Source organism: Haliotis asinina, chromosome 10 (genome assembly GCF_037392515.1).
Source record: "Haliotis asinina isolate JCU_RB_2024 chromosome 10, JCU_Hal_asi_v2, whole genome shotgun sequence".
Taxonomy (NCBI): domain Eukaryota; kingdom Metazoa; phylum Mollusca; class Gastropoda; order Lepetellida; family Haliotidae; genus Haliotis; species Haliotis asinina.
In genome coordinates, this window is record NC_090289.1 from 22,624,924 (window position 1) to 22,891,365 (window position 266,442).

At 40.0% G+C, this 266,442-nt stretch overlaps 1 protein-coding gene and 2 pseudogenes across 6 annotated transcripts; 2 read left to right on the forward strand and 1 right to left on the reverse strand.

The window, feature by feature from the left end:
- Positions 1-9,445: 9,445 nt before the first annotated feature.
- Positions 9,446-11,055, forward strand: LOC137298581 (zinc finger MYM-type protein 4-like; annotated as a pseudogene).
- Positions 11,056-11,138: 83 nt separating this feature from the next.
- LOC137297690 (epidermal growth factor receptor-like) lies at positions 11,139-183,262 on the reverse strand. Of its 6 annotated transcripts, none has more exons than XM_067829608.1 (28): positions 183,034-183,262; positions 60,443-60,802; positions 60,032-60,169; positions 51,009-51,092; positions 50,571-50,692; positions 50,098-50,239; positions 47,820-47,921; positions 47,502-47,613; positions 47,183-47,344; positions 46,053-46,252; positions 45,530-45,756; positions 39,643-39,803; positions 39,002-39,173; positions 38,640-38,891; positions 33,266-33,411; positions 32,756-32,921; positions 32,534-32,647; positions 32,082-32,363; positions 31,821-31,884; positions 31,019-31,110; positions 30,553-30,628; positions 30,256-30,402; positions 23,834-23,931; positions 22,833-22,940; positions 20,397-20,546; positions 20,048-20,252; positions 18,570-18,752; positions 11,139-16,568 (listed from the first exon to the last, which is right to left on the reverse strand). In XM_067829608.1, the coding sequence occupies exons 1-28, from the start codon at positions 183,125-183,127 to the stop codon at positions 16,291-16,293; spliced, it is 4,437 nt and encodes a 1,478-aa protein (XP_067685709.1). In that variant the 5' UTR covers positions 183,128-183,262; the 3' UTR covers positions 11,139-16,290. The 6 variants fall into 6 exon arrangements, with proteins under 6 accessions (XP_067685709.1, XP_067685710.1, XP_067685711.1 ...); XM_067829609.1 differs by lacking the exon at positions 183,034-183,262 and adding an exon at positions 163,974-164,048; XM_067829610.1 differs by lacking the exon at positions 183,034-183,262 and adding an exon at positions 105,028-105,077.
- A 28,479-nt stretch (positions 183,263-211,741) lies between these two features.
- LOC137298582 (uncharacterized) lies at positions 211,742-212,378 on the forward strand (annotated as a pseudogene).
- Positions 212,379-266,442: the final 54,064 nt, after the last annotated feature.

Genomic DNA, 266,442 nt, shown 5'->3' on the forward strand with positions numbered 1-266,442 from the left:
GCAGCCCATGCTTTCCGAGTATCCTTGTCATAAGAGGCGACTAACGGGATCGGGTGATCAGGCTCGCTGACATGGTTGACACATGCATGGTTCCCAGTTGCGTAGATCGAAGCTCATGCTGTTGATCACTGGATTGTCTGCTATATACAGACTAGATTATTTACATACCGCCACAACATAGCTTGAATCTTGCTCAGTCCGACGTAAAACTAAACTCACTCACTCACTCTGATATATGATCATCGTGACGTTCCTAACTTGACCTAAACGAATATCCATGTCACCAAATCTTATTCCATTTGAATGAAACGGACACCTGTTAATATAACACGTTTTTCATCACACTCATTGTGATCATCGTTATATGACATCAAAGCTCTACAATGCATCGGATCAATCATGCATATGGTCTACCTAGTCGCATAGCCACATCAGTTGAACAGGCAATAACAATCGTCCCTTACTAACTGAAACACGGAGGAAAGATGTAAGTGAAACCAATACGATTTAGATACAAACACTGGTCTCTGCAAGTGGGTACCTTTATCAATTACTTCTGTAATAAGATAGCCCAATCTTTCATAGTACCACTAGGCGTGATAGTCGTCAACCAGATGTCATTGTTGCAAGCTCCTCTCAAAATCAACATGATGTGTACTTTGACAGCACCAGAGGGTACTGGAAAAGCTATGACGGAGTCAAAGGCCATCAAAAAGACTTTGAGAGGAACATTTGACTTTCAGATTGCATGTTCATTCAAAGCTCTAGTGGAAGTGTCACACTCCTGTGCTGATATACTGTACAGGCTACTCTCTTTACTCATGTGAATGTAGGCCATTGGTGCGTGATACAGTGTTGTACATTAGCAGCCTTCAAGCTGCAGCAACGCAGATTGTTAGCATAGTAGATAAACATAGCAAGATTTCTTAAAACTCGGGGAGTAGCAAAACATCAACAGGGATAAAACGATTACGTAGGTTATTGTATGCAGTGCATATCAATAAGAAGTGATTCTCATTTTCAACATAGTTACACTAACACACGCACACAATCTTAAGCTTTTTGGTTTATTAACATATCTACCAGTTTCTACATTCACTTGGTGTGAACTACACCTGAACTTGGCTAGGGCAATACGGAATTTCTTGATAGCTATGCAATAGAAATATGGCTCAACACAGAAAACTGATTTAAATTGAGATTATGGGTGAGTTTTAGAGCCTATAGAGAACGAGAAACACCATTCCTGTAAAAATATGTTTTGAGCTCTAGATATGAATTCAGAAATCCAAAGGTTTATATTAGGAATAAATTGATTTTCCCACACGTATCCCCAAACCATTGAATACCACAAGTTTTTCAGTGCTGATATCCAGTAATATCTAATAGTAATCGATTGTAACATTTCTTCGGAAAACGTGTAGAAGGCATATTTACCAATACATCATACAGAGTTTGTACGCAAAGACGTACAACGTGGATGGGGGTACAGTTTAACGCCGAGTAAATATTTACAGGCTAAGGTGTGAACTGTTTCAACAGATGAATTACAATGACAATCTAGACCCCATAGTTCAGCATCATAATGTAAAATACACATCACATTTCATGTGTTAAAACTTTGTTGAACTTTTCAAAATACCAAACAAAGTCTATTTTGATTGTAAAATAGAGCTCTCAAAATGCTTATGCCTTGACAATGTATGTGAACAATCTATTTCCAGATATCTATATGATGAAACACAATCAAGCTACCTCCAACAATTTTGGATTATCTTATAAGTTGACATATAGCTGATATTCCTTGCAATGCTGTTCAAGTACATTGATACGTTTTTGTAGCCCATACTGGTGTCTGTCAGAGAATAAAATAACATCATCCGCAAACAGAAGGAGAAACAACTGAGTTAATTCTGAATGTAACTGCATGCCGGGGTAGCACAACGAGTCTATACTATCAGCTAAATTGTTTCTAAAAAATGGAAATGAAAAAGGAACCCAAGGCACAGCCTTGACGAACTCTAGTATTACAGTCAAACAACTGTAAAAAATAAGTATTGACCTTAACACAAGATTTAACACAACTGTAGATGGATTTGATGCACCCTATCATCTTGGGTATTAATCCTTTTTCTCCAAAACTAAACATAATTTCGACTTATTTACCAAATCAAATGCTTTCGAAAAGTCGACGAAGGATTCATACAATTTACCTTTTTTGACAGATTTCTCAGTGTAACAGAATGGAGGACAAAGATGTTGTCGACAGTTCACTATCCTGTTCTAAACCCTGCCTGGGCATCGATGTTTTAACATAAGCTTCACTCCAAAATCTGAGTCTGTCGTTAATAACTGCTATTTAAAGTTTACTACATACACCAAGGATACTAATTCCTCTGTAACTTGAAACTGAATCTCGATCACCCTTTTTATGAACAAGAACAACAAGAAATGGATACTTGCCTCTACAGACAACCAGTGAACGTCTTTGAGAACTGGAGTGATGTGTGACCGTTGGGATGTCCTGGTGACAATTCTTGCTGCAGTATTTTTGGATTTTCGATTTTGAAAGACGGTCGTGCTTGATGGCATAAAGGCGACTGTAACCGTAGTCTGGTCTAGACATGACTGAAGCCTGAATCAGAAGAATTCTGATAGTATCACTTATTAGGAGATGGCGAATGTTTCCAATGGCCCGTAAGTGGAAGTAGCAAGTTTTACCAGGGTGACTGTATAGAGATTTTGTTTATCCCTGGTTTTAGAAAGGTAGTCCACATGTGCCTCCAAAATGAGGCAGGAGTCTATAAATACACCAAAACGTTTCACACTAGCGGAAGTTTAGAGCTGAGAACAGTTGTTTCATTACAATCCAGTTTGTGGAGAAGCTGTTGAGTATAACCTCAGTCTTTTCGTCATTCAGATTTGTGTCATTTGCTTGACATCCATGATTTTACATGGTGAGTACAGAGGGTTGTACGCTGTTGTTGCTGCCTGAAGGTTATAGAACAAGGTAAACGAGAAGTAGATGTCTCATTTCAGCTTCAGACGAGAGATAGTTACGTCTTTTGAAGTCTCCCCAGCGTATTTGTGTAAGAGCGTCCAACGGTCTTCCTCTGGATCTTCGGCAGGATAGGATAGGCCACACCCACGCCCCAAGAGGAAGACAGGGTCGGTGTGTATTTTGCCAAAGAAATATACGCAAACTGTGTATCAAGTGTGAAGTTCTTCTGCATGCAGGTAGGGAGACTCACTGTGGTTTGCCAAATAACATTTATGAACCCTTATTCAACGTCAGTAACGAAGAAAATCCATTCCATCTGCGTTAGTGGAGGTAGCAATCATTACAAATCTACAGCAAGTTATATTTTACCTCAGCAACGTCAATTATGTGAGTGTTTATCAAACATTTCATTACCTAGTTCTTCCCAGAACATTCCTACATCGACGCATGTGTTAAAGAATGCTTTGTTCACTACATTTACAGGTATGGGAACATACCTGTATATCTGGAAGCGTTCCAAACAAGGACTTCAATGCACAGCAGTCACAGGATGTTTTTGCCTGGTAACTCAATAGTAATAAGTTACAATTATAACTGTCAATCAGCTCTCAAAGAACATAAACATCACACACAGATTCGTTATACATACTGCATCAATCACGATACACATTCAAAGGTATACATAGTAATGTCATTGTCAAATACTGTACACATCAAGCCAGATGGCGTTTATACAATCTACGTTTTACACAGTTGCAAGACAACATAGTATTCGCAACGTAATGCATTGTCATGACATTTGGTTTGCTGCCCGACAACATCTCAAAGTTAATCGTGGATAGTTTTACTACTATCAATCTAATCACATTCATTTTGACTTTTGTTTATTGCTAAAGGATGTATAAATGTTTTGACATATTTTTGCTTTTGAAAATAATCAAAATGACCCCGTCATTTTGGCCAACATCTTGAATTGTGGTGTGTTGCCTTCTCGGCAGTTAAATTTACATAAAAATTAACACCGACTTTTTGTGTCCATGATACTTTAGGTGTTGTTTTGACACTTTTTTCTTCTAGGGTGGTGGCTTGGGCACAAAACAAGTAATTTTGTATGGTCATATCGTGGTAATATAATGATTTACAGCTTATTCTTTGAGACAGTGGATTTTAGCGATTCTCAGACTTTTCAAGGAAATGTCTGGTGGTGATTTATTTATTGAAAGTTTACATTATTCGTGTAACTAGAATCACTTGTTTTTGTTTCCTGTTTACGTCTAGAGTGACAGCATGTTATATGGAATTATTTCGTATTACACAGAATTCAAAATGGCTGTCAAGATGGCCGCCATTGTAGTTTTACTACTTATACATAGAAGAGGACTAAGTTTGTACTGATATATAAACAAACAGTTCATTTGGTGTCACATGTTTACCACAGTATAGAACAAACTAAATTTCTATCAAGCTTTCTTTCATATCATATGTTACATCATGTCAGAATTGAAGTCATGTACCAGCCAAAGCTGTTCAGGCAACAATCACCTGCCATACAAATAGACAAGTTAAGATGAGTAGCGCTGACTTTCAAACTGTATGGTTTCTTTATGGGGACATTTGGGCTCAGGACCCACCGTCAAAAAGAAAGGCACTTCTTCCTCATCGGAGGGTTCGGCTAAAAAGGCCAGGGTCGCTAGGGACCCTTCCCCTCGTTCTCCTCGTCTTCTCCAAACTCTAACCCTTCCATCAGCAAAGGTTAACGTGAACCTTGATTCATCACTAAACACAACCCTTTTCCAATCTCCCTGGGTCCATCTCAGGTACCGTCGTGCCCAGAGAAGACGTTATCGTCGATGGAAAGGGGTTAGAATTGGTCCACGATTTGGTCGCCGTGCATGCAGACGAGCAGAGTGCAGGCGATTTCGAATGGTTTGAGCAGTCACTCGACTTCCAAACAATATATTCCCAGTTCATGTGGACACGTGTCTGGAGATTATGGATGGTCTGTCGACTGCATCCCATAACCCTCGCAACATCAGTCACGGACGTTCCCGTATTCAGCATGCCAATGGCACGTTCACGCTGAATATTCGACAGTCGTGGCATTGCAAATTAACGAATAATTAACCATAGAACCGTGTTTTTCTCAGATGACACTCTACTCTGCTACCGTGAGATCAACTGCACGTGTATCAATAGGTCACGTGTTTTGTGGCACGTGGAAACGTGACTTTAGCGTGCAGTGCTCTCCCCTTGCTACGTAGGCCTGAGCAGTAGAATGAATGTGCGACGTAATGCCCTTGACAATGCATTTAACCATAATCACAACAAGAACTCTTTCAAAAGTTTCAAAACACTATTTGAAAAGTAATGAGTGTCAAGTTTTTATTTTTGCTGAGTTTTACATAAATTATCAAAACAAACAAGCGGATACAAAACACACCGAACTAGCAAAATATACGAACATGTCACTCCGCTCTTAAAGTCCCTACATTCTGCATCCCAAGCTGCATTTTCGGGCTCTAGTCCCCGAAAAGCTATCTCAAAGTTAATCATGGATAGTTTAACTATTATCAATCCGATCACTTTCATTTTGACTTTTGTGTATTGCTAAAGGATGTAGATTTTTTTTCACATATTTGTGCTTTTGAAAATAATCAAAATGGCGGCCATTTTAGCCGCCATCTTGAATTGTCGTGTGTTTTCTTCTCGGCAGTTAAATTTACACCGAATGTGTCCATGTACATCCAATGTTGATACTTTTGATGTTTTTTTTTATACTTGTCTCTTCTAGAGTGGTGGTTTGGGCACAAAACAAGTAATTTTGTATGGTCACGTCGTGGTAATATAATGTTTTACAGCTTATTCTTTGAGACTGAGGATTTTAGCGATTCTCAGACTTTTCAAGGAAATGTCTTGTAGTGATGTATTCATTATTTTTGTAAAAAGAATCAGTTGTTTTTGTTTCCTGTTTACTTCTAGAGTGACAGCATGTTATATGGAATTGTTTCATATTACCCTGAATTCAAAATGGCCGCCAAGATGGCCATCTTTGTAGTTTTACTTCTTATACATAGCATGTAAACAAACAATTCATTTGATGTCAAATGTTTTATACAGTATCGAAAAAGAACAAAATTTCAATGGTATGGTTTAAGCATCATTTGTCTACAATAGTTGATGAAATAACATCATCCAAAGTGTTAGAAAACTATGCTTCAAGGCCGATAACTGCGTCTAAACCCTGGCTGTACAGGGTCGGGAAAGCAGGGGTACAGCTGCCCCCTATAATTTTACAGGTTACTTTTTATGCATAAACGTATTGATATAACACTCTGTTAATGTTGATAGTGCTCCATTAATTGAGAAATGGTAACTTCGGCCCTGTTGTAGCTATTCAGAGTGGTCTGTCATATAAATTAACTCTTAATCACTTTTGATACATTCAGAAGCTTACAAGTAACTCTCCACTACAAAAAGGCATGTCTCTGTGCACAATAAAACAGTTCATCTGCATTGACAAAGATCTCTCTGCTGGCATGCTGAACTTTTGCAGTTACTCGACATCAGTTCAACCAATCCACACGTAGCAGTATCTCTCAACATCAGAACACCAGAAAAGGGATAAGCTGACCATGACAAATGCTCCAACCATGGTCAACTGGTGATCGAATATGATTATGCAGATACTGTTTCCAAACATCCACGTGGTAGTTTACTTGCTCAGTGTGATATTCTAGACTGTTGGATGTTGGTGGGAGCGTTTCATTTAATGTTTTGTCTCATCTACAGACATCACTGGGTTGTTTGGTACATACATTGAACTAAAATTCTGTGCGATGTGATCTGGTAATGTCGATAGGCTTTTGTATTGTAAGTTCTAGTTTGTAGATATTATAATACGCCAGTGTACTGATGTATTGTTTTATTGTTGGACTTGTTTCTTGATGTCTTTCTTGGTTGGCAGTGTGTGGCAGTATATGGCAAAAATAAGCACTCATACACGGCGGGCACATCCGATTTCCATGAACAAAAACAGGTCTTCTCGAGTTCACAACTTTCAAAACAACAAAACAAACATGTACAATTGCTGATTACGTGTTTTAATGTCATCATTCCCAACATGGAACAGTACAAAATCCTCGAACATAAACGCCATCATTGTTGCCGCAGAAAGTGTGTCTAAACTGCCCTTGTTCAAATTTGAGATTTGAACAAGGTCAAAGGTAACTGAAGCCCGACACGTAAAACCAGAGACAAAAACCTTTTTTGAGAAAAAAAACAACTCTGGAACCGTGTTCCCTCAACGTATGCAACGCTACCTATTCTACTGGAGGGTTTACAGCAGTAGACACGCATAGTACATTGTCACAAAATCACTGTGGCCCTTCCGAAGAATCCTTGATCCACTTCTATCCATGGAATGTCTTCAAGGCAGTCGTCCTGCCTCTGGGGGACTTCAGGGTCCATTTCCGCCCCCAGGACATGCTATCCACGCTCCTGAAAATAAACATATTTCATATCATTGGTAATGTGTGCATTAATGCAAAATATATGCCTCCATGTTACAATCTCGAACACGAAACTCAAGTTGTGACATATCATTGTAAACAAGGATGCATTTTATGTTTTTTAAAAGATCGTTCGGAAAAACACAATTGCTTCCGTGGGGAACGGTTCTACTAATAAAGGTAAATAGTATTTTACATCATGTATACCTCCCACACATATTAAGTGTTGTTTTTACACCGCTTTTAGCGATATATCAGCTATATCACGGCGAGAAACAACACATATATGCGTCACATATCATTCCCATTGGTAAATCGAATTACGGTTGTTTGGAGCATCATGAGCGAACGTTTTAACCACTCGGTTATTTGACGATCCCCATAGATTTAAATGCAAAACAAATATGTCGGGACGTGAAAACAAAATTTATTCTAAATTTTAAACTCAAATATTGAAATACTTTACCAGTAGGTGCGCGAGCAGTCGGCCAGTACACTGACTTTCAGAGTGACCAGCCGGGACTTGCTTTGCCTCGAGCTACCTACTGAAGGACGGAATGGTGGGTTAACACTAAGTTATGCCATCTATAGATAGAATCGTACAGGGCATGCACGAAGGGGGCCCTATCTACACTACCACCTAAATCTACCAGTCAAGTGCAGTCAGCATTGGGCCTACAAGGGATGCTGAAAAGACTGGGGTCACAGAGTGTGCCAACCCTAAACTAGCTGGGTTGTTGTAACAACCATCCTGACTGTACAATCAGGCCCTAGCACCGAACCTACTCCATGTACAGTCGGCGGGGGGCTACGCGGAGAGCGGATGTACTATGGAGCCACCATGAGACAAAAGCTCATCCCATCGGTCCCTTGGAAAGTCCAGGTGGAAGGGTTTAGAGGGACACAACACCAAATCCAGAATGTGCCAGGGTTCCTGCGTCTGAAAGAAATGAATCATGCATAGGCATCAGGAATCACATTTCTCGCGGATGTAGATTGGTTTAACAACAGCGAGTAAGTGTGGTTTTATGCCACTTTGGCAATCTTCCAACGACGGGCTTCAGAAGTGGACGTGAGACACAGTATTTAAGTGGGGACTCGAACACTGGCACTGAACGTGGCGTGCCAACATTTGAACAAGTAAGCTACACTACCACCAGTATCAACCTTTCCCATCCATACCTAAATGGCCGTATACTATGAGAGAATGAGTGTGCACTGTATATTAAACAAGCATTCATGAAGACGCATGCTATCTTTGAAACTGATTTGGAAACACCTGCCTGTCTGGTCCTCTGTCGCCCTTCCGAAGAATGCTTGAAGTCGTCCTACCTCTACAGAATCTCAAGACTTTCTGTCCCCACGACGAATATTTCACATCATTGTGAGTCGGTGCTCAGACTCCAAGCGGGCTTCAGTCGCTCGCTTGGTGTGCAGCTGTTTTTGACCAACAAGACACAATACAGCAATCCCAGTCGCTACTGTTAATTTGAAGAATATGGAGCGAGAAGATGGTGATGACATTTCCATAACGCAATCGCAATGGATAGCGAAAGCAGTGACAGTGATCGTGAGTTTGAGTTTAGATTTGGCGAACCCCTTGATAATAACGCCATTGATAAAGAACTTGAAATTTGTGTTCCTAAGTCTACAAATTGCTGTGTTTACTAGATGACAGGAGGAAAGATGCCAGAGAGCCATGAAATACAATTTGGAATTTGCCGAAGGTGTGTTTGTCAGAAAGTGTATTCGAAATGGGTGCTGAGAACCTTAATCTCGCCCTGAAATTCTTCTTGTTCGAAGCCCGGAAACAAGACGGATGGTTGTATCCATCTCATACATTGTATGGTATATACACCTCGTTACAAAGCGCCATCAGAGCAAAGGGATGCACAGTGAACATGTTTGAAGATAAGGAGTTTGAAGACAGTCGTCGATGTCTGGACGCAGTTATGCGCAAACGTTCTGCTGAGGGTCTAGGAGCTGGAAGCCAACAGAAACGATATCCCTCACTGAGGAAGAGCAGCTTTGGCAGTGTGGAGCGCTGGGAGACGACACCTCCAGAAAACTTCTAGATACAGTGCTGTATCTTACAGGTTAGTCTTACTAAATACTCTATTCATGTACATATTGATTATAGTTATCATAAGCTTTTATATTCTTTAGCTGAAGAAAAAATGCTCATATATAAATGATGTAGTTATTTTGGTCTTTTTGTAGGATTACACTTCGCTCTTCGAGGGGGTAAGGAACATAGGACCTTGAGGATGTTTACCAAACCACAAACAACGGGACCTCATACGGATGGCAACGGCCGAAAGTTCCTTCTGTACACCAAGCTCCGAAGAAAGTGCGGGCATATGAAAACATTAACAAGGACCGATGTTACGTCAGTATTTTCCAGAAGTACAGATCATTGTGGTGAGTATATTTTCTATCAATGAATCAACATTTAAAAACAATAAAGAAAATTAAAAAATAACAAATTTAACATCTATAAGATGAAAATATTACGATTTTCTTTCAATTAAGTGGATAAAGTATTTCAGAAATCATTCTTTGTTGTTTTTTTAATACAGTGTGGATGGCAAAACGACCGATTACTTCTACTTCACTCCTCGCGCCAGACCCAAGGATGGAAGTTGGTTTCTGAAAACCCCGGTTGGCCACAATGCGCTCCAATCTACAGTCAAACGGCTTTGTCAAGTTGGTGGTTTACAGGGTAACAAAACAAATTCATTGAGAGCTTCAACTGCCACAAGGCTGTATCAGGCCAACGTGGACGAGCAAATGATTTGTGAAATCACCGGTAAGAATACATTCGACATTGCTAGACAATATTTCAATGTTTACATGATTGTAACAATTATCTCATTCACGTAACACACATTGTAGCCAATGTAAATAGCACTCAAGATTAATTACCTTTGAAATAATCTAATTTCAGTCGCCATTATTTCACAACCTTTTATTAAGACAAAACTACTTTATGTGCTTTGAGATATGTGAAGGTCCCGAGGTAGAATAGGCCTTCAGCAGCCCATGCTTGCCATAAAAGGCGACCATGCTTGTCGTAAGAGGTGACTAACGGGATCGGGTGGTCAGGCTTGCTGACTTGGTTGGCACATGTCATTGGTTCCCAATTGCGCAGATCGATGCTCATGTTGTTGATCACTGGATAGTCTGGTCCAGACCCGATTATTTACAGAAAGCCGCCATATAGCTGGCATATTGCTGAGTGCAGCGTAAAAGTAAACTCACTCACTCACTCACTCACTCACTCACTTAAAATTTAAAGATGAGTTATGTTTGCAAACCACGACAAGGACTTATCTGATAGTTAAGACACAACCAGGAGATCCAAATCTACAAAGCACACCAGAGGCACCACAAGTCAAATGCTGGACTAGGCTTCAAAATGGGCTACAGTACCACATGCCACAACATAACTGACATGTCATCTCACTGGTCATGTTGGTAACTGCAGAAAGACATCCAGTCTTGGAAACGAGTTCAGTCAATACAAAACAGAGATACTGGGAGTAAACATCTTATGACAAGAAGCTAAGCTAGACTATGCCATCCGATGTTCAATGTATGGTTGATGAAAGACAACATAATCCATGAAAGCACATACATTTTTTTAATTAATCAAAACAACTTAATTACATCTTTGTGGCCTAAAACAAACAAATGAAATGAAAATGAATGACATTTGGCTTATATCCAGAAAAACATCTATGCAAGCACATCAGTAAGCAGTACAGGTACAATACATATGACTGTACATATGACTGTACGTATGACTGTACAGTGCTATTGGTAGATACATGAATATACTCACAATTATGTCACATGATCCAAGGCAGCTTTGAGGCATAACATAAACCTAGGTCAAGGTGGGTTGTGGGTGGATGGTGGAGTGTGTGTTTGATCACAGGAGCCCACTATATGTTGATGCTCCAGTGTCAGATGACACACATATGGATCTGTCATAGAAAGGAGTTGTAGTGTCCAATAACATACAAATGGGAGGAGGAAAAGAGGACAGCTCTGGGAGGGGAACGAGAATATCTTTTACATGTTACGTAACATACTTAGGGAAGAGGGAATATAAGACAGTTAGTCGTCAAGGTAACATACACATAGCGGGGAAGGGAAAGAGGTTTTGGTGTTATATAACAAGACAACATGGGACACTGTTCTTGCTTCAGCAATATTTGCTAAACTGAGAAAGACTTTATTACAAACAGATCGCTTAAGTATTCTAATACATCAACATATTGTTTACTTGAGGAAATAAGCCTGCCTTTTTGTCACAAGACCAGATACAGTGGTCTGTCTACCCGTTTCATCTTACAAGGTCAATATCAATCAACAAAGCAACTTGGCAACATTAATTGCTTCTTTTTACTGAAACAATATTTGCCCACACAACCTTCAGGGCTCATGATTCTCATGTAACTCAGCAGTATTTTGTTTTACAGTCACAGATTGTAACAGTACCACCAGTCTTATTTGGTGAAGAACAATACTGCATTTTATGATCTCATTACACTGTCATATGTTGGACACAACACTCCAGAAGGAATGCTAAATTCAAGCAAAACAAACCTATACAGATTATTGCATAGTAAGATGATAGAGATGAGAAATTATGCAAGATGCTGATCCATGGTCCTCAATACTTGCCACCAAGACAACATACGTATTGATGAAATATCTACCACTGACAGTCATGTAGACATGTCATCTACCACTGACAAAATGTCATGTAAACACATCATCTACCACTGACACAATGTCACGTAGACGTCATCTACCACTGACACCCTGTTATGTAGACACATGATCTACCACTGACACACTGTCATGTAGATATGTCATCTATCACTGACACCCTGTCATGTAGACACGTCATCTACCACTGATACCCTGTCATGTAGACACGTCATCTACCACTGACACACTGTCATGTAGACACATCATATATCACATCAGCTGTCAGTGCAGACATTGTATCAGACATACCATGCCCAGTCAACTGTCTGTGAAGACACTGTCTTAGTATACACACTGTGTCAGCTGTCTGCTGTGACTACACTGTCTTCACACAGGCACTATGCCAGTGAAGACAATGTTTTAGTACAGCAATTACGTCTGAATAAGCATTGGCTAAACATACAGGCTGACTTCAGCTTGTTACATCAGATGTTCCTGGTGTAAAGTAAACGACTTGATACTAGCACAGCGACAAAAATATTATATCCAAAGTCAGTCTAAAAAACAGTAACAATGCTAATTAAAATCCAACATACAATTTAATTGTTTCTAAAAAACTCACTTGGAACATATTTACAGCCAAGGAGAGCAAGTGGTCATGATACATCAACAAAAGATGTTCAGAACAGCGATGGTTTAGATCTAGGATGGTATTCCCTTCTGACAGTCAATCATTTCAATCAAAAATTGGTTTCATTTGATATTTTGATGTTATCTAGCTATATTTTCAAATCAGTATATATAAATGCTAGACTTGAGCAGGAGAACATACATCAAAAAGGTCTTAATAAAACAAAGAAGTGAGTTATGTAAGCATATTTACAGAACCATTCCAATACCCCTGATGTAAGGTATCCCTCAAAAGAGTTTTCCCTTTCTTTCACCTGTCAATAGGTCATAGAACTTAAATTTTCAACATCTGCTGGATACAAAGATTTTCTTTGTGGTTTCAGTGATTGTACAACTCTGTATTAAAGTAAGAAGTATTGGTACTTGAGAAATACTTCAGTGCATCAAAGTATATCTAGATCACTGGCCAGTGGTTGAGCAAACAAATGATTCACCTGAATCTTATTAACTTAACAATTAACTAAATCATAAAATGTAACGTTGTAACAATACACAGAAATACAATTGATCCTTTACATTAATAACTGCACATGAAGCCCAAATAGAACAGTAGACAACAGCACAAGCTTTGGTATGAACATGCCAGCTGTAAGCCTACCACTGGTGCCGTCCTACAAGAACACAGACAATTAACTTTCTTCAAACAGAAAAATAAGTAGTCAACATTAGAATCTGATTTCTCAATGTAAGTTTCCAGCTACAGTGTTTTCATACTTTATTCCCTCAGTTCATCAGTGTTGTGGGGCTCTGTAAGTAGTCTGGTGTAAATCATTATAATTGTTCATGGACGGCAAACAGATTTGTTCATAAAGAAATTTATATGTACACATCAAAATAGCTGGTGACGGTATATGGAACTAAACTTCACATCAGGCATAGCAGAAATATTTCATCATAAATGTTCAGTTACCTGTGGCATCTGCTAACAGTTACCTGTGTCATATGCTGCTATCAGTTACCTGTGGCATATGCTATCTACAATACACATGAAGTTAGAGCCTTTCCTTGATGCTGTACCTATTCGGCTGTGAAGATTATGCAGTTTGCTAAAGACAAATGCACAGTCAACATGCCAGAGAAATAGCAAAATATTTGTGTATACTCTTGTAAGCAGATCAATATAATCTTTTTATTTGTAATCAATTACCTAGAGATATATATTTGCTGGTAGCATCAATGACAATGTAATTCTGGTCCTAGTATTAGTACAAGAACTGTAAACATGGGGGCAGGTGGGTGGCAATCAGATTTGTACAGAGTACTACTCTATAGCATGGCACATTATGAAGATCTGTGAGGTATGTAGGCTTACAAAACATGAGTAAAAATCTGCATAGATGCAAAAATCACATTCACTTGTTCCTTCATTATCTTTTGTAAGCCTGAAACATGTAATTGTGCTTGTAGTATACAGTGGTATATAAAAATATGAGTTTTAACAACTATCTATATACAACATAAAAAGTTACTAATGTACATGATGACTGACAAGCTACTGTACAAACACGAGACTGACAAGTGTTCAATACACAAACATGACATTATCAACTACTTTCCTGACAGTATCAGAAGGTGCAACCAACTATCAATAGAAGGTACCACCAACTATCAACAAAATGTACCACCTACTATTAACACAATGTACCACCTACTACCAACAGGAGGTACCACCAACATAATACCAGGTGGTAGAACCTTCATAATGCCATGAAGGTACCAACATCAGTTGAAATCTTCACAAATTAAAAGCCACAATACAACAGGTTACAACAAGAACTGTTGTCCACAAAATGCGCAATTTACAAAAAATGGAACAGTTTTCAGAATGTAAAATACTTTATTGAAAAGAAGCTGAGATGTCTGTGTGTACATCCACTGAATAAAACCTGAATAAAACTGCTGTTTGTGGTGTTGAAATATGACTTAACTTTATAAAAACTGTCAAAGATGTCACCTTCGTGTATTGAACATTTGATGGCATATAAAATATTCATATGCAAATATTTAGATACAGACAGGAACAAATTATTTCCATAATAGCGCCAACCTGTACACTGGTTAAAGCATGTGCAGGCGAGAGATAATTTTTTCCCAAGATTTCATAATAAGAATTTGTACTTATGTACTTCTGTAAACATAGAATGGAAATAGTTTTTATGTGATATAAAATTAGAAGTCTTGACTTTATGCATACAGCCAGTTCACATCGCAGTTAAATGTGGACAAATATATCTTGACCCCTCAACACATGAACTTTAGTCCCGAGATCCTGCCATGCTAAAACCATCTGAATATGTACGACTTCCTAAGATGTGTGTCCAATTCACTATGTGGGAGTCTTCACCAAATCTTGGCTATCATCACTGGTTTACACACAAAAGATTAGATGCAGAGTCACCAATGTTTTCTTTATAGCCCTGTAAACTGTTTCTTCTCTGAGGGATTTCACACATATGAGCACCAAGGTCACATTTCACTATGTCTGCCAGGGACATGGATGGTTTTGATTTACATCTGGAGTTGATGGGGAATATATAACACCTGCTAAGTTGAATCTGAGCAAGTTATCACACTGGAAATATTTTGTTTAGGGTATTAAGATGTTTATGTAAAATCCATTGGTCCATATGTCATCAGTTAAAATGGCAGGAGCATTCATTTTTGATCACATCAAATTATGCCTCTTTCAAAGATTTTGCCACAAGCTTCTAGCCACTTTGCACATAAATTTGTGAATTAATTAATGGCATGATGTTGCAAACCTTCCTTCACAACAGTGACATATGTGCAACAAAACATTCTTATCACATCAGGTGACAGGCACAACAAATATTCCTGTGATGTCACTGAATGAAAGAGTTCCAGCCCTGCGGACTCTGATCGCTACTACTAGCTAGAGTAGCTCAACTAGTAGCTGACAAGGTTCTGTACATAACAACTCCATGGCATCGCCCAACAGAGCAACACTGCTACCATGGCAACAACATAACAACTGGCAGTATGTAGACAACTTGTGGATGTAGTTCTGCACTAATCATGTAATCAGATTTCAATGCCTTGTACCAACAGCAGCTGCAACACCAAGGCTATTAACAGCTAGTCTCAGACACATCACAGTGACTCTTAGGTACTCTGTCACTAACATCTAGACATAGTCTCAGTCATTCAGACACTTCAAGTGTTTTCTGCAGACAACAGTCATATGCAGTATTGAGCCTAACATTACAAATCCAGTAAGGTGAAGGTCGGACAGTCTCCTCTACATCCCGCCTCTGAGCATTGAGTAAGTGTCAGGGTCCCAGCATGTAACATCACAGAGGTGAGTTGTCCCAGAGTTGTCTGCCCTATCTCTTATACTGTGCACCAATGCTACACAGTTGTTTCTGAGTTCTGATCAGATGCCAAAACAAATGGTTTGGATTCTGGGTGACCGCCAATATCATTGTAGTAGTTGTGTCCATTTGACATGACTGACTTAGGCATAATGATAGGTGGGTGCACTCCATTGTGACGAGGCTTTGTCCACGGTTCATCTTCCGACCTATCGAAGTATTCAGGATTGGCAACAGCCCTTGGTGATGACACAGGCAACATCCGGTCAGTGTCTGTGGGCTCCTCATCAAACACCTTTTCATTCTGATAGTATCCTGTAAAAAAAGGGAATCATGTAGCTTGGTATCATTCAGTAGTTTTTAATCATTCTCCCAGTTTTATATCTCCTATAACATTGCCACAGATGACTTTAAAATGGAGAATTCCTTTTCTTGACACTCAGTTACTCAACAGTCTAGTATTGACTGTCTGTCAAGTTTCTACTGTAGGTTATCTTCTCACTGTCTGTACCAAATATCCAGTTTCTACTGTATGTTGTCCTCTCTCTGTCACCATCCAATGTCCAGTTTCCACGGTCTGATGTCCTGTGTCACCACCAAATATCCCGTTTCTACTGTCTGTGTCCTCTCACCGTCACCACCCAATGTCTAGTATCGACTGTCTTTTGGTCATCTCACTGTCACCACCCAATGTCTAGTTCCTACTGTGTGTTGTCTCCTCACTGTCACCACCCAATGTCTTGTATCGACTGTCTTTTGGTCCTCTCACTGTCACCACCCAATGTCTAGTTCCTACTGTGTGTTGTCTTCTCACTGTCACCACCCAATGTCTTGTATCGACTGTCTTTTGGTCCTCTCACTGTCACCACCCAATGTCTGATGTCCTGTGTCACCACCAAATATCCCGTTTCTACTGTCTGTGTCCTCTCACCGTCACCACCCAATGTCTAGTATCGACTGTCTGTTGGTTTTCTCACTGTTACCACCCAATGTCTAGTATCGACTGTCTGTTGGTTCTCTCACTGTCACCACCCAATGTCTAGCGTCGACTGTCTGTTGGTTCTCTCACTGTCACCACCCAATGTCTAGCATCAACTGTCTGTTGGTTCTCTCACTGTCACCACCCAATGTCTAGCGTCGACTGTCTGTTGGTTCTCTCACTGTCACCACCCAATGTCTAGCATCGTCTGTCTGTTAGTTCTCTCACTGTCACCACCCAATGTCTAGCGTCGACTGTCTGTTGGTTCTCTCACTGTCACCACCCAATGTCTAGCATCGTCTGTCTGTTGGTTCTCTCACTGTCACCACCCAATGTCTAGCATCGTCTGTCTGTTGGTCTTCTCACTGTCACCACCCAATGTCTAGCGTCGTCTGTCTGTTGGTTCTCTCACTGTCACCACCCAATGTCTAGCATCGTCTGTCTGTTGGTTCTCTCACTGTCACCACCCAATGTCGAGTTTCTACTGTCCGATGGTCCTCTCACTGTCACCACCCAATGTCTAGCATCGTCTGTCTGTTGGTTCTCTCACTGTCACCACCCAATGTCTAGCGTCGACTGTCTGTTGGTTCTCTCACTGTCACCACCCAATGTCTAGCGTCGACTGTCTGTTGGTTCTCTCACTGTCACCACCCAATGTCTAGCATCGTCTGTCTGTTGGTTCTCTCACTGTCACCACCCAATGTCTAGCATCGTCTGTCTGTTGGTCTTCTCACTGTCACCACCCAATGTCTAGCGTCGTCTGTCTGTTGGTTCTCTCACTGTCACCACCCAATGTCTAGCATCATCTGTCTGTTGGTTCTCTCACTGTCACCACCCAATGTCGAGTTTCTACTGTCCGATGGTCCTCTCACTGTCACCACCCAATGTCTAGCATCGTCTGTCTGTTGGTTCTCTCACTGTCACCACCCAATGTCTAGCGTCGACTGTCTGTTGGTTCTCTCACTGTCACCTTCCAATGTCTAGCGTCGACTGTCTGTTGGTTCTCTCACTGTCACCATCCAATGTCTAGCATCGTCTGTCTGTTGGTTCTCTCACTTTCACCACCCAATGTCTAGCATCGTCTGTCTGTTGGTCTTCTCACTGTCACCACCCAATGTCTAGCGTCGTCTGTCAGTTGGTTCTCTCACTGTCACCACCCAATGTCTAGCATCGTCTGTCTGTTGGTTCTCTCACTGTCACCACCCAATGTCTAGTATCGACTGTCTGTTGGTCATCTCACTGTCAGTACTGAATGTCAGGTATCTACTGTAAGTAGGTCCTCTGTCACCACCCAATGTCTAGTATGTGTGAGGTATTCAACATTCTGTCAGTTCTACCTTTATCACTCAGGTCCATGTAGGCTGCAGGGTTGGCTGACTTGGGCTGCAGGTAGTCATCCTCATCCAGTGGGAGCTTCAGAGGGACTTCTTGTTTTTTGGGGATTGGTGAGATGTGGCTGTCAGGGAAGCCACTGTATGCAGGATGTCCGGCCATGTTAGGGGGGATGCCATCTATCTCATCTGCAATCACAAATTTGCGTTATATAAGGCATAACGCATGCCACCTCAGCTGACCATCAATAGCGGTCTGCTGAAATCTCGTTCACACAAAGGATGATGTACTTTGCTGACAAGTGTCGCTTTTATTTAGTCCCACTCTACTGTGTATTCTCTATACTCCATTACAATGAACATAATTCTAGTATATGATTTTGAGAGGGATTTGCTGTTGCATTCTTAATAATCTTATTCAATACTTTCTACATTAAATATTATATGTAGTGTGAAGAGGCTATCTTCCACATTCACATAGCCTGTTCATATGCCCAAATGATGAACAAATTCACAAATTTTTCTACAAACAGTTCAATACATTTTCTTTGTTAAACAAGACAAAATATATTACACGCACACCTCTACAAAATGACACTTTACAAAATGTTCACTGTGATTTCATAGAGATTTAACTCACAACCCTTACTAAGCATTGTCCACACTGAAGGTGATGTGCATCAATTATTGAGATTGCAAAGAAACTCTTTTTCAGGTCTTCGAAATTTACCTCGACATGAATGATCAATGTGTCAAAAATATTTCTGTTCTATAAAGAAAGAAGATGTCTGTGATGTACTGTGACATGTGAACCCACACGGCCATTAGAAAGTGGTCAAATATAACATAAGTCATATCTGGAAATATTTTTTTCAGTTAAGTACAGATTCTAGTCTTTTGGGTCTTGGGCAATCCGGGTTTGAACCCACAGTCACAGAGTTTGGCACCTACTCACCAGTATATAAAGTCATGCACCCTTTTGAAGAGTGTAAGAGGCAAAGCTCCCATGGTCAAAGCTATGAACACCCAATGCCTTTCAGAAAGTGGCCCCATGTAACATATGTTTCCAAAACAAATAAGATGATGTTCTGATATATCTTAAAGCATATTCAGTTTACATTATTATTATTATAATTAACAATGATAAATATATATTTATATAGCGTGTATTTCCAGTTGGTTTAACTGCTTTAAATGCTTTTGGGTAATGAATTCTCCTGGTGAATATATACATCAGTTAGTCTATATAAACAGGGAGCTTGCAGTTCAGGAGTAACATGAGGTAAAGAGGTATGTTCCCAGGTGTGATTTGAATGTTTTTATGTTCTGAGAGGATTGTAATTCGAAAGGGAGAAAATTCCAGAGCCATGGAGCTACAATTTGGAAGCTGCAGTTTACAAAAGACACTAAATAACTGTTTGGTGGAGATAACATTTTCACAATCAAACAATATTAATGAAAACATCTTGATTCGGTACACAAACCTCTGTCCTTAAAGAAACGGACTGGATCTGAGCTGTAACGGGAATTAATACTGTTTTCTCTTCCTCTTGTTGGTGACAGTTGCTGCCTCATGTTTCGAGCTTCAGCTGCAGACTCAAGGTGAGCATAACGCTTCTCTCGCCAGGGTCTGATTCCTCCATCTTTAGGCTTGTGATCAAAGGCTGCAGCGCCCAGCAAAAGTGGGATCTAAACACAAGAAACCATTTCCATGGAAGCATATCCAGTAAAAACTAATTCTGTGAGCAACACATCTATCCTACTAATTCTTGATATATTCTGTTACCCCAAGAGGATACCATGACATGAGCTGTGTGAAGAAGTGGTCCTGACCTTTGTGTCCTCTGGGATCTGCTGTTGCTGTGGCTGGAGATAGTCATCTGCCTCCATCACCTCCTCAGGACCATCCACAGCCACACTCATGCTGCGGGCAAGGTCATGTTTGTCATAGGAGTGACTGGGTAGTCGCAGCAGCTTGTCTCCCTGGAAGAGAACACCATCAACATTACCAGCATCTAACCGCATCCTGATGATGTTAACACAGAAATATTTACTCCTAAAACATATATGCAGTATATATTCAGACTCAATGACCATTGTTTATTCTTCACAAATGTTTATGCAAGAAATTGCTGCCATTTAATATTAACATGTCTTCATAGACCAGCAACAGTAACTGGTGTAAACACTTCATTAATACAGTGAACAGTGTGAAGAAGACTGGTCAGATTTACATTGACTCTGTTCCTGTTAACATCACAAATGGGTTAACTATCCAGTAAGGGGCGAGTGTAAGCAATTTGGTTTAGGTTTGAAACAAAAGAAAAATGCAAATAATTGCAAATCAGATCAAATAATCTCAAAAACAAATATTAATGGGCACAACCAACTACATATTTGAAACACTACAAAGAGCTGATCATAATCACGCAAGGACATTCATAAAACACAAAAACAAAACAACATGCAAAATGCACAAGGTGTGAAAAAAAACTAAACTGCCTAATTTGCCAGGATTACATAGTTGTAAAAAATATTCCATAAAACATAGTTTAGTGCACTAGTGTTATCAGTGTAAAGATTCTGAAAGTGTCCTTGTAATGCAATCGTTTAACTACCATCTACAATGGGCATATTCTGTGGTCACAAAAACAGCCATCACACTCAAGGTAAACTACACCTGTTATTATTTAAGTGTCTTGTGCAACCTAAGACGCTCTGTCAACAGTCATGGTGAATAGATCTGTATAGGATCATGGGTACATAGACATGGTGAATGGATATGTACAGGATAATGGGTACATAGCCATAGTGAATGAATCTAAACAGGATCATGGGTATACAGCCATGGTGAATAGATCTGTACAGGATCATGGGTATATAGCCATGGTGAATAGATCTGTACAGGATCATCCAAACATGGCCATTATGAATGAATCTGAACATGCACATGGGTACATAGCAATGGGGAAAAGATCTGTACAGGATCATGACTGGACCTACTTAGGACCAAACTTATATGAGCATCAAGTAATTCCTTAAATAACATTATAATTAGGTGGACATGGTGAAGGAATCATGTATTCAAAGAAATCATAGAACCAAACAGAACCATGTAAATGCAGACATTGTGAATGGGCCAGTACATTACAATGCATTCCAAGGCAAATCAGTCATCTATACTGAACAATGTATAAATAGACATAGTGATCATATAGTAGTGGTGCTGGTATGTGGTCCTCAGAGCTCAGGTCATGTATCACTTGAAGTTAAACGTCAAGCTCTGGGAGTCCTTGGATTGGTGACTGTGTCTGGCAGCAAGACTTCTGAGAGTTTCCAGGACTTCAGTCGTGCCCCACAACGAAGGACATGTGATACATGTGGTCTCATCTTAGGCATGCAAGTTTCTTCAAAAGATAAGTACTGAAATATGTCCATGTGTAGATTAATTGTCCTGTGTCCACAGGCAGTAGGATGGACTATCTTGTAGAGACTGGTTGCCCTATATCTACAAGCAGAAGGAACTTCTTTGTGTAGACTGGTTGTCCAGTGTCTACCGGCAGTAGGAAGGACTTCCTGGTGTAGATTGGTTGTCCTATGTAGACAAGCAGTAGGAGGGACTACTGTGTGGATTGGTTGCTCTATAATTACCTGCAGTAGCAGGGACTTCCTGTTGCAGACTGGTTGTTCTGTGTCTACCTACAGTAGCAGATTGGTTATCCTGTGTATACAAGCAGTAGGAGGGACTACCTTGTACAGATTGGTTGTCCCGTGTCTACATGTGTGGGTCTAATACATGCACATCCTTGTGTGCTGATATCATAAGGGGATGTTTACCCATTGCTTGCAGCCAAGTTGAGTGTTTCTAATGATAGGTGAAGTATAGGTAGGAAACCAACAGTGATGTTTACATGGTATCATCTACCCAGTCCAAAGCATGCTGGTTAGCGTTACATCAGTCATGCTCTACATTGGACACTGAGAACCAGGCACATTATCCATCACATCTTCTTTCCATGTAGCATTGTAAATGTCTCACTAAAAGTGTCTAATAGAATAAAAGGTAAAACACTTATTTTGTATTGTTATTGTCAAAGTCATGCATGAAACATGTTTTCTCCTTAGTTTTCCAAGAATTGATATTTATCAAATAACAATGCATGGGTGGAAGGCCCAGTCCATGATGTACAGCTACTACACAAACAAGACGGACACCATGCAAAATGCAGTATCAGGGACACGTTTAGTCTACTGCGTGCACGATTCTACCTGATACAAAAGTGGCTGGTTACTAACGTCACAGCTATCAGGGCCTGCGATCATGTCAATCTCTGTGACCACATTTGTCTGGTCAGGGAATTTCTTCAACACATCACCCTGTTGTCACAAACATCCACACAGTCAGCATCAAGGCATTCACAATATTACCCGCTTTAAGCATACATAAAACTCTATTGTACAGAAATCTTCACTAACATGTACTTCAGAAAAAATGGACTGGATTCCCCTTTTTAAAAGAGAAGCTTTCATAATTTCATTTTCATGCAGATATTTTTCATGCGAAAATAAAAGCCTGTACAATAAAAAAGTAACCGATTCTGAAAGGAGGTGGCTTCAATAACTTCTGTCAAGAAACTCTTGTCCTTTAGGGTGCTTTCTGGTAATTTGCATTTTTCAAGGGTAGAACACTGACAACCAACACTTGACAACATGGTACTTGGGGGTGTTATTTTAATAAAGTATTGAATGCAAATTTTTCAAAAACAGAAGCACTTTACTACAAACAGAAAATAAAAAAGCATTTGGAATAATGAATTCAACCCAGTGGTAGGAAGCAGAAGAAAAATGTTATTTACATCTTTGGTCCATAACAGAGGCTTATGAAGGAAACATTAACTGATGATAATTCTGCACAGAATACATTGTTATTTTAAACAAGCAGAGCACTATATACATGTATTTTGTTCCATTACGGCAAATCTATTAATTACACAGCCACATCCATTCTAATTTCTTCAAACTCAAACCTTTCAAATCAATAACTAACAAAAAAAAGATATAACAAAACAGACATTAACACTCCTTATAAATGCAGTAGAATACAGTAACAATGTTCAGCTAGTTAGAATCCACAAAAATAGCAACATGTATAGGTTTCAGATTATTAATGGTGCAGTTACTGGAAGTATCAGATAGTAAATCTGATGAGAACCTTATCTCTGTTCCCAGCAGCAACCGAATGTAGCCAATTACAGATTTCGTTAACTTACCTGTATAACAAGATAACGTCCAGGATCCCGTGCCATCTTGGCAAACTCCTCTGCCAATTCTTTGAAGGATGGGCGACTGTCTGCATCTAACATCCAACCTTAAGAATAAAACAAGTTTAAGAAATCAAATCAATTTAATAGTGACTGATCGAGAGAATAGGGGCAAGCCAGTATTTCCAGCCCTGCATTTCATTCATGTGATATGATTATGTGAGACAGCTGAAGCAGAACACAATGGACAAACAGAATAAAATGGAATTCAAAGTAACAGACAGTAGTTTCTGTCAGTGTAAGCTCAGCATGTTGATCACCATACTGCTTGCTTATTTCCAGTCTGCCTGTTGTGACAGGGCTGTATTCTTGCCATACCCTGAGTTGGTCTGTCACAGTAACCTTATGAGAGATAATACAGTCAAGTGACATCCACTTAGAGGTTTCAAATTAACTACTGTAGACCTAGATCTTCCCTGTGATTGTGATGTCACAAGCATTGAGACGTCATGGCACAGTTATAACGTCACAGGGGCACAGTTTATTTATTGTAAGTCTCGGTGGCTGAGCAGTCTAGGCGGCTGACTTTACGTGCTGGTGATTAGGTGCCTGACTGTGGGTGTGGGTTCAAATCCCAGATGGGACTCAACCAATAAAGTACTAGAATTTGTACTTCACTAAAAAAGTGAACTCCCAAATGTGTCATATCTTTTATCATAGTACAGTTAGAAATAGACAAAAAAAAATGTTTATCTCTACAATTTATATGGCTGATATGTGGAAAATGTAATTTTCTGAATAAAATTGGTATTTTATACTTATCCAGACTCAAGCTAATTGCTTATCTCCTCTTCCCTGTCGAAGGTAGTGGAACACCTGAAATCCCTTGTAGTTCCCGCCTAATAAGAAGTGGACATAAAATACACTCACCCATGTGTAGCCTCCCTTTTCCTGCGCCTAGGTCATGTGACCGGCCATGCTTATTACTCTCTCCTTGTACATCGCCCAACACGCGAATATAGGAATTCAGCATGCCTGTGCAGGGCGGCTGGGAGGGCTTTTGTCATGAGTCAGGATAAGTATAAAATATCAATTTTATTCAGAAAATTACATATTTTTCCTTATCCTGACTCATGCTAACTGCTTACAGAATCCGACGGAAATGGCCATGGGTCAGGCCACGCTGGATTCTGCTGGCTGTCAAAATTATGTCCAGTAATTTCTCCCCCCAAAACGGAACTTGTAACGGCAATAATATGGTCCTGCTCTTCTAATATTCATTGTAGATTCTGGTGGGATCACATCCAGTGGAATTTATCTTCAGCCGAAGGTTTCGCTGACTGGAATGTGAGACATTAAAAGTAACTAGCATCCTGCTAGTTTCTGATGCAACTAATTGTCGAGATATGGTAATCAAGACTATTTGCGACCCTTCTTCATGTCCAAGTATCTTCATTACAAGTACAGGGTCATAATCACACATGCTCGTCTGTTTAAGACGTGTGCATGGAATTTCCACCATTATACTCCGCAAAGCTTCTGGCTTCCACAAGTCACATGATGAAACGGGTGAGTGAACTCAATGCCTTCAGGGAACTGTTAGTTGCTGAGCAACGACAAGAGGCCCAAACTGATGAATGCCAGAGACGTCCTCCGTGGCTATGTCTCATAGGTAGTGGTTGGCAAACACTGTGTTTGACTTCCAAAAGCAGCCCTCCATTATAGTTGATAGCGAGCAGTTCACATGTAGCGCTCGTGTAGAGACCAAGGCTCTGAATTCATGTGGGTTGGCATTCTCTTCCCACAGAGGTTACTTGTCATATCTTCCTACAAACCTCTGTTCTAATACGGCCATATTTTACAGTTCTCATAAAATCCGCTAGCAGCAAAAAATGGCAGCAGATTTAACTCCCTTTTTTCTGTCCAATCAAAATACATGTTACATCGACTTAGATTCAACTTGACAAATGCAAGCAATGTGGAAAAACAAATATGACATGACTGAGTTCTGTCTAGAAGAAACATTTGAGTATTGCCGTCGGGAAGAGGTTCTAGTTTTCACGATGCATCCGGAAATTACCGAGATCTTGCGAACGATCACTTTTGAAACAAGGTCACTGTCTGCACTACTAAATCTGATTGCCTCCAATCACGAGTCTTGAATACTCGCACCACGAAAGGGTCGTATTAGAAGGTTATGTAGGAAGATGTGACAAGTAGCCACTGTGGGAAGAGAATGGTGGGTTGGAGGCTCGCGGAGGTTCCAGTCCTGCTGCTTTATTGGCTCTCAATATAACAGCTCTGATCCACACTGAGACATTGTTGCGGGATACTTCCGTAAGTGTCTCAGTAGATATAGGGATAAACAGGCGCTTGAAACTTTGCCTTCTAGACTTGGTTGCAATGTATATCTTCAATGCTCTGACTGGACATAATGATAAATCTTGAGTATCATGGGGTCCAGGGATTGAAGATAGCGCAAGTATGTGGAATTGTCTATCCGGTTGACCTGGCAGTTGATTTCTCGCAAGAAAATCCCATCGCAGACCCAGATGAGCTGTCTGATGATGACTTGCATCAAAACTCATGCAGTTGAAGTCCAGAGCATGAATTTCTGACATTCGTGCAGCTGTAGCTACAGCAAGTAAAAACAGCATCTTCTGAGTTAGCAGTTCAAATGAGGTCCGATCAAACGGCTCGTACGCATCACTTGTGAGATGTTGGAGTACGATGTTTAGATCCCATGCTGGAGCTCTAAATCTACATTGTGGATCTTCCAACTTGAAGGAGCATAACAAGGCAAGTAGCTTGGGTACTTTAGTCAATATCCTCAGTAGTGGCAAAATATTCTTCATGAATACGTCTACTAGTTATACTGATGTCAAGCATTTTGATCTGTATATGGCAAAGTGGAAGGTTAGTATTGAAACGTATTTAAGCTCTGCTCCAGAAAGGAATACTACTGCCAAATTCAGATGAAGCCAAACTTGTTGGAATGGAAGCACAAAAAACATTTTATTAAGAAATCCAACAGTACCAACAGATACCAATACACACCAGGGCCCACTTGCACAAAACGATCTTAGAGCTACAATTATTGTAAATACTTAAGATCCCAATCTTAGGCTTCGCCTACAATCGCCATCCACTTGCACAAAGCGATTGTAGGCTAAGATCATTGTAAGTTACAATCAAAACTTACAATTGGTCGGAACCAATTGTAAGGAGCTAAGATCATTGTAGTCAGTAGCAAAATGGCTTCCAAGTTGGTGTCAATTTCACGCAAATAATTAGCTTTACGTTCGGGGATTGCTTTCATATTGCATAAAACTGTATGATTCGCCATGACACTTCAGCGACACAGAGAATGCAACATCGATTTAACGTCAGAAATATCATTATTTGCGGTAGTGAACAACATCATTATCGAGTCGATATCATAGAGTACAATTCTCACCCAGTTCAGTGTTGAAAAACGTATGAACACCATACCTTTTACATAAACAAAAAAGGATAGTAGATCTAACGAAAGGGGTCTTCGTATGATTAGCAGTGGCCATGACCTTTTCAATAACTCAAGGGCAGCTAATTTTAGTTTTTACGCAAGATGGGAGTGGTTTCCCTTTGAAGATTATGCATGCCCAAATACAATGCATGTTCTGTAGTGACAGAACAGATATCCACATATTTCTTTTCGGTAAATGATTTTGTCTTAGTTTATCATTGAAATAATCTACAGTTGGATAAAGTACAAAAATATGTTTTTTTTCTACTTGTAAAAATTGAATCTGACGAGAGACAAGAGTTTTAATCTATGTATTTTAAATATAATACAAGTATTTTTCAAACGGAAAAATACACTAGCTTGGGTATGTGAATTTTTTTTTAACAAAGTGAAAAAATAATTATCAAGAATCACTCCCACAGTCATGTCACACTTTCATATCTTTACAAATCTAATGCTTGTGGGACATATATGGGATTTTACTCCAAATAACACCAATGCCAAACTATGTTCAACTGACAGTCACTGACAAATCATGGTACATTTAGGTGTTATGTCATAAGGAAATTTTATTTATGTGTAATCTTTTAATTTCATGATCATTAGGTCAATAACTCAAGACCCAATCTGTTAATGTATTTGTTTGTATTTCAATATTTGCATAAAACATGATATTTCTGTGGTTGCAGTATCACATGTTTAGTTCATAAAAAAATTAGAATGTAGAAAAATTAGAGAATAACCCCTGAGGTACGAGTGATTATACATGTTACCTTCTACGTTATCGCTTCCTTCAACGTTATTATTTACTTCAAAGATTTGTGGGTTGGGGTTGTTTGGGTTTTTCTTTTGTGTGTTTGTTTTTTTAGGTTTGTTGTCATGAAAAATCTGCAAGGTGCTCTAAATAAGGAATGTCATCTGTGTGCAGTAACCAGTTCCACGTTGTATTTGCGCAGCATGCTATGCGCAATTGAAGACAACTGTAGACAGGAGTTCAAGAAATTTCTACGTCCAACGTTGAAGAGTTCGATCTTAGTTAAGATTGCGATCTTAAATCCATGATGTCTTAAGATCGTCTTTGTGCAAATGGATTAGGGCAATTGTATGGTGATTTTTAAGTTGATTGTAGGGGCCTAAGATTGATTGTAAGATTGCTCTGTGCAAGCAGGCCCAGACCTCTCCTTGTGCGAAGTTTGATGAAGAAATAGTGAACAGTTTCAAGTTCTGCTCCAGATAAGAACACACCCACCAAATTCAAAGTCAAGCTCGTTGCCATGGAAACACAACAATATTTCATTCAGAATTCCAAAACTAATAAAAAGCACTAGTACACTACCAGACTTACCTATGTGTCAAATTTGGTTTAGAAATAGTGAATACTTTAAAAGTTCTGGTCCAGAAAAGAGCACATCTACCAAATTCAGTCAAAGTCAAGATCGTTGCCATTGAAATGCACAAAAAATATTTTATTCAGAAATCCCAAACTACCAAAAGGCACTAGTACACCAACAGACCTATCTGTTCCATGTTATGCAGTGTCCTATGAAATAAATGCACACGAATATTCTACGTTCATAAACGCAGTTCCTCCTCTTGAACGTTCCAAGTTTGAAGAAATAGTGAACAATTTTGAAGTTTTGGTCCAGGAAAGAGCACACCCACCAAATTCAGTCAAACTTTTTGCCATGGAAATAAAAAATATTTTATTCAGAAATGCAAAACTACCAAAAGGCCCCAATTTACCAACAGATCTACCTATGTGCGAAATTTGGTGAAGAAATACTGAACAGTCTTAAAGTTCTGGTCCAGAAAAGACAAATGTGCACAGATGCATGCACACATGCACACATGCACACACGGATAGAACACATTTTAATACCCACTGCCAAACATGTTGCGGGGGACAAAAAAGGACACTACTGAGGAGAGATTAGTGCAGAATGAGCAATGCACTTTTTTTCAAAGTCCAAAGCGACTTATCTGGAACAGACCCTGGCCTTACAAGGGGTGTCCCAAAAGTGGTTGGCCTCACTATATTCTCAATGTCCAGTTTTAGAAAAGATCCCATTTTACATAGAAGGAATCATTAGCGAAGGCATGTCCAGAATTTCGCATGTGTTGTTAATGTGGTTAACAAGATATTTGTCATCAACACATTGGAGTGTAATATTTCTTTAAACATTGCAGAAAGTAAGAAACAATCTGTTATCTGGTATCTCTTGGATAATGGCATGTGCTCAAATAATATGATACAAAATAGGTTCAGTATTGCATGAATGACTTCACATCATAATCACCATTCAAAGATTTGGATTGCCTGATTTATATTCAGACAAGGCTGTTTTTAAAAGACACCCCCATTTTAATATTTCAAAAACATTTTGTCCAGACATTCAAGTTGGCACTGTTTACAAGAGCTGATATTTGGGTGACCCTTCAGTATTGAACCCTTGGCATTTTGCATGAATAACTGAAAAAATTAGAATATGTTATCTGCTTCTGATTACGTCATCTGAAAGTGGGGGTGGGTAGTGTTTCCAAAACAAGCTCTGTCAGTACACATCATAACGGGGAATCACTTTAACAAGTGACTGTAGTTTCAAATTGCATTTTCATGCACTTTAATATCTCCGTTTGATTCTAGAGGACTTCTGATTATCTCGAACACACTAAACATTTCTTTCACATTTTGTCTCTTGAAGTTAGTGATGCATTTATTGTTGATTTTGCATTTTCAGGGGTACCAAGATAAAAAGTCAAAACGGGATCATGAGGCTGGAACATGGCAAAAACAATTTGCTTGAGCTTGTCAGGTATTATGTAAAACACTACAACAAAAAAACGGTTGCATTTTTATAACTGTCCAGGTGAGGCCAATCACTTTTGGGACACCCCTTGTACAACAATGAATACCATCTTCACTCACATTTGATCATTATCATGTAGACATCGATTGTACAGATGGAAGGCTGTGGCAGTCGCTCTCCTTTCTCCAGCAGATCTGGCACATCTCGGGCTCGGATACTGTCATATGGCTTCTGACCATAGGTGAACAACTCCCACACTGTGACACCTACACAGAGACAGACTTGTTTTCAAGACATAACTCTCAGAGTAAGGATGGTAGATGTCTATATACTAGTAAGTCTTTGTAATGTTTCATCTACATGCTAGAAGTTGAAAACATTGCTTAGCATAATTTCTGGTATTTCCTGCAACTCACCATAGCTCCACACGTCACTCTTGTGTGTGAAGATGCGGTGTTGGATACACTCCAAGGCCAGCCACTTGATGGGCATCTACACAAACACATATGCAGCTCAAAAATCATGTGTCTCTCAACATTCAACATATCTCTAGCTCAAGAGAAAACATAATTTTCCATGTAATTCTATAGCAAACCTGACTGATGGATGTCCCCAATCCACTTAATTATTATGTATATGATATACTGTGTCTGATCTGACTGAGTTTCCATATTCCTGTCTGTCACTTCTGCAGATTGATCACATCAAACTCAAATGCTGGTGCGTAGAATATAAAACATGAAGCAGATACAGAAAATGTTCAGTAATGTGACAGAGAAGTTGGTAGTGTTGAAAAGTGCATGACTGCAGTGACCAGTCCCTAGCAACAGGGCTGACAGCCCCCCAGCTACAAGGCAGACAGTCCCTATCAACAAGGCTGACCTTTCCTCCTGCAGCATGGTACTCATCCTCATTGTAGTCCAGTAACTTGGCCAAACCAAAATCTGTAATCTTCACTTGCACTGGAGTTTGCACTGAAAAGGTAATAAGTAAAGTGTAATCGTTTCACAATGTTTTCAGAAGAAAATAGTTCTATTCATAATATGCCCCAAAACCAGTAGCTGCATGACGATATGGAAAAATCATTTAGTTATATTGTCTTTGTGGAGAAAAAAATGAACAATGTTACATGTGCATTTTTCTCCACAAGTGAACACCAATAACACATAACCTTAGTGTTCAGAACATAGGAAACCTTACATGCAGAAAGGTTTGAACTCGACCTTTTGACAGACAGTCACTCACAATCAGAATGTGTTTCCAAATGTGTATAGAGGATATTGTATGAGTGCCCATGTTACACTATGTTAATGACACAAGTGCCTCAATGTTGGTAATTCCCGAGTGAGAGCAAGGGATATACCAATATTTTAGCCCGATGTCATAAACATGGTATGATATGGTCACTCATATAATTAGGGGATAAATGTACTGTGTTTGATGAATTGGGGACATATACCTGTGGTTAGATAACTGCAAATATAGTAATACCTGCGACACGTAAGTGGAGCCAATATAACATTAAGGCAATTAAACCCAGATACTGGATAAAAAACTAAGAATAGCAATGAAGCAGTTCAGTTCAGTTCACAAAAGGTGAATGAAGTTGAAACATTATGCAACTTTCAAGAGTTAGATGTTTGTTAAAGGTGAAAGTATGACATCGTGAAGATGTGTAACTCACCAAGGACATTCCTTGCAGCCAGATCCCTGTGGACAATGCCACGGTCTTCAAGGTATGTCATTCCCTAGAAAACAAACCTCAGAGTTGAGTTTTCAGCTACAATAAAGATAAAACTGAACCCAGCTCAAAGAGAGACAGTGTATCAGTGTATATAAAACTGTTATGCTTTTTCAAATGAATGCATAATTCGATACATATTTACAGATGTCGCTGACTAATGCTGATGTTGATAGTGTCCTTCATCAGCTGTAAAGCACATACCCTAGCAATCTGGGTGCACCAGTTGAGCAGCACCTTGGAGCCAATGTGTTCCTTATTCTTCCTGACGTAGTCCAGCAGACATCCCAGAGGCATCAGCTGGGTAATGAGCATCATCTGAGCTGTCATGCAAACTGCCAGAATACGAACACAACATGGGTGTTCAACTGATGCCATTACCCGAGCCTCCTCCAAGAGTTCCTTGTTCTGGTTGGGTGTTCCTTCCTGCAGCACCTTGATGGCAACTGGTATCTTGACGTTTTCCCCCTCGGGGATCCAGAAACCCTGCAGTCCAGATGAGAAAGATTCACAAACACATGAATTATAATCACATGTACAAGTAGGGGCCATCTCAGCAGATACAAGCACAGTCCACACAGATACTAACCATTTCAAGTATATATGATACTATTTTCATGTTCCTAACATACCCTGTTGGGAAAGTGAAAGCATACCTTATATACTGTGCCAAAAGCTCCAGATCCAATGATGCCGCCACGTCTCAGTTCAGATTCTTTGATTAACCTCAGCTGTGCAAGGTCCGGCTTGGCATTTGTTGGTGTCAGGGGCTGAAATGTCATTAATTAATTCATTAATGCATTATATCTTTACATGAAAATACTCAGTATAAATGTGAGATGATAAAGTCAGCTAATACTGATGTGAGCATTTCCCACCTCGGTCTCGTCAAAGCCGGTCATCTTGGCTGTTAGGGCAGCAGTCTTCTCCTTGGACTTTGCCCTCTGGTTCCAGTTGTATGCCACACACACCAGTATGATGCCCACCACCATCACGCCACCAATTACAGCACCCGCAATTATACCAATCTTTTTCTTTTCTTCTCTGGAAGGACAGAAAAATTTTATCCTTCAAGTCATTCTTTCAGGTTATATGCCCACAGCAATGACTGAAGCTAAGCAAGTACATTCATTCACATCAGCTGAGCTACATAAACAGCCACCAAACCCTGTGCTGAAATACTGTAAGAATTTAAGACAGGTAGTTCTATTGCTGATAATGTCACAGAAAAGGTGTGGAATGACAAGCATAAGCAGACCAAACTCCACCGTATGTGTCCAAAACGTTACCATGATAAACTTGTATCATGAGCCATTGTGACTCAACTCAGATTTCAAACCGGCAAAACAGATTACTTGATTATACTGTCTACATTTATTGGCACTCACTCATCCTTCTTGCGGAACTTAGCAATAACTTCAGGATGTTTGGCATCAGCGCATACTGTCCTGGAAGGGTCAATAGTCTGCTTGTCAGTACTGTGGTCCATCACAGTGTAAGGTAGCTCTGCAGGACATTCGTGGGTACAGTTGAACTGAAGCAAAATACAAGCAATTGGAAATCACTTGGCTTTCAGTATATCCAGAAAGGGAGAAAATATTCGAACAAACCTGTAGAGGTTGCAGATTCTTTGAATAGAGTTCTCCATGGGGTACTTATAAGCATTTAAATGTTCCTTAAATTCTTGCGACAGTTGTAACCATATTTGGAATAAAAAATATGTACAAAACAAAAAACAAAGTTTTTGTCTTCTGAGACCACCCCTACTGGGCCCCCTGGACCCGTGATAGCCAAGAGCAGGTAACCCTAGGGCTACAGCCTCAAGCCAAACACTTCCATTCTGTAACAAGTAAAGACAGAATGTGGAGAGGCGGGTGGCCGTACCCCAAGGAGGACTCTATTCAAAGAATCTGCAACCTCTACAGGTTTGTTCGATTCTTTTTCATAGAGATCCTCCTGGGGTACTTATAAGTATAAGACAGACTCCTAAAGACTGATCTTAGGGAGAGGCATTTTGTCTGCCTATGAACCTGACACAAGATGATTTTTTTTGTTGAAAACAGGAGCCAGGACAGGCTCAGAGTACTGTCTCTCTGGCACTGACCAGGATAAAAGAAGGAAAGTGTATGTTAAAACACCATCACCAGTCTTATTGTTTCAGCTACATCGTCAATGATCTTCCGGTCAATTGCGAGGTTAGCTCAATCGGCTAGGGAGTTCGAACCCTGCCCCCTGGCGACTGACTGACCGAACCGAGCACTTCTAACTGGTAATGACGGATGAATATGCTTGGCCGGCTCCATATAGCCCCAGAACAGATCTCCTAAATGGGCAGGGCTGACAGATATGCACTAGAAGTCACCACGAGGTATACAACCTTTCAAGGTGTACCCCATACAAATGTTGACATGAAAGGCCAGCCTTGCCACCACCATAACAGCAAAACAACTGATCATTCTTGCGAATGTCCTTCGTTTGTTTGATATAAGACTTAAGGGTCTTACGGACATCTAAGACGTGAGCATGTAGAAGAGAGGTACCAGGCAGCGAAGACTGCATGAAAACAAGGAGCTCAATAGGCGCCGATACATGAAAGGTGCTATCTCTCTTAGGACGGTAAGTATCTGGCAATCTGATGCTCACTGTATCTTTGTGGAACACGGGCAATTCAGGGTTAGCGGACATAGCATGTATGTCGCCTACCCGTCTGCCAGAAGTTACCACCACAAGAAAAGCAGTCTTCTATGTCAACAGCTGGAGGGAAAGAGCCGACAGGTTATGAAACAGAGGACCGGACAACCAATCAAGAACGATTGGCAAGTCCCATGGGGGGCTGAACTACAGGGTGCTGCCCCTACAATGCACCATCGACAGGAATATGGAAGGTAGAAATTGCCATGGAGTATCCCCAGCGACTAGGCTGGCTTCCAGCTTAGACTGAAGAAACTCCAAAACAGATACTACATCTGCAGAAAAGGGATTGAAAATCCCCCTGTCGACACACCAGCGCGCACAACAGGACCATCTATCCTCGTATTGAACGTTTGACGAATCCCTCCGCGAAGCCAGAATTGTGTCTGCAACTGGTGCAGGAAATCTTCTCGCTTTGAGGCGATTCTGGACAGCAGCCAAGCCACCCACTCAATCCTGGGATTCGGGGGCGGTGCTCTGTTCTGGGATAGAAGGTCCGGTTGAAAGGAGGCTGAGACTGAAACCTGATGATTACTGGAAACCAGCTTTGGGTCAACCAAAGGGGTGCCAGAAGCACAAGTAGTCGAGCTGGTTGTACGGCCAGCTGCGAGAGGACTCGTGAGATCAGAGGAACTGGTAGGAATGCCCACAGAACTCTGTCTGTCCAATCGAGCAGAAAGGCGTCATTGGCTTTCGCCCTCGGATCCGGTATCCAGGAGCAAAACACAGGAATCTGATTCGTTGCTCCAGTGGCAAACAGATCTACCCGGAACGACCCGAACAACCGTGAAATAATCCCAAATATCCCCCGATGTACCATCCACTCGTGTGGGGCTAGTATATGATGTGAGAGCACGTCTGCACGAACATTGTCTATGCCCGGGAGATAGAAGGGTAACACTCGAATGTCGAACTGGTCGCACCACAGCAGAAACTGCCAAGCCTCCTGAAGGAGAAACAGAGACACTGTGCCACCTTGCTTCAGGATATACGTCATAGCGGTCTGGTTGTCTATCTCCAGACGAGCACTTGACCCCGTATTGACTCCACAAAGCTCTCGAACACCCGGTAGACTGCTTTCAATTCCAAAATATTGATGTGTAGGGTGATTTCCTGCTCGGACCAACGGCCCGAGACTGATAGTTTGCCCAGGACGCCCCCCTCCCCAGCCTGTGAGGGAAGCATCCATCTGAATCGAGAGGGAAGGCGTCAGGGTCTCTAAGGGGATCCCCCTGGACAAGTTCCCATCTTCTGTCCACCACCGCAGGTGAGGAATCAACCAATAGGGAGTCTCGAGAACTTTCTCATAGCTCGCCGAGTGGGACCACAACTGGGCTAGTGCCTGTTGAATGGGTCGCATCCTCAACCTCGCACGCCAGACCACGTCCACTCTAGCTGCCAAATTGCCTAGCAGATGAAGCCAAGTTCTTGCTGTGGTCATGGGGAGTCGAGGAACTGAGACACAGTCCTCTGGACTTTGACAATGCGGTCTGGGGCTAGGGAAACAATCCCCTGTGCCGTATCGAACCATGCTTCAAAGAATACCAGATCCTGCGTAGGGGTCGGGTCTGATTTCTTGAGATTGATGATCCAGCCGAACTTCAACAGGATGTCCATCACCTGATATGTGGCATCATGTGATAATAGGTGCCCTACAGCCCTCAAGAGCCTATCGTCCAGGTACAGATGACAACATCTGCCCTGTGAGCTGGAGTCAACATAAGTTTGGTGAACACCCTCGGTGCTGTGGAGATGCCGAAGGGCAGAACCCGAAACTGATAACACTTCGAACAAAAACCGAACGTATTTCTTGAACTCGGAGTGTAACGAGACATGGAGGTAAGCGTCCTTGAGATCAATTGACGTGAGCCAATCCCCTGTCTCTACGGAAGAGATCACTGAATGCAGGGTCTCCATCCTGAAGGACGGAACCTCTAAGACCTTGTTCAGCTCTCTGAGATTCAGAATGGGCCTGTCGTGGTCACAAGGAAGTATGTGGAATAAAACCTGTCTTCTTTTTGACCTTCCAGAGCCACCTCAATGACTGCCTTGTCCAGTAACGACTGGACCTCGGCACAGAGACCTCTGCTTTTTCCCAGGAGAACGGCACAGGCATGTGCTGAATCCCTGAGAAGCTCGGAGGGTCTCGCTTCCACTGTGGCATGTGGCCATCCCTGACTGGGGACAGGACCCAGGGATTTGAAGTACCTGCCTGCCATTCTGAAAGGAATAGTAACAGCCTGCTCCAAACTGGGACGAAGGCAATGTACCCCTACAGTCGGCAGGTCTCCGCCTGCTTGTGCGAGGGACACCGAGGGCTCTGGGGAGACGTTTAACGAGAAGCAGGGGCAGGCAGGTAAGCCGAAGCAAGAGTGGGAGGTCATTGGTGAAACGAGGAGGGTTGCTCTAACAAGGGCTTAGAGTCCTTGAAAGTGCTAACAGCCTCCGTGGCCTCCCGCACAACCTGCAAAGCCCCAGGGAAGAGGGAGGACCCCAGCATGTAGGGCAATGCGAGGAGTGTCTGCTGTCTAGCGGGAGAGTACCTGGCTACAGAAAGCCATAGTCGGCGCAAACCCATGAGGGCACCCATCATCTGACTGGCACAACACCTAATGCTGTCCCAAGCCAGATGAGAGTGTACATCAGTGAGCTGCCTCCCTGACACTGCCGGCGGAGAGTCATTGACAGTGCTCTCTTGGTCCATCATCTGACCTTGCAAGGCTGACAGGTACGCCAAATGGACCGCAACTCTCAGCTGCTGGGCCGCACACCTATAAGTTTCCTCGAAGGAACGACAGACGGACCTCAGCGCAGAAGCGGACACCGAGAAGGGAGGCAGCCACCAACCCTGCCTGGCCAAAGCAAAGGAAGAGGAGGACACGCACTCATCCACCACTGGTGGTTCAGATAGTGTATCCTCGTCCAGCTGGTACCGACGCTTGATCTCAGGGAGATTGAAGCGCCTGCGGGTTCCAGAAAGGAGAGGCTTCACAATCTCCGCGACAAGCGACGGAAGAATGTGCAGACGGGCATCGGCGACCTTGCTAGCCACGAAGGCCTCCCCAGGGAGCCTAAACTCCAAGGGGTCAGGCTCGGCGACGGGGATAGCCACCTAAGGCAGGACCTCAGTGATCTTCTCCCGCACCTGCCTCAGTGATGAGCCGAACGAGTATGGGACCTCCTTCTCAAACTCCTCCCTGCCCCCTTCCACCTCCATGTCAATCTCATTGCGCTCCTCAGACAGGGAACCATCACCATATATAGTGAACCTGTTGAGGGTGCAATGGAGGCCAAACACGAGGGAATCGAGGGACTAAGAAGAGCTGAGACACTCGGCTCACCCCTGCCGGAGTCTGAACCAGCTCGCCTGGGCACCTGAGAAGATCCCCCAAGCGGAGGATTTCCCGAAAGCCCAGGGCAAGGACGTAGCTGCAAGGCGCCCAGCGGCTGGGCAGCGCTAAGCTGCCTGCCCACTTGGGCACTAGGCGTGCTCGAGGAGAGGCCTGAGTCGCCGGCACCGGGCGTCTGCGCCCCGCTTGCCCCTTGGGTCAAGCCGGGGCTGTCTGCCCTTGGCATATCCGACAATATGGCCGACCCACTTGACGGTTGCCCTTAGGGAGGAGGGTTCCCCAGGGTGAAGACTGGGCCACGGCCTCCCCCAACCGAACCACCATGTCCACCCATGCATCTTATAAAGAAACAATACATACAGTTGAAGAGTCAGCGCTACTCATCTTAACTTGTCTTTGAGCAAGATTCCAGTGGAAACTGACAACACCTCTTAGCACGTCTGTACAGAAAAGGAAGTGTTTGGCTTGACAGTTATCTGCTCTTGGCTCTCACAGGTCCAGGGTGCCCAGTAGGGGTGGTCTCACAAGACAAAAACTTTGTTTTTTGTTTTGTACATATTTTTTGTTCCAAATATGGTTACAACTGTCGGAAGAATATAAGGAACATTTAAATGCTTATAAGTACCCCAAAGAGGATCTCTATGAAAAAGAATCTTTGTTCTACAAGACATAGGTTGTTGCAATTGTTTAGTTTCAATAAGTACCATATAGAAGAACATACCATTGATCCATCTTCATCAATGTAGATCTTGAGGTTGTTGCACGCTTGGCAGTTACCACTGGAGGGTCCGTAACATCCCCCACGGCACTCCTGATGACAGCTCTCACACTCCTTGGTCTGGTTGTCAGAGTAGGTGAAGGCTGGACAGTGCTCCACACACAGACCTTCACTGCGGTAGTAGGTGCAGTCTGTACAGTACTGCACCCCGGGGCCATCGCAGGTCAGACAACGCTTGTCACACACACGACACAGCTGCAACAGGATAACAGTGTTTAGTCTCTGTACGAGACAACCTGACTTGTAAGGACACAAGGTAAATAATTGCATGGGCAAAGATTATTTCATTCATTAAGCTATTTCACCTTTTTGCCTGCCAATGGTCCTTGGGCACTGCTCTTCTCAATACTCATATAATAGCCACGAGGACAGGAGATGGTGTCTTTTGGCAGGCAGTAGATATCACTGCCATTCGCTATTCCAACAATGCAGGTGTCACAGCCTCCAAAACCCACAGTCTCCATGTTACCTGAACATCTGGAAGAGAGTTCCAAAGTAACATGTAGTAGTAACAGTGACACAGCTAATGTACACTGACATGATACTAAACACTGTACAGTGTCTAACAGCCAGATATTGTACTGTATCTCTAACAATAAAGTCTTGGGGTCATATAACGTAGTCATAGCATTCACTACAATTACCACTCTGAAATATGTAAATGTTAAGGCATTCACTACAATTACCAATCTGAAATATGTAAATGTTAAGGCATTCACTACAATCATCACTCTGCATTCATGTATGCAGTTATAGCATTCACTAGAATTACCACTCTGACACTGTAATACATCTCTAACTCTTCACTGTTTCTGTAACACACCTGTACATCAATTTGTCTCCAAAACTTAAACACAAAGCAATTTACAGACAAACGTTGGCATGCTAACTTTAGATTGCTATCCTTTGGAATGTAAAAATGTTTGATGATGCATTGGTAACTAACCTTTCTTCACAATGAGGATGACACTTTTGGCAGACATTGTTATCTCCGGGGTACATGTTTGGGGGACATTCATCCAGACACACATTCTTCTTGGATGCAATGTCTTTTATTTCAACGTCAATGACAGTCAAGTTGCGACAGCTAGAGCATTCCCAGTTGTCCTAGATGAAACAAACAAACATACAATAGGCTATTTTTGAAATTTCTTTGGATACAGATTCATGTATAGTTAATCCTGTCCTAAACTTTGCAGTTGTGAAAAGAGAAAAATGAGTGAGTGAGTGAGTGACTTTAGTTTTACGCTGCACTCAGCAATATTCCAGCCATATGGCGGCGGTCTGTAAATCAACAACATGAGCATCGGTCTGCGCAGTTGGGAACCAATGACATGTGTCAACCAAGTCAGCGAGCCTGACCACCCGATCCCGTTAGTCGCCTCTTACGATAAGCATAGTCGCCTGTTATGGCAAGCATGGGTTGCTGAAGGCCTATTCTTTCCTGGGACCTTCACGGGTCAGAGAAAAGTGAAAGCAAATATAGATAATATGCTAATCTAAAAGAATTAAACACATTAACCACAAAATCAACTTTGAACATACTGTATATTACCATGTATAAGCCATAGTTTGTGGACAACAAGGATTGTCACTAAGTTGACATAATCCCCCACAGCATATTATCAAATCAAACTTAAAAAAGAAATGAAAGTGAGGGTCACAGTTTATGATGAAGTTAAATGTCAACAAAAACATCACTCTCAAACTCTCTTGATATCTTGCACTGTAGTTGTTCAAACACAAAAATATTTTGAAGAGTCACTTAGACCTTGATCAGTGACCCTGAAAATTAACTGCAGGTCACTAGAATCAACTGGGCCCTGCACCTTCCCTAGACAAAGTTTGGTGAAGAAAATCCAGTGAAAGGTTCTTGAGATATTTACTGACAAGCTGAATGCTTCAGTTCCCTTGTGACCTTGAGATGAAGGTCAAGGTCACCAAACCTGACTGAGACATTTGTTTTACTGTGATAGAGCTAGATACCAAATATGAAAAGAATCTAGTCAAAGGTTCTTAACTCATTAAGGCTGAGAGATGCGTATAAGCGGCATATTAATTAGCTTCTCACAGGGAGAGCCGCGTAAGGGCAGTAATAAAAAGCACCGCTTATTCAACGAGAGCCGCACATGGTCGTCAGCAGAAGGCACCTCTCATTCAGCAAGAGACTCACATGTGCATTTCACATTTCAAATTCGTACTGTACCTATTATTTCAATCAATTTAGTAGTATTGATCAAAGATTAGCTTTTCTTACGAGAGAGGTTACTTTCTGTGTTAATCAGAAGAAGTATAAAGTGTTTTGATAACAATTGCTAGCAATGTCATGGGCTTGTACTGGTGAACACAAGTTTGAAAGAAAGGGAATTATGAGATGGTGTTACAGCAGGTAAGTGTTTGGTCCTCGTCACTGGGAGTGAATACTAAAATACTATTTTTGCAAATTGATTGAAGTAACGGTGACAAGGTGACAAGACCTTCCTCTAAATTAAATCATTCATTCATTTGTTATAATAGTTTATATAATAAATCGTAGACATAAATAGCAATACTGTATTTCACCCATGGTCGTATAGATTTGAAATAAACCAAGTTACTAATTTAGACCTAACTCGACTCGGGATATATATGTACATAATACATATTACACATAACCATACAAAGCTAACTGAAGCAATTTGTTCAAGCTGTTGAAAGTTTCATGTTGATTTGAAATGTGATTTTTCAATGCAATTTACATAAGCATTGTGTAAGAAACGTTTGTATTTGATCTCTGTATTTATCTTATCCAGTGTAATGATCACATGTATCAGATCCATTGTCAATAATAGGAGGATGATATATCAGTTACGGAATTGATACACATGTGTATAATCATTCAGTCAGACAATAGTAATCAGATATTTGAACACCTCTTTCAACCTCGAAATAACAGCCTCTGGCAGAAGGCATGTCCAGGTAAAGTTTTGTCCTGTGACAAGTGTAAAACAAACAACCTGTTTTATGGAGTCATGCCCATTATCAATCTTCTGTACCTCGTTTGCATTCAAAACAAATATGGCTAGATCGATTGGTCAACGATCTAGCCAATAATCAATCTGTATCCAAGATGTCTACTGACCAAACGTTCCAAAAGTCTACAAAAGAAAGTATAATAAAATTACGTAAAACGTTACCTATATGAAATGTATTCATGCCTGCATTGTTTCAACATATATCTTTACGACGCAATTGAAAAATTAAACAATCCGGACTTGCTCATGTGACGAGACAGTTTCCTGTAATCTCCGAAACCTGCCAGGGATATCAAGCGTGAATAGCTCTAATTAGTCTTGCCACAGTCAACCAGGCAATCAGCACAGGGTTCCAGGTGTTGAGCAGCGAAGTGGCTCTTGAGCTTAAGGAGTTAAGATATTCCAATCTGTATGATTGTACAGACGGACAGAGTCTGATACTAAATACTAAATAATAGCAGTTTGCAAAAGGGCTTATCTATGGGATACAATTTCATGAAAGTGAACCCATCTAAGACCTAGGTGTACAGCCAAATGGCCACATTTTTCAAATCTTCTATGGTCGAAATCTAAGGCATGGACTTCAGACACCCTGGCTGCAGTTGCTAAGGTGAGAAGGAAGATTGTTTTCTGAGTGAGCAACTCAACAGATGTCTGTTCAAAAGTACATAATCGTCACTGATGAAATGGAGTAATGCGACATTAAGATCCCATGCAGGTGCTCAAAACTTCTGCTGTTGATCTTCTAACTTGATGATCTCAAAAACGCAACTAATTTGGAAGCCTTCATCTTTATGGAGATGACCAAACTAAATGCTGCCAAATATGTTGACAGTGTAGAACCTTTCTGGCATCTAGTATACCTCAAATGTCATAAGTAGTCTGCTACTTGTGGGTGACTTGCTCTTCTGGTCGTAAACCCCTTGCGAGTAACATATTGGTCAAGGCTTTTCCACTTGTTGTCATACAGGTTATATGTTATATATCAACACAAGGCCAAAATAACAGCTTTAGCTGCTCTGGTGGAGTACCCTCTTTAAGCAGCACTTAATATGTTCCATACATGTAAGCGGAATGCTTCTGGGCTCCATGCTGCTGCTTGGTATGAGGGTAGACATGGAGGTTTGGCCAATCAGGTGGGCACAATGCTCTCCGTGCTTCTCTCTCAGGTCTGGAAACCAGGATCTCGACAGCCAGCAAGGCACAACCAAAATCAGCTGCAGGCTCTTCATTTGGTCGAACTTCCACAACACTTCTGGTAACAGGATAAGAGGCGGGAACACATAAGCATTCAGTCCTTCCCAAGACACGACTAAGGCGTCAACAGTCCATGCTAGCTGATCCCACCTGGCAAGATGAATGTTGTCACCTGATGGTTGAATCAGGCTGCAAACAGATCGAGGAGAGGATGGCTGACTGTTGCTGTTATCAACTGGAAGGCCTCTGTATTATGCATCCACTCTGTGGTTGATGGATGTACCACTCTTGGCAAGGCATCAGCAAGGACACTGACTGCCCCTGATTTATGGAAATCCCTCACCCACATGTGGATATCTTCCATGATGTCCAACAGCTCGAACATTAGTTGCTGGAGGGGGCGCTGATCTGATGGATCCCTGCAGGTTGATGTAGAGGGCCACCGCCAAAATTGTCCATATGTATCATCTGGACTTAATTCCTTAATTTTAGCAGAACTGCTTCCATTACTGCTTTCAGTTCTAACTGGTTGATGTGTAGGTCCTTCTCTTCTCTCGACCACGTGCATGCTGCATCTTTGTCCTTGAAATGCACCCCCAACCTTGGGGAGATGTGTCTACATACAGATGACGGTTGTAAACTGGCTCTCTCAAGCAGATTCCGCTGCAAACGTTCGATCTCATTGTCCACAACAACAGGTAAGGCTTTGAAAGTTGTGGAAGCCTGAAGTTCTTTGTATCACCGAGATGTGTTATCAGGCAGCACTGTAATGGTCTTAACTGCATGTAGGTGCCTGTACCAGTGTCTGTAGACCTAGAAGACGCTACCATGCTCTGAGGGCTACTGGCATGGATGACTGTATGTTCCTCTATCTAGGGGCCAGAATGAGATTCTCTGTAGTCAAAAATCTGATGCCCAGGAACTTAAAGTCTTGAGATGGTTCCAACTCTGACTTCATATGATTAACCAATTAACCTGTGTCAACAGGTAGATCATGAACTTCTGTTGTTTGAGTAGATCTGCTTCTTGACGTGCCTGTGTCCCATCGTCCAGATAAAAGGCACTGCTTGGACCTTTCTGATGTAGGTATGTGATGATCGGTTTCGTTATGAGCATAAATAGCCATGGACAACAAAATCCAAAAAGGCAGTGCCTTCCACTGGTAATGCCTTCTGTCAAACAGGAGCTTAAGGTGCTTTGTGGAATCTGGATGCATCGGGACATGGAGGTACCGGTATGCATCCTGCAGATCTATATTCACCATAAAGTCACTGGCTCAGATGAGATGTTTCAGCTGAGGCAGATGTATCATCTTGAACGTTTCTGGTCTCAATATGTATTTTCTGTTGAAGTGCTCCTCTTCAGTCTTAGGATCCTTATATGCTTAGGAGTGGCTCATTAATCGCCCTGGATCTTGATAACGCCAAAAAGTCTCCAGGTTGTGTCAAGCTGAGCTAATCTTCAACTCGATAGCTTGGTGACTTGACATCGGACACCAGGTAGAAATCTTTGTCTATCTATGGCACCTTCATAAAAGGTTCCATGTTGTGATGTCTAAATCGTCTTGCACTAAACACAGGGGTATGTCATCCCTGAGTCTTCAAAGTGGCTGCCTTCAGGTTGACAGCAACGACGGAGATGGGCTTCAAAACTCAATCCCATTATCTTCAATGTTGCCACGGCTAGACGTCTGCTTCTGCTGTATGCCGAGATTCTTTTCCATAGCCTGACACACCCAATGGCCGATCTCGTTCACAAATTCTTCAGCTTAGTAGTCTCCCATGTTGTGCAAGACTGCTTCTGGATGACAGCTGTCACAGTCTCATTGTCAGACATAGGTGATGACGTAGCATTTTCAAATGCTAGCAGGTACTCCACAGCCATCTGCTTCTGCTGGATCAACAATGCATCCTGTTGACTCTCCCTCCAAGGGAGCAGTGATCCTGATGTAGACTGTACTGATGACATCGGTGATGAGACACCTCTCAGCGGCATTGCTGTTGAGACAATCTGACAATCGCTACGATCAGGTGGTCTGATTGGATAATTAACAGAAACCAGTTTCACAAAATCCAATGTACGACGAGAGCTCCACTTAGTGAAGTTGTGAGATGGGTCATGTGATGGGAAATGTGATGGATGGCTCAGAAGACAATGCCTTGTTTGAGGAATTTTTAATGACAAAACCAAGAAAGGAAGACGAAGATGTCCTTGTGTGCAACAATCTGCAAGACCATAACAATGATGGAACCAAGGAATTAGTATGGAAAGAACTGACTGACACATTTCTATACTCACCAGTTTAAAAAAATGGTGACATTGTGATCATTGGGATATAAAAGGAAAACAAACACAGGTTTCCACAATATACCAGTAAGCATTATTATTTAACATTCTCACCATATATACTTACGTTTTATATCCAATACGTCTCTGGTTGTGTCCTTGCAGGGGATTGGCCTATCTATGAGAGATATGATTTTGACACTGATTTGGAGGGTCATGTTGGCTCTTCGGTTTTTCTACAAGGTTAGCTTATACATGGTAATATACAGAACACCTTCAGCATACTAGGATGACATTGAGTTAATTTGTTATAAGGAAGCCTGCATGGCAACTTACAGGACCAGTACAACTGCCTGCACACTGGTTGTTGCATGGGTGACAGATCCCAATTCTGGAACCATTATTTGGCGGCTCTTCATAAAAGTTGTAGATGTCTGCACAGGAGGCAACACACAAGTTCTTGTTGGCCAGCCTCTTGTTGCGACAGGAGACACACTTGTTGGCACCAACTCCCCAACAGCCATGGCTAGAACACTCCTTACTGCACACCTGACCATCTTTGGCTGGAGACACATTTCACATAGCACAATACAACATACAACAAAGTATCACAATTTGGCTAGAAAGAACAGTAATCAAGTATGGGCAAAAGATAATCCTCTTTTCAAAGACAATGCCAAGAATAACATCAAAATACAATAACTAGACATGAATGGTTGACTGCTTTTGGTATTCTGTGATACCCTACATAATTTCCCATGTAGAGAAATAATATACATGTATTACCAGATGGATGCTTAGTTAATTAATTAACATCTATGTGTAGCTTTCTTCTTAAATAGGCCAGGTGATAACTTACTGCAGTTGATCTGAAGTCTGTTGCTCTTGACTTCAGCTACTTGTTTAGGATTGTGAAGGATTCCAGTCCAGTTGACTGAGTCCGCCAGACACAAGTTCTTGTTAGCCATAATCCAGATGTCACCATTCTTCACAGACCGCAGTGATGATAACTCCAGAGTTTTAAGTGGTGTCATCAGGATGCTGAGACTCTGCTTGCTACTGTAAGTCACCAACATCAAAAGAGATGGATCAATAGGAGCGGTGTATGTGTCACATATTCTCACGGACACTGCTTGCTATTGTAAGTCACCAACACAGAAACACACTGACCAATTGGGGTAATGATGTATATCTCACATATTCTCACGGACACTGCTTGCTACTGTAAGTCGCCAACACAGAAACACACTGACCAACTGGGGTAATGATGTATATCGCACATATTCTCACGGACACTGCTTGCTATTCTAAGTCACCAACACAGAAACACACTGATCAACTGGGGTAATGATGTATATCTCACATATTCTCACGGACACTGTTTGCTACTGTAAGTCACCAACATAAGACCAAGACACAGAGCAGCTGGGGGAATGAAATATATCACACAGAGACTATATCACAGACACTGATCTGTTGGAGGGCAGAAGTATCATTCTTATATTTTGTGTTTTCGTGTTTTTTAAGCTGACATAACAGAAAACAAAAATTGGGTTTTAGAGGAAACTAAAATATATGTTTTCAAGGACCTTTACAGAGATATGAAGGTCCTGCAGAGCATTAACTGTATTGTGAACTGTATTGTAAACTGTATTGTGAACTGTATTGTGAACTGTATTGTGAACTGTACTGTAAACTGTACTGTAAACTGTACTGTAAACTGTACTGTGAACTGTATTGTGAACTGTACTGTAAACTGTACTGTAAATTGTGAACTGTATTGTGAACTGTATTGTGAACTGTATTGTAAACTGTATTATAAACTGTATTGTGAACTGTATTGTAAACTGTATTGTAAACTGTATTGTGAACTGTATTGTGAACTGTATTGTAAACTGTATTGTGAACTGTACTGTGAACTGTATTGTGAACTGTATTGTAAACTGTATTGTAAAGTTAAACATTTCCTTTGTGACAGAAGTGTCTTACTTTGTTTCTCTGCCATGAATGACCTCCAGATTTGAAAGGAAAGAGAGGTCAGTGAAGTTCTTGTGATCTGTTTGTATCACAACATAGCCTGTGATTTCACGCACACTTTTCAGGACTTTCAAATCCTCAGGGTCCATTGGAGGAATGTTTCGATGTTCATCTCTGCAATAAACAGTTGGTAAAATAAATTTCGTTCCTTGACTTTGAGAGTTGATAACAAGTCAAAACATTATAGTTGAGTCTAATCATTAAAGCTACACAAAATAATTACATGACAAAATTATTTCAGGTACGAAAGTGAGAAATGATTTTGTCTTACCCATCAAAGGTGTTCTTCAGAATCCGCAGATTTCCCTCTATAGTTGTGCAGCCTGAATAGTTTTTGACGCTGTGTGCATGAAGCCAGTCATTGTCCTTCACACCTTTACACTCTGTTTTCAATGACAGAAGTCAATGTGCTTTACACAACTTGCTTAATTATTACCTTGAAAAAAGTTTCATACTGCATACAACATGAGATTTAACACTGATAACAATGTCTTAAGTGATATGGTTTACTAAATAAATTTCAAGACAGCATGTTATTATCCAATGCACAAACATTCAGAGGTTCATGACAATCTATAGTCTGACTTACTCTTTGGACAAGGGCCATTGCAGAGCACACATTTGTTTTCCTCGGCAGTGGAGCCATCTGGACAGGATCGGACACATGCTCCAAGATCTTCCAGCAAATGTTCTGGGAAGAAATGACTCAAGTAGTACTTTTATCTCAGAGGGAATACAAAACATGTATACCCCTCTTGTACAATAGTGGCTATATTAAACACTGGTACATGGATCACTACCTCAGCATCAGGTCAAAATCTTGTCATGAGGAATATAACCTTAGTACCCACATGACTACCTGGAACCATGACATATACATGACAACATACCCACTTACCCATGGCCATAGTTACACTGCAACTTGCTCATGTTCACATTTCACTGACTGTGCCTGTACCTGGACACTTGATCACACAGACAGTTATACTCCTGCTGACACACAGTTACGCTATCAGTTGCATGCTTCTCCCTTGGGTAATACAGTCTGATGTACTATGTCTGAAGCAGTGTCACCTGAGCCATCAGGTGAGGGTTGACACTGCTTCAAAGATGGTACATCAGACTGTATTACCCGAGGGAGAAGCATACATCATATTTATCTTACTGCCACATTAAACGTTAAACTGACCATATGACATGTAAACAAAATGGTGTCTGCATCTTGTCTGGATTTTTAAAATCAGTGAACATATTTTGAAAAGCATAAAACTGCTATAAAAAGGGTTAAGTATGTTTAAGTTGAGTGTGCAAACAATTCAATATATAAAACAGTTTAAACAAGCATTATCACTAAGGTGACAATATCCCTCGCTGCATATTATCAAATCAAACTTTAAAAGAAGTGAAAGTGAAAGGTCGTTGCCTAAGATGAAGTAAAATGTCAACGAAAACAGTACTCTCAAACTCTCTTGATATCTTGCACTGTAGCTGTTCAAACATAAAGAAATTATGAAGAGCGCCTAAAAATGTTGCTGGCTCTGCTAACATGTAACCATCCCTTTTTGAAAAATAGAAAACTGATATTAGATGTTACAGTAACGTAATTAATGAACTGTTGTGTGATTGTGACAGACTATCAAAAAAGACCATCACTCAACACTATTCATGGGCTAAAATGATTCCCTAGACCAATCACATTTAGTTTAGATAAATGGGTAGACCTGCAGAAAGATCCATTGAAGTTATGGTCTGATTGATCATGAACTATACAGACATCGTCTAGATTCAACAACTGTAAATTATTTTCAAAATATTTCCCGTAGTTAATGACACGGTCAAATGTATACCCTTGGAAAATGTATTGTCACACAGGGCTTGCTATGGAATAAAGTTGTAAGCCCACTATGTAATTAACAAGCAGCAGGTCACCAGGCAGATACTGCTTCATACACTGCCTTGACATGAATGTCGAGGTGTATGAAATTTGGACAAAATAGTAATAAAAGAATTGTTTGTACGAAAACATTCAACAAAAGGCTTGAAAGTCTATGTTTGATAATACAAATTTGTCAGTGAAAATAAGATGATCACCAAAAGCAAGTGGGTCTTGCACCTTCCCTCGATAAAGTTTGGTGTTGAATATGAAGAAAATCCAGTGAACAGTTCTTGAGATTACTCGCTGACAAGGCAAAACCCTGATGTCCCCTTGTGACCTTGAGATGAAGGTATAAGTCACCAAACCTGACTGAGACTTTTTCATTCCTTTACTGTTATAAACCTAGATATCAAATATGAAAAGAATCTACTCCAGGGTTCTCAAGATATTCCAATCTGTACATATGGACATACAGACGGAGCCTAATACTTCACACTAAAGGTGCAGCGGGGGATAATAAAGCAATGGAAGTCAGTGTCTATAAATAATTTAAAAAGCAAAAAAATAATAATAATAAATGTCTACAGACCTGAACTCAAAACAACTGATCGAACGAGTTTCAAACTCTGGGCATTGCATGCATCATATTATGATGTCATACCATTGCTAGCGACACAGCTTCTCAGCAGGGAGTTTGGCGGTGACCATGGCAGGGTCTAATATTTTAATCAGTTGTCGACCTCCTAAGAGGTGTAATAATGGAAACTTGTTACAGCATCACTGACTACTGAAATTGTATAAACCACAGCTATACTGTACCTGTTGACACCCAGATACTAGTAGTTACATTAATGTGTAAACCATGGCTATACTGGACACTTGCTGACACCCAGAGAGTTACACTAATGTGTAAACCATGGTTATACTATACCTTGACACTTGCTTTCACCCAGTTAGTTACATTAATGTGCAAACCATAGCTATACTGTACCTGGACACTTGCTGACACACAGAGATCCATAGGTAAATCTGGCATTGGGATTCTTGACCAGCTTGTAGAGATTGGGGTCATAGATGTGTTGTGGGGGGCAGTAAGGTTCACAGGCGCCATCATTGTTGAAGTTGCGACAAGCCTGAATACAGTCACTATTGTTAACAACAACTACATGTACGGACACATTAAGTTCTTATTATTGAGTTGAATATGATGAAAATAGGATTAGATGCATAAACAATAGCTGCAATCAAATACAGGTAGTATCTTGTTTACCAATGATGCTCAGGAAGATGATGTTGCTGGAATGACTAACCATCTGCTACATTACATGTCGGAGAAATCACATTGTTCAAATACAAATAACATCAAATGTTAGGGAAGTTAGCATATGTGAAAACAGGCCCTTTACTGAATAAGAGATAACTGACTAAAAACAATATCAAAGGATTAGTTCAAGTCCCTCCTACCAGGCAGTCTGTTTTCTTGGGTCCTGTACATGCCCCTGCACACTCCTTGTGACAGCACTGATTTTGTAGCTTCCCAAAGCATCGGCCTTCACATGACCCATGGCACTCTTCACCTGATGTCACTGCAGATACATCAAAGAGTTACCTCCCTTACATCAACATGCCAGGCCTGGTAATGAGTGACTGACTTCTTACAGTGAATACGATTCTACAGCCAATATACCAATGATCACACTGATAAGAAATAATACATAATTACTGTATTATGAACTGAATAATGCAGTATGACACTTAAAAAGAATATCACTTCATTGTCATCTCTTATTTCCTGCTGGTCACATCTATGCATCATTTCACAAAATGAAGTAGTATGAATTGACCTAAAGCTTATAACTCTTGTGAGATAATTTAAGTCAGTGGTAGAGAAACAATACTTACATTGCTGGCACATGTTCTTTCCAGAACCCCAGCAATGCCGCTGTCCAGTTGATGGCTGGTAGCAAGATTCATCACATTCCTTGCCTGCAAGACAATAACACCCTTACATCATCACCTGACACAAGGAATCATAGGGAGCAGATATGCTATATTATAGTTAAAACGGCCGCACGTTATCAGAAATGAGCGGTCCACTGTAACTTGATAATGCCCGCAAAATTCTTAACGACCGGCCATTATCAAGCCCGTTGTTAGGTGACGCCATAAGTAGCTCAACTGTTGAAGTTCAATCACCTACGGCTCGTTTGAACATGGGTTCATTATCGACCATATATCTGGCTCACATTTGCCACATGTGCTTGTGCCATTACGTACTTTGCTGCCTGTGCCAACCATAACAATTGTACCATAAATGACAACATACAGCAAATGAAAATATCAACTTGAAGTCTAACGTTGATCACTGAAAACAATGGCGGCTGGTAGTATGAGCAGAGGTCAAGGTCGAATGTCATCACTCTCAATAGTGACATCATCGGTGTTGTTCTATGATGTGTTTATGTTTGTAAAATGTGTGTCAGTGATCTCTGTCGTTGTTGGCAGTAAATGCTTCTAAACCGATGCCGCTGTTTTTATTCTTATTTTATTAAAAATTCCATTCATTTTAGCTATAATAACGGTAACGCTATTTTTCAGGCATTATCATTTGCAGAAGCCCTCGGTCTTTTCAACTGTCCTCCTTCATCGGGCTTCTGCAAATGATAATGCCCTGAAAAATAGCGTTACCCTTATATTATTACACCCTCATATCATCACCTTACACAAGGAATCACAGGGAGTAAATATGTTACAGGGCCGTCTCTTATTCTCGGGGTAAACATGTTTTCTGTCAAGACTGCTCATGCGTGATATTTAGCGGTTGTTTACATCACTGACCGGTAACTAGGAAGTGAAAAATCACAGGATTCCCCTTCCTTACACTCAATAACGTTACTTCCTCGGTATGCTGTGAGAATGTGAGACACCTCGTCAAGTCAGCGGCAGACGACCTTGTTTTAAATCGAGCTCAAGAGTGGTAGTATACCTACAGGGAGTACTGACACATCATCATCACCTGACACAGGGATTCACAAGGAGTGGATATGCTACACTATTACACCCTCACATCATCACCTGACAAGGAACTACAGGGTGTGAATATGTTACAGTATTACACCCTCACATCATCGCGTGACCCAAGGAACTAAAGGGAGTGGATATGCTACATTGTTACACCCTCACATCATCACCTGACGTGAATAAGTTAATGACATCATTACTGGCCTCGCTTTGGCAGAAGCTGGCACCTTAACCTAAATCACTGCATCACTGGAAATGTCTCTCACAGAAAGATGTTTGACAAATCAGTTATTGAATTGTACACAGCATGCATTTACAACATTGTTCATATCACAATGTTTAAGCAAATGCATTATGATCCACAAAGTATGAAGATACTGATAGCTCACCTACAATTTGGGGAAAATGACCACTACTTTGTCCACAGTCTGTTAACACCATACTCTACTACACATGGATTATACCTACAAAGTTGAACATCTGGATGTTTTTATTTTGCTGAAGTGCTGCATCAGCAGTGCTGAACTGTCAGTGTGAGATGCTGTAGATGACATCCGTCCGATCCTTCAACACACAGTCACCAAGATCCACACTAGGCATACAATGTCATGTGTACTCTCTTCTTGTATGTTAAGCAAGGAAGTCGGGTTATTTCTTGTTCAATATTCCAGATCATCAGGGCTACAAGACATTATATTCTTAACACCTTTGTCTTCTCAACATTAGATTTCTAAGCCAGATATTAATTCACATACTTTTTTCCTGACAAAATCTCAGAACATCATTAATAAGGCCCCTGAGCAATAACAAGAGTTGGAAACAAACCAGCATGTCTTGAAATTTTGCAATTACCTTACACACGATGAAACGTTTTTCACTGTCCCCAAGCAACAAAAATTGATAACACTATTTTTTTTGTTAAATTGTTGGACACCAAGTAAGTGACAAAGCTAGAGCTGTGAACACATGTCATGCTAATGCACTTGACAAAGATAAATAATATCCTACTCCTATGTGTACATTTAAGGATAGGTGAGAGCAAAGGACAAGAGGGATGGTTGGACAGCAGGGAATGAAAGTCATAAGGAGTGGAAAAATACAACATTTTGTGCTGTTCTGTGTGTTCAGCACAACCGTGTGTGAAAGGTCACTCTGGCATAGGTTGTGCTGTAGCTGTGAAACCTGTAATATAAGAGCAGCCCTAGGAAGATACTAGGTCAGACATACTTCAGTGAAATTGATTTACCCAAACTTATATTAAATTGACTTATCCCAAAATTACAGAGATCGATCAAGGCTACATATGCCAGAGATCTATGGTGCGATGAACACATATATAAGATCAAACACTAGATGTGCCACAGATCTACTGTGTGATGGAAACAAGGCTAGATATGGCACAGAACTATTGTGTGATGGACACATTTAAGATCAAGGCTAGATATGACACTGATCTACTGTGTGATGGACACATTTAAGATCAAGGCTAGATATGACACTGATCTACTGTGTGATGGACACATTTAAGATCAAGGCTAGATATGACACTGCTCTACTGTGTGATGGACACATTAAGATCAAGGCTAGACATGCCACAGAACTATTGTGTATTGGACACATTTTTAAGGTCAAGGTTAGATATGACACTGATCTACTGTGTGATGGACACATTTAAGATCAAGGCTAGATATGATACTGATCTACTGTGTGATGGACACATTTAAGATCATGGCTAGACATGCCACAGAACTATTGTGCATTGGACACATTTTTAAGGTCAAGGTGACTGGTCACTGATCAACTGACGGACATTACATTTCCATGTCATAAAGCATAAAGAACACTTCTCTAACCAATGAGAAGTGTGAAAGACTGAGATTTGTGAGTTTGAGGAAAATGGAATCTTCACTGCAGTGATAGAAATTAAGTATGCTGACTGCAATGAATATATCACTTTACCAGAAATACTTCATGACACAACAAAGTGTTTGTCAAGGACAATATGAACACATACATTTCACCAAACTGGTGATTTGGTCAGCATGCATGAGCATCACATGACCATCCCACAGGAAAGAAAACTTGCATCAATCAGCCAGACACTGAGGGCACAAGCACTGAGAAAGTGGGTGTGTGACTGTGAGGGAACTGTTTCTTGACCTTCATGAAGACCAAAAGGATCATTTGGCAGATAACATAATCTTAATATCTCATGCTGATCTTTTTCCAAAAAAGATGATAAACAAGAAAGGAGTAAGAGATGTTTCGTCTCATGTTTTATCTTATTTTTAAACACCCCACTATGTCCTATCAGTGTGAGTATGCAAAGAAGTGGACAGTCTAGTGTTTAGAGGTGGCAGAATTTGGATTTGGTTAATCAACCTTTCTTACTTTAATTGTGCAAAAGTATAATTAAACAAATTGGAAGCATATGATAAACAGAGTATTTTATGCTACCATTTATTATCTCACTCAATGACAGATATATCCCATTTCACTATAAACATGAAAATTATCCTCTACATCTGTTGCATAGACCCTGGCAGAGGTATTGACAAGGATCTGGTGTTAATTCATTTGAATGAAGAGTAAAACAGGTAATCAACATACACAAGTGATCCAACGCAATTCATCCAACCTGCCCTAATGGATGACAGTAGCTGGACTCTGCATTCATCAAGTATAATAATCTAGAGGAATACTGAACAGGTGTCACAAGCACATTATGCCTTGCCCTCTTCCTATCTACTCACTTTCTCTAACTTACCTTCCTATCATTAACTCACTTCTCTATTTCTCTAGTTCTCTAGCTTACCTTCTTATCATTAACTCACTTCTCCATTTGTCTATTCCTCTAGCTTACCTTCTTATCATTAACTCACTTCTCTACTTTTCTAGTTATCTAGCTTACCTTCCTATCTGTAACTCACTTCTCTATTTCTCTAGTTATCTAGCTTACCTTCCTATCTGTAACTCACTTCTCTATTTCTCTAGTTATCTAGCTTACCTTCTTATCATTAACTCACTTCTCCATTTGTCTATTCCTCTAGCTTACCTTCTTATCATTAACTCACTTCTCTACTTCTCTAGCTTACCTTCCTATCTGTAACTCACTTCTCTATTTCTCTAGCTATCTAGCTTACCTTCTTATCATTAACTCACTTCTCCATTTGTCTATTCCTCTAGCTTACCTTCTTATCATTAACTCACTTCTCTACTTCTCTAGTTATCTAGCTTACCTTCCTATCTGTAACTCACTTCTCTATTTCTCTAGTTATCTAGCTTACCTTCCTATCTGTAACTCACTTCTCTATTTCTCTAGTTATCTAGCTTACCTTCCTATCTGTAACTCACTTCATAATTTCTCTTGCTAAACTTCTTAACATTAACTCACTTCACACCTCTTGCTGAACCTCTCAACATTAACTCACATCACCCTTTCTCTTGATTAACTTCTTAACATTTATTCACTTCACACTTTCTCTTGCCTAACTTAACATTAACTCACTTCACAATTCCTCTTCCTTAAATCCTTAATATTAACTCACTTCACTATTTCTCCTGTTTACCTTCATATCTTTAACTTATTTCACAACTTCTTTTTGTAATCATCTTCAAATTAATGAGTTTGTGATTTATATTAATATCTGTAGGATCATACAAGCAGGCCAATGATAAGAGTTACATTGCGTAAGAAAACTGTCCTATTGGAAGCATACCTAGAATATTTGTTTTCTTGTGAGTTAAGATTGAAGGAGGGAAATCCCACTGTTCAAGACATTCCCAGTCATGGTGATAGTGCCAGAAATCTCAATCAGGAAATAATCATTCAAACCAAACTGGAAATGAAGTTATGATGAAGTCTACAGTACATAGTGTAACAGAATGGAGAAATGACACACTGGTCATCAGTTACATTTAGCTGACCAGGCTGACTGGTGGCATCTGGCAACACCACTGTCTGTCCTACATTTCACAAAATACACATCCCATAGTTGTGAGTAATGGTGGCAGTGTGTTCTACATACCCATACAGATAAAACAATGATGCCTTGCAGCTGCTTTGAGGGCAAAGACTTGATCACCTGGCAGATACTTCAGACTCCCTGTTTTCAGCAGTTGTATTTGCTGTATTTGGACATTTAGTTCTCACTTATAACAATGAATCATCTCATAAAGTCTGAAATTGACAATGTATGTTCACGTATGAAAACCATATTTTGGTGAACATAATTGTCAACATCATTTGCTTCTGGGTAAGAGAAGCATTAGGGAAAGCTTCCTAAGTAGCCTGTTGACCTCACAGAGGTCAGTCAGGAATAATCAGAAGATATTTGTGTCCCCCATTGCTTGCCTCTCCATTATCTTGGAGCTAGTCAATCAAGTCCTTCTTATCATATTTATCATTTCTATCCAACAGTGGAAATGTTTCAATTCAACCCTGACACAAGACTCTAACTTGATCATCGTTCACCTACTACACTGTGTTCAATTCACCAGGAAATATACCAGCCAATATAAACCCCAATATAAAGTAGCTCCTCCATGCCCCTTACTTCCATACGTCAATAAGAAATGAGAGTCACTATCATGGCTGTCAGCCCTGACAGTCCACATCTCTACACACAATCTTTCAATAATGCCCCTCATAGAGCCATCATAAACACTGTCAAGATCTACACAAAATATTGATATGTTTAGAAAAAATTACTTTTCAATCCAATTCTTGCACATCAAGTGTGAATGTATGATGTCGGTTTCATGGATGTGTGTTTATGAAGCTTCAACGTGATGAGCTGCAGTCAATCATTCATGATGATGCCAATTCTATCCCATGTATTCTAGCTGAGTGAATTCATGTGAGAAGGCATGGATTACTCCACCTTTGGGGCTTAATTTGCAAAGGATGCTTGTAGGGTAATTTATGAATGTAATTTAACTTGGCTTGAGGCTGCCCACTCTGAATTTAGTCTAGTCTTGCACATTTTGACATGACATGCATCCATCACAGGCATCATCCACTCAAGTATCAAGTTAGATCCAGTCATCCATTTGACTACTCAAAAGCTCACGTCACCACTGGACTGAAGATATTGTTTCCAATATAGAGTCCCTAACATGTTTTATTACATTCTTGATAATGGTTGACCTCCTTCACCAGAACTCTAGACCATGAGTTTCTGCAATTACATAAGAAACCATCAACCTTTCCTTTTGAAGCCCTGGAAATACATCACAGTTGAGTCAGATATTAAATCTGTCTTTACAGCATTTAGACGCAAACAATTCCTAGCTCTAAAGGGTGAAGGTGAAGCACTGAACATCGTCTTCTCAAATATAGCCTGTAATCGATCTTTCAATCACATGAAGAAAAACAAAAGTGTTGGGTTGCCTCATCTGAGTAAATCTCTCTCTCTATCTCTCTTACTGTCTTCTCGCACATCCTACTGTGATGGCTAACCTAATTTGTCAAGGTGTGGAAGCTGTCCCCTAGCAACATATCAACAGGCAGAATCAGTAATTTCATATAATTCTCGTCATCGTAACAGCACACACCTGGATGCTTATCAATGGATGCAAAGAAAAATATTCACCATTTCCATGTGCAATGAATGCATTTTGGATGTCTGATTGGGAGGATGCATTCCAACAGTGCGAGCACAGCATAGTCATTACAGAGAGCATCAGGTTACCTCAACAACATGACTGCAGACTGAGTATTTACCAATATGAGAGTGAGAATCATTGTAACTGTCTTCAACATCAGCACCAGACAATAACTCATCACTGAACACCTCCTTTCGGATATGTGATTCTTCGTGTTGAATAAGACTGAGCATCATATTAACCTACAGAAAAGTATAACTTGTGATAAAAATTTATGGCACCATTTTTCACTATGCCCACAATATAAATTTCAGAAAATATCCTCGGCTCCTTTTCTAAATGAGAACACGATCAGTTTCCTGTTCACGGAATACATAATCCTGGCAAACCTTATTTCAGACACTTATAAAAGTAAAAAACGGAACTGTGATGGTTCTACCAGTATTACAACACAGATCTGGATTACTCTGTCAGAATTATGGTCATAAAGGGTGGAAGTACTGTTGTAGGTTAGCTACACACGCTGTTAATGATGTAGGCTGATGCAGGCTGTGGCTGCCCATATGGTCCAACATGGTCAGCCAGCAGCAAGATCAATCTGGGGTTGGTCGTCAGCCAGGTAGACAAATAGGGGCTGTAAACTCTCCATCTCAATTTTGTGGGTGTCTCTTACCAAATGTAGGATCACATCTAGGAAGGCATGACATCACCAAGGGAGCAATAAGTGTCCATCTAATACAGATGAAATTTCTCAATCCACCCACCCTCATGGTTTAAACGGTTCCCAAAACAACTTAAATTTTAGCTATCTAACATCTTGTATTACACATTTTAAAATTGAAAACATTAAGTGCCATATGACGTACTAGTACAAATGCAACAAGATTTATGCTGTGAGCCCTTCTAGTGATAAAGTGCTGGGTTAAATTTGTGCTAATCACAACCCCACTGTCTGTGGTCTTTCTTCCCAACCCCAACTGTACCATGCCCCTACTCACAATGTGTCTGTGGTCCTTCTTCCCAACCCAAACTGTACCATGCCCCTACCCACAATGTGTCTGTGGTCTTTCTTCCCAACCCAAAATGTACCATGCCCCTACTCACAATGTGTCTGTGGTCTTTCTTCCCAACCCCAACTGTACCATGCCCCTACTCACAATGTGTCTGTGGTCCTTCTTCCCAACCCAAACTGTACCATGCCCCTACTCACAATGTGTCTGTGGTCTTTCTTCCCAACCCAAACCATACCATGCCCCTACCCACAATGTGTCTGTGGTCTTTCTTCCCAACCCCAACTGTACCATGCCCCTACTCACAATGTGTCTGTGGTCTTTCTTCCCAACCCTAACTGTACCATGCCCCTACTCACACTGTCTCTGTGGTCTTTCTTCCCGACCCAAACTGTACCATGCCCCTACTCACAATGTGTCTGTGGTCTTTCTTCCCAGCCCAAACTGTACCATGCCCCTACTCACAATGTGTCTGTGGTCTTTCTTCCCAACCCAAAATGTACCATGTCCCTACTCACAATGTGTCTGTGGTCTTTCTTCCCAACCCAAACCGTACCATGCCCCTACTCACAATGTGTCTGTAGTCTTTCTTCCCAAATCCCACTGTACCATGCCCCTACTCACAATGTGTCTGTGGTCTTTCTTCCCAACCCAAAATGTACCATGCCCCTACTCACACTGTCTCTGTGGTCTTCCTTTCCAACCCCAACTGTACCATGCCCCTACTCACAATGTGTCTGTGGTCTTTCTTCCCCACCCTAACTGTACCATGCCCCTACTCACAATATGTCTGTAGTCCTTCTTCCCCACCCAAACTGTACCATGCCCCTACTCACAATGTGTCTGTAGTCCTTCTTCCCGGCCCAAACTGTACCATGCCCCTACTCACAATGTGTCTGTAGTCCTTCTTCCCCACCCTAACTGTACCATGCCCCTACTCACAATGTGTCTGTGGTCTTTCTTCCCAACCCAACTGTACCATGCCCCTACTCACACTGTGTCTGTAGTCCTTCTTCCCGACCCCACTGTCTGTGGTCCTTCTTTCCAACCCCAACTGTACCATGTCCCTACTCACAATGTGTCTGTGGTCTTTCTTCCCAACCCAAACCATACCATGCCCCTACTCACAATGTGTCTGTGGTCTTTCTTCCCAAATCCCACTGTACCATGCCCCTACTCACAATGAGTCTGTGGTCTTTCTTCCCAACCCCAACTGTACCATGCCCCTACTCACACTGTGTCTATGGTCTTTCTTCCCAGCCCCAACTGTACCATGCCCCTACTCACATTTTCTTTTGTAGTCATTATTGTCTTGCATGAAGGTGACAGGAGGTTTGAGTTGTGGGTTGATGTCTTCCCAGTCAATGGTGTTCTCATAACAGAGCAAGTTGTTGTTTTGGAAGAACACTTTCCCTGCAAGGATTTCTGAGCAACAAAAACACACAAGAAAATGAGCTCTATAAATATAAGGTTCGAGGAGAGAAAATGATGCACAATTTGAGAAGCAGCATGATTGTGCTGTGGTATATAACTGCAATATCTTGATATTTGTTATAATATAAATTAGTTGTTAACCTTAAAAACTATTCATATCAACCTTTTGATCTGTTATTTTTCAATCTGTAACTGGATATCAATGTTAAGGTGAAAAGTGTTGCATGGACATAGGTCTGATCTTCTGTTGTTGTTTGGACTCACCTGACAATGATGTGAATCGAAGTTCTCGTAATCCAATGGTTGAAGAATTTGGGAAGTGGTTCAGTGCCACAAATAAGCTGTAGGATTGCCTTTCATAGTGAAACAGAGTCTTTCCTCGAATGATTCGTAGATTGGTCAATGGAATATAACTGGCATAAACTGCCACAATCAGAACATAGCCGGTCACTTCTTTGATGTCCTTCACAAAAGAAAAGTCATACTTTTCATTTGTATCCTCAAGAAACACAAGTTCCAAGTTGCCAGCCACATATGTGCAGTTCGTGTAGGAGTCCTTGTATCTTTGGTACCTGAAACTGGCTTTTCCTCGAGCTACAATACCTTGGGATGTTCCTGTACACACTGAAACAAAAAAACCACCCAGGTATCAGACAGGTACACATCAGACAGGTACACATCACACATCAGACAGGCACACATCAGACAGGTACACATCAAACACATACACATCAGACAGGTACACACCAGACAGGCACACATCAAACAAGTACATATCAGACAGGTATACACCAGACAGGCACACATCAGGTACACACCAGACAGGCACACATCGAACAAGTACACATCAGACATGTACACATCAGACAGGCACACATCAGACAGGTACACATCACACATCAGACAGGCTCACATCAGACAGGTACACATCAAACAAGTACACATCAGACATGTACATATCAGAAAGGTACACACCAGACAGGCACACATCGAACAAGTACACATCAGGCAGGCACACATCACACAGGCACACAACACACAGGCACACATCTACATGATGACTGTACTGCTGAAACTGCAACAAACATTTATTGAAAAATGGGCAAATGTGACAAATTCAGTATTGCTACAATTGTCTCAAGCTATAACATGGGATGAGAATGCTCACTGGATTAGACATAGCTATATTAGAGAAACATCTGCTACAATGGATGGACTGACAGACCAGTGAAGTGACATGACATAAACTCAGGTGAGGTCCAGTAATGACTACCATTATTAGCTGTGTAAGGGCATACTGATAACATTCTAACCTCTGTCTTCATATACACCTGGAGACAGGTAATTCACTTTGGTAAAACCGATTTCATTTTTGTCAAAAAAGTCATTTTTAGTAATCAGATGTAAATGAAGTGTGGATATGATGCCACAGCTTACATGCTAGTTCATGAAAATCCACCCAAATCCACCACACTGCCTCCCACAAGGTGGCCCGCCCAGTGCTCCACCCACTGTTCTACCAGTACTCCACCTAGTGTTCCACCAATGCTCCACCCAATGCTTCACTCAATGTTCCACTCAGTGCTCCACAAGTGCTCCACCTAGTGTTCCACCAATGCCCCAACCAAGTGTTCCACCCACTGCCCCATCCAATGTTCCACCAACTGCCCTACCCAATGCTCCACTCAGGGTTCCACCCAGTGCTCCAACCAATGTTCCACCCACTGTTCCACTCTGTGCTCCACCAAGCGTTCAACTCAATGCTCCATTCAGTGCTCGACCAAATGCTCCACCCACTGGCCCATACAGTGCTCCACCCACTGGCCCATACAGTGCTCCAACAGTCTTCCACCAGTGTTCCACCAAGTGCCCCATCTAGTGTTTCACCCAGTGCCCCACCCATTAATGCATCTCATGACTTGATTGAATTAGACTGTTTGGACAACTGTGAGGTGTTCTCTACATGATTTACTAGGCCTCATGATTGGCCCCATATCATCAATACTGCTCCCGTCCTCCCACTTTACCCAGTAATAACACAAAGTCAATACTTTGGACATAACAACCATCTTTACAGGAACACTGTTATCTTAAGCACTTGCCTTTAATAACCCTTGACAGATCATTGACACAGCAAATCTATATCTCTCACATCAGCAGCGTTAAAGGCAAGAGGACACCAGGAAAGATCTTTTATCCATTTGTATGCAAGTGAGCTGTCATAAGGTCTGTCTATAGTTAATTATCACAATGAAAGTGTTGTGTCATAGCATCATAGACCAAATTACCGATTCTGTTGAGTGTATGTAGCACTGGTACAGATTTCATAATGAACATAGGATACATACCAACACATCTATTTGAATAATGTGTCTAATCTTACAACAATGAGCACTGTTATCTATATCAGTATTCCACCATAAGACTCCTGTATCACCTAAGGGGCATACATACCACACACACTTCCACTCAGATATCTTCACATACCACACACATTTCCACTCAGATATCTTCACATACCACACACACTTCCACTAAGATATCTTCACATACCACACACATTTCCACTCAGATATCTTCACATACCACACACACTTCCACTCAGATATCTTCACATACCACACACACTTCCACTCAGATATCTTCACATACCACACACACTTCCACTCAGATATCTTCACATACCACACACACTTCCACTCAGATATCTTCACATAAAACACACACTTCCACTCAGATATCTTCACATACCACACACACTTCCAACTTCCACTCAGATACCTTCACATAAAACACACACTTCCACTCAGATATCTTCACATACCACACACACTTCCACTCAGATATCTTCACATACCACACACACTTCCACTCAGATATCTTCACATACCACACACACTTCCACTCAGATATCTTCACATAAAACACACACTTCCACTCAGATATCTTCACATACCACACACACTTCCACTCAGATATCTTCACATAAAACACACACTTCCACTCAGATATCTTCACATACCACACACACTTCCACTCAGATATCTTCACATAAAACACACACTTCCACTCAGATATCTTCACATACCACACACACTTCCACTCAGATATCTTCACATAAAACACACACTTCCACTCAGATATCTTCACATACCACACACACTTCCACTCAGATATCTTCACATAAAACACACACTTCCACTCAGATATCTTCACATACCACACACACTTCCACTCAGATATCTTCACATACCACACACACTTCCACTCAGATATCTTCACATAAAACACACACTTAAACTCAGATATCTTCACATACCACACACACTTCCACTCAGATATCTTCACATACCACACACACTTCCACTCAGATATCTTCACATAAAACACACACTTCCACTCAGATATCTTCACATACCACACACACTTCCAACTTCCACTCAGATATCTTCACATAAAACACACACTTCCACTCAGATATCTTCACATACCACACACACTTCCACTCAGATATCTTCACATACCACACACACTTCCACTCAGATATCTTCACATACCACACACACTTCCACTCAGATATCTTCACATAAAACACACACTTCCACTCAGATATCTTCACATACCACACACACTTCCACTCAGATATCTTCACATAAAACACACACTTCCACTCAGATATCTTCACATACCACACACACTTCCACTCAGATATCTTCACATAAAACACACACTTCCACTCAGATATCTTCACATACCACACACACTTCCACTCAGATATCTTCACATAAAACACACACTTCCACTCAGATATCTTCACATACCACACACACTTCCACTCAGATATCTTCACATAAAACACACACTTCCACTCAGATATCTTCACATACCACACACACTTCCACTCAGATATCTTCACATAAAACACACACTTCCACTCAGATATCTTCACATAAAACACACACTTCCACTCAGATATCTTCACATACCACACACACTTCCACTCAGATATCTTCACATACCACACACACTTCCACTCAGATATCTTCACATAAAACATACACTTCCACTCAGATATCTTCACATACCACACACACTTCCACTCAGATATCTTCACATACCACACACACTTCCACTCAGATATCTTCACATACCACACACACTTCCACTAAGATATCTTCACATACCACACACATTTCCACTCAGATATCTTCACATAAAACACACACTTCCACTCAGATATCTTCACATAAAACACACACTTCCACTCAGATATCTTCACATAAAACACACACTTCCACTAAGATATCTTCACATAAAACACACATTTCCACTCAGATATCTTCACATAAAACATACACTTCCACTCAGATATCTTCACATAAAACACACACTTCCACTCAGATATCTTCACATACCACACACACTTCCACTCAGATATCTTCACATACCACACACACTTCCACTCAGATATTTTTTCTTACAATTTATACCACATGCATGATTGTGAAAGATGCAATATTACAGTATTCATTAGCATTTCCAGGCTGAGTATACCGGTAACATTGTGCTCCTTTACTAATACTGAGATATACTCAGACACTATTTAGGCTGTCAGGGGGCAGAGTGACAAAACCTGTTATGACATCCCTGCACAGACCTTAACTGCAGCATAAGGCTTAAGTGCAGCCTGTTGTAGACATATTTAACTCTTTGAGGATGATAAGAACAAATGTGAAATGGCATTAAACGTCAGCTGAACTGAACTTTTAAGCACATGGACTGGTGATACTGGAATGACAGATTAGAAAAGCTTTAAATATGTCACATGGACAGTGAGTTTTATTTCAGGATATTGATATAATAATGCCATTGGGGGCTTTCTGAAAGCATTTCTGAATATAATGAATGCTTTTCATACTCCAGCAAATACTGATACAAAATCATGTTTTGTTTGATATGGAGAATATGTGCCTCTTTCCTCACCATACATCTCATTAACGTGCTCCTAACAGAGGAGTGCTAATTGTCCTGACAAGAGAATGGCATTTAACTCCTTTCACCTCTTCAAATACTATTTTCCAACACCTGATTACAAGCTTAACCCTCTAATGTGATGAAGATGTGTTGATTCCTACCGCCTGCAAGTACAAAGCTTGCCAATATGGCTGCCAGATGTCAGTGGAGAAACAGAGGCAAGGACTTCCTCAACTGTGAAAGGCAGTCTCAAGGAAAATAGTAGCAGTATTAGACATGTGGGATGCTGTCAAATATGGTGAGGGTTTGAAACAGACGCTGCTATTTATTTACATAAAATTCCAAAAACATCACTAAATACTGGTCTTGTCAGAAGCTGCATGGAAATAATACACAAGATGTGAAGGTCAACATTGGCCACCATAGTACATAAGTGCACAGTGATGTAAACTGTGGCCATTACCACTGCTGGTTCTCTGGGGTGGAAATATCTGGTGAAATAACTTACAACTTGAGCATGCTCAGGATTAGGGTGCTTTCGCCAAACCAAATAAATGTTTCTGCATTTCAGTTGCACATTGGCCATGTCACCACAAACACTTTTTTCATTTACATCAGACATCAGATCTTGCATTCCACAGCTTACGGCATTTTATGTCAGTTCTACAGAAGTTGATTAATCAGTTTCAAATATTTTGATGCCTAAACACCTGGAGAAGTCGGTGACTCTGGTTACTTCCGTATATGGCTAAAGATAAATGGTATGCAGACAGACCTTCAGCATGAGGCAGTTTTCATAATCCCTTATACTTCTACATTAAGTGTGATGAATCTGGCTCAAAGAAACAACATGGTATTTGCTACAACATATCAACTGAGAATGTTTTACCTTGAGTATCACCTGTTTCCTGAACTAACTGGTCAACTAAATGAATAAATAATGCCTAAACCGAGCAGCCATGTATACCGTTGTGGACCAATACTGATTGTCCTGTACGAGGATGACAACAGTAACAGTACAGTACAGTCAGTGAGTGAGTGAGTATAGATTTATGCCACTTTTAGCAATACTCCAGCAATATTACAGCAGGGGACAATAGAAATGGGCAACACAGATTGTCCCAATGTGGGGAATTGAACCTGAGTCTTCCACATATCAGGCCAACACTTTAACCACTAGGCTCCTATACCATCCTTGATATTTCAGGCTTTTCACTGGCATATATCACAGAATGGTGACTGTACACGACAGAAGTTTACTACTGCATCTTTGATTTCCCAAATATTTCCACAACCTCTGTATTTCTCCTCCAACATTTCTGGCATGGAGCCTGTGAGAGGTGGCACAGATTCACCGATGCAGATTTGTGTTTACATTGTGCAAACATTGCCTGCCACGCACTTTCCTCTCATTACAATGACACATGGACGAGTTTGTTGACAATTCATTCAGAATCATCACCATAATAAACATGATACAAAACTCATTCAGATTACATATGAAATTGCATCCTTTGTGAAAACCTTCATCTCTATCCTTTCTTAAGCTTATGACAGGTTATAAATAATATAGTTTACTACTCACAACATACATTTGGTGAGAAGCTTGTTTAATATACAGAGGATACTAAACCATCTTCTGTGTAATACCACTTTTTATTAAACGTGTGAATGATTTGGCATCAATCGAGCAAAAGCAAGTTTGATAATAAATCTTTCACGAGTTAAATGAAAATGGCATTTCACAGAAGCGAGTTTAGTATTCTGTTTATTACTTCTAACACAAAGTGATGGAAACTGCGGCTACAGTGTGAGGACTCCCAATTTTCCTCAAGTCAAACAAGGTCCACTGCGAAAGCATTAGCATTGTGACGTCCTAACTCTGAACCCTTATGACATCATACATCTAGCGGTATTACAATAGTGCAAATTGGCTGTAAAAATATTACACTGCAGTATCTTCCACAGGCAAGTAATAAAATTAAATAAATATGTTAGTTATTAAGGAAATGTCTAAAGCTAAGTAGAAAAAAGACTAAAGCTTAGTAGATGTGGTTTTGTTTGGTTTCTGTACATTCACTCAGATGATGCCTGGAGCTATGTAGATGTATCATGTCCATCAATACAGCAATGGTCATCATGGTGCTAAACATTTTGTATCAAACCAGCATTTGTGGACCATATCAGCTATGATATCATGTTTCCTACTTTGATGTAATCAAATCAAAAGAAAAAGAGCCTAAGACAGCAAGTCAAGAGGAGACCACTTATCAACACTCGTATATCAAATCAACCAGTCTGCCAAAATAATAATCACCACTCATAAATTGAATATTTCTAAATTATTTCACTAAACTAAACCCTCTTTCAGTCACTATCCTCAGGCCCTGAGCTTGTACCCATCAACTTAATGGGTAATGACTCTCACACTACATGATTCACCATCAGTAATTGGTACAAACAAGCAGTTGCATATATTTGGATGAACAAAATGATGTTTCTCTCAAATTTATAAATAGACAAGAAATTGCGACCATTGGGGAGAACTGTTTTGGGCTTACATTAAACAGGCAGTCTACAGAGTCATGTATCTGTGATGGATAAGTATTGCTCTTGACTAAACTATACCCCCCTAGCCCCTTCAAACATGATAAGATGAACAAGTGATCTATGTATTGTATCCTTTGCAAATATGCGGCCACACACATGCACAAGTGCCATATTGAAAACATGGTTTCATGGACCAATGCCAGGAGACTTTTCAACACATGAGCCTAGATTAGCTAGCCTGAGATGCATGTCACTGTTCTTGCATTTCCTACAATGATACAGGATCATTCATTATCTGCCAAACATCTGCTTTCATGCTTGTATTCGGCCATGTTTATTTGATATCTGTATGGGTGATGCAAAGAACATAGCCTTGTCAATTACAGAGTGCAATGCTAAGATTACCTCCCCTAATTTTAATTCCCCCCACAACAAAACATTGAGGTCAGCACTTTATGATAACAGCTCACCATGTGTGCATGTGCAAAAGACAACTACAAACATCATTAAGACATTCAGGGCTTTCAGGCTTTAAGGCCAAAATATATATTATATCAAGCTCATGGACAATTTAGAGTTTTCCACAAGTGCCTGATGCTCATCAAGAGTAAAACAGACAATTCTATGTTTCATGTACTGTTATAACTATATAAAGCATACTTCTGTTTTATTAACATCACTTCCAGTTTGGGGACATGTGTCCTAACAACAACCCCACCCCCCCCCCCCCACCCCCCCACCCCCCGACTTTAGTCTGAGAATCCTGGTTAGAAAGTTCTAAGAACTTCTGCTTTAATGACTTTGACCTTCAATCCCAGCACAGAAACAATATATAGACTTGTGTTTTGCTGCCTTGAGATGACTTTCTGTCAAATTCTAATTCTAAATGCTAATCATAAAGGTAAACTGGTACTCTGCACATACAGGCTTTCTGAGATATCTTATTTTAGCAGTGTTGTTGTCCATTAAAGATCATATATATTCAAAGAGGGTACAAATCCATATATCATTTATTGACATCATTATAAGAGAAACCCTGTCATTAAAAGTACTCATTTCAACATTTAATTACCTTAAATCAGCCTTTTTGACAACAGTACATATTTCTCACATGTGAATGAAATTTCAACAAATCAGAGGGGTCCGCCTCCGTGATGTAATATGAGGTATACCTATGTAGGTTGCTGTAGTATTCTTCATCTACATTTCGATATAATTATTTTGAAAAATGAAAGCTCTATGTTTTCATAATCTACTGCCATTTCATCGTGTCACCTGCTTTGGATATTTTCCAAGATAAAGCTCGTTTTCATAGACAATTCTGTCAAGCTCAATTGTTTTCATAATGTTTATCAATCATTCTTGTAGTCCTATTTCAAACGGGGTCATGCAAAATCTTTTTGGTCATCTGATTCAAAAACATATTTAACTACGAGTAGGATAACTTGATGAAAACAAACCATAATCTTACTGATTCTCAAACTGACTTTAGACCGTGATGCATGATTTTAAAAAATAGCAACAAGATCTAAACTGCTTTGTACTGGTAATAACATATATATTTGATTGATGGACAATAGGATTTTGTATGACATTGCTTATAACCTAACAATTTCACTCTTGGTACTCCATATTATTGTCGCTTCCACCACGACTTTGCTTCCAAGGAAGGAATTGTTATGTTACAAGTTGCGTCATGCAAAATCCTCTTATCATTTACCATTTAAGTAGTTTTACTTTTTTTTAAGTCAATGAAAACAAATCTAAATAGCATCTATCTTGGAAGCGAGGTAGGTGTTGAACCACCAGATTTAATACAATAGGTATAGGCTTCCAAAATGCTTGCTTCATACTCACAAACAACATATTTACCATGAACTGAAGGGTCAAGTGGAAATCTGTGCATGGTGACACCATCACCCGACACCTGAGCATTTGATGGCATCACAATGATTCGGCATGTCTTAGTTGAAGCCAGGAAATCAGCAAATTGATGAGCTTGTTACTCATTATAAATACAAATAACTGAAAATCCTTCTTCACATGACATCACTGCAGGGCTCTAGCGAGTTATGTAACCTGTCCGTGGTTTCGTTGCCGGGTGAGAGTGAAGCAGACGACTTTTTGGCAACTTTTCATCACTCGGTAACCACACAAATTTTAAGAATGAATTTGGTGTTCCACTTTAGTCTAACCGTTTTTTTCACATGTGATGGTTAAAAGAGTATCAAAAGTGAGGGTTTATTCGTTCTTTAATTTCAGAAAGCATCACTTGCTTGAGTTTTCAGAAAGGAAGTCTAGATGTTATGCCATAATTCATGAGTGAATGGCTATCCTAGTGACTTCAAAATGTCATCATGATCATAACATGAGAGGTGTGAAATCATACACAGTGAACATCGTGTAACCTTGATGTACCCTTTCATTTAGTCACCTGCAAGAAGGAAGAGGTCAAAAGGGCTGCATGACAAATGGGCTGCAAAATGGAAAGTCAAAAGGGACTCAATAAAGTCAAAAAGGGCAGCAAATCCCCATTCAAAGGGGCAACATCAAAAGTCAAAAGGCCACATCAAAATGTAAAAAGGGACTCAGACACCTAGAATTATTTATTTTCACTTCAGTTTTAAAACACTTTCCACTTATGATCATGACAAATATAATGTCTTTAAAAATAGTACCACAAAACACCAGTAAGAAACTAAAATATTACACAAAAACAGTTACACATATACACAAAGTATCCCTTTAATGCTATATTTGTGTGTTGATTATCATGTAAGTTATCACTAATCCCACCAATGTCTTCTTTTCTCTGCTCTTCAGTGAATACTGTCAGAATATTTTAGAGCATTGTTTTCTTTGTTATTAAACCGTACAACTGACACTGAGTTAATGTCAATGTGTGACAGTATAAAATCATGGACAGACTTGTTTTGGATATCACTTCCCTCTACTATGGCAGTAAAGTGTGTGAAAACCGTGAATCAGTATGCCATCAAGTGTGATTGTTGCACAAGATTAGCCCTGAGGACATGCGACACTGGAGTGTCAAGACACCGGTATTCACAGCTTGTGGACAGTGGGGATCGTTTTCCCTTTACCTGTCACATGTGCCAATCGACTGAAATTGCTGCTGCATCTGTCTGTATAGAAGTCAGTCATTTCTCTTTGACTGAGACTTCTACAGGATCGGACCAAATCCAGTGTACCGATATACAAGGCATCACAGACTTAGCTGAGAGGTCCTGTTTGCTGCCTGGAGAACCAGACACAGTTGACTACACACCACTGGAGCCAGCAGGACCCCGGCGGCGGTGTTTGCTGCCTGGAGAACCAGACACAGATGACTACACACTACTGGAGCCAGCAGGACCCAGGTGGAGGTGTTTGCTGCCTGGAGAACCAGACACAGTTGACTACACACTACTGGAGCCAGCAGGACCCAGGCGAAGGTGTTTGCTGCCTGGAGAACCAGACACAGTTGACTACACACTACTGGAGCCAGCAGGACCCAGGCAAAGGTGTTTGCTGCCTGGAGAACCAGACACAGTTGACTACACACTACTGGAGCCAGCAGGACCCAGGCAAAGGTGTTTGCTGCCTGGAGAACCAGACACAGTTGACTACACACTACTGGAGCCAGCAGGACCCAGGCGAAGGTGTTTGCTGCCTGGAGAACCAGACACAGTTGACTACACACTACTGGAGCTAGCAGGACCCAGACGGAGGTGTTTGCTGCCTGGAGAACCAGACACAGATGACTACACACTACTGGAGCCAGCAGGACCCAGGCGAATGTGTTTGCTGCCTGGGGAGAACCAGACAGAGTTGACTACACACTACTGGAGCCAGCAGAACCCAGGTGGAGGTGTTTGCTGCCTGGAGGCTCTTGAAGAATGGAGACATTAGCCCGATGGAACTGTTGTGCTTGTGTTCAAGGCTGACAGGACCAACGGAGTGTGAAAATTGAATGTGATCTATTGAAATGATGACTTTGTGCAATGAAATACATAACCATTGCATACATCGATTGTCATTATTTTCTTTCTAATGTTGAAAAAATGACTATTAAAATGAGGACTAGTATGCCAAAAATTTACATTTGTAGATGTATAACCTTTTACTATATTAAGTTCGAAAAATGATGTAATTATTATCATTATTTTATTTATATGGACCCTTTTGACAAGGTGTCTGAGGCTGATTTGCCTCTTTGATACAGCCCTTTTAATGTTTTGATGCGGCAATTCTGACTAAAGGTTTGCATCCCTTTTGACTTTTCCATTTTGCGGCCCTTTTGTCATGCTGCCCTTTTGACTAAAACCCCAAGAGCAGATACCTCTGATGTGCTTGGTGGTTTAATAACTGCCAAGTCTCAAGTTTACACTGGCCATTCATCAAAACTGCAACCTTTACAAGTCTTTTCAAGCATTCATGAGTCAATTTAGCTGCCAATACACACACAATTTATGAAATACTTCGGGCACCACATATCTGACATACACCAAATAGTCATGACATAACTGGAGCTCCACATATCTGGTACACATCCAGTGGTCATGACATACTTGGAGCACCACATATTTGTTATACACCCAGTAAGACATGACATACTTGGGGCACCACATATCTACTATACATACAGTGGTCATGATATACTTGGATCACCACATATCTGCTATACACACAGTGGTCATGATATACTTGAAGCATAACATATCTGTTATACACCAAGTAAGACATGACATACTTGGGGCACCACATATCTGTTATACACCCAGTAGTCTTGACATACTTGGAGCACCACATATCTACTATACACACAGTGGTCATGATATACTTGGGGCACCACATATCTGTTATACACCCAGTAGTCATGACATACTTGGAGCACCACATATCTGGTATACATGCAGTAGTCATGACATACTTAGGGCACCACATATCTACTTTACACACAGTGGTCACGATATACTTGGGGCACCACATATCTGTTATACACCCAGTAGTCTTGACATACTTGGAACACCACATATCTACTATACACACAATGGTCATGATATACTTGAAGCATCACATATCTGTTATACACCAAGTAAGACATGACATACTTGGGGCACCACATATCTGTTATACACCCAGTAGTCTTGACATACTTGGAGCACCACATATCTACTATACACACAGTGGTCATGATATACTTGGGGCACCACATATCTGTTATACACCCAGTAGTCATGACATACTTGGAACACCACATATCTGGTATACATGCAGTAGTCATGACATACTTAGGGCACCACATATCTACTTTACACACAGTGGTCACGATATACTTGGGGCACCACATATCTGTTATACACCCAGTAGTCTTGACATACTTGGGGCACCACATATCTACTATACACACAGTGGTCACGATATACTTGGGGCACCACATATCTGGTATACATGCAGTAGTCATGACATACTTGGGGCACCACATATCTATCATACACACAGCGGTCATGATATACTGCATGCAACACTATATTCAAAATATCCAATACATACCAACAGCCATTAGTCTATACACTGCTCATCTTTTTCAATGACACCATCAACATCTGCTTAGTGACAATGTCCAGGTCTTATGACCATAGATGTAATCACTCCATATACTTACTCTCAGTGGATCAATTTGACACTATAAAATCACCAGGATTGTGACAAGACTGAGCTTTACAATGTTCCAGTAACTAACATTTAATACACTGACAGGGCTAGCTATCACATTACACTAAGTTAACAGAGAGGTCCACCTTCCCTAAACTAAAAGCATGTCCCTGCTGTGCTCTTGTTTACTATAGTGATTACTCATGCATTTACTGAGGGGGAGAGGCAGTCAAAACAAACATCAAATGTTATATACATGCAAATAAACACACAGGCCACTTTATGGAATTCAGATCTATTTCTGGAAAGAATCTTTTCATGATTTGTAAATATGATCATTTCAACATGAAAATAAAGCATCCTATACTGAGGATGAACCGGAAGTGAGTCTGCTTCGAAAAGACATGGTGGCATAATGTGTATCAATAACTATTTATATATGGACTCAAACTTGAAGAAGAGCCAAAATATCTATTACATGGAAAGAACATATTTTTGAGAGGTTAACCTTCATTCAGACCTATTCTTGAGAAAATATTACAAGTAACCCTGAAGATAGTTTAGATTAAATGCAATATTTGTCTTCCTTTGCAGGAGCACATGGTTTCTTTACATCTTATTTTAAAAACATTCTGAAGTGTTTACTCTACAACAGTTTGTCATCCACCAAGATAAGGCCGGATGTGACATTACTTATATAAAAATTTCTCCAAAGGTAAAACTGCTAAAAAGATTACCATATCTACCATTAGGGGTTGAATCAAGTTGCTTATCATGTGAACCTTGCAATCTATCAAGCAAGCACATTTTAAACTCTCAGAAATCCCAGCTGTAGAATTTATAGGATTCTTGAATTATTCATCACACTGGCTATTTCAAATGAAAAGAATCCCACATGAGGATAATTTTCATTCTCGAGCTAAAAAGTCACCAGGCACCTGTTACAGAAATAGAGGCGTCAACTGAGAGAAATATTCAATTTATTACTCCCTGAAATATTTATGGTAGTGATATGCTTGGCACTGATTTCTAGGAAACAGGTTTTCTCACCCAATCTAATAGCTGCTGTCACTGACTGGTCCAGCCTGTGAAGATTACCTACATGTTGAGAAAAAAATATAGCACTTAGCAGAAAGATAACTGTCCATACCAGACCCAAATATCGTCAAGGGATACACAACGCTCAACAATGATGTTTTTTTTCAAAAGTACTGTCTAACATGGAGAAGGTGTGGTGCATTATGCTAAGATGCACACTGTACTGAAGTGTGTCCCTCGGCATTTAATGGGCGATCTTTTTGTTGCGAGGGCCGATAACTGCATAGACTCCTTTTGAAATGATATAAGCGACGGTCCAACTTCTCGCTTCAGGTCTGGTTCCCGACTTAAAGTGCGCTGCGACAGCTTGCTACATGTAAAGACAAAACCCAGCAAACGCGTTGCCACGGTCACCTTCATTGAAAAAAACGATCGTTTATTAAGAAAAGCCATTAACTGACACATTTTGCTTTGTTTTTTAGTTTAGAAAGGCATCGTTTGTTTAATTTCCAAATGCAGTATGAACTGACCTGAGAAGATATCAGGGAAAACGCAATGAAAAGTTTCTATATTGTCACGGCATTTCCTGTGACAGAACACGATACCGAGCAAGTCTCGGGTATCGTAGCATCTGTGAAATAATGAAAATTCTTTCTTATACGCTATGAGCCCTTATGTTATTCCCAACAGTTATTCTTTAACTATTGCCACATTAAAATCTTACAAATAGTTCCTATACTACCACAGATCTCAACGTAAAAGAAAATCGGAGATACACCTCCGGCAAAAGAGTATTCCTTGGAAGTTCTGTATTAAGAATTTCTGATTATTACACATTCTGTATAGAATGTAACAGTTAGTTAGAAATATAAATATTACGTTTTGAGCTGAAGTTCCTCACTAATCTGAATACATTTTGGTTTTAAATTCTGACACTACTGTATATTTTTATGTATACTTATACAAGTGCCATACATCTATTATCTAAGCAGTTAGCCAGTTGCATCAGAAACACTAGTCATCATACCTTGAAAAAAAATACTTACCCCTTGTAAAATATGTTGTGATTCCTGTTATATATGTGAATTTACTGATTCGTTTCTCATAAAAGTTTAACACCACTTAAAGCTCTAAATATATTTACAGAGATTTTTCACAATGAACAGAATATAATTCTGACCCTCCAAGTGGATGTGAATCATAAAATGACATTTCATGTTTCTTGTTATGGTAACACTAAATTGACAAAATATTTCTCATGACAGACCATGTACTATCTAACTTTTTGATTTTCATTCAACAGTTCTAAAAGAAAACTTAAGATTATGTCTGTTTGTTAGGAATAAACACAGAAAATGTGTTTATTACAAAATATATGTTTTAGATGATATAAATTTGAATTTAACTCCACAATTATTATATGAAGATATGTTGATGCATTTATTTATATTATAACAAATAACAGTACAGTGTACAAGGACTGAATAAAGTCATGCATGTGTAATGTAATATTTAAGTATACATACATCAGCATACAAAGAATCAGATAGATTTAGAACACTGCACAGTGCAAATACAATGTAAAGTGGGAAAAGATATTGACTTCATTGATATATTTGTGTTAGAATTTGAAAAATCAATATAATGCAACAACACATAAAGAGCTAGGTCTACAAAATAAAATATGAACTTTTCCATAAGTATTATAATAATCTGATCATTGTGAAGACAAGATGTGTGTAGACACTGCAGGAAAATGTAAACCATTCGATGCTAACAACACTTAACAGTACCATTTATTATATTAGAGATTGAAATTTATTATCAATATGAATATATGTGTTGTTTAGTTGTGTACTGAAAAATAACATTTGGAAAGTGTCCCTGCATATGTACTTAACCAAATGGTAGTTTTGTTTAGTATAATTAATAAATCAATATTCTAATATTATTTCCTTTATTAAAACTTAAGAAAAACGTCTTAATTTATACACTTAATTGAGGATACTTAAAATGCAGTCATTGTAGAAATGTGCAGCATTTTTATTTATTATTTCTCTATACAGTAAATTAATATTTCATGCATCACAAACCGTTACAGACATGTACACAGTACACAGACAACTATTACCCAATACACAGTGACTGACAACACCCACTGTATACACTGACAACTGCCACCCAATACACAATGCACCGACAACTGTGACCCAAAACACACTGCACTGACAACTCCCACCCAATACACAATGCACTGACAACTCCCACCCTATACACACTGCACTGACAATTCCCACCCTGTACATACTGCACAGACAACTCCCATCCTATACACACTGCACTGACAACTCCCACCCTATATACACTGCACTGACAACTCCTACCCTATATACACTGCACTGACAATTCCCATTCTATACACACTGCACTAGCAAATCCCACCCTACACACACTGCACTGACAACTCCCACCCTATATACACTGCACTGAAAACTCCCACCCTATATACACTGCACTGACAACTCCAACCAAATACACTGGATTGGCAACTGCCACCCAATACACAGTGCACTGACAACTGCCACCCACTACACAGTTTACTGACAATACCCAACCAATACACTGATAACACCCACCCTGTAGACAGTGCACTGACAACTCCTACCCAATACACACTGTACTGTTAACTGCCACCCTATATACACTGCACTGACAACTCCCACCCTCTACACACTGCACTGACAATTCCCACCCTATACACACTGCACTGACAACTCCCACCCTATATACACTGCACTGAAAACTCCCACCCTATATACACTGCACTGACAACTCCAACCAAATACACTGGATTGGCAACTGCCACCCAATACACAGTGCATTGACAACTGCTACCCACTACACAGTTTACTGACAATACCCAACCAATACACTGATAACACCCACCCTGTAGACAGTGCACTGACAACTCCCACCTAATACACACTGCACTGACAACTCCTACCCTGTACACTTTGTACTGTCAACTGCCACCCTATACACACTGCACCGACAACCCCCACCCTATATATACTGCACTGACAACTCCTACACACTATGCATCACAGTACAACAAGACAAGCTTGTATCATCATCAATCACTGATGATAATTTTCAGAAACATTATTCTTGGATAACACATTTGCCCGACAGGCTCTGAATGCAAGAGTTTGATTAGATAGTAATGAATTCTCTTATTTCCCACTGACTGCAGGACATATGCCATGACAATACACTCCTTCAAGGCATCAGAGTACAGCCACAAATGAGGAATTGCAGTTCAAACATACCATTATTAGATTTCCTCTTGTTAAACATATAAAGACACTGGTATGTTCTAATTATAAATGCGATCAATACACACATAGCTCCATTATTTTCACAAAAAAAGGAATATAAAATTATTATTGAATGGTGTCATGGTTCAGAAATTCAGAATAATTCATTTTCTGTACTTGTGATGTTGGTTGAGGGTAATTTGAGATCACATTTATACTGTGGTCGACGGTGACCTTATGATGACATTTCTTCTGTGGAAGAAGATTGTATGATATGTACTATGGTGAGTGATGACAAGTGATGACATGTATACTGTGAATGATGATATATGACATGTATGTGGTGAGTGATGACATATAACATGTATACTGTGGTGCTTGATGACATGACATTTCTACTGTGGTGGATGATGACATGACATGTATACTGTGGATGATGATGACATGTATACTGTGGTGGATGATAAAGTGATGACATGTACATTGGTGGGTGATGACATATGACATTTATACAGTGGTGGATGATAAAGTGATGACATGTACATTGGTGGGTGATGACATATGACATTTATACAGTGGTGGATGATGAAGTGATGACATGTATACTGTGGTGGATGATGACATGACATACAGTGGTGGATGATGAAGTGATGACATGTATACTGTGGTGGATGATGACATGACATTTATACAGTGGTGGATGATGAAGTGATGACATGTATACTGTGGTGGATGATGACATGACATTTATACAGTGGTGGATGATGAAGTGATGACATGTATACCGTGGTGGCTGATGACATGACATTTATACTGTGGTGGATGATGAAGTGATGACATGTATACTGTGGTGGATGATGACATGACATTTATACAGTGGTGGATGATGAAGTGATGACATGTATACTGTGGTGGCTGATGACATGACATTTATACTGTGGTGGATGATGAAGTGATGACATGCATACTGTGAATGAAATGTTTCAGCATGTTATTATGTAGGAACACAAATGATACACAATCAGCATGCCAGGTGTAAACAGGGCATGTTGAAGGTGAATTGGGGGAGTGTAGATGGTGAAGCAGTCCTCTGAGGGCACTTGTCCAATGAGCCAAGCCTAATCTGGCCACTGGGCACAGAATGGCCAGTCAGTCAATTCCCTGTAACACTGCCACTGTCAGGGAATTTGTTATGATGGGTTGGAACAAATTATTGCTTATTCAGGCGTTACTCCAGAATGAATCGTTAACGAAGTGATCCAGAAGTAGAGCTTAAACTAGTCTTCCTGTATAATTCAGGATGAATGAAATAAAACATGCGCTCATTTAACTCAGCTGAAATTGGACAGCATTTGTTACTTTGGCTTTGGCTCTAATTTATTTTTTTAATGATGATTTGAAATTGGCTTCAAGCAAGGTGAGGACTCTTAAGTGAGAACGCCTACCAGAAAAGTTCCTTATTCAAATGACACAAACTGCAGAGATAGAAGTTGATTTCATTGTGTGTGTGTGCTTGAACCGTATCATGAATAAATGAGAACGGCAGTCCTCCTTGAGTCCTATTGTAGCATGATACAACAATCTTCATACGTACAAGACTTCTTACGCTTTTGTGCAATCAAACACAATGTAATACCTTATGAATAGAAATAATCTTTCCATAGACCTTATAATAATCTAAACACACAGAGTGATTTGTTGATAATGAGATAAGAGAAGTGGAAATGTCCTGAATTTGTAGAAAAACCTCAACCCTACTTTTGTCAACAAGTCTCCCAATGCTGTGTGAGCAAATCTTAACAAGATGCAGGCTGACAGCCCTGAATCTGATCTGCCACCTGATTCAACTGACTTTATCATGTAAATGTCAGATGTCTGTCTGAAGCATCCTGTGTTGCCAACAACAAATAACAATTCATACACAAGATTAATTAGCCTTTCTGGAATCAGTCTTCCTTCTTGAATGAATGTTCTACTGGAATGGAAACAATATCACCTGAAATAGCCCCATCATTAGTTCCAAACACTGACAAGGTTTTTTTCCTATTCTGTGGCTTTTATATTGCCAAGTCGGCCATGATGAACATGATCTCAACATAAACCTACAGTCGGTTGCAAAATCTTCAACAGAAAATAATTAAATTCATTGAAAGTTAGCCACTTTGAGATAAGTCTGGGAGAAGGGTATTAACAGCACCAGCTGCCTCAAGGTACTGATGAAGCCTTACATTCAGCTGCCTCGCATGGCCTTTGTAACACATTATACATATTATACTTGTCTTCCAACACAACATTAAAAGCAGGTGGCCTAGTGAGCTGAGGGGCTGAAATGTGCCATGCAGAAATACGTCCCTTTGATGGGCCAGAAATCTATGATTCTGGGTTCAAATCCCTATTAAGGCCTATCAACAAGTTGACATGAAGTAACTTGATAACTGTTGAATGACACGCTCTCTGTAATACAATACACAAATACACTTGTGATGTAAGATACATGCATATCTGTCCTCATAACACAATATCCTTATTTACATGACCTTGTAACTTAGTATACACATGATGTACTTTCCTTGAAACAGTTTTCACCAGAAACATGCAGATGTGTGTTTCAATGTGTGATGTCTCCCATGGCCCAGTGATGGGTGGCATGTGACATTAAAAACATTATATTAAGTACAATCAAACACAGAACTGGGGCACAAACAACATTAGATTTTGCAAGCTAAGCTCAATGTCAGTGATTCCTAGAGTATCTGGTCCAGTAGCTTATACACTTTGCTGTCATCCACGTTACATCACCGACTTCTATTGATATGGAAGTCACTTATCAGTAAACTTCTTTTCACCACACAGCATTAAGTTACAACACTGTGATTTCTATGCCATCACAGTTTCATGTCATATCCAGTCTGTTTTCCAATTACATCCAGATGTATTTACCACTCTTAGATGATCATTTAGAGCAGCAATCAACCACTGACTGTTGTCAAGTAATCCTACTGCTGCTGCATACTACTTCTGTGAAACAAGATTGCAAAACTTCCCACCATCCTCCCACCCATCTAGTTTCCATACAATCCCCATGAGTTGCAATGTCATTCTGGTAAATAATCCTGTATCCTGTGTTAACACAATGCACAATGTTGGCCCTGGGAACTGCACAATTTAGCAGGGAGGTAAGGTCACCAACAATTCCCACACACAATACTGAGGTACCCATTTTGATGCTGGGAAACATTGATGCCATCTCAATAAAATCAGATTTGGGTTCTGCTATCACTAAACAAAGGTCTCATTAAGGTCACAGCAGAACGACCTTTCATCTGACCAGCCAGAGTGTCTCTTACCAGATCAGGAATGTATCAGTCAGAATGTCTGCACTAACCAAGCAGCAGTGTAAAGCACTGATATTAGAAAAACATATCAAACTAAAGAGCAGCTCCTTAGCCAAGAGGAAGCACTGGCAAACTAGCTTGTACATGTATGAGACATTTCAGGATTTTCCACCTGGACTGATACTTTTAAAAGTGTAAGTCAGGGAAGGAAGTTGCCAACATGAAACTGTGTCACAAATCTCTAGACCTGTTATGGGATGTCCTCAGATCTTTGTACAGAAGCAACAAGAACTAGTGTCTGATAATAATGTAATCCACCAAAAACATATAGTATCCTGGTATGGCTTCACCTCTGATCTTGTTGATCTGTGAAGGTCCAGAGGTAGAACAGGCCTTCGCTGCAACCCATGCTTGCCACAAGAGGTGACTAACAGGATTGGATGGTCAGACTCGCTGACATGGTTGACCTATGTCATCGGTTCCCATTTGTGCAGATCAATGCTCATGCTGTTGATCAATGGATTGTCTGGTCCAGACTCGATTATTTACAGACCACCGCCACATAGTGGAATACTGCTGAGTGTGTCATAAAACTAAACTCACTCACTCACTCTGATCTTGTCAGATGAATCAGGATCATAAGTGTGACAGAGATGGGATCAGAAGAGCTGTGTATGTGTTTAGGTGTAGGTGGGTCATGTCTTGATCTGACAATATAAAGTGATGTACATATCTGGGAGGACACACAAGATGGACGTGTAGAGATATACAATAATTCAGGCAAAAAGCAAGGCAGTGACGGAATGAGAGCATTTGACGCTCATTCTTATGATTGTTTCTTGTGAAATAGTGAAACTTCCTAAAATGCAGTTGAAATGTGGCAGGCAAGTAGCTATCATTTGGATCTTGTAACACTGAACTCAAAAAAGCACTAATAACTTCAGTTCTGAATTAATATGTACATACCACTTTCCTTCTGAATGGCTCCACTGACATCTCAAAATCAAATAAATCAGAGGATACTGTGTTTAACACTGGCACTCCAGGTAAGCTGTATTGTGGTGCTTCAACCTCCATTCAACCACTGTCCACTTCCAACATTCAGCTGTAAAGACCTTTTCAACCAATGTTGTAGTATGAGATAAGTGAAGCACAATGGTAAGACATTGTGTGGAGGCTCTGGTCAGCTGCAACTTCAGTGTCTGGTTCCACAAGTCAGTTGTTTGATCCACAAACAGAAATATGTGAACTGTGAATGAGTGAGTTTAGCTTTACACTGCTTTTAATTATATTCTAGCAATATCATATCTTGGCAAGGGACATGATGAATGGGCTTCACAAATTGAACCCATAGGTACATTGTTGTGTACAGTTACAGCAACATATATACACATCAGCTTGTTTCACCTATTTTTCACACAGAAAACAGCTTGGCACTGAAGGCTGCTGTGAAGTGAAAGCTACTCGAAGACTTCCTGCATCACACAACAGTACAGAAAGGAACAGTCTACATAGTATTCACAAGAATCTGCCTCATGTCTGTACATCAGAATGAGACATCAGTACCACAGAGTGAACAGACTGATGCCATCAGGTGACAGTCACACGACCTTCTAAATACAGTCGAACCCCGGACCCCACATATCCAGAAACCCCGCCTTCCAGATGATTTTTATGTGAAACGAAACTTACATTCATTAATTGTACTCGCTTACCTGGACCCCGCACTTCCGGACCCGGACGGCGAATTTTCAAACAATTCACATACATTTCCATTGAAAAATGATCCGGTTATCCGGACGGAGAGATCTGTGCAACGTGCATGTGTACGTGTCACGTCAATACCGTTTACCGCATGACTATGTGATTTCTTAATCCATCAGAAGGCATTTGGTGTGAATTGATTAATTAGCCATCAAAACACTGGTGACGCGTGTCACTCGGGTTGTTCATTAGGATTTGGCGCATGTGAGAACATCTTGACAAATGGTAACCTACGTTCCGCCTTCCATGTGTTATCTGTACACTTATATGTTATGATGATTCAATGTTATTACTACTGACTGTTGATTTATTGATATACATACATAAATATTTTTAGCTTTCACTTAATTTTCACGTTTTGGATGTTTGATCCAGTTAACCAGACGTCTCGCTATCCAGACGATTTTCGAGTGAAATCAAAACGTCCGGGTAAGCGGGGTGTATATTGTGGACCTAACAGATGGGACATATACAAACAGATGTAGCAGTATTATGACACCCTTACTTGGTGGTCAACATCTTCTCAATGCCCATTTGATGGCATACATGCTTTCGAAATACCACATGACTTTGCTATGGTGTTTTCATATTCTTGTTCTTACTACAGAAATAAATTCACAATGTAGTAATTAATACATTATTAATTCACCTGAGGGACCTGAGGGACCTGAGTCATTTGTCCAGCTGTGCCTGGGGGTTGTGGTAGTGCCATGAAGTGAGGTACTGTTGTATGCTTGATGTTGTGGTATTGTCTTAAACTGAGGTACTGTTGTATGCCTGGAGTCATGATTTTACCTTAAACTGAGGTACTGTTGTATGCCTGTAGTCATGGTTTTACCTTAAACTGAGGTACTGCTGTATATCTGGTGTCATGGTTTTTACCTAATGGATAAAACAAAATGTGAGGTTTTCATCAAATCTGCTTCTTCAATGCGGCAACAAATATGGATGACGTACATTGAGCTTTACATCCAACAGTTCAAATTTCATGACATTTTAATACAAATGACTACAGATGTATGCTGTGACTACAGATGTATGCTGTGACTACAGATGTATGCTGTGACTACAGATGTATGAACATCAGAATGGACAATCTTGAACATTTTCCATTATCTTACCTCACACATAAATGTTGTTTTCTGATTGGCTAAGCACTCATCTATTATTTTCAATGCATCCCACTCACAAGCAAGGTACACTGCCAGGTTGGCTGAAGTGAACAATCTAATACCCATGCTTCAAACAATTCAAAATTAACATTGAGGTGTCCTGTAAGATAAATACATTGTTCACAGGTCCCTCAGGGCCCATAGGTTGATGTACCCTCATAAACATCCGGGGTACGTCAACACCTGCCCCCCTTGTTACCAGTGAACAATAGTTAATGACATCAGTGGTAGGAACAATCCTGTGGTCCATTGATTCTACGCAGAAGATGTATACTGACAACATTTATGATGATGCTGAACATGTAAACCATCAGTCAGGTCAGTTCAACAATTAACTTTTGTACCATCTTAAGCCAGATCGGCTAAAATTACATTTTCAAGTTTTAGTGATAAAATATTTTGACTAATCAAAATCACAAAGGTTTACAACTCAAAAAATGTGTTAGAAAAGAAACATTCACCTTGGCTATCACAGACTGTTGTCAGAAAAAAAAAATTATAGAAAATCCTTTCAGTTAGTAACCATTGGTTCATTAGCTTTTCTAAACAGTAACTCTGAATCCAGTATGTGTCACAGTCGTGGGACATTCTTCACTTGCTAAGTGGATGTCTAATTTCAGACTTGATAATGAGATTACAAATAATTAGCACCTTATTAATATATCCATTGCAATTTGTTTTTGGTAGTGTATTTAGCATATGCTTGAAACATGTTGTTCTGCAGTTTTGTTCCCAACAACTTGCTGATATAGTGGAATTTCTCCTTCAGGCAAAGTAATAAACACATCAATAAATATCTTTCAAAAGCTGAACTTGAAAATGAACTGGTCATAGTTACTCACTGTCAAACATTTCAGTATCTGCTTAACAACAAGGAAAGCGATACAAACTGGAAAGGAGTGCGGAAAACTTACACTCCAACATGATAAGAGTTTTTATGGGCACTAAATAAATCTAATCTGACTGAACCATATCATCTTTACACTGACCAAAAATCATCCTGATCTTAGCTATCATATGATCCTGTAAGCTACATTAATAAAGCAGATCTGGTCAGATAAAAGCATGTGAAATTGGCATGATGTCCATTAGAACAGGCACACATTGCAAGCTGCGAAAGACAGTGAATGAAAATGACAGCCATTGATTTCCAAGCAAATGAGTACCTCAGGTTATCACTCTTGCTGTCTTCAAGGCTATTGTGGTTATTGTTAAGGAAATGACTCTGAACGTACTTAAGTGTGTGACAAGCTTACAACCTAACATGTACATGAAATGTAGGATATGTCATCCATCCAGCAGTCACATTTTATTGAATAAAATCTCACACAGAGCAAACCATGGTCAAACTAAGCTGTCATTCAGCAGCCGGATGTGGCCAGGAACTGTCAGTCAGGTATGGCTGGAGCAGCACAACATTAATGTTGTGTTTCATAACATATGGAGGATTATTGGAAGTAGAAATAACCAGCTCACACTTTGCCCGCAAGGCCTCAGCAATTAATGTCAAAAAGGGCAGTTAACTCATGATGTTTTGATGTTTTTATAACAATCGCCTATCCCCAGGAGCAAGTGCTGGAGGATGGTAGAAGCAGTGTGTGGGATGTGGTCAACTTACCAACTGTCTGCTGTCTTGGTGTTCTCAACACTGTCCTCCAGCACTGAGGCAGACAGGGGTAATAAATTCATTGAAGATCTTTACTAAGGCCAGTGCAGATTATATGCAAAGTGGGACAAGTTGTTCCTGTTAATGGATGTTAGGTCAGTAAATTTTGTTGTCCCAAATCCTGTTTTCTGAATTCTCTTCTTCTAAACATTACAAACAGCTCTACACAAGTATATGTCATGTATGACAGTGAAAGATACTTGATTAGACATGTCTTGTAGACTACACTCACAACACGACATGTCTTTTGAATTGGAATAGGAAGATAATTTGTGTAACATAAATGACAGGAATAACCTCCAAGGCAGGCATGGCTGTACAAGCAACCAATGATATTGATTCCATCTTCATCTTCAAAATGTTCAAGATTGCCTCTTCATGGCAATCTTTTTTATTAACTTTTGAGACTTTTATCAGTCTAGACCTACCAGACTCACAAACCCAATCCATAATCAACCCATTACGCTTGGCAAATCACTCGTGTGCCCCTACTGGGAGAGAAAAAAACATGGCTGTTATTGCCAAGAAACTGGAGAGTGTTCACTCCCCGCATAAATCTGGCAACAAACAGCTAAAACCATCATGCAGAGATTAGACTTTAGGAAAGTAATAAACAGGAATCTGCTAACTCTTCCCGACCTGCTTACTATCAAAAGGGCAATGAAAAGACCAATAAAATCACTGTTTGGGGGATGTGGGCCTATAAAGCTATGTCCTACCAAGCATGTTGTCAAACACACACACACACACACACACACACACACACACATCCATGGGCAATGAGAAGAGTGCACCATCAAAGTTTAGTAGGGATCCAAGACTGGAAATTATCTGGGTTATGACGTAACAAGCTACACAGCCTCCAGCATCCACTCTCATCATCAGTGAAATTAACCCCTTGAATTCAGTCACTTGCAACACTATTTTTCTGCTTGTTTGGGCACATAAAGTATTTTTAATGCCGGATAGGGAGTGCTTTTACAACAATAAACGCATGTCATAATGTGTCTTGGAAATATGAAAACTGTCAAGGAGATTATCAATATGATCCTTTGGAAGAGGTTTGCAAAACTTGATCTGTTTCATCAAAAGTTATCAATGTGATCCTCAGGTGGAGGTTTGTAAGACTTCATTTGTTTTACGGAAACATATTTTGGATAAGAGCAGAATGATATTTTGTGATGACATGTAACATGGCAAAGTGCATTGATACATTCCAGTGGAGTGAGGTCAACTTACATATGTTTGAAATGGGTTACCACACATCCCGTAACCAGACAATTTATTCATTGGTACTGGCATTTGTTAGAAAATAATCTCTCAGTTTGGGTATTTATTTCGGTAGGCAGCGCGTGTCATGGAGTAACGACAGAGATGTAATCATCCAAACGGCATCCCCTGACATTTCCAACACAATTGCACCACTGTGTGGAGGCTCTTCAATTATTTCCCAGTGCTTATTTATTACAAATCCCAGGTGGTGAGGAACTTGTACCTAGCCATTGATAAGGGCTAGGCCAATGTGCAAATGCCTGTTATCCATATTAATCCATCTCAAATTAAATCAAGAATATGAAGCAAAATCCAGCATAACAATTCTTCAGATGTAACAATGGACACCTGTTTGTCTCCAAATAAATATAGACTCTAGGGCAGCAGTTCTGATGTTTCTGACACTACAACATTGCTGGAGACAGCCGAAGTCTGCAAGAGCCGAGGACTGATACAGCCAACACTCCACAGTATGGAATACCATCTAGTACTGACCAGCCAAATCCTGCTCATGTCTTCTGGAGTTTACTGCTGCTGCTGCGTAATCAAGTCCATCAGATGAGATATAAGATCAGGTAATATAATAACTGGCCTTGCTGTGCATAAATCAGACTTTTGATCAAAAGTAAACTTTTGAGATAACACATCTTGAATGGATAGTAAATCCAAATACTTCCACAAGCACACTTGTCAGTAATCAAGCCTGAGTCAGATACTACACAATGGTTAATGGTGTGACAAGACTGACACCACTTTCCCAAATGTAACTGTCACTCAACAATCCCAATACTAAGCAGCAGCTTTGTCATCATGTGCTCTGGTCCTGACAGAATCACAGCAGACTAAATGTCAGTCAGGCTTTTTGATTGACACAAGTTGTACCTAGTTGGGAGCAAAATCACCTCACACAAGTCAGCGAAATGTAGATGAAACACAAATGACAATGTTATCTCACACAAGTTATCAAGATGTTGATGAAACACAAATGACAATGTTATCTCACACAAGTTAGCAAGATGTTGATGAAACACTAATGACAAAGTATCTAACACAAGTCAGCAAAAGATGTAGGTGAAACACTAATGACAATGTTATCTCACACAAGTCAGCAAGATGTATCACAAAGTTTAGTATATTCATTTATCATGCAATGAATGGTGCAATGACACTTCATGTACAGTTTGTGAACAGAGATCAGAGCAACTTTCATCTCATCCTGGTGTGTTTGTGTCTGTGTGTGAGAGAGAGAACTAAATACGCTTTCATATGAATATCATGCCTTACTACATGACAGAAATTATCATACTTGTATAAAAACTTGATTTACATCTAGATCAACTAACCTGCTGAATATGTGCCCATGTTTATCGAAGAGCAAAGTAATTATACAGAAAGATCAGACTAGGAGATAAATTTAAATTATAGTTGAATTGTTCTCAGCATCCTTTGCAATAAGTTGTAGTTTGGATGTACTGCAGTCTCTTCTCTGTCCCCTCTGTGTCTTATGATGATCATGTCTGTGCAACCTCCCCCCTCCCCCAATATCCAGCCCCCTATCAATCTAATGTCAGGATTCATCTAACAGGAAAGATGTTGATCAGTCTTCCTACTCATTCAACCTGGAAGAAACACACTGTTAGCTCAGCCACTTGTCAGCATACAACAATACGACAAATACAAAGTCATCTGATTAGATGCTACTGGACATGTAAAAACTCAACACAAATACAGTGTGCATCATCAAACTTGGGTTTTTTTTATCTTACTTGACCTGGTCAAAACATCTGTAAACTGAAGATGTTGAATACCCGAGAAACCTACTGTTTTGGAAATCCTGCATTTCGACAAAATATACTAGCCGCACAAAACCCTCTCCTCCCTGCCAAGTAGATAGCCTCCTCGCACAAAACCCTCTCCTCCCTGCCAAGTAGATAGCCTCCTCGGCTTCTCATGGTAGTACTTCCAGTTGTTCTTTAAGACAACACATCCCCTTTTGCTACACAGAGAAACACTGTATCTACACAAGCAAGCGCTACAAACCTCACTGAAGCACCTTTAAGTAAATATTTATCAAACATCCAACTTTGCTGAGTGGGGAGTCTTCTTATTGCGGTATGGAAGTGCTAAGGATGTCTTATCATAATCTTGTGTTGCAGTCGGTATTTCCAGAACACTGATAAGCCAGAAAGGCACATCTCACAACTGGCGCTAGCACTGTGCCAAAATCTTTTTTAAGTTTTTATGCACTTATTAACTGGCTAGAATTCTGCCTTGGCTGACCCCAAAACTAGAATTACAAAGTAGCAGTGTTGTGTATTTGTGAATAGCTGGATGGGTTCACTATAAAGGCAAGCATGAAAGGACAACCATACTGAATTTGGATTTTCCCATAAACAAGTGAAGGTACTAATGGTGAAAACAACAGCCTGCAAATCAGTGTTAGTGGACCATGTTACCTGTCTTCACAGACAACTCTACAGAATTGCCAAAAGTACAGAAATAGCTTTGAACTATTTCCGGGTATATGGACTTGACTGTTGTAAAGATTGGTGGGCTTGGGGACAGTAAATATCCTGCATTAAAAACAAACATAGGAATGAAACCAACTATATAATGTGCTATCTAAACATCAAGAAACCCATAAGGGTAGTGCCCCGTTTATCATATGATGATATTCCTAAATTTGGTCATCAAAACACCCTATTCTTTCATCTAACCTGCTGTATCTGCACAGACCAATTTTCCTGGCACGTGTGCATTAACACACATCTCACAAGAATGTCAGTGATCAGTTATTCAGTCAGCCAAAACTATGGTTCAAAGATTGTGGCATATAGGTAATATAACTGCTACAGCAATTATAATATATCAAAGGGAGGGTACTCTTAGCCTTGGGTCCCCTATGAGGTGTCATGTTTGCTTGGGGCCTGTGCGGCCTGAGATGTTACAAAATGCAATCACATGTCCACACAGCACAAACTGAAATGCTGTAACCCATCTGGGCCAACTGTTTTAACAGGTGAAAAGGCTCCATAAGGTGGACGAACACAGACATGGAAAGTCATCCTGGGGTTGTCCTGCTTGTTTCATAAACTATGTCTCTAAAATTTGAAAAGCCTTTCAGCTACATCCCTCTTTGACTGATGTTCAGTATATTAGATTAATGATTACAACAATTATCCCAGTAATAGACAAGGACAGTGTATGTCTTTTTGAAAACACTGAATATGGTGCCCTATCTGACTTGTAACATTTGCATATATATCAACATATAAGCCCATTGGATACTGCTTTATGTGCTGGCTTGCTTAGCCTAGAAACGTACCATCTATATGATAATGAGTTATATATGTAAGGTCACACTGATACCAGTGATTGGCCCAAGATAGATATCTACTGCTCTCACTTAACATCAGTAACATCTCAAATATCAAAAGCATTAATACCATCAAAGGGGGATGCTTGATGAATCATAAAGTGCAGCTACTTGACCAATGGACTGTCTACACAGGCCATTACATTTACCTCAAGGATACTTCTGACAGCCACGGAAGCTAGTCAAAGAGAAGTTACCATGCAAGTTCCAACCTTCCAGTCCAGTGACTACAGTCAGTTACAGTCAGTTACAGTATATTACTTACTCAGTCATGTAACATGGGCAATCACACCTTCTCCCTATCTGCTTCTCAGTATAGCTTTATACCATTGGGAAAAATCTCATTGTCAAAAAGATTTTCACAAAATACTTGTAAAATACTCTTCTAGAAAACCGGCATTTGCAGCTTTTTAGAATTCATTTACACCAGTCTCTGTAAGAACAAGTCTAATTCTAATGCATATGCACATACTGGCTAATTTCCTATCATATACTTTCTGATGGTTTGCTTCTTCCTTATGAAGCTAGTCATGACTAGTTCTTATCATATCCCTCTTACCACCCCTGTTCTTTCATCTTCCTTATGAAGCTAGTCATGACTAGTTCTTATCATATCCCTCTTACCACCCCTGTTCTTTCATCTTCCTTATGAAGCTAGTCATGACTAGTTCTTATCATATCCCTCTTACCACCCCTGTTCTTTCATCTTCCTTATGAAGCTAGTCATGACTAGTTCTTATCATATCCCTCTTACCACCCCTGTTCTTTCATCTTCCTTATGAAGCTAGTCATGACTAGTTCTTATCATATCCCTCTTACCACCCCTGTTCTTTCATCTTCCTTATGAAGCTAGTCATGACTAGTTCTTATCATATCCCTCTTACCACCCCTGTTCTTTCACCTTCCTTATGAAGCTAGTCATGACTAGTTCTTATCATATCCCTCTTACCATCGAAATGTTCTTGACAGTGGGGCATTTTGTAGTCTTTGGTGCAGAAAAAACATTTCAAATAAATTGTGAAATGTCAGCTAAGTGCAGCCCTTCCTCTATCCATCCATCCCTCCCTCCCAGCTGCAGCCCTTCCTCTATCCATCTCTCACTCCCTCCCAGCTGTAGCCCTTCCTCTACCAATCCATCTCACCCAGCTGCAGCCCTTCTTCTATCCATCCATCCCTCCCTCCGAGCTCCAGCCCTTCTTCTATCCATCCCTCCCTCCCAGCTGCAGCCCTTCCTCTATCCATCCATCCCTCCCATCCAGCTGCAGCCCTTCCTCTACCCATCCCTCCCTCCCAGCTCCAGCCCTTCCTCTATCCATCCCTCCCTCCCAGCTGCAGCCCTTCCTCTATCCATCCATCCCTCCCATCCAGCTGCAGCCCTTCCTCTACCCATCCCTCCCTCCCAGCTCCAGCCCATCCTCTATCCATCCCTCCCTCCCAGCTGCAGCCCTTCCTCTATCCATCCATTCCTCCCATCCAGCTGCAGCCCTTCCTCTACCCATCCCTCCCACCCAGCTGCAGCCCTTCCTCTATCCATCCACCCATCCCTCCCAGCTGCAGCCCTTCCTCTATCCATCTCTCACTCCCTCCCAGCTGTAGCCCTTCTTCTACCAATCCCTCCCTCCCAGGTGCAGCCCTTCCTCTATCCATCCATCCATCCCATCCAGTTGCAGCCCTTCCTCTATCCATCCATCCCTCCCATCCAGCTGCAGCCCATCCTCTATCCATCCATCCCTCCCATCCAGCTGCAGCCCTTCCTCTATCCATCCATCCCTCCCACCTGCAGCCCTTCCTGCCATCCATGCCTCCCACTCAGCCAGCATGCCTTCCTGCACAACATGAACTGCATGTCTGTCAGTCAGTGTTAGGCCTACAACTAGCCTTCAAACCTATCACGCTACACAACACATGGTTACAACTTGTCACAAGACATGAGTGACTTCATCCTCTATCAACACCGAGTTAGGATTTCTTCTAAATGATCCAGTATACAAACAGGCATGGTGGGATGCATATACCAATGTGTATATATAAACACAGGGACACACGGGCTGCTTCTAACAGTAACTGACACTTGTAATTCTCTCAATTCATTATTCAGGAAATCAGGTCCTTACAACTTTCAAACAAATGGTTAAGATACAAGCATTTACATCTAGGGTTGAAACGGTATACATTATTTGTAGAACCACAGTATATTTCCTTCTGTTCGTATACCAAATCCTAAAATTCGGTATTTTTGGTTTTTTGTACCGTCATTTTAAAAACATTTTTACACCTTTTCAAAAATGTCTAGAAATTGAATCATGTTGTCCAAGTCTATGCATTCCAAGACTGCGGCCATTTTCCCAGAAGTATGTTTGGAATTGCCTTGAATTTCGTCTGCTTAGATCTACAAATCAGCAAGACCTGGGTTCCATTTTCACTTATTTCATATAAAAACTTTTGTCCAATCGTGTTAAACCTTCTGTATCATCGTACATTATGCAAACATCCTATTTGCATTAAAGACGAGTTGTTACATATCATAGGTATAAAATTCCCCCTGGGTTTATCCAAATATGACTGGTAGAATACTTTATACTTTAGAATAAATGCAAAAAATGATCTGATACACAAACGACTAATTTTGTATTTTCTTACAACCACAAACATTTTATGAATAAGTATCAAGTAGAAAATGAACACTGAATTTACTGAGAACATATTATATTCAGAGGTAAAATTTGTCATGTGACGGGTTCTCTGGACATCTATCTAAGGATCTTGAAATCATAATATTGCAGCCTATTTCAAATTTTTTACTGAATTAATGTTCAACAGATAAGCTGGTTGTAATTAAGATCGAATGACTTCGAAGTCTTATGCAAATGTAATTGCAATTCAATATACTGAATAATCAGTGTTTAATCTTGCAGCTTGTATCAATGTCATTTTCAATCCATTTAATCAAGGAAGCATTATCACCAGCAAAATTCATTCATAATAATACAATAACAAAATGGTCTACACATAATATTGTATACCTCAACATGTTTCAACAACTGGTCAGATATGAATGTGATGACTTGACCTGAAATCATAGACATGTGATCATTCGGGAAAACTGTTGTCAACCTGAGTGATCTCACATGAGATCTGGAATGCATGATAACAATACCAATGATTGTGCAAAGGATCACTTCCCTTTTGCTATCCAGGTCTTTTGTGGTGTGTTAATTTTCTTAATTTATTTACTATAACTGATTTAATGACATTTATGTTCATTGAAAATAACAAAGATTATTGTTACGTTTTTCCATGTTCTTATACAGTGTAAGGTTTAGTTTGGCTCTTGTTGTCAATTTTCTGTATTATGATATTTCATATACCAAACCAAAACAGACTGAACCAAAGGCCTTGTACCACAATACATGCTGTACTGTGGTGTACCCTTTCACCAATATTTATATCACATTTATATTTTATAACAATTCCCAAAATGATTATTATTTATAATTTCAAATGAATTCAGTATATTATCCTAGTCTCCTCGTACTGTTTCCATGTCATTATACTGCCTACGATTTTGGAAATAGTTATAATGTACATCATTTACGTGTGAAATGTACCTACTCTGTTCATATTTATAGTATGTAGAATATCGTCACTGTTTCTTCTATGCTATGCCACAGTAAACATCATTCCAGCTGTATGACAGGAGTCAAGTAAGTAAACAAGTCTGGACTAGACAAACCATTCGCTGACCTCTTGAGCATCAATCTTCACATGTTGGCCACACTGGCAGCAAACCTGACTAGTCAGCGCTGTTAGTGGTTCCCCCCATACACCCAAAGGTGCACAAGACTACTTGCAACCTGGAGTATTTGTGAGTTCTGTCAATCAGACAAGCACACAGTCTAGGATGCATCTCACATACATCTTGGAGCAGGAACCTGTCAGTTTCCATCAAATATTCAACTGTCACAGTAAATAAGACAATAAAAATCCATCTTATCCCAGTTGCAACAGAAATAAACATATTTCCACACACTGATTACCTCATTCCCAATAAGACAGCAGAGTTCAGCAAGACATTTGATGCCCTTTAACTAAATTCTTGCCATTTTTTTCCTCTGATCTGTTGAGCGATAGAATAGCTATAATCAAGCGGAACAAATTCTTGTGAATGTTATCTGGCACAGGGCCATCTCCCCTTGAACCAGAGCTGTGCAACACCACATGAACGAGCAAAACATTTCATACACACTTACTTTCAAAGACACTGCTTTCAAACCTGATGTCACAAGACAAGTGATATCATCCCCAGGAAGATTTCACAAGGTGTGAGTTTCTCCTGCCTGTCCCATGTGCTCCACTCACAGTATCATCAACGAGAAGTCCACCTCCTATAACTGACACCTAACCATACAACATGACATATTTTTATGCAGAAGTGAACATACCAAACATTCTTCCCAAATATTTATTTACATCTAGACATATGAATTGTTCATGACAAAAGCTATTATCAGCACACCATGTTTGTGAGCTTCTGTATACACGTTGTCATGGGAGGGCGCTGTCTCTCTTCCTTAACATGTGTTATACACATGCTGGCCAATGTAAATTATACATTAAAACAAAACACTGAAATTTCATTGAATTTCACAATTATTTTCTAAATCAAATAAAATATTTGCACAAGTGAGTTACACAGCATCTTTTTCTGTTTCCTTTGATACATCTTACTATGAACTGGAGTCTTGCCATCCGGAAACAATCACACAGCTTTCATACTTTTTACTGGTCTCGGTTGAAACAAGTGCAATGAAAGATTTCTGCAAATAGCATGGTTCATATGTCTATTCAAGACCTACAAATCTTTATTCAAGACCATACGCATGTTTATTTTTTCTGTAAATAATTACATCTTTAATGCAAAATATAAAGTTATTGAACAATATTTAAAAATATCAACTGAAACCATACCTGATAAGGAAATGGAAAGGGAATAACTCTGGGTTTGTGTTGCAGAGTAAATTGAGCAGATAAATAAATATTCAGCATGCATGCATGCATAATAGTTCTGCCTGACATCATTGCAATACATGCATCATCTAGTGCATCACCAATCACATCTATTGCTGTGCAATCACAACAAAAAGTCAGGTTTATTGGAATTCTGAATAAGTGTGTAAATATCATCAGTGTCTGACAAGAAACCTATTGTACAGTTCAGTTCTCTGCTTAACACATGGTGATGAAATTTTAGCTGAATGATATTTACACACTGGTATTTCTGTCCTGCACTACATCCTTGAAATGAACACTATGACATGGACATGTGTGGCAAGGCTAGGCCAGAGAATCCAGGCATCCCGTCTCAGCTTGTGTATTTCACTGACAACCCAGTCTTTGTCTAACCTTGACATACTGATTTAGATGTGGACTAATATTTGCACAAGAGTCGCAGTTCTCTACAAAGCACGTAGATAGGAGAATGAGCTTGTATATAAACCTGTTCTGTGAAACCCCTTTCGAAAATACCTCCCTTCAATCAATGTTGTTTCCACTACAAGCTGTAACTCACAGGTGAGATAGCACAGGATATGTGAAAGTGACATTATGAGCCTTAGGACTTTGAAAACAACACATTCCATTGAAAAATTACCCGTTTCTGCAACATACTTTTTTAAACCATAAATCATGCAGTCTGTGATCAAGAGGAATGCACATTCAGATATATTATGATAATGTATAAACTTTAGTCAACAGTGGGTGCAACTGGTGAAGACCACTTGGTATATCCTGCCTTAATACTGCCAAACTATTGCTAAAATCATCCCAAAACCATACTGACTCGCTTAGTACTAGCTGAGAGAGTGCAATGCCCATATACATAGATAGATGGAACAGGCCAAACAACAGTCTAAGTGGGTCAAAAGGACATAGTTGCACTAGATGATGATATAGTGATAACCCCTGTATGTTCCAACACGTTACTGCAGCATGACACATGCGTACATTGTTTTTGTTTTTTATGAAGTACACAAAGCCCATACTGTACATTGTGAGAGAGGGTTTCCACAAAGCAGACAGGCATGCCCTGCACACAGAAACACTATTGTTTCCATATCATTCCCCACAAAATGTGCTTGTTAACAGGAAATCAAATCCAATCATGTCCAAGACATGAATTCAACTGACATATATTTCTAATTTTCTGTCTGACCTTAGCTGCTTGCCACGAGAGTTTATCTTCATCTTGACAACGAGGAATACTCACCTGCAAACAGAAGAGAACATATCATAACAAAACATGGGGTTCTGACACGCCTGCAGATGATAATGGTACCTCTATCTCTTTCATTCTAACAAGATTTATTGCAGCCCACATTGTAACACTAAGACATATACTTTATAAACCTTTTCTTCAAAGGGAAACATTTCTCATTGTCTTCTGAGAAAGGGCCAATAATTACTACATAGAATGTGGAGTTACTGACCAACATTGTCACTGAGGGTGTCAATTCTGCTGTTGTATGTGAACATGCCTTCCACTAGCCCTGTAACACATTTCCTTGTCACAAGCTACCAAGTTGGCATTCATTTCCAACACACCTGCCCCCAGCTTAACATGATGGCAAAGTAGGTTCAAACATAATGAAAGTCAGTGCTGACTAATGTATAAGGCTCTGTTCATCAATAATTTTATTTGTATATAATGTTAAGGACAGAGAGGAGACTGATTAACTCATCACGCTACATAACCACTAAGGATCAAGAAGAGAAGACTGAACACAGGAAATTGAATTGCAATGTTTGAGTCCACTTGGCCATGCTCTCACCCCAATTACACAGTTCAAAGAGTTAATCTTTCTCAATTTGGCAAAGCCCCTGGCCAAGTTATCTTTCTACCCTCACGTGTTCACGCCATATGTGACTGGAATCGACAAACAATGGCACAGTGAATACTGTAACTAGCAACAAGTATCTTGGCTTGCAGATAAAGGCCAGTAAGTGATAAATAATGAACTACTTGCTGCCTCCTTGCTCCAAGACCCCAGTTATAAACACTGGTGCCCTGGTCATGCTCTAACATAAGCTTCAGTCATTCTTATGCAAACTGATGTTCAAACTATACAGCAGCAACTGAACTATGAACAGGTAGACACAACCTCCTGGCACTTTCAGCCATTTAGTAACTTTTTTTCACCAGTTGTTATTTGGGCAGCATAAATTCCTCCAAAGTATAATCAGGTTTTAACAGAGAGTACAGCCACGAGTAGACTTTCTATATGCATAACAAGCATAGCAGTATTCCCCATTCCTATTGGAAATACACTGGAAAACAAAGTGTTCACTCGTCACACATTCCAATGCTAACGTTTTAACAAATCCACATCCAGGACAAGCAACTGCAGCGTCAGCGAGCTCACACAGTAACTTTTAATGGCTTTCAAACAACATGAGTACTTGAAAATCAAATGGTAGGTCATGAACTATACATCAGTGAACCAACAGTGACAGCAAAAAATACATTTAAATACATTCAAAGTACAATGTATTCTTCTTTTAATCAAGTAAAAGTTAACAAGACTATGGTAACATACAGCAAGGGAGGCATCTGATATATCAACATAGACAGGCAACAGGTCTAACTACAGTAGAGAGAGTACTTTGAAGGTCTGGGCACATCTGCTGGAGGAATGCTGCTGACCTTTCTATTCTGTCCACATAATTGTCCACAGGGTGGCAACTCATACTTGGTTGTACTCAACTCTCCAATTCCTCTGTCTCGTACAAAAACCAATCCAATGTGCATGCTCTTTAATGATATATACTCATGGGGTTCATCCAATCAGCTATATTGTAGCATAGAGTTGCAGATTTATTGCCATGTGGTTTAGTGAAGCTGAAGTGCATGGCGGATCTTATGTTCTTTGTGGCTTGTATGGCCTGCTGACAGGACCCAGATGAGATCTATCGAAGTACAACAATCTGTGCTTGTTGGCATTCATAGAGAACTGTAGCATGCATTTAATGGATGGAATCAAGCATGTATGGCACTTACAGTCTCACTTCCTCCATAAACCAAATACAGCAAAGGTCTTAGCCTCCTCTCATACACAAATGAATTAATGGTCCATTTCTGTTTTCTTAAAGGTTGACAGGAGTTAATGATTGCCCAATTACTCCACACAATCAACCAAATAATCTCTTTACCTGAAACTCTATTAATCCATCTGTTCAAAATGTTTGCTGTTCTACTTAATTTAAATTTATTCAGTTGCACAACTATCAATTCCCTCATTATGTGAAACATTCATAAATATGTTTACAACTACAGTGGATAAATTCTATCCCTGCACAGTGCTGGTTCCTCTAGAAAAGGATTCAGTTTCTTAAATACAAAAAACTATGTTCGATCTACTGGGAAAAAGAAATTATTTGTGGAATATTCTTCTTAGATAAGGTATATTCATTGCAAAAACATTCTATTTCAGCACAGAAGCAATTTCCATGCAAACAAACATACAGATAATATATAGCACCTTTTTACAAACGAACAAAATAACAAGAAACATGCATATTCATAGGTCTCCTAGAGACAACAGCTGATGTACACTCAATGGAGCGATGAGAAAAAACATGAAAATGTCCTGGGTACACTGTTGTATATTTTACACCATCAAAAGTACACTATGTAAATTATATAATTTTTAACAACTTGTGTTATGTAAGACAATATGAAAGATAATATAACACTCTCTCATTATACATCATTCCTGTTACTAAACCTGTTCAAAGCTGAAGCTATTGCTATTTTCTACAATATCTGTTTTAACAATTACCGTTCCCTCCCACACATTTTAACTGTCGGTCAGTATCAAGAAATATCCTGATGAAAGAATTTGTTTTATTCCCATAGAACGGTTTCAATAGCCAAACTGACCCTATTTTGTTTTGCTGCTTTCCCCTTACAGAAACCTCAAACTCTCTAAGGCCTATCCCATAACCTTGCCAGAAATCTTCACAAGTGTCAGTGCTGACAGATATGTGAGAAAATCCTGCACGGATTCTCACCTGAGTCCAGCTGGTTGGAATACCAATATTATCATGTTGTCACAGGGTATCTTGGGGATTGGTGGCTTGAAAGATGTCAATGTTTATTAGCTGAACCACAGCTGGATATGCTACTGGCCACACAATTGTCAACTATGAAACTGTCAGGCAATGTGGAATGGTAATATTTCTGGTGAGCATCAAGTGCTAGATTTATTACTTGGAATGATTCTTTCTGTTGAGCAGATACTTGTTCTCATGGGACCTACCATAGTTTGTCTTGATTAGCAAGACACATAGGATAATAGGTGTGTATATTGACATAGCATGTTTTTGTTATTACACACATGTTCACACATGAGTTTGTTGTAATAGATCCCTATCTCTGTGCACTGTTGTTGATGTGCAGATCCATGCAGAGACTGCATCCTGTGTGGGAGTCGGTGGCAGACCACCCTCGTAAGTGGGTCTGTGAGTAGTCTCCCTCGGCCCTTGACTATCATCAACATGATCATCTGATACATCATCACATCCTAAACCTCAATTAAAGAATTTCAGTAACCATTCAAACATCTAAGCTTCAAACTTAACATATTTGAAATAAAAATTCATTGTATTTTACTTGTTACATGCAGAAAGAATTAAACAAGAAGACACAGTCATCAATATCCCCTGCATTATCTCCAGTTTCAATCAAAGTCATACTTGTTGCCATGGAAATGCGAAAAATATTTTATTAAGAATACCCAAACTACCAAAAGGCACTAATACACCACCAGATCTATCTATGTGCCAAGCTTGGAGAAGAAATATTGAATGGTTTTAAAGTTCTGCTCCAGAAAAGATAAATGTGCATGGACGGATGACTGCACAGACGGACTAACAGATGGGGTGCATTGTAATAAAAAAATGTGAATGCGAACAACATTGAACATGACAGGAGTGAGTCATAACAAGAGATTCTTATGATACTATCAATACCGCTGCTATCAAACTAAAGTATTTTGCAGTAGTCTTTAGCCTAGCATTCTTGGTTTGGGTGCTCACTTCACACATCTCATATCATAGTTATGTCTTGCTCTCATTACTGCTTTAGGCAAATTCTTCAAGGCCCATGACTCCCCTTTCATGACCCCATTCCTCCCAACACTCCTCCACACACATGTATACTGAACTCTATGCCTCATCAAGCAGGATATAGCTTCCTCCAAGAAACATTGGCTTTACTCCATTACCTGCTGGTCAGTGGGCATGTCACCTCATAAATCTTTGCCTTGTTCAGGTGTGAAACATGCTGGGATATGCAATGAAGCATTTAAGCATGTAGACTAATCTATACCTTCTTTTGTGAGTAATGAAGCCCGAAGACACTGACAGCATGACACAGCTAAACTTTATGCTCCATCAAATGCACACACATCAACGATCCCCTTCTCCACCCACTCCAGAAATATGGTCATTCAAGTCTTTGAACGCTGGAAGATGTTGGCCGAACATAGACACTGTGGATGAAGTCATGTCTAGGCATTGTGATAACAATAACACAGTTTCACTGTAATCCGGATGGAGGGATTTTATTTGGGACATTACTTCCCCAGAACATGCTTTAAAAGATGTCTTCTGAATGAACCCACAGCCATGTATCACAGTTCAGTTGTGAGAGAACATCATTCCACAATATGATGAAGCACAAAACAAAGACATACTTATAAGGAAATTCCAACACAGTAGAGTATCAAAACCAAAGCAAAGTCACGTTTTTCTCACATGTCATTCTTTCCCTTCTAAGACAGATTTCTAATTTTTTGTTCAAACCAATAGCAAGGAAACATTATTGAATTCCAACAGAGCTGATAAGAACAGGCACACATCATTCAAAGCAGTGAACTCTGCAAACTTCAGTCAAAGACATAAAAGACAGTTGTGGTACAGCAGGTATCTTCACATGCACCTGAGATAATGGCAGGATGAAGATGGGGAGCAGTCTCAGAGTAAGCCTCATATCTCCCAGATAAGATAAGGCACAGCAGGGCCTTCACACACAGGCAAGGTGGGGGGTCACCAACTCAGACAGGAGTGAGGATCAGCAGCTCAGACATAGGGTTGGGGATCACCTGTTCAGACAGGAGCGAGGACTGAAAGCTCAGGCAGAAGATGGGAGGGATCACCAACTCAGGATCTGCAGCTCAGACAGGACTCAGGATCTGCAGCTCAGACAGCAATAAGGATCAGCAGCTCAGACTGAGGGGGGCGTGGTCACATGCCCAGACAGGAGTGAGGGTTGAAAGCTCAGACAGGCGGGGTGTAGGATCACCAACTCAGACAGGAATGAGGATTGAAAGCTCAAACTAGAGTCAGGACCAGCTCAGACAGGAGTGAGGATCGGCAGCTAGGACAGAGAGGGTGGAGGATCACCAGCTCAGACATGAGTGAGGACTGATTGCTCAGAAGGGGGGGTGGGGGATCACCAGCTAAAATAGGAGGGAGGACAGACGTCTCAAACAGAAGGGGCTGGGATCATCCCTAAAGACAGAAGGGGTAGGTAATCAAGTTGTCAGCTCAGAGAGAGTTGGTTGGGTATCAGCTCTGATGGAATGGGTAAGGGAAAGGCAAAGGTTCAGACATTGGTATGTATACATCTACACAGATCCCTTCCACACTTCCCCCATACTTGCATTCTGTTGTAGTATTTAATGGCATTTTATTTAGTTCAGAAGTCAACTTTGAAAAAAGAGAAAACAATCTGTACGGGGTGAAAACAGAACAGTTAGGATGTTTAACCCTGAAATACCCAGCATTGTTGAGGATTAGGTGCATAGCAAAAACAGCCTCACATCATGCCAATCTGTTGCCGCCACTGTTGTGGAAGCAAGTTTGCTCCATGGTGGCAGTGGAAGCTGCATATGACGTAGCTGTGAGTACTCCTCAACACACTTCTCGTCTGACATTCGGAAGAAGGAACACATCTACTCTCAACTCTTCCACTCACCAAACAAATGCATCTATGTACACTGCATCCTACAATTTGTCTCAGCTATTCTTGGTGCTTTTGTGTAAACTTCAACACAAACTTTGCAAGTTTACATTTCAAAGAAACTTTCTTTTCATGAAAACCTGAAATGACAGCATATTGAAGTGCTGGGTCCTGCAACATATAAAATGTCATATTTGGGACTACACTTTCTCCATGTCTCCGTGGCTGAGTGCAGTACATACCTTTAGGTGCATTTGGGATTACACTTTCTCAGTACAATACTGAGTCATCCCATGTCTGTTAGTCTGAGTGCAGTCCATAACTTGAGGTGCATGTCTTCCCAAGTCTGTGTTTGTGCATATTCATAAAATGAAGTCAACATGCCTATATTGAAGAATTTATTACACATTCCTGGAGGCATTAACAGAAATATTTGAGTGCAATAGTACTCTAACAAATGAATGGGTAACAATATTAGGTACTATTCAAAGAATACAACACTAAGGCAGCAGCAGATCTTTTCTTCATTATATGCAGTGAAACAGTAACAAAATATATTCTCTGACATGTTCTGACCATGTGGACAAATGTGACCAGTGACAACATTACAATCAAATGAAACATAACAGCGTATTGCCTAGTATCCTGCCTGGCTTAAATAGATTATGTTTTGAATAGTATGCCTTGATACCTGACATCCAAATTCAACTAAAACATATCTCTTAAAAAGTTTATGAATATCAATTCTAGTGCTACCAAATGATTTCTGTCCATGAAGGGATAGGGTTCAATTAATCAAATACAGAAGTGAATCATAACATCCCTGTTACACTTGTTAAGTGTGTGAACTAGTTTTACCTCCACAAACATTATTGAAAATAAATCTTGTAAAATGTCAAAGAAAATAACTTTACCCACTGTTTATTTAATTATTTACATAGAAATAACGGCAGAGAGCAATACAGAAATCTGTAATGTCTATCAGCACAGTGATAATGAGTCCATCTGCTCTTTCATCAGTGAGGAAACACCAAACCATATTTGAGCATCAACTGATTTGTTGGAGTTTAAGGTAACAAACACACAAAAAGTGTTTGTTACCTAGTGCCATGGCATTGCTGGTAATATATGTTTATAGCTACAATTATATTTTGTATGTAATAAATATTTCTTCAGATTTCTTTAACCTCAGTTAATTGCTATTTTTGGTGCATAAACCACTTTTGCATTAAGATCAACAGTAATACAACTCATTTCTCTGCAAAGCCCTCTTCTTTAGCTCTGTTATACATGATACATGATAATAAAAACAGTGAGATGATATATAGTGCATCACTTCTTATCTTGTAACCCAGCCCTATCCCAGTATAAAGACACAGCTTCATGTTGTTCAGGTTACTTATGATGTGGATGACATACCATGGCACACACCCATAACAATGTGTACATCTTATATCACACACAAACATACACAATATAATGTTTCACTAATAGTTTTGCATGATTCTATGTGGTACACAAGGAAACAGACCATGCTTCACCACTAAATCAAGGCAAGAAAGCTTGAAAGCACATCCTGGTAATATTAAAATCACAAAGCATGTAAATATGAATAAGGCCGTGAATAAGGCTTGCCTTGTCTTTTTCACTTCAGGATTCAAAGTTCACAGGTGTCAGTTATACCTAAGTACATGGAACCATCCATTACAAGTGAATCTGACACTTGGTGTGGCATTTAATTCATATCATTCACACAATACACATGAGTCAGTAAATACAGTCCTCACACCTGAAGGTGGTGACACAGCCAGTATACAACGGTGAATACTAAACACTTTATTTACTGATATATAAACTTGATTAAGTATGGAGATCATTTCTAATAGAGCTCTCAGTAAGTCTCAACAAACTTCAAGTAAGATACTATTTTAAAACGAGGACAGACCCACTATGTCTATCTACAAGGTGTTGTTCATTTGAATGTATCTCTATCCATGGCATTGTTCGGTATACAAATACATTTCTTCGGCAGCTCAAGTGTGGTGTGACATCCAAATGAGAAGGAAATGTGATGGTAGGGATTGGTACATACTTGGCCAGCAAGGATTGGCCACAGGTAACATGCAAGGCAGGAGTTCAACAACAGGTAAATGGTTATGGAAAGTAGTGATAGCTGACACACATTTTACTGCACTGGCAAGATGTTAATAAAATTCATCAGTTCTGTTCATTCATTTCTTTTTGTTTCTTTATCTCAAAACCCATACACATACAAATACAATACTGCCATTATCAGTTTGAGGATTAATCAAAATATTACAGCAATATTAGCAATATCCAAAAAGGATATGACAATGATTCACACATACCTGGTCACAGCTGGTTTACATTATCGCAAATAGAAAATGTTAAATTCAATAAAATTCATCTGACATGTAAGCATGTGACTATGTCATTAGTACTTGGAATGATTCCTCTCAGTAGATTCAACATTCAAGAAAGATGACAGTATTTTCCTAACCTCCTTAATGATGCTCCCATGGTTCTAGTGAGGTATCCAGGCAACCATGGTCCTGATACCTTCAGTTTGCCTTCCTTGCAATCAGAAACCTATTCCTCCATCTCATTAAACAATAAGCTTTTGCTTTGATCACGCTCATCAAGATAGGTCTCATTCCCATTAGCTATTTCATGCTCAGCACAGGACTCACTTCTCAATGATGCTTTCAAAAGACTGCTAATTCCCTGATGTCCATCAGACTCATTTCCCTGATTACACCTCCATGTTAATGTGATGTTGTAACAGCCAGTATTAGAAATGTCCACAAACTGATACCCAGTGGCACTTCCTGAATATTAAATCAGCAAAATTAGCCATTATAGAAAATGACAGAATATCAACAGACTGCTTCCCCCTCCAGACAAGCCAGACACAGATTAGACACAGTGAGGTAACAGTACTGAAATATTCCCTTCAAGGATCTATGATTCTGTCCATCAGAAGGGTTATTCCATTTGGAATAAATCTACATGGCATTATCTCTTCTTGACAACAGAATGAGATCGTTTGGTTAGTTTACCGAGTTCTGTACAAGACAAATACTACTTGCATTTAGCGTCACTATCTTAAGTAAATACAAACACACACAAGTCATGTTCTGGTCCTTGAAGAACCTTCTTGTCACCAAGAATTAATATTCAGTTGCTGAGTTCTATTTTCACTGCAGCTTCTACATCCTGTAAAACAAAAGTCTGAAATTTGATTGGGTAAACAGCCCCATAAAATGACATTTCAAACCCGGAAATGTCACAGTGTCCTAAACGTTAGCTGTCAAACTTTTACATCATCACAGGTGAGGGATGACAAATATGTTGCATTCAAAATTAAGTCTGATACAAACTTAACTGTAAGGATGCTTTTGTTTCATTTATAGTTTACACTATCCACCAGACACTCAGTACAGTTAAAGGAGAAAATAACAACTTTCATGGATTCACTGATGTCATTACAGAAGTTACGCTTTTCACTAAAACAAATGGAGCAACAAAAGATCTAACATTACAACAGTTTGATAATGTTTTGAGTGACAATATTTTGATTTTGGTAAACTTAAATTAAAGCTGACAACACAAAAGTTAATGAGGCACCTGCCTGAACAATCTAGGCTTACCATAGCAGACAAACTGCCTATAGACTGCAGAGAGAAAACATACTTCTATGAAGACAGGTACATAACCATGAAAACAGAGCAATACTGTGATGAACACAATGCTATTGATGGAATTTACTCAAGGATACATTATCATTCCAGAAATGACAGAACAATTCTACTGGCACTTCATGAATTCCTCTGTATGTTAGATGTTCGATCTATCATGAAGAAAATAATATAAAATACAAATGCAAATTACAGATATGAAAGGCTCCTACAAACGTGTGAAGCAAAAGTGTAATAGTGTATTTTAGGTGAGATGTACAAGCAACTAAGAGAAGAAAATGTTGGCCAACTGTGACAATGAAATGTACATTGGCAGAATCTGCAAAACAAGAGTTGATGTAACCAACAAACAGGAAGAACAGGTGCTGACAGAGTATTATCAACCCTCTACATTAATAAAACACCAATGAAACAACTGTCACAAAGTTGGATGTCTTGTTGATGTAATAAACAATTACTAAATTGCAGGATACCATAAATTGTTGGGTTTGATATTTACCAAATATTTGTTTGGCAGCTGTTGAGTACACCCGATTAAAAAGTAAGCAAAAATATTTGTCTTACTGAGATGAGCAGGTGCAAACACAGTCAAAGAATACACCTTAACACACCATGAAGTAGAGTAGATTGTATTAAGGAAACATGGCTCCATCTACCACTTTTTGTCCTCCATCTATGTGTATGACAGGTGCTCAGTGACTAATTCATTGAACATCACCAACATCCTCCATGATTCAAACTATTATTCCACACTAACTAGATGTCATTTTAAGACATTCCTGCAGGTTTGCTCTCAGGTTTGTTGTACAGAGTGAGATACAAAGTGGTACCTCACTGCAGCTACTCTTATTGTAAATACATGGTAAAATCTGCAGTACTACATACCACAGTATTACATACCACAGTATTACAATTTATTGTTGCTGGTAATATCTGTCAATAGTATCTCATACTACTTTTTCTGATTATTGCATCAAAATTCTTTTCAGTTACTGTCCACGGAGACCTGGGTTAGAAGTGATCTTCAGTAACCCATGCTTGTCATAAGAAGCAACAAGACGACCAAGTCATCGATATCCCCCACAACTGCAAAATATCCTTCATGAATATGTCTGCAAGTTATGATTATGCTAAATGTTTTCGAGTGTATATAGAAATGTGGAAGGACAGCAATGAAGGGTTTTTAACATTATGCTCCTGAAAGAAGCACAACCACCAATTTCAGTCAAGTCAAACTTGTTGCAATGAAAAATGCCAAAATATTTTAATCAGAATTGCAAAATTAAAAACAGTTATCAGTACACCACTAGACCAAGCTGTGTGCAAAGTTTGCTGACGAAATAGTGAACAGGTATAGAGTTCTGTTCCAGAAAAGGTCACTACTACCAATTTCAGTCAAACTTGTTGCCTTGGAAATGCAAAAAATATTTATTCGGAATTTCAAAACTACCAGAAGGCACCAGTACAACACCAATCAGTACAGACCAATCTCTGTGTCAACTTTGGTGAAGAAATAGTGAACGGTTTTAGAGTTCTGCTCCGGAAAAGATTAATGTGCATAGACGGACAGACGGTGCACATTTTATACCCCCTGCAAAAGGAGTTGTTGGGGATAACTAACAGGATCGAGTGGACAGGCATGCTGACATGGTTGATACATGTCATTGCATCCAAATTGTGTAGATCAGTCTGGATTATCTGGTCCAGACTAGATTATTTACTGGCCGCTGCCTTATAGCTGGAATATTGCTGAGTGTGGTGTAAAAATATACTTCAATCACTCAGTCTCGAGTTAAAGTATTGGATATATTTTAACAGGTGGAACATAAAGAGACAAGGTGCATACTTTTTGTGTTGCTTAATTCTTGAAACAAATACGGACAGTAAACTGCAACAGTAGACTGCCCACAACTGGGATCTACATGCAGCACGTGACGTACAGTGACAGACAGTAGACTGCCCACAACATGTACACTACAGGATTTCCTCCTGGGCCTGCCTGCCTTGTGTTGGTTGTAAATGTGCAATTGTACAATGAATGGACAACAATGTATGTCAACATAATAAAACACTAACCACGTCCACGTCTATTAAAAAGTGGTTAATGATGATGTTTACGTAATTTCCTATTGAGTCCCACACAATGAAAACCACTATCCCATTTGGGCAAAAACATATTCATGTTAACAGGGATGTTATCCATTTGGGAAGTTTCCAGACAAAGTGACAAAAACCTAAATCTGAAAGACTGCTGTGCTAAATTTCTATCTGCAACTATATGTTTGTGTGATGAATGACTGCAGAGATATACGTTTCAACAGTGATGCCTTAAACTTGTCCCAGTACAAAACACTGTTGTTAGCATGTCAGTCTACAGCCATTGCTGTCTACAGTAACCTGTCTACAGTAACCTGTCAGTCTACGGCTTGTTTCAGGACGTCACATTGCTTTCTACAATAACATGTCAGTCTACAGCTTGTTTCAGGACATGACATTGCTGTCTACAATAACATGGCAGTCTACATCTTGTTTTAGGACATGCCATTGCTGTCTACAGTGACATGCCAGTCTACAGCTTGTTTCAGGACATGACATTGCTGTCTACAGTAACCTGTCAGTCTACAGCTTGTTTCAGGACATGCCATTGTTGTCTACAGTGACATGCCAGTCTACAGCTTGTTTCAGGACATGACACTGCTGTCTACAATAGCATGTCAGTCTACAGCTTGTTTCAGGACATGAATTTGTTGTCTACAGTGAGATGCCAGTCTACAGCTTGTTTCAGGACATGACACTGCTGTCTACAATAGCATGTCAGTCTACAGCTTGTTTCAGGACATGCCATTGCTGTCTACAGTGACATGCCAGTCTACAGCTTGTTTCAGGACATGACACTGCTGTCTACAATAGCATGTCAGTCTACAGCTTGTTTCAGGACATGCCATTGTTGTCTACAGTGACATGCCAGTCTACAGCTTGTTTCAGGACATGACACTGCTGTCTACAATAGCATGTCAGTCTACAGCTTGTTTCAGGACATGCCATTGTTGTCTACTGTGACATGCCAGTCTACAGCTTGTTTCAGGACATGACACTGCTGTCTACAATAGCATGTCAGTCTACAGCTTGTTTCAGGACATGCCATTGCTGTCTACAGTGACATGTCAACCTACAGCTCAAGCTGGTTCAGGGATGAGTGTGTGGCCAGAACTGAAGAGAGAGAGCCTCATCAACTCCTGCCACCTATTAAACTGTCCTGATTGACTGTTCACACCAGCATTATTACCACTCCCATCACAAGTGCAACCTGATCAATAACTAATCACTTTAAAAAACACTCATATCAAACAGTTTCATGCAAAGCAATCACATCAGCAGCAAAAGAAATATTCTACTTTTCCACAATAATTTTGTTCAGTAAATTTAATAACAATACAAATTTAAGTATAAAAAGACTTGGCAGACATATCTATTGGTTCAGAATCTATATCTTTGTCCTTTCTCAATCTACAATCTAAGCAGTATGTTGGCAAATGGACAATTGTGTGATGAACAGTAAATTATTAGTGATGATTCTTGTCCACGACAAAAGCTGGGCACCCTCTCATGTTAGCGTGGCTATAGTGCATGACATGGTCTCCAATAATTCTGCATGGTGCCTTACGTACCAATGCAAATCATCAATAACACGGTACTAAGCCTTGCTGATCAATTTCTGATGAACAGCTTATACATATCATAAAGCAAATGACAGTCTGGCTGCTACACTATATTTGGTCAACAGAATAATCATGTCAGGTATCTGGCACACTGACTGACAGAGATGGCTGCCATCACATACCATCACTTTCCTTGCAACCAGAACAATCTTGTAGAATACTTTTAGCACCATCTTATACCAGCTTGTGCTAAGTTAACAGTACCATCTCTTACTCAGCTGACAGTACCATCTCTTACTACTCTAACACTACAATCAACCTCCGAAAATCAGGGTTTCGATTTTGCCTTCTGCAACATTTGTTGTAAAACAGGACTGAGTGATCAGGCTCTAGTTGGCTTTGGTCAATAGATGTCATTGTATCACGATCAATGCTGATGAAGTTTATGATTGTCTGATCCAGACTCGATAGTTATACAGTCTGCCTCCATAAAGCTTGAATATTGCTGAGAGTGATGCTAAACACTAAACAAACCAGTACAATCACATACCAGGCTAGCAATGCCATCGTAAACCCATCTGTTAAAATGTCCAGTGTTCCAAAAACCCTAAGGATGCCTTGGATATGTTCTTGACAAACCGGCTCCACTGGCTGTTACATGTGCCCGCAGCCAGAAGACACTAGCTAATCAGTTTGATCACATGTATCAAAGGGACAAAATAATAACTTTGCTTGGACGAGATGAAGTACCTGTAACTTGACAGCCAGGTGTCATTAACGGCAGACATTGTAACCGCCATCAGGAAGAAAAGCACTGATCCAACAGGCACCTCTAATCTGACAGTCTTGACAATCACATGCTCTCTCCTCATATCAGTGGATTTTACAAAAACAAACAAAATCAACTTTAAAAAGTAACTGATTTCTATGTAACGAACCATAACAATTTCTTCATCTGACAGATTGCAACAAAATACAGGAATCAAGAACACAAGGCTCATTGCACAGAAACACTATTCCAGAGTATTCTTGTAGTACTAACTGCATGACATAGTGTCAGATACAGCTGTTCTGCTACAGACTTGTGCACTGGGACACTTATAAGTGGTATAAACTCAATACACTTATCTACTACATACATATGATTTCATTGACCGACCATAACCACATAAACTACACCTAACTTTGGAACTACACCTGACCATACTACATACACTTAATGCACTATACTTGCATTGTTACAAAGTTAAATGTTTAAAATTTTGCAAGGAAGGTAAATGGGCCATGTTGACAGTGACAGACAATTAGTGACATCAAAGGTAGGGCAGTATGCTCCCTTTGAAATTTACAATGCCTGCTTTATGTAGAGCAATTTCTATCCCTACATGTCCAGTTCAAAGTTCAAAGATTGCACTTATGACATGAACTTTGACACACCCACAAAAACAGCTTGTGCACTGTAAATAAACATGAACTGTGAACATAAATGACAATTCTATTTAGCACTACTACTATTATTATTTGAGACTAGTGTATTTTGGACCTGTATTTCATATACCTGAGCAGATCATGTTTGTGACAACGCAACAGAAAGTACTTAGGAGTTCGCCCTGGAATTATTTCCTGGAGGCTCAGTGCTGGCGGATTATTCAACTGCTGCCACTCTCCTCTGACTGCATGCATTCATTACCTGCAATGAACAAGTGTGCCACTGAACTAATATTTGATGAGCACACCCTAGCTCAGCAAGCTTCTCCTTGATCCAGGGCTTGCCAAACAAGTGTGCAGTATACGCAGCAAGCAGGAGGACAATTACCCACTCCTGGCCACTGAGAGAGGCTGGGTGATCCGGCAAAGCTGACTCAGTGTTCACAGGTAAACAGGTGCTCCACACGCCACTCACAGGGCAGCAGGGGACAGGACTTGAATGTGTTCTGTCATGACTCACAGTATAAAATCTCTTGTCCTGTTTGAACACCTCCTGTATACGATCTGTTCATGACCAGTAAAGCATGATGGATGACATTAAGCATTGTATCGCAAATTTAGCATTGAAGTCATAGTAATGTTTATAGTAGAAAGAGTGAAACAGTCCTTGACATGATGATCATTATTGCAAACAGCCCCTCTGGCACGTTCTCAGAACAGTGTGGATAGTTTTATCCGAAAAACTCACTCACTCACTCACACACCTACTCTCCCAGTCTCCTTCCATCGTACCACCTACCCTCCTAGCCTCACTCCATCCTACCACCTACCTTCCCCGTCTCCTTCCATCCTACCACCTACCCTCCCAGTCTCACTCCATCCTACCACCTACCCTCCTAGCCTCACTCCATCCTACCAACTACCCTCCTAGTCTCCTTCAATCCTACCACCTACCCTCCCAATCTCACTCCATCCTACCACCTACCTTCCCCGTCTCCTTCCATCCTACCACCTACCCTCCCAGTCTCACTCCATCCTACCACCTACTCTCCCAGTCTCCTTCCATCGTACCACCTACCCTCCTAGCCTCACTCCATCCTACCACCTACCTTCCCCGTCTCCTTCCATCCTACCACCTACCCTCCCAGTCTCACTCCATCCTACCACCTACCCTCCTAGCCTCACTCCATCCTACCAACTACCCTCCTAGTCTCCTTCAATCCTACCACCTACCCTCCCAATCTCACTCCATCCTACCACCTACCTTCCCCGTCTCCTTCCATCCTACCACCTACCCTCCCAGTCTCACTCCATCCTACCACCTACCCTCCCAGTCTCACTCCATCCTACCAACTATCCTCCCAGTCTCACTCCATCCTACCACCTACCTTCCCCGTCTCCTTCAATCCTACCAACTACCCTCCCAGTCTCACTCCATCCTACCACCTACCTTCCCCGTCTCCTTCAATCCTACCACCTACCCTCCCAGTCTCACTCCATCCTACCAACTACCCTCCCAGTCTCCTTCAATCCTACCACCTACCCTCCCAATCTCACTCCATCCTACCACCTACCCTCCCAGTCTCACTCCATCCTACCACCTACTCCCCAGTCTCATCCATCCTACCAACTACCCTCTCAGTCTTACTCCATTCTACCACCTACCCTCCCAGTCTCACTCCATCCTACCAACCACCCTCCCAGTCTCACTCCATCCTACCAACTACCTTTCCATCCTACCACCTACTCCCCAGTCTCATCCATCCTACCAAGTACCCTCCCAGTCTCACTCCATCCTACCAACTACCCTCCTAGTCTCCTTCAATCCTACCACCTACCCTCCCAATCTCACTCCATCCTACCACCTACCCTCCCAGTCTCACTCCATCCTACCACCTACCCTCCCAGTCTCACTCCATCCTACCAACTACCCTCCCAGTCTCACTCCATCCTACCACCTACCCTCCCAGTCTTACTCCATTCTACCACCTACCCTCCCAGTCTCACTCCATCCTACCAACCACCCTCCCAGTCTCACTCCATCCTACCAACTACCTTTCCATCCTACCACCTACTCCCCAGTCTCATCCATCCTACCAAGTACCCTCCCAGTCTCACTCCATCCTACCAACTACCCTCCTAGTCTCCTTCAATCCTACCACCTACCCTCCCAATCTCACTCCATCCTACCACCTACCCTCCCAGTCTCACTCCATCCTACCACCTACCCTCCCAGTCTCACTCCATCCTACCAACTACCCTCCCAGTCTCACTCCATCCTACCACCTACCCTCCCAGTCTTACTCCATTCTACCACCTACCCTCCCAGTCTCACTCCATCCTACCAACTACCTTTCCAGTCTCACTCCATCCTACCAACTACCCTTCCATCCTACCACCTACTCCCCAGTCTCATCCATCCTACAAGTACCCTCCTAGTCTCACTCCATCCTACCAACTACCCTCCTAGTCTCCTTCAATCCTACCACCTACCCTCCCAATCTCACTCCATCCTACCACCTACCCTTCCCAGTCTCACTCCATCCTACCACCTACTCCCCAGTCTCATCCATCCTACCACCTACCCTCCCAGCCTCACTCCATCCTACCACCTACCCTCCAACCCTCTTTCTCTTGGCTGGGATATGCATTCACAAACACAAAGGCATGCACAAATGCATTATTCATGGTTGTGAATAAACATGAAGCCAGTGTGAATCAGCTGATGGCATGTAAATGAAGGAAGGTGACATTTCTACTCTATCAACATCACAAAGAGTTTATTCAGATCACATTTCCACTTTCTTAAGCACACAATACCTCTGTAAGTAGCAGACAACCTCTGTAAGTAGCAGACAACCTAAATAATATAAAACACATCACTAATACTTGACTTAGATGAACTAAGCATACTTTTCCTGACTCATATAGAGATTTACAAAGTGAACCTTGTCCTGTATATAAATGTAAATTTGTTGATGATATGCACACCTGTCAGGTGTTGGTAGAGTCACCCAGGCCTGGCCGGGCCTTCTATGTACATGTGTATTGTCAAACTATGTTAGTTCACCACAGCCATGAAACACTTGCATGGTCCTTTACTTTCTGTGTCTGGCCAGAGAATTTTGAAGACAATCACAAATCCCGATGAATTACTGTGACACAACTCACAATGTTTCAAATGCTGTCATTGAGAAGAAATTGGCACATTTTGATACCATTAGAATTTACTTTTGTTCCTTGAGTGTTATTATACTTTTAAAACTTATCTCTCAATACTACAGACAGAAGCTAAAACAAGCTGTGCCTTACCAAACATACAATAGTCTCTCCTCTACAACCCATGAAGATCCAGGTAAGAATATATCTTCAGTAACCCATGCTCATTATAAGACGTCTAATGGGACTAATTTGACATGTCATTGGTTCCCAGAAGCACAGATCTGTGCTCATGATGTTGATCACTGGATTGTCTGATCCAGACTCGATTATTTGCAGACCACCACCATATAGCTGCATTATTTTGGGAATATGTGAAAGAAAAAATGCATGTAGTTCTCAGGTGCTTTTTTCAATATTCCACACAATGCAATCATATATTCCACACAATACAGTCACATATTCCACACAATGCAATCACATATTCCACACAATACAATCACATATTCCACACAATGCAATCACATATTCCACACAATACAGTCACATATTCCACACAATGCAATCACATATTCCACACAATGCAATCACATATTCCACACAATACAGTCACATATTCCACACAATACAGTCACATATTCCACACAATACAATCACACAATGCAATCACATATTCCACACAATACAGTCACATATTCCACACAATACAGTCACATATTCCACACAATACAGTCACATATTCCACACAATGCAATCACATATTCCACACAATGCAATCACATATTCCACACAATACAGTCACATATTCCACACAATACAGTCACATATTCCACACAATGCAATCACATATTCCACACAATGCAGTCACATATTCCACACAATACAGTCACATATTCCACACAATGCAATCACATATTCCACAAAACACAGTCACATATTCCACACAATACAGTCACATATTCCACACAATACAGTCACATATTGTAACACAATACAGTCACATATTCCACACAATGCAATCACATATTCCACACAATACAGTCACATATTCCACACAATACAGTCACATATTCCACACAATACAGTCACATATTCCACACAATACAGTCACATATTCCACAAAATACAGTCACATATTCCACACAATGCAGTCACATATTCCACACAATACAGTCACATATTGTAACACAATACAGTCACATATTCCACACAATACAGTCATATATTCCACACAATGCAATCACATATTCCACACAATACAGTCACATATTCCACACAATACAGTCACATATTCCACACAATGCAATCACATATTCCACACAATACAGTCACATATTCCACACAATGCAATCACATACTCCACACAATAGTCACATATTCCACACAATACAGTCACATATTCCACACAATACAGTCACATATTCCACACAATGCAGTCACATATTCCACACAATAAAGTCACATATTGTAACACAATACAGTCACATATTCCACACAATACAGTCACATATTCCACACAATGCAATCACATATTCCACACAATACAGTCACATATTCCACACAATACAGTCACATATTCCACACAATACAGTCACATATTCCACACAATGCAATCACATATTCCACACAATACAGTCACATTCTCCACACAATGCAATCACATACTCCACACAATACAGTCACATATTCCACACAATACAGTCACATATTCCACACAATACAGTCACATATTCCACACAATGCAGTCACATATTCCACACAATAAAGTCACATATTCCACACAATGCAATCACATATTCCACACAATACAATCACATATTCCACACAATGCAATCACATATTCCACACAATACAGTCACATATTCCACACAATGCAATCACATATTCCACACAATGCAATCACATATTCCACACAATACAGTCACATATTCCACACAATACAGTCACATATTCCACACAATACAATCACACAATGCAATCACATATTCCACACAATACAGTCACATATTCCACACAATACAGTCACATATTCCACACAATACAGTCACATATTCCACACAATAAAGTCACATATTCCACACAATAAAGTCACATATTGTAACACAATACAGTCACATATTCCACACAATACAGTCACATATTCCACACAATGCAATCACATATTCCACACAATACAGTCACATATTCCACACAATACAGTCACATATTCCACACCTTGGATAATTAGTATGTTCGGAACATAAATTTCCTCGAGTTTTTAAGACACATTGAATCATGTCTTGAAACAATCTTGCGGTGCTTATGAAATGTAACAAATAGAAGCAACCATGTGGAAAACATTAATGCAAACAAGTGTTCCAAAACTGTTTCTTTTCAATTTAGAGAAAACATGATCGACTGCTTGGTTCTTTAGTCCTTCCGAGTAATCTTCAGTTATTCAATTAATCGTACCAGCACGAAAAACAAACACACTCACTCACTCACAAAAATAGATAGATAGATAGATAGATAGACAGACAGACAGACAGACAGACAGACAGACAGACAGACAGACAGACAGACAGACAGACAGACAGATAGATAGATAGATAGATAGATAGATAGATAGATAGATAGAGAGATAGAGAGATAGATAGATAAAGGACAGATTCTGTCCCTGACAAAAGGAATTATTATCAGGTGTAAACTTGCTCTTTACCTCTATTCAGTGATTAAATGGTAATCTACCGGCAATCCACACAAGCAGTTTATCAGGGGAGTGTAACAGACTGCTCTACTTCTCTCTGGCAATTTGTCAGGCCATCTGTATGGAGCAGTAAAACAACTGCAAGCGTTCAGAGATATTCCAGTCATTGGTCTATCACCATGTCAATTGACATAGCCATCATGCATTTTGCTAGAACAACTGTCACAGCTGACATGGCATGATAGTGAAATAAACATGTATTCCCCTATGTCAATTCCACAGCTAATGGTTCTTCTAGTCTTCATTTAGTTAGGCAATGTTATCCATCTTATTTCATGCAAACATCATACTAGAGTATCTTATTACTACAAACTGGCAAGAACTGCCTCACAGACTGCTGATGTGCTCTATAGTAAGTCAGTTACACACATGAGATGTGACTGGTTTGTACCCACAATTCTGATTAACTTGATGCACAAGCGAAACATTTTAGCCAAACATAAACAACATGTTCATAAAGACAGAAGTGCATAATGTGAAAATCTTTGCCTATACATCTGACTGTGGATGAGGAAGTACATGATAAAGCACCACACTGCCAGTCGTGAGGTAATGGAGGCACAAGGGTACGGCACACAAACTAAGGGATGGTGAGACAGTGATGTGATATCACCTCAATGTGCCAGTCGTGAGGTAATGGAGGCACAAGGGTACGGCACACAAACTAAGGGATGGTGAGACAGTGATGTGATATCACCTCAATGTGCCAGTCGTAAGGTAATGGAGGCACACAACTATGGCACACAAACTAAGGGATGGTGAGACAGTGATGTGATATCACCTCAAGGTCAGAAACACCAGCAGATTACTCTTCTGTGTAAATAATGGCAGCATTTGGAAATATGAATGCCTTGCTACCTGCTGCCCAGCCCGTTTTTCTGAATAGGTCAATAGAACAACAAACATTCACTGACTGTAGGGATACATATCACATAGTAAATGGGGTAGCAACAAACATTACAACTGTAATATAAATCACTCATCAAATCTAAAATTACTCTATGGCTGTGAAATATTCAAGATATGGCACACACACATAAAAAGAAACTTAGTTCCATCCAATTCCAAGCACTTAACTGGAGCCATCCCAGGACTATCTCTTTATTGGTAGCATGCGGGGTACTAGTCCTCACTCACGAATGGGAAATATGCACCTCAATCCTTAACAACGCCATTACAAACAAAACTGAAAAACACTACACATCCCTAAAAACTAAAACTAAAAACACTATCAACAAAGGCAAATAACCAAAGCCTTTGGGACAAAATATACAGGAAATTAAACACCATCTTGACTTGCATACAACAGACTAGAAATCCTTGCCAACACAAACCTTACTGAACACAATATGCTAACTTATTTGACAATGCAACAGTTCATACAAGAAAATTACAATCCACAAGATAATCTTCACATTAATACTGACAAGTCCAAATGATAATGCTGGTTTTGGTATCTACATTCCCCAAAAAAATCCTATAATCTCCCAGTAAGCTCCAGTAACTTCACAGCATAATTCGCAGCCATAGTTCAAGCCTCCAAACAACATCTGATCCAAAAAACATCACCATCTGCATTTTTACAGATTCTTTAAGATCTATATAAACTTTCAAAAATTACTCTACAACAAACAGATCAGATCTAGTAAATAACATACACAGAAGAATACTATACCACCAAAATAAAAATAATCAAATACATTTTATCTGGGTCTGGTCACAATGGTAATCAGTCAATGGCAATGAAATGGCAAACCAAGCTGCCAAACTTGGACTCTACTCAAGAAACAAAATACAAATACCCGAATCCAAAACTGACTTAACAAAGTTAACAGTATAATAAGAAAAAATTCAATTGTAACTGGCAAAAAAACAGGAAAACATTATCTACTCTACTATACACAAAATGTGAAAATTATCACCAAACATGCCGAATTGATGTTGCCACAAAAAGACTAAGATTACCAAATATTAATCACTACCAACACAAAATCAACATACATCCAAAGGGCAAATGGTGAATGTATCACTTACAAATTCCTGACACAATAGTCCACACTATCTTTCACAGGTCAAAATATGACAAAGAAAGAACACAATTTACCAATGCTTTAAAGCACTACCTCAATAATGCTAGATCTTCTGATCTCAAGAGCATTCCAACAAACAAAAAATTAACTAAACCAAATTAATTCCACTTTTAACCATTTTAAAAACTGTTATAAATATGTACATATATGTTTTTTAACATTTCAAGCCAGTTTTTTCAACTTCATTTCTTAACATTTAACATGTTCATCATTATTCAAGTGATAAATATTTTTTAAACATATGATCAAACTTCAATAACCACTTATTATACTACCCCTATATTAAAATCTTTAGTACTCTTTACTTATTTCATAATTTTTACTGTTTTAAGTTTCCCATTTAAATTTCCCTTAATACACAGATTATATTTTTATTTTTCTTTCAGGTAGCACCCCACTCTCAAATTTGCATGTTTTGTTCCCACCTGGACCTATGCGGTGACAAGTGAACGCTTTAACCACTAAGCTACCCCGCCCCTAAGTAGAGGATCAACATCCATCTCCTGAAGAACATTAGTATCTAATCTTCCCATTTAAAAAGCTGGTGTATTTGCAGAAGAGAAAAGACCATATGAAGCTGTAGCATGTCCTCTGTTCTGGAAAAAATGATGCAGCTAGTTAATGGATGTGCATGTGCCCGTAAACAGTTTGACTAACTTCTTGCACATGCTACCCATAGGTTGTGAGGTGCTTCCACCAAAAATGTGTCCCTGTGGACTGGCATCCCAGTATGTGCTACTTGACATCAGGGCCTACATTCCTTATCTTATTCGGTTGACTGCATTGTGCAGATATCATCTCAAAGTCAGCTTTGTCTGCCAACAAACTTCAATGCACCAATATGACTCGAGAGATGCCATTCTGGGATTCCTATTACAATTCTTTTCTGCTCTCCATTTTTCTTTTCCTGACGCAAGCAGGATGCTAACTCTCCCCTGTTGAACTGCTACAAGAAGACAAGGAACTGAGTAATCACTTTACAGTCTGTTATGAAAATGTGAATTTTAACCCAGCCAATGTGCTCTCCATATTTGGCAAAGTCTTGAGACAATTTGTTCCATTATGATGCAGTTATCAACATACTGTGATATGTCAACAGACTGCTGTGTCAGTTCAGCATAGCAGCATGATGTGACTGTTCACCACATCATACTGACCACATCACAGACATTGTACTTGTACCAGGTAATATAGCAATTATTAACTGGCCCACGCTCAAAAATATATTACCTGCCTATTTCCATGGCGTTAATCCATGTGCTTCTATGTCAGACCCTCCTCTGTGATATACATCCCTCAGTGAGGCCTACACTATGACATACACTCCTCTCTGAGGCCTACACATGATACACACCTCTCTGTGTGAGGTCTACACTATGATACACACCCCTCTCTCTGAGGCCTACACTATGATACACACCCCTCTGTGTGAGGTCTACACTATGATACATACCCCCCTGTGCGGGGTCTATTCTATGATACACACCCCTCTATGTGAGGTCTACACCATGATATACACCCTTCTCTGAGGCCTACACTATGATATACACTCCTCTCTGAGGCCTACACTATAATACACACCCCTCTGTGTGAGGTCTACACCATGATATACACCCTTCTCTGAGGCCTACTCTATGATATACAACCCTCTGTGAGGCCTACACTATGGTATATACCCCTCTCTGTGAGGTCTACACTATGATATACACCTCTGTGAGGCCGACACTGTGATACACACCCCTCTCTGTGGGGCCAACACAGTGATATACACCCCTCACTCTGAGGCCTACACTAGAATATACACCCTTTTCTGTGAGGCCTATACTATGATACACACACCCCTTCGTGAGGCCTACACAATGATACACCCTTTTCTCTGAGGCCTACACTATGATATCCATCCCTCCCTCTGAGGCCTCCTGTATGATAAACACCCTTCTCTGTGAGGCCCACACTATGATAAACACCCTTCTCTGTGAGGCCTACACTATGATACACACCCCTCTCTCTCTGAGGCCTACACTATGATACATACCTCTCTTTGTGAGGCCTACACTATTACATATATCCCTATCTCTGTGATATCCACTCCTCTCTGTGTGACCTGCTCTGTGATATCCACTCCCTTGTGTGTGGCCCATTCTATGAAATGTGATCCCTTCTGTGTGGCCTATTCAGTGAAATGTGCTCCCCTCTGTGTGGCCTACGGTGATATCTGCTCCCTTCTGTGTGGCTCATTCTGTGAAATGTGCTCCTTCTGTGTAGCCTACTGAGATATCCACTCCCCTCTGTGTGTCCCTTTGTATGAAATATGCTCCCCTCTGTGTTGCCTTTCTGTGAAATGTGCTCCCCTCTGTGTGGCCTTTCTGTGATATACATTCCTTTCTGTGGACTACTGTTCACTCCAGACTCCTTCGATCTCCTCAGGCCTGCTTTATAATGTGGTGTGCTGTCTAAAAAGACATTACTACATGAGTGTCTGTCAGATACCATTTATCTTATGAGTTTCAAAACATCTCTGATGAGCAAATGACCATACGCAAAGCGCTTTGCACTATTTGATTGCTATTTCTGTATATGATTAATGTATGCAGCAATTTGATCAGTCACCATGAAACTTTCCCTTGGTCATGCTATTTTAATAATGACAATGACATGTTGGCATATAACTGTATGGCAGTTACCGTTAATGCATACATTTCTGCCATCAAATGATTGCTTGAAGGCATTAACAGAAGTAATCTAAAACATGGCTGACATATAAAAATACATCAATATATTACAAAACATATCAATCTAGATATACAATGAATAAAATTACGATCAATCTGCATAAAGATTGAATTAACACTGTGATCTGCTCTATGCTATATACTGTCCTCTATCTGGCCTGTTCTAGTTTACACACTATCCTTGGTTTGGCCTGTTCTACACTATGCACACTTGGCCCCCTCTAAGGTACACCCATTCCTCCTTCCTAACTTCCTACCTGCCAGGACTAAGTTCTGATTAGAAAACAAACCAATGGCAAATTACAGAGTCAACAACGGGTTTGAAGAAAACTATGAGATACAAACAAGCTGGCAGCCATTTTGAAGTGAAGTTAAACAAAACAAGCCTGGTGAGGGAGGCGAACAAACATGGCCGCCTGGCCCTAGCTTCCACCTACATTCAGTAGTACACACAAGTCACCTGAGTAATTGATAAAGCAATCAAACTTTGCAGTTGAACAGGTGATGACAAGTAACTTTGTGAAAATTGCATATGATGATACATACATAGCCTTTAATATGGTTATCAATCAGATTTTATACAGAGATATAGTGAGCTGCTCAGTAAGTTGCAAATAAGCTCAAAGGGTATTTTTCTCTCAACAATGGTGTATAGGTCACAATGTCATCAGCGACATTCAACTGTGACTCAAGGATATAGACGCTGAGAAGAAAAGTGATTACAACTCTGTTATACCTATGTCAAGTGATCAAACCACACCTTAAAATGGTATGTAGGTATCTCCTCAAATTATCTAAGTTATATTTACTGGAATATTTTACACAGCTTGTTTTCATGTTCATTGTGTACCTTCCTCAATGAGTGAGCGAGTGAGTGAGAGAGTGAGTAGTTTAATGACACTTTCATTGTAGTCAAGTTAAATCACTGCATGACCTGCCATGGTAGGAAGGCTGGAAGTGACACTGGCCTTCAACAGTTTACCACCTTTATGAATGTGTATGGTTCAGACAAACCTTGTCGTAGACAGCTGCACTGTATTATTACTCATTACTCCTTCAGTCAATACCTCTACTCTGCAAGGTACTGAAGCTGCCTCTTTACAGGATTCTCAGTGTTCAATACACAAGCCACTTTAACCAGACAGCGAGATTACTAAGATGCTATTTACAGATCAAAGATGAATTTACTGGTTGACATAGGCACAAGCATGAAGCAGTTCAGCCCTGAGTCTGTCACTGTGTAGTGAATTAACCGATATGCCGGGCTCATCAATATCTACCTTTAAGTTGACACAAGACAAACGTCTGATTTAGCAACCTTCCAACACACTGCCTGTGGCTGAAACTGCTGATGGTGTGAAGTACCCTTCAACATGTCTGGAGCTGTCAGCACACTGTTGTCATAAATACACTTCCTTCTGTGTACTTAGGCCTGTGTAAACTCACTTCACTAGAGTTGATTCTTAGGGCAACCACAACTTGTGTACAGTTCCAAGAAATGCTTTCAGAAACTGATCTAAGCTTTCTTTTCAATCAATAAAATACTAACAACTAATTACAAAAACTGACCCTGGAATCATTATATGCCAGTGCACATTTCCAGTGGGATAATATTTCCACAGGTTATCGCTTCAAAGCTTGATAAACTCAGTGCCCAGCCCTAAGAATACATTTCCAATATCAGTCACATACCGTGACTACTTCCTTGTCTGACTAACAACAAATTGAGAATTGAATTGTTTGAGAGATATTCTAGAAGTTGTCAGAAATAGGAATGACAAGTCTTTATGGATGACCAACTTTGCTATTGAGCAGTATCAATGTTTTGGTATAGATACTTATTATTCAAGGATGTTTCAAACTGTACATGTATCTATCCTATATCTGACTGTAAAGAAGTTCTACGTCCTAAAGACTTGCCATTCCTAAAGGGGGAATTGACCTTGAAGGAAGAATCAACAGCAAGCATATACCTGGAATATCGCCAGTCAGCCTGTTGTCAATTACACAAGGAGCCTATGATATCATTTGAGAGAAATCAATTTAACAATGAAAATATACCATATGCCACCAATCAAAATGGACTCTTGTAACCTAACACAGTATTGCCATTACTTATAAAAGTGAGTTTTCAAACAACTGAAACTCACATTGACCTTTGATGTAGTTCATTCTAATGCTTTTCTCTGACTCTCTCTCCATCTCAAGGAAGTGAGTGAGTGAATGAGTTTAGTTTTACGCCGCACTCAGCAACATTCCAGCTATATGGCGGCAGTCTGTAAATAATCCAGTCTGGACCAGACAATCAAGTGATCAACAACAAGGGCATCGATCTGCGCACTTGGGGACCGATGACATTCGCAACCAAGTGGGCGAGTCTGACCACCCAATCTCGTTAGTTGCCTCTTACGACAAGCATGGTCGCCTTTTGTGGCAAGCATGGGTTGCTGGAGACCTGTTCTACCCCGGGACCTTCACAGGTCCATCCCCAGGAAGAGGTTCACTGACTGATAGTAAATCCTTTCAAAAAGGCAAATATAAAATATACCTGAAATGATCAACACCAGGTGGTCTATGTGCAATTGTCAAAGTCATGGCATGCAAACCTCAGTCCTGCTAAAATGGGTTCAATACTCAATGCATCCTCATCATCTCAAAACTACCAATCTATTCAAAACTTGTAAGCTCATATTCACAGTTCCACTACTCTTGACCAATACATAAATCCATTGTCAAACCACTGGTCCCAGGAAAGCAGCTACCTCCTCAGTGACAAGTCAGGATGTCAGCCTGTGTAGCAGGGCCTATGGATGAATGTCCTGTTTTGTCTAATCCAACTTGTCACACAGGCAGTGACCCAGGGCTATGGGGCAACAGCTGGCCATACAGGTGCATCACACTTACCTGAAACACAAAGAAAATCCATTTAAAAGATAAGAGAGACATTCATGACAGTCAATAAGAGTAGAAAGACAGCCTACTCCTCAGTATTCATACAGTATAATATTAGGAGGTCATTTCCTAATGCTGCAGATGAAAGGGCAATCTCTGAAATTTGTGACTATCAAAAACTATTCCTTTCAATCCCACAATACTGTATGTGTGAAATCCCAATATGGTTCATGAAGATGTGTGGGCACATGGATATGGAGTGTTTGTACTTGTTGTACAAGACAAACCAACTGAAATCATGTTCCAAGACACATGCACTACACTATACAGCACTACACTGAAGTATTTCACCACGAACTACACTACAGAAAATCCTAATGAGGTCATGATGAAGACAACCTGTATACTCTAAATTGTAGACAATCCCAATGAGGTCATCATGAACACCATGGGTATATAATACACTGCAGACAATCTCAAAGTTGTCATCATGAAGACATCAGGTATATACTTCACTACAGACCATCACAATGAGGTCATCATGAAGACAGCCTGTATACACTACACTGTAGAAAATCCAAATGAGGTCATCATGGAGACAGCCTGTATACACTACACTGTAGAAAATCCCAATGGGGTCATAATGAAGACAGCAGGTATGTACTACACTACAAACAATCACAGTGAGGTCATGATGAAGACAGCAGGTATATACTACACTGTAGACAATCCCAATGGGGTCATGATGAAGACAGCAGTATATACTACATTGTAGACAATCCCAATGAGGTCATGATGAAGACGGACAGTGGGTATATACTACACTGTCGACAATCCCAATGGGGTCATGATGAAGACAGCAGGTATATACTACACTGTCGACAATCCCAATGGGGCCATGATGAAGATGGCAGGTATGTACTGGTTGTGGTGGGGATTTAGAATAAAGAGTATTAACTCACAAGAAGCCAATAACAATTTATTTACAACAAGAAATGTCACTACGATGACATAATCCCCCACCGCTTATTATCAAATCAAATTCTCTTGGTATCTTGCACTGTAGTTGACATATCTACTAGATAATTGGAAGGAAACTTGTGATATTTCACCAGACAATAAATCTTAATTGGCAAAAACTGAAGTGAGATTAATGTTATTCTAATATAGCTAATGATTGGTAAATTTAAGTAAAATATATTAAAGTAATTTCTTAAACAATGTCGACATAACTTTTGTGTTGTTGAAAAGTGTGTCTAAGAGAGGATTCCTGGTTACTTTAGTCTAGTATTTACATAGAAACATTTCAACAGTATATGGGCCACCTTTTACCTTTTCCAGGATTACATATGTCTGAAACAGGTTTTCATGACCTTGGACTAGTGTCTGTCTCTGAGGTAATACTGACCTGGATGAAACTACTTATTTTTATATATTCCTACTATCTGAATTCTAATATATCATTTTTTGAGGTAATAATGAAGAAACTATTTTGAATACATTATTAATGAATGATACAATCCTGACGTCATGAAGAAAGCCTATGTGTACTCTACTGTAGACCAACACAGCCTTATGGAAACTTCACTATCAAGGCTAATCACATCCTTCACTGAAGGTTTCAGTGACTGTTATTTCTGATGAACAAAATGCATGAGACAGATTAATTTTGAGAAATCATCTATTTCTGTTGTAATTAAAGAAACATCAGTATGAGCACCAGCACATTTCCATCATTTATAAATAACTATTCATCTTAAATTCTGTTGCATTATGATCTGATTCTACTGCTTCATTAACACAACACGTCCAGCACAGACTAATGGTAAACTCAGCCCACACCTTCAGGGCTTATAATCATTAACACACTGTTAAAATGACAACTCACTGTACAGGTAATGGATGACCCATCAAATACCCCTCCCTCCAGGTACAATAGTGACGTCTAAGATCAAAGGATAATTACATACAAATAGACCACAAACATCGTCTCCCCTGACTGCTCTACTAATTCAATAATACCTAGAAAATTTGCTATTTGTACATTGTCCACTGAAGTTTGGACAAGATTAAACAAATAATCAGTGGACATGTGTTTATGTCTTGATATCTGTAGTTTTTCAGAGTGTGGTACAAGACTGTTTTAGGTCAAGTTCCACACACATGATATGGGCAATTAGAGGATAATATGCATATGAAGAATTAACGAAGCAGAGGTCATATGGAAATGAGGAGAGAAACAGGAACTAATAGCAACTGTCCTCTCATACACATTTTACAGGTTAAGGGCTGGTCGACCTGTCAGTCTCCAAACCTGGGGTGACTCCTCAGCTTCAGGCCAGAACCACATGGGTATTGTTCCATTTCTGTACAGGTTGCACTGGGAACAACTTAAAAGAATGATATCTTTAATCCTGGATTGATTTCCATACTTGATCAATTGCTGAGCAGACGTCTTGTTAATGTCTTTGACATTGATTCGTAGCCTGTGTGAACAGTCTGTTCAGCTGAACACATGTGTACCGCATCATCAAAACACTATACAGCTAGGTAGATTTTTTTCACAGGGAAAGAGAAAGAGAAAGAAAGGGAGGGAGGGTGTGTGTGTCTGTCTGTCTGTTGTCTGTCTGTGAGCCTGTGTTTATCGATGCCTCAGCTGGCTACCAGACTCAAGGTGATGCTAAACAGAGAGCAACCTGATCAGAACTATGCTGCTATCTGTGATGAGAAATCGGATCCTAGCTATCACTGAAATGAAGATGGAGGTCTGTTTCACCCAGGTGAAGGACTCTCCTTGCAGCCACAACTGATCTAATGAGAAATGAAATTGCTATTACAAGCACAAAGGACAGGTGGCAAGACACAGAACAGAATTTGCCTCTTGTTGGAATGGACATGAAACATTACCAGCTGCCCCAGAGTGAGGTTATATATATGCACAATCCCTCTACATATTGCTGCGCTTATACAGAAACACTAAAAATTGGTTTGCATCCTAACACTTGTATTGTTTGTGAAAGGGTTTATTTCATTTAAAAAACAAAATTTAATCAGTCTCCTATTATCAGTAATGTAACATGCACCAGAAGGCAAATGCTATACCTTTTTTGGGGTAAGATATATTGTTTATGTCAGTTTAGTCCCCCTGTGTCACTGTATCACTCATATATCAATATTAGACAGAATGGCAATTGTCAAATGATGTAGAGCATTTGCATATATCTGTTGTTCCTGAAGCACAAAAGGTATTTACAATCAATGCAGAAGCAATCAATACATGCACCAACAATGATATGGTTCTCTATAAAGTAGTCATGCTTCACTACTCAGATAGCATGCTTTCACATATTTAGCTGGCAGTATTTTCACATTTATTCAGTCCATAATTGGGTTTCTACAAGCATGGAAAGTCACTATCTGTCCTTGACTGTCTCTTTGTCTGACTTCACACTGAGAAATGCGAAATATTCTTTATACAAATAGACTCAGCTGGTGACAAAATTCGGTGAATTCTGAACCTTGGAATTTCATCATCTAACATTCCAGGACCATTTCTGTAAACCTTTCCATCTGTCATGTGGAGTTTGTATATCAACCAGATAAACCTAGAGCCAGAATTATTTTGTGTTGGTATCTTACAACATACTCATCTAGGCTATGTTTGTCTCCATCCATGTACTGAAAAGACAAGACTGGCCGGGCATTATCTTGTGGGCAGCCATGACAGCCTTGTCCTGAAACTGTGGGCAGCCATCAGAGCCTGGAACCACCCTGTCCTAGCACTGTGGGCAGGCAGCATAGCTTGGAACCACCCTGTCTTGGCACTGTGGGCAGGCAGCATAGCTTGGAACCACCCTGTCTTGGCACTGTGGGCAGGCAGCATAGCTTGGAACCACCCTGTCCTAGCACTATGGGCAGGCCGCGTAGCTTGGAACTACCCTGTCCTAGCACTGTGGGCAGGCAGCATAGCTTGGAACCACCCTGTCTTGGCACTGTGGGCAGGCAGCATAGCTTGGAACCACCCTGTCCTAGCACTGTGGGCAGGGAGTGTAGCTTGGAACTACCCTGTCATGGCACTGTGGGCAGGCAGCATAGCTTGGAACCACCCTGTCCTAGCACTGTGGGCAGGCAGCATAGCTTGGAACCACCCTGTCCTAGCACTGTGGGCAGGCAGCATAGCTTATAACCACCCTGTCTTGGCACTGTGGGCAGGCAGCATAGCTTGGAACCACCCTGTCCTAGCACTATGGGCAGGGAGTGTAGCTTGGAACTACCCTGTCTTGGCACTATCGGAAGGCAGCGTAGCTTGGAACTACCCTGTCATGGCACTATGGGCAGGCAGCATAGCCTGGAACCACCCTGTCATGGCACTGTGGGCAACCTTTCGGAGCCTGGAACCATGCTGTCCTGGCACTGTGGGCAACCTTTCGGAGCCTGGAACCATGCTGTCCTCGCACTGTGGGCAACCTTTCAGAGCCTGGAACCACGCTGTCCTAGCACTGTGGGCAGGCAGTAAAGCCTGAGACCACCCTGTCCTGGCACTGTGGGCAGGCATCATATCCTGGAACCACTCCCTCCTGGCATTGTGGGCAGGCATCACAGCCTGGAACCACTCTGTCCTGGCACTGAATGCTGATAAGAAGACACTGCCATTTCCAGTCAATTTAACATGTCTTAAGCATATGATAATGTGTTCATAAATATCATGTTCTGTTGGTCTATTGCTTCTAATTCAATAACATCTTTACATTTCTTGCAATTACATTCTTTTATGAAATGACTGTTTCTCTATTTGTTCAACAATAACAGAAGCTGAAGATTACCCATTCATGAAATGAAATGGACACAGCACTGCAAGAAATATCTATCTGAAGCAGCAAAATGTGATACTGAAATATTACTCTCAGTATACAATTACTTTATCATAAAGGTCTCTGATTAAAACTTTGCAATCTTGAAACTGACAATATAGCAAGGCACTTCTTAGACAAAGCTCAGTTCTTTTGTGTATTTGTAACACCACGCATTCTACAGAAAGTACTTTGTTGGTGCAATACACTATCCATGATCTGTTGGTAACTAGGAAACATAAATGTTAGCCATCGGTGGATCAGTGGAGTCTACTGAATATGTGGCCTTGGGATCACTTTGATTGCCAGATCATCACTGTTTGAATCATACAGTTGAAACATAGCTGGTCTATTGCACCTTGTCCTCTCACTGGTGATGACAAGACATGATTATTGCAACAGCCTCTTTGCCGGTGCAACAAAATGCCAGATGGGTAGACTGCAACAGGTCCTGAACACCCTTAAGAATAGTCACTCTCTCACCCAAGTCATATCACATGACATAATCTTCTGACTATTCCTAAAATCAGAACAGCTAAATTTGGTCAAAGAACCACAACCACAACCATCATCTACCACAACATCTGAGAGAAATAACACAACTTTCAATCTTTCGAACATCACTGAAGACCCACCTCTTCCAAAACACCTTTTTGTCCCGACATCAGTGCTTTGAGCATGGATTATGCATGGAAATATGTGCTTTATAAATGAACTATTATCATAATTACGTTTTGTAGTTCAAAAATATATAACACTACTCGTAACCTAAATGACTATCTCTAGCAGTAAAACATCCCCACAATGCAATAACCAGCCCCAACCTTTCTCTTACAAAGTGCTCAACCTGCAGAACTGCGTGCGAGTTGTATGTAATCTGCAGTCTAAAATATTCGAAAAATATTCAAATTTGCATTTGTTTTGTATCAAACAGTTTCAGTTGTTACTAGGTTGGTTTGTGGACTTTTTAGTATTTAGCATCTGTGACATCCATGTACTTCCCTTTTACAGAAGTATATAACTACAGAAAAGGGCTAAAAGCTAGCTGGCGTGCATTCAGATCTGAAATGGAGACAATAAGGAACCTTGCAATGACAAGGACAGAGGTGACAGCCTTGTGTTCCGTGTCTGGTGTCACACCAACTTATAGTTAGGCAAACACTTGTTAAAGCTGTGTGACTTTATGTGCCTGCACTCTTTGTCTCCACCCCTCGCCCAGCTAAAAGGGCCTACACAAACTGAAGGAGAACTTTAGAAATTAAGCCAAACAGGACTTGAGTTGTCTCAATGGAACAATAAACAGGTCGACCTATGGTCAAACAATAGCTTGATATAACCTAGGTGCTAGGTCGAGACCTCTTCAGGTGAAAGCTAGCACAAATACCTTGCATGGTTGTACATACGTCAAGCAAAACTTGGTCATTCTGTTCCTCACAAGGTAACACCAGAATGTTGACTTTATGATACACATTAAGACTATTTTAATAATGATATGTGAAGTGTGTAGTTGCAACTGACAGTGAGATCTGTGCTGACATTAGCATTATAGCACAATGCAGTGAAGAAAGTGACCCCTGGTGGAACAAAACAAAGCCCATGAAATGTCTGGTCTCCGCTTATTTGTTTAGATAGATAGAGGATAAGTATATGTCATGCCTACAGGTTCTTGTGTCGGAAATGATAACCACATATTATCTATGTTTACCGTGACAGGAGCTGACTATCAGTCATTGTAATGACACACCTCAGGCTGCTGTCATATATGTGCATTTCCAGTTTCATTAATATATTAATAAATGACAGTATTTGTCAACAAGAAACATCCAAGCATCCAAACGTAGAAATATCCTGGTATGTACTTATCAATCCATGTATCACAGATTTCAGTGTCAGCAAATAACAATGATACATGTAAAAATATCAATAAACAATACACTTTCATCAACATAAACAAACCTATTTTAAGCACAAAAATTCACCTGATAATATGTCAGCTTAAAAATATACTAAACTTTGAAAATATTGCACTGTGATGTTCACAGCTGTATATTAAGTTAAACACACATGGTCACTTTAACAGTGGCAGGAACAAACTATTTATTACCTTGTTCATTGAAATGATACTTTAAGGGAAGTGCTTAACACCATGATGTCTCGCTAATTACACCACACTGGTTGCAAGCATCACAAACACATTCAAGGTAAGGCAATAATTATTGTCTGACTGAATAGAAGAGGGGACTTAACTGTCCAATTTGTAGATGGACAGTGGGAATCTCATTAATCACTTAAGCATCAAATTTGTAAATGTCCTCCTCATTCCATCATACAATTTATTGACAGGTTAATCAAGGCCTTGAATGTTACTTTTATCAAACAACTTTTGTAGAAAAATCATTCAAATGTGACACCTAAAGCAAGAGCTGCTAGATTTCTGCTCAACATAAATGGACAGTTCACAACCAGACAGTTAGAGTTAAACAATTGTTTACTGTGAAACTGCTGACAAGATTATGACAAGGAATGTTGACTGCAATCGTTGGCTGTCACGATAAGAGATGGAAGAGGGGTGTTTATGAATCTGATAGTGTGTGTGGAACCCCCACTGCCACAATGGAGGAAATATGCCACACACTTCCTACTTTAGCTTCTACTATAACATATTGAATGAGTGCTTTTACACTAACTACAAATTGAGCAAGACACAATGATTAGAGAAGTTTGCAAAGACTGCAGTACAGAGATATCATATTGCCTCACCAAGAGACAGAGTGTTTTATCAGGAGCACCAGCAGGACCATCTCTATGCCAAGTTCTACCAACATCCCAGCCCTGTCATGGAAAGCACTTTCCGTTTTCTTTCCCCAAAATGCTCTGGGTCTATGTTCAGTTTCATCTGGTTTTCTACCCAACACCATTCCTACAGCAAGTTGGAATTGCCAAAATTTGGTCATGCATCAGGAACTTAAAAAGACTGATGTTTTAGTTGGTTTTAAACCATTCCCAAACCTACTGCCTGTAGTTTGCAAACAATGTGTGTTTCAGCTTGGGGTATGTTTTCTAAATTTGCACCAAAAGACATGTACCATCTCCTTCCTAATGTTTCCCTGACTATAACATATAGGTATGCTATTACTACATGATACTGACTGGAGGATGTATCCTCTCCCTTACATACAGTCACAATCTTCATGTACCATGTATACATCAGTATACATATATACACACAGACATCTGCCTGTATGCATACACTATCAACTTCATCATTAAGCACTCTACTTGTCCTGCAAGCAGCACTGACAACAGATGTTACATCTGGAGAAGCCCTTAGTTATGCTACTACCTGCCAGACCACTCACACCATCAGGAGCCAGTGATATCCAAACACACCTGTCCTTAGAGTACCACCTATTTTACTGATGAAGTAGCAAATAGGAAGAAATGCTTATCATTCACATACATTCCAGGAGTGAACCTAGGTCCACTGTTGTGTTTCATTTATTGTGTATTCAACTGTCTTGCTGTGATGACAATGCAGGTCAGTCAGATGCTGCCCTGAACAGATTCCTTATGAATGATCTCAAAGAGTCTGTTGGTTCCTTTCCAAGTTGTAAATTCTCTTCCACATGCTGAGCATGGTGGCTGTCAGCTCCTGGTTTCTCACTTCAAGCAGTAATATCTGTCAATACACACAACTAAAACTGTTGCTTATCAACCTACCACACACTGTTCTTATCCAACATACTTTCAAGTCTTTGCCCTGTTTTCCGATGCTACATATTATCAATCTGTTTCAACCAACCCAAACCTTCAGTGCTGATCAAAACTCAAGATGTTGACTAATAATAGCTACAATATAAGGTTCTTTCAATTATTGGAAAAATTCTTAGAGGAGGTCATAAGAGAACTCTAGAGCCACACATAATGTCTGAACCATATCAACACAAAACATTTAAGATACAACCTCTACGACTTAAAACCCTCCCTGACAAGGAATTCAAGCAGAACAGAAATCAGTGAGGCATGTAGAGCAAGTCTGCCTCAGCTACAGCCCTAGACAGACTGCTCAATGTCAGGCCAAATTCTCTACGTAGTGTAATGAACACTACATTATACAAACCTATCTCTACACTAATCTTATAGCTAAGAAAAACTTCTGAAGATACCAAGACCAGCAAACAAAATACATGACCCATACGTCATCTCCTGGCCAGAAAGTGTATGAGAATAGAAACCTTTGTGAGATTTCAGACTGTAGATCATAAAGAGACTCTTCACCCCATGTTGTCTTAGGACAAGCCTAAAGATGGTGACATCTGGAGACACTGGGATAAGATGTACAGGAAGTGTTAAGCTTATATTTAATAGAAGAGTGATACATGTCGGTATACATACAGTACCGAAGACTCCAAAAGAACAATGGATTAATGGCACAAATGCTTCAATTTGAAATTAAATTTTGCATCAACTATATTGGATGTTGTTACAACAGCAAGCTGTTACAGAATGATACAATAATACTCCCAAGATCATTGTTAAACGAGTGAATCACATCATGCCTCATTTCACATTTGGTGTTGTTTACAGTCCTTTTGTACTGGAAAACATTAACTAAACAGTTAATTATGCTCTACTAAAATTAAGAGAGAGGAAGTAAGGCCCTGGATAAACAACAGCTGTTGAGCTTGTACACAAGGATAGTTATTTTTTTCAAAACCCACTTCACCAAATACTTCAACACTTCACTTAACAACAATTAACAATTTGGTTTACATTATGTAAACATGTAACTATGAGCAATATTTAAAATGCATTGGAATAAAGGCATTGCAAGTTAATACAAAGCCAATAAACAAGCATTGAAATATCCTACACAATGATATGCTTCATGATGAACAGGTAGAGTCATAATGTGCTTGATGTGCAGCAGGAGCTTGAAAACCCATGTCCAGCTGGATCATGGCTGAATTTTTGCACACTGTTATCACAAAGCACAACACCATTTCCTACAAAGGACTGCAAAGACTTAATATGCATATGCCCCTTCTGCATGGAAGAAGTATGAGAAACTGTAAGCTGGTACAAGAATGTCAATGAAGAACTATCATAGTTCAGCAAAGATTCTTTAATCATTCAGATGAACTGACTGATTGTTGGCCATATGTTGACACTGGACATATGTTCTTCATGCAATATATCCTATGGGTATTTTTACTGATGCATGTAATTTTATGTATTTCCTTTTAAAGGCATTATCTTCAGAAAATTCTGAGTAGTATAAATACAACAGCAGGTCATTAATAAGAACTTTTGTTTGGGTTGTGAAGAAAACCACATCCCCAGTTCATGAAATGAATGTAACTTGTCTCCTCTGGGTACAGCATTGAAAATGATAATGCCACTTATATAACTGTGACAGTACCAGGAGCTAAAGCAAATGTCAAACAGATGGAAGTATTTGGAGCTGGTTGAAAATGTATGTACATATATTTGATACAGTCTAGGTGTGTTTTCATACTACAACAGGCGAAAGATAAATGCAATAAAATCACCACCAATAACCTGAAAAAATAACTGGATTATGAGGGTGCCATGAAGAAAAGGTTGCTTTTAACACATTTTTCATCATGTTTTTTGAAAACTTGTACATAAAAGCAAATGAAGTTCTAACATAAGTATATTCAAGATCTGATTTCTTTTAAATAAAACCATTGAAGGCTGTCCCAGCACCACAGTGTTTCCCACTAAAGAGCTTGTTATCACTATTTGGAATGTAAAAGCATCTGTGTGGAGTGATGACAAGAGTGACAGATGATGTGATCTGAAAAGGCTGAATGGCATTCAGTTAGAACTCTGCAACAATTAGCAGGAAAAGACCTTCCTGCCTTGCTGACATTGCAGTGCTCAGGAACTACCCGAGTTGAAACAATCACTTTTACATTTCATTGATATTCACTCCACAGTTACAGCTTGTACATGTTTTTGTCATCAGCTCCAAATTCTGTAATACTTTTATGTGAAGATTTAAGGATGAATCTGTGAGGTGTCTAAATGACTGGAATCTAACAAAATTGGAATCTGGTCAGAAGCAAGGGCTGAGAAAGAGAATCTACCATGTTTAGATCATTTCACTGGCAGTCTAAAAGTTGCTGAGTAGAGAATAAAGTTGAATGCTTTATCATGTTTACATCACTCGAATAATACTTATAAACATGAGTCATATGTACACATGTCTGTAAACACCCAGTTGTTAATGTTCATGCTCATGTTGTAATAATATGATGTTTCTTGTTTGTAATCTTCAGTAACTACTGGAGGAAATAAAGACTCTCACTCTCTCTCTCTCTCTCTCTCTCTCTCTCTCTGACAGTTACTTATTGTGTTTTTAGACCATGGAATTCATGAAAGACATAAATGGGGTCTGCCACACATATCTACCAAGTTTTGCAGAAAAATATTGAATGGTTTTTGAGTTCTGCTCCAGAAACGAAGCCCACCCTACCATTAGACTAACACCAAAATGTTCCATGGAAAAACAAAAAAATTAAAAATGCCAAAACTCTATAAACAGCAAAAGGCACAACTATAGGTTGAGGTTATTATATCTATCAAGTTAAGTCTAAAAATATTGAACGGTTTCCGAGTTATGCTCCAGAAACAAAATGATTACGGACGGACGGATGGATGGACAGACAGACGAGGCTTCGACTATATCCCACCGCATCACATGCCGGAAGGGATAAAAAGGATACCAAGAATGTACCATGTTAAAATCACTTGAATCCTGTTACAAACATGGACTGACAGGATCTACCATGTTCAGATCACTGGAATCCTGGTAAACCATGCACTGAGAGAATCTACCATGTTCAGATCACATAACTCCTGGTTACAAAAATGGACTTTGAGAATCCATTTTTCATAGACTGCTGAAATCCTGATAAGAGACACAGACTGTGAGGAGATATGCTACTGCTGGGCTGATAAGATAGGTATTAACCAAACTCAAATCTTCCATTTAAATAGGAAATACCAAATCATATTCATCACACAAATTATTTGTCAGGCATCAGAATGCTACTCAGAATGCTATGCTCACCAAGAATAATATTTTCCATGACATACATTTGGATTTACAATCACAAGCAGGTACCCATTTCTCAGCAGGGCAGATACAGTTGTCAATTCATAAATTAACTCAAGATCCTTTACTTCAAATGTTATCGGATAGTTGTGACAACCTAAAGAAGCCGGATGTTTGAAGTGTTTTATCTTGACTGAAACTAAACTAGGCTGTGTTGTAGGCATTTGCTGTTTCCCTGTCTGTAAAGTGAGCACACCACTTGTCCTTAGACTGGGAGATGCCCACATCTGTAGGTGCCTATACCACACCTCTTTAGACTGGGAGATGTCCACATCTGTAGGTGCCTATACCACACCTCTTTAGACTGGGAGATGTCCACATCTGTAGGTGCCTATACCACTCCTCTTTAGACTGGGAGATGTCCACATCTGTAGGTGCCTATACCACTCCTCTTTAGACTGGGAGATGTCCACATCTGTAGGTGCCTATACCACTCCTTTTTAGACTGGGAGATGTCCACATCTGTAGGTGCCTATACCACACCTCTTTAGACTGGGAGATGTCCACATCTGTAGGTGCCTATACCACTCCTCTTTAGATGGGGAGATTTCTCCATCTGTAGGTGAATATACCAATCATTAGACTAGGAGATTTCTCCATCAGTAGGTGAATATACCAATCATTAGACTAGGAGATTTCTCCATCTGTAGGTGAATATACCAATCATTAGACTAGGAGATTTCTCCATCTGCAGGTGATATACCACTCCTCTTGAAACTGGGAGTACCCCTTTTCTGACTGCATACACCCCCTATCAGTAGGTGTCTAGAGTACCCCCTGTTAGCACTGTGTACATCCTGTCTGCAGGTGCCTTTGTTGAATAAGCTATTCCATTTTAGTGCCAGCGATGACAATACAACTGATTGTGTAGAGCATATGGACTTTCCTTGATAGTGGGTGTATGTGCTGCAATAGAAGCATAGAGGACCAAATGGTGACAATATTACCACATCGCCTGCTACATATGTACTCTTCAGTCAGCAGACAATACCATTTACCTGCCAGTTACAAAGCAGTTCTGAGAGCAGGATTAGACAATATCTGCATTTCATCCAATAAAATGTCATCATTTTACTGTTACATCCTATCGTTTTATCAATGTAGTTACTCAGTACTACAGATAACTACACACACTGATCTGGGGGGCTATGGTGCTATGAGTATGACTGGACACACTGGAGGCACTACCTTGTTCAACCTGACAGGAGGGAGTGGCTCTCTGTGGGATGATGGGGGATCAGTCAGTGAGCAGAAGTTGTAGAACAGGTAATGAAACATAAACAAGATCCAGGTCCAGATGCACCTTATTAGACAGCCACCGTTGTGTCAGGATCAGTCAGTGACTGACCTCTCTATGATCAAACAAGCAATTAGCCTTGTGGAGTCTTTGCATCAACTAGCCTTCTCCCGAATGGCCTATTGACACCCACACAAGATCCAAGATAAACACTCTTTTATCAATAACCCTTGTAATCCAAACAATTTGGCAACAGCTAATGTATTAATAAAAGGGGATTTCCTCCTAATCCTATTTCTGATTTGGTGAATACCTCCCCTAGTATAAAGGCCTCCTCTGGCACCACGCCAGGCATGCTAGGCATTCCTCCAGCATCACTGATTCTTTAGATGGTTAATTAACTAGCAGGAGGCACGCTAATTAATGAGAGCTCTTTAAGGAAGTCACAAGAAAAATGTTATACAAATAGAAATGTTATCGTATAAGCTGATGATTCTTGTCATTCCGGGATGCTGAAATGAATCATGGTGGATGGAGAAGTGTTCACTTTTAACATTAGGCTACACAGTCCTGTGCAGGATTTTGGCAGATCTTTATATTGAATTGAAACAGTTATTCGTTTTGACATAATGGCCATATGGCATTCACTACCTCAATCCATTCACTGTCAAGTCTACGTGTCATCCAGTCACCAGCTACAGGATGTGTGCTGGTGCATTCTGGTGTATACTGTGCTAATGTATTGTTAATATGTGATGCCTCACATACTGTATGTCATTCTGTCACCAATATTCAGTGAAGCCAAGCATCAAAGGCTGCAAGTCAACATATAACATATCAAACAAGGTATCTCATATTCCTGATGATAGTGAGTGAGCGAGTGAGTGAGGATGGTTTCATGCTGATTTTAGCAAGTCTCGTATCAACAGCCATGTTCCTTTCAAACTCACTCTCTGCTACCTTCCAGCCATCCTGACCCACTTTCTGCTACCCAACAGCCATGTTCCCCTACACACTCAGCTACCCAACAGCCATGTTCCCCTACACACTCAGCTACCCAACAGCCATGTTTCCCTACACACTCGGCTACCCAACAGCCATGTTCCCCTACACACTCTGCCACCCAACAGCCATGTTCCCCTACACACTCTGCCACCCAACAGCTATGTTCCCCTCACTCTCTGCTACCCAACTGCCACGTTCCCCTCACCCTCTACCCCAGCTCTCTGCTACCCAAAAGCCATATTCCCCCACATTCTCTGCTACCCAACAGCCATGTTCCCCTCATTCTCAGCTACCCAACAGCTATGTTCCCCTCACACTCTGCTACCCAAAAGCCATGTTCCCCTCATTCTCAGCTACCCAACAGCCACGTTCCCCTCGCTCTGCCACCCAACAGCTATGTTCCCCTCACATTCTGTTACCCAAAAGCCATGTTCCCCTCACTCTCTGCTGCCCAACCCTTCACTCTCTGCTGCCCAACAGCATGTTCCCCTCACTCCCTGCTACCCAACAGCTATGTTCCCCTCACTCTCTGTTACCTAACAGCTATGTTAACCTCACTCTCTGCTACCAAACAGCCACGTTCCCCTCACCCTCTACCCCAACTTTTTGCTACCCAAAGGCCATGTTCCCCTCACTCTTTGCTACCCAACAGCCCTATTCCCCTCACTCTCAGTTCCCCAAGAGCTATGTTCCCCTCACTCTCTGTTACCCAAAGGCCATGTTCCCCTCACTCTCTGCTGTCCAACAGCCCTGTTCCCCTCTCTCTCTGCTACCAAACAGCCATGCTCTCTAATCCACCATTAATATGTTTGCCCACACAATTACTCTCATCCCACACTGACACTGCCTCTCAATTCCTCCACACCAATTTCCTGGACATTTCTCCTTCCCTGTTTAGTTTTAGTATCCATACTGCAATTCAAAGTTTAATTTTCACATTTCAACCTTTCATGTCAATAGAAAAACTACAGATTGTATTACAGTTCATCATAAGTGTACAAAATGATTGCTTAATTGATCAAATAAAATTTTCTTCCCTTAATAAAGTAACATCAAATAACCCAGAGCAAATCATTGGCAAGAAATTACTTTTATTAGAGGGGAATATCTGTTCAGCTGAAAATGAACAATCCACTAGTTTTACAGCAAATGGTTTCATACTGTCACAGTGAGTACCATGCCAGTAGCTTATCTATCACAAGACCAGTATGGCTTCAGGAGCTAATAGCTCATCAGTGAAAACAGTCAGGAATCAATTTCAGATCAAAGGCAACATTGACAATGTAATCATTTTGGCAATGTTGCGTATATTTCCACAGATAATGTGTTTTTTTTGTAGGTGCGGCCAACTGACTTTTATTGCAAATGTAAAAACAGATTTCGTTATTGGATATTGTGTCACGGTCTTTACTTGTTCAAATTCCTTTGATTCCATGATGTATCAATGCACAATACAGAAATTACTGCTACCACAATCAATGCAGCAGTATTTGTTACAAAACTAATCAACAGCATGTACCTCGAATTTGCCTGTGTGGGCAGCAACAACCTCAGAACCTAGGTTGTTTTAAGATTAGTCCAGGTGACAAGGATGAACAAAATTTCTGTACTTTCTGTGCTGTCATATCTCATCAGAACAAAAAATATTGACTGTGAAACTGGCCTATGAAGACTCTCCAAGGAGAAGTCCACCTGGAGTGTTACCAGGCTCACTGCAAGTGGGGAAGAGGAGTAATACGCATATGCCTCAGACCAGGATTACAGCAGAACATCAGCAGCCCAGCCCCAGTCGTGCCATACATTCCCAGCTACTAACTAATCTGTCCATTGTTCAATCATCACACATACTAATCAGATTATTGGCAAATCAAACCCACTCCATTTGTGCTTGCAAGTGCGACAATGCATCAGTTATTTAAGGCACAGGTCAGCGCTTTCCTCAGAATGGAAGATTTAACTCATTTAAAAAGATTACATACATATGCTGTACAAGAAATGCCACTAAGATACAGTGTGTTGATATTTTCACAAGGCCCTAACATTCAAGAAAATCAGAAGAAAACCAATGGTAGATCCATGCACCTTCCATATGTTATTTATAGCATTTCTTCAGATGGCATTGACCAGGAGGTGCATGTCCTTGATAATAAAAAAATTAAATATTATTTAATGAAGAACCTTGTTTTAAATTTGAAGACTTGTAATATTCACATGCCATCTTCAAAATAATGTGAATTCTAAAGCTTAAAATTAAAAATGTTTCTGTCATATACTTGACCTAATCTCAAAGCTGTTTCATCACTTTTTAGACCAAAAAACAAAGGCACTACAAGGGTACTGAAGTTTACCTTTATATGCTCTCAACAGATCTAAAAACAATAACTGTCACAAAACAGAAGCTCTTCATATCCCTAGGGTGTGTTTAAATTGTATAAAATTAAAATTGTAGTTCTGCTGTTGATTCATCTTAAGGAAATGCTTAACAAAGGTTGCTGTCAACAGTTATATTAGTCTGGAAATGTTCAACTTGAGTCATCCCTATTAAAAATAAACTTTATGAGATAAAAAATATATGGAGTCTTATCTATAATTGTTTATAGCAAGATTAATAATTGGCATGCCACCACTGTTGGCAAAATACAAACCCAAGTCAACACTGAAGGACTGAACACCAATGTACCACTTTTGTACTGATAACATGATAAATTGTGGAGAGACACTATGGGACTTGGTACATGTCAATATCACTGATGACTGTAATGCCTTTTCTCTGATTCACAATCTAATATATTACACAATACAGCTAATCTCAGGACACAAATAGTTAGATGCCAGTGTTCATTGTGAAATACACACAAGTTAATGGCCTCAGTCTTGATGGGTAGATAATGTTTTGATGAACTATCAGTGAATCAGTGCAGCCTTAACCAACATGGCCTCAGGCTGATCTGAATCTGACCTCCTCATGTAGATATACCAGCAGTCAACACAGCAGTCGAAAGATAAAGAGATGACACTGTCAACATGACCAATTGAACAAGTGGAACTGCACAATCAAACATGGCTAACTTGAACTACTAGGACACTTGTCTACACTAATCTTTCAACTGGCATCTCATCGTACCAGAGGACAAATGTTCCCCATGATACAATGAAACGTTAGTCATTAATTCCTGCATAGCCACCAGTCTGAGCAGCTAAGCCCTAGGACATTACTCACATCCTCAATGTTTCCTTTGATATTCTCAAATGTGCTTTGTACCTCAATCAATATCATTTACACTGTTACATGTTTGCAAATACTTCATCTGGATTGCAATCAGCTTGCCATAAGTGGTAGAATTACAGAAGTCATAAAATACCATCTTTTCAAATTTAAGCTCCCACATGCACTGTAATGCATGTCCTCCTGATTTAATGGCATACAGAAAGGTATTACAACTCCCAGGCTGATCATCAAGATGAAAGTGAGTGAGATGGTAAGGACAAGATCACAGACAACATGACTGCAGTGATAAGGCAGCTAATGGTTTCTGTGCTACTATACACTCATGGCCTTCTTAGGTGACATGAATTAACCCATATTGTATACTTTATGATGTCAAAGGTCACAGAAATATGGCTAAAGTTTTGTCTTTTGACAAAAGCTTCAGAAGACATGAATGAAAATAACTAAATAGAAAATTTTGTTTTAATTATGATCATATAAAAGTTCAAATGATCATTGTAGGATCTGCTGTGCCATGGTGTAACATCTGTGTGGTCATGTTGCAATGTCTCCCGAGCCATGGTGTAACACCTGTGTGGTCACGCTGCAGTGTCTGCTGGGCCATGTTGTAACACCTGCGTGGCCATGCTGTCATGTCTGCTGGGCCATGTTGTAACACCTGTGTGGTCATGTTGTAGGATCTGCTGTGCCATGGTGTAACATCTGTGTGGTCATGTTGCAATGTCTCCTGAGCCATGGTGTAACACCTGTTTGGTCATGCTGCAGTGTCTGCTGGGCCATGTTGTAACACCTGTGTGGTCATGTTGTAGGATCTGCTGTGCCATGGTGTAACATCTGTGTGGTCATGTTGCAATGTCTCCTGAGCCATGGTGTAACACCTGTTTGGTCATGCTGCAGTGTCTGCTGGGCCATGGTGTAACACCTATGTGGTCATGTTGTAGTGTCTGCTGACCATGTGGTAAAACCTGTGTGGTCATGCTGTCATGTCTGTTGGGCCATGTTGTAACACCTGTGTGGCCATGCTGTGGTGTCTGCTGGCCATGTTGTAATATGAGTGTGGTCATGTTGTAGTGTCTGCTGAGCCATGTTGTAACACCTGTGTGGTCATGTTGCAGTGTCTGCTGACCATATTGTAACACCTGTGTGGCCATACTGTGGTGTCTGCTGGGCCATATTGTAACACCTGTGTGGTCATGCTGTCACATCTGCTGGGCCGTGTTGTAACACCTGTGTGGTCATGTTGCAGTGTCTGCTGGCCATGTTGTAACATCTGTGAGGCCATGCTGTCATGTCTGCTGGGCCATGTTGTAACACCTGTGTGGTTATGTTGCAGTGTCTGCTGGCCATGTTGTAACATCTGTGAGGCCATGCTGTCATGTCTGCTGGGCCATGTTGTAACACCTGTGTGGTCATGATGCAGTGTCTGCTGGCCATGTAACATCTGTGAGGCCATGCTGTCATGTCTGCTGGGCCATGTTGTAACACCTGTGTGGTCATGTTGCAGTGTCTGCTGGGCCATATTGTAACACCTGTGTGGTCATGCTGTCACATCTGCTGGGCCATGTTGTAACACCTGTGTGGTCATGTTGCAGTGTCTGCTGTGCCATGTTGTAACACCTGTGTGGTCATGTTGCAGTGTCTGCTGGGCCATGTTGTAACACCTGTGTGGTCATGTTGCAGTGTCTGCTGGACCATGGTGTACCACCTGTGTGGTCATGTTGCAGTGTCTTCTGGCCATGTTGTAACATTTGTGTGGCCATGCTGTCATGTCTGCTGTGCCATGTTGTAACACCTGTGTGGTCATGTTGTAGTGTCTGCTGGCCATTTTGTAACACCTGTGTGGTTATGTTGCAGTGTCTGCTGGCCATGTTGTAACATCTGTGAGGCCATGCTGTCATGTCTGCTGGGCCATGTTGTAACACCTGTGTGGTCATGTTGCAGTGTCTGCTGGCCATGTTGTAACACCTGTGAGGCCATGCTGTCATGTCTGCTGGGCCATGTTGTAACACCTGTGTGGTCATGTTGCAGTGTCTGCTGGCCATGTAACATCTGTGAGGCCATGCTGTCATGTCTGCTGGGCCATGTTGCAACATCTGTGTGGTCATGTTGCAGTGTCTGCTGGCCATGTTGTAACATCTGTGAGGCCATGCTGTCATGTCTGCTGGGCCATGTTGTAACACCTGTGTTATTATGTTGCAGTGTCTGCTGGCCATGTTGTAACACCTGTGTGATCATGTTGCAGTGTCTGCTGGCCATGTTGTAACACCTGTGTGATCATGTTGCAGTGTCTGCTGGCCATGTTGTAACACCAGTGTGGTCATATTGTAACACCTGTGTGGTCATGTTGTAGTACCTGTGTCATACTGCTGTGTTTGCTGAGCCATGTTGTAACACCTGTGTGGTAATATTGTAACACCTGTGTGGTCAGTGATATCTTGTGAATCATGTGGCTACTTGTACCTGTGGATGCCAGTGTCTTAAGGTATTGCTGTAGGTTTTCCTACCTGGACCCTGTGGATTGGTTTTCACTTTCTGTTATGCTCAACTTACCTGCAAAATAAAGTGTGAGAAAATTAAAACACACAATTAAAACGTGTACACTGCCTTGCATAAAAGAAAAATGCAGCTCCTACTTGCAAACATCAGAAAATAAAGTTCAAAGAACATTGAAAACTCATTTGTTTAACTACTGCATTGAAATCTACAGAATTAAGAAAACAAATGGCACAGCAAGCCCAGTCAAACTCAGGCAGCTTTAATTTACATGCTATTTTAACATCACAAAGTACATCAATAACAAATAAAAATGGACCTTTTAATAAGGTCTCAAGTTAGTGTGTGCCATATATAATTGACTAGTGCTTCTGTCAATCTATGTATCTTCCATGTCTATACTGATGATCTGATAATCACTACATGAACTTCCCCTACCATAAGCCCTGAGCATCTCTAACTGCACAGCAATCTCTACTGTACCCAAACACCTATGTCAAGACTACACAACACATGCAAGCAGTTGCAGGCAGCTCTATTTCTTCCCTAAATGTCACTGATAAAAAGTGTACCATTTTCATGGTTCAAAACAAATTAGTACCACCGAATGCTCCCCCTGTGTACCAAAGCATGACCTTTGTCTCTGATGAAATCTATGGTAGAACCCTTGTATGTTTCTCCATCATGGGTGTGTTATTCACGTTGTTTTCTGAAGTGAAATCTCCATGCAGGCAACACAGGATGAACACATGCACTGTTTGTGCTGTATGTTGATGTATGTTGATGCCTTCATCAGGCTGAAGGCAGAAGCACAGTGCCACTGCCCTTGTAGTTAAAACATATACTTGAACATGATGGCATCATCAGGAGAAACATGCCAAATTTCATCAGTCAGACAATTTCAGATTGGTTTTGCCAAGCCACAAATGAACTATGAGTAAACACAAGAACATGGTCACAAGTAACTCCATTTCTAAAACACTGCTGAAATATGTGCGAGTCCCACATAATTAATTAATTTTTCTTTCATTTTGACTGCAAATTATGCCACTGCACTGCATTTTACCTGGATACGTCGTCACAGGTTCTAATGTTAACAACAACAGATTTTTTTAAAACAAGAGTTGTTGTCTGCATTGCTATTCAAATATTTCTAACATAAATAATGAAGTCAAAAGCATTAACAAAAGAATAGCGAGTAACTAACTTTACAAGGTGCACAAAATGTGCAGAAAAAATGTACTAAGAACAACACAATGCATAGAGGTTACACATCCACCAGAGTGTCGTGGTGACCTTGAAAATAAGGTCGTAATCCCCCAATGTAGGCTGTCACCAAATTTGAAGATATTGGGTACAATAGTTCATGAGATATCGTGTTAACAAGAATCGGGGCATATGTATGTATGGACAGACAAGTACACATGGACAGACGCCACTGAATACATAGTCCTCTGCTCCGCGTTGCGGCAAGGGACAATAAAATTGAGCCTATCCAAACTATATCCAATCTCATTACATGTGGAAGGCAAACTGCAGAGTAGAAACTTTATAAATAGATAACTACATCAGAATCTCCACCCCCTCCAAATGTTGACAATATCGTCTTAAACCATTTTGTTGCATGTGGCATATCTGCAATGTCTGGTGACAGAGACATTATGTGCAGGAAGCAGGTATGAAGTTACAAATTTTGGTATTTCAAACCATCAACTCAACTACCATTTAAGTGCAATAATATTGCACCAGTAGCTGTGCTACAAGCAAAAATAGTTAAATGAATCAAAATCTTACATAAAAATGGCAAATTACAAGAAAGACTGGTACCAGAACTCTTTCTAATGTAATTGATATTTCCAAGAAAAAACTATACTTCCTATTTTAACATAGCTATGTTCGTTTCTAGTTCAAGTTAAGAATAATTTTCATGAACCTTCTACTCAATTTTTGTAGGCAACAATCTAAAGGTATTCTTAGGTATTGATCACGTAATGATAAAACCCATAATGCACTTCAAGAAATCGTTACCGCTTATGATTCTGCTATAGATAGTGGTAATTTAATTTTGAAATGAGCATGACATGAATGCTAGGGCTCATCAATTCACCGTAATGTGGTTTTCATTATGGAACAAAGCAAAGCCTATGGAGAAGATAGAAACGGTGCATGTTACTGACGGAAGATAAAGGATGTTAATGAGATCTTTCACAGACAAGAATCTACTGCAAGAACGTTTCCTGGCCTTGCACTATGTGGTGAAGCCAAACTGGGTAGTAAAGATTAAAGACACTGTTTCTTAATTGCAAAACATTGTTCTCTTGTTGATACCGTCCTGGCCAAAATTGATTGGCAGCAATTACATGTTATAGCTTTTAGCATGGTCAAAGAACAATATGCCAGTGCTGTAAGTGCATGTTACAATGATCATGTGTGTCATTAACTGGGGAAATTGCTTCACAACACATAATATATATGTAGTAATTGACAAAATGCAGCAAAATTTGCCTCTTCACACATGTGTTTGCACACCTGATAATCTGGTGATTGTGACAACTCATTGCCAGGTCTTCAACTGATAACCAAACACACCTAAAACAATCTGTAAAACAATTACAGAAAACATAAAAAATGTTATTTGTTTCATCATCTCTATGCAGACATTAACCAGTATCTGTTTACAAGATCATTTCAATCTACTGGTCAAAGTCAACACTGTCTTGTACATGTGGTTTCAACAACTGATAAAGTGCAAGAAATATCTTTACTACGGACATCAGCTTGCAGATAATTTCTGAAGTTTCACTGAACACATGTGTTGTTATCTGGAGCTATGGTTGTTAAGGGTGGACAATCTCTACCTACACCGATAAAGACAGCTCCGTTCTAGATACAAACTAGTAGCCGCACCCTGCCACTTCCTGGAAGAGTGTGTTCCTTACTGCATCAGGCAGATAAGTGCAACAAAACTGGATATGACACATTAACAGCTGGGACCAATGCCTCTTTTCAGATCTGCAGTGTTCCCTGACAGTCATACCTTATATCTGAACATACTAACTATCCTCTTAACAGTTTAGGCTAAAAGATGCTTGTATTACCAACATTACCATGGTTTATATGGTCAATAATCTTAAATTGGTCACTGGCTATATACATGCTGGCATACTCAACTATGCCAAGTTATGTTGGCTAGTATTGCCTGAAACTGTATGAAATTACAGGATAAATACTCTTGGCTTATCGTCAGTAGCATAAGTCGTCTCATCAGGTTCCACATAGGATATACAGGCTAATTTCAGTCATACCCATGGCAGCCATAGACAATACAGGCTAGTATTGATGGTGCCCACATCCCACAAAGGGATCAGTGGCCCAACAGCAAACAGATTTACAGGCTACTGGTCCCCATAGCCACTATTGGTTATACAGGCTTATATAAGAGGTTCCAAAGTAGTCATTCGTTGTACAGGCACATATCAGTGGTCCCACAGTGGACACAGATTTACAGGCAAGTATCTGTGGTTGACACAATGGACACAGACTTACAGGCTAGTATCTGTGGTCCCCACAGCAGCCCTAGGTTGTACAGACTTGTGTCAGTGGTCCCAACACAGGTGACACAGACTTGAATTGGTATTACACAAGTAATTCGAACTCCATGCCTCCTATATTTATTGATTTATATAATAATTTTATGAAAATGTAAATATAAAGGGGCAAAATGTCCCTATAAGTATAAAAGACAATATTATCACGAAGAAACTGAAAGACATAGAAAGAGGTATTGTATAATCTCAGCACCAAAAATTGACTGCTATGAATATCAATTCCCGACATCATTACATTACTACCTAAGCATGAAACATCTATTTTTGTCCTTTTCCCCATTCTTGGTACAGAGCAGTAGGTTATGGATACAAAGTGTAAGCCCACGGTTCATCAGCAGGTTTATTGGGAGAGATTGTGGAGATCTACCTCACTTTGTTCTCATTAGGAGGGGCCTGCTACTCTCAAACAAGGCAGAAGATAACATTGTCCTGCTTTGATAAAAGGCGTTAATGTTCTCTAGCCTAATTCATTTACAACCTGGGTTGCTGGCACCAGCCTCAGACAAATCAATCTTACCACCTTTACCCCTATTTCTAGATGCCAAGCATTTGAAATGTGTTCAATTCCATTAAGCACCTGAGGATGTGATTTAGACAATTCCAGGGTCTCAAAATAGGCCACTTAAGTCACAATCAAATGAGGTACTGTGAAACAAAGTCAATTGTTTTCAGTATCAGAAGATGTTTTCAGCTCCAGCTGTGTAGAATGTCTGCAATAATGGCTATGGGCACAACCCCACTAACCTCTCATCACAAGAAAACAAAACACTGGCAGAATCCAACTGCATACAAGCCCTACATTCTTAACACTCTGGCCTTTTTAACAGATAGGTAATTGTACCTTCATATCAAGTGACAACTTTTCAAGAAGACAATTCCTTATATGTTTTAAAAAAAACACATAACTGCACATACACTTATGAATGATATTATGGAAATATACTTTAAATGGGAATGCTACAGTTAAACTGCCATGAAATCTATCTACATCTGATATATCCATTAATATGATAATAACGATGATGTTTTGGCTTCAGCACCACTCACATAGCAGACGAGGTCCTAGATCAAGCAATCAACGGCAACAAAGTCATCCAATTTCATCAAATCTTGTTCAGCATCAGACAAGTTGGCATGGGAAATTTGAAATTAATGAGGCATGCTAAAACCCTAATTTCCCCTTAGTTGACGACTTCATATGATGAGGCTGCAATGAACACTCTGTATAAATCACATGAATAAGTAGAGTTATCAAGGATTTCACAGAAGTGGCAAAAACAGCCCCTTAGCCATTTCAAACCACATCTGTGCAGATCCAAGCAAGGCTGTACTGCTACATTTTGCAACCAGACACAATATATACTTTACTGGCAACTGATTCTGTTCAAGAAGCAGTATTAGCTAAGAGCCGGAAATGAAGCCCTTCTGCTCAAATGAAATATTTCTATCAAGCAAATACATATACTTATCTGGTTATGATGTACAAAATATATGTTACTTCTTCTTTCTATTCTGACAGTGTCTAGCCAGGTCTGTCAGTCCATCCACTTCACTGATGTTTGTGTTAACACATTTTACACCAACAGGTTCTGATGTGATATACATTAGTTGACAACAGTTTCATATTCCATCACAAAAAGTAACTCTTACATTACATGGGAGTTTACTCCATGACCTTCATCAAGGATTGTGTGAGATTTCTGACTTAATTCAGCTTCATGACCCCAATTAGAAAACATAAGCCATCTGTCCCAAAGCTCCAGAAAGGTTTTCTGCTATTTCAGTATTTTCCTCCTCTGTTTGATTTTGGTTTGGGGAGGGGGGGTCGGTGTTAAAATGGTAAATGGTTATTTAATTTTTATCACCCTATTCTTTTTTGACATTGGATATTTCAGCCTATAAATCAATTTTGTACCAGCGCCTGTAAAATCATTAAAATACATTTCATAACAAATGCCCTAACACAATCACATTTCTTGAATTAAATGTCAGCCAAGCATAGTCATGTTTCTATTGTCTTCACTTAGGATTACTGCGTTTCTTTCTGCAAGTGATTGGAAAGATTGCTTCATTCAAAATATCATAAATTAGACAAACTACACTTTTCAATCATTTCATCAATACCTCCAACCAGCTTATAATTGGTATTAAAGAAAAGTTTAAAATTGAAAATATGTTTCCATCCTTCTGCTACTGCCAGCAGTAACCTTACAAGGATGTAATTCCTATTTCCAAATCCTAACATTGTAAGAATGATGTTTGCGCACTGGACATTATCTGGAAAAGACTCAGTTGCGACCATGACAAGGCACGCTGTGTCACAGGTATCTATTGGTATTGAGGTTTGTTTGATGCACATGTTTTACCAAACTCCTGGTAAATGGCATACATGTACATGAGATAAGATGTATGCTGTAGTTTTACTTCCAACTAGAGGCCATGCAGGATGAAAAGCCAAATTCTTACATATACACCTTTTTACAGCACTGTGCATGCGCACGCATGCACGCACACACACACACACACACACACAGAGAGAGGGGCTTTGCTCAACCATGTATACATCAGTGTTCTCAGTGCACATATTTAAAAAGATATGCCAACCCTATTTTGGGCCTAAGTGGAATACTTGTCTTCCGCTTGCTTCCATATAGTGTATGTTTCACAAAGGGAATATTCTGGGCAGAAATACACGTCACCAATAATTATGAAATTATATGGATCAAAATTTATCAGTCAGGTCACACAAGATACTTTAATTCCTTACAAATTAACTGGAATGAGCCTGATTCTAAGAATAAGCAATTTCTATCGGTGTAAGGCCATATCTTAATCCCCACATGAGTTCGTTCTGAAACACTTCCTTGTGAAATTTTATCCACTTTATTCATTTTCCTAAAACCAGTAGAAAAGCATAATTTTCGCATATTGAGTGTAATGGAATTAATAATTGGTCAAAATCATAATAATTACGCCAAAGGCGTAAGGGTTGGCATCTCTGAATATATATACACACAGACATCTGCCTGTATGCATACACTATCAACTTCATCATTAAGCACTCTACTTGTCCTGCAAGCAGCACTGACAACAGACGTTACATCTGGAGAAGCCCTTAGTTATGCTACTACCTGCCAGACCACTCACACCATCAGGAGTCAGTGATATCCAAACACACCTGTCCTTAGAGTACCACCTATTTTACTGATGAAGTAGCAAATAGGAAGAAATGCTTATCATTCACATACATTCCAGGAGTGAACCTAGGTCCACTGTTGTGTTTCATTTATTGTGTATTCAACTGTCTTGTCAAATGATCATATTTGAGGTCATGCTGTGATGACAATGCAGGTCAGTCAGATGCTGCTCCTTATCATTCCTTCACACCCACCGATTCCACATGTATCATTACATACCACCTACACTCAACATATAATGAATCATGTTTTCAATCACCTTACACCTACATTTTGCTCTTCAGTCAAACAAATGGAAATCATCTGTTCCCGTTGTCTAGGAAGCAGTTAATATAAGTTATTGATCCCTTCCATTCAGTATTCAAAGTAAGGAAAAGACAAAATTATCCATCCATTAGTAATTAATCATTACCTTTGTGTTACTGGTCCATAATATTATGTAATCAGCCCTCACATTTTCAAATGAACCTTTACATACTGTGAGGCAACTAGAATGTATTGGGTAGACAGACTCTGTGTTTTGGTACACTGGTGTCACTGTACCCCAATAGCATGGTGTGAAGCTCATACCACAAGGTATCTCATCCAGGCTTCAGGAACTGGCTGATTCAAAATAGATGCCGAACTGATATCATTAGACAAAATTCACTGACACCATAAAGACAGATATGATTTATAGTTACATAAGATATAGTAAATCACATGCATAGCATCATCTTCAAACTTTGTCCTTTGTTAACCATTACTTTGTAGTGCCTGCCTATATGTAGGCCCTGGCAGCTGGTTGTTTCCATTCTTACCGGCCAACAAGGAATCGCCATACCATGGTAATCCACTTGGCACTTTCAGCTATCCTAGCAATTGTTCTGTCACTCAAAAGCAGTTTTGGTTGCGCAAAATCTTTCTAGATTGAACATTTTTCACCAGGAATGTCACCACTGGTATAGAAGCCTAGGAATTAAACGTACAGATTGGGGGAAAAATGTAGGAGCAATGAAGGTATCTGTAGGAGCTGAAGACTGTTTGACCACCACAACCCACAAAAAGTATTTACAGTCAAGAGAAAAGCCTCAATCTTCATTTCATTCATCCTATGTAAGCCAACAGTTTCAAGGAAACAGCATTACAGCAAAAGGATTATTTTTAAGGCTTAAACCTCATCAACAACAGTGTTATCAAGGATCTGTGCACCTCAGAAGGACAAAAAACATGAAAATTACGAAATGTGATTTTATTAGTAGCTGTTCGTTACTTTCAAAAACAGTGATGAGAATGAGGTGTTAGTGAAGCTGGAAGCTTGGTTATTCAGACACTAATAATTCACCAGCTTACATGACCAAATCTGGCAACAATATTGAAGTTTATCTCAGCCTTAATTTACATTTCTGTTGTGGCACCAAGACCAACCAGATTCACCGCTGAAGCTTTAGCAGATAGTACAGTACAATCAAGCTCTGATCCTCTTGCTCTTGCTGCCACTAGCCAGTGATGTCTGCACTTGTCAATATGCTGCTGCTAGGATCAATATTGACGCCTTGTAACTCACCATGACACCTCCTGATGGGCCCTGGGAGTCAACAGTGGTGAGGACGTCAACCACAACTAACAGTTCCCATGGTTCAAACACCTCTGTCGCAGAGGTGCTTTACCCTTAGCACTATATGAAATAATAACATCTGACACAAAAACCCATCCTTTACCTCACACTTACCTCATGCTTTCTACAGCTCACACACAATTCATGCTTTCTTTCACCCCATTTATGCTTTCTCACAGAATTCATGCTTTCTTTCACACAACTTCTGCTTTCTCTCATGCCACTTATGTTTTCTCACACAACTCATGTTTTCTCACACAATTCATGCTTTCTCACGCATGTTTTTTCACACAGGAATCATGGCTTTTCCCATTTCACACATGAATCATGCTTTTCCCATTTCACACACAAATTATGCTTTCTCCATTTCACACACAAATCATGATTTTCCCTTTACACACAGAAATTATGCTTTTACTATTTCACACACGAATCATGGCTTTTCACATTTAGCACACTAATTATGCTTTTCCCATCTCACACAGAAAGTATGCTTTTTCCATTTCACACAGAAAGCATGCTTTCCCCAAATGACACCCAAGTCATGGCTTTATCATTTCAAACACTAATAATGCTTTTCCCATTTCATACAGAAATCATGCCTTCTTAATCTCACATACAGCTCATGCTTTCACCATCTAACACACAAATCACGCTTTCTACATCTCACACAAAAATCATGACTTTACCCAGAAATCTTTCTTTTTCTGCTATAATACCCAACATGATGTAAAGTATTCAGTTACATTTACTAAGCCTGCAAATTACAAGTATGACAAGTGCTTTGCTATGTGAATGGTATGCACTGCAGCCATTCACTTCAAGTCCTCTCATCCTATTGTTCACTATCCACGTCACGTATACTTCACATCCACGTGACATATACTTCACATCCACCCATTCAGATGTTCACTATCCACGCCACATATACTTCACATCCACCCATCCAGATGTTCACTATCCACGTCACATATACTTCACGTCCACCCATTCAGATGTTCACTATCCACGTCACATATACTTCACATCCACCCATTCAGATGTTCACTATCCAAATCACATATACTTCACGTCCACCCATTCAGATGTTCACTATCCACGTCACATATACTTCACGTCCACCCATTCAGATGTTCACTATCCACATCACATGTACTTCACATCCACCCATTCAGATGTTCACTATCCACGTCACATATACTTCACATCCACCCATTCAGATGTTCACTACCCAAGTCACAAAAAATTTATGTCCACTCATCCTGATATTCACTATCCAAGTCACATCAACTACAATGCAGTCCAGAACACAAGTGTTTGAAAATTGGCAGTGCCTCATATCATACCCAAAAGGATCTGTAGAGGTGACAACAGAAAATCAGAAGAATTGTCAGCCCAAGTTTCCCTTTGAAATTAATTTTTTACGGTTGGTTTCTCCTCAACTTTACATAAATGGAAAACTGTTGTGATCGGATTTGAAGGGTCTAAACTGGGTCGTTCAGAAATTGTGTCATGTTTTGAGGGGCTGCACCAAGTATTTAGGTAGTGTGTAGTCAGTATCACAGATCCTGTCGCCCAAACTCTCATACCTTTGTCTAAAAGGTCTTCACAAAACCACACTCCCCCAACAGCCATTTTTCACACTGCTTAAACTGGCATCTTTTAACATTACACAGTCTTTGCTATGTTGTTCTACCCTTCTTCATGACAAAGGGGAGATATAGGATCAAGTTGCATAACTCTTTTGGTGTCCCAGTGATTGGAAAGGTCAAGGTGAAATCTTTCCATATGCCTTGCTGGCAAGCAGTAACTGACTAGTTGTGAGGATGGAGGGATACACTTCTCTATAAATATCATAGGTTACACATGAAAGAAGTATCTCCCATTGTGTTCCCTGGGCTGTAGGGCTAGTACACCAGGCTTCGAGCAGAAAGCAGGTGGATGGGTTAATTAGGTTTAAGTAATGCTTATCCCCACCTTGTCACGGGCATACACAAACATTTATCATAATATCAACAAAATTCTAAAGATTAAAAAAAACATCTCCAACTTCTACAAATGCATGGGATTAGGTGTGAAAATTCAACTAAAAAGTCTTGTCATACTTTCATGAATCAATTTTGTGACCACATTGTCATGTGAGATTGATAAATTCTGAACTTGATGACATGATCATTAAACTGTGAGTTGCTCAAATGAGGGAGCAATACCAGAACACTTAATGGCATTTCAGTCTCTGCCCTCTGTGATGACACACAGAGCTGATGGGAAGTCTGCAGCCGAGGAGAGGAGTTCACTTAGGTGGGTGGTTTTTTTCCTTTCCCAGTGAAGCTGGGCTCTCTGCCATCTTGACATCGCAATTTGCCTACGAAGACTATATTCACCTGTCAGGAAGGTAGTTTTTATCTATCAACCCAAGACAACGAAAAAAAATGACTTGAAAGAATTTTATCAGTTGTGAGCTTGAAGGCTATCAAATTTCTATCATCTGTCAAGTGTGAATATTCAAATTAGTCAATTTCTGCGCAATTACATCACTGTTATCTGTCTATTAGATGCGTAGGTGCACGCATGCACAGGTGAGAATGAGATACAGCTCCTTGAACATCAGCCACTGATAAACATTACCTAACCAGTCTTCATCACATCAGGGGCAAATAACACATTACTGAGTTTTTGTTGTTCACTTAGTGACCTGAACTAAGCACAAGCATTTAACATCCTACCTGTCAGAAATGTATAGAGATTGCTTAAACCAACTCAATTTCTGCACTCACTTTCTATTACTGTATATTTGTGCAACCTTCTTGTGTAAAATATTTATGAATAATCTTAAACACTGGCCAAATATGCAGAAATTATCAATATTCATAAATGTCAAATTCTTTCTGAAATTACTAGTACTCACAATGTAAGTCGAATACATTTTTTATGCATAAGGTGTTGAAGGCAATGAGAGTCATGCCCTTACAATGCCTTTCCTGAACAGAAGCAAGCTTGAGAAAGCGCTATCACATAAATGAGAAAAGTGAACTTGGAGCCTGAAATTATGTTTGCATGTTATTCTGACTTACTTACTTCACTGTATTCAGTTTCTGCCACTATGACTCTGGATAGTGAAGTTATCTAACTACACAAGGACTCTGGATAGTGAAGGTATCTGGCTACACCAGGTAACAATAGATAGTGATGGTGTCTGTCTAGCTACACCAGGTAACTATAGATAGTGAAGGTATCTGTCTAGCTACACCAGGACTATGGATAGTGAAGGTATCTGTCTGGCTACACCAGGTAACTATAGATAGTGATGGTATCTGTCTAGCTACACCAGGTAACTATAGATAGTGATGGCATCTACACCAGGACTATGGATAGTGAAGTTACGTACACCAGGACTATGGATAGTGAAGTTATCTCTACAATGACACTGCAATCTCAAAGAGATTCTCCTGAAAGCAGCTATGAAATATCCTAGTTAAGGACCACTGCAGTGACACATTGATTGCAGGTGATTCAGCCTCTCCTGCTAACTGCCATGACCAGCAATGCTATCTTTTTACAGGATTACAACCTCAACAAGGACTTCCCGCATTCTGGAAAACATTTCTAAGTTTCAGTTTGAAATATTTCTTCAAACAAAAAGGTTACATTTTTTATTTCCTTTTCCTGGTTAATGCTGCCTGTCATCACCTAAGATTTCCTTTCTTCTACACACACATTGTCATTCAAGTTTACTACTTTCCCCTAGCTACAAGTTCCTCTTGGGTCCACCTTCAAGACAGACCATCACCAACAAGTAAACCAATCACTATGCTCATGATCTGACTAAACAATCTGCAGCTCATTTTTCATTAATAGTATTGTCAGTAATAATTCTGTGGATATAAGTGAAAAATAAAACTACTTCTAATACCATTAATGTTTGATTGTCCATAACAGTCAATGGTATTGATTCTGAAGCACACTTAGCTGAGCAAACACACCCTGCTTTGAACGTACAATTTTGGTAACCCAAGTGCCAGACGGAAATCATTACCCACAAGGAAATTGTTTCATCAATAGGAGCAAATTTGCTCACATTTTCATGTTGTTAAGAAGCAAGGCAGACATCGATAATGGAAAATCATCTAAATAATGTCATCAGAGTAGACTGATTAAATCATGAACCAACGACAGTGCTTTTGGTGACTGTGTACAATACAATGTGTTGAAATACATCTTTTGAGGTTAGACATGGGATAAGAGGGGAATGAAGTGGAAGTCATCAAACAGAACATGACAATGACCAACTAATCCTGAGTGGGAGATCCTCCTGACAACTGACCAGCAATGGAATTATTTTGGTCAGAGTTTTCGCGGAGTTTCTGTCAATAAAATATTCCACCTGGGAAACACATATTTTACCCATTGAAGAGCTTAACACAACTGTGTGAACTGTAAAGGGGCATTTGGGGGACATACACAAGTTGGTGACATAAGTTTGTGACAGGGTTGTCTAATGTGGACAACAGATCCAAGGCTTCAGCAGCCAGGCAGAGGGAGGCACTGCTGGTGGTAGTGGTGTGTTGTTGGAAGCAACAGGTGGAAGACAAATGTCGGTAACAGGTCATCAAGCCAGCATGGAAGTGCTCAATGCTACCTGGAGCCATATCACATTTTCTGTTTATTTTGAGATGTGAGTGAGAAGCTCTTGAAAAGACATTAGCCTTGCAGTACACTCAGGCATGGCTAGTGGGCTGTATGTCAAGTTTGAAAGATAATTCACACCATGATTTGCTCCTATCAAACTAGGTTCACCTGCTATCTCCACTGTAGCTGGCATATTGATTTATTGAGACAGAGCCACAAGAGAGCATTATGATGAATAAAACATTACAGCACCAGATATACAATTCATTACACTGTGCACACTGATTATTTGTTTTTTATCTGTGACCACAGAAAGTATGTTGATTAACACATCAATGTTGATAGACTTCTAACATCCCCTCTCACATCATGGTCTGCCTTTGACAGTGGGTTCTATTAATATGCAGCATATATCTACTGGATCAGTTGCTGGTGAATTACAATGACAGAGGATGGTCAAAGATACACTGTAGATATCTACTGGACTAGTCACTAGTGAACTACATTGCCAGACAATAGGCAAAGATACACTGTAGATACCTACTGGACTAGTCACTAGTGAATTACATTGACAGGGGATGGTCAAAGATACACTGTCGATATCTACTAGATTAGTTGCTGGTGAATTTCATTGACAGAGGGTAGTCAAAGATACACTGTAGATATCTACGGGACTAGTCACTGGTGAATTTCATTCACAGAGGGTGGTCACAGATACACTGTAGATATCTACTGGACTAGTCACTAGTGAACTACATTGCCAGACAATAGGCAAAGATACACTGTAGATATCTACTGGACTAGTCACTAGTGAATTACATTGACAGGGGATGGTCAAAGATACACTGTCGATATCTACTAGATTAGTTGCTGGTGAATTACATTGACAGAGGAGTGAGTGAGTGAGTTTAGTTTTACGCCGCACTCAGCAATATTCCAGCTATATGGCGGCGGTCTGTAAATAATCGAGTCTGGACCAGACAATCCAGTGATCAACAACATGAGCATCGATCTGCGCAATTGGGAACCGATGACATGTGTCAACCAAGTCAGCGAGTCTGACCACCCGATCCCGTTAGTCGCCTCTTACGACAAGCATAGTTGCCTCTTATGGCAAGCATGGGTTGCTGAAGGCCGATTCTACCCCAGGACCTTCACGGGTCACATTGACAGAGGATGGTCAAAGATACACTGTAGATATCTACGGGACTAGTCACTGGTGAATTTTCCTTCACAGAGGGTGCTCACAGATACACTGTAGATATCTACTGGACTAGTCGCTAGTGAATTACATTGACAGAGGAAAGTGAAAGATACACTGTAGATATCTACTGGACCAGTTGCTGGTGAATTACATTGACAGAGGAGTGAGTGAGTGAGTTTAGTTTTACGCCGCACTCAGCAATATTCCAGCTATATGGCGGCGGTCTGTAAATAATCGAGTCTGGACCAGACAATCCAGTGATCAACAACATGAGCATCGATCTGCGCAATTGGGAACCGATGACATGTGTCAACCAAGTCAGCGAGTCTGACCACCCGATCCCGTTAGTCGCCTCTTACGACAAGCATAGTTGCCTCTTATGGCAAGCATGGGTTGCTGAAGGCCGATTCTACCCCAGGACCTTCACGGGTCACATTGACAGAGGATGGTCAAAGATACACTGTAGATATCTATTGGACTAGTCACTAGTGAACTACATTGACAGAGGAAAGTGAAAGATACAATGTAGATATCTACTGGACCAGTTGCTGGTGAATTACATTGACAGAGGATGCCGCCAAAGATACAATGTAGATATCTACTGGACCAATTGCTGGTGAATTACATTGACAGAGGAAAGTGAAAGATACACTATAGATATCTACTGGACCAGTTGCTGGTGAATTACATTGACAGAGGAAAGTGAAAGATACACTGTAGATATCTACTGGACCAGTTGCTGGTGAATTACATTGACATAGGATGGTCAGAGATACACTGTAGATATCTACTGGACCAGTCGCTAGTGAATTACATTGACAGAGGAAAGTGAAAGATACACTGTAGATATCTACTGGACCAGTTGCTGGTGAATTACATTGACAGAGGAAAGTGAAAGATACACTGTAGATATCTACTGGACCAGTCGCTAGTGAATTACATTGACAGAGGAAAGTGAAAGATACACTGTAGATATCTACTGGACCAGTTGCTGGTGAATTACATTGACAGAGGGTGGTCAAAGATACACTGTAGATATCTACTGGACCAGTTGCTGGTGAATTACATTGACAGAGGGTGGTCAAAGATACACTGTAGATATCTACTGGACCAGTTGCTGGTGAATTACATTGACAGGGGATGGTCAAAGATACACTGTAGATATCTACTGGACCAGACACTGGTGAATTACATTGACAGAGGATGGTCAAAGATACACTGTAGATATCTACTGGACCAGTTGCTGGTGAATTACATTGACAGAGGGTGGTCAAAGATACACTGTAGATATCTACTGGACCAGTCGCTAGTGAATTACATTGACAGAGGAAAGTGAAAGATACACTGTAGATATCTACTGGACCAGTTGCTGGTGAATTACATTGACAGAGGAAAGTGAAAGATACACTGTAGATATCTACTGGACCAGTCGCTAGTGAATTACATTGACAGAGGAAAGTGAAAGATACACTGTAGATATCTACTGGACCAGTTGCTGGTGAATTACATTGACAGAGGGTGGTCAAAGATACACTGTAGATATCTACTGGACCAGTTGCTGGTGAATTACATTGACAGAGGGTGGTCAAAGATACACTGTAGATATCTACTGGACCAGTTGCTGGTGAATTACATTGACAGGGGATGGTCAAAGATACACTGTAGATATCTACTGGACCAGACACTAGTGAATTACATTGACAGAGGATGGTCAAAGATACACTGTAGATATCTACTGGACCAGTCGCTAGTGAATTACATTGACAGAAGAAAGTGAAAGATACACTGTAGATATCTATTGGACTAGTCACTAGTGAATTACATTGACAGAGGATGGTCAAAGATACACTGTAGATATCTACTGGACCAGTTGCTGGTGAATTACATTGACAGAGGATGGTCAAAGATACACTGTAGATATCTACTGGACCAGTCACTAGTGAATTACATTGACGAACAATAGGCAAAGATACACTGTAGATATCTACTAGACCAGTCACTAGTGAATTATATTGACAGAGGAAAATATAAGATACACTGTAGATATCTATTGGACTAGTCACTAGTGAACTACATTAACAGAGGAAAGTGAAAGATACACTGTAGTTATCTACTGGACCAGTTGCTGGTGAATTACATTGACAGAGGGTGGTCAAAGATACACTGTAGATATCTACTGGACTAGTTGCTGGTGAATTACATTGACAGGGGATGGTCAAAGATACACTGTAGATATCTACTGGACCAGACACTAGTGAATTACATTGACAGAGGATGGTCAAAGATACACTGTAGATATCTACTGGACCAGTCGCTAGTGAATTACATTGACAGAAGAAAGTGAAAGATACACTGTAGATATCTATTGGACTAGTCACTAGTGAATTACATTGACAGAGGATGGTCAAAGATACACTGTAGATATCTACTGGACCAGTTGCTGGTGAATTACATTGACAGAGGATGGTCAAAGATACACTGTAGATATCTACTGGACCAGTCGCTAGTGAATTACATTGACAGAGGAAAGTGAAAGATACACTGTAGATATCTACTGGACCAGTCACTAGTGAATTACATTGACAGAGGATGGTCAAAGATACACTGTAGATATCTACTAGACCAGTCACTAGTGAATTACATTGACGAAGGATGGTCAAAGATACACTGTAGATATCTACTAGACCAGTCACTAGTGAATTATATTGACAGAGGAAAATGAAAGATACACTGTAGATATCTATTGGACTAGTCACTAGTGAACTACATTAACAGAGGAAAGTGAAAGATACACTGTAGTTATCTACTGGACCAGTTGCTGGTGAATTACATTGACAGAGGATGGTCAAAGATACACTGTAGATATCTACTGGACTAGTCGCTGGTGAATTACATTGACAGAGGAAAGTGAAAGATACACTGTAGTTATCTACTGGACCAGTTGCTGGTGAACTACATTGACAGAGGATGGTCAAAGATACACTGTAGATATCTACTAGACCAGTCACTAGTGAATTATATTGACAGAGGAAAATGAAAGATACACTGTAGATATCTATTGGACTAGTCACTAGTGAACTACATTAACAGAGGAAAGTGAAAGATACACTGTAGTTATCTACTGGACCAGTTGCTGGTGAATTACATTGACAGAGGATGGTCAAAGATACACTGTAGATATCCACTGGACTAGTCGCTGGTGAATTACATTGACAGAGGAAAGTGAAAGATACACTGTAGTTATCTACTGGACCAGTTGCTGGTGAACTACATTGACAGAGGGTGGTCAAAGATACACTGTAGATACTGTAAAATCATTATTATTCGCGGGGGTTTAATTTTCGCGCATTTTGCGCAATACAAATATCCGCGAAAATAAGACCTCCGCGAATAATTATGATAAATTGTCATTTTCAGTTTTTCTGATTGACACGATACACACGACTTTACTAAATTGAAAATGTCAGGTCACCTCTTGGATATGTTGTTGTAGGTCTGCATAATCCATGTAGTGCTTTGACAATACTGGTACACATGCACAGAGCTTTCTGAGTAGCTGATTGGCCGAGCGCGACACGGGTCGAGGTCACATATGGGTCAATGATTTCTTACACAAATCTCAACATGGATTCTTCAGTGCTCCATTGCATGTCTCAACGTAGCTAGCGGAAGGCCCTTGTTTCCCCAGCTAATTAGTCAGGTGACAGGATGACAGCTAGGGTCAGTGTTTTCTTTACAGTTTACAGTTTCCTGTGTTATACTCTCGTGATTTCTGTACTTTGATGATGCGCGAAAATTAAATCGGACCAGTTGCTGGTGAATTACATTGACAGGGGATGGTCAAAGATACACTGTAGATATCTACTGGACCAGACACTGGTGAATTACATTGACAGAGGATGGTCAAAGATACACTGTAGATATCTACTGGACCAGTGACTAGTGAATTACATTGACGGAGGATGGTCAGAGATACACTGTAGATATCTACTGGATCAGTCACTAGTGAATTACATTGACAGAGGGTGGTCAAAGATACACTGTAGATATCTACTGGACCAGTCACTAGTGAATTACATTGACAGGGGACGGTCAAAGATACTTTGTAGATATCTACTGGACCAGACACTAGTGAATTACATTGACAGAGGATGGTCAAAGATACACTGTAGATATCTACTGGACCAGTCGCTGGTGAATTACATTGACAGAGGATGGACAGAGATACACTGTAGGTATCTATTGGACTAGTCACTAGTAAATCACATTGACTGGGTACCATATCTACTGAATGTGATTGGTGTTTCTTTGTCTGATTTACATTTTCACATGTCTGACCTTGTCCCCACAAACAGACACTTAGACTAAATATGCACTGTAAGGCCTACATTGTGTTAAGGTTAAAATCCCACTATGTATGTAGTTTTAGCAATGATCAACACAAGGACACATAGCAGCTGTGGTGGCGGCTACTACATATAGTGTCCCTCTCCTGTTTCCCACTCTTAGTCAGTGATCCATGCAGTGAGGGATGCGGTCGATGGATGTAAATATTTCATACATATTCCCCAACAGTTATTCCCTCCAGTAGCTAAGAGTAGCCTCTGGAGTGTAGTTGTTCAGTTGTACTTCACAGTGTTGTTGCTACATTATTGATATGTACAAGCCACTGCAGACCAAGGCAAGAGGTTATCTTGGAGATTGCACTTGTCAAACTGAAACTCAGAAATGTCATATCAGGAACAGATATAGAAGGCTTGATAGACCAGTACAGATGTTATCAGCTATGGTTAGCACTGTACACACCTTTTTCGGATTGGCAGCATCCAGAATGGCAACATGGTTTACAACCTGACCTTCTAATGTGTCTCCGCCATATGAGACTTGTGTACCACAATGTGATGCAATGAGCATATCTTATGTAATACAAGCTACTGATGCAAAACCTAAGGCAGCAAAAAACAGGAGCCAGTGATGTATTTTGTTTACTCTAAACTCATTTGTACAGACCTCCACTTTAAAAGAAGTGTTATATATACCACTCAGTAGAGATGAGTTCATAAAAGTCAGATCCAGGCCTGGTCAGCATACTGTATCCCAAATATACAGATGTCAGGTGGCTCCTGGTCAGCATACTGTATCCCAAATATACAGATGTCAGGTGGCTCCTGGTCAGCATACTGTATCCCAAATATACAGATGTCAGGTGGCTCCTGGTCAGCATACTGTATCCCAAATATACAGATGTCAGGTGGCTCCTGGTCAGCATACTGTATCCCAAATATACAGATGTCAGGTGGCTAACGACAACTCATCATACAATCTCATCTCACAAAACTACATCCACATCAGAAAGCTTGTCTTTTCAATCAACAAGATGCCCTCACATAATATGTAACATTTCTGGTTGCAGTTTCAGTAACCTTCACAGTCCATCCAACACTACACAAGACAGATCTAAAGAGATGAAAAAAAAATATGAAAGAATGAAATAATAAAACAACTTCTGTATATGCCTCAAAAGCTGGACCCCATGTGCTGTACAATGTCAAGACAAATGGTAAATCCTTTTCACAACTATGTTTGAATAATACAATTCATAACTAAATGACTTCGTTTCCACATCCAAACAAACTCATAAAAAATCCAAAAACTATTTCTGATTTGTACATCAGCAGTGAACTGATGTGATGCAAGTGTGAAGTCTGTATGCAGAGTTGGGAGCTCGTCTATCTGACCTGACCTGACCTACTCACCTACATCACATATCTTCACCCAACAACCTGATCACATCTTCTGATAAACTGATTTACAGTCATCCACCTGCCTGAACCCATGGTAGAGACATTTGTTGACCCACCAGCTGACTGCAGAACATCACAATTTTAAGTCAGCTTAATTCATAACAATTTCATATCAAGTTTTGAAATACTTCAGTGAATTTATAACTGCAACTTGAACTATGTATACAAATGTTTATTGACATTTCGACATGACCTTGATAAATGCTTTAACAAAAGATATGTTTATCTTCAGTAACATTTCAAACATGCCATGAGAGTCAAAGGAGTGAGTGATACCTCACAAAAGACAATGTATCTGGATACACTGTTGATGTAACTGCATTTGTTGGTGCCTACATACTGTCTGTACAATAACATACAAAATCAACACACTGGCCTATCCCAACTGAGAACTGCCACATTCCCTTGTCAGTCTGTAGCATAGTCTGTCTCACGGTCCCTGAACCACATTATTTTCCCCATTGCAAACCCCTCCCTGCAATGCTAAGGTCCCAAGTGAAACAAGACTAGATTTCCTCAGGTTATATTCAGACACTAAGTACTAGTCTGGCACTGCAGCTCCATGAAGAGTTTCATATAGGTTTTCTTACATTCAGAGTTTAAACCTGTGCAAAACCATGCATGTTGAACCTGTACAAAACAACACATTTCAAACTAGACACATTTTACCTGAACAAAACTAGACACATTTAACATATTCAAAACCAGACACATTTAACCTGTACAAAACAAGACACATTGAAACTAGACACATTAACCCTTAACAAAATAGACACACTTCACCTGTACAAAATTAGCCACATTTAACTTGTATATTACAATACACATTTAACCTGTGCAAAACCAAAACAAAGGAAAATCCTACACAGGCACATACCACTCAAACTCAAGTCAGAAATACTGTATTACCCCATCCACTCTGGTCTGCAAATAATCCACCCGGAACTAGAAAATCGCCTTACTGACATTGGTCTGAGAATCTTGTATCCAATCAGCCAGCCTAACCACACATACCTGTAAGTTCCCTCCTTACAAGAAACATGGAGTGTTGAAAACTACTTCTGGCTTAATGTTCCCATTGTGCAAGCATTAACAGTATGTTTCAGTTTTCTTTCTAACGTTGTTTCAGGCAGTTATTCATCCAGTATACAATGTGGTCTGTGGTCTAAACCATCATTAAATACTGGGGGACTATAGTATTATCGTTAAGGGGGACTATAGTATTATCGTTAAGTATCGTCATGGAAATTCTAAATCCAGTCCTTTCAACTTTCTGTTGCTACGATGACCTGGAGTGAAATATGCATGTGTACACCAAAGTGAATGCAATCTTCGATATTGTGAATGTGTGTAATGTTGTGCCTATCACAATGTGCTGCTCCCAAGTACTCAGTAGTGCTACAAAGGACTTTTGTTGACAAGATACGCCCATGTGTGTAGATCATTGGACTGCAGTGATGCTGTGTTGCCGCTCCTGCTGATGTATGTCAATGCACCTGTCTGTTTGTTCAGATGTGTCCATTGTTATACATGTACTGTCACCATCTCAAAGGAATTTTAAAAATGAAATTACAATCAAACAGGAAAGAAACCACTCAGAATGTGCAATGTAAGAAAACTTACCTAGTAAATAGGAGATTCTCATTAACGAAATACTTATTGTGACTTCACAAACACACATTTCATTTTCATCTTTCAAGAGACACACCTCTTTTGCTGAAAGCACTTGACTCATTACTTCTTAAACTTGTGTATAGCACTCATCAAAACTCAATCTTCAACCACTCCTAACCTAACCAGCCTCAGCCTTGAATTTACCCTATTCACAAACTCACACCAGCTCTTACCCCTATCAAATACACCAACTTTACCCCCATCAACTACACCAACTCTATCCCATGCCTGTTACACCAACTTTAACCCACCCCCACCCCCTTCAACTACATCAACTCTACACCCACCCCCTATCAACTACACCACCTCTACTCCGATCAACTACCCGACATAAACTATATCCCACACCATCTCTATCCCACAGTACTATATCCCACACCATATCTACCCAACATAAAATATACCCCACACCATCTCTACCCCACATGAACTATACCCCACACCATCTTTACCCTACATGAACTATACCCCACACCATCTCTACCCTACATGAACTATACCCCACACCATCTCTACCCCACATCAACTATACCTCACACCATCTTTACCCCACATCAACTATACTCCACACCATCTCTACCCCACATCAACTATATCCCACACCATCTTTACCCTACATGAACTATACCCCACACCATCTCTACCCTACATGAACTATACCCCACAACATCTCTACTGCACACCATCTCTACCCCACACCATCTTTACCCCACATCAACTATACCCCACACCATATCTACCCCACATCAACTATACCCCACACCATATCTACCCCACATAAACTATACCCCACACCATCTTTACCCTACATGAACTATACCCCACACCATCTCTACCCCACATCAACTATACCCCACACCATCTTTACCCCACATCAACTATATCCCACACCATCTCTACCCCACATGAACTATACCCCACACCATCTCTACCCCACATAAACTATACCCCACACCATCTTTACCCCACATGAACTATACCCCACACCATCTCTACCCCACATAAACTATACCCCACACCATCTTTACCCCACATGAACTATATCCCACACCATCTCTACCCCACATCAACTATATCCCCCACCATCTCTACCCCACATGAACTATACCCCACACCATCTCTACCCCACATAAACTATACCCCACACCATCTTTACCCCACATGAACTATATCCCACACCATCTCTACCCCACATCAACTACACCCCACACCATCTTTACCCCACATGAACTACACCCCACACCATATCTACACCACATGAACTATACCCCACACCATCTCTACCCCACATAAACTATACCCCACACCATCTTTACCCCACATGAACTATACCCCACACCATCTCTACCCCACATAAACTATACCCCACACCATCTTTACCCCACATGAACTATATCCCACACCATCTCTACCCCACATCAACTATATCCCCCACCATCTCTACCCCACATGAACTATACCCCACACCATCTCTACCCCACATAAACTATACCCCACACCATCTTTACCCCACATGAACTATATCCCACACCATCTCTACCCCACATCAACTACACCCCACACCATCTCTACCCCACATGAACTACACCCCACACCATCTTTACCCCACATGAACTATATCCCCCACCATCTCTACCCCACATGAACTACACCCCACACCATATCTACACCACATAAACTATACCCCACACCATCTCTACCCCACATCAACTATATCCCCCACCATCTCTACCCCACATGAACTACACCCCACACCATATCTACACCACATAAACTATACCCATCATAATCTCTACCCCAAATGAAGTATACCCCACACCATCTCTACCCTACATGAACTATACCCCACAACATCTCTACCGCACACCATCTCTACCCCACACCATCTTTACCCCACATCAACTATACCCCACACCATATCTACCCCACATCAACTATACCCCACACCATATCTACCCCACATAAACTATACCCCACACCATCTTTACCCTACATGAACTATACCCCACACCATCTTTACCCCACATCAACTATACCCCACACCATCTTTACCCCACATCAACTATATCCCACACCATCTCTACCCCACATGAACTATACCCCACACCATCTCTACCCCACATAAACTATACCCCACACCATCTTTACCCCACATGAACTATACCCCACACCATCTCTACCCCACATAAACTATACCCCACACCATCTTTACCCCACATGAACTACACCCCACACCATCTCTACCCCACATGAACTATACCCATCATAATCTCTACCCCAAATGAAGTATACCCCACACCATTGTATGAAAGCTCTCCTCTTAATGGTACAGCCTCAGTGTACTTCGAAATGTGCAGTATATCACTATGTATATAGTGAGAGTGTAATCAGGAGGCGTTTTACAACTTACCACACATTGCCAGCTTGTATCAGGGAGACTGGGCAACTCATCATTAAGACCAACTTTACGACCAGGCTATATGTAAAAGTTAATCTGTTTATGAGGTGGGTTGTACAGAAGAGCTAATGTTATTACCTACAGACCTGGTATAATGTCTTCTTACTTAATGAGTATAGACCCACTATTTATGCCTATTTCTAGTGGCAATTGCTGTAATTCTAGCATTAGCAAAAATCATGGTAAAAATCATCTCAACACTATCAGCAAAATTCCTTATACCCAAGTCAGAGCACACCAGCAATAATGTAAATAGATGAATGAGTAAGAGAGGGCATCAGAAGGGGATCCAGGAGGGGCCTGACATATTGTCTGGCTGAGACATAAGCAAAGTCATTGAGAAATGCCGAGATTGTAGAGTGGTGTGACCTGCTCCAGTTCTTCCAGTCACAAACATTCTGTGATCAGCTGCCAATACCGACAGAGGTGGGCACAAGTATGTGGGCTCAGCCACGCAACCGGCAGGAAAAGTACAATCTCTTTCGCAATACACTTATAGAACAAACAAAAAACATTGTCTGTTGTAACATGTTCAGAAATATTGTAATTTTATTCCAAGAAATCATACCATTGAAGTTCTGATGCCAATACCCTGGTGTGGTTGAGAATATGGAGCACAATATATAAAACACAGTGTATAGGACATAGAGTGCAGTGTTATATAGCATGGAGATTGCAGTGTGGAGCACAGAGGACACTAAACAATCTTCCATGTAATAACAATTTTATTAATAGAGTTAATGCCTTGGTATCAAACAAGCGAACGTGAGTTTAATAGAAATGGTAATTCAAAGAAGTGAGTTTCGTATTCTGTGTATTACACTCCAACATAAATTGATAGAAACTGCCTACAGTGTGATGACTGTTAGCTTCCCGCAAGTCAAGTCAATTCTAATTTCTTGCGACAGAGGCATTAACATTGTGACATCATAACTGTAACCATTATGACATCATATACCTAGTGGTATTACATAATTGTAATACTGCCATAAAAATATCACACTGCAGTATCTTCCACAGGTGAATAATAACTATAGTTATCTAACAGAGAGTATATAACAGAGACTGCAGTGTATCTAACAAGGAGTGCACAGAGTAGAGCATACAATATCTAACAAAACACAGAGTGCAAAGTATATAGCATGAAGCATACAGTGTTTCTCTCACCTCACACATGAATGTCACTTTCTGATTGGGTAAGCGCTATTCTATTATTTTCAATGTACCCGCTTACAGGCAATGTATTATTTTCAATGTACACCGCTGGGAATTCCAAACTCTTCTGGTGCTTCATGGTAGTACTTCTTTGTCTCGAATAACATTGAAGCACGCTTGAAGCACAGAAATTACCGATGTTTTGTGATTGAAAATCTAAATCTGTTTACCTTGTGTTGTCTGCAAAATGGCGATTCACCTCACATTCAACAGAAGTGCTTCAAACAGTTCAAAATTAAAACTCAGGTGTTCAGTAAAATAAATATGGTGTTCACTGGTCCCTCGGGGTCCATGGGCTCATGTACCCTCGAGGGGAACATATACAAACCTCAAGGGTACATGAGCCCATGGACCCCGAGGGACCAGTGAACAACTTGCAGTGTACAGTAAGTATAGAGCATGAAGCACAGAATACAAGAGTACACCTGTGTGAACAGCGTAGTTATCATGCAGTGTATGGAAGGTAGAGAGTGGATTGCAGAACACAAACTGAGGTCTAAAGGATCCATGTAAATCCCTGAGCAATGCAGAAAATAACTTCACATGGCTTAGTACAGAAGATGAAAAAGGGCACAATCAGGTGACTCCAGTCTAAGACACGCAGACTGGCAGCACCCGTCTCCAACTACACCACTGCACCATCATGTATTCATGTAACACACATTTGCTATTGCTAAATGTCACAATTCTTAAACTCAACTTCTCTTGCTAAAGATTACATTTCAGAGCTATTCCTGTAACTTCCTTTCGCATTATCTTCTAAATGAGATCCTGTCTGACATTTATACTGCTTTTGTAACCATATATGGAAGAACAGACAGGTTCTCCAACAAATTTCCTCTTATTGTTTCCACAAGATGACAATGTCAGCAGCCTGACAACTTCTGCTAAAAAGTGGTACATTTGAATTGTATAACAGCAGACATATAACTGTGTATCATCCAGTAATTTCCTAACTGTGAGCAGGAACATATTTTATTGCCCAGTGATGGCATCAAAGTTGATATCAATACAAACTGGTATGAATTAATTCAGTCACATGTTGGCACTTCCTTGCATATGCAATAATCACTGGTCAGATTAAGAAAAATCACTGAAAATGTGTATCACCATACAAGGACAAGTATGGAAATGATATTGTTAATGAATATATGCAAATAAATTATCTGAAGACAGTAACTGCAATTTCCTGAAGTTCAAGGCATAATCAGCTGAATCAGTCTTATCACATCTGTAACTTTGAACTTGAGATTCGATGCCAAACTAATCCTCAGATGCCATTGTGTGAATGTGACATACATGTCTGCTTGATTACCCAGAGCAGTGGAGCCTGATGTCCCCATTCACCTTCACTCAGCCTTCTTTGTAATGAAAACATAAAAAATTCTACAAGCAAAGATTGGCTTGGAATACCTTTTGTTGTTCATTTTGACAAAAGAAATTGAACCACATACCTTTTAGCTAACCTAAATTATGCAGAAACCACAGCATGTTGTCTCAAGCTTCTTATGTGAGAAACACCTATATTGGAGTTAATCAAAACTGGCTGTAACAGATTATAGGAAAAAAATCCCAATTCTTGTAATATGATGCACTAGATACCTGTAATACTGGAGCAGTATAGACTACCAATAACCTGCACTAGACACCTGCAATACCCGAGAAGTATAGGATACCAATCACCAGCACTAGACACCTGTAATACTGGAAAAGTGTAGGCTACCAATCACCTGCACTAGACACCTGTAATACTGGAAAAGTGTAGGCTACCAATCACCTGCATTAGACACCTGTAATACTGGAAAAGTATTGGTTACCAATCACAAGCACTAGACACTTGTAATACCAGAGAAGTATTGGCTACCAATCACCTGCACTAGACACCTGTAATACTGGAAAAGTGTAGGCCACCATTCACCTGTACTAGACACCTGTAATACTGGAAAAGTGTAGGCCACCAATCACCTGCACTAGACACCTGTAATACTGGAGAAGTTTAGGCTACCAATCACCTGCACTAGACACCTGTAATCCTGAAGCACAGTCTACCTGTAACTGTAACGTGCCATCAGAAAGACTGGTAAGGTAGTCAACCCACAGAATTGGCAAGTATGTAATTTTTCCACATGATTAGTTCTAAAGTAACTAAACTGTTTGCCAGATAGGTGACCAACATAAATAAAAACACATTCACCTCAGGGTACAATTTATCCATTTTGAGAGTAGTTGAAAACAACAAATACTAAGGAATGTTCATATGTTCATGACAGAGTATAACTCTACCCTCTAATATTATTTCAGCTATTGAATAGTTATGACTGTGCCGGACCTCTCATGGCCTGAAGCTGAAGCATGGGTCCTTATGTACCTTTAAGCTACTGCCTGGCTGTTACAGTCCTCAAGCACAACAAATGAATGTCATTTTGTGGATTACACAGTTAATCCTATCACCAAAGCAGTTACTTCACAGAGGCTGTATACGAACAAACAGATCACAGTCTACTGGATAATTATATAGTAGGGCTATTGACGTTAATGGGATGAGGCCTCGAGGGAGATTTACAGTGGTCAGTAGGTTTTATCCTGTGCTTCTGTCCTGCACTGATATCGAGCATGATGTGTCTTTCCAGCATAGAGTAAACCAGGGACTGGTAGGTGATGTTCTGGATCATGTCTAGTCATGCTGTGTGGATCAACGCTTCTGTTTCAGTAACTGTTTCATAATCTGTTGCAGGCTATCATGCTGTGTGGATCAACGCTTCTGTTTCAGTAACTGTTTCATAATCTGTTGCAGGCTATCATGCTGTGTGGATCAACGCTTCTGTTTCAGTAACTGTTTCATAATCTGTTGCAGGCTATCATGCTGTGTGGATCAACGCTTCTGTTTCAGTAACTGTTTCATAATCTGTTGCAGGCTATCATGCTGTGTGGATCAACGCTTCTGTTTCAGTAACTGTTTCATAATCTGTTGCAGGCTATCATGCTGTGTGGATCAACGCTTCTGTTTCAGTAACTGTTTCATAATCTGTTGCAGGCTATCATGCTGTGTGGATCAACGCTTCTGTTTCAGTAACTGTTTCATAATCTGTTGCAGGCTATCATGCTGTGTGGATCAACGCTTCTGTTTCAGTAACTGTTTCATAATCTGTTGCAGGCTATCATGCTGTGTGGATCAACGCTTCTGTTTCAGTAACTGTTTCATAATCTGTTGCAGGCTATCATGCTGTGTGGATCAACGCTTCTGTTTCAGTAACTGTTTCATAATCTGTTGCAGGCTATCATGCTGTAGTTGGATTATTGCTCAACACAAATTACAATATTCATTCCTTCACCTGTGTATAAATTAGTCACTATTGCATCCTATTTAGGTTTCTATTGCATCCTATCCCAAGTTATGACTACATGCACCACTTACACAAAGCTCCGTGAAAGCAAGCTTGGTGGGATTAGACCATATAACAGGTTTAACAACTCATGCTCAACTCTTTTCCAGGGTCTGATCCTGTGACCAAAGAACTAAGCTGACAACATTCCATTACGAAGTAATCAAAGGAACTTAGGATCCCAACATTCCCACAGCATAAGAGGAAATGACAGGCACACATTTCTCTATCATCCAAGCATGACCTACATGTAAACCCACAAATACAAGCAAGGGATCATCAACACCTACTCTGAAACCAATATGCAGCCCCAAACCAGCAGCCAGTTTCACTCTTAGTTTACAAAATGTTATTAAAATGTTCCCAGTCCACATTACAATTGATACGGCTTTGATGAGTAGCTAGACACAGAAGTGTATGAAATCTGTAAGATGTTTGATAGATGTTGACAGTCAGTTGGTAGTAAGATGTCGCATGAAGGTCCACATTAACTGACAGAGATACGTGAAGAGCAACAGAAGGTTGGGTTGTACGATCAGCATGCAGCCAGCCACCAGATACACTCCACGACAAAACAGGATAAGCACCCTTTAAACAAAAACCCAAAAATAATTTGGGAATGAGTTGAACACAATCTCAAACAGTATTTCTGAAATAACAAGTCAGCACTGAGTATTTCTACAGTCGAACATGTGTCACAATCAAGTTGTACAATGTATTTCTAATGCCTGTAGAACCATTTAGTTACCCAGACACTAGTCTCCTGAACTGCATCAATGTTCATGAAAAGCTCTTACTTGAAGAAAAATGAACATTAAACTCCTCTTCCGCTAACCTTTACAAGAATGGCTAGTGAATTCTAAGAGTGAAGATTTCCCTCTAGGGGGAGATAATATGATCCCACATCAAAGACAAAGCAGACTACAACACAGGTAGGACTGATCCTAATGACATGGCATAAAGTAGATAACATGGGAACCAAGCAGACACAGCCTCACAGACATGCCAGGAGCATCAGCAGACAAGGGGAGAGTAGGGAGCATGAGTGAGCTGGAAACCAGTACCCAGACAAGAGGGACAAGGGGAGAGTGGATACCATGAGTGAGGTGGAAACCAGTAGTCAGACAAGGGGAGAGTGGGTACCATGAGTGAGGTGGAAATCAGTAGTCAAGACAAGGGGAGAGTGGATACCATGAATGAGGTGGAAACCAGTAGTCAGACAAGGGGACAGTGGGTAGCATGAGTGAGGTGGAAATCAGTAGTCAAGACAAGGGGAGAGTGGATACCATGAATGAAGTGGAAACCAGTAGTCAGACAAGGGGACAGTGGGTAGCATGAGTGAGGTGGAAATCAGTAGCTGGACAAGGGGACAGTGGATACCATGAATGAGGTGGAAACCAGTAGTCAGACAAGGGGACAGTGGGTAGCATGAGTGAGGTGGAAATCAGTAGTCAAGACAAGGGCAGAGTGGATACCATGAATGAGGTGGAAACCAGTAGTCAGACAAGGGGACAGTGGGTACCATGAGTGAGGTGGAAATCAGTAGTCAAGACAAGGGGAGAGTGGATACCATGAATGAGGTGGAAACCAGTAGTCAGACAAGGGGACAGTGGGTAGCATGAGTGAGGTGGAAATCAGTAGCTGGACAAGGGGACAGTGGGTAGCATGAGTGAGGTGGAAATCAGTAGCTAGACAAGGGGACAGTGGGTAGCATGAGTGAGGTGGAAATCAGTAGCTGGACAAGGGGACAGTGGGTACCATGAGTGAGGTGGAAATCAGTAGCTGGACAAGGGGAGAGTGGGTATCATGAGTGAGGTGGAAATCAGTAGTTGGACAAGGGGAGAGTGGGTAGGAGACATAAGAAACTAACACTGATCTGTGGTGGCTTTGAAGCAGTTGAAAGCGAAATCATTGTTTCACACACCTGCGAACTCATGCGTGGAAACAGGATGGATGTTCACATATATTTCCCCACTTTGCAATGCAGGTTTTATGCATCTGTCCGTAGCTCCTCAAAGATTTCCAGCATTGAAAACACAGGTGACAACAAGAAAATAAATTAAAAACAAATATCTGCATAGCAAGATGGTACCTACAACACTGTATGCTGGCTACAGTTGTGTGGAAACAGAGCAAGTGCTTGCTTTGTGCACATTCAGAGCATGACGCCATACATTGTACCACTCTTTATATGGCTGACTGGGCCACAACACACTCTCACAACACAGTCACAGATACAAAAAGGTTTCAAGGGCAAAGTGTTGTTTACTATTTTGGTCCATCAGAACTCTATCCAGTGTGAAAGTCCTCAGTTCTGCGAGACCCACTATCTATTATTGCCAAAAATGTTTTCAATATTGGTAAGTATTTGAGGAATGAGTACATCCTGCTGCCAACCAACAAAGAGGTCTGTGCATAATGACCCAGTGTTGAGAGGATGGTCAGCTGTGCTGCCATGCATGACTAGCCCAAGTCTCAGACAGTCAATACTGACAAGTGACCACAAAAGAAAGTCACTGAAGACATGACAGAGTGTTTAAACAGCAATAAAAGTAGCCTGACTAGACAGGGAATAATTCATGATTAGGAGCAAGGACAGTGAGCTATTTATTTTCTGGTGAGGAAAGTGGGTTGGATTCACCATGCTACTATCCAGTTGTGACTATGCATATATCTGAACTGTGCCTGGAATCAAACAGTAGTAATGGTACACTTTACACTCTAACATAGCAGGGAATATTACTTACTGGGATTTCAAATCAAGCATCAGTTGACCTCCTTTCTTCGTTTTTCATATTTTTACACATATGCCAAAATGCCTAAGGAGAAGTACTAAAATAATCATTGTACATTAGCTAAAGATTCATGTCAAATATTTCCTTTCACAAAATGATCTTACTATCATATATTACTAGAATACACAATATATTCATAAAAAGATGAATTATGTGTAACTGTGCCTTCAATTTATGATCAGAATCTTAAACACGGCACTGCTTAAATTGTCTGATGATGAGATTTAGCCAGGGCAATGAAACGCCTTGCATCTTAATGCATCATTCCAAAAGCACTATGTATAGAGAGCACAATATCAGCCACATCACTGACATAAAGTATAGAGAGCACAATATCAGCCACATCACTGACATAAAGTATAGAGAGGACACTGTGTCTATCACATCACTGACATAATGTATAGGGATGACACTGTGTCTATCACATCACTGACATAAAGTATAGAGAGGACACTGTGTCTATCACATCACTGACATAAAGTATAGGGAGGACACTGTGTCTATCACATCACTGACATAATAGGGAGGACACTGTGTCTATCACATCACTGACATAAAGTATAGGGAGGACACTGTGTCTATCACATCACTGACATATTGTATAGGGAGGACACTGTGTCTATCACATCACTGACATAAAGTATAGGGAGGACACTGTCTATCACATCACTGACATAAAGTATAGAGAGGACACTGTGTCTATCACATCACTGACATAAAGTATAGAGAGGACACTGTGTCTATCACATCACTGACATAATGTGTAGGGAGGACACTGTGTCTATCACATCACTGACATAAAGTATAGAGAGGACACTGTGTCTATCACATCACTGACATAAAGTATAGGGAGGACACTGTGTCTATCACATCACTGACATAATGTATAGGGAGGACACTGTGTCTATCACATCACTGACATAAAGTATAGGGAGGACACTGTCTATCACATCACTGACATATTGTATAGGGAGGACACTGTGTCTATCACATCACTGACATAAAGTATAGGGAGGACACTGTGTCTATCACATCACTGACATAAAGTATAGAGAGGACACTGTGTCTATCACATCACTGACATAAAGTATAGAGAGGACACTGTGTCTATCACATCACTGACATAAAGTATAGGGAGGACACTGTGTCTATCACATCACTAACACAATGTAGAGAGAGGACACTATGCCTACCACATCACTGACATAATATGCACCAAGAACACAGTATTTATGACACAACTGACACAACATACACAGAAAGAAGAAATTGAACAGTAGTACTTCTTGTTCAAACAAGAGGACAGTGGCTATGTACAGGCATGCTTCTGTGACAATGGAGATTTCAACACCTGACTACAAGAATTCACTGCAACGTGGATATGTGACACCTGAGGTTCATATTTCATGTCATTTCTCTGCGGTAAAACGACTGGAGCTCTCCTTCCTCCACAAGTGTCATCTGTGTGGATATACCAGGCCATGTCTGCCTACACTTGCTTGGAAGGCTGTTTGACAATGCACCAAATAATGACGGCCATATTTGGTCAGCAGTTAATTTGTGGCTTAAGGAATGCCTAGAGGTTATTTCCTGCTCCACAGGGTGATGGTGGTGGAGCTACGGCCACCCCTTCACACAGGTGGCTGGGTGGTTAGGGGTACAAAACAACACCCACTAACCTACAACATCATTCAACTATAGCCAAGCTCCCTCACACAACAGCCGATGAACATATGCTTACATATATTCAGGCATTACAGAGAGAGTTGCAACATTTCCACAATATAGTTCATATAAAATATTCGAACAATTAAAACATTTTAGACAAATATATGCCATAGCTTTTTGTATTGCATATTTCACAAGCCTTCACACATAGTAGTGATTAGTATTTATACACATGTGTTTGTGTATTGCACACACACACACATGTTGATGTCATTTATGAATTAATGATTGAACTAAAGCCTTGTTCATTTCAAACATGTAACTGATGACATACAGGCATTCTCAGAACATATGAATGTAACAATGCAGCCATCAATATAGTGATATTTGAGACAGCTATTGTGATGGAGGCAACAGAAGATGACAATGGTAAATGTGAAATAGGCAAGTTGCCTGTCTGTGTGGTGATTGGCATTTGATACACATTTGTAACCTCTGTCTGCCACAATGTAAAATGAATGATGTATCTGTCACAATACGCCAAGACAATAATAGCATGGTAGTGATGTCATATCACAAGTGCAAGCATACTGATAACTTAAAATTCCATCACAATGTGAAGCAGTCAGTCTGTCACAAATACATTCAGTCTGGTTCATCACATATTCCAAGAATGGAAATTCACCCATGTATAAAAATATATGTAGGAGATATTTTCTCACATAGAGGAAAATTGTTGGCGTGTGTTTTTAACAATATCTAGAGCATGGTGAACATCAACACTATCTGTCAGATAGGACTGCAAGGCATTACTGGTATACTAGAAGATCGCAATACGCTTTTCAAATGATACAGATGGCAATATATTTTCTGAGAATCAGTATATTGGGTAAAGAACAAATATGAACTTTTTGTGATTATCTTTATGGTTTAAATTATAATCTACACAAACTTTCACTCACAGTCCATGTTTTCCTTCATAATTCAATGAAAAAACTGCATACTGTAATATTGTAAATTGTTACAAAAAGAAAATAGAATCTTTGACTAAGCAACCAAATTTTGAGATGTGAACCATAACATACAGGTGCAGGGAATTAAGGATGTAGAAAATATGGCCGACAGACACAATCAGTGTCACTTACTGTCAAACACTTAAGATCCCAATATATCACAATACACATCCCAATACTTGTACCTGAATCACAATATACTGCAACACAATTTATTTCCAAATTCCCGGCAGTACTATCACATACACTCAGAGCTTTTTCTGTTTCTTGTAAAAACTGTTCAGAGAAATCAACCTTCCACCATGAAAACCGACCTTCTTCACCAATGACATACATTATAGACTATCAAGTTAGAAGGAATTATTGATTTATGTTGTATAGTTTAGTGACTGCCCGTGAGATAAGACAATAGCAGTAACTCTAAACGCCTACAAGTTGTTTGATCATATTTTCAACAGAATAAATGAACTGTTCAGATCAAGTCTCATGTCCCTTGTTGCAGCAGATACATTATGAAGGGGTATCCCCCCGTTCACCAGGTGTGGGGAGGCAGCTGACAGGAAGTCCACACACAAGGTGCTGGTGGACCTCTATCTGCTTCACTGCCCACATCAAATGAACACTCACACATAAATTCACTTCAAATACTTTTTCAGCAGAAAACAAAAATAAAAGCTTTTAGAAATGCATTTTTCTGTTTGTGACTTGAATGGGATGGCGTATACAGGCATGGGTAGCACACCTTACATAGTGAACAACAGCACATTCAACCCTACCTCTTGCTGATTAGCCACAAGTTCAATATCATAAAGCCTACCTCTTGCTGATTAGCCATAAGTTCAATATCATAAAGCCTAACATGAGATTTCTTTACAAACTTCGTAAAAGATCAAGCTACTAAATATACACTGTATTATTTGAAACCTTCTAGATTTGTTAGAACTCTGACAAATGTTGTTGCCTAATCTGCTAACATAACCGACAACTTATATGGAAAAAGTCATGGCAACAATTTAGATTATATATGATACATTAGTTTTCAAACGTTCATGCTCAAACATTAAAGAGTATAGCTTAATTAGATTAAAAATCAAATTCCTCATGGTAAATGTTTCAGTGACCATGAATTTTACACAGAACAATTGATATGCCTGATTATTCCTCTAGTACTAGAAAGATTTTGTTCATTCTGTGAACTACTTGACCTTGGTCCAATGTGATCCTTTCCATAACATAATCAAATGTCAAGGTACTTCCTGTGAAGCAGGTTAAATCTGATCCTTCCCATGACATTGGTCATGTGGGACAACACATACAGTATCATTTGAAGTCCTCAAAGCCAGCATGGCAGTAACATGCTCTTACACATAATGTAACAAGAGACAAGAGAGCTGGGTTTCACACATGTACTTATGTTACATTGTTTATACCGAAGGACAAAGTATTATAGTTCAGATGCACCATGCTATATTGGACTGTGTAGAATAACAAGTCCTCTAATACTGAGATTAACAAGCAAGATTAGCAAGATAGATGTCGATAATACCTCACCATGTAATATAATTTGGAATAGGGAAAGTGTACATTCCGCTATTAAGTACAAGGACAGAAACAACCATAAAGGAATGAAGATGATACCAGTGACGCTAAAACCCAAATGAACGTAACTGTGCTCATAGGGACACTACATGCCTCCCTGGTCTCATTTACTAGTCTATCTCACAGTCCCTGAACCATATTTTTCCCTACATCACAGCCCTCCCTGCAGTGCTAAAGCCCTAAATGAAGCAAGTCTAGATTTCCTCAGGTTCTGAATCTCTGATCTCCCTGGGGTTACTCTTCAATTCAAATAGGCCTATTTGTTACAATCAAAAGTATGTGTATTCAGACACTAAACATTAGTGTATTTATTCACTAGTGTACACAAAAGTCACCTGCACCTAGCTCTCCTCAAAGCAACACTACATGGACTCTCTCCTGTCATTCACTTGTGTACATCATATAGAAGCTGACAATTGGTTCAAAACATGCCAGCTAAAGTTAAGAAAACTTCAAAAATTCCCAATTTTCGTGTTAATATATTTGCCTGGTTAAGGTGAGCTGTACTTCATACTGATAACAGCATAATTACAAAGGGACAGTAGCGGGACTTTAGTCAGCTTAAATTTATGCCATTCTCAGTAATGTTTCAGCTATATGGAGGTGGAGGAACATGGAAGATTTGGTGTCCAATTTTACATAACTCTGTTTTATGCAATGTTACAATGCACCTGAAAATATGAGTTTTAAAATATCCTACAAAATATAAAAAACAGTCCCCAATTTGTCTCCAAGGGCACTTTGATTTAAAATCCTAGATAAATCCTTCCACACATCCACTTGTTAGGTACATATTCTGTTATTTCTTTGAATTCTTAGAGTTTAACTTAATTTCTTTCAAAGCAATCTTCATTTGGTTCAGCCATCTTTCCTGATACACGTGTTCCTGCATGAACTTGGGACTGTTAACTAATGCCCTTACTTAATTCAGTAGGTGTGGATGTGCATCAGACCCCTCCCCTCAATCAATCCTCGTCACTGATGGGCTTAATCTCATCAGCAACTGAAGAGTCAAGAGACACATTTTTTGCAATAACAAGAATGCCAGAAGTTTAAGTAACAAATAAACACATCTGGATTGCAGAAGCATATTACCATATGTCAACAACTGGTTGCAACTTAATGAAAGAGTGAAAGACAAGATGGCAGCACATAACATGAATTATTATGTACAACTCTGTCTGTTGCCAATACCAAAAATGTGCTGGCTGTGAATTATTAATTTTTCCTCTCCATTAAATCAATCAATCCCATATTTGCACACTAGGAAACCAAAATAGCTCCATAATTATGTCTGTTTGCCTGGAGGCCAAGTTTGTGTCAAATGCTGACAGGTAGTATTTCGATACTCTGTGATTATTGTACTAAGGATTAAATATGCTATGTTGTGCTAATGATGAATAAAAGTGATAAAATTACGATTTAATAATATACATTTGATAAAATAGTATGTTTTCATAATAAATATATATATATACATAAAAGAACTTTTGGAGTTTCCAGTTGCTGATATTCCAAAGCTGATATTCCCTTTGCATCATCAGGTATTGTAATGATACAAATCACTCCTGTCACAGAAGTCAAACAGCAATGTTTTCTTTTAAATTTCAAACATATATATGCAACGTATGTTTCGTTGAGAACCACTAATATCTTTAAATCATTCAACAAAAACACTAATCATATATTTTCATGTATTTGGCGACCTTAATATGACAGAGACTTCTCCAGATGTGAAATAATACGCCTCAAGTAACTATTAATAGCAATGATATGACATTTTATGAGTACTAATATTCTGTTTGAACAAACTATAATCAGTTCAAATCCAAAATCACCACAAGATGAAATTTACAATGATCAAATATATGATGTCGACACAACAGAGAAATAAAACAAAGCATAGGAAATTGCTGCGTAGAATGCACAACATGTGCTGTGACAGTCAGAAATATGGCACAGTCTGAACAGGTACGTAAATGGGCACGACTACATCCGGGCTATATTCAGGGTACACCTCGATAACCTACCCAACCCACAAGCGCTTCACGGCACGCGCGTGTGTCATACCGCACAGCAAGCAAAGGTGTGACAATCAAAATTATTTAACGTGTTTATTGCTACCTTGGAATTACCGATAATCAGTTTGTATATAATTGCTCACTGCAATTAAACGCTTAGACTGTGATTGATGTGGCCACTTTCTGCAATTGATATGACGCGCTCTGCAATATACACGGTTTTAAGCCAGTGCGATATGACAGGTATTTCACACCCGGCCTGTCCTTACTTGTCCCAAAAGTTTATAATGACAACAATTTCTGACACAAAGTTACAATATTTCACTGTCGTCTCATATTCGGATGTGTTCAGTGTTTTACACACCTTTAGTAAAAGCGACAACTAGCCACCCGAGTTATTGCGTTACTTTGAGCGAGCACTGCCTAGCCTATATACTGGCTAGGTAAACAAAACACTAGCGTACCTTACCTTGTTCATTAGCTAAGTCCATGAGACCCACAGTAACTCCAAAAAAAGCACAATAATATAGGATCTTAAGCGCTGAAATTATCTGTCGAGCCATCGTTTACTCCACGGAGAGTTAGTCCAACTTTTTCACTTTAACTTCATCGTTGTACTAGTTATACTCCACTAGGCCTCCACAGCACTTCGCACTGTGAGTTAGGCTTTTCGCCTCTTGCCGACTGATGCCGAACTCACCGGATATACGTCACGAGTGAGTAAATGATTGGCGCGCGCTCAGTCCCCCGCCATGTAAACAAACACGTGCACGCGGAGAATTAGCCAAGTTGGACTACTCTAGAGAACAGAGCGTACTTCTATTTACACCGCAACACGCGTGTATTTGCAGGGGACCGAGTGGCCGGCGTGAAAGGTTCCACAGAAGATAGTGCTGCCACAGCTTATACAACGCCAAGGCCGGCAGAGGAATAGGCTGCAGAATCGCATTCATCACATTCATACAATTTCGTTGATATTAACTAAACAATTTCGGAAGGGGATTTCCTGACGATTGTTTCGAAACCTTTGAATTTAGACTGATTGGGTTTTTTCTAATGAACAATTCCAGTTGGGTAATCAATGGGTGATCGTAAATGGAAGTATATATCTCTTGCCTTAACTAAGTTGGTTTAAAGCTGATGAGGATTAAAGGTATTTGGTATTAGTCAGCTGCTGTGTGGGTGTGGATCTCACATCCATACACACCCACACACACACACACACACACACACACACACACACACACACTCATACGCGTGTACGTTTGTAACTGTGTTAATGCTAACTTGGTTGGAAATGAACAAGGGCGAGAGTAACAATGACATTTTTGTGTTTGTGTAACAATAATGTATATTGTGGATTTTCTAAGCGACGACAGACTGTTATACCCGGCCATGTTTAGGTTGCAGGTTAAATCCAACAGCTTTCACGAACCCACGTGAGTCTGTTACTGTATGTTTTCCAAATAAGATGCCATTTTAGAGACCCGACACTAAATCAGCTAGATGTGACAAGGTCATGGAAAGTTCCATGTCGACAGAGGGTGTATGCTACCATGCATGTTAATCAGTGATTGATGCATGCTGCGTGTGAAAGCCGCGGCTGTTTAAGTCATGATCGTTGGTAATTAATGCAGGATCGCTGATGTCTGACATGGAAAACTTACAAACTGTTGAAGCATATCCGTCAGTGTCTCCTGCATGACAATCGAGGAACTGACACAGAAACAATTACAGATTCAGTATCGTATGAATCATTGCGAGAAGTAGGTAAGAAAGAAACGCATAACCGTGCCTGTCGCTCAGGTGTGTACCCATTACTAGTGTAATTCATCAAAAAGATAATTGATCACAAGTTCCACATAGTAAACACACCAACAAAAATCAGTCTGTGCGATCATAATATAGGCTGGGTTCACGAACTTAATAAAATAAAGCAAACGTTTGAAATAGCGAACACGGCTAAATGAAATTTGTGACAGCGTGAATAAACGCCAATACAAATGTGGAGACATGTTCAAGCATTCATGAATGTCCTGTATCAAATAAAAAAGTAATAACACATACAGACTGGTCGTCTACTTTTAGAATATTTCTACTGATCTTTCATGGAATGCATTGCAATAATGATTTTACTTTATCTATGAATACTCTTTCGCTTAATGCTTCGTGTTTTGGGGTTTTTTTTGTTTGGTTGGTTGGGGTTTTTTTGTTTGTTAGGTTTGTTTGTTTGTTGTTGTTGGTTTTTTTGTTTTGTTTTGTTTTTTTTGTTTTCTTTTTGGAAACAGCAAGTATAACATATCTCTGTGTGTGTAAATCCACTAATCCATTCACGATTCGATTCCCCGAATGGGAGAAATGTCTAGTTGGATCCCGTGTTTCACATCACTAGTTTGAGGGGTACAGACCGCCGCCACAGTTGGAGTATTTCTGAGTTCGGCGTCAAACTCACTTATTTAGTTCCACTTCTCTAGCTTGAGTGATACTGGTTTTCATTCACTGTTTCACATCTTGAATTCAAGGGAACAGTTTTTATTCACTGTTTCACATCTTGAATTCAAGGGCACAGTTTTTATTCACTGTTTCACATCTCGAGTTTGAGGGCACAGTTTTCATTCGCCGTTTTACAATCAGTGAATATCCGGGTTACAATTGATCTTTAGTAACCCATGCTTGTCAGGAGACGCGACAAACGGGATCGGGTGGTCAGACTCACTAGTTGCTTAGATCGATATTGATGCTGCTGATCATTTGATTGTCTGGTCCAGACTCGATTAATTACAGACCGCCGCCATGTAACTGGAATATTGCAGCTTAAAACTCACCCACTCACTGTTTCACATCTCAAGTTTCAGGTATACAGTTTTCATTCAAAGTTTCACATCTCCAGTTTCAGGTTTACAGTTTTCATTGAAAGTTTCACATCTCCAGTTTCAGGTTTACAGTTTTCATTCACTATTTCACATCTTCAGTTTCAGGTTTACAGTTTTCATTGAAAGTTTCATATCTCCAGTTTCAGGTTTACAGTTTTCATTCACTGTTTCACATCTCCAGTTTGGAGGGAACAGTTTTATTTACTGCTCCGTGTCGAATACTTGAAAGACACCTGCTTCTTTCATTGCTGGGTGTCTCTGGTTTGACCACAGCTTTCATTCACAGGTTTATGTACAACACGACGAACGAGGCCACGTTGGCGCCACATTTGCCGCGCTTTCCCAGATCATCAATGCACTTTCGTCGAGGGGACTGTCGCTTACTACCGAGGATATTAATATTACAACATATACCACTTCTGACCTAGAAGTGACAAGTAAATACATAACACAATGTAAGCAATATAAAACACAGGCGACCTCTGCCCTATTTGGAGAGTACTGGAAGCGCTTATTTGAAAGGGACGTTTTAGCATTACACTGGAAGAACATTAGTGGGACGACTTGATCCACACATCCTTTAACACTCAACATAGCTGGCCGCGGTTAGTGCAAACACGGTATCGGAGGCTACACCATAAAGCCATCATCATCTTGTGAGCTTCAGGGTTGGGGGTTTGCGTGAGGATGTATTCACGTGAATGACAAACTAATCTGCACATGGTAAATATAACTGATAACCACTGTCAGTTGGTGGTGAATGGTTCAAGTTGCTTCGGAACTCGTCCTCAGGAGTCTAGAGGTGTTGTAAAGGGAGGTAGGGAAGTGTTTCATAGAGGGAATCCCCGGACAATAATTTCCTTCAAATCATAAATTGATCACGACTAGATGATCTGAATTACCGACGTCTGAATGACTGATTTGTTCGCCACACCTGGACTGGTTAGATGTAGGCTGTACGAGCCAATGGCGACTTCCAGTAAGGCTCTCGCGATATCTAATTGTGATAGAGGTAGTTACTACACGGCCAAATCGCGTCTGTACAACCATTACAGTGCCAGCATTTTATACTGTTATAGAAGGTGTCATCGTGATTATGAAACGCCTTCCACACAAGACTTAACACCGTCGTCATTTGCATAATGCGTGTCAGGCACTTTTTACATTAGCGCTGGGAGGAAGCAGAAATCTGAAAATGTGAGGATGCCCCGCTGTCATTGTCATGAAAACAGATTTGTGCACAGATGTATTTTGTGCACAGGTGTATTACTCTGGCGTAACAATACACCCTTAGTTGTTATTCCCCAAACGCTTTGCTCTAGATATTTCCAGCATAATATTATCAGATGAGGGTTTAGCCTTACGAGGAGTCCCTTAATAGCTTGCCTTTGGAATCTAGAGGAATTGTTTGCTTGACAGAGGTAAACCCTAGACATACTTTCAGATACTTCAACAAAATGAGCTATATATGAAACTTGAATTCTATATTCACAAAAGAGATGATGAACCAACAGCGTTTCTGGTCAGGACTCTGAACCTTGGGAAACCAGAATGCTGAAGGATGCTTAATGGTCAGTTCTTAAGTCAGAAAGTTGTCAGCTCACACTCATGAAAGATACCTACTTTATTGGCTATGCGACGTGTGCTAGGGCGCCTAGGCCTATCATCCACGTTTCATCAGCATTTGGAGGTAGCGGTATCCGAATGGTTCTCCTGATGTTGGATCATATTCAAGACTCAGTATCCCCTTTTTGATCTCCACTGCCACCTCGTAAAAATGGCAAAGGCACCATCCTTTAAAGTTGACATAGTGGGCGCCTGGTGGCTGTAAGAATTATTAGCTCTTCAATGCGGAGGTACTGATTCCACAGTGATAAGAAATTCTGTCCATTTTCATCCAGCGAAATTACATATGCAGGGGAATCTGTCTGTTTCAGACTGGCCTGGGCCTGACCCATTAAACTTTTATCCGGATTGCATTTCAGTCCGGATTAGACAAATTTTGTCCTGACAAACTTGAATCGTTCGTTTTTGTTTTTCTTTATATCGATACATCTATTTTATTTGTACTTTCATTGAAAAAGCCTGGTAACATGAACTGCTTCTGCGAAAGAATTTGAGATAATTGTAACAATGAACAAGTACAAATGTTAGAAAACCTACACTTGCTTGCTCTTCGAACATTATGTGGGGAGCAGTTTACAGGGAAACGGGTTATTGCTCACTTTCTGACAGACGGTATGACCATAAATTATGTATATTTTATAAATTGGTCAATGGTCTAACTCCTAAATGCCTGTCTTTATGGGTCACACTTACTGTCTTCGCAGCAGGATTTGTAAGAGTGCGTGCAGAAATGAAATTATAAATGTGCAGTCCAAATCTTTTGTGAGGGAAATTTTCAATACAATTCAGAATCATTTCAAAATTTCTTGATTTTTTTATGGTGCTGTTTTAAGATACTTTTTAAAATTAAGCACGTCAAACTCTATGCGTCCTAAACACGCACGCAAAATAATCTTTGCGTGTTTCTGGTATTTTGTGTGTGTGAAAAACACAGTTTTCTGCATTAACGCGAACACTACTCCTAATATATCTCAAGCATAAAAGGACATAACCTTTGTAACTGTAACGACTTTCAGAAACACGCAGGGCTCTTATTCCAGGCTAATCGATCTTTCCTGCCCTTTGTTGTTCAAGCTTGGAATGCACGTGATACTAAATTTAGAAATGTAGATTCTTCATCGAGGTATTAGCAATTGGTTTCCACGGAAATTAAGACTTCCTCAAATTTTACATACATAGCTAGTTATGGCTAACGACGTTACCTAGTTATTCTGCCTAGAATTAGACTAGGTTGTAGTGATTCAAATCACACTTATTTGACACATTCCTCATAGATAATCCTACTTGTACATGTGGCCACAACATAGCGATGCTTTCTATTTCTTCCTATCATGTACCCGGTGTGCCCATGTTAGACGTCATCAATAATTTGTCGCTAACCAGCCAAGGATACATACTATATCTCACGCCAATGACCATTCTCCTCCTTCACATACTGAAAACCTTAAGATCGGTTCAAAATTACATAACTGAAACTAACCAATTTATGGAATTTAAGTAACAAACAAAGAATATATATAATGAATTTGGCGCCTTTCGCTTTATTTTTATTTTATTTTGACTCATTCATTAATGTCTTAATGTCTGCCCCACAGAATTAAATGCGTTTAAGTATGATGTACCATATGCGGAGAAGCATTTCAGTAGGCTGTTTGGCTATGTAAAATGGGAACATTAATGGTACTAAAATATTGTCAAAATCAATTGTTTCTGCCTCTATCAATTTCCACGTAATACAATATTCAGTAACCACTGTGAACAGCAGTAACAGAGATGTATATTCAACTTACTGCTGTTTCAGTCAACTACGTCCGGATTACAAAGTATTGTTCTCGTAGCATGTTGATTGTCGGGACTGTTATTTTAGTTTCTAATCCGTCATTTAGAGAGTCCAGATTATAAAGCACCCTTAAGTGATATATTAAGATTAGCTTTGCTGGGACAGTAGCCCGGATTATGGAGAAAAGCGAAAACGGATAACACAGAGTCCACATATGACAGATTCCACTTCAGTCATTCTTGACGCGCCGCCTAGTTGTGTATTTGTTTCAAGCCGTCTGTGAGAATGGAAAGTATTAGTACTTAATACACGCAAACTGTTGGGTGGGCCATATGTCCTTCGTTGCTCAGAATACTGCAGCCAGCCATTCTGTATAATATTTGTGCCGATAACAGATATATAGCCGCGTGTTTGATATGCTATTGCTAATCAAATAGTGCTTGGCATTTACGTTTTCATCTTCTATAGTGTGGTGTATTGAAGACGCCCGTGCTGCGTGGTGGCTCCATCGTACTTGGATGATTAGACAATCGACTGTGCTCGTGGGAGACGCTGTGAAAAGTGTGCTACGTGACATGTTACAGCCAACATTGTCGGTAGAGGATGTGGAGGAGGAATATCAGAGGAGCCATCTACCAATCATTAGTATCTGCACAACATTGAATTTTGCAAAATCTGTTGAAATTGAGAAACGATTATAGCTAATTGAGATAATGTCTTGTGGTCATCGACCATGTCTTTACCAACAGATGTATTATTGGCTATGGAATAAGATCCCTTTCCTCCAACATCCAATGTATATATGTTTTGACTGAAATAGAATGTAGTTCTGTAGGAATGAACAGATACTATCCAGAAACATCATCACTATTTTCTCCTTTATTCCCATTTCCTCAGGTCAGATATATTTCGTTCGTTTGCCTTCATACTGAAGGTCGGTATTCCCAACTTGACTACAATATGTGAAGCCCAATTCCTCCAAGGGGAGATAGTGCTGATATGCTGCTACCACTGGCTTATTACCCATACCCATTTGTGTTCATTCTGAACCACGTCCAGGCAACAGCATGGTATGATATCTGGCCAGGTATGTTCGATTGCCAGAATATACGCATGGTATCTGTTTCTCATCCTGCTCATACCCGGCATTACAATGGAATGGTCATGTCAGGTCTGTTTGTACAATAGAATGGTCCTGTCAGGTCTGGTTGTTCAACTGAATCGTCCTGCCAGGTCTGTTCGTACAATGGAATCGTCCTTTCAGGTCTGTCCGTCATCCTGCTTATACATAGGCTTTACAATGGAATCGCCTGGTCAGGTCTGTCCGTCATCCTGTGCTAGTAATTGTCATTTGTTTTATAAATGCATTAATCATCAATCACAGTGTCTGACCGTTATATTGTTGGCCTAGACAATTTGTGATGAAATTATTTTTTTCATATAAGTTTATCGCCGACTTTCCTTTAACGGGGCATTACGTTTTTCACAGAACCAAACTCGAGCGCGTAGTGAATAACTAACCACAACAGATTTTCAGCAAAATAGCAGAAGAATCAAACATGTGTTTCTCTATGTTTCTGACTATTTTTCAACGACCCTTTCAACTATAAGATAGAGTAAATTAGAGAACTTGGACGCTTACGCAATGATTTTAAATAACTAGTTTTGTGGAAGAACCCGTTGGTGTCCACCAGACTCGAAGCGTTTCAGTAAGACAAGTAGCTGCCTCGGTATTTTATTGGGGTTTTTTTAACTGACGTCACAGTGCATATAGTTGATTACGTTGCAAGACATTAAAGATACTTAGCAAATAAAAAAACAATCTGAAAAGATGTTAACAACTCCTTTTAACACAGGAGTAATGGCAAACGAAGCACCACGTGTCCATTTTATCCGTGCACTGATGTAAATAATTGCCCAGTATGTTGTCTGTCTGAAGACTGGTCGGCCATTAATCCTAATTCCCCCTATCCGATTTTGCTAGCCAAACCTATTTCATCAGAAAATAAGAGTGACCTTTGAATTCATGCAAAGCCAAACCACACTCTGTCTCTCTGCCACATCAATGTATAATTCCTGAGCAGTGCATTTGTAAAAGAAGTGACCACATGTGTCCAAAAAGAGATACACGAGCACAATAGATATCCCCATGGACAAACGTCTACACTAGATACTGACATCGACACACTTGTATAATAGATATCCATATGGACAAACGTCTACACTAGATACTGACATCGACACACTTGTACAATAGATATCCACATGGACAAACGTCTACACTAGATACTGACATCGACACACTTGTACAATAGACATCCACATAGACAAACGTCTACACTAGATACTGACATCGACACACTTGTACAATAGATATCCACATAGAAACCCACGTGTTCCATAGATATCCACATAGAAATCCACGTGTACAACAGATGTCCACATAGAGACAATCGTTTACACTAGATATGAAAATAGTGTCCGACGTGTACAATAGATATTCACACAGTCACAGGATATTCACTTAGGGACGCACGCGTACAATAGGTATATCTACATAGAGACACATGTACATTACATATCCACTCAGAGAAAAACGCCTACACTAGATATCACCATAGAGACCGACGTGTACAATAGACCTCTACATAGAGACACGTGTGCAATAGATATCCACATAGACACACGATATTCACTTAGGGACCCACGTTTACAATAGATATCTACATAGAAACAAACGTCTACACTAGATATCCACAAAGAGACAGACGTGTACAAAAGCTATCTGCATAGAGACACGCGTGTACAATATATATCCACATAGAGACACGCGTGTACAATATATATCCACATAGAGACACGCGTGTACAATAGATATCCACATAGAGACACGCGTGTACAATATATATCCACATAGAGACACGCGTGTACAATATATATCCACATAGAGACACGCGTGTACAATATATATCCACATAGAGACACGCGTGTACAATATATATCCACATAGAGACACGTGTACAATAGATATCCTCATAGACACAGTATATTCCCTTAAGTACCCATACGTAAAATAGATATCTACATAGAAACGCAAGTGTACAGTAGATATCAACTTAGAGACAAACGTCTACACCAGAGATCAACATAGAGACCGACGTGTAGAATAGACATCCACATGGACACATGTGTACAATAGATATCTACATAGAAACACAAGTGTACAATAGATATCTACACAGAGACACGTGTAGAATAGACATCTACATAAAGACAAACGTCTACACTAGATATCCACAAAGAGACAAACGTCTACACTAGATATCCACAAAGAGACAGACGTCTACTATAGATATCCACATAGACGTCTACAATAGATATCTACACAGAGACACGTGTGTACAATACATGTCTACATAAAGACACATGATACAGTAGATGTCGAAATGGTGACAAACGTGTCAAGTAGATCCTGTATAGTAATAATCGTATACAGTTGATGACTGTATGGTGACAAACGTGTACAGTGAATGGCTATCTGGTGACAAACGTGTACAGACTGTATAGTGACACACGTTTGCAGTAGATGGTTGTATAGTGACACACGTAGACAGAAGATGGCTGTATAGTGGCACATGCGTATACAGTAGTTGGACGCATTGTGACACACGTAGATAGAAGATGGCTGTATGGTGGCATGTGTGAGATATATGGGTGTATGTTGACATTCATGTAGAGCAGATTCCAGCAAGATTGAATGTGTGCTGTGAAGACCACTGTGTTTATAAATTTCGTGTCTTGGGAATTGTTGCCTAGCTACATCAATTTTATTCATTTTGGTCAAATTATTACTTGCATGGTTATTGTAGCATGGTGCTGTATCAGAAATGGATGGGGCATGAAGACATCGATTCACTAATCCCCACTTCACTATCTATTTACTGTCAATTCAATGTTTTACACCTTCCACTTGGATATTTTGAACCTAACCCAGTGCAGAGGGTTTGGTGTCTTCTCTCTTCTTTGGGTGCTCAAGGCAGCAGAGTCCTCCTCCACAAAGACATGTGCTGATTCACTACAGTACCACTACCTCATAGGAAGACACTCCTCAGAAAATTCCCCGCTATTCATTTTAAAAGTACGGTTTACTAAAATGACTGTCATTGATTCCAGATTACCAATGTGTTGATATGTTACCGTAGTTCAGACCACACCTAGCAACAAACGCTTCGACAGCAGCTCCCTCTGCGCCACAATGCTAATGCTAGACGGGTATTTTACGGGGTCTTCACACACCTGCTCATACACTGCTGCTGTACATTTGCACATAGTTTATATCCATCTAGATAGACACATTCTTATATCACGGTACTTATGATACAAGAAACGGAATCAACACTCTTGTGATACAATTCAAGGCTTCTCGAAAGCGTTTCAGTACGACAATGTACAACATGTGGGCGGGCAGTCAGTAAGAAAGTATGCTACATGCTCTCACTGACATACAAATCGGACTGTTATCAATGAAATAATATTATACGTATCTCTTAAATGACACAGAACCTTATCTGTTAATCTACGCCAACACATCGCACACAATTTCCTATTGCCAATCATTGGGTCAATAGGTCCCGAGTGAATTAATCACTAAGGTTCAGAACACTGTTATTTCGTCTTTACTGTTACTAATAATTTGCCTTGGCCATTCTCTGTATTGCCTGCTCATTTGACATGAAAATCTTGAAGTGTTCACAAGGATCACTCTATTTGTGACAATATTCACAATAGATGATTTGATCATCAATGATCGGATTCCGTCTTCAGCATCAGGCCCTGGCTACCTGTATTTATCATCAGACACTGGGTACATACCGTCGTCATCAGAACCTGGTTACCTGCCATCATCAGACCCTAGCTACTTGTATTCATCATCAGACACTGGGTACATGCCGTCGTCATCAGACCCTAGCTACTTGTATTCATCACCAGACATAGGGTACATGCCGTCGTCATTAGAACCTGGTTACCTGCCATCATCAGACCCTAGCTACTTGTATACATCATCAGACACTGGGTACATGCCGTCGTCATCAGAACAAAGAGCAAAGAGGTCAAAGCTAATCAACCATGCTCATCCGTGGAGCCACGTAGAGCTGATTCAGCCGTACAGATTGGCATCACCCACATAGACTCGTATCGCTTGTATCACACACACAGACCTGTATCAAACACATATGCTGTATCATCTACTCACCCACACAGACCCGCATCATTTGTATCACCCACACAGACATGTATCATGCACTTAAACCTGTATCAGCCACACAGACCTGTCTCAGCCACACAGATGTTATGGATACGCCTCTGAATGGGACACATGGTCAGCATGAAATGTTGTAATCGTTGTACAAGCTCTCTGGATCTTGAAATTGTGTGCATGTTTAGGCATACATCAAATTACTCATAGAAAATACCTAGTAGACATAACGTATTTTGGATCACCATCGCGGTGTTTATTGAAGTGACTGTCATGTTAACAGTCCATGTCATATGTTGTACTCCACCGTGAATACTTCACCATCACCACAGTAGTCCCCGAAAGTTCCCTCTCGTACATAATCTGTACGTGAAGTGGAGCATTGGCAAACGTGTGCACAGAGATCACAACCTCTCTGTGACATGACTGTGTGTGCTGTACTACCCCGAGGCATGTTTATTTCATCTGTTTGATCAATAGTAAACACGGCTCTGTTTTTAAGTCAGACCTGCCCAGTGTGTTCGATGTGTACATTGTTTGAGAGCGACCTTTGCGTGTGTAAGTGAAATCAGTCAAACTTAGGATGAAGTGTTCATGAAACCTACAACAACGATGGTTGCAAGATGAATAATGAATAGCTTTATCGCCTGTGCACCATACGTGGGGATGTTTTCGATAACGGGACAACGGTACTGCGCTCTCTCGCCATACATCTCATTAATTAAGGCTGCGTAGTGTAATCCTCTAAAGGCTTTGTACCATGTCATAGACATTAGACGATACCTTGTGAAATACAGCGAATTACATTGAACGGCCGTTGCGTAGGGAATACAGGAGATTTCCCCTTTAAATATACAAGTACTTTAATGATGCCCTCTTTGATCTGATTAATGCGACTAGCTTTGGGGTGGGGTCAGTTGTATCATATCATCGGCTTCATATGAATAAACAGTTTTTGCTCAATCAAGCTTTATGTGTGTGTGTGTTTTCAGTTGCTCTGAATACTGACACCAATATAACTACAGTGCTTTCAGAGGCGTTAGTGGTTCTGTGTACATACCGTCGTCATTAGAACCTGGTTACCTGACATCATCAGACCCTAGCTACTTGGTTCTGTGGCTGTCAGTTTCGTGCGTCCAAAAAGAGCTCGATATTTCAGCCAGTTTGAGCAGCTGTGCAACAGAGCTGCCATAACCAACTGCATATCAGTCTCTACAAAAGAGAAACGCTCCATCGTCATGTTCATCACAATCACTACCATTAGGATCATGACCATTGATGTCGACCTTGTTGGCATTCAACTGGCCGATGAACTAGTCGGTGGTCCACTTTGACGTCGTGTCCAGCGTGTGGACAGGTTTTTCAATGCAATCCCGAATGTGTTCTGTGGCAGTAATCACGTTAAACTAACACCGCCCAGACAGCATTAGGCTTGGCAGCCGCAAACCTGACATTAAGACATTCAGGGCTTACTGATAGTTACGCACTGTACATTCAAAAACACCGCAAAAGCTATAGGATACACTGCTAATTCACAGATATTCTATTCACTAATTCCCTCTTGTAGCTACATTTAGTTCCGCCCCCAGGCTGCAGTAATGAGTGATCACAGGGCCACCTGTTCTATTTCTGTGGAACTTGGAGAGATCAATCACCAACTGTAGCATTTGCTGCCGTGGCTATACAGGTATTGCTTCTGGAGTCTCTATATCCTTTCTGTTTGTTATCGGTGTTATCGAAACACACGTCTCTGCTGAGTACATTCAGATGACTAAGATGATATGCTATCGCCGAATCAAGGCAATGTATGTGTCATATAGTTCATGGCCGCGCATACAGTGCTCGGTTAGGCTTAAGTGTATTGTACCCAGTATCAAGCTCACACAGCCCAGACAGGTTTATGTATGTTGAACCCAGTATCAAGCTCACATAGCCCAAACAGGTTTATATGTGTCGTACACAGTATCAAGCTCACACAGCCAAAACAGGTTTATGTGCGTTGTACCAATATCAAGTTCACACAGCCCAGACAGGTTTATATGTGTTGTACCCAGTATCAAGCTCACACAGCCCAGACAGGTTTATATGTGTCGTACACAGTATCAAGCTCACATAGCCCAAACAGGTTTATATGTGTTGTACCAATATCAAGCTCACACAGCCCAGACAGGTTTATATGTGTTGTACCCAGTATCAAGCTCACACAGCCCAGACAGGTTTATATGTGTCGTACACAGTATCAAGCTCACACAGCCAAAACAGGTTTATGTGCGTTGTACCAATATCAAGTTCACACAGCCCAGACAGGTTTATATGTGTTGTACCCAGTATCAAGCTCACATAGCCCAAACAGGTTTATATGTGTCGTACACAGTATCAAGCTCACACAGCCCAAACAGGTTTATGTGCGTTGTACCAATATCAAGTTCACACAGCCCAGACAGGTTTATATGTGTTGTACCCAGTATCAAGCTCACATAGCCCAAACAGGTTTATATGTGTCGTACACAGTATCAAGCTCACACAGCCAAAACAGGTTTATGTGCGTTGTACCAATATCAAGTTCACACAGCCCAGACAGGTTTATATGTGTTGTACCCAGTATCAAGCTCACATAGCCCAAACAGGTTTATATGTGTCGTACACAGTATCAAGCTCACACAGCCCAGACAGGTTTATATGTGTTGTACCCAGTATCAAGCTCACATAGCCCAAACAGGTTTATATGTGTCGTACACAGTATCAAGCTCACACAGCCAAAACAGGTTTATGTGCGTTGTACCAATATCAAGCTCACACAGCCCAGACAGGTTTATATGTGTTGTACCCAGTATCAAGCTCACACAGCCCAGACAGGTTTATATGTGTTGTACCCAGTATCAAGCTCACACAGCCCAGACAGGTTTATATGTGTTGTACCCAGTATCAAGCTCACATAGCCCAAACAGGTTTATGTGCGTTGTACCAATATCAAGTTCACACAGCCCAGACAGGTTTATATGTGTTGTACCCAGTATCAAGCTCACACAGCCCAGACAGGTTTATATGTGTTGTACCCAGTATCAAGCTCACACAGCCCAGACAGGTTTATATGTGTTGTACCCAGTATCAAGCTCACATAGCCCAAACAGGTTTATATGTGTCGTACACAGTATCAAGCTCACACAGCCAAAACAGGTTTATGTGCGTTGTACCAATATCAAGTTCACACAGCCCAGACAGGTTTATATGTGTTGTACCCAGTATCAAGCTCACACAGCCCAGACAGGTTTATATGTGTTGTACCCAGTATCAAGCTCACACAGCCCAGACAGGTTTATATGTGTTGTACCCAGTATCAAGCTCACATAGCCCAAACAGGTTTATATGTGTCGTACACAGTATCAAGCTCACACAGCCAAAACAGGTTTATGTGCGTTGTACCAATATCAAGTTCACACAGCCCAGACAGGTTTATATGTGTTGTATCCAGTATCAAGCTCACACAGCCCAGACAGGTTTATATGTGTCGTACACAGTATCAAGCTCACACAGCCAAAACAGGTTTATGTGCGTTGTACCAATATCAAGTTCACACAGCCCAGACAGGTTTATATGTGTTGTACCCAGTATCAAGCTCACACAGCCCAGACAGGTTTATGTGCGTTGTACCAATATCAAGTTCACACAGCTTAGACAGGTTTATGTGTGGTGAATCCAATATCAAGCTAACACAGCAAAAACAGGTTTACGTGTGTTATACCCAGTATCAAGCTCACACAGCCCAGACAGGTTTATGTGTGCTGTGCCCAGTATCACGTTCACATAGTCCAGACAGATTTATGTGTGGTGAATCCAATATCAAGCTCAGACAGCCCAGGCAGGTTTAAATGTGTTGTACCCAGTATCAAGCTCACACAGCCCAGACAGGTTTTGTGTGCGTTGTACCCAGTATCAAGCTCACGCAGATCATACAGGTTTGTGTATGTTGAACCTAGTATCACGTTCACACAGTCCAGACAGGTTTATGTGCGTTGTACCCAGCATCAAGCTCACACAGCCCAGACAGGTTTTGTGTGTGTTGTACCCAGCATCAAGCTCACACAGCCAAGACAAGTTTTTGTGTTTTGTATCCAGTATCAAGCTCACACGGCCCAGACAGGTTTATGTATGTTGAACTCAGTATCAAGCTCACACAGCCCAGACAGGTTTATGTGCGTTGTACCCAATATCAAGCTCACACAGCCTAGACAGGTTTATGTATGTTGTACCCAGTATCAGGCTCACACAGCCCAGACAGGTTTATGTATGTTGTATCCAGTATCAAGCTCACACAGTCCAGACAGGTTTGTGTATGTTGAACCCAGTATCAAGCTCACACAGCCCAGACAGGTTTGTGTGTGGTGAACCCAGTATCAAGCTCACACATCCAAGACAGGTTTAAGTGTGGTGAATCCAATATCAAGCTGACACAGATCAGACAGGTGTTGTGCCCAGTACAATACTGTTAGTTAGTTAGTTAGTTAGTTAGTTAGTTAGTTAGTTAGTTAAACATGAAAAGCACCCTGCCATTGGCCTAGAGACACTAAAACCACAAGTATTATGACAGTAGTACAATAATTTAAAAGGATACAAATGAAACACATCATTACATACATTCCAGATTAACAACATATTTTGTTCACACAAGTCTTAAAAATTCACTCGCAACCAGACTTGTCAACCATATTTGCGCAAGCACGCACACCCACACTCTGTCACGCAATTATGCACTCCTCCACCCTCTTACTCGATCATGCATTCGCGCCATGGCTTACGTTATTACGCTCACATGCTCGCTCAAAAATGTACACAATATAACGTACTCACGCGCACCTACGTAGACACATATGTATCCAAACACTATAAAACTCTCAGACTTACATACAGACAAACAGACTTGCAAATACTACACACCATTACAATAACACACACGCACACGCTTGTGTGTATATGTATAAACACATTCATATACACACATACAATTCACTACACACTGCATCCACTCTGCTTTTTGTCCTTTCACCCTTTCACTCACACGCGTGCGTGCGCACACCTTCCCCCCCGACACACACACACACAGGCACACACGCACACGCACACGCACACGCACACGCACACGCACACGCACACGCACACCCCAACTAAAACACATAAAACACATAAATGGATAAATGCATATTAAAATACTATAAAGGTAGAAGTTGGCATTGAGGATTTGGCATTACATATGTATATTTTACTTATGGGGTTTTCTGCATAAACGTTCTGTCTATATTCAGTGCCAGTTTAAAAACGCAATGCACGATATCCGAGAAGATAGGGCACGTGATGATGGGCCTCATCCTCGATATACAGAGGACAGAGTAGACAGACTATGTCATGTAGTGGGATAGGCGGCTTAGCATATGTACCAGTCTCAGTGCACAGAGGAGACTGCAGGCTGTCAGTCGTATGAAGGACTTGCGCTGGTGTCTTGACATATCGTATTGGTTCAGGTTCAGGGCAATAATACCTCTTAAACAGGCGGTATGTCCCATGCTTGCTCCCATTTGTTTCATTAGATTTATCGTTCCACAAATCAATACATCTTCTCTGTTTATCCAAGATATTCTGTTTCTGGCCTATAACTGAACTTGCATTTTAGTGTAAATACAGGTATTGTTCCAGACATAACGATTGGCTCAATTTTTTAGATCTATGTTCCCGGGATCTCTTCCGGTTTAGTGACCACTTATGCACTTTGTCCGGGAGTCTAGACTCATATATGGCATATGACATACGCTCATCCACAATCTTATGAACTTTAAGACGTAATTTCGTAACGCACGATCGAGGGCAAACCCATATCGCCTCTGGTGGCGATATTAGACGATTTACGACTGACTCCAAGGAAAAAGCGACAGGCTCGGTTCTGAACCGCATTGGTAATTCTGTGTTCATAAAGCCACCAATACCCGCTCCATTTGTGAGGATAGGCTGTACCAAAGAGTTGTACAGGGCTGTAAATTTATACAATACATCTACAGGGAGGCTGGGTTGGGATGAAATACACTGGATGTCATCGACAGGGCGGGTGGGTTGGGATGCAAAACACTGAATATCACCGGCACGAACCCACTGAAACGAGCTGAATTTAAACTGTGCCAGAAGGTCTTTCCCGTTAATACCTGGTTGGTGACCGGCTGCTCAAAGGTGTACTCGGGTATGGCAAGCCGTTTTAACACTTATTAAGAAAATGAAGATATATGCAATTGTTTATCATTAGTATTTTATTGAAAAGTATTAAAATGTCTTAAAATTATCTCTAATTAATTGAATATATCTCGCATATTTCACAAATCCCCCACATAAATAAATAAATAAATAAATAAATAAATAAATAAATAAATAAATAAATAAATAAATAAATAAATAAATAAATAAATAAATAAATAAAACAAAATAAAGAATACTGAGATATCAAGAACACACTTGGTGATGTCTCTAAATATGAATAGAATTAAGACTGAATGCTCCTATATTAGAATCCAGAAATATTCTTAATAAATCCATATCAAAACTTGAAAATAGAGATGGAATTGTGTTGAATACACAAGAAGTTGTTATCCAAGATGTTAAAACGTATTATTAAAAATTAAATATACAAGTGAAGACTGCACATAAATCGGTTTAGAAAACCTTTATGCAGAGATACCAATTCCAAGGCTGGATGATATAACTTTAGAATCTCTTGAAGGTAAACTGAGTTACGATGAAGTAGTTAAGGCTCTAAAATACATGGACAACGACAAAAGTCTGGGCCCTTGTGGATTTACTGGAGATTTCCTTAAGGTTTCTTTGCTTTGATCTGCATAAAACCTTATAAATGCATTAAACCATGCATTTTATAATGGCTCCTTTTCAACAAGACAAAGATAAGGACTGACAACATGTATCCAAAAGACAATAAACCTAATTATGTGTGAAAAATTCGCGTCCAATCTCCCTCTTCTTAGTACTTCATACAAATTAGCATTTGCAGCAATAAAGCCCGTACTACCTTTGATAGTACATGAGGACCAAAAGGGATTTGTAGCTATATCGGAGAGATAACTAGGATGACCTATGATGTAACGGATCACACAGAAACCAGGCTTATTACTACTTATCAGCATCGAGACAGCCTTGGACCCGGTAGAAAAAAATTCATGCAAAATGTCTTAGATTTGTTCATCTTCGGACCTGATTATAAGAAATGGGTGAAGATACTAGTAGATATTGAATCATGTGTTTCAGTAAATGGACATGCAAGCCCATTTTCAAAGTTTCAAGAGGTTGTCGCCAAGGCAATCCAATATCAACATATATATTTATACTGTGTGCAGAAATACTAGCAAATATGATTAGAAGTGATGGGAATATACATGATATACAAATGGAAAAAATACTATCTCTTCTCGCCCAAGTTGCAAAATTATACTACTCTAACTTTAGATGGATCAGAGAAAAAGCTTCTACGCAACATTGTATACTTCATCTAGTTTTGCAAGAGTTTCTGGACTTACTGTTAATATTGAAAAAATAAACTAACTGGGACTGGGTAAAAAAGAGAACAAGGTACAAGCTTTATAAAGAGTGGAAAATGGACAGGTGACAGACTCAGTTTCGATTACTTGGTGTAGACATTGGTGCTGACTTAGATAATATGACAAAATTGAATTATACAAAAACATTTTGAGGAAACTGAGAAAGTAAAGTAATGACAATGTGAATGAAAAGAACGCTAACATCGTTGGGCAGATATGTTGCATTGAAGTCACTTCTACTTCCAAAACTTAACCATTTGTCTAGTAGTATCCCCAACCCCTCCTTAGAAACAGTCGAAGATTTTCAAAAGACGTGCTACCCATTCGTTTGGAGAGGTAAAATTGATAACATCCAAAGAAATATTATGCAGCTATCACCGAAATATGATGACATTAGTGTTCCTGGTGTAAAAACAGATATTGCAACACAAGAACTGAGTTGAATTAGGAGATTAATCTTTTGCAGTGCTATCTGGACAAAACTGGCCTCAGAATATATTATAGGTTTATATGTAATTTATTTAGCAGATTCCATTTACATTACAGAGAACGTTACTCCCCACAATCATGATAGGTTCTGAAATGACGTACTCTCCTCGTGGTCAACATACAGGTGAGACAATGTTGAAAACAGAAGCTGTGAAGAGATCATGTCAAAATCCATTTGGCGTATCAGTGTTATTAGAATTGGGAACGAACCTATTTATCTACAGCAATGGCATAAAAAGGGTGTAACCTATTTTAGAGATATGATTGATGATGATGGAAAAAAAACTCTAAAACGATATAATTTTAAAACAGACTTTCTGACTTATGAGGGAGTCAAGAAATCAGTGTCATCCGTTTTATACAACACCAACCCAGTTCTAGACCCATTCTGTTTTATAACATGTCAGTAAGAAGCAATAACACACTGTTGAAATGATAAGATCATTTTCAAAAAGAGTATACTGATACAGAGTGGAAGAATATTCATCTTATGGCAAATCTATGTACACTAAGTAGATGGTCTCAGATGGTGAACCAAGATGGTCTCAGTTTAAAATCATTCATAATATACTGAGTACCAATAACTTGCTATTTCAGATGAGACTAGTTGAATCCGCAGCATGTTCTTTATGTAATGATTCACTTGAAACCATTGTACATGTTTTATAGCTGTCAATATTTTAAAAAAATCATGTGGAGAAAACTTTCAAAATGGCTTGCATAATAATTTGGAGGAAACATCGAATGAAGAGAATGTATTATTGGGATTTGAGGGTATGCATAATAATCCTCATATTACGCAGAGAAGATATAAGAATATAGTTCTTATAAAAAATATGTGCTTTAAAGATGTACTATTAGGAAAATCAAATAAAATTTCAACGCTTTACACCAATATATATATCTGGAGATAGATATGTATGTATTCTTGTAAACATTTACAACGCCTTTGGTCGTCTCTATATGAATTTCGCTACATATGCTTGCAGTAATCATGTGTAATGTCATTGACACAAATTACAGTCCTGTGCACATCTGTGGTGCTATCTTCTACACATACTTTTCAGCAAGCTGGTGAATGTCTTATGTATGATATTTACATGAATCACAACCCTGCGTACATGTATGACACCCAAGGTTGAGTCAGTAAATTTAAATTAGACACAATCCCGTGTACATCTATATGCACATACATATTACGTATATGTATTATTGCTATAAAACGGATGGAAATGTAATCAAAAAGAGGAAATAATTGTATTAAAATTAATAGTTTGAATTCAATTCTCGATATCCTTAAACAACTTATACACATCCACAAATGAATTACACATATCTTTAATTCAATCAGAGGTATCTTCAATTCAATAGGAGATGTTACTTCGATTATAGATATCTGTAATCCTTTCAGTTAGTGATATCTACAATGAAATAAAAGATATCTGATACATTTAATGGGATGCATGATGTATGGAGTGTGCTGGGGTCTCGAGCCTATAATTGGGAAATAATGATTAGTTAGATAATGGTTAGAAGGTGGATGACAGAATTTCCTTTTAATTACTTATTACTTTTAACAAAAAAAGTGGAATGATTGAATCTTAGTCATGTTTTGTTCTTTACTTTAGTCTCATTCCATAGCTCTGCATAGTGAGTCTTGTAGGTCTCTGCCTCACCTCCACTAATTGTCACACTGCATGCTTACAGCATTCCTTGCTCCAGCTCATAGTCATTTCTATTGTTTCACTGATTAACTTCATTGGGACAGGTTAATTTCATCAACACCCTGTCTTGTAGTTCTGTAGGATGGATACATTTATAGCCCTGTTCTAAGGTAGGTAGATACCTACAGTATGTCTTTTTGCTCATTGTATACTTGTATTCATATTGTGTAACATTCTAACTTGAGATCTCTTTCAGAGGTATTCAACTAGGTCTGTTTTACAGACTTGAAGAGTAATTTGAATATTTGCAGTTTCCTCATGTCCTTTCAGACTGTTTCATACCAACCCCCAAAATACATGTTCCGCACTCTCAACCCACAGCCGCTTGTATTGAGTTTTTGTACATTAACAAAGCGCTGTTATAGACACATTTTCAGTAATTTATATACACGGCACTGGGTAGCCTTGTTCCAAGGCTGTACTGCATGCTGCGCCATGGGTGCACAGTAATTCTAGATAACCCCAGTCAGTTATTTACTATTTTTAAGAATTTAGCTTTTAAACTACTAATTATTACCTTGGAGACTTATGCACGTCTAGACATTCGGTAACTTGACCTGGGAGAACGACCTGAGCCAGACCTAATACGTTTACTATCTCCACAGTATGTTATTATTATAATTACGCTTTGAAATGGAATAATAGGGGATACAAGTTCGCTTTTAAGAAACAGTGTATAAACAGATGCCACTGATCTTTGGCAGTTATTGTAAGAGATGTCAGCCTCAGCCATTGCTCACACCATCACACGCTAAACTATCTGTGGGGGAATAATAATTTCTTTTAAATGTACGTTTCTGAAGGTAATGTAGATAATAAGAACCAGTTTTCAATAAAGCAGCTACCTAGAGGTAATGGGGAGGCTGTGTAGGGGTTAGTATGTCATACAGACCTAAAGCAATTATATCCAAGAAAGCCCACGCAAGTCTAGAAGATATGGCAGGTCTAGATTTCCACACCATCAGCTCTCCTTTTAAGCAGACATGAGAATTTTCCGCGAATCCGCAGATTTGCGTGTTTTTGGTTCCATGTCAAAATGCTACGAAATCACTAATTGAAATGGCTACCATTGTCAAGCGAGGTGAAAATGACGATCATCTTTTCAGTGTTTTTTTTTTTACAATTTGTCATTCTCATGGCTATAATTTCATTACCATTTTTTTCACTCTGAACTTTTTTCTGTAGAATACGTTAATTTCAGAGATTAGTTAGTCTAGGTTGGAGTGGGTGTACATTTGCCTGTCATTGCGACATGTTGACTGACCTCTCAAGTAAAAACAGCAATGGTTTACATTTTGTGTTTGTGATGCCTGGGGTAGACGTTTGGGTGGACTGAATGGAAACAAAATGATTATCAGTAAAAAGACATATATGATCGTAACATTGTCATGTGTAAATGCATATTTGTGTAGAGGAAGCCGAAGTACGGGAAGAAGTATATAAACTGGGTCTATGCTAAAACGTACTAATATCAGAGAATATTACAGTTATTTTAAAATGAATTATTCATTTCTTACTAAAGAAAGTATTTGATTACAGATAAAGATTTAAGATAAATGGCACTATACTATTCATGAACAGATTTTTTATCCGTGATGGCAAATGTAACTGTCATATAATTGTTGTTCTTTTTATATAGCTATCTCTCTACATCCTTGAACGTACAAACAAAAACAAAAAATAAATGCGGCAGAATATTTTGTTATGTCTAGAACTGAAAGTATAACCGCACAGTGTTTGAATTTGTGATGATTTATTAAGAGGTTTGGAAAAAACTAACAAGCATATTTACGATAGCTATGAATATCTCCTGATCAAATCAAAGACTTATAAATTGCTGGCACATTACAGACATTCAATGTATTTGTTAGACCAACATTACTTGTTGATCATGGCATATTATTTGGAAAGAGTTCCTTCCGTTCCCCATATTCCTTCTTCCTCAGATTGACAGAGGTTACACTAAGCAGTTCAACGGAAGGAACTCTTTCCAAATAATATGCCACTATCAGACTGTAATGATCTTCCAGGGAACGTTGACCTAAAAGTAACTATAATCTTCGTAACTCTGTTTCACTTCATTTCTCACTATTAAAAGTTTTGCATGAATCGTACATTCCACCCAGAATTAGAACGTGGAATGAATTTCCAGTTGAAGTGATAAAAGTGTATCAGTGAATTCCCTAAAATCTAACATTCTTATAATACATAATACTGCTCCTCAATATTTTGATTTTGTACTGAAAAACGCTGATATCATCCTTACAAAACTACCTTACATGTGTAGTCAATTAAATTATGACCTGTTCTGTGTTGGTATTATATATGTAAATCAGTAATCACAGTTCTTGTGATCGGTGTGTTTACATGCACGACTCAACAACTGGCTGTATCTGGCAACACAATGCTTCTAGATGATAATACTTTTAAAAGACAACTAAAGAATATCTGAGTATACAACAGAAAAGCAGACCATAATTTTCACATATCGTATATGTACTTGAAACGTCATTTTATTTGCACATGTATGACTATTTGTGAAACCTGTCATTTATGTTCATTTTCATAGGTGAAAGTGAAAACGACAAGGCAGGATCTGTTCAACCTGCAGCTCATCTTGACAATGATCGGTAAGAGAAATATCATCGGGAGCACCATGTCTCCTCTATTACAAATCTGTTGCTTTCGTGCAAGCTGTATAAAGATATAGCATCACTAGAGGTATCATTCCATCATGTAAATGATATAGCATATTCTAGAATTATCGCTCTGCCATATATAGTTATAGCAGTCGCTAGAACTATCACTCTGCCATGTATAATTATAGAATTCATTAGAACTATCACTCTGCCATATATAGTTATAGCAGTCGCTAGAATTATCACTCTGCCATGTATAATTATAGAATTCATTAGAACTATCACTCTGCCATATATAGTTATAGCAGTCGCTAGAATTATCGCTCTGCCATATATAGTTATAGCAGTCGCTAGAACTATCACTCTGCCATGTATAATTATAGAATTCATTAGAACTATCACTCTGCCATATATAGTTATAGCAGTCGCTAGAATTATCGCTCTGCCATATATAGTTATAGCAGTCGCTAGAATTATCACTCTGCCATATATAGTTATAGCAGTCGCTAGAATTATCGCTCTGCCATATATAGTTATAGCAGTCGCTAGAACTATCACTCTGCCATGTATAATTATAGAATTCATTAGAACTATCACTCTGCCATATATAGTTATAGCAGTCGCTAGAATTATCACTCTGCCATGTATAATTATAGAATTCATTAGAACTATCACTCTGCCATATATAGTTATAGCAGTCGCTAGAATTATCACTCTGCCATGTATAATTATAGAATTCATTAGAACTATCACTCTGCCATATATAGTTATAGCAGTCGCTAGAACTATCACTCTGCCATATATAGTTATAGCAGTCGCTAGAACTATCACTCTGCCATGTATAGTTATAGCAGTCGCTAGAATTATCACTCTGCCATATATAGTTATAGCAGTCGCTAGAATTATCACTCTGCCATGTATAATTATAGAATTCATTAGAACTATCACTCTGCCATATATAGTTATAGCAGTCGCTAGAACTATCACTCTGCCATGTATAATTATAGAATTCATTAGAACTATCACTCTGCCATATATAGTTATAGCAGTCGCTAGAATTATCACTCTGCCATGTATAATTATAGAATTCATTAGAACTATCACTCTGCCATATATAGTTATAGCAGTCGCTAGAACTATCACTCTGCCATGTATAATTATAGAATTCATTAGAACTATCACTCTGCCATATATAGTTATAGCAGTCGCTAGAATTATCACTCTGCCATGTATAATTATAGAATTCATTAGAACTATCACTCTGCCATATATAGTTATAGCAGTCGCTAGAATTATCACTCTGCCATATATAGTTATAGCAGTCGCTAGAATTATCACTCTGCCATGTATAATTATAGAATTCATTAGAACTATCACTCTGCCATATATAGTTATAGCAGTCGCTAGAATTATCACTCTGCCATGTATAATTATAGAATTCATTAGAACTATCACTCTGCCATATATAGTTATAGCAGTCGCTAGAATTATCACTCTGCCATATATAGTTATAGCAGTCGCTAGAATTATCACTCTGCCATGTATAATTATAGAATTCATTAGAACTATCACTCTGCCATATATAGTTATAGCAGTCGCTAGAATTATCACTCTGCCATGTATAATTATAGAATTCATTAGAACTATCACTCTGCCATATATAGTTATAGCAGTCGCTAGAATTATCACTCTGCCATGTATAATTATAGAATTCATTAGAACTATCACTCTGCCATATATAGTTATAGCAGTCGCTAGAACTATCACTCTGCCATGTATAGTTATAGCAGTCGCTAGAATTATCACTCTGCCATATATAGTTATAGCAGTCGCTAGAATTATCACTCTGCCATGTATAATTATAGAATTCATTAGAACTATCACTCTGCCATATATAGTTATAGCAGTCGCTAGAACTATCACTCTGCCATGTATAGTTATAGCAGTCGCTAGAATTATCACTCTGCCATATATAGTTATAGCAGTCGCTAGAATTATCACTCTGCCATGTATAATTATAGAATTCATTAGAACTATCACTCTGCCATATATAGTTATAGCAGTCGCTAGAATTATCACTCTGCCATATATAGTTATAGCAGTCGCTAGAATTATCACTCTGCCATGTATAATTATAGAATTCATTAGAACTATCACTCTGCCATATATAGTTATAGCAGTCGCTAGAATTATCACTCTGCCATGTATAATTATAGAATTCATTAGAACTATCACTCTGCCATATATAGTTATAGCAGTCGCTAGAATTATCACTCTGCCATATATAGTTATAGCAGTCGCTAGAATTATCACTCTGCCATGTATAATTATAGAATTCATTAGAACTATCACTCTGCCATATATAGTTATAGCAGTCGCTAGAATTATCACTCTGCCATATATAGTTATAGCAGTCGCTAGAATTATCGCTCTGCCATATATAGTTATAGCAGTCGCTAGAATTATCACTCTGCCATATATAGTTATAGCAGTCGCTAGAATTATCACTCTGCCATATATAGTTATAGCAGTCGCTAGAATTATCACTCTGCCATATATAGTTATAGCAGTCGCTAGAATTATCACTCTGCCATGTATAATTATAGAATTCATTAGAACTATCACTCTGCCATGTATAGTTATAGCAGTCGCTAGAATTATCACTCTGCCATATATAGTTATAGCAGTCGCTAGAATTATCACTCAGCCATGTATAATTATAGAATTCATTAGAACTATCACTCTGCCATATATAGTTATAGCAGTCGCTAGAACTATCACTCTGCCATGTATAATTATAGAATTCATTAGAACTATCACTCTGCCATATATAGTTATAGCAGTCGCTAGAATTATCACTCTGCCATGTATAATTATAGAATTCATTAGAACTATCACTCTGCCATATATAGTTATAGCAGTCGCTAGAATTATCACTCTGCCATATATAGTTATAGCAGTCGCTAGAATTATCACTCTGCCATGTATAATTATAGAATTCATTAGAACTATCACTCTGCCATATATAGTTATAGCAGTCGCTAGAATTATCACTCTGCCATGTATAATTATAGAATTCATTAGAACTATCACTCTGCCATATATAGTTATAGCAGTCGCTAGAACTATCACTCTGCCATGTATAGTTATAGCAGTCGCTAGAATTATCACTCTGCCATATATAGTTATAGCAGTCGCTAGAATTATCACTCTGCCATATATAATTATAGAATTCATTAGAACTATCACTCTGCCATATATAGTTATAGCAGTCGCTAGAATTATCACTCTGCCATGTATAATTATAGAATTCATTAGAACTATCACTCTGCCATATATAGTTATAGCAGTCGCTAGAATTATCACTCTGCCATGTATAATTATAGAATTCATTAGAACTATCACTCTGCCATATATAGTTATAGCAGTCGCTAGAACTATCACTCTGCCATGTATAGTTATAGCAGTCGCTAGAATTATCACTCTGCCATATATAGTTATAGCAGTCGCTAGAATTATCACTCTGCCATGTATAATTATAGAATTCATTAGAACTATCACTCTGCCATATATAGTTATAGCAGTCGCTAGAATTATCACTCTGCCATGTATAATTATAGAATTCATTAGAACTATCACTCTGCCATATATAGTTATAGCAGTCGCTAGAATTATCACTCTGCCATGTATAATTATAGAATTCATTAGAACTATCACTCTGCCATATATAGTTATAACAGTCGCTAGAACTATCACTCTGCCATGTATAGTTATAGCAGTCGCTAGAATTATCACTCTGCCATATATAGTTATAGCAGTCGCTAGAATTATCACTCTGCCATGTATAATTATAGAATTCATTAGAACTATCACTCTGCCATATATAGTTATAGCAGTCGCTAGAACTATCACTCTGCCATGTATAGTTATAGCAGTCGCTAGAATTATCACTCTGCCATATATAGTTATAGCAGTCGCTAGAATTATCACTCTGCCATGTATAATTATAGAATTCATTAGAACTATCACTCTGCCATATATAGTTATAGCAGTCGCTAGAATTATCACTCTGCCATGTATAATTATAGAATTCATTAGAACTATCACTCTGCCATATATAGTTATAGCAGTCGCTAGAATTATCACTCTGCCATGTATAATTATAGAATTCATTAGAACTATCACTCTGCCATATATAGTTATAGCAGTCGCTAGAATTATCACTCTGCCATGTATAATTATAGAATTCATTAGAACTATCACTCTGCCATATATAGTTATAGCAGTCGCTAGAATTATCACTCTGCCATATATAGTTATAGCAGTCGCTAGAATTATCACTCTGCCATGTATAATTATAGAATTCATTAGAACTATCACTCTGCCATATATAGTTATAGCAGTCGCTAGAATTATCACTCTGCCATATATAGTTATAGCAGTCGCTAGAATTATCACTCTGCCATATATAGTTATAGCAGTCGCTAGAATTATTACTCTGCCATGTATAATTATAGAATTCATTAGAACTATCACTCTGCCATATATAGTTATAGCAGTCGCTAGAATTATCACTCTGCCATGTATAATTGTAGAATTCACTAGAATTACCACTTTGCCATATATCATTCGCTAGAATTATCACTCTACATAAGACGAACGGTTGAAGTGGATTTTCTTGTGAAAAAGAGCAATGTCCATTAATGATCCTTCTTTTGACAAGTTATCACTCTTTTATCTATCCCGAATAAATTGGGCCCAAACCCATCTAAGTACTAGATGCATTAATTAACGTTCCTTGGATGTATTTTCAGCACTACCGACACCCGAAAGTTTATTCCACATGAAGGAGAGAGGCAGGTGACAGTTTCATGTTCAGATTATGCTGCAGCATTACAATGAAGAACGCTTCCACCATACAATCACGACCGTGTGTTTCTTTCGCCGGAGAAAAGGGTGGTGAGTTTGGATATGTTCACAGCATTTGAACGGGAGTATTTTATTCACACTTTATTGGATGTAAGGTGCCAACCCTAATCATCCTCAGAGTTCGGGAGGAGGTGTGAAAGTATGAATCAATCGGTTCATCCCAACTCGGTGGCAGTGACATGTTGTCGGCCACTTATGACCGTTGAAGGCTCCATCATTGCAACTATCTATGCATAAGCACACCCGGTACCAGAGCAGACCTCCTTCAAAGATAATGGCGCATTTCCGGAGTTTTGATGATAAAGTGATTCATTGATCACTTTCTTTGGCATCGATGGCTTCTAGGGAATGCCAAACTGTCGGGAAAGCTCAGACCAAATCGAAGAAAAATGCCCAGAAAGGATTGGTTGATACCCGGCGCCCGCCTTACTATGCCATGCCCGCCTTACTATGCCATGCCCGCCTTACTATGCCACGCCCGCCTTACTATGCCACGCCCGCCTTACTATGCCATGCCCGCCTTACTATGCCATGATACATGGTGTTCAAGTTCACAGTGTCATTATTCTGTGCGCAGTTGACGACTGACGAAATTTGAGCTCTTATATAGATTACATATAACTGCGTATTGACGCAAGGGGAAATATATGAGATCTGAGGGGAAGAAAGTTGTGTACTTCTTGAAACATTTTGTCAGAGGACCGGATCAGGAAGACCACGTCCTTTCTGCATTTTGTTACAGGGTCAGTCCAAATACCACATGGTGGAATTAAGATTTCATTTACAAAACTGGCATGGGAATAAAAAGACCCATTGTGCACACGTGATCAACTCTCATGAAAATAAGTGTGTTGTTTTCCTCTTATCAAGAGATCCGTCGTAAAATGGCACAGTATTGGTTAACGACTTGACTTTCCAGTTACTCATCATGTAAGCTGAGCAGAAGATGGATGTGACATGTTCAGTTGTAGGAAATTTGTATTTTAAGCTGATTTTAACATTCTGCTGCCATGCTGAATATAGCGTAATACCATACTTCAAGGTTCAAATTGCATTTTCCGATATGCATAAATCTTTTCAAAATGTGTTACAATTCAGTCTATGTAAACGTAGTCTCAGTATTATTCGTTACACTCCTCTACTGAGTCTAACAACCATAGTAGGAGGTAGCGTCAGGTAACCTAGCTTTGAGCGACCTATGACCGTTCAGTCAAACGCGAGACTGCCAAACGGATGTACCCTAAACTAATCTAACAACGGCTGCCACCCATGAAACGGACTTGCAACGTCACAAGCATCTAAGGGCACACCTTTGTAGCTCCGTAAAGTGTTTCTCAGCTATCAGACAGTTCACAAACATTACTAAGGGTGTATAGCTACAGATATAATATACAAATCGTCCTACTAATTATATGACTGTGATGTGTAAATACGCTCTCCAAAAAAGAGACTAAACATTGGAAAATGTGAATTATATATAGGGAAATATTCTACACAAACTAATCCATGCTGAATTCCCACGTGCAGGAATGTTTGCCGTAGATAAAACGTTTGAAGAAAAGAAACGGTGAACAAAGAGGTGACGTGAATTCCTAAAAACACACCAAACATGAAATGCACGTGCATCACGAAATTGGGTATCACCTTTGAGCTGGAGTCAGTGATTGGAGGCCTTAAAAAACGCTATAGTATCTATAGTACTCCACGTGCACTGCTTTAAGCCACTACAGACGACACGAGAATGAAAACACAAACAGAAGCTCCACGACATAACGCCGGACATCGCAGCATGAGGTGGCAAGGTGCTTCGGCGTGTCACTCAAACCTATGGACCCGACACAACAATACTGGGAGTGTTAAGGACAGTCCCAGGCCAAGTCGACCTGGAGTTAGCACCGCCGCCCATTGTCGCTGCATCCAGTTGAGACATTTACGTCCCAACAATACGGCAGCGTCGTCCACAACAATCCAAATCCATAGAATGCTCCGAATCTCCGACAAGACAGTACGTAATTGGCTACGGGAAGTCACGACGTTTTCCCAGAAGGCCAGTTCAACATTACGTCGTTCCCGTTATCAACGTCAATGGTTGATCTCTAGAGTACGACAGTGCTCGACCTCACGTGTTGACAGGACTTCCTCAAGCAAAGCAATGTTCAGGTGTTACTTTGGCCTTCTCGATCACATGATTTGTCCCTCATTAAACATCTGTGAGATACTCTAGATCGACCCTTGCGCCGGCGTAATCCGGAACCTCAGACTCAACGAGAACTGCATACGGCACTTTAGCAGACAGCACTTGACACCCCCTTTCTAGGGGTCACCGCTGCCGATGTTTATGGTGGTCACACCAAGTACTGACATTTTACTTTGAGCAAGTGGCTTTTGTAACCCTCTATGGTTTTACCAAACACTTTCTCGATAATCATGTTTTGGAAATTGTACAGCGCTGGTTTTAATGTAAGCAGTGATGTCATGTTTGAATCAGTCATATGCACTCAGTGAGTAAACTTCACAACATGTCAGGTTTCTTTTCTTGAAGAGTATATATCTTACTTAAATCATAATTATAGTATTCCCAGAAATTATTGAGAAAGTTGTTTCGATAAATTTCTTATACATGTGTATAAACTATTGAAGTTTTACTTGAATGAATATGATTAGATGTGCCTCCCTTACAGTCTAAGTGTTTTTTCAATACCTTGGAGACCTCCTTGTCATGTAGTACACGAATGAATGCGTCTGGGCACACTGCCGATCAGCGTATCCCAATATTTGACCCCTTCTTTCTTCATATCTGCAATATTTCTAAGTTTTCTAGTGGTTTATTCTGGCCATTAGCCACCCACGCATTCTCAATAGTGTTAGGGCCAGTCGCTCCTTCCACGAAGCAACCTTCACTAAGGTTAACACATTCTTCAACATTGCACTAAGGTTATCTTACTGCCTTGGCTGTAGCTTGGTCAGTCTAAAACTTGAACATTTTCGTCCGGCAACTACTGTTTTGGGTAGCCCGCAGTGTGTTTTGTGTCGTTATGTAGAAAAGTCCAGTCATCTGCAGACCATGTTCGGACAGTTGGGTCATTCAAGATGTGAACACAACGTTCCATCCGACACATGAACATTCGGGATATGTACTGTATCCCCAAATTTTCACACAGTTCGGCATTGGCCTTTGAAAATTCCTGGATTCGCCTATGGTTTGGAAAAAAGCCAGACAGACCTTTCACCAGAAAGAAACATTATTCCAGTCTTCGTGAGCCCAGCACCAGGTTAAACGTATTTCTTTTTCTGCCTCTTCCATCAATGATGAAGGAATTTCTGCACGTTTTATCCATTTAAGTATTTGTAAGTCTTGTCTTAGGGTTTCATTGCATACCCGGGGACTTCCTCTATTAATCATCTTATTTTTTGTAATCTCAACATATTTCAATTTTCCTTACTTCCTCAAGTACTTCCATTGAGACGACCATTTATTCTCTGAGGCAAAAACCCCGCACACGAGGTGCGGTTACGCTACAAGTGACGTCATAATTGTAATGATGTCATATACTGTATAATTAGTCCAGGAGGAGAATTTCAAAAGGGTCCTAGAAATAGGATTTCGTAGCCTCCCAAGTACTGATTTTGTTTGACACTATTTTCACTTTGGCTCATGAAAAGGCCTGTAATTCTCTCAGATTGTGGTATCAATTATTTTTTCATAGGCCATTTTATGTGACGGGGGTCTGTGAGCATTTTCATGACATTTGGTTTGCTGCCCGACAACATCTCAAAGCTAATCATGGATAGTTTTACTACTATCAATCTGATCACTTTCACTTTGACTTTTGTGTATTGGCAAAGGATAGTAAAGTATAATTGTTTTACATGTTTTTGCTTTTAAAAATAGTGAAAATGGCCGCTATTTTGCCCGCCATCTTGAATTGTCGTGTGTTGCCTTCTCGGCAGTTGAATTTACATAAAAAATAACACCGAATGTGTCCATTTACATCCAATGTTGATACTTTTGATGTTTTTTTCACACTTGTCTCTTCTAGAGTGTTGACTTGGGGACAAAACAAGTAATTTTGTATGGTCATGTCGTGGTAATATAATGTTTTACAGCTTATTCTTTGAGACAGGGGATTTTATATATAATTAGCCATTCTCCGACTTTTCATGGGAATGCGTGGTGGTGATATATTTATTGAAAGTTTACATTATTCCTGCAACTAGAATCAATTGTTTTTGTTTCCTGTTTACTTCTAGAGTGACAGCACGTTATATGGAATTGTTTCATATTACCCAGAATTCAAAATGGCTGCCAAGATGGCCGCCATTGTAGTTTTGCTACGTTTGTACTGATATGTAAACAAACAACTCGTTTGATGTCAAATATTTTATACAGTATCGAAAAAGAACAAAATTTCAATGGTATGGTTTATGAAAGCGTCATTTGCCTAAAATAGTTGATGAAATAACATCATCCAAAGTGTTAAAAAAAAACTATGCTACAAGGCCGATAACTGCGTCTAAGCTCTGCACAGAGTCGGGGAAGCAGGGTACAGCTTCCCCCTATACTTTTTTTACAGGTTACTTTCTATGCATAAAAGTACTGATATAACACTCTTTTCATGTTGATGGGGCTCCCTTGATTGAGAAATGATAACTTCGGCCTTGTTGTAGCTATTCAAAGTGGTCTGTCAGATAACTCTTAATCACTTTTGATACATTCAGAAGCTTACAATCAACTCTTCTCTTCACTTTCTTTCATATCATATGTCACATCATGTGAGAATTGGAGTCATCTACAATCCAAAGCTGTTCGGGCAACAATCACCTGCCATACAAAAAGACATGTCTCTGTGCACAATAAGTCAGTTCATCTGCATTGACATAGATGTCTCTGCTGGCATGCTGACCTTTTGCATCTACTCTATGTCAGTTCAACCATTCCACGGGGAACAGGATCAGAAAAGGGATAAGCTGACCATCACAAATGCTCCAACCAGGGCCAACTGGTGAAGGAATCTTCATGATTAGTTGTATCCACACATGCACATTGTGGTTAACTCGCTCAATAAGACGTTTTAGACTGCTGGATGTTGGTGGGAGTCTTTGTCAATACTTCATCTACAAGCATTGCTAGATTATTTGGTACATACATTGCATTAGAAACCTGTCCACAAGATGTAAAGACGTGTTTCGTGAACATTGTGACCCATTTGTTGTTTGGAGCTTCTAATAACTGGGCTTTATAGACTTTTTGGGAATGAATGTAGAAGAAGAGATTTTCAGTTTCAGGTTCAATCGATGAAAATTTGACCAAACGTTCGTCTTGGAAGAGTTCCGCTGACTACATATGATACTGATCCTTTTGCTCTGTTCACCATGCACGAAGCTGTGAATGATATTCTTTGAGACAACAACTCCACTGTTCATATTGTTCATAAGATACAGACATGACACGTCATTCATTTGGAAGACTGAATGGATTTTCCCATCAATCCTGATTAGCACATTGACATTTCTAATGTTCCTTTTACAATGGCTCATGCAGATGGAACATAAAGGGAAAACATCAAATGCGGTTTGAAAGAGGAACTTCAAACGGGAGTATTTGGTCCTTCATTGCCTACTAGCAGAGGAGAGAATGCTGGCTCTTCAAATAGTCAACGGCATGGCAAAATTGCAAATGTACAGAAAGGGAACTGCTTCAAAATTTGGAGACTTGACTGATATGCATTGAGATAAATTCGGAATGGAACTGACTGCATTAGAGTTGATGCTGTTTGGGACAGGCATGCCAGGCAAGAGTCGGTCGAAGTAGGGGAGCGAATCAAAGGTGATCGTCAACGGCACAAGAAGTCAAGATTGTTGGTAAAAACACACGACTACCAAGACATTGGGACAAATCAGCGGTCCTCTCAACAAGTCTAGTCTTGTCGCACATACGAACGAATGATGGAGTTCCGTTGGTCCGGCCATGCTACCTGTCGGTAGGCCCGAGGCACGCCAAGGTATATTTGTAGTTCATAGGACGTCCTGACCTGTCTTAATAACTGTAAAAAGAGATTGAACGGGATAGAACGTGTAATGATCATATAAATTACAATGTTCTTTTGATCATAACCAGCTGTCAGTATGTCTATCTCATCTATGCCCAATCCCCAGACAATTGGTAATACGTATAAACATTGAAGAAATGCGGCTTCACCCCATGTGAACAACGTTTTCAAGCAGTTCAAACCCGTCTTTAGTCAGTATATATCCGTTTTGGATTAGACCTACCACTTTCTTAACATGCACTACCCAGCACAAACTCATTCTTAACTCAACCAGCTCGTGTTCAGACACCTCTTCCCGTTCGCACTACATTCTCACTCTGATTCTGCAGTGGTAATAGCAGACATGTCCTGGTTTGATTTCTGTAAGTACCCAGCCCATTCTATTTCCGTTATCAGTTTCAAGATGGAAACATCGACATCACCATGCCTCCACAGAAAAACGAATGTGGAACGAGAAGGACATCGTATTTAATGAAGGGGTGATGCATTCATGAATTTCATCAAATCTGAGTGGGGTAATTCTCAAGAAATAATAGGACTCATGATCATCAAGGCGGAGATCCTGTGTCAATTGATGAAATGTTCCACAGCTGTTCCCCTCTCAGGTTAAAGCCAGTTTCTCACCCAACAAGTTCTTGTTCGTTTCCTCCTTTCTTGCTCTACCAACCCATTGTATTCTTGTTCTGCTTCCAATAAAAATTCCAGCAAATAAGCATTCAGCATGTTGACAGCTGCACATTTGTTCATGTTTCACAGGCAGAATTTTTTATCCCAAATGGAGAACATGTTAAAAACGCATGTCTGTATACCCTACCGTAATATTTGCAGGGAATACCAAAGTAACTAAGAATATAATGCGGTCGAGTTTCGTCTGTCTGTGAACGGAGTTGACTGGTTCGTCACTGTCACAAATCATATCTTCATTACACCTAACAGCGTCTTATTAACACACTTCGGAAACAGGTCAAAACACTTCAGTGTAATATCAGAGAATGCCAGAGAATGTTCCAGATTGTACACGCATACGACGCAGCCATCAAATCCCAATGTCTATAATAGCTGGGTGAGTGAGTGAGTGAGTGAAGCGTTTTGACAAGTAGTGTAGGTTCAATCCCCCCAAATGTTAGTTTTAAAGCCACTTTCAAGGATTCTCATGTTTAGTGAAGTCCTTCATTATTATGTCCTCATTTTGTGCAGTTGATCCAGTCTACCGAATATGCCCTTCCCCGAAACAAGACACAAGAAAGGTCATTAAAGCATCAGAATTTCATAAGAATATCTTTAAATTTTAAGGGAATAAATTGGAATTTGATACAGTTATATAAAACATGTATTAATTTATATGTTCTATTGTCTGCAACCAGATCTTAATACACGCATAGGCAATGTACGATTATTCAAAACCAGATTTAATCCATAAATGTACAATCTACGATCATTTAGATGCAAATCTGAATAAACAGATGTAAATCTACGATTATGTAAAACCAGATCTAAATCCACAGATGTTTAACATACAATGTACGATGACTGGAAGATGCATCCACACCATGACTTGTATCTACGTGACAGCTGATTCAGCAAAAGAAGAAGCCAGAGGTATTTTAAACACTGGCTAATAAATATAAAAATAGCTGACCAGGAGCAAGAATTAGCTCTGAAACGTCGTATGAAGAATAAAAAAGAAGTACTGTTATCAATAAAACGTGTCATGTGTTTAAAGTTATATTGTTGTTATTTTTAGAATATCTCAGACCTGGGAGTATGTCATATGTGCTTTGTAAATCACCTAGGTGTCAATATTGTTGTTTCAAATGCATATTCCTTTAACGTCAAATTCATCCATATCGAGAGATTTAATTCATTCAAAATGTATTATCCTACTTTGCCTTTCTAGGATGCATGTCGTATCACAACACATCTTTAGAACTAGTTTGCTCAAGGAAAGGATGAACAAACCGACCACTAAACATGATGGGCTAAAACAAGTCAGTGTCCACCATAGCACCATATCTCGATGATGACATGCATACAGTGATAGATGTGGTTTGGGTGTTCCAGTGGTGTAGTGGTGAATGTAGTTATGTCGTAATTAGTGGTGGCTGTGTTGCATCCCATGCTGTGTAGGTTGCTGTGGTGTCTATATGTAGTTGTGCTTGTGGTGGTGGTGTTAAACAACTTTCATACTAAGTTGAATAAAATTCTGAGAATTAAATGTTCAATTGGCAAGGTAAAATTATAAGAATTTGCAATCTTAATTTCACTTTATTCTATTTACTTTTTGTTTAAAGAGGCATTCATCGGTGCGTTTTCACAGCAAACAGACTGTAACCGCATAATAACACGAGTGAGTCACGAATGCGATGAGCAGTGATAAGCACATCACAGTTTACAACATTCCCACCCACGGACGACAGTTTGTTTTAATTCATTTGTATTGCATGATCCATACACCTATGTCACTTTGGGTTTAACTTGTAATTTTAAATTTACAATGCGTCATACCTGTATTGTATTAGTCGTTGATTATGTTGTAATCATATTGTCTTACATAAATAAATAAGTTTCGTTTTGTTTCAAAAAAGAATATTACCAGGTCTTTCTTGGCTCACGCTAAATCAGAAAACATGTCTAGGTGCAAACACATGTGATTGAGGTGTTTTCAATAGAGTTAACCCTTTGTTTCAGGTTCGACGACTGGGATTAGGTTGCGTAAGGTGGCCGGTTTGCCATTTCAGCGAGCGAATGAAGCCCGTTTGGAGTCTGAGCACCGACTCACAATGATGTGAAATATTCGTCGTGGGGACAGAAAGTCTTGAGATCCTGTAGAGGTAGGACGACTTGAACTATTCTTCGGAAGGGCGACAGAGGACCAGACAGGCAGGTGTTTCCAAATATATTTTGAAGAAAATATGCGTCTTCATGAATGTTTCTTTAATATACAGTGCGCACTCATTCTCTCACAGTATACAGCCATTTAGGTATAGATGGGAAAGGTTGATACTGGTGTCTGCATGTAAACGGAGTGGTAGTGTAGCCTAGTTGTTCAAGTGATGGCACGCCACGTTCAGTGCCAGTGTTCGAGTCCCCACTTAAATGTTATGGCTCACGCCCACATCTGAGGCCCTTCGTTGGAATATTGCCAAAGTGGCATAAAACCACACTTACTCGCTGTTGTTAAACCAATCTACATATGTGAGAAATGTGATTCGTGGTGCTTATGCATGACTCATTTCTTTCAGACGCAGGAACCCTGGCACATTCTGGATGTGGTGTTGTGTCCCTCTAAACCCTTCCACATGGACTTTAGTACACTGGCTTTCCGAGAGACCAATGGGATGAGATTTTGTCTCATGGTGGCTCCATAGTACATCCGCTCTCCGCGTAGCCCCAGTACATGGAGTAGGTTCGGTGTTAGGGCCTGACTGTACAGTCAGGATGGTTGTTACAGCAACCCAGCTAGTTTAGGGTTGGCACACTCTGTGGCCCCAGTCTTTTCAGCACCCCCAGTAGACCCAATGCTGACTGCACTTGACTGGTAGATTAGGGGTTAGTGTAGATAGGGCCCCCTTCGTGCATGCCCTGTACGATGCTATCTATAGATAGTATAACTTAGTGTTAACCCACCATTCCGTCCTTCAATAGGTTGCTCGAGACAAAGCAAGTCCCGGCTGGTCACTTTGAGAGTCAGTGTACTGGCCGACTGCTGGTAAAGTATTTCAATATTTCAATTTAATATTTCGATTGAATTTTGTTTTCACGCCCCGACATATTTGTTTTGCATTTAAATGTAAGGGGATCGTCGAATAACCGAATGGTTAAAGCGTTTGCTCATGACGCTCCAAACAACCCTAATTCGATTTCCCATATGGGAATGATGTGTGAAGCATATGTTTGTTGTTTCTCACCGTGATATAACTGGTATATTGCTAAAAGCGGTGTAAAAAGTACACTCACGCAGTCATAATCTGTGTGGGAAGCATGAATTATGTAGAATGTTCTTTGCCCTTTTTAGAAGAACCGTCGCTTACGCAAGCAACTGTAACTGCAACTGTGTTCTTTCAAACACTCTTCTGAAGAAAACATAAATGCAATGCAACCTTATATATCATGACGTCTACTGCAAAATGAGTTTCATGTTTGAGATTTTTTCACGTGTAGGCATATAACTTTCATTTAAATACACAGTAAGTACCAATGATGTAAAATATATTCACTTTATTATTAGGAGCCGGGATACCATCGTCCTGGGGGTGGAAATGGACCCTGAAGTGCCCCAGAGGCAGGACGGCTCTCAAGAAGACATTCCATGGACAGAAGTGGATCAACCATTCTTCTGGAGCAGGATGTGGATGTGGATGTTTTACCGTTCGTACATTTTGTGACAATGTACTTTACGTGTCTACTGTAAACCCTCCAGTAGAATAGGTACCGTTGCATACATTGAGGGAACACGGTTCCAGAGTGGTTTTTTCCCAAAAGTTTTTTATCTCTGGTTTTACGTGTCGGGCTTCAGTTACCTGTGACCTTGTTCAAATCTCACACATTCTGCAGCAACAATTTTGGTGTTTGTGTTCAAAGATTTGGTACTGTTCTACATTGGGAATGATGACATTAAAACGGAAACAGCTGGTCCAGTTGTATTTGTTTATTTTGTTGTTTTGGTTTTGAAAGTCGTGAACTCCAGAAGAACTGTTTTTGTCCATGACAATCGGTTGTGCCCGACTTTATCGACGTGTAGGAGTGCCTGTTTTGCCATACACTGCCATACACAGAAACACATCAAGAAACAAGTCCAACATCAGTACACGAGCGTAGTATAATATCTACAAACCAGAACAATACAAAAGCCAGATCACATCGCACAGACTTTTAGTTCAATGTATGTACCAAACAATCCAGTGATGTCCGTAGATGAGACAAGACATTAAATGAAAAGCTCCCACCAACAGTCTAGAATATCATATTGAGCAAGTAAACTACCAAGTGTATGTTTGAAAACAGTATCTGCAGCCAACCATATTCCTTCACCACTTGACCATGGTTGGTGCATTTGTGGTGGTCAGCTTATCCTTTTTCTGGTGTTCTGATGTCGAGATTAGTTGAACTGACATAGAGTAAATGCAATAAAGTCAGTATGCCAGCAGAGAGATCTATGTCAAAGCAGATGAACTGGTTTATTGTACATTTGTATGGCAGGTGATTGTTGCCCGAACAGCTTTGGCTTGTAGATGACTTCAATTCTGACATGATGTTACAAATGATATGAAAGAAAGTGAAGAGAAGATTTAATTGTAAGCTTCTGAATGTATCAAGTGATTAAGAATCATCTGACAGACCTTTTGAATAGCTACAACAAGTGCTTATACACAGTTATCGATCGTGAAGCATAGTTTTCTAATTCTTTGGATTATGTTATTTCATCAAATATTTCAGGAATGTGAAGCCTTATTAACCATAACATTGAAATTTATTTTTTTCTATACTGTGTTAAATATGTGACACCAAATGAATTGTTTGTTTTATAGATCAGTACAAACTTAGTCCTCTGCTATGCATATGTAGTAAAACTATAATGGTCGCATCTTGGCAGGCATTTTGAATTCTGGGTAATACGAAATAATTCCATATAACATGCTGTCACTCAAGAAATAAACAGGAACCAAAACCAACTGATTCTAGTTGCAAGAATGATAAGTGTCAAAAACATCAAAAGTATCAACACTGGATGTAAATTGGACACATTCGATGTTATTTTTTATGTAAATTCAACTGCCAAGAAGGCAACACACGACAATTCAAGATGGCGGGCAAAATAGCGGCCATTTTGATTATTTTTAACAGCAGAAATATGTAAAAAGAAGTTTAACATCCTTTACCAATACACAAAAGTCAAAATGAAAGTGATCAGATTGATAGTAGTAAAACTATCCATGATTAACTTTGAGATGTTGCAGCAAACCAAATGTCTTTAAAATGCTCACAGACCCCCATCACATAAAATGGCCTATGAAAAAAAACCTGATACCACAATCTGAGAGTATTACAGGCCTTTTCATGAGCCCAAGACTTCATACTAACTGAAAATAGTGTCAAACCAAATCAGTACTTGGGAGGCTACGACATCAGATTTTTCACCTGCCTCCTCCTGGACTAAATAGCATTACCACGTCTCTATCCACGTGTAGCTAGTGCTGTTACACAACAACACCTCTTTCAAAATCATCTGGAACCAGCTTTCTTTGTGCTTCAGCCGCCAAAGCTGCCACTTTCTGTTGTCGTCTGTTACACCAGGGGAGATAATGTAGTTAGACTCATTCCTAAGCCTACAAGAGTTGCTTCCCATATTGAGTACGTTACTCCACAATTTTTAAAATTCTATTGTCACTATCATAAAACAAACATTTTCTCAATACTTTCTGTGAAATCTGCTCTTGCAATTAGTATAATGACACGTATTATTCTGTCCCTACAGGGTGTATAACTTGAATAAATCGCCAGGTTATCTAATACGAGCAATACATTTATCTTTGAGTGAAAGTTACACAATTGCAGAGATGATTGACTAAAATGATCTATGTTGGTTGTGTAGCAGAATGCAAATATTGTGCATTTTAAACCTAAGTGTATAATTTAGTAATATAACAGCACTTTCAATTAACATTCTTTTTCACTGGTCACTGCTACCAATATTTGCAACTACTGACAGCAACAATTTCAATTCTCTCTGCTTTATCACAGCACTGCACTTGTTTGGGTAAATTACCTTAGATGTCTTTACCTTAGATGGTAGGGCACAGAAAATGTAAAATGTAATTATATGTCAAGTGTATACGTATTGTGGTATACCGGTAATTTGATGTTTATGTTTTGTTTAAATGGTTTTGTCACATGATCCACCGTCTCCAAGACACTAAATCCCTGAAGTATTCGTCTGTTCTACTTTGACGTGATACCTGTGTTACAGTTGCATGCGGCTCCATATCAATATCAAATCCATAAGTCTGAACTACATCGACAAGGCAAAAATAGGTACATATTGAAATACTCCTCAACAGACGTGTGGCCTGATACCGTCAATGAATACTTGTTCACATCTCATTGTGTGACAGTTCCAACCACAGCGAAAACCAACAGTTCATTTCCGGAACATAAACTGAGTGCAAAGTATAAGCAGGCTGCCCATTCATTACATCAAGGATACTATCATGCTCAAAGGCATAAAACTCCTTATAAAATGTTTCGGATACCTCTTTATCAACATCACGACATACTCGCATTATTCTCTGATTGTGAACCGATCTCCCAGTAATGTGACTTGCTCTTTGCTGGCCTTTGATCAACTTCATGGCATGTCCGACTTTGATGTTTTAAATTCCAAAATCGCTCCAAACCTTCGATGGAAGACCATACATATCTGAGGCTTGAACAAATATTCTCAACACATCAACAGCCGGGAAAAAACATCAATGCATCCATGGGTTACCAGTGACTATCTTATAGCTCTTTTTTTAACTTTCCAACCCTTTACGAAGCAATTACATGTCCAATTATGTGTCACTAATTGTTTTTGCGTCGTTTCTTAGTGAAATCTCAACTATGTATCATTAACGGTTAGTGGCGACAACAGCTCGAAGTGACCTGTCCTTCAGTATCCACTAAGTCAGTGATTCTCAGCCTTGAGGGATACATTATGCAACTTATGTATATATTAGACATTAATGATGCCAGTTAATTTGGAAATGACCCCAGTTGCATTGAACCGCCAGCTGTTTCATAACGTTTCCTGTCAAAAACGAGGTGATCTCTTCAAAAACGTTTATTCGTGCAAGCCGCCATCACAAGACGCCCCAAAGCATGCTTGCGTATATGGGACCTTTCATTGTAGCCTATCGTAACATCTCCCTTTCTTTACCAAATGGAACCAAACCGTAGACTAGTTCTATTCTTAATAGAATAATACTGATATCCTTATTTTGGAGAAAAACATAACTGCCATAGCTGTAACTAGTAACCTTAACTGTTCCTATTGACCTAATTCAGAGTAGTCACGAAACAAAGTCTTTCAGGTAATCTGGTCTTTTCACCAATAGCCCTCTTGAGGTCTGCCTTCAGGTATCGCTGTAATTGATTGTGCTATGTTATTGTTCATTTGGGGAGTAGCATTAGCCAATACCTCAAGCCCAGGAGACTTTACACTGGTATGGATACCTCTGTTTTCTTAGGTGTGTCATGAAGTGCTGTTTCATTAATATCTAGTTTCCCTGGACTGACTTCTTTCATTTGTGGATGTGTCGACGACTCATCAGTTTGGTGTTGTCTCGGTGTGTACCAGGGTTGGGGTCATCTTATGGTGGTAGTGGTGTCGAATTGTCACGGGCATACTCGCAGGTGTCAACGATTACATCAACATTGTCTTCCATCTTCTGTACGAATTGGGTGTGACTGCACATCCACCTTATATTCAACCTTGCTTTTATCCACCTCAAATGGACTGGTGGCTGGAATGTTTCTACCTCTCCCTTTTTGAGGAACGGATGTTCTCTTGATCCCCTGTCATAGTAGGACATTTGCTCTGATTTCCTTCCGGCCAACTTCTCGCCAACGTTCTTTGGAATTTTTGGCTTCAGACGTTTTCTTGAAACTGGAATCTTGGTCATTGGCTGTCTACCGAACAGTCTCTGGACAGGTGACAGTCTCTGGACATTTCATGGCTTCTGATGAAATGTTCTCAATTCCAGCAGAGCCAAACACGGTTCCCCGTTGGCTTCCTTCGACTTCAAGAGCAAAGGTTTTGCTATTTTCTCAGTACTCTCTGCTTTGCCATTGGTCTGATCATATCTTGGGGAGCTTGTTACTTGCCCCATTGCTCTCTATGAAGTCATAGAAGTGTTGTGAATTAAATGGCGGATCATTCATGATAACTTTCTCTGGCAGTCCATGCCTTGAACAATAAGCTTTGATCTTTTTGATTACTTCCACCGATGTCTTATTTTCAAGTCTGCCCACCTAAAAATATTATTGTCAGAATAGAAGTCTACTGTAATAAGGTCGCCCATTTTGTTGCGTTTAAACAGGACGCATGCAATAATCTGCCATGAAAGCTGTGGCATCTCGTGACTGATGATTGGTTCTTTAGGCTGGTTTCTTTGGAGAGTATTACACACACCACACTTGGCTATGTAAGAGTGAATGTCTTCATGCATTTCATGTGCCCTGCTTAAGCATCCCTGTATTCCTGTGTGTAGCCTTTCAATGGTCATATGTCTGGCTGAGGCGGGTATTACCAACCTTTCTGTCTTGTGAATCAGCCCATTCTGTAGAGACAGTTCCTCACGAAAAGTATGATATTTTTTAAAGTTCGGTTGCAGTGCTGTTTGAACATCTGGCCATCATTTCTGGATTAATTCCACCAAGTCACACATCTCGTCATCCGCTGAGTTGCCAGCTGTAGTTTCTGCAAACAGCCATTGGACACAGCAACATTATCTGCTATGATGAACCTCTCCACGTCGCGTTCGACTTCTGTTTGAAATATTTCTCCCCTTTCATTTTCACTGCCATGGTTTGGGACATACGCTCTACTCAGAGTGTCTGCTACGTACATCTCTTTCCTTTTCTTGTACACCACATCATACTCATATTTCTGGGTCCGTAACATCATTCTTTGGACTCGCTTTGCGGCTGACATCAGGTTTTTCTTGTGTGTTATCATCAATGACTGGTGGTCAGTCTCAGCTGTGATGTGTCTTCCATAGACATATTTTTCGAATCTTTCAAGTCCGAATACTATTGCCAGCATCTCTTAGTCTATATCGAGAACAAAAAGTTAAACGCCAGCCCATTTCATAACTAAGATGTGAAACTGGGAAATGTTAGGCTGAACTAATTGGGAAAACCAATCCATATTTAGAGAAGGTTTATTTGGTAACGCTTTAGGGATGTCATAATCATTCGAATTTACAATTAAAGGAAATATTGTTACAGATATGATGACACTGCTTTTAAAATCACAATAACTATTCCTATTGTGTTTATATAAGACTTTTAAATTTAGGTTTCAATTGTTAAAAGTGACAATCATGTGATTTTCACTTTTCAAAAGAAGGTAACCTTTTTGAGGAAAATAAAATGCATGTTTTCCAGAAGTGCATGCATCCTGTTGAAACTAAAAGATAATTTCCATTATGGTATGTACTAAGTGTACTAAACCAAATTATGACAGCTCGCTTATTTCTTAAAGATTTCCTATGTGCCAAATATACTGAGTGGTGCTTAACATTTTATTTACGGTATATTTGTGCATAGCCTTTTTCTGTCGTAGTAAGTGCTCTTGATGCATAATTTATGGGTTTTCATCTTTGATCAGACATGCCCGGAGCCCACTTTCAGATGCATCACTTTGAAGAACAGTATCAAAATTCTTCAGTACTGGTTGAGTCGACAGAGCCTGTTTGATGTTCTTTAATGCTTTGCCATGCACATCTTCATCCCATCTGAAGTTATGTACCTTCTTCACCAACTCTCTCAATGGTGCAGATAATTCTGAAAGATGTGGTCCATACCTTTGGAGATATCCAACCATGCCCATTAACCGTTCAACTCCTGTTTTATCTCTCGGGGTTGGCATTTTGTCAGTGGCATCAATCTTCTTTGGATCAGCTTTTCAACCATCTTTGGAGATGATATGTCCAATGTAGATGATTTGAGGCTGCTTCATTTCAACTTTGATTTTGTTGAGTTTGAGATTGCTCTTCCTGCATGCCTGAAGGTGATTCTCCAGGTTCCTGTCCTGATCATTTGAGGTGTCTCCGATGGTCGCAGCGTTATCCCATACCAGGATGTCATCATGTACTGCACACACTGCCTTCAAACCTTTAAGTGCAATATCTACATATATTTTAAACGCTTCCGGAGAGTAGTCAAAAAGCTACTGTCTTCATCTAATGCCACTTGCCATTTCTTTCAATCCAAGTTTGTAAAATACTGTGCTCCTCTTAGTTTTTGCAGGACATCATCTATTGATGGAATTGCATAGTCACTTCTCTGAAGGGCTTTGTACAGGCCTTATAGCACCGTTGGCTTTCATGGCGATTACCAGACTTCTGATCAAATTCAGTGAGGGTATTCACTTGCTTGATGATTTCCAACTTCTCCAGTCTTGCCAATTCTTCTTTACGTTTATCGCCAGTGGCCATTTTCTGCTTAGTAGTTTCACTGGGGTCATCTCCTTGTCAAAGTATAGGTGAAGTGGTTTCACCTAGTTCCCCTGTCCCACAAAGACATCTTCAAGTTTTGTTAGCATCATCCTGTAGGTCAATTTTAGCAATGTTGTGATCGTTCACAATAATCAAAGTCATAAACTGAACAGCTCTTGAAACCAGGATTCGCTTGTTAGTCTCCATCTATTAAAACAAATCGCACTTTGTATACTTTGTTGCTCTTTGGGTTCTCTACCTGCAATATTTGTTGTCCTCTGGGTTTGATTTCAGTCTTGCTGTACATGAATAAAGGCGCCGTGGTGATCTACAGGTTTTGCACTTTACTATCTCCCGAAACTTGTATGTACTGACTGGTAGATATAACATTGCTTGTGGGACCACAGTTATGCACTCCAACGTTCATCGTAGCATGTAACTTCTTTCGATACACCCTTGTGTCAACTCTTTGGACATAAGTCATCACAATTATAACTTTGTTCATCATAGCCATCGTTGCATGATTCTTCTTCAAGACAATCCTCTTCTACCATTTCATGTAATGGTTGCTTCTTTGTCTTCCACACTGTATAGCAGTTTCTTCTGTTGCAGTTGCACAACAGACAGTTCTGTCCATAATAACCACAGTATTTCAAGTTCTTCTTGCTTGGTTTTGATTCTTTTTCTCGTTGCTGGCGTCGCTTTCTGACGAAGTGGATGCTTTCAGGTTGTTTGGCGTTCATTGCCCTAGTCATTTGTTCTACTTTCCAACAAGTTTGTATTTAGTTTTTCATCTTTCACACCCACCACGATCTGATCCTTTAATAACCTTTCCTCCATCTGACCAAAATCGGATGTCTTTATCAGCTTTCTGAGGTAAGATATGTAAATGTGAATTTGGTGCCTGACCTCGTTTGTGAAACGCATAAGATTCATACGTTTCATTCATTTCCCCGATACAAAATTCATTCTCAAATGGCAAGCCGTCGCAGAGATTAAGTGCATCGGGACCTAAGCAGGTCAAGAGGTTTACAGTTCAATCGAGTGGCAATTTCATAATTATCCCACATACTTTGAAATTTTCATTTTCTCGAGTTAACTGTCAGATTACCTTCCTATTCTAGTTTAGGGGTGGAGGTACGCTCATGCGTCGCCCCTTCCGGTCCAGTTGCCGTCCTTCGCCATGTGCTTCGGCGATGTTTTCATCTTGTGGCACTGACATTTCAGACAAACTGTTTCACCTTTAAATACTAGAGAGGCATTTTTGACACCATGTTTCATAGCGTTTCCTGTCAGAAACGAGGTGGTCTCTTCTGAACAAAGGCATGCATAGGAGATCCTTGCATATTCGTGCAAGCCGCCATCACAAGTCGCCCGAAAGCATGCTGGGATATACCGTCATATGATTCCGTGGTACTTACCTTTCCGTGGTAGTTTCTAATGACAATTTGCTCATGAGCCACGCACCAAATTACGCCTCTAATTACGCCACGATCATCAGTAGATCACCACGGCTGTGAGAGAAAAATGTTCAATTTGCCTACATACAGTCATCTGCTAATAAATACTTATGTAACTTTATATCTTGCACGTAATACCACGTTTCCTGTGATCTTTACAAACATTTTCTGTACACTTACTCAGCTTCAAAGGTTTCTAAACATCGCCCGTCTGCTACCTGATGTAAACAATAAAAATAATCACGTGACCGAAGGAGGAATCCCTGCTCTAGTTGTTTGAAACTGTGGAAGTCCAATAGGGTCATTTTAGGGGTTTTTCATGTCCCATTTCACGTATTCCGTTGATCAACTCTGCATATCTTGGGAACTAGAAATGTGACTATTCTGTTCATTCTAAAATCACTGATTGTATTACAATTGATCAACTTCGTTATTACTGTAAACCTGCTTTGACACGTCTGGATTGGCTGTTCATAACTCGTGAGATTGTAACGTGCTGTGCACCCGTAAGTTGGTACGTAGGGAATACCACGGAAACATATGAGGTCACCACAGTTTGTGCACAATTGCCGCCTGTCGTACAATACGGACAACGATGAACTTCAGAATGACAAAAGTGTTTTGTTGGCATTAAATGATACAAAGGTATGTCGTCTAACTCTACGTTGCGTTTATATGACTTGACAACATCAGCGATCGCATTCATAGTTGTGAATTTCTTGATAACACAGAAACCTATGACGCGAGGGTATGATTGTCGCGATCATTCATTGTAGGTTATTGTAACATCAGCGACGGTACGCTGATCGGCCATCTAGTTTACACGATGCCGTCTCGGAAACACAGCGAGTAACAACAGCCATCTGTTTTACTGTATCAAATGTGCACGATTTGCCGTTACAAAAAATCACATTATCGTCCTTGATACTTTTCTGAACTTTTGATATGTTGAAAGTAAACTTACTGACATGTTCCAGCCAAAGTTCTTCTGTTGCAGTTTGTTCTACGCACTTTGCCAGTATTACTGGTCTGGTCTTCAATACGTATTAAAAAATCAGATAATATATCATAAACGTAATGTGAAAATTCAAGACTCCATATTGTTCATAGCGTGTTTCATGTTGTGGAATGTAATCAGTGACTTGAAGCAGTCTCATACTGAAATGTCCATACCACCTGTTGACTTTCATATGAACATCAATGTGCTTTTGGGAATGGAACTACTTTCCTCCCCCGTCGTGTCATCAGACAACCCCGGACTGAATTGGACGGAGAATCCATCAGAACGGAGATGGATGGGAGTTACCCATTCATCACCTGAGAAATATATGATGTACTGTGTTCGTCATTAACATGTTTCATTATTAACGTTTCTCATCACATTAAACAAACCTTAAAGCATGCATGCCACCTCTAATTAAAACTTAAAATGTAGTCAAATAAGAGCATGATCAGCCACCAATATGTATTAATGTTATGCCACACTCATCAGTATTCAAGGTATGTGGGCGCGGTCTGTAAATAATCGAGTCTGGACGATTTTATAAACAGTATCTTATTGCGGAGAGTTCACTTTGCAGTTCCTTTTCCGCGATTTAGTAAGGTTCGAGTTCTTCGAACAAATGTTGTATATTTCCAACCATACCCTAAACATCACTTACACTCACATATATTAAGAACTGCGATGTTTGTTGATATCAGTTGAACCAGTGCATTCATGTCCATGATGGTGATCAATGCCTTTGGTGTTTACTACATCTGCAAAGACACTACAACATATACTTCATATCTTCATGTTATATACATCTGCCAGGACAATACAACATATACTTCATATCTCCATGTTATATACATCTGCCAGGACAATACAACATATACTTCATATCTCCATGTTATATACATCTGCCAAGACTTACAACATATACTTCATATCTTCATGTTATATACATCTGCCAGGACACTACAACATATACTTCATATCGCCATGTTATATACATCTGCCAGGACACTACAACATATACTTCATATCTCCATGTTATATACATCTGCCAGGACAATACAACATATACTTCATATCTCCATGTTATATACATCCGCCAGGACAATACAACATATACTTCATATCTCCATGTTATATACATCTGCCAAGACTTACAACATATACTTCATATCTTCATGTTATATACATCTGCCAGGACACTACAACATATACTTCATATCTTCATGTTATATACATCTGCCAGGACAATACAACATATACTTCATATCTCCATGTTATATATATCTGCCAGGACAATACAACATATACTTCATATCTTCATGTTATATACATCTGCCAGGACACTACAACATATACTTCATATCGCCATGTTATATACATCTGCCAGGACAATACAACATATACTTCATATCTTCATGTTTATAGGAAGCTACATGAGATATTTAAAGTGACCATGTTATGTACATGTGCCAGAACAGTTGACAAATTTCTCCATATGTTGTGTACCAGAATACTGTATACCGACACTGACCTACCAGTTTAAACTGGAGGAGATTAGAGGCAATGTGCATTTCAATCGTCTTTGTGGGAAGGCGTCGACTGTTATTGATTTTCCTCCTCTCTGTCTCTCCAAGGATGAGATAAGATCATGGTCTGAACACCGTCAGCACTGAAACGTCCTTATCCCTCACTGGCTACCAGACAGGCAAAAATCTCAGAGGATGGTTTAAGAAATGATATTCACCCAGAAATGCCAGGAACCTGATATAGCCCCTCTAAACCCTTATCACGTTAAATATGTAGCCATATCTACAGATCAGTAAACCCTTATCAACATTAAGATTAGAAGTAAATAACTTATAACACAAGGATTTCACTCTAACCTTCCATTCATCCGTGTACCCAGGGAAATAGGAATCTTTGCAACCAGATTATCGACCAGGAGAACCAGGAGATTATATATAAATGCTCCTATACAGTGATTGGCGATGTGCAATGCAATCCATATGTAAATACTATCAAATCTTCAGAGTAAAGTGCGGACAGCGGACCATGTGTTATGTTGACATCAGACTGAGAAATGGTATATATGACGCTACAATGAATTTGGTGTTAGCATTTTTCGGAAGAGACCTGCCAGTACCACCACCTCATATTCCCAAACGGATCGACACCCACGCACGTTTCAGCGCAACAAAGCCACGGACAATCACGCTTATACAACCACGCTTTTATTTTATGGACGATTTATGTTGCAGTGACAACTGTTACGAAATGTTGCGAGGGTGTGCCGTGAAATCATTTAAATAAAGATACATTTTATGGACACAATGCAATTGTCAAGTGGCTCGGCTGACTGAGTGGGCGACAACGGCATATCACACAACTCCCACAGACAGCGCTGAACCCACGTACAAAGTGTAACTACTTCAACGTCATGAAACTCTTCATCTTTTCAAAAATCCGAAATGGTAGTTAAGTGATAATATGCGTGTTCGTCACTGTATTCATCAGTTCGTCTTCATAAATATCCGGTAAATTCAAAACACTAAGTTCCAGAAATGTTTGTCAGTTATGGCCTTTCATGAAGTTTTCCCGAAAAGCGTGTTGTAATAGAAATCAGTTAGTACTCGGGTTAGAACCAGCGGTGTACGTGGGTTTGAGAAGAAAAGAGAAGAGAAGAGCTAGAGCGCAGGTGTACTGTAGAGTGAGGTGGGGTGGGGTGGGGAGTATGAGAGGGTGTTAAGGATGGAGAAGCGGTGCAACAGGGGTAAGGGGCTGTGAGGGGTGAGGATGTAAGGGTGGAAGAGAGGGTGGAAGGGTGGAAACATCAGTGGTGAACAATTTCATGTCTGGGTCCTTCAATCGTTCACCAACTGTTTCATGGTGTCGGTCCGAGGATTAAAGCTCGAAAACGGCTCTACCCTATGCATTCAAATTTAGCACAAGGATGGTTCAATAATTACTCTGAATGTTGGTATATTTTGTTTTTCGTTTATATAGCAATGATACCTTAAACTTTGATATGTTTATGCATCTTTACGGAAGCGTTACTTGAAGCTACAATCACACACACACACACACACACACACACACACACACACACATCCACATCCCGACTCCGAACACAACAACAAACAAAAAAACAAACAAGCCTAAATGATATTAAAATACTTAATAATTGTAGAAATTGTCATACTGATTTCCGCTTGCATTTCCATTCTAACAATAGTCGCGTCCATCACTGCGTGTCAGTACAACCAGACTTCAATATTAATCCCTCAATGGCCACACACAGACATTCCATTTACTCAGTGAATATAATTTCAGGCTTTATCCTAAAATAGGATTTCTATTAAGTGAATTGCGAGGTGTCCAGAGCGAGAGCTTGAGATATAGTTGGCACATATGGACGCTGCCCAGTCACTGACAGAAGCAGTGTGTTGCCCCAGACACAAGGCTGTCGCTTCCAATTATTCATCAGGAGGTAAACAACATGTGACAGTGGCAGGATACACTGCCTGAGGGTACAGGCAAACTTGACGTCATATACGTTTTTCTGCATTCTCATCAACCATGCCTTACAGGCAACACTATACTGTAAACTGATTGCCAATCATTTGTGAATATTGTAAATATGATGTGCTTGAGGCAAAACACACACAGAGACACATAGACACACAGACACAGACACAGACACAGACACAGACACACACACACACACACACACACCACCACCACCACCACCATCACCACCACGCACACGCAGAGGGAGAGAAGAAAGTGGGCACTCGCAAACGCTTCCGCTCACATACACCAGTCACACAGGCGAAGAATCATTGGATTACATGAAACTATTTTCACTGAAACCGGAAGCGACAGATATCGGATGTTGTGTTTCCGGGTCTGATTTAAGCTGACCTTGGGGCCGTCTGACCTAGAAAAGTATTGTCCCTGTAAGAGTATTTTACTTACACAAAAAGGCCCCTTCCAACCCATGTTGTGTTTGGGATTACACACAGTAAAATACAGGTTCTAGTACTTTCATGGGGCTTTGAACCTACACTCTGAGAGTCAGGCACCTAACAGCCAGCACACGGTCGGAACTGTACAATCGACGATCCAACGTATTTAGTCACAGAGCCACTGATTGTGTTAGACAGTGAGCATAACCATCATGTTATCTTCACCGATGTATCTACTGTTGTCTACAGAAAGTAACAGATTATTTTGTTTGTATAATTCATGTATTTCTGTTGTATGTGTATACTTTGTCAGCTGGTGTAAACAAATCAAATAGCTGATTAGAAACATTTTATTGTTGATTCCCTACTCCTTTATAACACTGGTAAATTTTTTTGAGTCCCTTATGGTTTTCGGGTTTATGTCTTCTTCTGTAATTCTAACCCTACCCGTAACAGGACCATAAAATTGAGATTTGCTCAATATTCAAAGTGTCTAATTCATTCATTCAGTACGTCTAATGTCGGGCAAAACAGGATAGAAATGGACAGAGAAATTTCTGTTCGTGTTTGGGTAGCACAAATGCATGGTTTGTTGCAGTTTGCAATTTCTTTTCCGACTTTGACGTTATATTCTGCATCACGATGAATGATGTGACATCATGATACTGACACCCTGTAAAGAGATACACCTTTCAAGCCTGGCTTCATTATCTGTAGGAGTACACCCAGTTTACTCAGTTGATCTTCTCCACAGTTTCAGGGACTGTTTATGAGTTACGTGCGTCAGGACTCAAAGCATCAATATTTGAACATAAACAGATACGTTTAAACTTCGTTTAAATTCATTAAACCAGAACGAAAGCCCGCTCAAAACACTATTCTGAAAGCTGTCGACCGCCACTTCACTCAATACACTGGCTAACAGAAAAAAAATGTTCAAGTTTCATAATCACATGCAAGTTTCAAATGCAAATGCTCTATGATTTTTCTCTTTCTAAATATAACCTTAAACTTACTATTTGGACGAAATCTTATTACCATCGGCAACTATCGGTGTTGTGTGTCGGGTAATGGCATATTATTTTAGTGTTTATATAACCGGTGAAATGTAACTGTAGGTCTTCTATGTGAAGGATGCCATGTAACTCTCAGTGTTGTGTATACAGGATGCCATGTAACTCTCAGTGTTGTGTATACAGGATGCCATGTAACTCTCAGTGTTGTGTATACAGGATGGCATGTAACTCTCAGTGTTGTGTATACAGGATGGCATGTAACTCTCAGTGTTGTGTATACAGGATGCCATGTAACTCTCAGTGTTGTGTATACAGGATGCCATGTAAGTCTCGGTGTTGTGTATACAGGATGCCATGTAAGTCTCGGTGTTGTGTATACAGGATGGCATGTAACTCTCAGTGTTGTGTATACAGGATGACATGTAACTCTCAGTGTTGTGTATACAGGATGACATGTAACTCTCAGTGTTGTGTATACAGGATGCCATGTAACTCTCGGTGTTGTGTATACAGGATGCCATGTAACTCTCAGTGTTGTGTATACAGGATAGCATGTAACTCTCGGTGTTGTGTATACAGGATGCCATGTAACTCTCAGTGTTGTGTATAGAGGATGCCATGTAACTCTCAGTGTTGTAAATAAAGGATGCCATGTAACTGTCGGTAGTGAATATAGAGGATGATATTAGCTATGTACAGGGTAGACGATGTAAATATTGTGGGTGTGATGTAAGTAGTATTGGCTGTGTATAGGCTAAACGATATGTATATTATGGGAGTGATGTAAGTATTGGCTGTGTATAGGGTCGAAGATGTGTATATTGTGGGTGTGATGTAAGTATTGCCTGTGTATAGGGTCGAAGGTGTGTATATTGTGGGTTTGATGTAAGCATTGATTGTGTATAAGGTAGACGATGTGTATATTGTGGGTGTCATATAAGTATGGGCTATGTATAAAACTGACGGTGTGTATAGTATGGGAGTCATTTTAGCGGCAGTGCTATGATTATAGGTAACATCTTAGGTGTCTTTTGTGTGTTGTGCATGACGAGTGTCGTGATTAACATATGAAGTGTAAACACTTTCTGTGAGTTTACTGTAAATACTTGAAGGGTCAGTAAAAGAAAAGAATACAAATGTTTTTCAAGATAATAAATCAAAGTAAAATATTATTTGGGAAACAAAACGATATAAACTGAAGCGTCATACTGAAATACATGTACGTGGTCATGTTGTTGCTTCACATCACAAATTGCATTGACCTATATCTTGGATCAGAATGTCTTCACATTGAAAATCCTTAAGGCTAACCGCACTGCGCTGTCCCTAAGACTTTGTTATTTATATACTCAGCCTGAAAAGAAACAGAGCAGCACACGTTGTGGATGGGCTATGAATGTTTTGCTGATGCGTTCACATCGACTACCCCTATTTACGTTAACAGACGTTGTGGACGTGCTGATAGCCGCGTGGGCACCAAACTCGCCACCGCTGCCTTACATCGATCGCAGACATACGAGTACCAATAACGATTTGGAGCAGATAGGATGTCTTTTCTTTTTGCCACAGTAAGATGCATTACATCTTTATCACAGCTCAAAAACTCATACGTTACAAAACACCACCCCCATACAACAGACACCCTTTATCTCAGCTCAGGAATACTGACATGGAGGGCCACCCTCACAACCCCTTACAGCAGACACCCTTTATCTCAACTCAGGAGAACTGACAGGAGGGCCACCCTCACAACCCCATACCATAGACACCTTTTATCTCAACTCAGGAACTGACAAGAGGGCCACCGTCACAATCCCATACTACAGACACCCTTTATCTCAACTCAGGAACTGACAGGAGGGCCACCGTCACAATCCCATACCACAGACACCCTTTTCTCAACTCAGGCACTGACAGGAAGGCCAGCCAGGACATTCAGCTGAAAGTTGGAATCAGCACAATCAAAGCTGCAGACTCTGTCTAATATCTCGGAGTCCACTTCGAGAAATCTCTCTCAATGGAAAAGCAGGCCAATGTTAAGCAAGAACCTTGGATCCATCAGACCATACATGATGCAGGACTGCTGTAAACATTGGTGCACTCCAATGCAAGTTATCGTCTGGACTACGGAAACGTGTGTGGACTGCCCTAGTCTTTCATATCTCGTCTTCAGAGAGTGCAGAATAGTGCGACGCCACTTGTTACAAGGCCCCGGAAGCGAGACCAGCTCACTCCAGTTCTGATGGACATTGGTTGTCTGTGCATCTCCGATGTCAGCACAAGGTGCTCTCGTATGCATACAAGGCACTGCATGGCACAGATCCGTTTTACGTCTAGGATCTTATAACCCCATACTGACCAACATGATCCCTTCGGTCCCAAATTTAAACAGCTTCACCCACAACTGTACCAAAAACATTATTACGAATTGTGGTGACAGAAGCTTCAGCAAGTTAGCAGCAACTCTCTGGAATGATCTACCAGTCACAATAAGAGACCCTGATTCATACAACTGTTTCATAAAGGGTGTCAAAACGGATCTATAAAAGAATGCTTATACCCCTCGGCAATAAACTCTCACACTTGAGTTGAGTTTTATGTCGTATCGGTATGTCATTTTTTGTATCCCGTTTCGAAGATGAAGGACCCGGATATACGTGTCTTCTTGTTGAATTATATCTTGTGGTGTCATGTCGCTCATACCATGCCTAAAATTGTCTCCTTGGTAATTCTGAAATATCTTGGCACGAGTGCACATGTAAGCACTCAGTCTCTGAAACACGTTATATTCCTTTCTTTCCAACCACCTCTTTCAAGAAAGCGAAAGTCCTCAATGAACCAGGTCTATATTATCTTCAAGTTCTAATATTTCCCTGCAAAATCGGCCTCTTTTTCAGTTTAAAATTATTTATATATTCAGAGACTAGTCTGTTTGATTCACCAGTTAAAATTCACCTCTGTGATATTTCCCATTCTTGTTTTCAGAACCCTCATGTTCACTATTACAACCATCGGAGCTTGATGTTCTACTCCCTGAATCGGTTGCTCTCGGTTCTGCAACAAAGGTTCTGTCTGAGCTATCCACAGATGCCTGAAACGTTGACAGCTGACCCGTGACCTGTCCTGTTTGTTGTCATGGTGAAAGTTTCTAAATAGATGATGTTGTGTTACGATGAACACAATGTCTGCATGACAACTTCGATTAGCGCGTTATGTTCTGTCAAACAATATTGCTTGTATCAGCATCATTTCTTCAAACAAGCATGTGAATATCACGCTCCCCACAAACGCAAAAATATTCAATTTGTCATCTTATGTGTTCTTTTGTACATATACGAAAACCGTACAACTGATAGCACCTGCTGCCGATATATACTTACTGCACATGATGAAAATGACTGGTAATTAATTTGTTCACGACAACGAATGTCTGCTTTATGCCTGTTCTCAGCTGGGATTATTTGAGGAAAACAATCGAAAACGTTATGTTGTCAGAATTAGATTTGGTAGTTTGTGTGGGTTGTTTCAAACTGTAAATGAAATCAGTGTGGGAGGATCGTCTACACAACCACACGTTCCGCCAGATGTAAATCCCCCAGGACCACAAGGCAGACTGTCCACGAATCGACCAACGTAGGAAATACGCGAGACCACAAGTACTGAAGCACAGCAATATACACTGCTGCAACAACAAGCATGAAGAGTTACTCAAGGAGATATAGAGACATAAATACCTTTAGACACCACAAATAGACAAATATTGTGGGTGTGATGTAAGTAGTATTGGCTGTGTATAGGCTAAACGATATGTATATTATGGGAGTGATGTAAGTATTGGCTGTGTATAGGGTCGAAGATGTGTATATTGTGGGTGTGATGTAAGTATTGCCTGTGTATAGGGTCGAAGGTGTGTATATTGTGGGTTTGATGTAAGCATTGATTGTGTATAAGGTAGACGATGTGTATATTGTGGGTGTCATATAAGTATGGGCTATGTATAAAACTGACGGTGTGTATAGTATGGGAGTCATTTTAGCGGCAGTGCTATGATTATAGGTAACATCTTAGGTGTCTTTTGTGTGTTGTGCATGACGAGTGTCGTGATTAACATATGAAGTGTAAACACTTTCTGTGAGTTTACTGTAAATACTTGAAGGGTCAGTAAAAGAAAAGAATACAAATGTTTTTCAAGATAATAAATCAAAGTAAAATATTATTTGGGAAACAAAACGATATAAACTGAAGCGTCATACTGAAATACATGTACGTGGTCATGTTGTTGCTTCACATCACAAATTGCATTGACCTATATCTTGGATCAGAATGTCTTCACATTGAAAATCCTTAAGGCTAACCGCACTGCGCTGTCCCTAAGACTTTGTTATTTATATACTCAGCCTGAAAAGAAACAGAGCAGCACACGTTGTGGATGGGCTATGAATGTTTTGCTGATGCGTTCACATCGACTACCCCTATTTACGTTAACAGACGTTGTGGACGTGCTGATAGCCGCGTGGGCACCAAACTCGCCACCGCTGCCTTACATCGATCGCAGACATACGAGTACCAATAACGATTTGGAGCAGATAGGATGTCTTTTCTTTTTGCCACAGTAAGATGCATTACATCTTTATCACAGCTCAAAAACTCATACGTTACAAAACACCACCCCCATACAACAGACACCCTTTATCTCAGCTCAGGAATACTGACATGGAGGGCCACCCTCACAACCCCTTACAGCAGACACCCTTTATCTCAACTCAGGAGAACTGACAGGAGGGCCACCCTCACAACCCCATACCATAGACACCTTTTATCTCAACTCAGGAACTGACAAGAGGGCCACCGTCACAATCCCATACTACAGACACCCTTTATCTCAACTCAGGAACTGACAGGAGGGCCACCGTCACAATCCCATACCACAGACACCCTTTTCTCAACTCAGGCACTGACAGGAAGGCCAGCCAGGACATTCAGCTGAAAGTTGGAATCAGCACAATCAAAGCTGCAGACTCTGTCTAATATCTCGGAGTCCACTTCGAGAAATCTCTCTCAATGGAAAAGCAGGCCAATGTTAAGCAAGAACCTTGGATCCATCAGACCATACATGATGCAGGACTGCTGTAAACATTGGTGCACTCCAATGCAAGTTATCGTCTGGACTACGGAAACGTGTGTGGACTGCCCTAGTCTTTCATATCTCGTCTTCAGAGAGTGCAGAATAGTGCGACGCCACTTGTTACAAGGCCCCGGAAGCGAGACCAGCTCACTCCAGTTCTGATGGACATTGGTTGTCTGTGCATCTCCGATGTCAGCACAAGGTGCTCTCGTATGCATACAAGGCACTGCATGGCACAGATCCGTTTTACGTCTAGGATCTTATAACCCCATACTGACCAACATGATCCCTTCGGTCCCAAATTTAAACAGCTTCACCCACAACTGTACCAAAAACATTATTACGAATTGTGGTGACAGAAGCTTCAGCAAGTTAGCAGCAACTCTCTGGAATGATCTACCAGTCACAATAAGAGACCCTGATTCATACAACTGTTTCATAAAGGGTGTCAAAACGGATCTATAAAAGAATGCTTATACCCCTCGGCAATAAACTCTCACACTTGAGTTGAGTTTTATGTCGTATCGGTATGTCATTTTTTGTATCCCGTTTCGAAGATGAAGGACCCGGATATACGTGTCTTCTTGTTGAATTATATCTTGTGGTGTCATGTCGCTCATACCATGCCTAAAATTGTCTCCTTGGTAATTCTGAAATATCTTGGCACGAGTGCACATGTAAGCACTCAGTCTCTGAAACACGTTATATTCCTTTCTTTCCAACCACCTCTTTCAAGAAAGCGAAAGTCCTCAATGAACCAGGTCTATATTATCTTCAAGTTCTAATATTTCCCTGCAAAATCGGCCTCTTTTTCAGTTTAAAATTATTTATATATTCAGAGACTAGTCTGTTTGATTCACCAGTTAAAATTCACCTCTGTGATATTTCCCATTCTTGTTTTCAGAACCCTCATGTTCACTATTACAACCATCGGAGCTTGATGTTCTACTCCCTGAATCGGTTGCTCTCGGTTCTGCAACAAAGGTTCTGTCTGAGCTATCCACAGATGCCTGAAACGTTGACAGCTGACCCGTGACCTGTCCTGTTTGTTGTCATGGTGAAAGTTTCTAAATAGATGATGTTGTGTTACGATGAACACAATGTCTGCATGACAACTTCGATTAGCGCGTTATGTTCTGTCAAACAATATTGCTTGTATCAGCATCATTTCTTCAAACAAGCATGTGAATATCACGCTCCCCACAAACGCAAAAATATTCAATTTGTCATCTTATGTGTTCTTTTGTACATATACGAAAACCGTACAACTGATAGCACCTGCTGCCGATATATACTTACTGCACATGATGAAAATGACTGGTAATTAATTTGTTCACGACAACGAATGTCTGCTTTATGCCTGTTCTCAGCTGGGATTATTTGAGGAAAACAATCGAAAACGTTATGTTGTCAGAATTAGATTTGGTAGTTTGTGTGGGTTGTTTCAAACTGTAAATGAAATCAGTGTGGGAGGATCGTCTACACAACCACACGTTCCGCCAGATGTAAATCCCCCAGGACCACAAGGCAGACTGTCCACGAATCGACCAACGTAGGAAATACGCGAGACCACAAGTACTGAAGCACAGCAATATACACTGCTGCAACAACAAGCATGAAGAGTTACTCAAGGAGATATAGAGACATAAATACCTTTAGACACCACCAGCCGTATAAATCCGCATTGTTCCAACATACAACAACCAAGATCTATTCACATCACTGCAAAAACAGCAACATGCCGAGATATATTAACATTACACAAACGCCAACGCAGCAATATATATATCCACACTGTCACAGCAAACAGCAACATGCCGAGATATCTGCATTGTTCCATCAAAGAGTACCACGCCACATTGAACATAAATCAATGTGAATATGTCCCTGCAGTGTGACTATATTTCGGCAAGTTGGTTTTGTTGTAACAATGTGGATATACCTTAGCATGTTGGTCTTTGGTATAAACAATGTGAGTATTCCTGAGCATGTTGGCACATCGGTACATCAAGACCTTGCAAGCTACAGGCTTCCGATTATGGACTGTCAGAGGGAGGTGTTCCCTACTTCACACACAGCACGCGTCACGATCCGCTAAACCCGATGCAACACCATGTGGGGTGAATTCGATCGACGTTTACGTCGGTTACTTCAACAACTTTCCATCGCATTACAAGAAGAGTCGATTTATCCAGTGTATGCAGAGATGGTGCCGAGCAGTAATTGCTGCCAGTCGTGGCCATACAAAGTACTGACTTTGACTTGTTGACTCAAGGAAACAGAAACACAACAATAAAGGTTGCTGTTGTGTTATCAAACTCGTTATCTATAGATATGAGAATTTTAAACCGTTGAAATCACACGAAATAATTGCTCATAAAAAAACAAATAAATTCTTCTGAAAATGGCCTATGCGTTTTTAAAAGGATTGTAACCGCAGAGAACACACAAAACATGTGGAAACGCCCGTGAACCGGTTACTATACTAGTGTTTTCCAATATATTTACGTATTTGTCATTTGTTTGAACCATTGATTTAATATTAGACTTGGGAGGAAACATAATCCCACCTGGGAGAGGTTTCCACACACTTAGCTCTCTTTCGTTAAGCAACACCCCTACTTCACTGATGGCCATCGCTTGCTGCCGCAGCTGACGCTCATGGTCGATTATCTGACTAAAGGCCAGTGTAGTGTTCCCTTTTATCCTCCTAGAACCCAGTAGACCAGGTAACGGAACGAGTACATGGAGTGCCTTTTGACTTATGATCGCCCCTATCCTGCAACGCTTATCTGAATGGTGTGCAATGCGTTACACGCTCCAGCAATCGTTGTTGATCTGCTATGTGCTGTAGAAGTAATACAGGTCAGTGACAGAGGTATTGGGCTCCTTGGTTCTCGAGGGACTGATCCACGTCAATAGCTAAAGGAATAAGCATACATTTAACGACCGATTATACTGCATAATGTTCCGACACAGATTCGTGTTTCACTTAAGTTTGGGGTTTGTATATTTCCACTCTAGCGAAAATAATAGTGAAAATAATGCGCCTTAAAGTTAGATAAGATTATTATGGATACTTTGGTTAATCTAATCAAATAAACATTAGTCTAAAATATGATCTCTAATTACTCAATTAATTTTCCTCCACGACAATTCGTTTCTTCTGATGGTGATTTCATGTCGAATAGATCTTTCTTTATTACGTATTTGTGCATGCTAAATTGGTTATAGTTTCCCCAAAATGCATATAACCCACAGTCCGGGTTCAGTCCTAACGAAATATTAACAGTTTTAGATGTTAGTCTATTGACGAGGTCTGGAAGGTCGAGCAAGGATACCCGGCAGACCATGGTACTACTTCAAATGGAGACATCTGTAACTATATCGTCGGGAACAGTGTTACAAGATGGTGCAGTTTGTACAATGTTTATACACCGGGTTTCTAGATTAAATATACCATTTCAGGACACTTGCAATCCACGGTTGACCTTTTAAAGGAACGGATTGCATACGGTCACGTGTGAGCCAAGTTATATTCCCATTGTAACGTCCGTGTCCCACCTTGTACAGTCAGCTGCCTACACCGTTCACAGCTGTGTAGATAGATATGTGGTGGAAGCTGGAGGAAGCGCCTCTATCATCATGTATGTTTCATGATACTGTATCACGCCTATCTACTAGTCTCGACTGCCTCGCGCGCAGCCTGTTGCTATGACGTCATTAGTGATAAAGGGTGATAATTCATGATGTAAAGCTTCGTCGAAATTCTTTATCTTGACCTGGCGACCAGGCCAGGTTAGTTGCTCGTGACTGATGTCACATTCGTTGCATTTATCATTTTCAAACAAGAATGATTTATGGTAAATATCAGGTGTTTAGATATATAGTATTGGTACATGCGATTGAAAGCTTAGTTTACTTTTCCAGTACAATTCTGAATTTTCATGCATTGATTCTTGAAGCACTTCTATGGCTATGAACTGCTAGTTCAGTTCTTTGTTCTTGGGTATCTTTTCACGTCCGTTAACTAGCCATTCTAAGATAACGTGTGTGATTCTCATCTACTAGTTCCAGGGACATGTGCATGACTATCAAATTATTTTAATGTATATTTGCTTGGCTATTAAAGGCTACAGAAACTTGCACGGTTATCAGATTGTGTTTTTTGTGGCTACACCTTTTTGCTTTAAAGACACATGAGCGACTACGAGCTCGCACGTCTAGTGACCCACATTGCCTTCATCTGGAGGGCTTGGGGAAACTTGTACGGCTACTAACACGTCTAGTGACCCACATGCCGTCACCTGTAGGGTTTATGGAAACCTATACGGCTGTCAACTCGCAGGTCTGTGGGAATGGCTTCAAACTCTTGTCTGGGAAATTATAGCAAGACACAGCTTTCAAGTTCTTTGGAAAATTGCATGTGTGTCGGGTGCTTGTTCCAGGACAACATGCATTTGATGTGACTGTCAAGAAGACGCCTACTACCTACCAACTGCTGGTACCATGGAAACTGCATGCCTATCTGTAAGTGATTTCTTGATAATCAGCAATGGTTGTCGTCTGGAATGGCTATCATTTGTTGATTCAATGAACACGTTGTTAAATTGCCCTTACTGGACGACATCAACGTTGTCCACTCGCATTGTTTTGTGGTTCTAATGTGTACATGTGCATATTGGTCTGTGGCTCTCCTGAAAACTAAAACTGGGAACCTCATACACATGCAACGCTGTTATAAACTGAATGTGAGGAATGCATCATGTAGATTACCGACCCCAGATTAGACCAGCGCCACCACGCATCTCTTTGTATCGATTGCCCACCATTTAGACGACATCCACATAAAGGCTTGATGCTTTAGTTTCCTATGCCCTCTTCCGATTACGCCACAACCCTACTGGGCGTGCTAGGCCGGAAACATTCCGAGGGTTGGTCTTCAAATAAACTCTCAATGGACAAATTAGCTTTGAATAAGAAACTGATACGGTAAAGGCGCCATTAGATGTTTGCTGGAGATACTGAGCGGCTTACTGTTGGTGCTGGCAGGGGAGACTTAGGTCGACTTCACAAAGTCCATTTACAAATAGAGAGGCGGATGTTTAAGACTTACTTTTTCTTGGCATAGTGAGAATTTTTCAGCTGAAATGGTAATAATCAAAACCTATTCTTGTAAACTAGATTACGACAAGCGGAGATTTCATTTATTCCTTTATCAAAAATGTGAAGCAACTAATGAACTGTTATCTCTAAGTAGTCAAGCATGTTATTGTGTGAAATAGTCGGCATTGGCAACATAATGTAAAACTTCTGACACAACCAGATTGATACTTCTGGAAAACAGTCTTGAAATGTTAACAGTTGTGTTGTAACCAAAGAAACGTCAACTACACGAAATAAACAACACCATGCTCTGGTAATGGGTACCTCGGCAATGGTTTTGTGCGCAGATATTGTGGGTTGACTGCGAGTGTGGGTTCTAGGTGATGACAGTACATCCAGGTATCCGGTACTGATGTCAGTATTAAATCAAATTATTCCGTCACTGATAAATTACCTTTGGAAATCCATAACGCCTGCGGCCGAAGCCTTTGGAAAATTTTTTAATAATAACCATGAGAATGTTAATGTTACGTGGCGATGGGACCGGTTATAGAGTGTTACCTAACGATGGGACCGGCTATATAGTGTTACCTGGTGATGGGACTGGTCATATGGTGTTACGTGGCGATGGGATCGGTTTTATAGTGTTACGTGGCGATGGGCCCGGTTATAAGGTGTTACGTGGCGATGAGTTGGCTATATGGTTACGTGACGTCCAGTCACATATCTAGTGAGCGACTCTTGCATGAAGATGACTGACCCGTCCCTTCACGTACAGTTTTTAAATGTACATCACACGGCGGAGGTTCCAACTATCAAACTTGTGCTCCCCGGGCTAACGCCTTATCCACTTCAACATGTAGGCAGTAGGTTCGGTAGGCTGTAGACGTCAAGGAAAAGCCATATTTTAGTGGTCTACCCAGTCGTGATTTTGTTCTTTATGTGACGCAGAGACTTTTACACACATACCTCACAAACGGCACTGACTCATCCAAATTATTGATACATGAGGAGGAATCGTATCTAGCAGTCATTGATGATGTGATGGGGATGCTGACATCTGATGCGTGTAGGCGAGCGCCCTTCATACATCAGTGGAAGTGTACTTGGGGTTAACATGGAACCCTGATGAGGATCTCACGAAACAGAGCAAAAACAGTACAGGGGCTTGTGGACAAACAGTCGCTGGAGTGAAATCCGTAGTAATTCCATTCTTATATATATGTCAGTTATATGTTCCTGTTCGAAGGTGTTAAATACTATGAGTACGCAAGGCTCTGACGTGTGCCGCACCGCTGTTTGTCGCTGGAATGATCCAAACAATGATTCAGTGAAGTGGAGGTAATAGATGTCTTTGAGATAAATTATTTGTGCTACAAGAAGCCTTCAGGTATATTCTTAGTATCTGGAACAAATTAAAAAAAGAAAGCAAAAGAATTAAGGGTGAAAGGAAAGCACGGACCTATAACCAGTGCCTGAACGATAGGACACCTGTAGTAGCTTAGGATATTTTTAAGCAGTATATGCGCGATAGAAGACTTATAACCATCACTTGCACGGTAGGAGGACAGGAGATGTTTTACTATACTAGATCACACTAACGACCCAAATGTTGAGGTATGGAGTGGAAGCGTACAAAATGTTTGTTATGTTTCTCAAAGAAGGGACACGCTGTACAAAGGTAGCTGGCGAGAACTGGTATCCATGAGTCCATCAGCATTGATAGCCATGGAAAAATACAGAACTGGACATGAGAAGTCTGCACTGCTGCCAGTGGGACGTAATCCGTCTCCACACTACGGCAATATGGCGTCAGTACAGAACCCGAGTGCCGTTTCCTTCCTATAAGTTTGACAGTTGGAACAGGCCCCTAAGTACCCAACCATCTAGCATGTGGACCGTTCGGACCAGTCTGACCGGTTCAAAGTGCTAGATCCAGAGTCCAACTTGCCCTAAACCGTATCTAAAAAGCATAACTGTGGCAAGCCGTTTTCACATTTATTCAGGAATTATAGATATCTTCAATTGTTTTAAAGATATCAGCATTATATTTAAAGATATCAATAATGATTTAAAGATATCTGTAAATTATTGAAGATATCTCTAATTAATTTTACATATCCAAAATAGAATTATTGATATCTCAAAATGTTATAGAGATATCAAGATAATATTTCGTGTTATCTCTATATGTTTTAAAGATATCTGCAAAACAATTACGATCATAGTGTACATAATTGTATTAGAAATTAATTCAAGATATCTTAAATTCAATTCAATATATCTGGAATTCAATTCTAGATATCTTGAAATGATCGGTACATATCCACAATTGTATTACAGATATCTTCAATTCAATTAGAGATATCTCTAATTCAATTATTGATATCTTCAATTCTTGCTATTACTGAAATCTAAAATTGTTTTACAGATATCTTGAATTGATTTGAAGATATCTTGAATTGAATTAGAGATATCTTGAAATGTATTATAGATATTTTTAATTGTAACGGTGTCAAGATATCTTCAAATACTTCCGGCTACATATCCGTAAATACTTCCGGTTGGAAATGGTTGGTGACCATGCATGTACAGTTCTTACATGCCAAGAGCCGAGATGCAGTCAAGACATGATCCTGTATCGCGGCCGAAAACACCGCCTATATGAATTCTACCCAGATTCTATTACCCCCCGTAGTATTTTGAGTCAGTTCCTGTATCAACGCTACCGAGCTAACACGTGTGGCAATGCGCCACATTCTTACAGTCTGTTTCTGATAGTGTTCTACAGTGGCGGTGCGCAGTGTTCATTCGAGCATTCATTTTCGCCGTTTTTTCACATACACTTTTAACTATTAACATATAAAAGACTTCTGGTTAGTTTTGTGCGGAACACCAAATTCATTCTTTGAAAAACTTGTGGTTAGTTAATACCGAGTGATTAAAAGTAGCCTAAAGGTCGTCTGATTCCCTCTTGCCCGCTATAACGAAACCACAAACAGGTTACGTACATCTGTCGCCACAGCACTGCAGCGAACCGCTGTGACGTCATGTAAGGAAGGGTTTTCGGTTAGCTTTACACATGTATATAAAATGTGTTAAAAGTCCGTAATTTTGCTGATTTCTCGACGTCAACAAAAACATGCAATCATTGCTTTGCCCTCAAACCAGGGGTCGGGTGATGGTGCCACCATGCACAAATATCCATAGGACCCGACTAGTTGTAGTAAATGCTTAATGACCAAAAGGAGTTTGACACTCACCTTGCTTTCAAGAGTGAAATTGTTATATTTTAATCAATGTCCTGTAAAATCCTATTGGACACCAATTAAAAACGTATTTTACTTCCAGTAGAAAGTAATTTAGATTTTGTTACTCGGTGGAAATACAACTTAATGGCATTTATTCTCAGACTGGGGGATGTTAGCCACTGGGCGCTGCTACATTTTTTTCACAAATCGTGGAGTCACGGGTTAAAATCAGTTTGAGAAATTGGTTTAGACAAACCAGTAAACAAGACAAATTATCCTCGGAAATGTACATGAATTCTACAGTGACCCACATAGGAATAACTCAGGCCGGCCCTCAGATTGGTTGAATCGCGAGTTCACATTTGTCAAAAGGGTCGATTTAAGGCATTTAAATGTCGAAATGAGTAGTTGTAATGACGGGTTTCATTTGTAACGATGCCAATAAATGATTTATACAATTGTAACACTCCCGTTCAAGGTATAAACATATTGATATTAGAGATAAAGCTAATGGATTCCCCAGTTCTAATTGTCTAAACAGCTTTGATTTAAATGAAGTACAAATATTGTCTCACAACCACAGCTCTTTAGAACATTGCCCTGTGATTTGGCACACGGGTCTGTGATACTGTAATGTAAACACCCGGTGAGTCTGTCCAGAGAAACGTACTTTATGACTGTTATAACAGTTACTATTGAATTGCTTATCGTGAATTTAAGTTTGCTTGGATTTTGAAATCTAACTCTGGGGAATATTTGCTAGCATTGCGTGCCGCCAATGCTGAACACATACAGAAATGGACTATAGAAACATGGGGCATGCGCACAACATGTCAACAAGCCAGCTCGCTACCGTTGATACAAGAACTGAACGGTTTACCGGCCTATTATTATCTAAATTCATGGTAATAAAATATGACAGTTAAATGTATGTAGAGGGAAATTATCTGGGAGTACATCGATATCAATGTTTTAGTCAAAACCCCACGGGAAATATTTCTAGAACGTCTCGAGAAAATACGAGGGGTAGTCAGCCACGAGAATCTGAAGAGGGTTGTGGTGACTTTTTACGTCGCACTGGCATTATTTCAGCCATATAGCGACGGATCTGGGTAGGATGTACAAAGTGGTGTTCTCGGCCGCGATGCAGGATCATGTCTTGACAGTACAAGACTGCTTCTCGGCTCTCGGCATGTGCGAGATATACATGCATGGTCACCCGCCATTTTCCGAACCGGAAGTATTTGAGGATATGTAGCCGGAAGTATTTGAAGATATCTTGAAATTGAATCTGTTCAAGATATCTTTAATCTATTTAAAGATATTTCTAATGCAGTTTAAGATATCTTCAATTCGATTCGAGATATCTATAAAACAATTTCAGATATCAGTAATCCCTTAACATATTTGCTCTATTTGAGATATCTTTAATTAATTTCAAGATATCTCTATTTCAATGCATGATATCATTAATTCTTTTTAAGATATCATTAATATGATTCAACATGTCTTTAATTCAATTCATGATATCTTTAATTTCATTGAACATATCAATAATTTTCTCAGTTCGAGATATCTTTAATTCAATTCAAGATATCTTCAATTCAATTCAAGATATCTTCAATTCAGTTTAAGATATCTTTAATTCAATTCAAGATATCTTTAATACCTTAATAAAAGTGAAAACGGCTTGCCATACATAACCACGTTCAGTAATTGTGACTCAATTTACTGACTATCTGGACCAGACTAGGCTATTCATAGATGGGCATCAAACAAAATATAAAAAAAAAATCATTCGAGAAAAGATCTGACACACATAACATATCACATAACTCTCAATAATGCCTAAATCCTTTTGTGACTTCTGTTTGACCAAGTGGGAGATGCAGCCTCGGGAAAACCTCGTGAGTCTGAGACACAGTGAGTAGTGGTCATTGTCCGTGTCGACGCCATTTTTCAAAGGTGTATATATCGGTCAAGTACACTTGAGAATTTTGAAATTAGGTTCTCGAGAAACTTGATAGTCCGACTTTGATGATATTAGTGATATCTGAGATTACAAGTTTCCGATCAGGTTAACCATACACAGAAAATAGTCGTGTAGACGCCAGACCACTCTAGTGTATGCTGTCGTGCGAGTGAATAAAAAGACATTAATCATTCACATTCGCTGAAAAACAATGGTGTTGAAGGCATACATGTGCCAGGCGAGTTTTACTTTGACGTCATTTTCGGAATCACTCCACACTTGAACCCTGATGCAAGCCAGGTCTAGACACACTTAAGTGATTCCTTGTTACATGTGCTCTGTAAACATCATTCACAATAATTGTTGCTAAGAAACCCGATCTTGTCCTTTTTGATAAAGCCAATGAATTTATTCACATCATTGAATCTGGACATATGTTCCCCTTGGTCTAGAAACACTGTAAACATCGACCAGGCCCTTTGTGTGATTGCTCCTACAGGCAAACTGTAAACGTCGTCTACCGTAGACCCTCTCTAAGATTACCAGTTGTCATTTGTCATTGCACTGTAAACATCGCCTAGACCCTCTGTAAGATTGAAAGTTGTTCCTTCTCTAATATTATCACAATAAACATCGCCTAGACCCTCTGTAAGACTGCCTGTTGCCCCTTGTCTAAAATCAAAATTCTAAACATCGCCTAGACCCTCTGTAAGATTGCCTGTTGCCCTTGGTTTAAACGTCACACTGGGTAAACATCGCCTAGACCCCCTGTGAGTCTGATTGTTGCCTCTAATCAAACATAGCATTGTAAACATCGTCAATACCCTCTGTAAAATCGATACTCCTGGTATAGACCTACTGTAAACACCTTCTGGAATGTTCAAGGTCCAGAAATCATTGTAAAGTGGTCTAGGCCCACTTCAAGATTGTATGTCAAGACTGTATATCAAGACTGCCCAAAATAACTATACATCTTCTAGGTCGGTAATACTCTCATCACACCTGAAAATGCATCTTATTTAACGTCTGAAATAGTTGGGAAACTACTCGCATGGAGAGAATTATTCCTATGACATCAGTTTTTAAGAAAACAAAATGTCGGTGCCTACCACCAGCCGGCGACTGTACCTAGTCAGGTTATTTCTGGTATTTCCACTGTTAAGGTGTTATCTGTTGTGTACTGGGAGCTCATCATCCGCTGCAGGCAAACGGAGGGGTCACACCGGGACACATCTACACGATAACATAAATATATTAAGTAACAGTTGGTGGAAACTCGTTAGAGGAAATTGTTTAATGTTGATTACTGGATAGCAGCTGCATGACACTCTTCCAGGGAAGCATATGTCTATTAAATTCTCGATGAGTGTGAGTCGTCAGTAAGTGGCTCTGACCTTCCGCCTACTTCACAGAATGGTCTAACCGTTAGTTCCGAAATGTCGAAAAGATGTTCACACCTGAGCATCTGTATAGTTTCCTCATCATGTTTCCCATTCTGCAAAATTGCACAGACGTATGTTTGCATTAACCTCCATTACGGGTCAGGGAGAAAGGGTTGATGTGGCGGCAAATGAAGTTTTGAGTTGAAATCGACAAACCACAAAGTAGTTGAACCATACTGTCTGTAGGGACAGAAATAACGGAAATATCTTTGGGGTATCCAGCCGGAGGAAACCCGAACAGCAGTGGTACAAGTCAACATCCAGGGCCCCGTTTCACAAAACTCTCGTACGCCAAAGATCTCGTAGGTTTTCTCGTAGCCATTATGCCTCCTACACTGTAACATGAGATACGGATGCTACGAGAATAGTTACGAGATCTTAGGCTTACGAGAGCTTTGTGAAACGGGGCCCTGGATGTTGACTTGTACCACTGCTGTTCGGGTTTCCTCCGGCTCGGACCGTATTGTCCAACTTCTAGAATACCAATGAAAGAAAACATCCGGTACTTTGTACACAATATATCTGCTACACAACCATCAACAGACAGTACATGATACATAATATATCTGCTACACAACCATCAACAGACAGTACATGATACACAATATATCTGCTACACAACCATCAACAGACAGTACATGATACACAATATATCTGCTACACAACCATCAACAGACAGTACATGATACACAATATATCTGCTACACAACCATCAACAGACAGTACATGATACACAATATATCTGCTACATAACCATCAACAGACAGTACATGATACAAAATATATATGCCCACAATCATCTCCAAAACCGTGTTCCACGGGAGATATTGCTTGTGTGAGATCAAACGATATCTCCTAGGAGATATCGTTTTGACAGTAGATTTTGTACATTGCCATGACAATGCTCTGACGTCAATATTTGTTGACGTCACAATGCTATGACATCGCTGCATTGCAAATCTAATGACAGCACTGTGTTCAGAGATGTACGTTTTTCTTCGCGTTTTTCTTTGAAACCTAATGAAGAATGATTCTGTATGATAAATCTGACCCTCCTGTCTACTGATATCAATTATATCAACACTCGTTGATAAAGGTAAAAATAACCTCGGCAAGCCTCGGATATGTGTTACTTTATCACTTCGTGTTGATATATTTGATATCAGTAGAGACTTTTGTGGAATTTTCTATATATCAACTAGACAACCAGGCAACACCGAGCACTGACAACACCATGCTCTCCGTCAGATATCAGCCAACACCCAGTTCAGCCACTGTAAAAGACGAGTACAGGCAGGAGTGAGTCCGAACACAGACTGAACATATAGAACAGTGTTTAGCAACTAGGAAACCTTCAGAACCTTGTACAAGCAACAGTGTTTTCCCCATCACTAAGAACGATAACATAGAGTTTTCCACTGAACAACCATACGGTGTCGGTTCAATCAACCAGGTGTGCCCTTCCAGTCAGCCATCACTGAGTCACATTTTAGATGGTATTCAAGTTATATTTTAGATGGTCTTCCAGTCAGCCATCACTGAGTCACATGTTAGATGGTATTCAAGTTATATTTTAGATGGTCGTCCAGTCAGCCATTACTGTGTCACACTTAGATGGTCTTCCAGTCAGCCATCACTGTGTCATATATTTAGATGGTCGTCAAGTCACATTTACATTTTGGATGGTCTTCCAATCAACTGGATGTCCCCCTTCCAGTCAGTCGTGTCACATTTTAGATGGTCTTCCAGTCAGCCATCACTGTGTCTCATGTTAGGTGGTCTTCCAGTCAGCTATTATCACTGTGTCTCATGTTAGATGGTCTTCCAGTCAGCTATTATCACTGTGTCTCATGTTAGGTAGTCTTCCAGTCAGCCATCACTGAATCACATTTCAGATGGTCTTCCCGTCAGCCATCACTTTGTCACATTTCAGATGGTCTTCCAGTCAGCCATCACTGTGCCTCATGTTAGATAGTCTTCCAGTCAGCCATCACTATGTGTCATGTTAGATGGTCTTATTCCAAACAAGCATCACAATTAGTATGGCTGCCTTACAGTCACATATTGAGGTTTCGCTCAGTATTGGCCTTGAATCGAGTAAGACACACAAAATGCCATGTTGAATGTTCATATTCACCAACAAATTCAACATTAAACAGTCCAGGACCATTCTTGAACACACATGGTTTTGTGTGAAAATCAGTGTGTTTATTTTTTCAAATCATCATAAAATAAACATGGATTCCAATCATTTTCTCAAAGGATCGTACAGGTCAGAAAAAAACTCTCTTTTTTCATCGTGGACACCACAAGACGTTTTAAGAACGTGTTGAAAAATATAGAGGGGTACCTAAATTACGTTCTATGTGTATATAATCATCGACTCCAAATGAAGTTAACAGAGAGCCGCCGAATTAGTACAAGTCAAATGGTACAAGCCAACTAGTACAAGCTAACTACCACGAGCCCACTAGTACAAGACACCTAGTACAAGGCAATTGGTACAAGGCAACTAGTACAAGCTGACTGGTACAAGCCAACTAGTACAAGCCACCTAGTACAAGCTAACTGGTACAAGCTAATTGGTACAAACCAACTACTACAAGCCAACTAGCAGAAGCCACCTAGTTCAAGCTAACTGGTAGAAACCAACTAGTTCAAGCTAACTGGTACAAACCAACTACTACAAGCCAACTAGTAGAGCCAACTACTACAAGTTAACTGGTGCAAGCCAACTAGTACAAGCTGACTGGTACAAGCCAGCTGGTGCAAGCCAACTAGTACAGGCTTACTGGTGCAAGCCAGCTAGTACAAGCCAACTGGTGCAAACCAACTAGTACAAGCCAATTGGTGCAAGCCAACTAGTACAAGCCAACTGGTGCAAGTCAACTTGTACAAGCCACTTAGTACAGGCTAACTGGTACAAGCCAACTACTACAAGTCAACTACTGCAATCCAGCTGGTAGAGCCAACTACTACAAGCTAACTGGTGCAAGCCATTAGTACAAGCTGACTGGTACAAGCCAACTAGTACAAGCCAGCTGGTGCAAGTCAACTTGTACAAGCCACTTAGTACAGGCTAACTGGTACAAGCCAACTACTACAAGCCAACTACTGCAATCCAGCTGGTAGAGCCAACTACTACAAGCTAACTGGTGCAAGTCAACTAGTACAGGCTGACTGGTACAAGCCAACTAGTACAAGCCAGCTGGTGCAAGCCAACTAGTACAAGCCAGCTGGTGCAAGTCAACTAGTACAGGCTTACTGGTGCAAGCCAGCTAGTACAAGCCAACTGGTGCAAGCCAACTAGTACAAGCCAATTGGTGCAAGCCAACTAGTACAAGCCAACTGGTGCAAGTCAACTAGTACAAGCCACTTAGTACAGGCTAACTGGTACAAGCCAACTCCTACAAGCCAACTACTGCAATCCAGCTGGTGCAAGCCAACTACTACAAGCTAACTGGTGCAAGCCAACTAGTAAAAGCTGACTGGTACAAGCCAACTAGTACAAGCCAGCTGGTGCAAGCCAGCTACTACAAGCCAGCTGGTGCAAGTCAACTAGTACAGGCTTACTGGTGCAAGCCAGCTAGTACAAGCCAACTGGTGCAAGCCAACTAGTACAAGCCAACTGGTGCAAGCCAACTAGTAAAAGCCAATTGGTGCAAGCCAACTAGTGCAAGCCAACTGGTGCAAGTCAACTAGTACAAGCCACTTAGTACAGGCCAACTGGTACAAGCCAACTACTACAAGCCAACTACTGCAATCCAGCTGGTAGAGCCAACTACTACAAGCTAACTGGTGCAAGCCAACTAGTACAAGCTGACTGGTACAAGCCAACTAGTACAAGCCAGCTGGTGCAAGCCAACTAGTACAGGCTTACTGGTGCAAGCCAGCTAGTACAAGCCAACTGGTGCAAGCCAACTAGTACAAGCCAACTGGTGCAAGCCAACTAGTACAAGCCAATTGGTACAAGCCAACTAGTACAAGCCAAATACTGCAATCCAGCTGGTAGAGCCAACTACTACAAGCTGACTGGTGCAAGCCAACTAGTACAAGCCAGCTGGTGCAAGCCAACTAGTACAAGCTGACTGGTACAAGCCAACTAGTACAGGTCAACTAGTTTAAGCCAACTAGTACAAGCTGACTGATGCAAACCAACTAGTACAAGCTGACTGGTACAAGCCAGCTAGTACAAGCTGACTGGTACAAGCCAACTAGTACAAGCTAACTGGTGCAAGCCAACTAGTACAAGCTGACTGGTGCAAGCCAACTAGTACAAGCTGACTGGTACAAGCCAACTAGTACAAGCTGACTGGTACAAGCCAACTAGTACAAGCTAACTGGTACAAGCCAACTAGTACAAGCTGACTGGTACAAGCCAACTAGTACAAGCTGACTGGTAGAAACCAACTACTACAAGCCAACTAGTAGAGCCAACTACTACAAGTTAACTGGTGCAAGCCAACTAGTACAAGCTGACTGGTGCAAGCCAACTAGTACAAGCTGACTGGTGCAAGCCAACTAGTACAAGCTGACTGGTACAAGCCAACTAGTACAGGCCAACTGGTACAAGCCAAGTAGTACAAGCCACCTGGTACAGGCCAAGTGGTACAGGTCAGCTAGTACAAACTAACTACAATGGAAGCTGTCAAAACCGGCGTCTGCCCAATCCGGCATATTGTCAGTACCGGCATACAATCTCAGCCCAAAATCATGGTTTGTACATTTACCATCAGCTCTATAATCCAACACCTTGTATAAGCCGGATTATTCCTTCAGTCTCAAAGACTGTGGGTTTAGACAGCTTCCACTGTAGTACAAACCAACTAGTACAGCCCACACGGTGTACAACGGCTGATAACCGTCAGACCCAGCACATGCAGCGAAATGTACCTACAGCCAGAGCCGGCAACACGATATTTTCCGTCAACACCTTTTGCCTGCATTATGCATAATGGACTACGGTGTAGCCTCGTGGTTAAAGTGTTAGCTCGCCTCGCCGAAGGTTTCGATTCTCCACATGAGCACATTGTGTGAGGCCCATTTCTGGGGATCCTCGTCAGATAGTTTTTGAATAATCCTTAAAGCGACATAAAACTAAACCCTCTCATTCATTGTGCATGACGGCGTGTTACCGGAAGTTCACCCGTGTTTGTTGCGTTTCTGTTAAAAACAACCATTCAGTAAGTAACATTATATTGTCAATAGTCTACAAAACTAGACAAAATATATCTTTCAGATTTTTACACCACCTTGCTCTCGTCAGTGAATATGGTGGCTTCACAAGTTCCAGTTCTGGTTTAAAGATACCCCCCCACAAAAAAAAAAAAGACCAAACGGACACAGGTTTCCAAGAACTGTGGCGAACAGCAACTCTTACCTGAACTGTAACACGACCGTGTCATCTGTAATTGAGGTGCCCTGCAACTGTTTTTTTTTTTTTTTTTTTTTTTGAACTGTGTAAATTATAGAAGACACTGAGGGAGACACGCTACCTAGAACATGCCGTAATACTTAAGGTCGAGATGAGAACTGGCAGTTCAATCAGCTTCAGTGATTGGCCCCCAGGATCAAACCAATTCATCCGACAATCTTTGTTATTTATATTAAGATATGTCATACTGTGGGATGATCGGTCTGTGATGCTTGACTGGCAGGCGCCATGAAGCTTGTCTTTATATCTGTACAAGGTCGGTCTATAATTCCATTTAGACTGAGGGTTCATGGTCAAGTATGGCAAGAAACACAGAATATGATCAGCGTTTCACGTTACTCTTCACGGGGGCGTCCCGTCAGACCGACATTTGAACCAAATGAACATACAGATAGGCGTGCCAGGCCGACTTGCCGGTGTCCTTTGATGTCATTAACGCCAATTATCATTGTTTTGATAGTACGGAAGTGGTGTCGACACAACACATGAAGTAAACTTACCATTTTACCTTGTATGTTACTAAACATAAAACATAACGCTGTTTATTATTTCTTTTTAGCCGAAATACGTTTCCCAATCCTTAAAACGCCTACACCTGAAAACATTTGAATGCTTAGTAATAATTTGTGAATATAAAACAATGTCCCGGCAAGAGTCTCTGGGTTATATCTAACCCGCGGAAACGGTATATTTATAGCATGTCTTTAGAGTGAATGATATGATGGCTCATTTTCAGTTTCTGTCTCATAAAATAACATATTCGCCAAATACGCTGCTGTTTTTAGAACAATGTGACAGTCCTGGGGACATCAACAACGACACTTGGATCAATAAACCAAAGCTGACGTCACCACAATAGTCCACCTCAGAAGAAACGCAGCTGAGTATGGCTCAGATAATTTTCAGATTTGGTCTCCGATATATATATACAAGCAAAATGCTTCTTCGTGTACATGAGAAGGATACAGTATGTTAAAACACGACTACAATGTGCTCCTACGTAAGCCTGTGTAAATTTGGATTTAACTGACATTGAGAATAAATATTTGTTTCGCCATATTCATTTGGGGGAATGGAGAACTGTCTACGTTGCATTTTTAGGACCATGGAACAATTGTCAGCCATTGTTTGTTCTGCTGGGTCACACCACGACTACAATGTTCATTGCAGATACAATATCTAGTCTGAGAAGTGGCACAAACCACGAGTAGTTGTTCAAGAGAGGTAGGGATCCTAGTCAGGAGGCGACGCATTTGATCCAGATGACGAATTGTCCCTTAAAGCTGTGATGGAAGACGTGTACATAAACGTCCAACTTATCCTCACAATGTTTCAAATGACTGTTCACTGTTCTTAGGTACTGAGGCTATACTGCACTTTCAGAAATATCAGGATGAAGAGTAGACTTCGGTCAGTAAGAGAAAAAATAGATGAAGCGGGGGTAAAATCCTTCCTATAGCGTTGCAATTTTTTCTATCAATGCTGAGAGTTTAGATTTTAAAAATATCGACAGATATGTCTTAAGGTCTTGTCAATGTAGAGCTGAAGGCATACCCTTCCTCACTCATGTTTTGTTTGCTATCATGGTTGAGCAAATAAATGTATGATCAAGTTAAAAACTACTAAAATACCCTTTACCCACCATTTTGGTAGGTCAAGTCACTGGTGTTTATCAAATATCCACTGTTGATATGCCAGGGTGGGATTGAAGACACTAGGGAATGCCAATACTTTCCTGTCTCCTGATTACCTCATTCCGCGAAACACTACAAAAAGACATTTAATATTTATAAGAAAAGGATCGGTTTCCGTGAAGGGACGACAGAATAGCCATGTGTCTAGAGAGATTACCCATGTCACTGAGATACACTTGTGGTGTCTCCCTCCGTCAGGGTATTCCATGTGAAACACTCACCTCAGCACGTGGACCACGTATTCATGGAAATGTTGTGCGTGGTTTCACACTGGCGTCGACAATGCTGTAGTCAGTCCCGCGTGCACATTTGGATGTCCATTGAACTGGTTTCGTGTTTCCACATCTAAAACATCGGTGCCGATGAAACAATCGAAGTTTTGTGGATCTCGAGTGCCATGATCAGTGTTTTCATCGATATTTCAATTCCCCATCATCTGTGACTGATACATACGCCGCTTTTAGCAATACTCCAGCAACATCTCGCTGGGGTACACCAGAAATTGCCTCCACACATTGTACCCATGTGGGGAAGCGAACCTGGGGAGGTTAGGGCACAACCTGCTAAGCAAAACGGCAAATGATAAGTATGCATTTGAGTTGGAGCGAACTTTTTAACCAATAGGGTACACCCCCTAGTTAGTTGTATTTGGCGTTTACATGGGATATGTACGGTAGCTTTATACATCGTTGTGAGCGTCACAACAGCAGACAGCTGGATTTTGTTCAGAGTTAACCAATGAAGTGATCATATTCCGTGGAATTCTCAAACAAGGCTTATGTTTCTTTCAGTGAGTTTCCCCAGAGTAACATTACAACTTGGTTTCAGTAACTCACAACAGTACAAATATTAAACCCACATACGCTTGTTATTGTGTAGGGAACCACATTTATATTCCTAGAATGTTCTTCTTAAAATAGGAATAGAGCAAGTGTTGTTTCGATCTTTCAATCTAAAGTTACAAGCCAGCAACTATGTTCCCGAATTTGTTTTAAAAACAAATCTCTGTACATCTGAAGATTACGTTCAAGGGAATGTATGCGAATGTATTTAGAACATTTGACTTTTGCACATATAAGTGTTTCTTGTTTTCGTCAATGTCAAAGTACATGTCGCTTGTCGATTGATATTCCTGCTTCACCCATTATAGAAATCCTCTATCCTTCGTTGCACGTATATCTTGTGTTGGAATAACGATGATTATTTTTAGTGTCTGTGACATATCCTGTGAAAATGCATACTTTGATCATGAGTATAAAAAAACTAATACAATGGCCTTAATCAGAAGCGTTATATAATCTCTGTCTTTAGATTAGGAGTCCCTAAAACTCATCTAATTAGTAACCTCGCTGCAAAAAATAAACAAACAGTTTGTATCCCCTCCTGGAATTTGAAAGCGTTTTTTTCGTTCAAAGCTGTTCTGAATTAAATTTACGTAATGAAAGCACAATACACCTTTTAAATAATCGTGAATTGGTGTGTGAGTATATTTCAATTGTGCACAGTATAATCAAATACATTTATGCGACTGATCACTTGATAACTTGATAACGGCATTTCTTTTCTATCATCGATGTCATTGCACGTGTTTTGATGTAACATTTAAAGCAGACTTGCACAGAGTGTATTTGCTCGTCACATCTAAACATGTTTGGCATCTGTTGAACTCCAGCCACGCTTTTAAGATGGTACTGACTAAAGGACCAGTCCATGTTACAGAGACATCATCTCGAATACAATGTACTTACTTGATGTGTAATTACTGCATGTGAGGGTGACAGGGAAATGACGATGAATTTGAATCTGGAAGTGGTGGTGTTGTATTCAAGTGATAGATGTTCAGGTATTTCTATACGAGTAGAACACAATATGACAGAACCTGCGGGCAGAGTATGCAGGTTTAATAGGTCTAAACTTCATACCTTACAAATAATTCGAACGCCTAAAATACATATGCTGTGACCGTTTTTTTCGCTTGTTTCCTCGTGCTTTTTCGATCTTTCTATCACGTCTTCGTCATGCTTGTCATTCTCACTCAAGGTCGAGTCATTAGGTAACTGTCCAAAGTAGGTACTGATTTACTTTCAGTATTGTATTTCAGGTATACAGGAATGAATATAATCACTTTGTAACATACAATAAACTTTGGCTAAGTTCACATAGAAGGTACTATGATAGATAACAAACACGTTACACAATGTGCAGGTGTAGATTTGGTACACTTCTTGAGAATGAACCTATACCATGGGTACTTTCATTGGTTACAACAGAGGAAGTGTAACATTTACCGTTCTGTAACATGGGGTAGATATAACAAGAACATGTCATTAGCAGTAAGTATTTCCCGTTATAGCCATGGTCTTTAAAGAAGACGACATATGAAACACGTCTTTGACGTTAATGTTTATCGCTAAATTAGTACCAGCCTCACATTCTAGCCATTGACATTGGTGTTTCCAGAAATGTGCATTTTTGCATTCATAACACAAATGAGTCACAGAAAGAACCCGTACCAATGTCCTTATATGACATGTTAAAGTGTATTGGTTCAGTTGACATGATCTATATTTGACATAGCCTAATGAAACCATATACAGTCCGAGTTTTGCAATACTCTAAACAGAGTTCTGCTTATAGCTTTCCATCTCAAAGTGCTTGTATCACACTTCGTGGAGTGCAATAGTGCAGTAGTAGGGCTTCTGCCTATCGCGCTGAAAGCCGGGGTTCAATCCCTAGTGGAGGCACCTTCGGGTCCCGAGGTGGGTACATTTGTGTAGTATTCTTGGACAAGATATTTGATCCACATTGTCTCAGTTCACCCAGCTGTAAAATGGCTACCCGTGAGGATGTGTTGGCAATGTGAGTGTATAGTTCATTGCGAGTAACAGGCAGTATGGCTGTATGATTCCCCGGGAGTTGAAAAGGTATCGGGAAGTACGATAGTATCCTATGACCGGGGATAGTGACTTACGTAGTACCGTGAGCAGACAATGTGCCTGGATATTAATAGCACCATATAAGTGGACTATTATATTTCACTTCAGTTCCCCACCTTACAGGGATGTTTTGCAGCTTATCATCTGCCATTCCACATCAGTTGCCATTTTAATTATGCAATTAGATTATGTTCTTCACTATGCATAAAGGCACAATGTCCCACATTTCCCACTATACGTTGGCCCATAGTATATATGTTGGTGCATGTAAACTCACTTTGCCTTCCTATTGATGGAATTCGCAATAAAGGACTTTGTATGGCTTATGTTCCAGAGTACACTTGTCATAGTCAACTTGTGATCGGCTACATAAGGTTTAGTACTTCCAAATCTGATGACTGACTCTTGAAGAGTACTATCCGAAAAGGTCTTGATGCCTTTGGCTGTGCAAGGCTTACTTTGAGTTGTCCTACTTTATGGACGGACAGCATATGTAAGGGCAAACCCCTTTGAAGATGCATCCATTTTTGCTGCATCTACTAGTCTGTCTCACAGTCCTTGAAACACATTACTTCTTCCACTGTCAAGTCCTATCTGCTGTGCTAAAGCCCCCAAAAGGCAGGTCTAGATTTCCTCAGATTCAAGTTAATCTCTGGCTCCCGTGATGCTCCTTCTCAATTTGAATAGGCTGGTTTGTTACCATTTTTAAATCATAATTTTATGCATTCAGAGACTAAGCGTTGGTCTATGCATTTGTCCAATTTAAATGACGAGACATTCATGATGAAATCTACTCCAAGCAATAGTAAATAACAGAACCGAAGGAACACTACACGTCCCCGTACAATGTCGCACAATGAAAACCGCCTCACTCGTTTATTGGAAAGAGCGTCTGCCTGGAGAGCAGACAATCAGTGGTTCGGCCCCAGGACGCGACATACTATTACCGGAGGAAAATGAGCTACATTTTACAGATATTTTATCACGTTACATGCGACAGGAATTGTGAATATTACAAATGAACCAACCGTGTTCCACAAGATCAAAACTGCCGTGGATCACTTTGATAACGAGCACAGGAAATAATCAGAATCCCTGATTGAGATGATCAGAACATTTATCCCAGTTTTGATGAACAGAACTTTTATCCGATTAAGAAGATTAGAACTTTTGTCCCGATTGTGATGATCAGAAGCTTTATCCCGATTGTGAAGATCGGAACTTTATCCCGATTATGAAGATCAGTTCCTTTAATATCGAAACGTTCGTAGCCCTAAGAATTCTTAACTTTGATCGTAGCCAATGTGTTAGGAATGGGTGTAAGTTCGTAGGGCTACGAACGTTTCGAGAATAGCTAGCCAGAACTTTATCCCGATTGTAGTGATTAGATATAGTTAAGCTAACAGATCCATAGTACATTTATATGTTTTTACTTTATGTATATACTCCATCCTGATCGAATCATACGTACCAAGTATGCACTCGTGGCATACTAGCAATTGCATGGTCAGATGATATTCTCGCTAAACCTTATTCATAAACACATTTATCACCAAGGCTTCTTTTGTCGCGATGGCGCCACTGAAGTTCATAACTTTAGCGTGAGTTTAATCAGTAAATGAGATCTGTAGAGGCTGGAATTGGTATAAATCTGGCCGACAGACAGTCTGTGGTTGTCTTATAAGCTAATTGTCTATTCAATCATGTTTTCTGTAGCTATGTGGATGGACGACTGCAGGCGTAACATCTCCACTATACTGCGATCTCGTGTTGATTAGACGTAGCGAAGTGATGATAGAAACCCTCTCAGAATGCCAGGATGTCGAGCGTGCTAGTTATATGCTTAAAAACACACTGATATGGCCTTCAGGAGTATAAACTTCTGTTGTAAAACGTAGAACATCTTTCTTTATCACTCCTAATGTTTTATGCACTTATAGGTACATATCTTATTTCTTGTGATAGCTTCTATATGTGTTTGTACTCTCAAGGTTAATGTATAACATGATTCAAATACTGTTTTGTGTATTTTACACGCCCTGTTTATGTTCCTGAATAGTCTCTCACAACTTTGTATGGAGTGGCTCATTGTAGTTTTTAAAAACTTATTTTATCAATATATATCGCTGTATTTTTGTATTTTACTGTAATGAAGTGAGACCTGATAGATAAACTATCTGTTGTCTCTCTGACTGCCTGTCTGTTCATCTGCCTGTCTGTTCATCTGTCTGTATGTTCATATGTCTGTCTGTTCATCTGACTGTCTGTTGTACCTCTGCTAAGCCAGCTAATCCCCTCCCCCTCCCCCGAGAAAACCAAAGGACGATAAATGAGGTCCTTCCTTATCAGTACGAGCTCCAGCAGGTCCCGAATTCCATCTCGTACAACTCATTAATGCAATTGGTAAATTTCAAATTATAATTAATTGCAAAATGCAATTACAATACTCAAATAAAACAAGTCATGAGAATATGTCAGCCATCAGTTACAGTTATCCGACATTTCTCAGAAATGCAGTTACGTAATAACATTTCTCAGAAACGCCGTAAAATATACCATCTTGCCATAAGCTGCTCCTGACTTGCCACGTGTCATTAAAGACCAGAACCACATGCCAGCACGAACATGCCAATTACCGCTAATAAATAAATGTGCAAGTTGTAAATAGTCTTAGATAAAATCTATATATCTGAGCCGCTGGCAAGTAAAATGTCTTTCAACAACTTTATATCATAACTCAATATTATACTACCACAAAATGCATGGATTCAGCAAGAATGAATACTGAAGTAAACCTTCAAAAGTTAAACATATTTTTTTAAAAATTTAAACTACTCTAGTAAACCCAAATGCAACAAAACTGAAATTGCCTATTCCAAATACGTTCATGTCATGAGTAGCAAGTGAGCAGCATTAACACTTTTCCTAAGTACCTATGAAGCAATGAAACGCGAGGACTAGACCATATAAATCTACCTGACCTCGTTCTAAATTGGCTATTTTACATAAGAATCCATGACCTCTACTTAACCATACATGGGGGATGACTTGTGACGAGATTAACCCTTTCACTAACAACTGTGTGAATGTTTAAGTCTTAATATGTAAAAGCAACTTAGACAAGGCATAGGTATATAGTTTACTTTCCAGGTCTGTTCACAACTTACTTTATTATTCTGAACCCGTGATGATTCCCGTTGCGTGTGATATGTATTGACATAGTCATTATTCCACTACATTTGAACACATACGTTTTATCCTGGTGTACGTAAAATAGTCATAACTGTCTCACAGAGTAGACAAATGTGGCTTTGTGAGAGAGGTGT

Excerpts from the sequence above, each read along its gene's own strand:
- LOC137297690 (XM_067829608.1), bottom strand. The coding sequence starts at position 183,127 with ATGGCTCGACAGATAATTTCAGCGCTTAAGATCCTATATTATTGTGCT. Across the intron at positions 39,174-39,642 it reads CATCCTCATTGTGAAGAAAG|ATGTTCAGGTAACATGGAGA; the intron begins GTTAGTTACCAA and ends ACTCTCTTCCAG. Across the intron at positions 32,648-32,755 it reads CCGGCTTTGACGAGACCGAG|CCCCTGACACCAACAAATGC; the intron begins GTGGGAAATGCT and ends ATGACATTTCAG.